At 46.6% G+C, this 288,358-nt stretch overlaps 3 protein-coding genes and 1 non-coding gene across 5 annotated transcripts; 2 read left to right on the top strand and 2 right to left on the bottom strand.

Annotated features, from left to right (window-relative positions):
- Positions 1-27,802: 27,802 nt before the first annotated feature.
- On the top strand, positions 27,803-27,921 carry LOC134407699 (5S ribosomal RNA). The gene has a single exon (XR_010026052.1). It is a non-coding gene; the product is annotated as a 5S ribosomal RNA (ribosomal RNA).
- Positions 27,922-105,257: 77,336 nt separating this feature from the next.
- Positions 105,258-174,491, top strand: GPAT2 (glycerol-3-phosphate acyltransferase 2, mitochondrial). Its single transcript, XM_063139457.1, has 22 exons — positions 105,258-105,360; positions 106,735-106,802; positions 107,806-107,919; positions 110,735-110,808; positions 115,352-115,462; positions 122,630-122,770; positions 130,382-130,481; positions 131,399-131,535; positions 134,113-134,212; positions 139,408-139,617; positions 143,850-143,960; positions 144,433-144,518; positions 146,387-146,505; positions 156,802-156,872; positions 158,337-158,598; positions 161,179-161,327; positions 164,340-164,417; positions 165,271-165,402; positions 169,544-169,664; positions 171,422-171,487; positions 172,903-172,958; positions 174,375-174,491. Exons 1-22 carry the CDS (start codon positions 105,258-105,260, stop codon positions 174,489-174,491), a joined length of 2,526 nt encoding a protein of 841 aa, XP_062995527.1.
- A 1,180-nt stretch (positions 174,492-175,671) lies between these two features.
- Positions 175,672-197,819, bottom strand: LOC134407527 (fumarylacetoacetate hydrolase domain-containing protein 2). Of its 2 annotated transcripts, none has more exons than XM_063139376.1 (8): positions 197,706-197,819; positions 189,293-189,588; positions 187,352-187,568; positions 185,766-185,825; positions 181,067-181,229; positions 180,019-180,127; positions 177,421-177,508; positions 175,672-176,095 (listed from the first exon to the last, which is right to left on the bottom strand). In XM_063139376.1, exons 2-8 carry the CDS (start codon positions 189,580-189,582, stop codon positions 176,033-176,035), a joined length of 990 nt encoding a protein of 329 aa, XP_062995446.1. In that variant the 5' UTR covers positions 189,583-189,588; positions 197,706-197,819; the 3' UTR covers positions 175,672-176,032. The 2 variants fall into 2 exon arrangements, with proteins under 2 accessions (XP_062995446.1, XP_062995447.1); XM_063139377.1 differs by lacking the exon at positions 197,706-197,819 and adding an exon at positions 194,095-194,171.
- Positions 197,820-208,221: 10,402 nt separating this feature from the next.
- KCNIP3 (potassium voltage-gated channel interacting protein 3) lies at positions 208,222-255,529 on the bottom strand. The gene is made up of 8 exons (XM_063139385.1): positions 255,246-255,529; positions 229,632-229,756; positions 221,068-221,137; positions 218,342-218,412; positions 215,594-215,701; positions 211,768-211,872; positions 210,181-210,243; positions 208,222-208,398 (listed from the first exon to the last, which is right to left on the bottom strand). The coding sequence occupies exons 1-8, from the start codon at positions 255,346-255,348 to the stop codon at positions 208,351-208,353; spliced, it is 693 nt and encodes a 230-aa protein (XP_062995455.1). The 5' UTR covers positions 255,349-255,529; the 3' UTR covers positions 208,222-208,350.
- Between the last annotated feature and the right edge of the window lie 32,829 nt (positions 255,530-288,358).

Here is a 288,358-nt window from a genome sequence, read left to right as displayed (position 1 = left end):
ATTGTGCAAATCTGCTAAAGGGCAAGGGAGAAGTTATGCCCGAAGCAACTAAATGCAAGTTTCAGTTGAATTTAGTTCTCAGGAAGTTGAATTTACTTCTGAAGGCAAGGCCACAGATTTCCAATATACACTTACACAAGGGCTACTGCCAAAAAGAAAGAAAAGAAGAAAAGGACACCCCACATCAAGTCTCTTCCCGGGCTTAAGGTGGGTATTTATATATTCCCATAAAAAGGCACATATTTACATAAAATTTGTACATGCTATTGAGAGATGCAAATTTAGAATTAGTTGCTAGAATTTATAGAAATGCAGTAATAGGGAGGACTGTGACCAGGGCTTGATCTACACCCAAGCAGGATCTAACACTTTGAAAATGGTTTGAAAATAGTATATAGAATGTGCCCTGGGCCCGAACAATTGTCAAAACTGTTATAAACTGTTATGAAGCAGCAGTAGTGTAGATCCTGATCAGATGCCCTGCGGGCCTTGGGCCACAGCTAGACCTAAGGTTTATCCTGGGGTCATCCAGGGTTCGCCCCTACCTGAGCACTGGATCCCCTGTGTGTCACCTAGAGGAACAGGTTTGACCCCTGGACGATCCAGGGATAAACCTTAGGTCTAGCTATGGCCTTGATCTGTCTGGGTGCTAAAAGTTGATTGACAAATTCAATTTTTTAAAATTGGGCTTGGAAATGGACGGCCCTTCAAATAGAGGGCTGTTCTCTGTAAAATATGACACACGGCCACTGTACCCTGTCAACATCCTGTCAATTGTTCCTCATCAAACTGGAGGGAGTTATTGAGTGGGGTGGCCCAGTTCTCTTCAACATTTTTATTAATGACTTGGGAGGAAGATGCTTCCCAAGTCATTAATAAAAATGTTGAAGAGTATTGGGCCACCCCAGTTTCCTCCCAAGGGGAAATGTTTATCAAATTTGCAGATGATAAAAATTGGGTGTGATAGAAGACAAAAACAAAATTCCAAATGACCTTGATGGGTTAAAAAAACTGGGCAGAAAACAACAGAATGACATTTAACAGAGGCAAGTGCAAAGTTCTTCATTTAGGAAACAGAAATCAAATGCACAGGTATAAGATGGGGGATACCTGGCTTGGCACTAGTCCATGTCCAAAGGACTATGGAGTTGTAGTTGATCCCAAACTGACTATGAGCCAGCAGAGTCATGTGGCTGCAAAAAAGGCAAATACGAGTTTAGGTTGCATCAATAGAAATATTATTTCTAAATCATGGGAAGTAATATTTCCACTCTACTCAAATATATAGCCTCGTGTGCTCTCAAATATATAGCCTCGTCTGGCACAGAGCGGTAAAGCAGCAGTTTCTGCAGCTGAAACGCTCCCCACGGCCTGAATTCGATCCCAGCAGAAGCTGGTTTCAGGCAGCCGGCTTGGGTCGACTCAGCCTTCCATCCTCCCGAGGTCGGTAAAATGAGTACCCAGTTAGCTGGGGGAAAGGTAATAACGGCCGGGGAAGGCAATGGCAAACCACCCCGCTATAAGGCCTGCCAAGAAAATGTCAGCGAAAGCTGGTGTCCCTCCAAGAGTCAGTAATGACTCAGTGCTTGCACAAGAGGTTCCTTTCCTTTTCCTTTCTGCGCTCAAATAGTTCTGGACACCACATTTTAAGAAGGATTTGGATAAACTGGAATGCCAGCAAAGATGACATGGTGATTAGAAACAAATTCCTATGAGGAAAGGTTGGAGGAACTGGGTATCTTTAGCCTTGAGAAGATGAGGAGAGTATGATAGCACTTTTCAAGTACCTAAAGGGTTGTCCCACAGAAAATGACCACTACCTGTTCTCTATCATTCAAAACTGTAGGACACAAAATAAGTTACAGGAGGGCAGATTTTGGTTGAACATCAGGGAAAACTTCCTAAGGGTCAGAGCAGTCAGACAATGGAACCAACTGCATGAGAAGTGGTGGGCTCTCTGTCTTTGGACAGCCATCTGTCGGGGATGCTTTAAACTGGATTCCTGTAGTGAGCAGGGGGTTGGACTTGATGGCCTCAATGGACCCATCCAGCTCTGGGATTCTATTATGAGATCTGCATGTTTTTTCGCTCCCATTGACTGCAGCTGGCCAAGGCTTGTTGTATACAGGTACAGTGACTTAGCTGTGCACTTGTCCTGTGAGAACTGCCCAGTCTCCTTGTTCCCCTATCCTTCTCTTCAATTGACCTAGATGGGGAACATGTGGCTCCCCAGATGTTGCTGGACTCCAACTTCCATCAGCACCAGTCAGCATGGCCAATCGCCAGGACTGGTGGGAGCTGTGTCCAACAACAGCTAGAGAGCTGTGCATCCCCTCACCCCACCCCACCCCCACACAAACACACCTTTATAAAGGACTATCCTCTGTAAAGTAAGGCATATGGTCACCTTATTCTTTATGATACAACTGCTCCCAATCCAGCAAGATTGGTCAACATGCATCAGCTGGATGCAGGCTGCATCAGGCATTCAGGCAATTTGGAGGCTGGCCAGCTAGAAACAGGACTGGTGAAGGCCTGTCTATGGCCAAGGATGAAAACTAGGGTGTCCCTTCCACAGAAACAAGCTGTCCAGGCTGAGGTACTCAGTAGTCAGCATTTAATATTTGCTGGTGGCACAAGTCTGGCTCTCCAGTGCCACTTCGCTTCCCAGGCCAGGAGGATTATGGGCCCTTGTGAGTCTCCTGGCTGGAATGGCCAGCAGCTCCTTTCTCTAGGGAGCGATACCAGAGCCACAGGGCTCTGTAGCCTCTTGGTTGTGCTGGCCTGGGATTCTCCTGGGATTGACCTCGCCATGCTCCATCCAAACTGGTAGGGATTGTAAAGAAACTGGAGGGGGTTCAGAGGAAGGGAACAAGGATGACCAGGAGTCTGGAAACAAAGCCCTATAAGGAAAGACTGCAAGAACTGGGTATGTTTATCCTTCAGAAGAGAAAATTGAAGGGAGACATGACAGCACTCTTCAAGGACTTGAAAAGTTGTCACACAGAGGAGGGCCAAGATCTCTTCTCGATCATCCCTGAGTGAAGGACACGGAATAATGGGCTCAAGTTACAGGGAGCCAGATTCCGGCTGGACATCAAGAAAACCTTCCTGTCTGTTAGAACAGCATGACAATGGAACCAATTCCCTAGGGAGGTTATGGACTCTCCTGCACTAGAGGCATTCAAAATGCAGCTGAACAGCCATCTGTCAGGTATGTGTTAAGGTGGATTCCTACATTGAACAGGGGGTTGGACTAGATGGCCTTATAGGCCCCTTCCAACTCCAAAATTCTATGATTCACACTGGTAGGGACTGTAAACATTTGGTGAGCCCCAAACATTGGTGCCTGAGATGGAAAATCCAAAATGGCACGTCTTCTTTCTGCTAATTATCAAGAGACATAGTATGACCATTGAAGGAGCATGGCAGTGATCATCATGTGCTACTCCTTTTCATGTCAGTGTGGAGTGTACAGGTGAAATTCTAATTTATTTTTATTTTTTTAAATTATAAGTTTATTATAAGTTTTAACAAAATAAAACAGTAGTGGCAGAGTGTACCATGAACTGGATCTGCCTTTCTGTCTCTCATTCTCCCCCCTCCTTTAATGGCACTCTAAATCCACTGCTATTTATTTGCATTCCTTCTGCTGCCCCTTGGATTCTTAAGCACTTGGCTCTCGTGACCATTTTCAACATAATACACAAATAAAAAACCAGAATAAACCCATTTAAAAATGTTCAAAAACAGGTAGAAAGAGCAAGTTAAATGGATAACAGACAATCCAGCAATCCAAATGATTTCCTAAAAAGGAAACTCTTGGGCACCTTATATCTTCGAAAATGTCATTAAAGGGTGACCAGCTGCCAGGATTTCCCTGGATTTGTCCAGGTTTTTGTTCTATCCTGGGTATCCGGGGGGGGGGGGGGGTGTCTGTAATTTTCTACAATGCCCAGAATGCACGCTTTCCCCTCCTCTGCTCCAATCGCCCCCCCACCCAAAAAATGGCTGTTGTCTTTTTTGGTTTCCCAAATATGGGTGCCTGCCAACCCTATGTGCAGCAAACAGAGAGGAACCTAGTACACAGAGCTTCTTGGCTGATCTTAAATAATTTAATTAATTCTATGTTTCTGCCTGAGAAGGCCTTTGCTGCAAAAGGAAATAGCCAAGAATCCGTCAGCTACGTCAGCTGAGATCACTGGGTTCCTATAAGTTCAAAGTTTGGCCTCAAAGCTATTTTTCTCTCTCTTCCAGGGTGGGGTTACATTTGCTTCAGATTCAGGGGTACACCCAGCCCTGTACAGACATAGAAGCCAAAGGCCACTGATCCCTATATCTGCGCTTTGTTTTATTTTATCTTGGCCTGGGAGAGCTATTTCGGGTCCTCACCAAGCCCTTTTCTTTTCTCAGAACTGTGATTAATCCTTGCAAAACTGCCTGTGCTAAGCAGCAGGCACTTATCTATCGTACAGTCTCATCAAATCGCTGGCCGCAGAAGTGTCTGTCTCAAGCAACTGCACTCATTAGCAAGAGACAAGCTGGGATTTTGTTTTCTTTCTAGACGTGATGAAAACAGCCTCCTCGCAAACAGGCCCTGAGTCTGGGTTCAGCTGACATCCAGTTTTATGGAGCTAATTTGTTTTTTGTTTTCTGACCGGGAGTCAGGAACCCTTTCTCTTTTGGTACATTATTTACTTCTTGACCTGCAAAAACATCATAACTGCAGCACTAACAAGAGGTTAATTAAGAGGAAATATTAATCACACTTTTGTTTTAAACTGCCAGTGCTGATGGCCTAACCTCCCTTTCCCCAGAAACCAAATGGAGACTTCTCCTTTCTTGTAGCATTTGTTACTTTTATACCTTCTCAGGGCAGCTGAGAAACCCACACTGAAAAATAACCAAGCCACATAACATAATAAGCCATAACAAACCAAAACCATCTATAAATCAGATACGAGCAGATAATTCAGATTAAAATGAAGAACAGTAGAGAAGGCACAATTAGGGTGGATTCCTGCACTGAGCAGGGGGTTGGACTCGATGGCCTTGTAGGCCCCTTCCAACGCTGCTATTCTGTGATTCTATGATTCTATGAGACATTTCTGAGGTGGGCAGGTTCAGCAACTGGAAACCCCTCTGTCAAATCCAGCTTGCTGAACCTGGAGGTGAAAGGAGTTTGGTGGCTTGGCATCTGTGGCAGCAAAACTGGCTCACAGGCTGCTAATGGAGTGTGGGATGACCGTCAAGCTGTGCAAAGTTTGAAGCAGAAGTCCTGTGGTCCAGGTATCAGTTCATCAATGCCAGCTGCATGTCTGGGACTGATAGCTGGAGGAGGGAACTGCAGATCCTTCCAGCAGGGATGCCACCACCATGGAGAAGAGTCCTCTTATCCTGGGTTCAGGTGAGCCAATTCCATGTTACAGTTACACCCTGCTATGAGATTATTTGGTATTGCTGCCTGACTCCCACTTATTTAATAGCAGCAAGTAAAACCAGAGTGGTGTGAGAGCCGGTGTGGTGTAGCGGCTAAAGTGATGGACTGGGAGCCAAGAGATCTGGGTTCTACTCCTTACTCAGCCATGGAACCCCACTGGGTGACTTTGGGCCAGTCACAGACTCTCAGCCCAGCCTACCTCACAGGGTTGTTGTTGTGAAGATAAAATGGAGAGGAGGAGGATTATGTACACCGCCTTGGGTTCCTTGGAGGAAAAAAAGGCAGGATATAAATGCAATAATAAATAAATAAAAGTGTAAAAGGTTGGTTTTTTTAAAAAAATGTCCCATGGCTGGCCTTGTGTGAATCACATATCTCTTCGCCTCAACGTTCCCTATCTCTAAAATGGGAATATTAAGCTCTACTGGCCAAGTTGAGAGTTTTATGTTAGTATCCCTGATCTATAATAGTTCAGAGGTAGATTAGAATTTGTATATGCATCCAGGTTACCTGCAGGATCGCCTTCTCCCATACAATCCGCCCCGCACACTCAGGTCCTCTGGGAAGAATTTACTTCAGTCAGTGAAAACTAGGCTGACAAGTATTACCCAAAGGATCTTCTCTGCTGCCGTTCCCAGACTCTGGAATGGCCTGCTGGAAGAGACCGTCAACTTAACAGTCTTTCTGAATTTAAAAACGCTATAAAGACTGATCTCTTCCGGCTGGCCTAGCCAGTTGAATTTTAAGATGTCTGGCTGTTATTTTAATAAGGTATTTAGTTTTATATGTTTTGAATCAGTTTTATGTATTTTATAGTATTTTTGTATTTGATGTTGTTCCCCGCCTAGATCCAGAGGGAGAGGGGAGTAAGAAATATTATTATTATTATTATTATTATTATTATTATTATTATTATTATTATTATTGAGTACTAAGTAATTACAACTCACCACCCCTAGCACACACACACACGAGTTGGGCCTGGGTGGCAGCTGCAGTGCAGCCTACTTAAATGGGTGGCCATGCAGTGCCAAAAAAGAGGACACCCATATGTACATATGCTAGTGTATATCTGTGGAGGCTGGTTGCTCCAATGTCTGTGGGACGGTGAATCCATTCCAGGTTTCACTCAGAACCAGTCAGAACTTGAAAGTTCTAAACTTCACCCCTTGGCTAGCTCCTTTTGGCCTCATCTACACCAAGCAGGATGTTGCACTATGAAAGCAGTATATAAAAGGCAGGAGCCACACCAAGCAGGGGATAGCACTATGAAAATGGTATATGGAATGTGTCAATGGGCCCCAACAGTTGTCAGTGCACTTCAATGATGCTATAAATCAGTAGTGTGGCTCCTGCCTTTTATATACCGCTTTCATAGTGGAATATCCTGCTTGGTGTAGATTAGGCCAGAGTTCTCACTGGTTCGGACTGAAACCCAGGGCCTTGCTAGACCTACCGGATAATCCGGCCGGGAGTCGGGGCGACAGCACGCTACAGCTAGCGCGCGCCGTCGCTAAGATGCGATGGGGCAAGGGAAAGCCCCGTCGCGTCCGCCATTTTTGTTTTGAATTAAAGGGCTATGTGCGCAGGAGCGCACCGCCGGAGAAGGTAGGTGTTTTTAAAAATAAATATTTTATTTATTTATTTATTTATTTATTTATTACATTTTTATACCGCCCAATAGCCGAAGCTCTCTGGGCGGTTCACAAAAATTAAAACCACAATAAAACAACCAACAGGTTAAAAGCACAATTACGAAATACAATATAAAAAGCACAACCAGGATAAAACCACGCAGCAAAGTTGATGTAAGATTAAAATACAGAGTTAAAACAGTAAAATTTAAATTTAAGTTAAAATTAAGTATTAAAATACTGAGTGAATAAAAAGGTCTTCAGCTGGCGACGAAAGGAGTACAGTGTAGGGTCCCCGCTCCCCCTGCCCCTGATTCCCCCCCAATGCCTGATGCCCCCGCGCCTGCTCGCTCGCCCGTCCTCCCGCCATCCGCCATGCCCTGTCCCCGTCCTTCTTTCCCCCCTCCCCGATGCCCATGCCCGTCCTTCTTTTCCCATCCCCCGTCCGCCATGCCTGTGCCCGTGCCCGTCCTTCTCCCCCCCCTCCTGCCGGGTCTGGCCTTTCCCCTGGCCCCTATACCCGCCCCATGATCCTCCCCGGCCCGATGGGCACAGCGCTCCTATGAGCTCTGTGCCCAGTCCGTGGCTTCTTTTGGCTACTCGCGTAAGCGAGCAGCCGGGAAAAGCCACGGAAGTCGCTAGACTTTCCACAGCCCCGGCCTCAGGCCGGGGCTGTGGAAAAGCCAGGCCATAAGTGAATCTGCTTATCCTGGCTTAAGGGAGGCGTTAGCCCGGCCTGACCCTGGAATCCCCTGTGCGTCATCTGGATGCACAGGAGGGAGACCGAGCCTCACACTGCGCTAACGCCTCGTCTAGCAACGGCCCCAGAGCGGAGTCATTGCCCCACTGACATTGGAACCACCAGCCTCCACTGCCTCGCTTTGAGTCTGGGTTCTAATAAAGAACAAAGTAGATCCCGCAAGCCTGAGGTATGCCCACCCCTGAGAGAGATGATACAGGAAAGGGTTCTCTTTTGCTCCAGTGGATTGGGCCCAAATCTACAGCTTCAAATTACAAGAAAGGAGATTTCAGCTAAATACCAGGGGGGTCTTGACGGTACCAGCTGTTTGACAGAGGAACTGATTTCCTTGCAAGTAGGAGTAGACGAAGTTGTTGATTTCGGTTTCTCTCAGTTTCGCATTTTTCTAGTATTAAATTCAGTTAATCCTGAACTCTGAGAACTATTTAAAACTTTGCATGAATTTTTTTATGGATTTCCTAATACATACATTTTAATGCAGTTTCACCTAATATACACATTTTCCAAGCAGTTTTCTTAAATAATACCTAATAGCACGGCTGTATTAGTGGGTTTCATTCCCAGGGAGTTGGATGAGATGACCTTTGAGGTCCTTGCAACTCTGTAATTCTCTGTATGCTTTGGCAAAGGGCACCACTTCCCTCTGACACCTGCCATTTTGAGGACAATTTTGAACAAACGGGGTGTGAAATATCCTGGTTGGGGCTTTTTTTGCAATGGCTCACAATATAAGGGCCAAGTCATTTTTTAAAAATCTGGTACATGGGACTCAATTGCACTTTTGAATCACTGGAATATGTGGTTCAGTACAAAGTTACATCAAAATCATGTGTATACAGCTTGTTCATCAGAAGATATCTGAAAGAAGAATATAATAATAGCTTTGCTGGATCAGACCAAGGATCCATCTTGTCCAGCATTCTGTTCACACAGGCAGGATCTGTGCTATTGCTTTAAAATGATTTATAACAGTAGTGACAACTCCATATACACACTCCATGACACACTCCATATACAGTTTCAAATCATTTTCAAAGTGTCATATTCTTCTTGGTGTAGATCTGGCCACAGTGGCCAACCAGCTGCTTACCTCTCTCTCTCTCTCTCTCTCTCTCTCTCTCTCTGTCTGTATATATATATATATATATATATATATATATATATATATATATATATAATCAGAAGACGTTTACTCCTTGGGAGGAGAGCAATGACAAATCTTGATAAAATAGTTAAGAGCAGAGACACCACACTGACAACAAAGGTCCGCATAGTTAAAGCAACGGTATTCCCCGTAGTAACCTATGGCTGTGAGAGCTGGACCATAAGGAAAGCGGAGTGAAGGAAGATAGATGCTTTTGAACTGTGGTGTTGGAGGAAAATTCTGAGAGTGCCTTGGACTGCAAGAAGATCAAATCAGTCCATACTCCAGGAAATCAAGCCAGACTGCTCACTTGAGGGAATGGTATTAAAGGCAAAGCTGAAGTACTTTGGCCACATAATGAGAAGACAGGACACCCTGGAGAAGAGGCGGATGCTAGGGAAAGTGGAAGGCAAAAGGAAGAGGGGCCGACCAAGGGCAAGATGGATGGAGGATATTCTGGAGGTGACAGACTTGACCTTGGGGGAGCTGGGGGTGGCGACAGCCGACAGAAAGCTCTGGCGTGGGCTGGTCCATGAAGTCACGAAGAGTTGGAAGCGACTGAACGAATAAACAACAACAACAACTATCTATCTATCTATCTATCTATCTATCTATCTATCTATCTATCTATCTATCTATATTATGGCAACCCTGAATGGGTTTTAGCCAGTTACAAGTCAAATATAAAATCAAATACAGCTAATACATCACTACATATATTACATATATTACATTGTGTTACATAGTATTATTCCACGTATGGCACCATTTGAATAACCATAGATCAGCTGCTTACAGAAAACCCACAAACACAACACGAGGGCAAGAGCACCCTCCCAGCCACGTTCCTCAGCAACTGGTGTACGCAGGCTTACTGCCTCTACTACTGGAGGTAGCACATAGCCATCAGGACTAGTAGTCATTGTTAGCATTGTTAGTCACTACATCTTGTGGTGGCAAATCCCATAGTTTAACTCTGAACTGTGTGAAGAAGTACTTTCTTTTATCTGTACTCAACCTCCCACCGATCAGCTTCACGGGATGACCTCCAGGTTCTTGTATCTGGAGAAGGAGAAAAAATGCCTGTTCATCTGAGAATATCTGAAATACTTGGTTTTAAGAAACAAAGGAAAGAGTGTAAGGAGAGTGGTAGAATTTATCAGAGAGTAAGTAAGTTTTTAGCTTTGCAATAGATGGACCAGTGTTAAGATTTCTTTTCAAGGGATAGAATGAATGATGTAGATGTCACCTTCAAGGTTTGTTCTCAGCAACAAACATTGCATTATTGCAATTAGAATTCATCCTGAGGTTCATGGAATTATAAAAACTTTGGCATGGGTGACATTGCAATCACAGTATTAAAAAGTAATTATATCTCTTGGAGTTTCTGCTATTCTTACTGAATACGGGTTGATTTTGGGTGATACGGTATAAATGTATCTAAGTCTGAACTTAAATATTTCTACTTTAGAAAAGTTAAAGATTACCTACCTTTTGCAAATTCCATGGAAATCCGCCTCCATTACATATCTAGGGATTAAATTCTTTTCTAAAATTAGATGTGTTTGCAGTTAATTATATATCATTTGTGGATAGCAAGAAAGAACTTTCAGGCTGAACTGTCTGAATTGCTGCAATCAAGATGAGCATTATCCCAAAGTTTTGCTCTTATTCTTGACTTTTCAAAGGAAGATTCCCAAAGCCATTTTGTATGTGGGTGGGTGGGTGTTTAAATTCTGACTGGCAAAAAAAGAATATCATGCCACATTTTGCAGAAACAAAAACTGAAGGGTGGAGTTTTCAATATAGGTATTGTTGGTTTGTGTGTTGCGTTTATAGCCCCAGGTAGAAAACAAAAGCTTTCCCTCGCCCGTTTATCCCCAGATAAACGGCCTTATTCTGAGGGCCCCTCAGAGTGAGGTATCAGGTTGGCCAGCTCTCTGAGGACCCTGCCTGCCACCAGCCTCTCCATTAGCTAGAGGCAGTACACAACCTTCTGTGAACTCTGATGACCAGTGGAGGCCCCACTGACATTCTGAACGGTCCACAACAGCCTTCTCCAACCTGCTGGCCTTCCAGATGTTTTGTGTGACAACTCCCAGCATTCCTGACCATTGTCCATGCTGGCTGGGGCCAATGCCGAAGTATTGGCAGGAATGTGGCCCAGATGATCGCTTGCGCTGCCATGCAGGCAATTTCCCCCTCAGAGCAAGGTTTGAGAGGAAGGCAGGTGGCAGAGGTTGGCAGGAGGGTGAGGGTGAGGGGGGCAGTGGCTCACATACACCCCGGCAGCCGCCATTCATGCGCCTCACCCTGCCCAGCAAAAGCAGAGGCTCTGGCGGAGTAAAGTCTTGTGCCATCCCTGCCTGTTTCCCAGCATCCTTCACTCAACCTTGCAGGTCACAGAATCATAGAATCGTAGAGTTGGAAAGGGCCTACAAGGCCATCGAGTCCAACCCCCTGCTCAGTGCAGGAATCCACCTTGAAGCATCCCTGACAGATGGCTGTCCAGCTGCATCTTGAAGGCCTCTAGTTGGGAGAGCTCACAACTTCCCTAGGGAACTGGTTCCATTGTTGTACTGCTCTAACAGTCAGGAAGTTTTTCCTGACATCCAGCCGGAATCTGGCTTCCTGTAACTTGAGCCCGTTATTCCGTGTCCTGCACTCTGGGAGGATCGAGAAGAGATCCTGGCCCTCCTCTGTGTGACAACGTTTCAAGTCTTTGAAGAGGGCTATCATGTCTCCCCTCAATCTTCTCTTCTCCAGGCTAAATATGCCCAGTTCTTTCAGTCTCTCCTCATAGGGCTTTGTTTCCAGACCCCTGATCATCCCTGTTGCCCTCCTCTGAACACACTCCAGCTTGTCTGCGTCCTTCTTGAAGTGTGGTGCCCAGAATTGGATGCAATACTCAAGATGAGGTCAATGCTCTTGTTTCAGACTGCTCTCTCCGGCTTCAAACTGCCTTTGATCTCATCTTCTCAAGCTGAGGTGTATGTGTGTGTGTGGAATTGAAATCGCAGGTCCGCCTGGGCTCTCCCTTCCATCTCCAGTTGCCTTCGGCTTGTCAGGGAGATGCCTGTGGAGGCTGACGGTAGACTTCGGCTGGATGCCAAAACCAATCTTTCAATTGTTAAATGGAGAGAGAAAGCCAGATAAAAGCACCCTTTGATCTTCTGACCCCACCCATGTTTCCTCTTTACATCTTTCCCTGCCCCCCATCCTGCCCCGGCTGTTTCCTCTGGGCTCATTCCTGTAAGGTGCTCAGTGCATCCAATTCCTACTGACACTTCAGTAAAGCCTGCAGGTACTCTTTCCAGACAGCCAGAAATCAATGGAGGCTTGCAGCTCCGATTTCAGTGGGATGGTGAACCTTTCAGTCAGAGCCACCTTGGACAGATGAAGCACCTTTAGAGCTCTGACTGGTTCTGACTGAAACCCGGAATTCATTCACCACCCCACTGACATTGGAGCCACCAACCTCCACTGCCTGAAATAACAGTGGTAGTGGGTCCACGGAATTCCCTGTGAAACCCTCATGTCAGGAGAAAATAGCCCAACCCTAAAGGCACGTGGTCGAGTAGTATGAACGTGGTTTCATGTATTAAATAACTTCAATGAGGCTAAATGTTAAAATTAACAAAGGTCTACCAAATACCCAGGTGCTTGTCGCTCACCGCTTTCTGCTCCTTGTATTCTTCAGCTTGACATTCTCCTATGCAATTGCACGTTCCATGTTTCTAAATTAGCCCAGAACCAGCATCAAAGGTAGCCATGGTCAAGAGTAGGGGTGTGCACTCTGCCCCGGAATTATCTGGTAACCGCAAACATCTGCAGAGTGTTCAATCTTCCAGAGCGGAGATTGGCTGCTTCCAAACCCATCGATTAATATCAGAGCAGAGACATGCTCAATCGGAGCTTCTGAAGTCTCCGAAATTATCCGACTGTTTTTCAGGCATCAGTGTGTTTGTGTCTCAACTGAATATCTCCATATTTGGAAGATGCTGAGTGGGGTGAGGGGTAGCTTTGATATTGACATCTGTGGCTAACCAATTGGGAGTTGCCACAGTGCTGTCCGTGACCGTGTTCTCCTCCAATCGTAGTGTTTGGGGGAGTGGGAAACACTAACTGGCTACTGATTCTGGCCAGGGTTGGAGGAGGAGAGGGAGCACGTTTCTCCTCCGACTCATAGAAGTCAATCATCCACATACCCACAGTGTGAAAGTGCTGCTGTGATCATGTGAAAGCTCCTACACCTGAGTCAGGCACAGGCAGGCTCTTTATTTCAGTTAAACTATTACTCCTGTGTGGCTGGGCTTCCAGTGCACAGGGGAGGTGTCCGTCCAATAGATCCAGAGGGCACCAGGTTGAAGAAGGCTGGAGTAGAAACTTCCAGCAGCAGCAGTGGAGTTCTGCATCAGCAAAGTAAAGGATAAAAGCTCCCTCCATAAATGTGCAAGAGTGGATTAACATGTATGTGTCTGTCTGTCTGTCTGTTTGTTTAAGGGGGGTATGGTTTATGGGGGGGATTTAAAAATCCTAAAATATCAAGGCATGGATAGATCTGATTCAATCTTGGCTTGCCTAAAGCCCTCCTTAGGAGCTATCACCATGCCAAGTCTCATGTCTTTATCTTTAAAAATGAGGGAGCTGTAAGAATTTGATTAATTTCCATTGACTAGAGTGGTTATCTGAAAAGGGGCGGTTCTCCAACAGGTAATCCGACAAGGCGGAGTAAGGGCAGCCACTCTGAAATCGGGGCAAAAAATGGCCTCAACGGAGCTCTGGCTCGAATTTCAAGGCGGAGAAGACCCACTCTGCACACCCCTAGTCAAGACCCAACTAGCAAGAGCCCCCTGGACTCCCCGCACCTCCTCTTCACCCTGGCAACCTGCTTGTTCACATGTTTCTCATTCAGACAACGGTGCCAGTGAGGAGGAGGAAGAGGAGGAAGAAAGGCCTCCTTGCTCCCTGCTCTCTGCTCTCTGCCTGTCAAGCAAGCAAGTGGGAGCAATGATGAGGCAGAGGATGAGGAGCAACAGGAGCAGGTGACGGTGGTGGTGAGACGGTAGGTAGGCTCACTGAGGGAAGAGTCTTGGCCAAGGGCTTCCCAAAACCAGGAGAGGGCACTGATTTTGCCTTTTATATTACCGTATTTCTTCGATTGTAAGACGCCATCGATTGTAAGACACACACTAATTTCAGTACCACCAACAGAGAAAAAAACCCTAAGACACACCCACGATTCTAAGATGCACCCCATTTTTAGAGATGGTTATATGGGGGGGAAAGTGCGCCTTAGAATTGAAGAAATACGGTATGTCATTCTGTTAACATTTTGTTTTCGTTTTTAATATAGTGGTCTCTTATTGTTTTTAATTGTTGTGCCTTGCCTTGATGGCTTTTTAGCAAACAAGGCAGTACATAAATCTTAATAACAAATAATTAAATAAAGTACCCACCATCGCCACCATAATATGTCCTCAGGTGTCGAGGACACACCTCTGCTCTTTTCTCCCCATCTGAGATCAAGGCAAAGAGTCCTTGAAGGCCCAGTGTGGGCAGGGAGCGGTCTCTGTGGGTGTCCCGCCTCATGCGCCTCAGTCGCTCGCCCCTGGGCTAGAACCACGACCTTGACAGGTTGGTGTGAGCGGCTGAGGAGGAGCCTTCGGAGAGCGCTGAGCCAAAGCCTCAGCTGTTGGGGCCCTGGGGAGGAGCCCTTTGCTTGTGGAAGTGAGTCAGGGGGTAGAGACAATATCGCCACCCCTTCGAGGTGGCACATTTGAAACTTGCCCTGTGTTAAAGGTTGGATGCCCACCAGGGGCTATAGCAGGGGTGCTGAACCTCTTTCTGTCAGCGGGCCAAATTCAATTTTGGAGGAGCCTCGGGGGGCCCAATCCTTGTGCCAAAGGCTAAGGGAGCAAGGCCAAAATATCAAAAGTGCTTGCGTATTTTAGCTTCAAACTCCTACTGCCAGCAAACGAGGAGAATCATTTCTGCCCTACAGAATGGGGTGGGGTAGGGGGAATGCAAAAGCCAGGAAACCCCCTTCTCAACCTTCCCCCCACCCTGCCATAGTTCTGGCCTTGGGCAGTTTGAGCTGGTGGGACTTGCAGCGATGCCCTTCGGAAGGCCTGGGCTTCCCTGCCTTGCTTTCATCTCTCTGCCGACAGGACAGAGCAGCTGCCCTAGTTTCCCAGCGCTCACGAAGGGTTCTGAGCACTTTGCACCTGCTACAGCATGTTGCATAAACATATGGGCAATTTGGGCTTCTGTGCAGGCGGCTTGGAATGTGTTTATCTGGTTCTGGAAGGAGCTGGTGTGCATCTCACATAGAATCATAGAACAGTAGAGTTGGAAGGGGCCTCTAAGGCCATCAAGTCCAACCCCCCTGCTCAGTGCCGGAATCCACCTCAAAGCTTGTCTGCATCCTTCTTGAAGTGTGGCGTCCAGAACTGGACGCAATTGGTGGTGGCGCTTAATTGCTCCTCTCCCTTGGACTTGGCAAACTCCCCTGTCCACTTTTGAGTTGAGGATGGGGGCCGTCTTGCGATCTGATCAGGCGAATGTTTTATCAGCTGCTGCCCCCAACCTCATCAGCCCTACAGAGTTTCAGTATCCAGGAGCGTGTTGCGCGTCAGGCTTCTGCGAGATTTCCATCTTGCCCGAGCCAACCTTCTGGATGGCGTGAGGGCAAGGGTCGGCAGCAAGGACCATCCAAGCGATGCCTCTAAGCGCAACACTAGAAGGGTTTTCCAAAGCGCCACATTTTAGTTGGGGCTGCAGCAGGGGAGGAAAGGGCTTTATGTTCCCACCCCTGCCTGCTGCAACCCTGATTGTTTTCAGTCCCTTTAGAAGCTGCAGTTTGCATTTTGTTTAAACATACAATGAAACGTTTGGGGTAAAATCCTATGCATGTTTAGAAAGAAAAAAAGGCCTACAGTTCCAAGGATGCGCCAGCCGGCATGTCGCGTTTGGCCCAGAAGAGGCCAGGGCAGGACCTGCACTACTGTCTTATAATTGTTTGTAACAATTGATGGCGCTATATAAAAATAAATAATAATAACGGTTCAGGCCCAGGACTCGTTCAAAGTGTTATATCCTGCTTAGTGTAGATCTGGCCCAGGATGCAAGAGAGCCAGTGTGGAGCCATGGTCCATGCATTGGACTGGGACCAGGCCATGAAGTTCACTGGGTGGTTTTGGGCCAGTCACCTGCTCTCAGCATAACCTACCACACAGGGCTGTTTAGAGGGGATTAAGTGGAGAGGAGGAGGGTCATACATGCCGCCTGGGCTCCTTGGAGGAAAGATGGATATACATTTTATTTATTTTATTTTATTTATTGCATTTATATACCACCCCATTGTCGAAGCTCTCTGGGCGGTTTACAAAGATTAAAACATGGAACATTAAAAACAAATATACAAAATTTAAAACCATAAAAAGCATAAGAACAGATTACATACAATATAAAAACAGATTACATTCAATATTACATACACAGCTTTCTCCGCTGTGGCACCCCAGTTGTGGAATGAGCTCCCCAGAGAGGTCCGCCTGGCGCCTACACTGTACTCCTTTCGTCGCCAGCTGAAAACCTTTTTATTCTCTCAGTATTTTAACACTTAATTTTAACTTAAATTTAAATTTTACTGTTTTAACTCTGTATTTTAATTTTATATCAATTTTGCTGCATGGTTTTTATCCTGGTTGTGCTTTTTATACTGTATTTTGTATTTGTGCTTTTAACCTGTTGGTTGTTTTATTATGGTTTTAATTTTTGTGAACCGCCCAGAGAGCTTCGGCTATTGGGCGGTATAAAAATGTAATAAATAAATAAATAAATAAATAAAAAATCAAATATCCATCTATTCTGGGTCAGTTAAAAACTCAACGTATGCTGTTAAATGCCTGGGAGAAGAGAAAAGTCTTGAACTGGCGCCGAAAAGATAACTCTGATAATAAACGTGACAAATAAATGACAATTAATAAATGTTATCTATAAATACTATTTTGCACAAGTGTGATCTGTGCAGGAGAACTTCCTGTTTGGTCATTGTCTGATCTGCCTTTCTCTACTCCAAATCCATCCCGAGGCAGCCTCTCCACCTGGCCTCAGGTCGGAGCTGGCTTTCTCAGCAACCTTGGTGACGTCGCAAGGGGTCTCAGACATCACTTTTCGGACTGCACCATGTGCCTTCCACTTTCTTCCACTCCACACACTGTTTCACTAGCGTCCCCCTACGAATATTGTTAAGGCTGCTGGCCAGCCATACCTTTTGCTCAGCAGGCTGCGTGTTAATGGCCCAGAATGATTGGTGATGTGTCTTCAACATGAGCAAATAGTTGTAGATCTCTCTGGATCGGCCGTCCCCAACTGGGGGCCCTCCAGATGTTTTGGGACGTCAACTCTCATTGGCCCCAGCCAGCATGGACAATGGCCAGGAATGCTGGGAGTTGTCACTCAAAACATCTGGAAGGCCAGCAGGTTGGAGAAGGCTGTTGTGGACCGTTCAGAATGTCAGTGGGGCCTCCACTGGTCATCAGAGTTCACAGAAGGTTGTGTACTGCCTCTAGCTAATGGAAAGGCTGGTGGAAGGTATGTGTGAAGAAGCAGCCATTTTGGGGGGAAGGGCAGAGAGTTAGCTGAAGGCTAAAAGGCCCTAGAGGTGCAGGGTCCCTCTCTCAGAAGGTCTAATGTGGGGTATCAGATCTGCCACAATAGGGGAAGAAAGAGGAAGCAAGCATCAACCATATGGCCCATTCAGCGGGTGTTTTTATTGCGCTGTTTCTCCTGCACACAGCAGGAAATGGCGTCAAGGTTCATCACAGCCAAAAGAACCAGATTTTCTGGGTCTTTTCTTGTGGCGGACAAATGAGCAGAAGGAACAGGAGGCAGACGGGAGGCGGACGGCGTCGTGAAAAGGACCCGCAAAAATCCGTGAGTGGCCAGTAACAAGCGTGCAATAATGCGCTCGTCTGATAATGCTTTATGCTGCTTGTCTCCCCTTATGCTCAGCTTGCACGTTTGTAAATAAACCTGTTACAGAAACTCTGTAAGTCTCCAGTACGCGCTCACTCTTTCTTCCCCCTCTCTCTCCTCCAAAAAATCCACTGGACTTGTTTTGGAATCATCGGTCTCCCCCTCCCCCCTCCAATTATATTAAAATGGAACTGGAGGGGTGTCATTTCTGCTCCAGCTCCTCCACAAGGAGCCTGGCGTTCTGTGACCCTTTTCCGTTGAGACAGGTGCTGTTCCTCGCTAAAAGCTTTCCATGTGCCATTGCAACACGCCCCATTATCCGGTATAGGCGAAGGGAGTTTTGCTGATTGCACCAGGCCTGTCCTGCTCGTCTTGTTTTCTGAAAGCTTTCAAATGGGCATCCTGTCAGTCAGGCTAGTAGGTAACTTCCACGCTGACAGCAATGATTACCTGGACGTACCTTTCCCCGGCTCAAATTACATGGAAGAGTTTCTCCTGCTGTGGCAAGCGTGAGACATTTCCGATGCAACAAGAAGAATAGAAAGCGTGCTGTTGGGGACACGCTCTAGGTCAGCCTTCCCCAACCTGGAGCCCTCCAGAGGTGTTGGACTGCAATTCCCATAATCCCCAGCCAGGCCCAGAGGTATCGGGGAATGTGGTCGTTTTGTGAGCCGCTACCCAGACAAGGACTGCTTTGATCATGTCCTGAAGCCAAGATTGTCTGCTTTGAAGGTCTCACAGCCCTTTAATCTGCTGGTCTTAAAATGTCAGGGCTGGCCCATGGAAGTGCAGAAAGTTGAAAGCTGGGAACTGGGAACCTGGAACAAAGAGCAATCAGGATCCTGGTTTTATCCTGGTTGTGCTTTTTATACTGTATTTTGTATTTGTGTTTTTAACCTGTTGGTTGTTTTATGATGGTTTTAATTTTTGTGAACCGCCCAGAGAGCTTCGGCTATTGGGCGGTATAAAAATGTAATAAATAAATTAATAAATAAATAAAGGATCGACTCTCTGCACATCCAGGAGGCAGGACTGGAGAGCAAGTCGGGACTCAGGATACAAGAGCAATCAAGATCATAGGATAGTTTTAAGACGTTAGTCTGTAGTTTTAAGAAGTTAGGCCGTAGCTAGACCTAAGGTTTATCTCAGGATCATCCCGGGTTCATCTCTGCCTGAGCGCTGAATGCCCTATGTAGCACTTAGATGAACAGGTTTGACCCCAGGACAATCTTGGGATAAACCTTAGGTCTAGCTACGGCCTTAGCGCAGGAACTAGCTTAGGAGTCGCAGGGCAGCCCACTTGATGCACACGTCTCAACCATCTGTCAGGGACAACCATCTGTCAGGGATGCTTTAGGGTGGATTCCTGCATTGAGCAGGGGGTTGGACTAGTTGGCCTTGTAGGCCCCTTCCAACTCTGCTATTCTATGATTCTATGAATCTACAACATCTTGCTGTCACTGCCCACTCCTCAGCATCTGCCACCTTAGCAGGGCCGGTGCCAGGCTATTTTGCGCCCTAGGCAAGGTGAGCTGCTTTCACACACACACCCAGCCCTCACCGTACCCCCACCCCCACCCCACCGTACCCACCCCCACCCCAGGTAGGCAGAGACAGGTGGGGATGGAGGCCGTGTTACCTTTCCCTCGCCCGAAGTCAGGATGCGGGGAGGGGGGCGCAAACGTGGAGCTGTCCATTCACACACACCCAGCGTCCCAGCTTGGCTTCCGCGTGCCGGAAGTCAGAATGTGGAGCCATCCGCCCCACCCCCACCCCAGCATCCCAGCTTGGCTTTGGCTGGGCAGGCACCCAGCTGAAGCCAAGCCAGGGACGCTAGGGTGGGGGGTGGAAGGGCGGCTTCAGAACGGCGCACCCGGAAGCTGCCCTCGCTCGGCCAGAGCGGCTCTGGGAGTGGGAGGGCGACTTCTGGGCACGGCGTTCAGCGTCCCTCTTACCTTGGCGCTCTAGGTGGCCGCCTGACTGGCCTCTATGGCAGCACCGGCCCTGCACTTTGGCGAATGGAGAACAAGCCCAGACTCAAGAGGAAGAGCAAGACCAGAAATGCAAGCCATCCCAGAGCTCAAGAAGGCCTTGCTACTCAAGCAAAGCTTAGTTGGAAAAGGAAGTCCTTTATACTCCTTCCTGCTCAGACGAAGCCAATGACCAGCCTGGATGAATGCAGCCAGGCCAGATCTGGAAGGTGCTTCTGCGGCAGGCTGCAGGGATGTGGCTCACCACATGGGGGCAGTGGTCAGAAGTTCCAGACAGAATGGTCTTACTGAGAGGCTGTAGTTTTGCAGCTCGCCACATGGAGCAGTAGTCAGCAGTTCATGACATAGAGCTGGCAGCTGATAGACGGGTGTGTAGCTAGTGCCACCATATAGGTAGGTTAGTCATCTGGGTGGAGTTTCTTGTTGCTATTCTGTTCTTGCTTAAGAGAGACAATAATGTTTTTGTCTGGCTTCCTGACTGATGTGTCCTCTAACCCTGACACCAGGAGAGCAATGGCCAACCCAGTTTAAACCCAGTTTAAACATTGCAGTTTGTTGTTTTAGTATCTAGAGAACATGTGTGTGTGTGTGTGTGTGTGTGTGTGTGTGTGTGTGTGTGTGTATGTGATTAAGCAGCCTGCTTGGTTCAGCTTTGCCAGGCAATTAAGCTTTTGTACCAAACAGCATCATGGAGATTCTAACAAGCCCTTTGCTTGGCTGTGCTCGCAAAGTTATTCTTTATCATTCCGTCTCCTTTTGTTTCCCTGGTTTGATAAGTTTTATTTCATAAGCAACAAATAGGACAATGCAGCAGAATAATGAAGCTGATTATGTTGCTGTGGACGCAGTGTGAATTTAATCAGCAGCAGCACAACAAAGTGTAACTAAGGAGGAGGGAACGAATATGTAAATCATATAATTATTTCACACCAGTGAGTTTGGAAAGAACACGGAGTCAATTTCCATCTGCCTTTGCCCAACATAAGCTGTGCCCTGCTCAATACACTAAATGTTCCTCTAGGCCAGCATCCTGCTTCCACAACGGCCAACCAGACATCTTAGAACCATAGAATCGTAGAATAGAAGAGTTGGAAGGGACCTACAAGGCCATCGAGTCCAATCCCCTGCTCAGTGCAGGAATCCACCCTAAAGCATCCCTGACAGATGGTTGTCCAGCTGCCTCTTGAAGGCCTCTAGTGTGGGAGAGCCCACAACCTCACTAGGTAACTGGTTCTATTGTCGTAATGCTCTAACAGTCAGGAAGTTTTTCCTGATGTCCAGCCAGAATCTGGCTTCCTGTCACTTGAGCCCTTTATTCCGTGTCCTGCACTCTGGGATGATCAGGAAGAGATCCTGGCCCTCCTCTGTGTGACAACCTTTTAAGTATTTGAGGAGTGCTATCATGTCTCCCCTCAATCTTCTCTTCTCCAGGCTAAACATGTCCAGTTCTTTCAGTCTCTCCTCCTACGGCTTTGTTTCCAGACCCCTGATCAACCTGGTTGCCCTCCTCTGAACACGCTCCAGCTTGTCTGCATCCTTCTTGAATTGTGGAGCCCAGAACTGGACGCAATACTCTAGATGAGGCCTAACCGGAATAGAGAGGAAGCAGTACCTCACACGATTTGGAAGCTACATATACTTCTATTAATGCAGCCCAAAATACCATTTGCCTTTCTTGCAGCCAAAGCACTGTTGGCTCATATTCAGCCTGTTACTTGGGGGATCCAGAGGCAAGACATGAAGGCAATCCCAGCATCTGGTATTCAGAGGTCACTGGAGGTCCCATCTAGCTATCTGGGCTAACAGGTGATGATAGGAAAATTTAATCATTTCAGATTTGGCTGGTTTTTCATTTTCCCAACCATAAGTTCATTAATTTGGAAGTTCATTTACATGTCGGTTTGCAAACTTAGCAAAAAAGACCTGCACAAAAAGTTGTATGCATTTTTGTGTGCATTTCTTCCACTATGCCCATTTTTGTGCACATGTTTCCTAGTCTGCACGCTTTTTGCAAGTGGTTTAACTCATACAGAATGCATTTGTGTGTGAATATATGCATTTTTTGTGCACATGTTTGAGTTGGAAATGGAATTCTAAAAAGTGTGGATTTCAGTGTGGAAGTGTGTTTTGGTTCACATATAGGTGCGAACTGGGTGAGTTCCCATATAAATTCAGACTGAACAAATTTCTCATCCATCCCTACTAGTGATTAAGCTAGTGGCCATCATCACAACCTGTGGCTATCATTTTACTGGACTTAACATAGCCATTATTGAACAAAGGCACTTCAATGAGAGACTCTAGTATGACAACCCTAAATTACAACGTATCAAGTTTAATTCTCTCACCTGTGGCCTAAATCAATATAACTGGTTTTTATCCCATTGTATTAAGTACAACGTCAGGATGTTTGTGTTATCATTAGGGCTATTTGGCAATGGCCCAGGTACTTGTTTTACATGCCTGTAATTGTAAATGCCATTGCCATGTGACCCTAATATTTGCATTTCCCCTCTTTACACTCATGTGTATTTATACCAGCCAACGTAGAATAACGCATCATGGATCTGATGAATTAGACTAAAGTCCACAGAAGGTCATAGTATAATACACTTGTTGGTTTTTAAGGTGAAACACAAAACTGCTGTTGTTTATTCCCTAGAAGTTAGTTAGTCAGTGTGCGTGCCAGTACATTCTTTTGTCTGTCTTGAACTTACCCATATGCTATGATCAATATATGAATCCTTCCTCTGAGGGAGGATCGGAGGAAGGCAACAAGGGAGAGAGCCTTCTTAGTGGCATCCTCCTTAATACGGAATGAATGCTCTCCCCGGTGAGGCCCACCTGGCACCAACATTCTCATCTTTTTTGGCACCAGGTTAAAACTTCCCTGTATTCCCAGCCATTTGAAGACATATGATGGACTCTTTAATACAGCCTTCCTCAACCTGGAGCGCTCCAGATGTGTTGGACTGCATCTCCCAGAATGCCCCAGCCAGCTGGCTGGGGCTTTCTGGGAGATGCAGTCCAACACATCTGGAGCGCCCCAGGTTGAGGAAGACTGCTTTAATACATCCATTGTATTGCTTACATTGTCACTGATGTTTTAGTTGTTTCATTTAATTTTGGTGTTTTAGTGGATAATTGGTTTTAGACGTTCTCAATTTTGTAAGCTTTAATTTTGTTGTAAGTCACCTTGAGTCTTTTAGGGAAAGGCATGTAAGAAATAATAACAATAGAAACAATAGTAGTAATCACTTTCACTCACTAACCCGAAGGTTATTATAAGAGAAAAGAAGAATTTCTCTCTGCTCACCTTTAGGTATTGGCCCTGTTCAGAAGACACCTTAACCACTGTGGTTTAAGGTGTCTTCTGAACAGGCCAGTAGTTTATACTATTAGAAACCTCCATCATACCTGCCCTTTGACTCAGCACCTTCCCTGTGTCTTTTGGCATGCACAGAGATCTTGGGAGAGGGACCGGGCCTTCCTGTTTGCATCTTCCTGGAGGGAATCTACACGTCGTACTGAAGGCGCACGCAAACTCCTTCAGTGCGTCCCGAAACCGCGTGTGTAGATCCTGCCCTGGAAGAGGCGCAGGAAGAGGCGGAGAAGGAGGCGGCTGGGGAATCCGGCCGCGTCCTTGCCGTCGCCCACCACCTCCCCGCCGACCTCCTGCTGCAAGCGAAAGAGCCTCTGCTGACCACAGCTACTCACGGTGAGGAGGGAAGAAGCCGGGATGGGTGCCGGCAGCAGGAGGCCAGCAGGGAGGTGGTGGGCGGTGGCAGTGGCAGCAAGGACGCGGCCGGATTCCCCAGCCGCCTCCTTCTCTGCGTCTTCCTGCGCCTCTTCCAGCAGGATCTACACATGCGCTTGCGTGCGCCTTCAGTACGACGTGTAGATTCCCTCCTGGTCAGAGATGAGTTAAGGGTAGAGATAATGACTGTATGAAGGAGGGGGCACTTGCCAGGCAATGGTTGAGAAGATGAAACCCATGAGGTTTGTGGGTGAATATGCTATTGTCTCATCCTGTGTTATTTATTTATTTATTTTTTGCTACCCTGCTACAGGTTCTGCAGGGTTTTTAATATCATTATTGTTTGACTAGATGCCACAGTGGGGCAGGAAAAAACACACACAGAGACGTGTGTCTTGGAGAAAATGATTGCTTTCAAAAAACAATATCAGTAACCTCTTGGCCTTCCTATTCCTTTGAGTGCTACCTTCTCAGCCTCTAAATCATTCTGTATGTAAGTGTAGAATTATCTTCCTTCTCCTCCTCCTCCTTCTTCATCATAATAATCAGCATCAGCAGCATCATTAATGTCAATCCGAGAGTGCCAGACTTCAAGACAATTCCATCTGAGAATTCTTAAAGAGTTGTTCAACAGAAACTCTGAAGGAGATGGCACCTTCTGTTTCTGGTGTGAGCATTAAATAAAACGCTTTTGATCGCTTTTGCTTTGGCTCTTTGTTCTTGACAAGTGAGCGTGTTTCTCCAAAAGTACAAAGTGTGTGTGTGTGTGTGTGTGGTGGGGAGGGAACCTAGTGAATTAAAAAAAAGTTTTTTTGGGAGGGAGCCTTTCAGGTTGCTTTTCATTGCACAGAATTGGGGTGGGGGGAATGAAAGCAAAATGGACACCAGTTTCATCTAGGCTCTCTTTCTTTTCCCTTAAGAGATCTTCTTTTTAAAAGATTCTTTAAAGAGCTGTACCCCCGTGGAGCAGAACAATGTTTAGGTAGCGGGCGACCTAAGAGAATATAAAGCGTTTTCCAATAAACTATGAATCCAAAGGCTCCAGCAAACATGGGAAACCATTGTTTGTTCTCTGAAGCTCTCTGACATTTCTAACAAATGCCTTTTGTGCGTTGGATTGAATTGCAGATTAAAGTGGTAGAACATTTGCAAAGAAAAAGAGTTTTTAAAGCACTTTGCTAGGCATATATTACCATTTTTCCTGCCGAACCCACATTTCCAACCAAAGATGCTGTTAATGGTGGATTCACTGACATAATAGCAGAGTGAGCCTTTTCACACACACCCAAGATGGATACCGATGTTCTTCCCAGTCTTGTAAACAGCTTGGCTCACATTGTAGGACTGACAAAGCCGTCTGATCGATGCAGGCCCATTTTGGGAGGCAGCCAGGATTGGGCTCAGCGAAAGCATAAAAATTCAGAGATGATCTGACAAAAGGTTCCACCTCGACCCCAAGAATTGCAGCACATGGCTAAGCTATGGACTTTGTTACCACAAGCTGGAGTTGTGGGCCACCAGAAGGGGTGACTTGAAAAGGAGTTATAAGGATTCGTGGAGGATAAGGCTATTAATGGCTTCTACTCGTAAGGGCTGTATAATGCCTCCAGTATCGGAGGTAGAGCACCTCTCTATACTAGGGCTGTGCACGGACCCCCCCCGAACCGCTTCGTGGCCTGATCTGGAACTTCCGGATCGGGCCCGAACCGCTTCGGGTCAATCCGCCCGTCCCCCTGCTCCGCTCTGCGGAGCGAGATCCGGCTCCGCCGCTGTCGCCAGGTAAACCACCACCCCCGCTCCCTCACCTGTGTCTGTTGCGGTCCATCGCGGGCTTCAATTGAGGCCCCGATTGAAGCCGGAAGAGAAGGCCGCGACCTCTTTCGACGTCAAGCCAGGGCCTCAATTGAAGCCCGCGATGGACCACGATGGAGGCAGGTAAGCCCCCCTCCCCCCTGCCCTCTTACCTGGCTCTGCCACCGCACGGACCGCGGCGGCGGAGCCAGGTAATCGAAACTCCCCCCCACCCCCTTACCTGCCTCCGTCACGGGCTTCAACTGAGGGCTAGGCCTCAAAGCGGAAGCAGGCTGCCTGCTTCTGCTTTAAGGCCTGGCCCTCAGTTGAAGCCCGTGACAGAGGCAGGTAAGCTTCCCTCCCCCCTGCCCCCTTACCTGGCTCTGCCACCATTGCTGCATGGACGGCAGCGGCAGAGCCAGGTAAGCCCAACTACCCCTCACCCCCTTACCTGTGTCTGTCGCAGGCTTCAATTGAGGCCCCGGCTTCAAGCCGGAGGAGCCTCTTCCAGCTTGAAGCCGGGACCTCAATTGAAGCCCATGATGGACACAGGTAAGCCCCCCTCCCCTTGCCCACTTACCTGGCTCCATCGCCGGTGCCGCATAGACTCCAGCGCCGGCGCCAACTGAGTCTCCCACCCCCAATTACCTGTGTCCGGAGTTCCGGATCGAGGCGAACCGCTTTGCCTCGATCCGTAGCCCCCCCGACCTGATTCATCTCTGCCTTTGTCAGAGGTGAATCAGGCCCCTCTGCTATCACTTCTCTTGAAGTAGATTGCCCATCTACTTCAAATCACCCAGAGCCCGTTCAGTAGTTCCCAACGCACCTTCTGTCGGCCCTACGATGAACACCCCTTTGGGTCTCTTTGAAATGCTTGCATCAAAGGGCAGAGTCCAATGAGGCACTTCGGCACACCCAATTCCTTCACGCCCCGTCAATTCCCTTCCGCAAGCGGGGCGTCCTGCCAATTCCATTGTGCGAGTGGGACCCGTTGCTAATGCAAGGAAGATTTAGCGCTTCCTAGGGGGAGCCCCACATGAGCACTCTCTTCCGGAAGGAGGCAGTTCAGTGTGGAGCTCCTGCCGACTTGCCTCCCTTCAGAAACGAGGGCTTCTGCCCATTTCAGGTTGCCCTGGAAATGCTAAATCGCCATTGCACAAGCTGTGGGGAAGGCTTGGAGAGTGGGTGCTAGGCAGGGAAGGGAATCGGCCGAAGTGTGGGCGCCCCATTGGATCCTGCCCCAACCCTACAAGGAGCTCTCAACCTACGCATCCCTGGGGCCTGCTGTATTAGTGAAAGTATACTGGTAATTTTTTTTCTTCAGTCCGCCTCGTTTATACCTGGTGAGGCATGAACATTTTTTGGACTCGGTTCAAGGGAGCCTTCTTTGGTGAAGAATTGGGAAGGACGTGCCCAGGAATGAAAGGGCCTCAAGAGATTCACCCCCTCACTCCCTCGCCAAGAATAAACCCCCTATTTAGACTCCTGAGATGCCTCCCCCCACCCCCCACCCAGCTTTCAGCTCTTTGAAGACTTAAAGAATAGTTAACTCATTAACACTAAGCAATCGGGGAGGAAGGCGCTGTTGTGGCGCACGCTGAGCGGGTCCCACTGTTTGCTTGTCTCACTTGTACAGGTGGAAGAGAATCACATTTGTTATTTAAGAAAAGGAATTGAAGTGTGCGTGTGTGTGGGGGGGGGTTTCCACCAAAGGGGAAAAAATTTTCCCCCTCCCACCCACTTTGTTATGATCCCAGATAATCAGTTAAATGCCAGCCCTTTCATGTGTTCCCGTAGGGGTGCGTAATAATAACTGACGCTGAAACGTTTTGTTAGCAAATTGTTTAAAAATCTTTGTTAAGTTAACAAGAGTTGTGGTGGGCCGTTTGTTCGGCTGAGCTGGCTTTGTGCATTCCTGGCAGATTTTTTCCTCGCTCCTGCTTCTGAGAATCCACGATTCTCGCTTTCTGCAGAACGCCGGAAAAGGTGTAAAGCTAGGGTGACCCTATGGAAAGGAGTACCAGGCTCCTGCATCTTTATCGGTTGCATAGAAAAGGGAACTTCATCAGGAGAGCCAGTGTGGTGTAGTGGCTGCAGTGTTGAACTGGGAGTCGGGAGACCTGGTTTCTAGTCCCCACTCAGCCATGGAAGCTCATTGGGTGACTTTGGGCCAGTCACAGACTCTCAGCTCAGCCTTCCTCACAGGGTTGTTGTTGTGAGGATAAAATGGACAGGACAAGGATTATGTACATCACCTTGGGTTCCTTGGAGGAAAACAAGGAGGGATATAAATGTAATAAATAGCCTACGGCCATACTACCTTGAACACACCTGATCTTGTCTGATCTCGGAAGCTAAGCAGGGTCAGGCCTGGTTAGGACCTGGATGGGAGACCGCCTGGGAATACCGGGTGCTGTAGGCTAAAAAAAAAAATGTAATAAATAAATAAATAAATAAATATGTGCCCTTTGTATGCATGTAGCACCGAGTGAAATTCCCTCTTCATCACAGCAGTTAAAGCTGCAGGAGCTGTACTAGAGTGACCAGATACAAAAAAGGGCAGGGCTCCTGCAGCTTTAACTGTTGGGATGAAGAGGGAATTTCACCCAGTGCTGCATACATACAAATGGCACCTGCTGAAATTCCCTTTCCTATGCAACTTTAAAGATACAGGAGCCCTGTCCTCCTTTCCGTAGGGTCACCCTAACTGTAAAGCAGCCTTCCTTATCCAGGTTGGGAAAGGATGGCATAGAGTCAGGAGGAGATCCTCCTTCCACCCGTCTCCCAGGGACATCAGAGAAGCACATCCCATCCCAGGGATTTGCATGGCTTTCCCATCTTCCTAGGCAGCAGATGAGAAGTGAGGGAAACTGACCCAGAGTCATGGATGGACCAGGCATTACGGAGGGAGGGAGGGAGGGAGCTGTGCAGCCGTGTCCCAGCCCCCTGCCTTGGATTTCCTGCTTTCATTTGGGGAGGGTGAGTGGGGAGCAAAGCTAATCTCTGATTCTTACATTTATGGAAATACAAGGGGAAATGTGATCACCAAATTCAATCCAGTTGCTTTGTAAGGATCATAGAATCATAGAATAGCAGAGTTGGAAGGGACCTACAAGGCCATCGAGTCCAACCCCCTGCTTAGTGCAGGAATCCGCCCTAAAGCATCCCTGACAGATGGTTGTCCAGCTGCCTCTTGAAGGCCTCTAGTGTGGGAGAGCCCACAACCTCCCTAGGTAACTGATTCCATTGTCGTACTGCTCTAACAGTCAGGAAGTTTTTCCTGATGTCCAGCCAGAATCTGGCTTCCTTTAACTTGAGCCCGTTATTCCGTGTCCTGCACTCTGGGAGGATCGAGAAGAGATCCTGGTCCTCCTCTGGGTGACAACCTTTTAAGTATTTGAAGAGTGCTATCATGTCTCCCCTCAATCTTCTCTTCTCCAGGCTAAACATGCCCAGTTCTTTCAGTCTCTCTTCATAGGGCTTTGTTTCTAGACCTCTGATCATCCTGGTTGCCCTCTTCTGAACACGCTCCAGCTTGTCTGCGTCCTTCTTGAATTGTGGAGCCCAGAACTGGACGCAATACTCTAGATGAGGCCTAACCAGGGCCAAATAGAGAGGAACCAGTACCTCACACAATTTGGAAGTTATACTTCTATTAATGCAGCCCAAATAGCATTTGCCTTTCTTGCAGCCATATTGCACTATTGGCTCATATTCAGCTTGCGATCTACAACAATTCCAAGATCTGCTCCTCCTGCAGCCTGGCCAACAACTCCAAAGATGGTGGAATGACTGACAAGCACCTTTTGCTGGTTTTTAATTTAATACATTTGTGTCCCTCTTTTCCTCCAAAGAGTTCAATGTGCAACATGTGGCTCTCTACCACTCCCTATTTTCTTCTCACACCAGCCCTGCGAGGTAAGTGAAGTGAAAGGGCAGGGCTACCCCAAGTTTTAGTTAGGCCACAGCTAGACCTAAGGTTCATCCTGGGATCATCCAGGGTTTGCCCCTGCCTGAGCACTGGATCCCCTGTGTGTCACCTAGATGAACAGGTTTGACCCCTGGACGATCCAGGGATAAACCTTAGGTCTAGCTATGGCCTTAGTGAGCTTCATGACTGAGTGGGGATAAGAAGCCAGGCCTAAGTCGAAAAAATATCAGGACAGAGAAGGGGGAAATGTGTGTTTGCCAAATAAAGGAGGGGAAGTTGGCACAATGAAAATGGCAGAGCAGGGGGCTGTTGGGGTGGGTGGGTTAGGGGCTAAAGAAGCACAAGTGTTGGTGGCCAAAGTGGACTGTGGAGGCAAAAGTGGGTAGATTTAATGGGAGGGGAAAGGAAATAACGCAGGAACAGCTATGATGACCTGACAGAGGAAAGAAAACTCAAAAGGATTTCGCTTCCTGACTGGTTGCCAAAATTTAAAGAGCAGCAATGGATCTGTGCCACAGAGGGGTGGGAGCACACCACTTGGGAGTCACCAGAAAAGAGACCCACGATTTACATAACATTTACATATGTTATTTCTATAGATGTAAATTTAGAAATGGCTGGAATTTAAATAGAAATGCCGCACAGCTCACAGCATAGTGTGGAAGCCTGTGACCAGGTGAGCCGTGTGTACCTCTCTCGGTCTGCTGTCCAGGTGCTGCGGTGGCCAAGTTCTACACCTAGGAAAAAGAAACCAAATGCACAGTTACAAGACGGGGGAAACTTGGCTCAGCAATACTACAAGCGAGAAGGATCCTGGAGTTGTTGTAGATCACTAACTGAATATGAGCCAACAAAATAGCAAATGCTCTTTTGGGATGCATTAATAGAAGTATCGCTTCCAAATCACGCAAGGTACTGGTTCCCCTCTATTCAGCACTGCTTAGGCCTCATCCTGAGTACAGCCTTCAGTTCTGGGCACCACACTTCAAGAAGGCTGCAGAAAAGCTGGAGGGCGTTCAGAGGAGGGCAACGAGGATGAGTAGGGGTCTAGAAACAAAGCCCTAGGAGGAGAGACTGAAAGAACTGGGCAATGTTGGCATGTTTAGCCTGGAGAAGAGAAGACTGAGGGGAGGCAGGATAGCACTCTTCAAGGACTTGAAAGGTTGTCACACAGAGGAGGGCCAGGATTTCTTCTTGATCCTCCCAGAGTGCAGGATACGGAATAATGGGCTCAAGTTAAAGGAAGCCAGATTCTGGCTGAACATCAGGAAAAACTTCCTGACTGTTAGAGCAGTACAACAGTGGAACCAATGACCTAGGGAGGTGGTGGGATCTTCCACACTAGTGGCATTCAATATGCAAGTGGACCGCCATCTGTCAGGGATGCTTTAAGGTGGATTCCTGCATTGAGCAGGGGGTTGGGCTCAATGGCTTTATAGGCCCCTTCCAACTCCACTAGTCTATGATTCTATCAACTTCAAGGCCCTTTTGTTCTTCCTTCTGATGGTACTTAATATTTAAACTGGACTTGGACTGGACACCTTCAATCCAGGTTCAATCACAGGACACCTTCCTGGGTTGGAATTATGGAAGTTGGAGTTCAACACATCTGGTGGCCACCAGGTTTGGGGGAGTCTGACCTAGGTAGGCCTGGTCTAAGGCTGCTTCTTACTAAAAAAAACCACACCCACTTAAGCACCTCTCTTTCCTCTCCTGCTTCTCTGTTCAGATGCCACTCCTCCAGAAGCTGCTTTTCATTTTAATAAAAGACCCAGCGGGGCTTTGCTACACACATTTGCATGTGATGCGTCCTTTCCTCTCCCAAGCAGTGGCCAGCTTTCATGCCTGTGCGCTGAGCCTGCTTCCTCTCATATATCCTGCCCTGTGACAAGCTTGGATCCAAGTCTGAGGACAGGGCAAAGCGCCTGCATGCTGCAAAATCGGAAGGTGCCTTTGCCCGCTCAGGCATGGAACCTGCCACTTATTAAGGAGCCTTAGAGAAGCTGCAATCGAATCTCGATTCCTGGGCCTGGCAGAAAACAACCCAGGGCCATGTTCCTCCAACATCTGAAAACAGATGATTCAATTACAGGCGTACCGCACTGCACTGTGGACCAGTACTTTATTTCATTTTTATTTTTTTGCTCAGTTTCCTTTGGAGAGCAAATGGACTGATCGCATGCCATACCGTTTGCTGTCCTTTGCAAGACCGTGCGTGGCTTTGCAAAAAAAGAGCAGTGCGACAATGGAATCAGTGACCTAGGGAGGTGGTGGGCTCTCCCACACTAGAGGCCTTCAAGAGGCAGCTGGACAACCATCTGTCATAGGGTGACCAACTGTCAGGATTTCCCCAGATTTCCCCTGGTTTTTGTTCTTTCCATGGTGTCAGGGGGGATTTTCTATAATTTTCAATAATGTCCTGGAATGACACACCTTCCCCTTTAAGGCTGCCATTAGCATGGCAGGAGGGAATGATATGCTTTCTTGAGGCACATCTTCCCCCACCCTGAGCTCCAATTGAGGTCTTAAAGGGGAAAGTGGGTCATTCCTGGACATTATAGAAAAGGCCCCAATTGGAGTGGATGGTGGTGGTGCAGAATGAAATCCTTTCCCCTCCTCCACTCCAATCGGGTTCTTTAAGGTGGCGGGGGAATAACGTACTTTCAGCAGGACTCAGAAAGCTGCTTCCACACACACACACACACACTAGGTGTCCTCTTTTTTGGTTTCCCAAATATGGTCACCCTAATCTGTCAGGGATGCTTTAGGGTGGATTCCTGCCTTGAGCAGGGGGTTGGACTCGATGGCCTTGTAGGCCCCTTCCAACTCTGCTATTCTATGATTCTATGATTCTATGACTCAAAAGGAGGCTGTGGGGAGACATGATAGAGGTGTACAAAATTATGCTTGGCTTGAAGAATGTGGAGAGGGAGACAATTTTCTCCCATCCTCAAAATACATTCCATCTCTCAAAATACTGGACTCCAAGGGGGTCCTCCCATGAAGCTGATTGGTGGGAGATTCAGGACAGATAGAAGGAAGGACTTCTTCACACAGCGCAGAGTTACACTATGGAGGCGGTGATGGTCACTAATTGGGATGGCTTTAAAAGGGGGTTGGATAAATTCCTAGAGGAAACGCCTATCAATGGCTACTAGTCCTGATCGACTATGTGCCACCTCCAGTATCAGAGGCTACGTACCACAGCTGTTGAGCTTGTGTCCTGCTTGTAGGTTTCTGGCCGAGAGCTGGTTGGGGTGGTGTGAATAGAGTGCTAGATTAGATGGGTCTTCCTGCATAGGTTCCATGAGAGCCACACAAGAGCGTGGCAGAAAAGGCAATCAAAATAAAATAAGAAATGAATATGCACCACTGGGCCTTCAGCCTTAGTCATTGTCATCTGTCTCTTGTCTACGTTCAAAAATGGGGCTGTCAAGCCATTGTGATGGCGGGCTCCCATTTGGGCTCCAGAAACCCCTAAGAGGAGGCCCCACTGCAAAGGTGTTCTCTTCCACTGCTCCTGACAAGGGTCATCCATCAAGGTCCTGATATTTGCTGATGAAGCTGTGGCTGCCTTTCATCCAAGTGCTGTTTGCAGCTGATTTTTCGGCTGTGTACACAGGCAATTTGCTCAGCAGACAACTCTGTTATTACAGCCAATTAGTGTTGGCCAACAGCTGTTCAGCTAGGCAAGAACTGTTACACACCACATCCTAGCGAGACGCATGACAGTTAATTACCACAAGCTGCTGTAAGTGGGAACGTGAGATACTACAGATGGCAGCTTCTGGTTTGGTCCATCGGACACAACACCTCATGCTCATAAAGTGCCTCAGACGAGGTGAGTTTCTGCCGCTGTTCTCAATGCTTTCTGTTGTGTGCAGGGGGGGATTCCCTTCATTGCATTCCTTTGTCGTTGCTCTGCTCTTCCCTGCATCTTCCTGAATTCCAGTATAATATAAATAGGAGAATTGCTCAAATTAATTCCGGAATTGGAGCGTGCATCAATTTCAGTTCCTTCATTTCATTTGCGTTCTTGCCTTCAAAGTGCTGGTATTAACATTCAAAGCCCTAAATGGCTTGGGGCCAGGTTATTTGAAGGAACGCTTCCTCCCATATGTGCCTGCCCAGACCTTAAGATCATCTACAAGGGCCCTTCTCCGTGAGCCCCTGCCAAAGGAAGTGAGGCAGGTGGCTACTAGGAGGAGGGCTTTCTCCGCTGTGGCACCCTGGCTGTGGAATGAGCTCCCTAAGGAGGTTCACTTGGCACCTACAGTGTACTCCTTCCATTGCCAGCTGAAGACCTTTTTATTTTCTCAGTATTTTAACACCTAATTTAACTTAAATTTAAACTCTGCTGTTTTAATTTCATATTTTAACCTATATCAATTTTTGCTGTGTGGTTTTATCCTGGTCGTGCTTTTTATATTGTATTTTGTATTTGTATTTTTAAATTGTTGGTTGTTTTATTATGCTCTTCATGGTTTTAATTTTTGTGAACTGCCCAGAGAGCTTCGCCTATTGGGCGGTACAGAAATGAAATGAAATGAAATGAATAAATAAATAAATAAATAAATTGCCTCATTTCCGAGCACAGAGACATTTCAGGGGCTCCACTGAGTGATAATGACCTTATTTTCCAGTGGCCATTCACAAAACAGTTGCTGGGTGGTAACACAGACATCATTGCAATAGTGATTAACACAGATGGTGCAATGATAAATCTTTGTCCATGTTCAAGCCACAGAAGATAGAGTTGAACGCCTCCACGGATTCACTTTGTGACCGACCTCTGAGGTTCCTTTGTTCCAAAATGATCACCCTCAGGTCAGTGACCGAGTGTCCTGGGAGGTTGAATTGATCTTCCACTGGTTCCTGAATATCGCTGTTGCTGATACCACATGTATCTCCACGTATTCTTTTGGCTAGGGTTTGGCCTGTTTGGCCGATGTGGGATGCAGGCAAATGATGGCAAAAACTGCATTGGGAGTTTATTGGGAGTTGCAAGTGCATGAACCTTTCATGATGGGGACGGCATTATTAGATCCTGCTATAGTGTTGTCAGAGTAGACTTGGGGGCAGATTTGGCACCGGAATCCGCCACACGTGGTCTGGTTTCTGTGTCTGTGAGCTTTATCACACCAGCGTTATACTGTGCAATCACTGCAAATTGCTTGCAAAGGACTCTGAAGTTTTCCAGTTTATAATCTGCTTTATAAAATATTGTATTTTATATTATGCTTTTCTATTGTTTGTTTTATATTTTGAATGGGTTCTATGGTTTTAATTTTTGTAAACTGCCCAGAGAGCTTTAGCTATTGGGCGGTATAAAAATGTAATAATAATAATAATAATAATAATAATAATAATAATAATAATAATATCTTAAAATAAATAGATCCAGGCCAAACCTTTACTTTTAGAAACCTCACACCTCAGTTTGTTTGTTTTTGTTTATTAGCAGATTTCTAAACCACCTTTTGGGACTTAGAGTTAGCGTACAAACAATAAATAGAACATAGCAATACAGTAACGCAAATATGAAACCACCATTCTTAAAATATATGCACCCCTAAAATAGGGGAAACACACCTATTTGCATAACATTTGCATATGCTAATTCACATGCATAGAGGCAAATGCATACATTATTGTAGTAATTTAAATAGAAATGCAATGTATTTCACCCTAGTGTGGAAGTCTGGGACTGTGTGAGATGTGTGCCCTGCTCCACCTGTTGTCCACGTGCTGTTGATGGACAACTTCCAGGCCCCTGGGCTCTTCTCTCAGATGCTTGTCTGTCTTTATACTGGACTTGGAGTGGACAGTCCTTCAAATAGAAGATGGCTTCGAAATGAAGGAGAGTATTTTGTAAAAGAGGACACATGGCCACCCCTGGGCCAAAATATCAGGCCTTTTGATGCCTGAGGCCTAGCTTGTACAGTCTGCTACAGCGACTGTGTCTGACACAGGTAAGGCAATGGACACAGGGGAGGGACAACAAGGTGGCCAGACTGACAGACCAGCCTACAAGCAAGGGTTCTATACGGCTTGGCACCTCTCTGTTGGGTTGGGAGATCGACTAACCATCTTCCGGCTGTGGGGTCAACTGGCAGGCCAGTACGGCAGCCTACAGGGCACCCTTGGCCTGGTCTAACTGGTAGTGGAGAAGACCGGCCACCTGGTTTGAGACAAACAGCCCTCAGCACAGTTAACTGACGTTTTCAGGGGGCACACAGAAAGATGGGGATTGCTAATTGTGCTCCCACTCCATGTATGGCACTGCCCAGGTTCACTAGACCTTGTGGTCCTCCGCTCCCAGTTTACATGGATGACATTTCAGTGGGTGTAATAATGTGAGTTTTCCAGACAGGACATTGTTACAGGCTGTAATGATGTCACCTGGGGAAGGAGAATCATGTAATTCTTGTGAAGTACTTGAAATATCAGGTGTTCGGTTCCCCTTTCTTAATCCTTTTAAGTCTCCATTTCCCATTAACCTCCAATGTAGGCGCACACATGCTTTAATAATCTTAACATCAATCGTGGCTGAGACTCCAGGATCTTATGTTCCTTCTCCAAAGAACCCAGCTGGGTAAAATGAGCTTTTATGACACATTAGTGAGGTGCAAGGCAATTTCTTCCTGTCCACAATTCACATATTGTGTCCCCATTGCCATTGTATAAGAAGCTAAGTGGGTGTGCAGAGCTTGCAGGCTGCTAAGACTCCTCCAGTGATGGCAATTTGGGCGTTTTGACTTGGATTTAGAAAGAGCTACAGATCAATGATTCACTGGCTTATGGGGCTGGGTGTGTGGGGAGGACGGGCATGCAGGCGGGGGAATGGTACCAATATTAAGACTGGAAAAATGGAAGGGCTATCAGTTCCTGATGGCAATAGCCCAAAGACGTGGCCACTCAGAGTCAGCTAATTTATACGTATAGAGTAGGGTGACCATATGAACCAATTTGCCCAGATTTGTCCAGTTTTTTTGATGACAAATCCGGGAGGGGGAGGGGAAATCCGGATTTTCCCGAAGAGCAGCTCTAATGGGAATTAACAAAAATGCTTATAACTCTGTCATTTTTTAAAGATAAAGACATGAAACTTGGCACGATGGTAGCTCTTAGGAAGGGCTTTAGTCATAACAAATTTGAAACATCCATTTATCCATTGATTTTTTAGGAATTTTTTAAAAATTAAGGTTTTAAAATTATTATTTTTAAAATCGTCATTTTTAAAGATAAAGAGATGAAAGTTGGCACCATGATAGCTTTTAGGTAGAGCTTTAGCCATACCAAATTTGAAACAGATCTGTTCATCTATTGATTTTTAGGATTTTTTTTTAAATTTGAGGATATAATTTTTTTTAAAAAAATGTTATTTTTAAAGATAAAGAGATGAAACTTGGCACTATGATTGCTCTTAACAAGGACTTTAGCTATGCCAAGTTTGAAACAGTTCTGTCCAACCATTGAGTTTTAGGATTATTTTTTTAAAGTTTGAGGTTTTAAAATAATTTTTAAAAAAATAATTTTAACATGGCGACCATGTTGTCCTCCTTTTTGGTTTCCAAAATATGGTCACCCTAGTATAGAGGCAAATTTGGAAATAATTACTGTAACTTTAATGGAAATAGAGTACATCTCACTACAGTGAAGAAGACTATGACCAGGGGAGCTGTGTCACAGTTAAAAAAAACACACACGCATTAAGGGAAATACCTGGAATAACTGTGTTTGAAGCTCTTTCACCTGATGGCCAAAATTCAGTCTTTGAGCTGAATTTGAGCTGTGTGGGGATTTAAACATGGCTCTTTCCAGTCACGGAGCATTATCACAACCAGTGTTATCCTGTGTAATCACTGTGAATTGCATGCAAAGGACTCAGAAGTTTTCCACCTTATAATCTGCTTTGATTGTGAAGTACTCCCATGCATCCTGCCTTAATTGTGCAATAAAGCCAAAAGATTTGTCCTATTTAGACCCCTACATTTTGAGCGTATCTTCCAAGCCGCCGCTGGGGCGCAGGAGCAGGATTTTAAAGAAATGCTTACATCTGCATAAGCTTTAAAGATAAAGACACCAAAATTGGCACAGTAATGGACATTAGGGAGAGATTTAAGCATACCAAATTTGAATTGAATTGGGTCATCTGTTGATTTTTTATGATTTTTTACATTTCCCCCCTTCCTGTTATGCAAAGGATAGCTGTCACCCGGTAGCAAAAACAACAACCGTGAAAGCTTAGTGCTGCGGGAATAATCCCGGGGAAGCAGGTACGAGGGATGAAGCCCAACATGTAGGGGCTAAATACGGCGAATCTTTTTGCTTTATTGCACAATTAAGGCAGGATGCATGGGAGTACTTCACAATAAAAGCAGATTATAAGGTGGAAAACGTCTGAGTCCTTTGCATGCAATTCGCAGTGATTGCACAGTATAACGCTGGTGTGATAAAGCTCTTAAACTTACTTCCTGGTATGCAAAGGATCACTGTTTCCAGGTAGCAAAAACAAAAACTGGGAAAGTTTAGCGCTAAGGGGATAATCCGAGGGAAGCAGGTACGAGGGATGAAGTTTATAGTCTGACACTCTAACCACTATGCCATGCTTGCATCACACAGTACAGCTTGCATTCCAGACTTTACTGATAGGACAGGAATATTTACCCTTGAGAAGAGAAGACTGAGGGGAGACATGACAGCACTCCTTAAATACTTGAAACGTTGCCCCACAGAGGAGGGCCAGTATCTCTTCTCGATCCTCCCAGAGTGCAGGACAAAGAATAATTGGCTCAAGTTTCAGGAAGCCAGATTCCAGCTGGACATCAGGAAAAACTTCCTGATTGTTAGAGCAGTACAACAATAGAACCAATGACTTAGGGAGGTTATGGGCTCTCCCATACTAGAGGCCTTCAAGAGGCAGCTGGACAACCATCTGTCAGGGATGCTTTAGGGTGGATTCCTGCATTGAGAAGGGGGTTGGACTCGATGGCCTTGTAGGCCCCTTCCAACTCTACTGTTCTATGATTCCATGATGTAGGATCCAACAAAATGCTAAAAATAAAAGCAGAATTTGGATAATGTTTTATTATTTTTGAAAGGAATTTCATCTTTCCTGGTAGGTGGTTATTAGAATTACTGGTGCACATTTTGGCTCAGGGTTTTGTTTTTTGTTTTCGTTTCCCTCCATTTTTTTATGGATTAGAAATCAGCCAGCTGTTATTATGCATCATTTTAGTTTATTTTTGTAATGATCCTATATTTTAATGGGTTTAAATAGGAGCATTTCCAAAATGATGGAAGGGGGGGGAGAGAAAAGCCCACTAATAATAATAATAATAATAATAATAATAATAATAATAATAATAATAATACATAGCTCCCTTTTGACCTCTGCAAATATGAAACAATGAAAACACACTCAGTCTAGCTATTGGAGAATAAAGGGCAAGGTGAAGAAGGAAGGGCTGCTGCCATCAGCAAAAGGATGCAATTTTGTTCCTGTTTTGTTTTTAATCTTTGAGAACGTGTGCAAGAATCTTCCAATAGTTTTTTTTTTTTTTTTTTTTACTGCCCAACATTAATGCAGATTAAATTCAGTGGAGATGTTTCTACTGCCCCCACCCTCAAATCACTTTATGACAAGAGCTGATTAATTCTCCAATCTCACCAATGTTACACATCTGGTTTTCATATATATAGGAAGCCGTGGTCCATCAGGCCTAGTACAGTTGACACTGGGGCCACAGCTAGACCTAAGGTTTATCCTGGGGGATCATCCAGGGTTCCTCCCTGCCTGAGCACTGGATCCCCTGTGTGTCACCTAGATGAACAGGTTTGACCCCTGGACGATCCAGGGATAAACCTTAGGTCTAGCTATGGCCTAAGCCTCATCTACACCAAGCAGGATATTGCGCCATGAAAGCGGTACATAAAAGGCAGGAGCCACACCAAGCAGGATATAGTGGTATGAAAGCGGTAGGGGTGTGCACGGACCCCCCGATCCTCTTCGCGGCCGATCCGCAAGTTGCGGATCAGGCCCGCTCCGCCCCGCCTCGATCCGCCTGGGGGCCACTACGCTCCTCTGCGGAGCTCCGACTCCGAATCGGAGCTCCGCAGTGGCGGGGAGTGGTGTCAGGTAAGGCCCCCCCTCCCTCCTCCCCCTTACCTGTGTCCGTTGCGGCCCATCCCAGCTTCACTAGAGCCTGCGGCTCAACCAGGAACTGTAGGCCCTGATTGCGGCCTACACTTCCTGGTTGAGCCGTGGGCTCTAGTGAAGCTGGGATGGGCTGCGACGGACTCAGGTAAGACCCCCCTCCCCCTTGGTCCCTTACCTGGCTCTGCCACCGTCACCGCACGAGGACTCGGGCTCAGTTGAAGCAGCCGCGGGACCACGGACGGACGCAGGTAAGGGAGAGGAGGGAGGGGGGGTTACCTGGCCCTGCCGCCGTCGCTGCATGGGTGGCAGCGGCAGCGGCAGGGCCAAGTAAACCCCACTTACCTTTTTGGCAGAGCTCCGGATCAAGGCAAAGGATCCGCCTTCACCTCGATCCGCTCCGCAACGCTCCGCGGGTCCCCAAATCTTCTTCGCCTCCGCCTTAAGGGTAGGCGAAGCCCCCCGCTCCGCTCCTGCTTCTCCGGTTCAAGGAGAAGTGGAGCACATCCCTAGAAAGCAGTATATGGTGTGTGTGTCAATGGGCCCCAACAGTTGTCAGTGCGCAGCCTAATCCACCATCTCTCCCCGCCTCTTTGTCTGCTAATAACTTTGCCTCTTTTTTCAATGCTAAAATCCAAACTATTCGCTCTGATCTGGCCAGCTCTGCTCCTCTTCCAGTTCCTGTTCCTCATCTGTCAGTCCCTCCTGCAAATTTCTCTGCGTTTCCTTCGGTCTCAGCTGATGAACTGTCTACAATACTGCGCTCCTCGAAGACTTCCACTTGTTCTCGTGATCCGATCCCTTCTCGTGTCTTTATAAATCTTGTTCCCGCTATCCTCCCTTCCTTGCTTCATATTATTAATTTTTCTCTGTCCTCTGGTTCATTTCCTTCTGCTTTTAAACATGCTACAGTCTCTCCCATTCTCAAGAAACCTACTCTTGATAGGCTATCTCTCTCTAACTACCGACCTGTCTCTTTGTTGCCGTTTGTTTCAAAGATCCTGGAGTGTGTGGTCTACTCTCGTTGTCTTGACTTTCTGTCTAGTAACTCTGCTCTGGATCCTTTTCAATCTGGATTCCGTCCTTTGCATTCCACTGAAACAGCCCTTACTAAGATCACCAATGATCTTCTTACTGCCAAGTCTAAAGGCCTTTATTCCGTTCTTATTCTCCTTGATCTAACTGCAGCCTTTGATACGGTTGATCATGATCTTCTCTTAGACTCCCTTCATGACCTTGGACTTTGTGGCTCTGTCTATAACTGGTTTGCCTCCTATCTAGCGGGTCGCTCTTTCAGCGTGTTGGCTAACGGCAGCTCGTCTTCCTCTTTTCCCCTTTCAGTAGGGGTCCCGCAAGGCTCAGTGCTTGGCCCGTTGTTGTTTTCCTTATACATGTTGCCCTTGGGTAAGCTTATTCAATCTCACGGCCTCCAATATCATCTGTATGCCGATGATACACAATTATATCTCTCATCTCCGGATCTTTCTCCTGATGTTCACGATCGTATCTCGGCATGTCTTTCAGATATCTCAGCTTGGTTGCTTCATCGTCGTTTGAAACTTAATATGGCAAAGACTGAATTGCTTGTTTTTCCTCCTAAACCTCACTCCGGTCAAGGAAGCTCGTAGTCTTGGCTTTACATTTGATTCCTCGCTCTCCTTTATTCCTCATATTGAGGCAGTAGCTAAATCCTGTCGTTTTTTCCTGTATAATATTGCCAGGATTCGATCATTTCTGTCTGTCTCTTCTGCCAAGACGCTTGTTCATGCACTGGTTATTTCTCGGTTGGACTACTGCAACCTTCTTCTCACTGGCTTTCCTTCTTCTCACATCAGTCCGTTGGTCTCGGTCCACCACTCTGCCGTTAAGATCATCTTCTTGGCTCGCCGCTCTGATCATGTTACTCCACTTCTGAAATCTCTTCATTGGCTTCCAATTCACTTCAGAATCCAATATAAACTTCTTCTGTTGACCTTCAAAGCTTTTCACGGTCTAGCTCCTTCCTATCTCTCCTCTCTCATCTCACACTATTGCCCCGCTCGTGCTCTTCGCTCCTCTGATGCCATGTTTCTCGCCTGCCCAAGGGTCTCTACTTCCCTTGCTCGGCTTCGTCCATTTTCTTCTGCTGCCCCTTACGCCTGGAACGCTCTTCCAGAACATCTGAGATCCACAAGTTCAATCGCGGCTTTTAAAGCTCAGCTAAAAACTTTTCTTTTTCCTAAAGCTTTTAAAACCTGATGTTGTTTGGACTCTATACTGTTAGTTTTACCCTACCCTGTGCCTGTTTACCCTACCCTGTGCCTGTTTGCATTCTCTTCCCCTCCTTATTGTTTTATTATGATTTTATTAGAATGTAAGCCTATGCGGCAGGGTCTTGCTATTTATTGTTTTACTCTGTACAGCACCATGTACATTGATGGTGCTATATAAATAAATAAATAATAATAATTAATAATAATAATAATAATAATAATAATAATAAAGCAGTGTGGCTCCTGACTATTATATACCGCTTTCATAGTGCCATATCCTGCTTGGTGGCAACAGTGGCTCTCCAGATATTCAGACGGGAGTTTTTCCAGCCCTGCCTAGAGATGCCGGGGATCGAACCTGGGAACTTCAAAGAAGGGACACTGCAATTGTGCTATAGCCCTTTCCAAACCACTAGAAACCATATCAGATCATCAGTCAGACTAGCCTAATTTTGGCCTGATTCCCATATAATGGGGCACTGAAGCAACAACAAACCATGGTCTCAGATTCTGGCTTGTTTGTCCCTTGACAACCCAGAGTTCTGGGTTCACTCGTCGCATCGACTAAAATGACCAAGGGGCTGGAGCATAGGCAGTAAGTCTATGTATACCAGTTGCTGGGGAACACGGACAGGAGGGCAATGCTGCGCTTGTGCGTGCCGTGCTTGTGGGTTTCCCATGGGTAGCCGATTGGCCACTGTGTGAACAGAATGCTGGACTAGATGGAGCCTTGGTCTGATCCAGCCTCGGGGCTCTTCTGTTGTTCTTATCAAACAACCCAGGAATGGGGCATTCCTGAGTTGTTGCTGAAAGCGGAAGTGATGAGCAGGCAGGAGGCAGCGCCCTCGCTCGCTCCCACATGGCCCCAGCAGCACATGTTTCAACCAACCCGTGGGTTGTTGTTATGTGTGAACTGGGCACTGTGTGCTCTGTCTGGCAGTGGCTCTCATGGGATTCAGACAGGGGTCTTCTTCAGCCGTACCTACAGATTCCAGGGATTGAGCCTATTCCTGCACAAATACACGCAGCAGAGTCTGTTTTAAATTGTTTTAAGATACATATTGTTGTGTGTGCCATCTGTTTTAATTCCTTACATGAGTGGTTTTTATACCTTACATAATGCATTTTGTTTTTAATTTTTGTGAGCGCTTTGGCTAGGGGGGCAGCATATTATTATTATTATTATTATTATTATTTTCTTTATTTATATAGCACCATCAGTGTACATAGAAATAGAATAAATGCAATGGATGGATGGATGAACCTGTTCCCTGTCTTGCCTGCTCATTTGTTGTCAACTTCCTGCTCAGGCCTTACCTGGGGGCAATTCAGTACCCTACGGCCTGGTGCTTGAGACAGGAGTTCGCTCCCCACTCTGGTCACCCACCTGCAGGGAGCGTGTTAATTTTCCCCAGGCAGAATAGAAGGCAGCAGTCGGTGATGGAGGGAGGGAGGGAGGGCTGAGGTGTGGATCCATGGGCTCCTCTGTCTAGTTGAGTTCTGCAGGTGTGTTCCCAGCATGGAGAGGTTCCTTTCTGTTATTTACTTCTGTCTTCTCTACTGTGTGAACAGAATACTGGGCTACATGGCCTCTTGGGCCATTGCTAGACCAGATGACGCACAGGGGATCCCGGGCTCAGGTAGGGGTCAACCCTCCCTTGGCCCGGGGTAACCGGCACCACTTGTGGCCCGGTATTTCCCACGGTCTCGGGCTGAGCCCGAGACCGCAGGCGTGTAGACCGGTCCGCCACTTTTCCCAGCTACCGCAATTACTCGCGAGTAGCCAGGAAAAGCAGTAGACGAGGCGCAGCACTCCACAGGAGCGCTGGGCCCATTGGGGCAGGGGAAGAGATCGGGGTGGGGAGTTCGCGGGGGGGAAGCGGAGATTGCAGGGGGAAGCGGAGATTGGGGGGGAAGCGGAGATCGGGGGAATCGCGGCTGGGGGGGGAATTGGGGGTGGGGCAGCAGGGAATCCTTTAAAAAACCCACTCACTTACCTTTGTCGCTGGTGCACTCCTGCGCACCTGGCCCTTTAAGACGAAAGAAATGGCGGACATGACGAGGCTTTCCTGTAGCCCATCATGTCTGACGTGTAGACTGGGGTGAAGACCTGCACTACTTGTAGCATGGGCTCGCCCCCCCTCCCACATGGATCACCTGGTAGGTCTACCAATGGCCTTGGTCTGATCCAACAGGGCTCTCCTTATCTAGAGGGAAATGGGTTTAAGGCACAATCCTCTGCAGTTTTGGACAGAAAAAAAACACTCCTACAACTTCCAGCATGCCCAGCCAATATAAGATTCACCTCCTTACAGCTACTTTTCCAAGAATAGAACTGAAACGTTTTGTACTTTAGAATTCTCTTCTGCAGATGTTGATGTCGAATGTTTGTGCTGAACATTTATATGATGGCTGGATTTGTCATCCTGCGATATTTGCTCTTTATGGTTGATATGTATTAGTATTTGAGAGATGGTGTGTGGTGATATCTGGTGGTATAAGCTATTGCTGAGATGCAATGGTATTTAATGTCTGACAGCATTTCACAGATGGCACGTAATGGTGCTTAGTATTTAACATTCGACATCTGACAGCATATGAGGTCTCAGATTTAATCCCTGCAAAAATAGCTGAGAGATGCCAACAAGTGTAATATGTTCTTGGATTTCAAATCTTCAAGTACAGTTTCATATTTAAAATGCTAATTTGATTTTGAATTCAGGATTTCACATTGAAAATTTGAGTGGGACTATCAGAAAAGTAGGAAAATTTTAAATATTTGCAAGTGACTATTTCAGCTTCACCAAAGGCATGTCCCTCCTCCTCCTCCTCCTCCTCCTCCTCCTCCTCCTCCTCCTCCTCCTTCTTCCCAACCTGCATGACAAATTACCATGACCAAAAGATGAAGACTTCATGCCCTTTAAAATGCCGTTTTCTCATGTAGAAATCAGAATAAAACCTGCCCTACGAGTACTACTGGAAAATCAATACGAGCTCTATGTCTTATTATTATGTTATTTATTGCATTTGTATACTGCCCCATAGCCAAGGCTCTCTGGGCGGTTTACATATGAGCTCCATCACACCAGTGTTTTATTGCACTGTTGTCCTGCCTTGTTTACCATTTTGCCCCGCGACCCTCACATGTCATCCCCCCTGTCCTGCAGTCATCTCGCCTCTTCCCTTCCATTTTCTAGGGGGGCGGGGAAGTGCGGTATTTTTTCTCCATGTGGGATAAAACCATCCTTCCATCCCATGTATTGCCATCCTCACACTATGTCGCAGAATGTCCCTTCTTGGGGGCATGTGCATTGAAGGGCGGTCTTGTTGATGAAAGAGGAGGGCGGGGGTGGATCGCCTCCAGTCCATAGAACCACTCAACTGCTCAGCCGGGAAGGGGTAGGAAGGGAGAGAGGGTGCGTGAAGACCCCACGCAGAAGGGAGCATCATCTCACCTCTAAAGGTAGAAACGGTGCCCAACCGATGAAACACTAAATCACTTGGTTTAGACAACAAAACCAAGGTGTGGGGGGAGGCACCCTTGCCCATCACAATGTCCATCAACTAGGGTGACCATATGAAAAGGAGGGCAGGGCTCCTGTATCTTTAACAGTTGCATTGAAAAGGGAATTTCAGCAGGTGTCATTTGTATATATGGAGAACCTGTTGAAATTCCCTCTTCATCACCACAGTTAAAGCTGCAGGAGCTATACCAGATTTAAAACCAGATTTAAAAGACCAGATTTAAAAGAGGGCAGGGCACCTGCAGCTTTAACTGTTGTGCTTTAACTGTTGTGATGAAGAGGAAATTTCACCAGGTTCCCCATATATACAAATAACACCTGCTGAAATTTCCCTTTCAATACAACTGTTAAGGATACAGGAGCCCGGTCCTCCTTTGCATATGGTCACCCTACATCAATTACAAGAACCAATGAACTGGAGGGGGAAGGAGTAGGTGACAGGCTGGGCAGGCCCAAAGCGGAAGAGCGAACAATGGCGATACCAGGAAGGCACATGAAAGGGACCGGCGCTTGACACGCTAATGAAATGGAGGTGGAAATCGTGGATCACACCTGGATCACACACTAAGTGTGATGGACCCCTAAGTCATTCAGGAATTAGATCAACTTTTCCATTGCTTTAAACGAGAACTTTTTAAATAGTAACTCTTGCATTTACAAGTATCCCTTTTTCCATCCCAGTTGGCACAAGAGTAAAGGCTGTGTAGAAACGTATCAGCTCTTTTTTCCTGCTCTTTAAGAGAACAGAAGGAGTCCTCCTCACATCTCCAAGACAGTTTATGCAAAGTGCGTAGTTAAAAATAAATGATGAGCCGGTTGTTGAAACACTCCCGATCCTCTCCATGTCAGTTACAAATACTGAATTGGATGACTAAAGCTGGGAAAGTATGAACTCTTCCCTGGAACTCTTCTAGCTTTGTTTTGGCATTTCTTTTTGCAGCAATAAAATATTGTCGATAGATGCATGCCTTATCCATTTCTGGACAGAGTTGCTTCAATAAACACCAGTTCAGAAGAAGAAAATCTTGAAAAGGCCCAAGGAAATAACAACTTTGCCTCATTTCCCACTTTCCCCAAAGCTAGCCAGGCCAGGGCCCAGGAGGGCCCCTCTTTAGGGGACTACTCTGAATTTCGGGTGCACCAGGTGAAAAGTTCCTCCCTCTAGTCCCACCAAACATCTGATGGGGGGAGGACTGGGAAAGGCCTCAGAAATTAACAAAAAAATGGGGCAGGTTCGTAGCAAGGAGGGCTTTCCAAAGGATGATGCTTGTGGATTATATCACATGAGGGGATCTACACGTCGTACTGAAGGCGCTTGTGTGCGCCTCCAGTGCGCCCCGGAAACGATCGTGTAGATCCTGGCTGGTAAGAGACGGAGGAAGAGGCAGAGGAGGAGGCAGCTGGAGAATCCGGCCGCGTCCTTGCCGCCGCCCACCTCCCGCCGGCCTCCTGCTGCCGGGGAAAGAGCCACCCTGGTCGGAGAGCTCAGCGGAAGAAGGCGGGGCGGCCGCCCCGCCTTCTTCCGCTGAGCTCTCCGACCAGGGTGGCTCTTTCCCCGGCAGCAGGAGGCCAGCGGGGAGGTCGGCGGTGGCAGCGGTGGCAAGGACGCGGCCGGATTCCCCAGCCTCCTCCTCCTCCCCCTCTTCCTCCGTCTCTTACCAGCCAGGATCTACACGATCCTGCTGGTCCTGCTTTTTTGTTTGTTTTGAACCTACTATCAATCTATATCATTGGGTGACCCTAAATTCTAGATTGAACCCAGCGCCTTCTGCATCCAAACAACGTCCTCCACGGCTGAGCTACAGCCCTTCCTGCTCATGGTGGATGGCAAGGGACAAACAAAACAGGCGCAGGTGCATCCCTCTGCAACCAGGTGAGCCCACTTTTCTTGATGACTTAGGAGAGGAGGAAGAGGAGGGAGGAGGCGGAAAACAAACCCTCTTGTCTGTTTGTATAAAGCCAAATAGAGCTCATAACTTCTCTTGCCTGCCAAAGAGAATTCTCTTTAAGAATTCCCCAAGATATGCTCTGGGTGGAATAAAGAAGAGAAAGGAAGAGCAGGATAGAGGAAGGAAAAAGAAGGAAAGAAGGATGACGACGATGATGACGATTAGTAATGGGTTCCCCCCCCCCCAAGTCAGGGAGGCAGCACTTCAGAGGTTTGCAAGCGTTGCACATACTTCGATTAACTCTGCGGCAGGTGCGGCAGCTGAGGCTTTTTCTTGTTTTATTTAAAAGTCCCAGCACTTCCTCGATCATGATGTCGCATAGACGCCCCTTCCTCCTTTTGGAAAAATCTGTGGCCTTCAGCTACTTAGGAGGAATTAAAGGAGGACGTTGGTGGAGGCTGTTTGAATCCTTTGCTGAACTGAAACTACTAAACCTCCGAAGAAGCTGAAGGTTCCAGTTCGGGGCGGTAAAATCAGATGCTGTGTGAAAGGCCAGGATTCCACATGGCGCCCTGCCCGCCCTGCCCTCTCCCTCTTCCGAATGTCATTGCAAGTAAGCTCCTGACAGTGGCCATGTAAAACCAGGAAACTTTGGGGTGGAGGGAGAAAAACCAAGGAGCAGTCTGGGGATGGAAAGGCCGGAGCCTCCCCTCTCGTTGAAAAGGCTGCCGCCTACACAATACACTCACTGCTGAGCTCAGAGAGAAGCAGCCGGTACAGGGCAAATCCAGTAGACTGGCAAGTCAATTAAGCAGGCAAGCAGGCAAGCACAGTACGGGATAAATATCCTATTAAATGCGAGGAGGTCATAGGTGTGCGTACAACATTTCATTAGGGTGTGCACCCAGGGATTTTAGTTTTTTTAAAGGCGAACATTTATTGAATAGTCAATCATAAAGGACAATATTTTTATTCATTTATTTATTAAACACTGTAGACACTGATGCCCTCCTCTGCATTTGGCTTGCTGGAGCATGGGAGGGCTGTTGCAGTTGAGGGGATGGAATGAGGAGACGCTCCTCAAGCACAAGCATGGATGGGGCACTGTGGTGACACTGGCCGGAGGAGGGGCTTGCAATGAGGTATTAGCCTTTGGGGGGCGGGGCTTCCTCCTGGCCTCTTTATTTGTTTATTTATTTAGAATATTTATATACCACTCCCCACTGAAAAATTTTGGAAAAGTGTACAAGGTAAAATGAAAATAAAAACAGACTAAAACAGTTAAAACAAAATTTAAAAAGAAGCAAAAATCAGAAATCCAAGGCTGCATGTTAAAGAAAGGCTTCTTGGAATAAAGATGTTTTCAGGAGGCGCCGAAAGGAGTACAAGGTTGGCGCCTGCCTGACCTCCAGAGGCAGGGAGTTCCACAGGAGGGGCGCCACCACGCTGAAGGCTCTTCCCCTGGTGGATTCCAATCGGAGGATGGATCTAGGTGGAACCACCAGGAGCAGGCCCTCGGATGACCTCAGTGACCGGGCAGGTTGGTAAGGGAGAAGGCAGAGCTCTCTCAGGTATCCTGGTCCCAAGTTGTTTAGGTTCTTGTACACAAGTACAAGAACCTTCAACCTGGCCTGGTAGCGAATAGGCAGCCAGTGCAGTTCCCTCAGCAGAGGAGTTCCATGCTGGAAAGGGGCAGCTCCAGACAACAGCCGAGCTGCAGTATTCTGCACTAGCTCCAGCTTCCGGAGCAGCTTCAAGGGCAGCCCCACATAGAGCGCATTGCAGTAATCCAATCTTGAGGTTACCAATGCCTGTACCACCGTGGCCAAGCTATCCCTGTGCAGGAGAGGCCATAGTTGGCGAACCAATCGAAGCTGGTAAAAGGCACTCCGAGCCGTGGCGGCACTGCTTCTAGCAGAAAGGCTCCCAACAGAGTGATTCCTTTTCGCTCCTGCTGCCGAGATCAACAGTGCTCCCTCAGAGGCAGCGATTCTTTAGCGTGGTGGAAGAGGGCAACCAGAGGACCATTTCCGCTGTGTCTGGATCTCCCTCTGGATCCCTACTCAAAGACCTCCTCAATTCAATGCTTATTGCTTGAGACATTAGGGTGTGCCTGGGCACACACGGCGGCACACCCCTCGTGCAAGCCTATGGAGGTGGTGGAATTAAATTTAAAGTAAAAAGGTTAAAGCCAGCACAGTGAATTAGGCCCAGAACTACACAGCTAGCCATTGGTATAATGTGGTTACTGTTATGCTGTGCTAAGGGGAAGAGTCCTCCTCCTCAGAGGAGGAGGACGACGACGACCAAGGAACTGAGGTGCAACCGGAATCAGGAAAGGAGTTGGAAGAGGCAGGGGCCGGTGTGTCAGAACGGCAGGCAGGGAAACCCGAAACCCCTGATAACATTCCAGACATACCTCAGTTGTTGGAGGACAAACTCGAAGTCATAAATCCTGTGCAGCGACGCAGAAGTAAAAGGCTCCAGCAGAAGCAGGAAAGAACCAGAGCATGTGGGCAGCGACAGTTATATAGTTATAACACCGGTGGCGTTAATGAGGCAGCTGAGGGTGATTAACAACTGGCTATATAAGAAACCTAGGAGCGCGCTCATGTTGCTTAGGGTGACCATATTTTGGAAACCAAAAAGGAGGACAACATGGTCGCCCCCAAGGGGGCGTGTCCAGTACCAAGGGTGCGTGCCCACCCGAACATAGTCTTGGTCACAGGTCTGATTTTACAGCACACATTTAAGACAAATCTGTTCTACATAACATCTTAATGTTAAAATCACTGAAATAAAGAACAAGTGAGAGATTCAATGTATCTGAAATTAACTTCACTCACTCCTACTTTTGTAGGTTTTGCTGTACTTCGAAGCTTTTGCTCTACTCTGTGTGTTACATTCTCCCCTTCCCTCAAACATCTTTTCTGACTGTATCTTCACTCATTGCAAGCTGCTGTTGTTGTTAACAGGGTTTGCTACTGGCTCCAGATCTGTTTCAAATTTGGTATGGCTAAAGCTCTACCTAAAAGCTATCATGGTGCCAACTTTCAGCTCTTTGTCTTTAAAAATGACAGCTTAAAAATAATAATTTTAAAACCTCATTTTAAAAAAAAATTCCTAAAAAATCAATGGATGAACAGATCTGTTTCAAATTTGGTGTGGCTAAAGCGCTACCTAAATCCTATCATGGTACAAAGTTTCACCTCTTTATCTTTAAAAATGACAATTTTAAAAATAATAATTTTAAAACTTCAATTTTTAAAAAATTCCTAAAAAATCAATGGATGAACGGATCTGTTTCAAATTTGGTGTGGCTAAAGCTCTACCTAAATCCTTTCATGGTGCAAAGTTTCATCTCTTTATCTTTAAAAATGACGATTTTAAAAATAATAATTTTAAAACCTCAATTTTAAAAAAAATTCCTAAAAAATCAATGGATCAACGGATCTGTTTCAAATTTGGTATGACTAAAGCCCTTTCTAAGAGCTACCATTATGCCAAGTTTCATGTTTTTATCTTAAAAAATGACAGAGTTATAAGCATTTTTGTTAATTCCCATTAGAGCTGCTCTTTGAAAAAAATCCGGATTTCCCCTCCCCCCCCCAACCCGGATTTGCCATCAAAAACCCAGACAAATCCGGGCAGGTGAGGAAAGTGTTGCATCGCTGGCATCTTGTGGACTTCTTGGCTTGGCTCATGACCTTGGAATCCCTGATATTCGTTTGGACTTCCCCCTCTGACTCCCCGGACCAGCTTGGCATTGTAGCTCCACAACTCCCTCTCTGGACTGGACATGACTACGGTATGTGCTTCACCTTTCCTGGCTACTGACTTGTGGACTGGTTGGACTTCGGCTTGGACTACCTGACCCTCTGGCTTTTGACCCTCGGACTGTGTTTGGACAACGTTTTGGTCTCCAGCAGAGCTCTGCTACCTTGGAAACAGGACAGTTACTACAATTCACACATGAGACCAGTCAAATGGAGGCCTTCTGTATGAGTATGTATGTCTGCATGGGCAGCACCACATAAACCTCGCAACAGTAGTCTAGTCACACAGAAACTAAGGCACCATGACTGGAGAAATATCTTCCAAGACCAGGACTATGAAATGCTTTCCCTGAGTCAAAGGTGAAGATGGATTAACTGGACTTATTTAAGTTACACTGCCATTGTACTACACCAACGTCTTAAAGCCACAAATGGAAGTAACAATTTAAGGGATTGTTAACATCACTATGTTAGCAGAACTTGGGCTACTGGTCACTGAACCTGAAGCCACGGGTTAATGTCCACCTGAACAAGGTGAGAGGGGATTACTGGGGTGTTTGCTTTACTCTTCCTTGTCTCCTCCCTCTACTTCCTGCTTCTTCCTGTTCCCTGCCTGCATGAATCGCTGACCTCACGGCTGATCTCAGCCATCTTACCCTAGGATGGAAAGTTACGTGTCCCTGAAGCAAAGCTTCTCTCAAACTACCACTGGAGTGTTTCTTTTGTTGACTCACGTGGCTACTCACAGGGAGCTGGCTCAGATGACAATACACTGGAGGTCAGCCAATCCCTGAGGTGCTATCTGGGTCTTTGTGACATTTGTCAGTCACGAGCAAAAAGACGGATGGCTCACTTGGGTAACTGCCACTTCAAAGCAGGAGCTGAGAGCGAGATCAGGGAGCAACTGGGACCGGAAACTTCACTAGCGAAAGCAGGTGGACTTGCTCAGTGGGAGGCGAGTTTGTGGCCCGAACCCAGCAGATAATCCCTGTGCGGAAGCAGGCTGATGACAGGCCAACAGACGTGGCAGAAGCCAGTTGATGAAAGCTCGGTGGATATTTGTGGATGGAAGCAGAGGCACGTCTTCGAATGGATGGAAGAGTGTCTGGTGGAGTGGTTGTTATCTGTCACGTGTCCCTTGGCGGATGCTGCCGGGGATGTGTTTGTGTGCGTGTCTAAGAGGTACAGAATGTGGTCATGGGGAGTGCTGGTGCATGGGTGTGTTCAGGGCTGGCAGAGGTCAGCCCCCAGACATGGTGTGGCTAAGGATTACATGTTCAGAGGCTGGCGGAGGTCGGCCTCCAGGTACAGGGTGTAAGGAAACTGGTGGAGATTCATGGATGGAAGCCAGTGGAAGTGGGTGGGTGGAAACTGTGGACGATGTCGCTGGGCAGAAACCGGTGGATGTGGCTGGGGTAATGCTGGCAGAAGGCAGCGGATAAGTTGGCCCACTGACTGTGTGTGTGTTTGCCTTCCAGGTATGAGAAGTCCGAAGTTGCCATCTTGCTGAAGCTACGCCGGTGTGGATCTGCTCAACACCTGGACAGGAGACCACCTGGGAAAGCCATGTACAGCATCTTGGGTTCCCTGATGGAAGCGTAGCAAATGAATTTACTAAATAAATGAATAAATCTTGAGAGCCATATTAAAATATCAATTCAATCATTTTCTCCTATAGACAGATTTAAGAACACTGGCCAATTTGGAAGGGAGTGGAGGAGCCGGCCCACTGATTTTGTAGTTTAATTATCTTCGGGAGGGGGGTGTCATTCCAGCAGAGCCCCTGGTTTACAGTGAATTGGTGAATTGGTTCAAGGAATGGGTACCAATGAAAAGAAACTGGCTACCCCCTTCCAGAAAGCAGTGGGAAGAGGAACGTGCGGAATATTTGCAGCAGGTTAGCAAGATGAAATTGTTCTGAGGACACGAAATAGCATGGCATGCTTGCATTGGGTGGCCCTATGGAAAGGAGGTCCTCTGGGTAACAGGTGTGCCAGTCTAGTTGTGGCTGACTGAAGATCACCTCCACTGTCCTCCCGCTCTGCATCAGATATCCGGCAGCCTCCAAGTTTGGAGGCTGTCAAACTATGCAGGTAGGATTGTGTCCTTGAATTATTATTGCTGCATTTTTCCTGCATTTGTGAGATTTTCTCCCTTCCGTGCCCAAAGAACGGAGATAGCAGAATATCCGGGGGCAGATTCCTCCTCTGTTTATGAACGTAAGAAGTGCCCTGCTGGATCAGACCAGTGGTCCATCTACTCCATCATTCTGTCCACCCAGTGGCTGCCCTGCTGCCCACAGGAAGCCCACAAGCAGGACATGAGTGCAACAGCAACCTCCCACCCTGTTCCCCCGAAACTGGTGTATACAGACTTACTGCCTCTGACACTGGAGGTAGCATAGAGCCATCAGGACTAGTAGCCATTGACAACCTTCTCAGGCAGGCTGCTAAGATTATTCAGAGAAGCATAGAAGCATAGAATAGCAGAGTTGGAAGGGGCCTACAAGGCCATCAAGTCCAACCCCCCTGCTCAATGCAGGAATCCACCCTAAAGCGTCCCTGAGAGATGGCTGTCCAGCTGCCTCTTGAAGGCCTCTAGGGTGGGAGAGCCCACAACCTCCCTAGGTAACTGATTCCATTGTCGTACTGCTCTAACAGTCAGGATGTTTTTCCTGATGTCCAGCTGGAATCTGGCTTCCTTTAACTTGAGCCCATTATTCCGTGTCCTGCACTCTGGGAGGATCGAGAAGAGATATACTATATACAGCCATCCTGTTGTTGTTATGTAGAAATACTTTAAAAACAAATTGGAAACTGCTCTGTGGATTGGACGTGGTGAGCTCATGAGATGGGGATGTGAAAATCTGTACAACTTGAACTCATCAAGGTTTTCCAGTTTCCACCTTGAAACTTGTCCTGACTCGTGTCCGTTTCAGATTATGAGCCCCCGACCCCACCCTGCACACACACACAATGTGTGCGTATTTCAGTGTGCATTTTCTCAACGGTACACACTTTTTTCATGTATACTTTTCAAATGTATGGATTTCCGAACGCACTTGGCTTTGGTCTGCAAATCGCGCTGCCACTCAGAAAAGTGCAGAAGACCTCGACCGCCGCTTGCATCCGCGTACGCGTTCAGGTTTGGGAGGCGTGAACTGGGTGAATTCTGGTCTAAGGTGAACTGAAACTTTCTCGTCTATCCCTATCGCAGATCCACCCCACCAATAAGCAGCCTTCCGCAGGCACATCCGCCTCTGTCGCACTGTGTTTTGTGTGTTTCATTCTGAAGAGTTCTTTCCTCTTGGAGCAGAAGTGGAGCTGTTTGCAGAGCATTGCGCGTGCGTCAGCCGTCCTGATGGCCTTTCGATGTGCCAAAGGGGCAGAGTCCGGGCCGCCTCAGCTCCCAAGTCCCCACCAACTCTCGGGGATCCAGAAGAACACGGCTCCATCTCACCCTGCAATAGCTGAAAGGTTGAGCTGTTTTGGGATACGTCTGCAAAAGCCGGGTCCGACCTGACCTGCTGATTGTGCTGAAGGCGATCAGTTCAGCGAAGTGTGTAGGAGTCCCAGTGCAGCTGCTTAAGAGTGAAACAACCTCCTTCGGAGCAGCGACTGCAGCCCTAAAAGGAAACGGCTGTCACTTCCCAGGCTGCATCATCGGTGATGTCGCTCCGACCAAAATAGAGGCCAAATTTCTGACAGCGTTCAGAATGCTGCCATCTCTGGGGCCAAGTCACAATTCCACGGCCTCCTGGTTCCCAGGCCTGAGCCATCTGTTGCTCCTTAAACCAGGAGTGGGGGCTCCTTCCCATGAAGGCAACTCTAGTCTGGCTGAAGCTGTGCATTGCCATCCTTTCACCCCAAAAGATGGACCAGCTTAATCGAAAGGGAGCTTCTTTCGGATTCATTGGAAACTGGTTTGAGGCCATGGCGCTTTGCAGAGTGCTAGAGGACAGGGCCTTGCCCCACCGAACTTGCAATCTGAAATTCAGCACAGGGGAAACCAGCGGAGGCTGGTGGCTCTGATGTCAGTGGGACAGTGAATCCACACCAGGTTTTAGTGAGGACTGTGAAAAAGCTCCATACCTTGGAGAGCTCCTTTGCGGTTCTGACTGGTTCTGATTGAAACCTGGAGCGGATTCACCGACCCACTGATGTCAGAGCCACCAGCCTTCCCTGCAGGAAACAGCAGAGGAAGGAGAGACAGGGTTTCAAGGCTAAATTCCAGTTACATGTGCTTAGATACAATCTCAGGTAAGAATATGTGCCTTCTACCATGCATCCATCAAACCCCGTAATGTCTACACTTCAGGCCAGATCTACACCAAGTAGGATATAACACTTTGAGCAGGGGGAAATCGTGCTTCCTTACCATCGCTTCTCCACCCCCGTTCTTGTTCCTCATTACTTCTTCTTCTGCCCGAGGGGAAAGAGGAAGTAAACAAAGACCCCATGTGGCCCACTCAGGGGCCGTTCGTATGGCGTGGCTTTTCATGCACAGAGCATATTCCGTGTTGTTGTTTTTAAAAAGTTGGATTGTGTGTGTGTGTGTGTGTCTATTTTGCGACAAAAATGAGCGGAAGGAGCGGGAGGCTCACAGGAGGCGGATGTCATCGTCTAAAGCAGCAGTTCTCAACCTGTGGGTCGCGACCCCTTTGGGGGTCAAACACAGGGGTCGCCTAAGACCATCGGAAAACACATATTTGTTATATTAAGAGTGTTACCCATGCTACACCATGCTTCAAGACAAAAATTCATTTATTTGTAATTAGAAATAAATATTTCACAATATATAATTACATATTGTTTTTGTGATTAATCACTATGCTTTAATTATGTTCAATTTGTAACAATGAAAATACATCCTGCATATCAGATATTTACATTACGATTCATAACAGTAGCAAAATTACAGTTATGGTTGGGGGTCACCACAACATGAGGAACTGTATTAAAGGGTCGCAGCATTAGGAAGGTTGAGAACCACTGGTCTAAAGGATGTGCGCACATCCATATGTGGGCAGTAGTGAGCGTGTGATAAAATGCTTCTCTGATGACGCGCTTTGAAAGCGGGTTGAAAACGGTACACAGCACGTGTCCTGGGCCCCAACGCTTGTCAGTGCACTTCAATACTGTTATAAAGCAGTAGTCTAGATCCTGCCTGACCAGCAGCGTCCCCTCTCCGAGGTTTCAGGCAGGCGTCTTTCCCGTCCCCACCAGCCTGAGACCTTCCGCATGCAAAGCAGCTCGCTCTACCCGAATGTCTCAGGTTTCTATAACTGCGGCAAATTGCAGTCATGCCAGAGGCATACAACCAAATATAGAGCAATGTTTACTGAACTTCAAGGTTTTCAGCGAATAAGATTAATGAAATAATTTATAGAACTATGTACACCAAATATGAACGCTCAACTTCAAATGGCATTTCACTGCACAGTACAGCACTGCTGTCGTTGGAGCGGTAACAGTTTCTCAGCCCCGTTCCTTCAGACTGTCGTTGCCGGCTTCCGTTGCGGAGGTTGCTCTTCCTCTCTCCGGCTAAGGGCTGCTCCGTCGTCGGCCTCCCCTCTGTCTTCTTCACCACACGGCTGCCTGGCCTGAACTTCCTTCTCGGCTGCCCTCCTTCACTCTGCTGCTCCTTCCCCTTCTTCTCCCAAAGTTTCTCCCCTATCTTTTCCTCCTTCCTCCCCCCAGCACAAACAAGACATTTTTTAAACTCACATCCCTCTCTCTTCCTCTTCGCCATGCCATGCAGCGGTGCACCAAGCGAATCTTAGACCCTGCACATAATGGTTCTAAGCGGGGGGGGGGGGGGCTTTAGATCTATTGCCATGTGTATTACTTCAGATGTGAAGCACACAACTCACATTTCTCTACACACACACACACACACACACACACACACACACACACACACATCATTCCATGCCTAAGAATGGCTTCTACATTCCTGCTCTGTTAAAATATTAACAACAAAACTGTTTGCCTGTGTTGAAGAAATACTGGGCAGTTTTGCATTTTGAACCCTCTGAAATCATGGCACCATCACCACCACAAGAATTAAATGGAGTTTGCTTCTGATGTCCTCAACACCCTCCGCTCTCTTGGTACTCATTCGGGGAGGGGAGGCGTGTTTTGGCACCACTGATTCCATCCCGTCCCCCACTTTACACATCCCACAAGAGGTGTGGGAGGTATTTATTTATTTATTTATTTATTACATTTTTATACCGCCCAATAGCCGAAGCTCTCTGGGCGGTTCACAAAAATTAAAACCACAGTAAAACACCCAACAGGTTAAAACACAATTACGAAATACAGTATAAAAAGCGCAACCAGGATAAAACCACACAGCAAAGTTGATATAAGATTAAAATACAGAGTTAAAACAGTAAAATTTAAATTTAAGTTAAAATTAAGTGTTAAAATACTGAGTGAATAAAAAGGTCTTCAGCTGGCGACGAAAGCAGTACAGTGTAGGCACCAGGCGGACCTCTCTGGGGAGCTCGTTCCATAACCGGGGTGCCACAGCGGAGAAAGCCCTCCTCCTAGTAGCCACCTGCCTCAATTCCTTTGGCAGGGGCTCACGGAGAAGGGCCCCTGTAGATGATCTTAAGGTCCGGGTAGGTACATATGGGAGGAGGCGTTCCTTCAGATAACCTGGCCCCAAACCGTTTAGGGCTTTAAATGTCAATACCAGCACTTTGAATTGGGCCCGGACCTGGACTGGCAGCCAATGAAGCTGGAAAAGGACTGGCGTGATGTGATCTCGCCAGCCAGTCCCTGTTAATAACCTTGCTGCCCTGTTTTGCACCAGCTGAAGCTTCCGGACCGTTTTCAAAGGCAGCCCCACGTATAACGCATTGCAGTAATCCAAGCGAGAGGTTATCAGAGCATGGATAACTGTAGCTAGGCTATGTCTGTCCAGATAAGGGCGTAGTTGGTATATCAACCTAAGCTGATAAAAGGTGCTCTTTGCCACTGAGTTCACCTGTGCCTCAAGTGACAGTTCTGGATCCAAGAGCACCCCCAAACTACGGACCCGATCCTTTAGGGAGAGTGCAACCCCGTCCAGGACAGGGCAAACATCACCTCGCCGGACAGATGAACCACCCGGTAACAGTACCTCCGTCTTGTCTGGATTGAGTCTCAGTTTGTTAGCCCTCATCCAGTCCATTACCGTGCCCAGGCACTGGTTCAGAACAGTCATTGCCTCACCTGGGTTTGATGAAAAGGAAAGGTAGAGCTGGGTATCATCCGCATATTGATGACACCTCAGACCACATCTCCAGATAACCTCCCCCAGCAGCTTCATGTATATGTTAAACAGCATATGGGATAAGATAGAGCCCTGTGGAACCCCATGGCTTAGGAGCCACGGCACAGAGCAATAATCCCCCAGCACCACCTTCTGGAATCGGCCATCCAAGTAGGAGCGGAACCACTGCAATGCAGTACCTCCAACTCCCAGCTCAGACAACCTATCCAGAAGGATACCATGGTCGATGGTATCGAAGGCCGCTGAGAGGTCCAGGAGAACCAACAGGGTTGCACTCCCCCTGTCTCTCTCCTGACAGAGGTCATCCCACAGGGCGACCAAGGCAGTTTCCGTTCCAAAACCAGGCCTGAAACCCGATTGAAATGGATCTAGATAATCCGTTTCATTCAAGAGTGCCTGGAGTTGTCCTGCAACCACCCGCTCAAGCACCTTGCCCAGGAAAGGGATATTAGCCACCGGCCTGTAGTTGTTAACATCTTCCGGGTCCAGATTAGGCTTCTTCAGGAGTGGTCTAATTGCCGCCTCTTTTAAAGAGGCTGGCACCACTCCCTCTCTCAAGGAGGCATTTACAACCTCCTGGACCCAGCCGGCGATCCCCTCCTTATTTGATGTAATGAGCCACGAGGGGCAAGGGTCAAGCACACAGGTGGTCGACCGGACTTGGCCAAGCACCTTGTCCACATCCTCGGGCCTCAATAACTGAAACTCATCCAATAAAACTGAGCTGGACGGCGCTCTGAACGCCTCTACTAGTGGAGCTGCATTAAGTGTGGTGTCCAATTCATGACGAATCTGAGCGACTTTATCTTCAAAGTGCCGTGCAAACTCGTCACAGCGTGCTACCGAGGGTTCCACCATCTCTTGCCCTGGCCCAGAGTGTAACAGGCCGCGAACCACCCGGAAAAGCTCCGTCGGACGACACTGAGAAGACGCAATGCTGGTGGAAAAGAACTGCCTCTTTGCCACCCTCACCGCCACAGAGTAGGCTCGATAGTGAGCTCTAACCCGTGTTCGATCAGACCCTGCACGAGTTTTCCTCCACCTGCGTTCTAGCCGTCTCCCCTCTTGCTTCATCGCCCTCAGCTCAGGTGTATACCAAGGAGCTGACCGGGCTCTGCTCAGAGGGAGAGGGCGCTTGGGCGCGATCGTGTCAACCGCCCGAGTCATCTCTGCATTCCACAGAGCGACCTGGGCTTCGACAGGAGCACCGGCCATATCAGCAGGAAAATCCCCCAGAGCCCTCTGGAATCCATCGGAGTCCATTAGCCTCTGGGGGCGGACCATTTTAATAGGCCCCCCACCCTTGCAGAGGGGAAAGGCCGCCGAGAGTCTAAACCTCAGTAGGAAGTGATCTGACCATGACAAGGGGGTAGATGTTAGTTCCCCCACTTCCAGATCGCCATCCTCCTGTCCAGTCGAGAAACCCAGATCAAGCGTGTGCCCCTTTGCATGTGTTGGGCCGATGACATGTTGAGACAGCCCCATGGTTGTCATGGCAGCCATGAAGTCCTGAGCTGCTCCAGATACAGCAGCCTCAGCATGGAAGTTGAGATCCCCCAGAACCACCATCCTGGGGGTTCTCAACACCAGGTCCGAGACAACCTCTGTCAGCTCAGGCAGGGAGACTGTGGGGCAGCGGGGTGGACGGTACACCAACAGAATCCCTAATCTGTCTCGAGTACCCAACACACAGTACAGACACTCAAGATCAGCACTCAACTGAACAGGAAGCCTAGAGAGGGAGATTGTATTCCTATAGACCACGGCAACCCCCCCTCCCCGGCCCTCGAGTCTGTGCTGGTGCTGCACCGAGTACCCAGGAGGGCAGAGCTGGGTGAGAGCAACCCCTCCCAGTTCCCCCACCCAGGTCTCAGTGATGCATACCAGGTCAGCCCCCTCATCCACAATCAGATCATGGATGAGAGAGATTTTGTTTTGGACTGACCTGGCATTCAGCAGCAGCACCACCAGACCCGAGAGCAAGCTGATAGGGCCGCCAGGAACCATCTGGTTGGGGGAAGGACTAGAAGAGGGGATAGCTGTAAGAAATCTGTCCCCTCTTCTCCTCATCTGGCTTGTTCCTCCCCCAGCACCATACCTCCCCCTACCCGTGACCACAGTTATGCAGGCACCCCCATATTCCCCAGAGCTCCCCAGGCACATATTAAAAATTATTTAAAAATTGATTAAAAGTTTTTTAAGAAATTGCTGTTGGTTGCTGGTCAGCTGGTGTTCTTCAAAACAGGGTGGCTGCGCGCGCCGAGGCGCTGCCTCTGGCCGGCTGGAGCTTTACCTGTAAGCAAGGCGGGGCACTAGTCAGCAGATGTTCAGCAGCTGGGGGAAAGAGACTGCAGAGCCCAGGCTCCTGCAGCCCCAAGGTCTTCTCTCCCCACTGCAAGCAGCAAGCACACCCCACCTTCCCCTGGCCGGCTGGAGCTTTACCTGTAAGCAAGGCGGGGCACTAGTCAGCAGATGTTCAGCAGCTGGGGGAAAGAGACTGCAGAGCCCAGGCTCCTGCAGCCCCAAGGTCTTCTCTCCCCACTGCAAGCAGCAAGGTGTTGCATTGCCCCTTGAGCCGTGGCCCTTACAGGAGGGTTTAAGTCTTTTAGCATTTATGAAAAATATAAAGACTTGTCTCTTCCGGCAGGCCTATCCAGTGTAATTTTAGGATGCTTTTAGGATGTTTTAACAATACATACTATGTTTTTATTCAGTATTTTATGTATTTTATACTTACTGTTGTTCCCTGCCTCGATCAAAAAGGAGAGGTGGGTAAGAAATAAATTGATGATGATGATCATAGAATCATAGAATAGCAGAGTTGGAAGGGGCCTACAAGGCCATCGAGTCCAACCCCCTGCTCAAGGCAGGAATCCACCCTAAAGCATCCCTGACAGATGGCTGCCCAGCTGCCTCTTGAATGCCTCTAGTGTGGGAGAGCTCACAACCTCCCTGTCGTACTGCTCTAACAGTCAGGAAGTTTTTCCTGATGTCCAGCTGGAATCTGGCTTCCTTTATTCCGTGTCCTGCACTCTGGGAGGATCGAGAAGAGATCCTGGCCCTCCTCTGTGTGACAACCTTTTAAGTATTTGAAGAGTGCTATCATGTTTCCCCTCAATCTTCTCTTCTCCAGGCTAAAGATGCCCAGTTCTCTCAGTCTCTCTTCATAGGGCTTTGTTTCCAGACCCCTGATCATCCTGGTTGCCCTCCTCTGAACACGCTCCAGCTTGTTTGCGTCCTTCTTGAATTGATGATGATGATGATGAACATGAACTATCCACATGCCTTCCAAACACAGGTTTAAAGTTATTGGTTTGAAAAACAGTTTATTGTGCCTGTGAAGCTTTCTCGTTTAGCATGGGTGGGTAACTTGTGGCCGTCCAGATGTTTTGGTCTACAACCAATGCTGGCTCCAGGATTTGGAGGGCCACTGGGGAAGACATGAGTGAGTCTACCATTGTTATCAGCTTGCTCCTCCTCTCTCATGCTTGCTGCCACTGGCTTCTTGTGTGACAGGCAGGGAGCCACTGAGCAAGTAGGCCGCGCCACCGTTGTCTGGGCCAGAGTGAGAGGCAGGTGAACAAGCACGTTGCAAAGGTGAATAGAAGAAGCAACGCCGGTGTGTGTGTGTCTTGCCAGTTGTTTCCTGCAGGGAGCGGACCCTCGGCAACCCCGCCTACCCTTGACGCTGGCCTTGCCTATGCCTTCTGCCAGCCCTATGATGAGGGGTGATGGGACTTATCGAGAGCTTCAGCTATTGGTTGGTAAGAAATGTAATAAATAAACATAATAGTCCAAAACATCTGGAGGACCACAAGCTGCCCTCCTCTAATGTACAAGCTTGTAAACAAATTGGTAGTTTATTCACTGGTTGACAACTTGCCCTGGTTCCCTATTCAGTGAGTGCCCATGTGCAGCATCCTCTCAGTGTGGCCTCTATGGCCTGTTGGCACAAACCAAGAGCCCTCATCCTTATAAGGGGAGAAGACTGGGAGCTGGGAAGGAGGACCTAACCGCAGGTGTGGTGGAGAGGTAGCCAGACGCTTCCGCAGCAATAGGGGAGAGATGGAGCACATCACCTGCCTTCTTCTCCTCCCTCTTCTACATCTCTCTGGCTAGATCTACACTCCTGCTTGAAGGGCACAGATAACTATTGGGGCACAATCCACATGCCACATTCCGTTTCCGTAGTGCTATAACCTGCTTTTTATTCCACATTCATAATGATTTGACACAAGGTGGAGGTCTGGCCTCTGACTCACTTCATTGAAGGTTTAGAATTGCCTCCTCTTAGTGGCTTGGAAGGATATTGGCTGGTTCGTATGCAGCAGCCTTCCCCAACCTGATGCCTTTCAGATGTTTGGGATTAAAACTCATCAGCCCCAATCAACATCTCCAATGGTAATGGATGATGGGAGTTCTAGTCCAAAGCATTTGGAAGGCCACAAGTTGGGGAAGGCTGGTCTACAGTCTCAGTCCAAGACGTAGATCAAATTGGAGACTGCAGCACAGTGGAGGCCGGTGGCTCGGATGTCAGTGGGGCGGTGAATCTGCTCCGGGTTTCAGTCAGGAACAGTCAGAACTCTAAAGGAGCTCTCCAAGGTCCTGATTCAGCAACAGAGCTACGATGAGGCATGCATTCATTTGCTGAGTGGCTACTTCTGGGTGCTGGAATAGAGGTGGCTCAAACTGGAGTTTTAGGGAAAGAAATTTGTTTGGTTCACCTTTTAATACAAACCGACCAAACTGCACTTCCCAAACTAATATGTGAACCAGAATGCAATTATCCTTCGGTTTTCACACTTCTCTGAAACTCACAATGCAGTTTTCTATAAAAAGATGCAGAATAAAATGCATACATTAGAGAAAATTGCATACAAAAGTGCACATGCTAGGGAAAACAGCATACACAAAGACATATATTAGAGGAAATTGCTTGCAAGAATTCATTTATCAGGGGAAAGGCATACAAAGGTGTTTACAAAAATGCCTATGAATATTTGGGCAGTTTTTTTTAAAAAAATAATCATCATGAACTGATGCATGAATGAACTTGTGTTTGGAAAATGGGGGACATTATGGGAAGAGAAACAGACAGGATTGTCCATATGCTTAGGAATATAGTCTGCTCCCAGCCTTGTGGCGTATGGGTGCAACTCACAGGTTTCCTCTGGCGCCCAGGCCTGGCTGTTTCTGTCCGAATGGGGGATCTGCCCATACTTCTGGGTACAGAGAGATGACGCCCCTCAGCAAGGTCTAGGAGGCACTGAGTCATCAGCAAAACACTTGGCGCTCAAAGCAGAGCGTGTTTTTATCAGCTATGAAAAATGGGCTAGTATTAGTATTATTATTACTCGGGCTGTGCATCTGTCACCATCTCCAGGCAGACGCTCTATCAGCTCCTTGCAGGCAGCTGGCTTGCTAGGGCTGCAGCACAGCAGCGACAGTGCGCTCACTGCCAGCATCAACGGTTAACTCTCGGGCTGCTGGGGAGAACTTGCAAAGAGCTTTGAATTCCTTCCGAGAGTGAGAGAGTGTTGCCAATCTGATTTCCAAGACCATTCGTATTTCTGGGACAGAGGGGCAAAATAAGGTGGGGGAGATTAATTTTCCCCTCTCCAAATGGCGTCATGGAAATATTATTGTGTCATCACGTCAAAGTGGAGAAATGACCGTGTCTCTAGGATTTTGTAGAGCTTGCTTCCTTAATGGATATGGATAGCTGTTCATTGCTCAAATATATACATCACACTTACCAGTCAGGGTGGGGGTCTGATGCCAGTGTTCTGCCTCTTTGTGTGTGTGTATGCATGCACGCACACACACCAAAACCGCTAGAAACTGTAGCCACCAAAACTGAACAAATCTGAGTTATAGGGTGGCCATGTGTCCTCTTTTGCAGTGAACAGTCCTCCATTTGAAGCACCACCAGAGGACCGTTCTTGATTTGGAAGTGTCCTCTGTTTGAAGATTCCGGTTCAGCATAAAGATGAAGAACCATCTGAAGGAAGAGCTAGAGGGCCTCAACAGCACCTGGACAGCAGACATAGGAAGGCACACAGCTCACCTGGTCACAGTCTTCTACACTAGGGTGAGATGCACTCTATTTCTATTTAAATTGGAATAATACCCTCCCTACTTCAGAACAGTGTGGGATGTGGGACACAGGGCAGCAGCAGATTTCATTTTAAAAACAAGTTACTACTGCTCAAGGTGGCATAGGCCTAGCCCAGAGTTTGCCCCTCAGTCTGAGCAACTCATGTCTAGTGGGAAGACTTTCTCTAGCTCCTATTATGTTTCCCTGGTTGCTGCCTTGAATCATGACCTCTGCCTGTTTTGGTCCACACACTGCTTCTAGGCCAGTTGAATGGAAGGGTGACCTTATGGAAAGGAGGACAGGTCTCCTGTATTTTTAACAATTGTATAGAAAAGGTGTCATTTTTATGCATGCAGCACCTTGTGAAACTCCTTCTTCATCACAACAGTTAAAGCTGCAGGAGCCCTGTCCTTTTTTGTGGAATGACCAGATACTGTTAAAGATACAGGAGCCGTGTTCTTCTTTCCATATGGTCACCCTAGTCAGTAGTTCCCCATCGGTGATGACCCAGAGCCTGACTCTGCAGAGGACCACACCAGTCCCAGTAGAAGAGCACGGTGCAATCCCGGAATCCTTTTCATCTCAGACATTTATTTGATGCATGGGATGCAATGTGCAAAGGGCTGTTTCATGGTTTATGCTGCCATTGTGTTTGCCATTGTACAGGTACACTAGCATTTCTTGCACAAAAGGGCAACTCAAATGATTCAGCGTCTGGAGCATCTCCCTTAAGAGGGAAGGTTACAACTGCTGGGATTGTTTAGCTTGGAAAAAAGGAGGCTAAGAGGAGACCTGATGGAGGTGTACAAAATCTAGCATGGTGTGGAGAATGTGGAGAGGGAGACATTTTCCTCCCTCTCTCATAATACTAGAACCCGGGGTCATCCCACGAAGCTGTTTGGAAGGAAGTTCAGGAAAGATAAAAGGAAGTTTTCTTCACACAGCGCAAAGTTAATCTATGGAATTCACTACCACAATATGTGTTGATGGCCATCAAGTTGGATGGCTTTAAAAGGGGGTTGGATGAAGTCCTGGAGAAGAAGGTTATCAATGGCTACTAGTCCTGAAGATTATGTGCTACTTCTAGTATTCAAGGCAGTAAACCTATATACACCAGTTATTATTATTATTATTTATTTATTTATATAGCGCCATCAATGTACATGGTGCTGTACAGAGTAAAACAATAAAATAGCAAGTCCCTGCCGCATAGGCTTTGATGAAGTAACATGACCAGTTCCTGCTTGTGGGTCCCTGGTCAACAGCTGGTTGGCCACTGTGTGAACGGAGTGGTGGACTAGATGGACCCTTGGTCTGATCCAGCAGGGCTCTTCTTATGTCCTTGGGTTCTTAAAACATGTTGTGCATCTGTCATTCACATAGCATGCACTTACTGCAAGGAACATGGTTCTAGTATCAGTTTACACGTGACAAACATAATTGCCATATAAAATCAGGTACTTGGCATGTATCAAACTAATTAGAATTGCCACCCCCTGTTAAGTATATGAAAGGTAAGATACTTGCTTAGTCATTAAAATTGTGTATGTATGGCTATCTCAGAGTTAAACAGAGAAAGACTATCTGTGTGCAATTACCTTGAGATACACTGAGAGCTGTACAGAGAACCTTGCCAGGATTCTCTTAAGACATTAAGGGGTTAAAGACGAGATTACACCAAAGATCCTTGAGGCCAGGTTAGCCTGACCACAGCTGTTTGTAATATAGAGAAAAACTGTGTAGATATGTATGTATATATAGTTTCTCACTTTTATAAAACAAAACTAGACTGCACAGTACTATAAAAGAAGCCTGAAGCGAATAAACTAACTCTGCTATATAAGACCTGCATGGTGTGTGTTTGTTTCTGAACACTAACAGAATCCCAGGAGAAAAGTTCTGACACCCAACACCCCCACCCCACCCCAAAAAACTTTGCTACTTCTGAGCCCATCCAGAGGGCCTTGCTTCACAGAGTGGAAAGTTTTGTTTCCAAAACAAATTCAAGAATAAAAGTACCTCTCATACACTTATCCTTAATTCTGTGACCAAACAAGAGGTGAGGAATTTACTGTATTCCCTCACACGCCACCTCTTAATCTCAAGTGTTCAATGCCTAAGATCAGGGGATAAAAAAATGGAACTGGATATTTCAACTGGGAAACCTGATTTATATATAAATATATATATTCTCTCTCTCTCACACACACACACACACATATATTCCAGATGAGGCAGGGGCACCAGCACAAGTTTCTCTTCAGGCTGTGTTTTTAGCCTCCTGGACCCTGAACTCCCTAGGAGAATAAAAATAAACAGCCTTGTTAAATATAACATATATCTTTTTCCTGTAAGGCAAATACAGTGCAAACAGAGCACCGCAAACTCCTTCCCAAGTTGGCGGCCCTCCAGTCATTGCCAACCAAGGTCTTCATTTCAGCCAGCAGTTCTTAGGAACTGGAAGGGGCGGGTGTTTCCTCTTTTTAATGACCTGGAGCAGGTAAGAAGAAGCAGGGAACTCTCTGAGCATTTCCTAGGAGTGAGGAAACCAGAGAGGTTCAAGCTTGCCGACATTCTCCAAATATCACTTCAAAGCTTGGTTAGGCACCTTCCTGTTTTCATTTGAGGTCTGTTTTTCAGCTCATTTCAATAGGAAAAGTACACATTTCTGGGCTCATTTTTCAAAGGTGAGCACTCCCCCTACCCCACTAACTAAAGTGTGAAAATGGGTATTGGGGGGGGGGAGTTTAAGTGTGCATTTTTTAAAAAATGCATATTTTTTAAAAAATAAATAAAATACAGTTGCCATTTTGGGAATGTGCAGACATTTTTCAAAAACTGGGGGAAGTTCAGATGATTTGAGTAATCACAGCCAATCCTGCTTCCTCCCAGATGTCCTCGATTCATCACCATGCCTTCATCTTGAACAATTTAAGAAAAATGCTGAAAAAAACCTGTATCAGAGCCCATTTCCAGAGATGTGTGAGGCCGCTGTGGTAAAGGCCTTTCATTATACTGCCCTATGCAAAGTGCACTGTGGAAAGAGGCAGTGATTCATCCAGTCCCAAACAGAGGAATCAAATATATTTTTTCAAGTATGTACACGTATGTAACTGAAATGCTGGGCCGGATCTACACTATTGCTTTAAAGCGCTTTATAACAGTTTTATAGCGCTTTAAAGCAGTTAAAGCGCTTTATAACTGTTATAAAGCACTTTAAAGCAGTAGTGTAGATCCGGCACTGGGGATGTGCTGTAATTTTTTTAAATGTCCAGGAATGAGACGCTTAAGGATTATTTATTTATTTATATAGCACCATCAGTGTACATGGTGCTGTACACAGTAAAACAATAAAATAGCAAAACCCTGCCGCAGAGGCTTACATTCTAATAGAATCATAATAAAACAATAAGAAGGGGAAGAGAATGCACCAAACAGGCACAGTGTAGAGTAAAACTAACAGTATAAAAGTAAGATTAAAATCAAGTTTTAAAAGCTTTAGAAAAAAGAAAAGTTTTTAGCTGAGCTTTAAAAACTGCGATTGAACTTGTAGTTTGCAAATGTTCTGGAAGAGCGTTCCAGGCGTAAGGAGCAGCGGAAGACAAATGGACGAAGCCCGAGCAAGTGAAGTAGAGATAGAGACCCTTGGGCAGGTGAGAAACATGGCATCAGAGGAGTGAAGAGCACGAACGGGGCAATAGCATGAGATGAGAGAGGAAAGGTAGGAAGGAGACTGTGAAAAGCTTCGTAGGTCAACAGGAGAAGTTTATATTGGACTCTGAGGTGAACTGGAAGCCAATGAAGAGAGACAGGCATTTTATTCTCTGGGCTTTCTCCACAATTGCCTTTTCATTATACCGAGTTTGTAAGGTCTTTTAAAAACAGCATGAAGACCACGTGCTAATGTCAGTCAAGAAAATGTGTTGAAACAGAGCAACACAATAATGAAGCCCTCTGAAAACTGGAATATGTATTCTGAAGGGCGGTATATAAACGTCCTCCCTAAATAAACCAATGAGTAAAATGTCTCTTGCGTGTCCATCTCGTACAGGTCTCACAAGAAAAATTGCGGGGGAATCGCAGCTGCAATCCTATGCATGTTTACTCACAAGTAAGCCCAGCTGAGCTGAATAGGGCTTACTCCGTGGCAAGTGTGTTTAGGGTTGCAGCCTTAGCACATTTCCCCCCATACTTTTTAACATTAAAAAATAAAAGATGAGAGGTAACGACGCTCAGGAACACGTGTGATTTTCACAAAGATGTGTGTGTAGTGGTGGTGGTGTGTATTTTTACCTAATGCATTGCAGACACAGCAAAAGGGAATGTGTGTGTGTTGGGGGGAGGATAAATTGAACAACCCTTCAGATGGGAGCCTGGGAAAAAGAAAGGGAGTTTTTACCTCTGACAGCGTATCATCCCCAGACTCTGCAAATTTATAAGGTTATAAAACATTAGTTATACAATAACACTCTCTTAATACTTATCATTGCTCACGCCAAGGAAAAGAGAGGCCCCTTTTGGGAAATACAACACGGGCCTTAACGTCAGGCCTCTGTGCTTTCTGTCACCAGAGAAAATGGCTTTAAAAAAAAAAAGAAAAAAAAAGTGAGCGTCCCAATTTCTTACATAACAATTTCATGAAGATAGAAGCCCTTTCTTCGCAAAGGAAACCCTTCTCTTGTCACCGAGGAGCATAACATCCACTGAAACTCCTAAACACATTCCCTAACTCTTTGGTGGGAGACCTGCTTTTTACCGAGTTAGACCCTTGGTGGTTGTATCCCAGCATTGTTGACACTGGCCGGCAGCAGCGGTTCTCCGGTGTTTCAGGTAGGATTTTTCCAATTCTACCTGAAGATTCTGGGAATGGAACCTGGGTCAAAGCAGGTGCTCTACCACTGAGTTATGGCTCTTCCCTAAAAGACATCTCTTGATGTTCACCTTGCCGTCAAGTGAAGCTTCGTCATTGCACCTTTAAAAAAAGCCACCAGAAGGCCTCCTTCTATTGCTTTCCACAAGGCTCCAAACTTACTGGTTAGCAGCAGGAGCTGAACCTCCAGCTATCATCATGAATTCTGGGTCCTTGTGCCCAGCAGCCTTGCCCAACAAGGGTACCCGTCAGATGTTCTGGATTACAACTCCTAGCATTCCTGACCATTGGCGAAACTGGCTAGATCCAAAACATCTGGAGAACCTCAAGGTGGGAAACGCTGGCATACAGCCTTAATGATGGGCCTTCAAAGCATTTTGGGGGGCAAAATGCCTGGAGGGATAAACATATTCCATTACATAGAATATAATGAACTATTTCAGAAATGTAATATACATTGAAGAATGCAAACACCCTGGATGCCACATGGGAGGGGGGAAATGCAAAACAGCAGTCACATGATCCGCATAAGCTTGAACAACCTGAGGACTGAGACAAACATTGCAATTGAGATGAGACAGCCCTTCAGGCTGGGAAATCTTTCCAATAGAAAACCCATCCTTTATTATTAAATTGTGACGGCCGTATAAATTTATTTATTGATGTTCATTTATAACATTTATAGGTGTGTGTATTTTACATATATGTGTGTGTGTATGTTAAAAAATCTTATTGCCTATCTACAATTCATTTCGTATTATGTATAGTATTAATTAGATGTATAATGTGTAACTTACATAAATAATCAAGCATTTTTTAAAAATTACAGATAAAGAAAGAACAATCGTTTAGTCTCGGGCACTACAAGAAAACTTTTGGATATTCAGGCCAAACACGTTCACAAACCTCCCCAACGACTTTAACTTGGGGGGATAATACAATTTTTACCTAGGCTTTTCGTTCTTTTTTAAAACCTCTCAGATACATATATATCTCTTATATTTATTTATTAAATTTATATACCGCCCCATAACCGAAGCCCTCTTATATGGCATCTTATATCCAGAAATCCACTGATGATGATGAAGGCAGAAGCTGAAATGTTTGATAAACATTCAGTTAATCACATTAGAGCTTTTAGTGGGTAACATTAGCAGTGGACAGGTCCTTCTCTGCAAGGACAATATACATTTCCATAGAAATGTATATTTCTATTTCCAAGGACAATATGACAATATACATTTCCATAGAACACAATGGGCTTGTTCATCATCTTATGTGACTTTTGTGTTAGTCAATTTCCGGGGGTGGGGATTGATGCTGTTTTCAACCTTCATGAAGGCAGCCCACCCAGTTGGGAGTGATTCAGCACTGTCAACACAGATGGGTCCAACTATTATGTTGCTCTCTTTCTCTGTCCCTGTTTCCTTTCATTCCTTACAGTCACAAAACCACCGAAAACTATTTACCATCATGTTGGAACAATTGCTCTTCACGAGAACAATGCAGAAAGCCAGGCAGGCATGGGCAGGAGTGAGGGAGAGAAAGGAAAATTAATCTGTCAGAGCCAGCATTCAGCTCCCAAACTTCATCAGCTGATGTTTCAATTAACGTCCTCGTGAGTGCTGTGATTCAGGAAAGTGTTTGTAAATGCCCACCTCTTGAGGAAGCAGCATGCCTGTAGCTAGGAACCTTCGAGTAGGACACCTTCCAACATTTACCTGTGCATTTGGAACTTAATTGGGGGCAAAAATCAGTTTGCAGCTCAATGTGAATTTACCTAATTCCACACTTTTGAAACACAATGAGAATCGAAACCTCAGTCATTCTTTGAAATTCACACTTCTCTGAATTTGGCAATGGAGTTCTGTAATAATTTAAAAATGCCAACAAAAATATACATATTAGGGGAAACAACATTAATAATATAATATATTAAGAAAATTGGTTGCCAACATGCGTATAGGCAAAAAAGCGTACAAAAATGGATGTATTGGGAGAAATGTACAGAAAGATGCTGAAGAATTTTCATGTAAAGTGTTGTTCTTTAAATCTCAAAGTTTGGGATCAACCAAAGTTCAGACTTGAGAAATTCTCAGTTTGAGGCAAACCTTCAAGTTTTGTGAACCGCAGAGAGAGCTTCAGCCAAATGAAATAAATAATAAACCAAACTTAAGACGGGCAAAAATTAGAAAAGCAGAGAAACTGACATTGAGTGATTTGGCCATCTGTATTTTTAATACTTCTTTGCACTTGAAAAATGACAAGCTGAACTGCTCGTTTCCTTCTTCTCTATCAGCTATAGCTCTCTTCAGATGAGTGAGTAGGCATTCATTGGAGGTGTGAGCAGGGTGGAGTGGGGCTGACTAGCCACACCCCTGAGGGAGGCATGCCCCTCCCCTCCCAACCCAAGACCCACATGGTTGATTCAATGTCTGAGAAGGACCCTTTCTGCTGTGGCACCCCAGCTGTGGAATGAGCTCCCTAGAGAGGTTCACCTGGCACCTATGTTGTACTCCTTCCGGTGACAGGTGAAGAATCATAGAATCATAAAATAGCAGAGTTGGAAGGGGCCTACAAGGCCATCGAGTCTAACCCCCTGCTCAATGCCTTTTTATTTCCCCAGTATTTTAGCATTTTACCATCCTAGGCTTTTTAGCTCTGCTGTTTTAAATGACACTTTAAGGTGAATTCCTGCAGTGAGCAGGGGGTTGGACTCGATGGCCTTATAGGCCCCTTCCAACTCTACTATTCTATGATTCTATGAAGTCTGCATTTTAAATCTGTATTTTAAATGTGCTGCTCGGTTTCTTTCTGGTTGCATTTTTATATTGTGGTCTTATACTGTGGTTTTAAGATTCCATATTTTATATTCTATGCTGTATAGTATGGTTTTAATTTTTGTGAACCACCCAGAGAGCTTCAGCTATTGGGCAGTATAGAAATGAAAAATAAATGAATAAAAGACCTCTGTGTGCATGCAGCAGTACATATGCGGGGGCCTCCACGTCACTGGGAACCTTGATCACAGAGCATCCCTGATTGCATGGAAGTTCTGCAAAATAGCCCTCTTGACATTTCCCTAAACTTGAGTAGGAAAAAAGTTTTCTAAGAATGTCCAGCTGAGTAGGTTTAGAAACCCTTTCCAGACCTTCATGCGGGATGTGTAAAAGTTTGAAGAGGACATTAAAATACCGAATGCTTAGAGAACATGAGGAAAACTTCCAAAAGTACATTTTCCCCCATTCTGTTTGCGACTGTACTTTGCAGCTACCTCGGTCCTCCTGGTGGTTTGAGGGGGTGGGGGGAAATGATTGCATTTCCTTTCTTGGCTTTACATCATGTTCAATAAAACAGGCGCACACAGCCATGGAAGATCTGTGTTATTCGATCCCCAGCACTAGAGCTACTGGGCAATACATTTGGTGTTTGTCTGTTTGAAAATGAGATAAAAGGCACCTCTCCCTCCTTCTCGTCAGCACCTGAAGTTACAGGCCAAGACCATGGCCGGGGGAAGGATTGCCCGTTTACAAGAAAAGCCTCCTCAGGATAAAAGCCTCCTCATGAGCAAAACCCTCCTCACAAGAAGGACATTTGCGAGAGGGCCTTGTTGAATTGCCCTGAGTGGGATCCTGGAAGTTCAGGGTACGTCCGCCTTCAGTTCTAGATTCCTCATTGACAGAGCAACGCCTTCCTATCAGCTCCAGTGCCTTGAACCCTGGCAGTGCCTTGAACCCCTGATCAGGGGTCTGGAAACAAAGCCCTATGAAGAGAGACTGAAAGAACTGGGCATGTTTAGCCTGGAGAAGAGAAGATTGAGGGGAGACTTGAGAGCACTCTTCAAATACTTAAAAGGTTGTCACACAGAGGAGGGCCAGGATCTGTTCTCGATCCTCCCAGAGTGCAGAACACGGAATAACGGGCTCAAGTTACAGGAAGTCAGATTCCAGCTGGACATCAGGAAAAACTTCCTGACTGTTAGAGCAGTACGACAATGGAACCAGTTGCCTAGGGAGCTTGTGGGCTCTCCCACACTAGAGGCATTCAAGAGGCAGCTGGACAACCATCTGTCAGGGATGCTTTAGGGTGGATTCCTGCATTGAGCAGGGAGGGGTTGGACTCGATGGCCTTGTAGGCCCCTTCCAACTCTGCTATTCTATGATTCTGTGATTCCCTGACTGACCCTCTGTGCTGCTGACCTTTGGAATTTGGCTACCTGGCTCTTTGGACTGTATTTGTGTTGAACTTCCCTATGCCTTCACCTTGGCACACCTCAGACTTCTCCTTTCTTAACTGGTAATGCTGCACTTTGCTTGCATACTGACGTCTCCTGCTTTGAACTGACCTCTTGCTGGACTGATGAAACTGAATTTGCCCTTTTTCCTGGCTGCTTTGCTATCAGATGTGCCCTACAGTTGGCTCCAGGGCTGAGCCTGACCCAGCCATCACTGGACACTTGTGCATGCACACAGGGCTGGTGCCAGACTATTTTGCACCCCAGGCAGGTGAGCTACTTTCACCCACCCACCCCCACCCACCCCCAGCATCCCCACCCCACCCCAGTGTCCCCCACCCCCGCGTACCTGGGCGCGGGGTGCCATCACACCCGCCCAGCCAAAGCAAAGCCAGGACGCTGGGGTAGGGGGGTAGCCGGCCAGCCGGCTTCAAAAAGGCGCGCCCGGGAACCGCTCTCCCATAGCGGCTTCCGGCCGGGTGCGCCGTTCCGAAGCCGCCCGCCCACTCTCCCACCCCAGTGTCCTGGCTTTGAAGTCAGCGGCCGGCCGGAAGCTGCTCCTGGCTTCGAAGCCAGGACGCTGTTGTGGTGGGGCGGGTGGGCAGCTTCGGAACGGCGCGCCTGGAAGTCACCCTCTCAGAGCCGCTGTGGGAGAGCGGCTTCCTGGAGCGCCATTCAGCGCCCCCCTTACCTTGGCGCTCTAGGCCGCCTCCTGAGCTGCCTCTATGGCAGCGCCAGCCCTGCATGCACACCACAGGTACACTCCACTGCACACGACACATGCACACATGGGTTGCTTGGGGGGGGGGGTCCTGAGGGAAGGAGAAGGCTTCAGGTAATAAATAAATAAATAAATTATTTTTATTATTATCTATGTAGGCTGCACGCTACCTGCCACCCAGTCACAGAGGACTTTACCATGCAGGCACCCGGACCCCCTCCCCTTTTCCAAAGCACCCCTTCCCCACTCCCTGCTGCAGCCCCCATTCTACCAAGTAAATAAGCTGACTTGATGTACTGTTTACGCTTCCCCCCCCCACAAGCTAACTATTAAGAAAGCTGCCTGCAGCACTTAAGCGAAGGCATTTCAATCCCATCCCACGAGATGGTTAAAACGCCTCTGTGAGTTGGGTGGTAAATTGCTGCCTTGTTTTGATGGCATTACATTCCAGAAGCTGAACCAGATGCGTTGCGTTTAAAGCGGGGGGAAGGGGGAATAAAACAAAAGCCCTCACCACAATTTGTATTGCTCCAATTATGTTTTGAAGACTCCCTCGATTTTTCCCCCCTTCAGAATTCCATTTCTCAACTTTATTTCGGTGACTTCCTCGGTCTTTAGGAAGGAGTGAGCTTCTCTTATATAATGTATTTTTTAAAAATAATCTTGTCGAAGCCCGCCCACCTACTTCAAATGCAATCGTTAAAAAAAAAATACAACAACAGCTTAAAACTTACAACTTAAATGCTGGAACAGAGTTCTACCTTTCCCTTCCTTGAACTAAGAAACACATCTACAGTAATGACCGGGTGTGTGTGTGTACAATGGTTGCTCTGCCTTCTTCCGTCAGCCCCAGTTCCCATTAATACGCTTTAAAGAACAGGTGGAATCGGGAACCTATTATACATACTAGGACCAAAGCAGGACACGGTGACAGTTGCTGCTTTTTAACCGTGATTGAAAACTCCCTTGAATTGCCCTCTCCCTTCTCAGGTTAGCTCGTTTTTCCGTTGCTGTGACTCTTAGGATCTTGACCGGTTCTAGGTTTCGCAGGGCCCTTGGGCCTGGCACCCGTCATGTGTCCCCCTCCAGGGGACTCCTGTCGTCACCTGCTGCTCATGCCCACCCTCCTCTGTCCCATCATCGCAACTGCTTGCTTGCTAGACAGGCAAGGAGACAAGGAGCCGGCGGCATCTGCTGCTGCCCCTCACCAGCATCACCATTGTGTGGGCCAGAGCAAGAGGTGGGTGAACATGGGGTGTGTGTGTGTGCACAATGAAGAGGATGAGCAGCTCCAGGGGGGCTCTTGTCAGCAAGGCTTTGCTTGGAGTGGGGAGGGGGGCAGTTTTGTGTTAGAATACCTGATCTGTAGTCATTCTGGTGAAGATTTTCAATGGGATATGTGAAGGGCATCCCAACGTAAATAAATAATAAATAAACGTATAGCTCCTGAGGGGTAATAAGTAATTGGCTCCTCCCTCTGTGCTTCCATTTTGTGTTTGTCTCCTCTCCACTGAGCCACTGTTTTACACCTGGCTCCATTTATTTATTTATTTATTTATTTATTGCATTGATATCCTGTCCTTTTCCCTCCGTGGAACCCAAGGTGGTAAACATAATCGTCCTTCCCTTTTATCCTCACAACAACAACCCTGTGAGGTAGGCTGGGCTGAGAGGTTGTTACTGGCCCAAAGTCACCCAATGGGTTCCCATGGCTGAGTGGGGACTAGAACCCCGATCACCTGACTCACAGTCCAGCACTCTAATCACTACACTGGTTCTCTGGCTCCATGATTCAAATGAAGAAGAAGAAGAAGAAGAAGAAGAAGAAGAAGAAGAAGAAGAAGAAGAAGAAGAAGAAGACGAAGAAGAAGAAGAAGAAGAGAGAAAAATATACACCACTGGCCATGGAAGTCAAAGAACTATGGTAACAGGAAAAGTCACAATTATTTCGTTAGTCACATCAGTCACCGACATTACATCAAAAAACTATACAGAACACCTTCAGAAACTGGGCCTACCAAAATAAATCCACACCAACATCGAGAAAGCAATCATACTTAAAAACATGCTCAATTGTCAGGAAATTCCTGAATCTGTAAAAGACAGCATGACCTGGCAAAGCCCATCATGTCCGTCTAGAAAAACCGCCATGAGCGAGAAAGAGATAATAATAATAATAATAATAATAATAATAATAATAATAATAATAATAATAATAATATACCATCAAAGCAAGTGTGAGGGAAGCTTCCTTTTTTGCAGCTGCCCTCTTAGAGATAAGTGGAGGACCTCATTAACCAGGCCTCTTCAGATTGGTCAGAGCATTCAGTAGCATTACATTCCCTATTGCTTCTTTAATTAAACAGGCGCCATTTGAGTTCCATGCAAATTCTTTTAAACCCTTTACATTGCCTGGATCGAGTCTACCACATCCACCACAGCTATTTGGCCTGGAGCCCAGGAAGGAGAGGTCAAATTAAACTCCCACTGTAAAACAACAGCATACGATTAAACCTGTTTTTATCTCACCACCTTCCTCCAAGGACCTCATAGAAACACACATTTTCCCCTCCCCATGCTTATCCTCACAGCAGCCCTGCGGGGTAGTTGATGCCAAGAGAATGACTGAGCAGGGGCTCCGATCCAAGTCTGGCTGGGATGTCAGAAGGATCTGGACTAGAAAGTGTCCTCCTAACCCACCCCTTCGTATGTGCCCCCCGCTTCCTCTAGGGCTGGGCTGGCCACTGACTATTTCCTTGGGCTCTCTATTTTCTGGACAGTAGTTTGGAGGGGGCAGAGTGGAAAGTGTTTTTGTCACCCAAATTCATCCCTTCATATGTGATCAAGCTTCATAAAAAGTTGACACCCATCTATCCAGTGCCACCTCCAGTTTTTATTTATTTAAAACATTTGTATCCTGCCCTATATCACTAGGATCTCAGGGTGGCATACAGGTTTTTGAGAGCCCTGGAGTGGTGAGGGAAGACTCAGAGTTTCTCTACACACAGGAAAAATCCCATGTCTTACTGTGGCTTTTTCCCTTCTCAGAAAGGCCCCATTGTGTTTTAATGAGACAGTGCCATCTAGTGGCAAAGCAACTTGGCTAATACTACAACATCTGTGGTTTTACAACTGCGTGATTTCCAGGGGATAGCACAGGTGTCCTAGCTGCTGCTGACATCATGTAATGCACCCACAAACTTCCATGAGTGGCCAATCAAGGGCGTGCTATAAATCGCTCATTTCGAGAAATCCTTGGCCAATGTTGGAATGAGTGGCTGTTCTTCCCAATGCCGGCAGAATCCTCCATCACCCATGTCCCTGCTGTTATCTCTGATCTAAGATCAGAGATAACAGTGGGGATTCCCATGTGCACCACTCCCCCTTCCAACAGCAGCGCACAGTGGGATTCATGCTGTTATCCCAACTTGGAGATAACAGTGGGGATTCCTTCAGAGGGGAATCTTTCAGGTGAGCCAAGCCCCACACCCAGAAAGAACTCCAGGAGGCTTCACAGGCTGGATTGGGGAGTCCAATGGGCTGAATTAAGTCCACCAGCAAGGCTGATGGGCTGATGGACCTGCTGCTCCTGGTGAAGAGAGCCGGAACAAGAGGCACAAAAGGAGGTATTCACCCAGCAACAGTCCAGAGGAAATGGAGGGCCTTCCAAACACACTGTCAGCCCCTGCTCTTCCTGATTCTTGGCTGGTTCATTGCCTACATCTGGGTCTTTCCTCTCTTCCCAAGGGGACTCTTTCTCCTGAGTAGTTCTCTCCTCTTGAGCAAGAGAGCCTTTTAGCAGCTAAATAGGTGCTCCTCTTGCGATTCTGAGCTTCTCACCAGGTTCCCTTTGGAGACCCAGGGGATGAGGGAAGAGAGCCGAGGCTGAGACAGGGCTCAGGGTTGGGTCAAAGAGATTCTGTCCTCAGGCTGCCTTTGGCTTGCTGTTCCTCCAAATCATCCACAGAAGTGGGTTTTCAGCAGCTGGCTTCCTCTGAAGAGTTCTCTCTGGGGGACTAGGTCAGGAGGGACCCCGGCTCATGAACACAAACCCTGTTTCAACTTTCCCCAATCCGTAGCCCTCTGGATTGGTTGAACTTCAACTCCCTTCATCCCCTAACACACAGCTTTCCAAACTTTTCATGTTGGTGACACACTTTTTAGACATGCATCATTTTGCGACACAGTAATTCAGTTTTACTAGCAAACCGGAGGTTAAACTACTAACCCCTTATAAGAGATATGGACACATACATAAATTGTAATAATGAAATGTATGGGGACACAACATATCTCATGAAAACCTTTCATTTATATTTTTAAAAATATATGATTTGCAAGATAATAGCATACATTTCCAAGACTTTTCACATTGAACCAATTTTGTCGAGCTGCAATCGAGCGGCGGTTGAGACGGTGTTCTGTCAAAAAACTGGACCCGTGGAATTTCTCGAATGCATTATTCCAGGTGCAGCCACGTCACTGGAAGTGACGTGGAATCAGCTGTTTCAACCCAATTATGCATACTGCGCATGCACAGTACCTGTATGATCCCTTGATCGTGGTGTGCGTACCCGGATACGACGGAAGGGGCATATACTAGTGCACCATACTAATCGGCACCTTTGCTGCGTAAAAATGCATGCAAGTTGGTCTTGCTTATTTCACATAGACTCGGGTTTCTCATTACGTTCACATGACACACCTACACACTGCAGCTGACACACTAACGTGTCACGACACACAGTTTGGAAAGCTCTGCCCTAACAGTTAGGGTGACCATATGAAAAGGAGGACAGGGCTCCTGGCTCTTTAACAGTTGAAAAGAAAAGGGAATTTCAGCAGGTGTCATTTGTATGCATGTAGCACCTGGTGAAATTCCTTCATCACAACAGTTAAACCTGCAGGAGCCCTGCCTTGCATGACCAGATACAAAAGAGGGAAGGGCTCCTGCAGCTTTAACTGTTGTGAAGAGGGAATTTCATCAGGTGCTACATGCATGTAAATGACACCTGCTTTTCAATGCATCTGCTCAAGATACAGGACCGCTGTCCTCCTTTTCATATGGTCACTTAACAGATCTGGAGGGCAGCAGATTGGGGAAGGAAGCTCTGCTTTCTCATGTACAGATGCTTCTCTTGTACTCAAATGAACCTGAATAGAACTTCCTGCTCAATGTGGCAGCATGGAGATGTTGATGGTGCAGCCTCTATGTACGCTCCATTCCCTCCTCTCTTTTAACCCCCATGTGAAAAGGCTGAATGCGTGCATAAGGCTGTTGAAACAATGCCATGGGTCAAGGAAGAACCTGCATTCAAGATGTCCTTGTATGTATTTGTCATACCCCTTCAAAAGCCTGAAAAGAGCTATAGCCTGTGCCATATTTTTTTTCTGAGGATGAAGTTATTTCCCTGTTCACGGATTCATCAAACACTGGTTGGCTCAAGGGGGAAGGATAGATTGAGTTAGAAGTAGGGATCAACGTAGAACAGTAGGTTGTGTCTAACTCTCATACTGATTCCTTGAATTAGAGCTTCTCCACACAAGCGATTATTTGCACGCTCGTGCTTGGTCACTCACGGAAGTTTGAGGGTCCTTTTCATGACGTTGTCAACCTCTCCTGCCATTTTCAAGGAGGAATCCATCATTTTTTAAAACCCTGAAAATGCTGTAAGCAACTGCAATCGTGTGATTAAACACTGCTTGTGGTATAACTGAAATGTATAGAAAGGAATGGTGGGGGGGAAACGGAGTGGGGGAACGCAGGCATTATCCCATTCGTTAAACCCGCAAAGACTCCAGAAGACAAAGCCCTAGTAAGGCTGTGGGATTGTTGCTTCAGCTGGAGAAGCCCTTGGTATTGGAATGAGCTTAGAATCAAGAATTTCTGTTGTACAATTCTTCTGTCTCGCGCTATATTGAGCGGGCGCTCAATTTCTGTCCGCTGATGTTCCTCCAGTCAAGGCACAGCTTGTGGTAGAAATCCAGGCCAAGCAGAGGTTTCTGCCCACAGATTCACTACCATGCAAGTGAGGAGACAGCCAAAAGGAAAGTTTGCTATGTGTTCACACAGTTATGGAAAGCCCAATGAGAGACTGAAGATAGGAAGGGATCCCCTTGCGGTCACTAGGGAATTTTAACTGAGCCTTTCATCAGTGATGGCTGGTGGCTCCGATGTCAGTGGGGTGGTGAATCCGCTCCGGGTTTCTGCTAGAACTCTAAAGTAGTGTTGCACCTTGGATGGCTCCTTCAGAGTTCTGACTGGCTCTGACTGAAACCCGGAGCGGATTCACCACTCCACTGACATCGGATCCACTGGCTTCCACTGCTTTTCATGTACTTTCCAGGATCCTGGGCCCAGTGCTCTTCTACATTTTTATTAATGATTTGGATGAGGAGGTGCAGGGAACGCTGATCAAATCTGCAGATGACACCAAATTGGGTGGGATAGCTAATACCCCGGAAGACAGACACAAACTTCAAAGTGATCTTAATAGGCTGGAGTGCTGTGCTGAAAACAACAGAATGAAATTTAATAGGGATAAACGCCAAGTTCTACATCTAGGAAATAGAAACCAAATGCACAGTTACAAGATGGGGGATACTTGGCTCAGCAATACTACAAACGAGAAGGATCTTGGAACTGTTGTAGATCACAAGCTGAATATGAGCCAACAGTGCGATATGGCTGCAAGAAAGGCAAATGCTATTTTGGGCTGCATTAATAGAAGTATAGCTTCCAAATTGCGTGAGGTACTGGTTCTCCTCTATTTGGCACTGGTTAGGCCTCGTCCAGTTCTGGGCACCACACTTCAAGAAGGATGCAGATAAGCTGGAGGGGGTTCAGAGGAGGGCAACCAGGAGGATCAGGGATCTGGAAAAAAAGCCCTATGAAGAGAGACTGAAAGAACTGGGCATGTTTAGCCTGCAGAAGAGAAGATTGAGGGGAGACATGATAGCACTCTTCAAATACTTAAAAGGTTGTCACACAGAGGAGGGCCAGGATCTCTTCTCGATCCTCCCAGAGTGCAGGACACGGAATAACGGGCTCAAGTTACAGGAAGCCCAATTCCGGCTGGACATCAGGAAAAACTTCCTGACTGTTAGAGCAGTACGACCATGGAACCAGTTACCTAGGGAGGTTGTGGGCTCTTCCACACTTGAGGCATTCAGGAGGCAGCTGGACAACCATCTGTCAGGGATGCTTTAGGGTGGATTCCTGCATTGAGCAGGGGGTTGGACTCGATGGCCTTGTAGGCCCCTTCCAACTCTGCTATTCTATGATCCTATGATCTACACTACTGCTTTATAATGGTTTTGACAACTGTTCGGGCCCGAGACACATTACATATACTGTTTTCAAACCGTTTCCAAATTGTTATATCCTGCTTTTTTATTTAAAATGTTTTAAGTTCCTATGATTGTAAACTGCCTTGAATACCATTTTCTTGGGAGAAGGGAGGGATGCAAGTCAACAAACTTTTTTTTTTAAGTGCTAGTATGGAAATTCCCAGTAGCGTCACTGCAATTTTTTTCCGGTGGAAGCAGCAGACGTAGGAGGACTGCAGTGCTGCCAGAAACAGCTTGGCAGGCCGCCCATTTTGCACCCCTGACCTAGGGATTTTCACCTCCTTGCTGTTGCCACGGCTTTCTTCCTCCTGCCACCTGGCCACCCAACTGTTGTAGCTCAGTCCCACCTGTACTGGATAAGAGCGAGAGAAGCCCACAGCCAGCACTCAACAACTGGCAGAACACTGCAGTTTCTGGCGAGCTTACAGTTTTGTTATCTGCAAAGCGCTAGTGCAACTTTTCCTCTGAGTCAGCAACATAGTATTATTTTATTTATTTATTTACAACAGCTATACTCTGCTTCACATCTAGACAGATTCTGGAATAGTGAACAATAAAAAAAAAGAAGAGGATGAAAGAATAAAACACCCTGTTAAAATTATTACTATTTTTAAACAGAAACAGAACTCTGATAAAATTCTGGCTGGTCAGTCAAGGGAGGCTTCCTGAAATAAAGATTTTTTCAGAATAGCACAATGTTGGCACCTGCTTGACTTCTAAAGGCAGGGAGTTCCATAGGAACGAAAGATCTTCTTCTGGTGGATTCCAGTCAGAGCATGCCGCCTGATGACCTCAGTGACCGGGCAGGTTGGTAGGGGAGAAGGCGCTCTCTTAGGTATCCTGGTTCCAAGTTGTTTAAGGCTTTGTACAGTAGTACCTAGACCTTAAACCTGGCCCGGTAGTGAATAGGCAGCCAGTGCAGTTTCCTCAACAAAGGAGTTGCATGCTGAAAAGGGACAGCTCTCAGCAACAGCCAATATTACAACATTATTGTTTAGGAAATAAAGGCTGTGGTCCTAGGCACACTTACTAGGAAGCAAGTCCCAGTGTGACTCACGTCTGAGTGGTAAATGGGGGAACTGGGGGGGGGGAGCAATTCACAATTTGGGGGGTGAATTCCCCCCCCACACAAAAAAAGAGAGAACATGCCTCACCGAAAAAGGGGACACCCATCTACATAAAATGTGCAAATGCTAATGTATATGTACAGATGCAAATTTAGAAATACTCAAATTTAAATACAAATGCAATACATTTCACAGTCTAGTGGGGAAGACTACGACCAGGGGAGGTGTGGGTCTGCCTACTCAGAGAGTCATCACACGGGGGGGAAAATCGCGTTTGCTTACTGACGCTTCTCCGCCCGCATGTTTGTCCCTCATTACTTCCTCTTTGGAAAGAGGAAGTAAGCAATGTGCATGTTGGCCATTTTGATCGCGCTGTTTCTCCTGCACACAGCAGGAGAGAGCGGCAACTTCCATATTTATTTTAAGTCGGACTTACTGGGGTGTTTTTTGTCGTGTGAAGAAGGATAGAAGAAGCGGGAGGTGGAAGGGAGGCAGACGACATTGTGAGAGGGACCCGCAGAAACCCGGGAGTGCCCAGCAACAAGAGTGCAATAAAACACATGTCTGACAGAGCTCTCCGTCTGCTTTCTAGGTGCTGTTGTTTGCTCTTCCTTTCTGATGCTTCTTTATCTTTATACCAGACTTAGACCGCACATCCCTTCAAATAGAGGACACTTTCAAAATAGAGGACAATCCTATGGCAGCCCTTCAAATAGAGGACTGTAAAGGGGGGAATACGACTATCGGACTTCGTAATGCAGACGTCCATGTGGATATCAAGGAAGGGCTGCAAGCCAAGAGTTGAGGAAACTAACAGCCCACATCAACCTCCCAGAGACAAACATTGTACTCAGGAAGTTATTGCACCCTTGAGAAACCACATCGGATGATCGGAATGCTTGAGAATAAGGACAAAGGGGAACCTCTCGGCCTAAATGCAAGGCAAGAGACCCAGGAGGCAACAGAATAGCAAAGCTCTCTGTGTCCATGGGAGCGCTCGGACTGAAGCAACTTTCCCCGCAGCGGACAGAGGAAAAAACGAATAAAGGAGCGAAGGAAGTCAAAACGAGCAGAGAAGGGGAGCAAGAAGGGGAAAAGAGAGCTGGGAGGCTCAGCTGTTTACACCATGAGCTCTGACTGCGGTTTTTGGTCCCCCTACTTTGCTGCAACTGGGCGGCAGGAGTGGATGAATCTGTACATGGAATCTGTACATGGAAAGTGTCACAACTCCATGTACAGATGCACTTAAAACACCCCACCCCCAACTCAGGTGGCTGATTGAAAGGAGGCAATCCCAGAGAAGGGAAGAGAGACGCTGCAGTGGGCATTCTTGGAGTGCTTTGGGTTCAGTCTAGGGTGGCCATATGGAAAGGAGGACAGGGCTCCTGTATCTCTAACAACTGAATAGAATAGAATAGAATAGAAAAAGAAAAGGGTATTTCAAGGATACCGCAGGGCTCAGTCCTGGGCCCAGTGCTCTTCAACATTTTTATTAATGACTTGGATGACGAGGCGCAGGGAACACTTATCAGATTTATTTATTTTATTTATTTATTTAATTACATTTATATACCGCCCCACAGCCGAAGCTCTCTGGGCGGTTTACAACATTTAAGATGATACAGAATTGGGTGGGATAGATAATACCCCGGAAGACAGAAACAAACTTCAAAGTGATCTTGATAGCGCTGGGATGAAAATATCAGAATGAAATTTAACAGGGATAAATGCCAAGTTCTAAAAAAGAAACCAAATGCACAGTTACAAGATGGGAGATACTTGACTCAGCAATACTACTACAAGCAAGAAGGATCCTGGAATTGTTGTAGATCACAAGTTGAATAGGAGCCAACAGTGTGATGTGGCTGCAAAAAAAGCAAATGCTATTTTGGGATGCATTAATAGAAGTATAGCTTCCAAATCTGGTCCCCCCCTCTTTTCAGCACTGGTTAGGCCTCAACTTGAGTATTGCTTCTAGTTCTGGGCACCACATTTCAAGAAGGATGCAGGCAAGCTGGAGGGGGTTCAGAGGCAGGCAGCAAGTCTGATCAGGAGTCTGGAAACAAAGCCCTGTGAGAAGAGACTGAAAGAACTGGGCATGTTTAGCCTGGAGAAGAGAAGGCTGAGGGGAGACATGAGAGCACTCTTCAAGGACTTAAAAGGTTGTCACACGGAGGAGGGCCAGGACCTCTCGATCCTCCCGGAGTGCAGGACATGGAATAATGGGCTCAAGTCACAGGAAGCCAGATTCCGGCTGGACATCAGGAAAAACTTCCTGACTGTTAGAGCAGTACGACAATGGAACCAATGGCCTAGGGAGGTCGTGGGCTCTCCAAAAGGCAGCTGGACAGCCATCGGTCAGGGATGCTTTGAGGTGGATTCCTGCATTGAGCAGGGGGTTGGACTCAATGGCCTTGTAGGCCCCTTCCAACTCTGCTATTCTATGATTCAGGTGTCATTTGTAAGCATGCAGCACCTGGTGAAATTCCCTCCATCACAACAGTTAAAGCTGCAGGAGGTATACTAGAGTGACCAAATACAAAGCGTGCAGGGCTTCACCAGGTGCTGCATGCGTACAAATGACACTTGCTGAAATAAATTCTTTTTTCTATGCAACTGTTGAAGATACAGGAGCCCTGTCTTCCTTTTCATATGGTCACCCTAGGTCAGTGGAGTTCTTAATCATTTAGTGTACACCTTGTGTCACAAAGTTTGGGAAGTTCCTGCTTCATAGATTTTGGCTGAGCCAAGGGCTGAAGGGCCTCAGACATTGACTCCACCCCTGATCTGCCTTTTACCCCCTCCTCCTCCTCAATTTGATCAACATGCACCTCCACTGCTCACTTCTATTAGCTAGTGCCTTGCCTTGCACATGAGAGTGAACAGCTTAGGAGTGTAAGAGGAGAAATCTGGCAGAGCTTCTATTGCTGATTACTTATTTATTTATTATTTATTTATTTAGAATATTTATATACCGCTCTCCATTGAAAAATTTCAGAGCGGTGTACAAGGTAAAATGAAAATAAAAACAGAATAAAACAGTTAAAACAAAATTTAAAAAGAAGCAAAAATCAGAAATCCAAGGCTTCATGTTAAAGAAAGGCTTCTTGGAATAAAGATGTTTTCAGGAGGCGCCGAAAGGAGGACAAGGTCGGCGCTTGGCTGACCTCCAGAGGCAGGGAATTCCATAGGAGGGGGGCTACCACGCTGAAGGCTCTTCCCCTAGTGGATTCCAATCGGAGGATGGATCTAGGTGGAACCACCAGGAGCAGGCCCTCGGATGACCTCAGTGACCGGGCAGGTTGGTAAGGGAGAAGGTGCTCTCTCAGGTATCCTGGTCCCAAGTTGTTTAGGGCTTTGTACACAAGTACAAGAACCTTCAACCTGGCCCGGTAGCGAATAGGCAGCCAGTTCAATTCCCTCAGCAGAGGAGTTACATGCTGGAAAGGGGCAGCTCCAGACAACAGCCGAGCTGCAGCAACTTGGAGGGGAGGGAGTTAAGGATCATTTTTGCTTACCGCTCAGGATTGGGGGAAGTGGCTCAGGTGATCAATAGGTATGAGCACACCTGTGTGTGTTCTTGTGGCTAGGAGCTATACTAAATTTGGCACAGGGCAAACAGTTGCCTATCTCTACCCCCCACACCGTTGCAGCGTGGCTTGCCCTTTTCTATATTTCAAACCTAACACACTCTCTATTTTCTTTTCCACACCATTTCACTGCATCTGATAATAAAGAAATCTTCCTTCCTTGTCATTTATTTGGGGGACTTTATGCCAGCACCAGTCCAGCAGTGCTCCTGCTTGCTGTGCATCAGCACTTTCCCAATATCCTGTTTTCAAGCATCCTTTCACATGGCTGTAATAGAATTGTTCCTTGGAACTTGGCATGGAAAATGCTGCCTATGCCTTTATGAAGTCGTGTTGCACAAAATGCAAGGGGAAAGGTTGGATCTTGCATTTCATGACACGTTTGTGGCAGTTTCAAAACTGGTGGCTCGGTCTGTAATTTCCAAGCACTGTACTTCTGTTTGCTGTTATTTTTAATTAAATAACTACACTCCCTTTTTAAGAACAGCAAACCACTGATATAAAGATTTTTAAAGGGGTCACTGAAGAAACCTGCTATTTATTCCAAAGGTTTTAACAAGGACTTTTATCCTTAAAATGTTTGCTTGTACTGCCAGTGAGTTGGTCTGGTACACAGCAGGAGTCAATTTGCTGAAGTCAATAACTTTTCTGTAGACTTCAAAAAGAAACAGGGCTGTGATGCTAACACCCTGATCCCAAACACCTTTGCTTGAAAGTAGGAGCTATTGATTACTGTGGAATTAGCTCCCGAGCAAACGTGCTTAGTATAGCAACCTCAAATTGCTTATAAATCCTATTGAACTGAATAACAACAAGATCCTATATTGCAATATGCTAAAGGATTTTGAGATGGTGACAATGATGCCTCTAGTGGTGATTGGCCGAGTTCCCCTTAACTCAGAGAAAGGCAAGGAAGGCAGAAGGGTCTGTGGCTCCCATTGGCTGAGCTGCTGTGTACTGTAGATCTATATGAATGCAGCTGGAAATCCCACAATGACCCCGTAGGTAGGTGCCTTGCTGAAGGGCCCACAGTGACCCTTGTTTACCTCGTCTGCCCCCTTGGGTGAGGCTGTGGACTGAATACCTAGGAATTCATCAAACGCAAACAAAGAATTACAAGTCAAATAGGTGGATGTTCTATATTATGCTTTTAATAAACAGTGGACTAAAATATATTAATTTTTCCATTCGTTTGCAGGTTTCACTATTGTAATACTAGAGTGCTGACAACCAGGCCTATGGAACATGTGACTTTAACTTTAAATATTTTCAGAGTGCTACCCGTGTTAGTCTGTTAGAGCAAACACAGCAGTCTTGAAGCACCATAAAGCCTAATACATGTACAGTGCAATCCTATGTATGTCTTCTCAGATGTAAGCCTCTGACTGAATTCAATGGACCTCTCTCAGGCAAGTGGGCCTAGGATTGCAGACTTACAACAGCACAGGCTTTTGTGAACACTGTCTACTTCATGCATCTGATAAAGTGGACAGTGTCTACAAAAACCTTAGGCCACCACAAATGTGTAAGTCTTTAAGGTGCCACAAGACTTTGTTTTAAGTTTTAAAAGAAACATTATTTTAAATCAATACATGAATGTGTTCTGCTGGTCTTCAGGTATCCAAGACTTTAAGATGGAAGTTGAATTTTCAGTACTACCCCCAAATTCTACCAGCTGAACTTTAAAAACGAAACGAACACTGAACCTCTCATTATTGCTGAATCATGATTTCAGAAACTCTTATTGAGAATGGGACTTATCAAAACCCTAGGAGAGCATGCGGTGCCTTCAGAAATATTATTAAACTGGCTTATTATACTTTCTTTGGGGCAGAGAATTAATTCATGCCTTAGGACAAAAGTGGCTGCGGATTTGAGTGGGTCCTCTAGAGGTGAAAGCAATGGAAATAATAATAATTACTAGCAGGCTTAATTAATATTTACAAGAGGCTTAGCAGATACCTGGAATGAAATTGATTGTGAATACTGTTGATAGAGAAAATGGAAACAAAATCAGATCCATAAATTAATTTGTGGGTTTATGGCCCTCTTAGCGCTCTGTTGTTCTCAGGCATTAAGCAAGGTTACCTGCTCTTCAGCGGAGGGGCAAGCAGCAATATCTAAAAAGGCAGGGAGGAAAGGCTGACATTGGAATAAAGTTTTTAAAGCACAGTACCCAATGCCATGATGTTTCTGTTGTCACTAGCGGTTTTGTGAAACGGTTGTTGTGAATAAGATGCTTGTGATAGCCTGTGCTTTTTGCATTGCATTTCCCTCTGCTGTCACTGTTTAAATTGTTTTAGATATATGTTGTTGAGATGTAAGGTTTTAGTTGTATGCGCATGTATGTTTTAACGTTTTATAACGTTTTATGTATTCTTTTGTATATAACACGCTTTTATACTCTGTGTATAACTTTTGTGTATGTAATTAGCTAAAACCTGTATTTGGTTGCCTTCAATAAATTGATTGATATATGTTGTTAAGGGTTCTATCTGTTTTATGTCCTTATGTGAATGGTTTTATACTTCATATAATGTATTTTAACTGTTTTTAATTTCTGTGAACCACCCAGAGAGCTTCAGCTATACTAGCAGCCTTCCTCAGCCTGGGGCGCTCCAGATGTGTTGGACTGCACCTCCCAGAATGCCCCAGCCAGCCGAGCTGGAACACAAAGCACCAAGTTGCCACCGCCACTGCCACCTCACTGAGCACTGGGGTGGAGGTGGGGAGATGGGGGAGGAACGAGGCAGCCAGAGAGGGACGAACAGAGGGATGTGTGGCACCCGAACCACCTCGCCTCCCTCTGACCTCCTCTGGCTGCCCATTCCTCCCCCCTCCCCATTTTTATTTACAGGATGCACAGGGCCCGTTCCCCTCCCCTCATTTTTTTATTTATTTATTTACCAGGACACTTGGGGCTCTCCTGAGCTCCAACTTCTTCCCTGTCCAGTCTTTGGCGACCAATCAGGGGGCATCATCAGCTGTGACACACATCCACAGCCAAAAAAGTCAGGGTAAGTGCCCGACTTTTTTTCAGCAGAGTTTTGGGGGTTGCCCCTGGACGGCTTTACAATGGCGGCTGCGTCATGTAGATGACCTGCTGCTACTGTGAATCCACATCAAGACAAGCCCCAGGACTCTGGGGGAGAATGGGCAAAGCGGCTCAAAAAGAGGGCTGGAGGGAGTAAGAGGAAAGGAAGAAACGAAATAACAGGCTCAAGTTAAAGGAAGCTAGATTCCAGCTGGACATCAGGAAAAACTTCCTGACTGTTAGAGCAGTACGACAATGGAACCAGTTACCTAGGGAGGTTGTGGGCTCTCCCACCCTAGAGGCCTTCAAGAGGCAGCTGGACAACCGTCTGTCAGGGATGCTTTAGGGTGGATTCCTGCATTGAGCAGGGGTTTGGACTTGATGGCCTTGTAGGCCCCTTCCAACTCTGCTATTCTATGAAAGGCTAGAAGGTACCAAAAGGAATAGTGGGAAAGGAAAGGTACCAGCTGGCTCCTTTGAATTGCTGAAAAGGTCAGCTTAAAAAGAAGCCACAAAGGCAATGCAAAGGAGGCTGAGGAAGTGAAGTAGATGACTGGATGCTAGAAATGGTGAGAGAGATCTTCCAGCACAGACTGTAAAAGTCAGGAAAACACAAGAGTGGATAAGAATGGACTTACCCACTTCTACAACAAGCCAAGTACCAGATCATCCTGATCCTGCAACAACTTACTGACAGCTTACATTAATCCATAGAAATTCTTCCTGATCCTGTAGATACTTACCAGTATTGCACCATTGTCAATCACCCTGACCCTGAAGCTCCTTACCTCTGTGGGGTGTTTATCTTGGTCCGGCAGCTATTTACTAACATTGCTCCATAGCTATTCCTCCTAGACCTGCCACTGCTTACCTTGCTCTCTAGGAATTGATCCTGATCCTGCAGTTTCTGACTTGAATTATCCTGTGCTGTAACAAAGATTAATACAACCTATAATAATAGCTGCATTTATGTTGCCCTGTCAATTCCTTTAGGATGAAAGTAGGAGGAAATGACAGCCCCCTCCCTCTCTGATGGAAGGGGCACATGTTATGACAACTACCTTGATGGCCTGTTAGCAAATAAGGCAGTATATATGTTGATAATAATAAAATAAATTAATCAAGCACTGCTTTCAACTGGTGGGTCATATCCTAACCTTCAGTGGTTTACCCCAGTGAAAAGAGGATGTTATTTTCTCCAGTTGTAAAGGAGGACAAGAGTTTGGCTGAGTTCAGATGACACAGTAATCAACTGGGTTGGGGGGATAGGAACAGAATGGGAAACAACCATTGATTAGCGTGTCATCCGAACTCAGCCTTTCTCTGCCTCTAATAGCTGTGTAGTGGAGGTGACCCAAGGAGGTTCTCTTGTCCTCCTTCCTACATGGTAAATGCACTTGCTAATCTTCCCCCCTCTGCTGTTAAAGCTGCAGAGATTCAGTAGTCCTTCCTTGCCTTTGATTTGATCATCCTCAAAAGAAAAGGAGGAAGGTGGTTATATGTAGAAATAAGTTCCAACTGGGGACAAATGTTGCAGTGATTAAAGGTAGGTCCTGAACTTGATAAGGTTGAAGACAGGAAAATGGTTAAATATCTTCAGCTAACAATGATAAACAAACATACAATATTGCACTTTACACATCTGTCTTTAAACCTTTACAGAAGGTGGGGGCAAAGCTACGGTGGCCCTATGAAAAGGTGGACAGGGCTCCTATATCTTTAACAGTTGCATAGAAAAGGGAATTTCAGCAGGTGTCATTTGTATGTATGCAGCACCCTGCAAAATTCCCTCTTCATCGCAACAGTTAAAGCTGAAGGAGCCCTGCCCTCTTTTGTATCTGGTCAAAAGGGGGTTGGATATATCCTGGATGCGAAGACTATCCATGGCTACTAGCCCTGATGGGTGTGTCCTATCTCCAGTATTTGAGGCAGTAAGCCTGTGTGCACCAGTTGCTGGGGAACATGGGTGGGAGGGTGCTGTTGCACCATGTCCTGCTTGTTCATCCCTGGCCGATGGCTGGCTGGCCACTGCGTGAACAGAGTGCTGGACTAGATGGACCCTTGGTCTGATCCAGCATGGCACATCTTATGTTCTTACGCAACTGTAAGACTTAACACTTAATTTTAACTTAACTTATGTTCTTACACAACTGTAAGACTTAACACTTAATTTTAACTTAACATATGTTCTTATGCAACTGTAAGACTTAACACTTAATTTTAACTTAACTTACGTTCTTACGCAACTGTAAGACTTAACACTTAATTTTAACTTAAATTTAATTATTATTATTTATTTATATAGCGCCATCAATGTACATGGTGCTGTACAGAGTAAAACAATAAAATAGCAAAACCCTGCCACATAGGCTTACATTCTAATAAAAATTTAAATTTTACTGTTCTAACCCTGCATTTTAATCTTATATCAATTTTTGCTGCGTGGTTTTATCCTGGTTGTGCTTTTTATACTGTATTTTGTATTTGTGTTTTTAACCTGTTGGTTGTTTTATTAGGGTTTTAATTTTTGTGAACCGCCCAGATAGCTTCAGCTATTGGGCGGTATAAAAATGTAATAAACAAATAAATAAGCTGTTAAAAGATACAGGAGCCCTGTCCTCCTTTTCATATGGTCACCCTAAAACAGGTGCTCTATCACTGAGCTAAGCCCCCACCCCAAATTCAGCAAGAGACCATACTTACTTGGAAGTAAGCCTCACTCGAAGGTTAACAACATGCAAGGATGTCACCCTCTTAGTGGAGAATTTCCCCTTCGGTGCTCTTTCCATGGGTCCGGTGGGGCTTACTCTTAAGTAAGTGCTACTCTGCATAGCAGCGCACCCATGCACCCTGACCCTATTCGTGCTGAATCAGAAGTAATGCCCACTGAGTTCAATTATCTTCATTCATTCATTGCATAGGTCTTCAGCCTGATCAACTTAGAAGTCTCACATGACCAGAATCCCAACCTACCCCAGGTGGCAAATCAGTCCCCTCCGACCCCACCGCTCCCCTCCCCTCCGATCTGGAAGTCCCCGCCCTCCAGGTTGGGCTGGGCGTGCTGAGCATCGTTGTATCCTCGAGGGAGCAGTTTTGCCCGAGCTGCTCTGGGTGAGTACGGCAAGAGAGGTGGGGGAAGTTTTCTTGACCCCATTCAGACGATCAAGTGAGCATGGGTGTCTGCAGGAAGGAGCAAAGGTCAGATTCCGCCCCGTCCCCAGCCATAAATCTCCAGATTCCCAGCTTTCACACACACAAAAAAGCAAGTCCCTAGCAAAATCTGCCCATTCGTTTTGTGAGAAACTCTCCTTTCAGTGTTTTAAACGAATGAGTGAATGAAGTCATAGCAATGGTTGTGTTAACTTCTGTTAGGGTGACCATATGAAAAGGAGGACAGGGCTCCTGTATCTTTAACAGTTGTATTGAAAAGGAAATTTCAGCAGATGTTATTTGTATATATGGGCAACCTGGGGAAATTTCCTCTTCATCACAACAGTTAAAGCTGCAGGTGCCCTGCCCTCTTTTAAATCTGGTCACTCTAGTATAGCTCCTGCAGCTTTAACTGTGGTGATGAAGAGAGAATTCCCCCAGGTTCTCCATATATACAAATGACACCTGCTGAAATTCCTTTTTCTATGCAAGTGTTAAAAATACAGGAGCCCTGTCCTCCTTTTCATAGGGTGAACCTAGTTAAACTCTTTTGGCTCTTCCCTGTTAGGAAATAATTGAAACTCCAATTGAGAAATCCAGGAATTTAGCGTAGCTGAGTTTGGGCAGTAGTGTGTCCACCCAAAGAGAAAAGGTAGCAGCAAAGTCAAGAGTTATTATTTTATTATTAGATTTATATCCTGCTTTTTCTTCCCTCTTGCAAGAAACTCAAGGCAACTTACATGGTCCTCCCCTTCTCTCCTCACAACAACCCTGTGAGGGTTGTTTCGGGTTGCTGTGAGAGTCAGCAACTGGCCCAAAGTCACCCAGCGAGCTTCATGGCCAAATGGAGACCAGAACCCAGATCTCCAGTGACCCAGTTTAGCCCTAACCACTACCCCACACTGCCTCTCGTGAGCTTTCTAACTCAGGTCTTGTTAACATATTTTTCCAGAGATTTAAAAAAATTCCCCTGATGTGTGCAGATATTCTGTGAATCAGAGTCTTTCTCCTCACCTTATCCCAGAGCCTGAGCCTGGGACTTACTTCATGCAAAGCACTTGGTTGAAGTCACTGCTTCAAAGCTACCATATACCGAATTGGACCATGGGTCCATCTACAGGAGGAGAGGGGAATGTATGGCCTTCCAGATGTTGGACTGCTATTTCCATCATCTTTCACTGTTGGCTATGTTGGTTAGGGCTGATGGGAGATGCAGTCCAGAAACTTCTTTTTTTTTTTTTGAAATTTTATAAATTTTATTTACCACAAATTAAAACATCTTACAAAAAAGCAACAACAACACAACATACTACATACATTTTGAATAAATGTTGAATACATATATATTGAGTAAATATTAACTATAACCTATCCTATCATACAATATAATCATTCTTAACATATAAGTGCACCCCCCACCTCGGGATCTATTCCTGCTTCCAAAATCTCATACTTTCTTCCGCTGGCGGTTTCCCACTTCCCTTAGAAAACACAAATATTAGGAACTGTTTCCAAATTCCTTCAAACTAATTTATTTTAGTTATACCTTTCCTCCACTTAATATTACAAGTCAATTTATCATTAATAGCTATATCCCAAACTTCTCTATACCATTCTTCAATAGAATATTCCCCCTGAATCTTCCAGTTCCTAGCTACCATCAATCGTGCTGCAGTCAGCAAACTCGATATCAACTCTTTAATTTCTTTTCCACATTTTAAGTCTTCAAATAGTGACAGTAATGCCATTTTTGGTGTTTGTTCTATTTTCATTCCCACTATTTCTTCAATTTCAAGAAACACCATCTTCCATAATCTTTGTACATATTTGCATTCCCATCACATATGTAAATACATTCCTTTTTCCCCACAACCTCTCCAACAATTTGCTGAGTGCTGATTATTTATCTTATTCAATCTAATCGGGGTTAGGTACCACCTCCACAAAATTTTAAAATAATTCTCTTTTATTCTCACTGACATACTTCTCAACACTCTTTGTTTCCACAGTCCCTCCCAGCTCTGTCGCCCTATTTGTACCTTCAAATCCGTCTCGCATACCATTTTTCCTGAATTATCCATTAGCCCTTTTTCTAGCAATATTTTATATATTTCGCTCATTAACCCTTTTAATACTAAACTTCCTCCTTTACATTTTTCCTTTTTAATTATTAACTCCTCAAACTTCGCCATTTCTCTACAAACTCTGTTTTCTTTAATCCACTTTTTATTCCACTGTTCTAATTGCCTATACTCTAACCAAGATAATTTTTTCTCCTTTAACAACTCTTCCATATCTTCTCTTGTATTTATATCTCTTAACCAATCCTTTAATTTCATTTTATTTTTCTCTTTTAATATTTTACTTAATCTACCCTTCAGTTCCTCTGGGAAATTCTTTAACATTATTACCGGTGACAAAGGAGAGTTGCTCGGAAGCAGCTCCCCTTTAAATTTGCTCCAAATTTCCCATTGAGACCTCAGGAGTGGATTATCTATACTTTCAACCCATTTTCTCCCTCCTTTCTTAAAAAAAACATTTTCCAAACTCATCTCTACATTACAAGTAATTTTATCCTCCATCCAATCTAAATCTCCTACTCCTATAATTGCTTCTACAATATGTCTTAACCTGTTTGCTACATAGTATAATTTTATATTTGGGAGACCCAATCCTCCCTTTTTTTGGCTTAAATACCATTTATTCTTATTTACCCTTGCTTTCTTATCTCCATTACAATATTTGTTAATAATATTTTGCCAACTTTTTATCTCAACTTCTGAAATTTTTATTGGTAACATCCTAAACACAAAATTAATCTTAGCTAAAATCTTCATTTTTATTAATGCTATTCTTCCAAACCAGGATAAATTTAGTCTTTTATATTTTTCCAATTTTTCTAATACCTCTTTTTTTAACTTCGTTAAGTTCTCCTTTTCTAAATTATCTAATTTTTTTGTAATTTTAATTCCCAAATATCTAATCTATTCCTTAACTCTCATTTCTATTCCCTTTCATTCCCATTCCTTTTCTTCCTTCTTAGTGTAATTAAACAAAATCATCTCTGATTTGGACCAATTTATTCTTAATCCTGTAGCTTCTTCAAATTCTCTCAATTGTTGTTTAATTCTATCTATTTTTCTTATTGGATTCTTAATAGTCAATAGGGTGTCATCCGCAATCATATTCAATTTTATTTTCCTTACATCTCCAATTCCTTCTATCTCTCCATCATCTCTTATTGCGTTCGCCAATACTTCCATAACCATTACAAACAGGACCGGCGAGAGCGGACATCCTTGTCTTGTACCTCTGGCTAGTCGTATCTTATCAGTGAGTCCATCGTTTACCACCACTCTGAATTTTTTCTACCACTATATTATATTTCAATATTTTTGTATTCATTTTCTACCTGTATGCTTCTTTATAATTCTTCTTAATTGCAAATTCTAAACTTAACAATGCATGGTCTGTTACCTTTATTACCCCCATTTCCATTTTACAAATCTTAGTTGCAAAATCTTTTGAGACAAATATGTGATCTATCCTGGAGTATGTATGATGAACTGGGGAGTAATATGAAAACCCAGGCTTGGCCCCATTAAGTAGACGCCAAGAATCCACATAATCATTGATGGTGCTATATATATATATAAATAAATAAATAAATAAATAATAATAATAATTCAATATAGTGATATCATTTCTCTTTTCAACGTTAGTGGGGTTTGACCTGTCCCATCTATTACCCATAACCATATTAAAATCCCCAGCTAAGATAACATACCCCTCCTTGAATTCTTCTATTTCTTTAAATAATTTTATAAAAAATTGTCTATGTCTTTCATTTGGGGAGTCCAGAAACTTCTGACAGACCAAACATTCCCTATTTATGATGCATAGCCAGTATTGTCCGCTCTAAATGGCAGCAGCTCTCTCAGGTGGAGAAGGGAATTTTCTAGCACTTGCAACCTGGTCTTTTTATCTACAGATGCCCAGGATGAGACCATGGACAACATGTTAGAGGGCTGCGTAATGGTGGAGTTAGAAATCCAGACATCCACAACTGTGAGCTGGCTGGGTGGCTTTGGGCAAGCTGCTCACTCTCTCATCCGTAGACTCCCGTTTGCAATATCGGATTAATAATTCTGGCCTACAATGCAGGGTTCTTAGAAGGATTACAATGATGATGTATATGAAAAGTGTTGGACCACTTAAAAAGTATATAAAATTGCTAACGACGGTGGTGGTGATCACTTTTAAGGGCTGCCTTATTCTTTGATGTGGAGTATACAAATGTGGGGAAAGTGCCCATATTTATGGGTATGATCCAGTCCAAGTGGACACTTTTAAGCTCCACTGATAGGTGATTAAATATCCTCCGTAGGGGTGTGCACGGACCCCCCGCTCTGCTTCACTTCCAGATTTTCCGATTTGCGGATCGGGCCGCTCCGCCCCGCCCCCGCTCCGCCTATGTCCACTCTGCTCGGAGCTCCGGATCCGGATCAGAGCTCCGTTCCCCGCCCCCATAGGCTTGCATTAAGCTTAAAAAGTATACAACTTTTTTTCTGTGAAAGTTAGAAACCTCAAGTTTGGCACCATGACACCTCATGGAGGTATACACGCACGCCAAGACTCAAGGCAATCCCATCATCCCCTGATTTTGGGGGAATTTATGAAAACCGGGCACCCCATTCACACCCCTTTCCATAGCTCCGTCAATTTGCACGTTAAAAATCTCAAACTCGCCACCATGAAAGCTTATCCAGGAGTGCACACGCACGCCAAGACTCAAGGCAGTCCCACCATCCCCTGATTTTTGGGGAATTTATGAAAACCGGGCACCCCTTTCACACCCCTTTCCATAGCTCCGTCAATTTCCACGTTAAAAATCTCAAACTCACCACCATGATAGCTTGTCCAGGGGTGCACACGCACACCAAGACTCAAGGCAGTCCCATCATCCCCTGATTTTGGGGGAATTTATGAAAACCGGGCACCCCATTCACACCCCTTTCCATAGCTCCGTCAATTTGCACTTTAGAAACCTCAAACTCGCCACCATGATAGCTTGTCCAGGGATACATACGCACGCCAAGACTCAAGGCAGTCCCAGCGGCAGAGCCCGGTAAAGGACCAAGGGAGAGGGGGGCCTTACCTGCCTCCGTCCGTGGTCCGTCGCCGTCTTCAATTGAGCCCGCGGTTTCACCAGGAAGTCTGGGCTGCAAGCGGCCCAGACTTCCTGGTGGAACTGCGGGCTCAATTGAAGACGCTGACGGACTGCGGACAGAGGCAGGTAAGGGAGAGGAGGGCGGGGAGGGGGTTACCGGGCCCTGCTGCCGTCACCGCATGGGCGACAGCGGCAGGGCCCGGTAAACCCCACTTACCTTTCCGGCGGAGCTCCGGATCGAGGCGAAGGATCCGCCTTCACCTCGATCCTCTTCGCCACGCTCCGCCGGCCCCCCAATCCTCTTCGCCTCTGCCTTAAGGGCAGGCGAAGCCCCCCACTCCGCTCCTGCTTCTCCGGTCCGATTAGAAGCGGACCACATCCCTAATCCTCCGTCATTAAAACGTGTTCAGTATTGGCTGGATCATGCTTTCTGATTTTATGTCTGGAAGATGCCACCCATGCTCCATATTGACATACAATCCTTATTGTAATTGGTTCCCTTTGGCATTGTTAATTTTAATGGGAAGGTAAGACTCTTTTGAACAGGGATGGCTCTCTGTTCAAAGAAAAAGGCCTCTGAAATGTTCTTAAAATGCATCAAATACGAAGTTTTAAAACCCCCGAGTCTTAAATATTCCAAACAATATAGATTTTTTAGAAGCAGCCACTGGAGTGGGAAAGGCATAGGACAAAGCTGGAATCCTTAACAAGCAAGATCAACAGGATGGTAATGAGAAGAATGTCTTGCATTCTGCACGGCATCCTCTCTGCTGTCCCTTCAGAGACGCTGGTTCGGTTCAGGAGGAGAATGATTGTGCTCCCCCCACTCCCTAAGAAGAGCGGAAGGAGACATTTGGATTTCAGCTCGATTGACTTTTAATCTTTCAAGGCTATGACAAACCAGAGCTAAATAAACAAAAATATAACAACAAAGAGTGTTTGAAGGGATAGAAAGTAGATGTGTGTTGGACTTCGACTCCTACAGTGGCCATGATGGCTGGGAATTGTTGGAGTAGCCCAACACATCTGGAGGGTGCAAGGTTAGGGAAGGCTGCTTTGGAGCATCTATATTAACCAGTCCCACCCACCCAGGTATACAACAAACATACATGTGTGTAGAAGAGTAGGGTTATATCCTCTGCCCCTAATGGGGCTGCAACTAAAAGGAGAGACCATACATGTAGGCTTTCCACAAAATTGTGTGTGAAGGCTTTCCACAAAATTGGGCACTTGATAGCACAGGATGTATGTGTGCAGGGTCCCCTTTTAGACCTTACACTGAATGCATGGATGTTGAGGGCAGAGGTAGTAAATGTGGTTCCCCTTCCAACTCCACATGTTGGCTGTATGCATACAACTGAACAGCTTATGAGTAGTAATGTTCACAGCTCAGAGAAATTTCAGTTCCACTTCTTAGGTAGAAAGAGGTGATAACATGGGACTAGTTAACCAAGATAGCAATTTTACATTGGAAAGCACCGGTGATCACAATTCATGTTGCTGGTTTTATTTATTACATTTTTATACTACCCAGAGGCTGTCTGGGCAGTGCACAATTAAAACCATAAAATATAACAAGTATTCGAATAAATTTAAACTTTAAAAGTTAAAAATGCTGTGTAAAATCAAATAAGTTACAGTAGGGTGACCATATGAAAAGGAGGACAGGGCTCCTGTATCTTTAACAGTTGCATAGAATTTATTTATTACATTTATATACCACCCCACAGCCGAAGCTCTCTGGGCGGTTTACAAAAATAAACCACCCAGAGGGAATTTCAGCAGGTGTCATTTGTATATATGGAGAACCTGGTGAAATTCCATCTTCATAACAGTTAAAGGTGCAGGAGCTATACTAGAGTGACCAGATTTAAAAGATGGCAGGGCACCTGCAGCTTTAACTGTTATGATGAAGAGGAAATTTTACCAGGTTCCCCATATATACAAATGACACCTGCTGAAATTTCCTTTTCAATACAACTGTTAAAGGTACAGGAGTTCTGTCCTCCTTTTCATATGGTCACCCTAAGTTACAGCCCAGGGAAAGGCTGTGTGAAAAGATATGTTTTCAGGAGGCATTTAAAGGATACTACATTTTCCATCTCCCAAACCGCATGCAGGAGGGTTTTCCAGACGGTAAGGTGCCCCTACAGAGAAGGCCCGCCATCAAGTTTCTTCATTGCGACATTCCATTCATTTATGGAATGGACAACTAGACCTTGTCTGGAGATTGTAAATGTCATCTGGGTGTCTGCTAGGCAAGCTGGTCCCATGGGTAGCCCCATATAAAGGGTGTTACAGTAGTCTAATCATCAGGCTACCAGTGCATGAATTACCATGGCTGGGCTATCCCTATCCAGGAACAGGCATAGTTGGCATACCAACCAAAATTGATAATGGGCAATCCGGGCTACTGAGGTCACCTGGGTCTCCAGTGACAAAGATGGATCCAGGAGCACCCCCAAACTATGAACCTGCTCCTTCAGAGGGAGTGCAACCCCATCCAGAACAGGAAAACACCCCCATTTCATAGAATCATAGAATAGTAGAGTTGGAAGGGGCCTATAAGGCCATCGAGTCCAACGCCCTGCTCATTGCAGGAATCTACCTTAAAGCATACCAGACCTGGGAACACAAACCCACAGGGTCCTTGTCTTATCAGGATTCAACTTCAGTTTATTGCCCTTCATCCAAGCCATAACTATATCCAGGCACTGGTTTAGAATGTGCACAGCCTCTCCTGATTCAAATGTTACAGAGAAATAGAGCAGGGTGTCATCAACATACTGGTGACACCTTGCCTCAAATCTGATGACCGCTCCCAATGACTTCATATAGAAATTAAATAACATTGGTGCAAAGATGGTACTCCACAGTTCAACTGCCATGAAGCTGAAGTGCAGTCTCATCCAATGTGCTGTTCTTTGGAACTGACTCCACAGTAGGAGTCAAACCACTGTAAAACAGTGCCTTTTCTTGCAGTGACAACCTTTGGAATGGGTTGTCGTCGAGGCTCCATCACGCCTCAACAATGCAGGCTTTTAGGAAGGTTCTGAAAACTTACTCTGGCTTTCCCCTGATTATGTGTATGTATTTTTATTGTTACTTTTATTAAATTGTGTTAGTTTTTGTTCTTCTTGTAAAGCCACTTTGGGAGGGCTCCTGCCCTGAAAGGCAGCCTAGAAATATTTTAAATAAATAAATTTTGACAGAAAAAAGTCTAAATATGTAATGCTCAAATGTTTTAGTATTATGTTTAAATCAATATGCAAATATGCTGCTAGTTCTTAATATTGTGACATTATGCTTCTCTTAAATTAATACTTGCTTGTTTACCTCAAAAATGTGCTTTTATTTTTTTCCTGCTTCTCAGTTGGCAAAACTAAAATACTTGTGCTTAGGCATAAGGTTTGCATCTTTTTGTTTCTCTTTCTCTCAAATATTGGGTATATTCACATTTTTTCTGGTACAAGGTGGTATTTATACTTTTGAATTTGCAATCCTATGTGCTCCTACATGGGAGTAAGCACTAAGCAGAGTGGGTTTTCTAAGTAGGCATGCTTTGCTCTGTAAATTTCACAAATATGCCAACGAATAATCTCTTATATGTTAAACTATAAATTATCTTTTTATTTGTAAAATCTATCCATCTATAAAATGCTTAGGTATGTTTCTGTAAAGGCTTCAGCTGATACAGGTTGCTAAGCAACAGTAACAACATGTAACGTCAGCTGATACAGGTTGCTAAGCCCCTCGCCCGACTCCTCCGTGCTTTCCAAGGTAATCCTACCCCCCTTTCTGCCTCTTCGCTCTCCCCACCCCCACGAAGGGGGTAGCGCCACGAACCGGAGCATGAGCAAGGCACAGCCGGGGCCCTTGGTGGCCGGGTGGGAGGCTGCTCGCCCTGCTGCGAGCCGAGGCCCCGGCCTAATCTCATGCGAGCTGGGCGGGCGGCCCAAGGCTGACAGGAACCCCGGGGAGAGGGGGACACCTGCTCCCCCTCCCCCTGACCTCCCTGCCCCCCAGGTCTGCCAGACGGTGCTGTATCGGCGGCCTCCAAGCAGCCCGTGCCCCTGTGATGATATTTAATTAATAAACTTTAAGATATGCTACAACGGCGTATGTTACGCCGGGTACAGCTAGTAACTTTAGATTTAATAAGAAAATAAATATTGCATATATTTCCACCCAAATTTCTTTTTTTTCCACAATAATGATTTCCCCCATTACTTCAAAATTTCCAGAAATTTTATATCTCTAAGCTTGTTTTCTCTTCCATTTCAGAAGTTTAATTTCTTGAAGCAGTAATCCAACGTTTCTCAAGTTTTATTACTTCGTTACAACCTTAAGCACAGGAGCACTTGCTGTAATGGGGATCTGCTGGGAATGTATTGTGACGGATGTATATGTAATCCCCCTTGGGTTATGAAAAGATCTTGGGGAGGGGGAGGCGCAGGGCTGCTGTGGTTGTTGTTTTTTAAACCCTGGTTTGTTGTAAATGAAGGGGGAGTGAGCGAAAATGCTGGTTCCCACTGCCTGATCACCCCTCCTGCAAGTGGGAGGAGCAAAACAACCCAAGTGTGCCAAATCCCTGGGTTGTTAAGTGTGATGTGTGAACTGGGATTTCTGGATTACAACCCCGAGTTGTAACCCATGAGAGTGTCCCTAGGTTATTTATCACCAGCGTATCCTCACTTTCTTTAAAATAAACTGGTTTAAAAATGCATTTAATTCATATGACTCCCCATCTCATGGAGAAACCGTATCCCCCCCACCCTTAACTACATAGACCCCTGCCCATGGAAAATTGTGGTCGCTTTGTTTTCAGGTAAAGGCTCTTGCTTAATATCTTTGCTTGTGTGCAGAAGGGAAGCCAAATGGAAATCTGTGTCTTGCCTATCAGTAGATATAAATGTGTATGTGGCCTGCATGACCAGAGGCTTTGGATTGTGCTCCTGGGTTATATAAAAAGGCTCCATTTTATTGCAAACCAATGTGTTTTGTTATAGCAACTGGCTTGCTCAGGAAATTCTTCCCCTTCAAAATGGCAAACTTGGTTTACATTGATCTTTTTTTTGTGGGTTATATGAAGAACAGAATTGTGTGTGTCTACTCAGACGCATGTCCCATTAAATTAGATGAAACTTACTTCCAGGGAAGTGCGTATAGGATTACACCCTGACATCATCTTCAGTTAAATCAAGCTTCTCTTCACCACAGCCACGCATGTAACTCTACCTTTGCATTTTCATGTTATATTTTCCCACAGTTGTCTAATCCCAGTGTACACTTATGTTGATAAAATTAGCGGTTTTTGTGAACTAGCCTGAAATTATGGGCAGAGGGATGGGAGGTCCTGAAAGTGCAGGGTAGAGGCCTCCATCTGAAAGGAACTAAGGCCTCAGAGGCCTGTGTAGGCCTTAAAGGGAGACGAGTGGCATCGCTATAGCAACAGCAGAGAAAGATTTTATTATTTAAACTACTTATAGACTGCTTAATATTATAACATATCTTATGTGGTTTACATGGCATATGTAAAATGCAATGTAAAAACCAATATAAATTAATTAAATAATTAAAAATTGCAGAAACAAGTAAGAGCGGTGCAATTACACTTTGGAGGAAAGCCTGAGTAAACAGGTGTGTCTTCAAGCATCTGAAGATGTGAGGCTGATAGTTGCCAGCTGCCAGAATCCTTGTATATTTGGGAGACTTTAGGAGGGCTCACTCGACCCTCTCACACATTGAAAGAACATGCGAAGGGATTGTGGGGGCCACGTTGGTCAGCCCTATTTCGCTGTCTTTGCGTACACTTCTGCTGCAGAGCAAAGGGACCCTATGCATATACACATACATGTTCATAGGGCTCCACCACATGAGCAGGATGGGGGCAGGGCTGTTGCACCTTCACAAGTAAATATATGAGAGTTCAGGCTTGCCTGAATTTTGCACTAATTTTAGTACTGAGTGTCCTTGGGAGAGCGGTGCAACAGCAGTGCCTAGTTTGGCCAGTGTGTCTCAGGCATAAGTGGAAGTATGTGCTGGATATCTGGAGACATAGTGGATTTTTTCCTTCTTTAGTGCACTTCGTGCCTAAGCTGGTGAGGGGTGTATGTGCTGCTGCTTGTCCATTCCCCTGCAGAAGCACCAGCTGAGTATGGTCCACGTAAATTGTGGACTGCTTCACTCTTATAGGACCACTGAGGAGGTGGAGTGGCAAAGGCCAAGGGGTTTTGCAAGAGCGTAGAGAAGAGGAGAGCCCCCCTGCTGCACCCCTTGAGGTTAGTTTAGGTGTGAGGTGCAGCAGATATGCCTGGTGAGAAGCTGCCTGTGGGAGACTGAAGAACCTGGCAGGCCTGCTCCTCCCAAGCACTTTCTGAGTAAAGGGACAACGCTGCAGGGTGAGGTTAGGGCTTTTCTTTTTTTCCTCGCCCATATAAAGGTTCCATTTTTTAAAAAAAACAGGGAACAGTTTCAGAATCTGGCAATGGTCTGAGATACTCTAGATCAACTAAGGATGAGAGAGATGATAATCTGTAAAGCATGCAAGGAGGGAAGTCAAAGTGGAGAGACGGGTGGTCTTAAACCTATGTCTTTTGTTCGTGTGGGAATGTTCATTTTTGGAGGGAGCCTCCATTATACAATCCCCTACCTGCATATCATAGAATCATAGAATCATAGAATAGCAGAGTTGGAAGGGGTCTATAAGGCATCAAGTCCAACCCCCTGCTCAATGCAGGAATCCACCTTAAAGCATCCCCGACAGATGGTTGTCCAGCTGCCTCTTGAAGGCCTCTAGTGTGGGAGAGCCCACAACCTCCCTAGATAAGTGATTCCATTGTCGTACTGCTCTAACAGTCAGGAAGTTTTTCCTGATGTCCAGCCGGAATCTGGCTTCCTGTAACTTGAGCCCGTTATTCCGTGTCCTGCACTCTGGGAGGATCGAGAAGAGATCCTGGCCCTCTTCTGTGTGGCAACCTTTTAAGTATTTGAAGAGTGCTATCATGTCTCCCCTCAATCTTCTCTTCTGCAGGCTAAACATGCCCAGTTCTTTCAGTCTCTCTTCATAGGGCTTTGTTTCCAGACCCCTGTATCTGAAGTGATACAGGCTGACCTAATTCTCAGTGGGAACTGGGCCTCAGTCCCAGCCAGTGACAGCTAGAGAGCTACAGCCTGGCATGCTGTTAATGCATGACAGATATTACAGAGGACTAGTATACATATGTGCACTCATCCCTTGAGGAGCACAGCATCCAGTGGTGACTTTCCTCTGAATTGATTGACCAATGAGAGCCAGTGTGGTGTAGTGGCTAAGGTGTTGGACTGGGAGTCGGGAGATCCGAGTTCTAGGCCCCACTCGGCCATGGAAACCCACTGGGTGACTTTGGGCCAGTCACAGATTCTCAGCCCAGCCTACCTCACAGGGTTGTTGTTGTGAGGATAACATGGAGAGGAGGAGGATTATGTACACTGCCTTGGGTTCCTTGGAGGAAAAAAGGCAGATTATAAATGTAATAAATAAATAAATGTAGGTAGAACTTCCATCAAACACCAGGCATTTCTGGAGCAATCTAATTATGCGCACGCAGGTGTGAATGAGCTTGCAGTACTTGGGTACGCAGCACATCCCGAGTTAAGGAGTGATTGTCTAAGGTAGCAGATGGAATGGATGTGCGAGTTCACCCTTGAGTATATTCTTGGGGTCCTCAGTTTGAGCTGCTATTTCCGGTTAACGGACTGGCTTGTCTCTGAGCTGGAGGAGGGTGTGGGAGGGAAAAGTCAATTGTAATGATATTGGAGCTGTATTACAAAGAGAATATATTTTTCTCCCCCTGAGGGCTTTGGCCGCATTGGCTGATGGGTTGTTTCTTTCACTTTCTTCTGCTCTTTTTCCTCTTCATGCTGGATACAGCCCCTGGAACAATTGATTTCTCTGGCAAGGAGTTAAGCCTTTCACTTTGAAATGCCTCAAGTTGTGAGAGGAGTTTTCCTCTTGCTGTGGTTGCCATATAAATGATCGGTGGGGTTGTGAAAGGCCTTGCCCGCTTCTTTTGACTAACTTGGTCTTCTCTTGCCTGTAGGGCTGAGGGTGTAGTAAATATAGGGGATTAAAACCAATATATTTCATTTCTTGCTTGCTTTGTGGGTGCGTATATGGGGAATACTAATGGCGTGTAGGCAGCACTGTACAAGGAGTTGCCCGCAGCTATTATGAATAAAAGGGCACCCCCATGTTTTCTAGTTCTATCATATGGTTACTTGGCCTCCTCAGTTCTCCTATAGATTTGCTCAGAAAATGTAAACCAGGGGTAGGCTGAAGGAAAGACGATAAAAAGATTTATGAGAGTGGTTGGGATGGTAACATTTTTCTTTCAATTTCCAAGACTAGGATAAAGTTGATTCATCAATGGACCACTGGTCAATTTCTGATGAACCTCTTATCGCCTTCTCCTTGCTGGGATTCTTGCAAAGAATGTTGGCATAGGTGGGCCTTGGCCAGAACCAGCAAAATACTTTTCTTATTCTGACGTAATAGTACATAATCAAGATCATTTAATGCAAATTGGATTCCTTAATTGCGTTGAGATCCTGAGTACATTCCTGCTGTCCAATTCTGAAACACAAGTTTTCCAGACAAGACTCAAGTCAGGCCATCCTTGGTGAATACATCTATTGCAAAACTAGCCTTGGAAATAAGTTCTACAGAATTGATAACAAAATTGTTAACACCTTTAAGCTAAATATAAATATGATCCCGGTGCGGCTATGATGCCCAGGGTTAAGAGCTCCCAATATGCGCAACTTGCTTTGAGACTCCTGCTTTGTGATTTCCCAGGTATGTCATAATCTTCCTCTAATTTTCTAGTCTGGTGAAGTGTGATCTGATTGGCTCTTCATATCTTGAATCAACTTCCTTTCACTGTTTCCTCCTTTCTTTATGGCTTTGTTGGGTGTTTTCTAGTCCTTTTCTTCTCCATAGGAATTCTAGGAGCTCTTGTCATTGTTAGTGTCTTTTATCTGCAAGTTCTTGGAGTTTTACTTGATTTAATCTCATGATTCTGTTTTCTGTCTTGTATAAACCCAGGAACCCAGAAGAGAACTTGCATCTGGCGACCAGCCCTCCACTTAAGCTGTAGCTCTGGTTTATGGAAACTTACCTGAATACACCATTCAGAGTGAGGGCATGTTTCAGCACCAGAGAAATGTACGTGGTTCTTTGGGCTGAACCAAAGATTTCTGGTCTCTTTCTGTGAGTTGTAGAGCTGGTTAACAGCCTTGCAGTTAACTGTCTGTCTAGGATGAGTTGTAATTTTTTTCTAGGCAAAGTGCTTGTGAGAGCCTGTCCTGCAAACCTTCATGTGATATGGATATTTGTGAGGATGGGTAGGGTGGCAACGTATTTCAGTTTACTTCTGTGGCGGGATAAAGAGCACATATAAAGGTTATTGCCTGAGCTGTATATACTTCTGTGCTTACACAAAAATAAAATCCAACATCAAGAGAATTCAAATCCTGCACCAAAAAGAATGGGAATTTCTAGCAAATACATTTTAGAAATTAAGCAAATATGTACAATTTTGTTTATTTTGAACAATGCTAGCTCTGCTAGCTTGGAGAAGGTCAAGAAATGAAACAGGCCAATGAAGTCCTGACAAATGTAAATTCCTGATGGTCTTAGGCTACAAAAGAACTCTTCTCCTCCACCGCCTCTCCCTAAGGGTTTGCTATGCGTATGGGCATAAAATGGATATGAAAACCTTGACTGCTGGGATTTTGTATGCCATCAGATGAGTGTTTTGTTGCATGCCGTTACTGCCGTTACAGATGTTCATGGGTCCTTTGGACAACAACGTCCACCTCCTTTGTATCTCCCGCTCCTTCTTGCCTTCTTTCCCTCACAAAATAGACCCCTGCTCTGTGCAGGAAAAGCGGCGCGATAACAATGGCCACTGAATGGGCCACATGCTCATTGTTGACTTCCTCTTTCTTCCCCTGTGTGAAGAAAGAGGAAGTATCATGGGACGGAAGCTGGGGGGGGGGGGAGAAGCGATGGTAAGGAAACATGATTCCCGCCCCCCCCCCAGTCTGATGATGCTCTTAAGAGTGTTTTTAAGGGAAATACACTCTGCCTAATATTTGAAAATCTAAGCACTATAAGCCTTATTTTTCCCCAGATGAGTAATTAAAGATATTTGTTTCTTCCTCAGATGAAAACCTGTCCCATGGACATGGGGTTGAAGCTGGAAATTGTGATGCCCTTTTTGGGCAAATACCGGCCATTTGTTGGACGCTGCTGCCAAAAGTGTACTCCAAAGAGCTGGGTAAGGAGTTGGTGGGAACATGCTGGGGAAAAAGAGGTTGATTGTGAGTCATAGAGAAGTCCAGGAATTTGGGGACTCTGAGCAAGAGGAACTGTAATAAGTCCCCTTAGTCACCAAGAGATGATGATGATGATGATGATTTATTTATTTATTTATTTATTTCTATAGCACCATCAATGTACATGGTGCTGTACAGAGTAAAACAGTAAATAGCAAGACCCTGCTGCATAGGCTTACATTCTAATAAAACCATAATAAAACAATAAGGAGGGGAAGAGAATGCAAACAGGCACAGGGTAGGGTAAACAGGCACTGGGTAGGGTAAAACTAACAGTATAAAGTCAGAACAAAATCAAGTTTTAAAAGCTTGATTTTAAAGCTTGATGGGTGGCATACACAAATGGGTAAACCCCAAGCGTGCGTTTATTTATTTATTTAATTAATTATGTATATGTATATATTCTGCCCTTATTTCAAGGTGTTAAAGTTGATTTACATGATATCCCCCCCATCCTGTCCCCTGCCCAAGAGTTGATGACTGCCCCAAACTTACACAGTGACCTTCATGCCAAGTGAGGATTTTAACTCAGACCTCTCCAGTCCTGCCCTGACATTCTACTGTTATACCATGCTGCCGTCCAAGCCAAAATCCTTGTTTTTAAAAAATCCTCTTTGGACTGTTGGTGGTGCCCTGCAGATACTTGGTTTTCAGCTCCCATCACCCTCAAGCAGCATGGCCAATGGTCAGGAATGCTGGGCACTGTAGTCCAAAACATCCAGAGGGTATCATGTTGGGGAGAGCTGCTTAGGAATATAAAGCTATTATATGTTTAACTTGGTATGCTCATAAAATTATAATTTTATTTTAAAAACTTTTAAAAGTAAACTCAGTAAATGTGTAATTTTTGTCTGAATAGTTTAGAACTACATTAAATGTCTGCTACAGCATCAGAAGCACAGGACTCTATAGAACAAAAGCCAAACTGTCAAGAATGCATATTTACTGTCAGAAATGCACAATGTTGGGAAACTGAGCATAAATGTCTATCAGTAAAATATACTTTAGATTGATAATTTTAATAAGGAATGAAAGAAATAACTATGCTGAGAATCTTACAGAGAAGATTAAAAATGCATTTCCCCCATGGCTTCATTATTTCCAGACATTTTACATCTCTAGTCTTTCCATAAAAGTGTTCTTATTACATAGTTTTTAGAAATCATTTTGGGGGAGTAAAGGCTGAGTAACAATATATAAATACTTTGTCTTGAACTCTAAAATAAAATGTTTTGTAGTCCAAAACTGTTCAATTTTTTTCAATTTTTCAGGAAAAAACTCAAAAATGTTCCATCGGAAAATAATAATAATGGGGGAAAAGTTTCTTTCCTGAAATTTTCCATTTTCTCCCTGGGCTTTCAGATCTCTATTCTTATTTGCCTTGCTTGAGGTTGAACAAGTGGTGGTGCAAGGAAGCTCAGAGTTAAACTGGAGCCCAGTAGAGGGGAGGCAGGTTTTCACGCTCTCGGTTACAATGATTCTGAGGCCTCAGTTTGCTTTTTTCCAATAATGTAACGAGCAGTTTGGGGGAAAGAATGACTTGAGGTCTCTCCAAATCATACACACAGATAAGCTGTAAACAAGGAATTGCAATAAAAAGTCCTTGAATTTGGCTCCTGCTGCTTCTGTCCAAATTCCAGCTTCTCTGTAGCTAAATAAAGGGCTCCAGTCTGTCCATCTGTTATGTTATCGCTTTGTAAATCTTCCATATTCACCCAAAGAAACAACTAACCTATGCTTTTAATTTCAGTCTGTAAGTGCTCACGCTGCCCAGCTGTGACCTAACATGTTGCTGAGTAAAAGAGACTGAAAATAAAACAGCAATAGGTGCAATGCCGTTCTATAAGATTATGGCATAGCCACATTAGAAAACGGTGTGTGATTCTGGTTTCCCCACTTTAGAAAGGTAGAGAAAAGTGCAGCTTAATCGATCAAGAGGTTGGAGCACTTCACTGTAAGGAAAATCTAAATTGGCTGGAACTTTTTGTTTAGGCAGGGCAGGGAGAGAGAGAGAGAACACTAAGGCAGCAGAGATGATTTATAAACATATGAGCAATGTGGAGGACAGTGAAGAAAGAGGTGCTTTTGCTCTCTCATGTAATACCAGAATTCAGGGTCATCTAATGAAGTTGGCAGGCAGTTTAGGGAAAATGAAAGGACATACTCCTTGACACAGTGCGTAATTAACACATAGAATTCATTATCACAAGATGCTGTGACAGATGCTAACTTAGAAGGCTTTTTAAAAGGATTAATCAAGGTCATGAAGAACGGCTGTTGGGCGCTATCAGTAAAGAGAACGTCCATATTCAGAGGCAGTGTAGATTGTAAACTTCCTAGAGTAATCTGGCTGTCCACTGTTGAAGACAGACCCTGGTGTAATCAGGCTAGATGGATCTTGTAATGAGAGAGACAAAGGGGCCAGTTCGTATGATCAATACAAGCCACCGTGGCTTATTTAAGCCACCATGGCTTATTTAAATTGTAGCGTGTGCCAGGCACAATTTGAGTAATCACTGCTCGGGCGTGTCATATCTTGTTGTCTGAATCCATGGCCTCTTGGAGGGGGAAATAATTCTTCTATAACTGCACCATATAATAACCCTGGCTTATTTTCATCATGCAAAACCGGTCCTTGAGTCTCTTTGAAGTTTTGTGCTGCTATCTGCTAGCTGGGAGAGAACGTTGATGAATCATTGTGAGAGAGTAAGATGGAAAAAATGCTGAATTTGAATCTTATACTCTTTCTACTTTCAGGAATCCTTCTTCCACAAGCACCTTACGTCACTAGGATTTTGCAATGTAATCAAGATAACAGAAGAAAATACAAGGTAAGCTGAGAGCTGTATGGAAATGTGACATGAGAAAGGGCGCTTAAGCACTACCCTTTCTTTTACACATATTTTTACAGCTTGCAAGGACACCTGGGCTCTGCTTCCACTGTCCTAAGTTCCTGATATGCTACTCTCCTGATATGGCTTTGAAAAGGCCATATTCTGCTGCTTCAGTCTCCATATGACTGTTGTGATGAGGCAATGCTGGTATATTGAACTGCATATCCGGAGTACCCAAGAATCCCTAAGAATACCTCAACTGTAGAAATTCCACGTAGCTAGGTGATTTTAAAGATCTTATGCCTCTTCCTGATTCAGTCAACCATATATATTACTTCAGATGTGAAGCATACAACAAACATATCTTAGAGCAACCTCCCACCCCACAAAACCCCATTTGTCAACCATCTAAAAATAGAGAGATACGCTCTTAGCATATGTAGTTTTTATTTATTTATTTAAAATATTCCTAGGCAGGAGCCCTCCCAGGGCAGCATACAACAATAAAACACATCATAAAAACCAATACGATATTACAAACGGCAAGAGCAATTCTAAAAACTGCAAACACCAGCATAAAAATTAGTTCCACATTTTAACAAGGAGTTTGCTTCTACTGTCCTGATGCTAAACACATTTAATTGGGAATAAGCACTATTTTGTTGTAGAAAAGGAGAATATATTTTATACACAGGAGACAGCCAGCTGCCCTTTACCTATAAAATGCTTTTAAAAATCAGAAAAAAATGATGCTGCAGCATCAGCCCAGGTGAGTCCCATCATGCCTATGCGCCAGCCCAGGTGATGCTGATCGCAGGCCAGTTTGCTGCTTCCCCATCACCTGCTGCTCTCTGGATGATCACTTGCCTCCAAGCTGTGGCCTCAAGTTCCAGCCCTGCTTGTACCACTGTCCACATTGTGTGATCTTAGCCTCCCTGCCTGGTGCTCCCAAGCTTAATGTCTCCCTCCTGACACATTTCATGTTGGGATGGCATTGTGCCTTCTGAGTGTTCAGGAACAAACAGAAAATCTACACTGTGGGTGCTAAAAACAGACATTTCAGTGGTTAAAATGCCAATTCACAGATCAATAGCTACACATTATTCGATCTATACAAAACAGGCGAACAAAGTGGAAAGGAAAGGAAAGGAAAGGAAAGGAACCTCTCGTGCAAGCACTTGAGTCATTACTGACTCCTAGAGAGATGCCTGCTTTCGCTGACGTTTTCTTGGCAGACTTTGTAGTGGGGTGGTTTGCCATTGCCTTCCCCAGTCGCAGTTCCCTTTCCCCCAGCTAGCTGGGGACTCATTTTACCCACCTCAGAAGGCTGGAAGGCTGAGTCGACCAGAGCCAGCTGCTGAGAACCAGCTTCCGCTGGGATCGAACTCAGGCCGTGGGGAGAGTTTCGGCTGCAGTAAATGCCGCTTTACCACTCTGCCCCACACAAGGCTCTAAACAAAGTGGAACAAACCTTTATTTGGTGCAACCATTTCTTCAGGGTTGTTGTGCAATGCAACTGCAGCAACTTGAGCAATATATCTTATCACACAAGTAGTGGGTATTAAGGAAGAATGAAAATTGTGGGGTGAACATCTTGGGCGCAGGGCTCTGTGCAATCAAGGAGGGCCCTACCACGGCACAGCACATGCTGGGTATTGCTAAGAGCACTGAATCAGGGTGATAGGTCTGTTGGGGAAGTTCTCCTGCACCTCGCCACTTAAATGAATTGTAGTGCTATTCAGCATTTTCTGCTTATTTCAATAGAGCCTGCACAGGAGAATTTCCTGGTAGATTGAGCCCCATGTTAATCAGGAGGGGGCTGCTAATTGATACCAAAATAGTTTGGGTCAGCCCTTTGAAGAATGCTGTGTTTGGGGGAGTCATGTACTATGTGAGTGTCTTGATTTCCCTTACCCTAACCTCCACACCCCCTTCCCGCCCTCGTCTCTTCCAAATTAAAATGTAGATAACAAAGCTTTCTACCTCATAGGAGTTGTGTGAGGATTAAAGACTTTATTCTCATTAGCCTGATTCCTAATTACTTTAATTGTAGTTCATGAAGTTCTTTGAAAACTGAAATCCCTGAAGTGCTAAGTGTTGTTATCAGCAGGGAGGAGAGAAAGTACTTGATTGATATCACAGCCAAAGCAAAGATTCATAGGTTTGGTTTGGTTTTAAAGAGAGGGAGCCAGCATAGGAATCAATTGCTCCACCATCTGGATCGGCCTTCCTCAACCTGGCGACCTCTAGATATGTTGGACTCCAACTCCCATAATCCCTAACTAACATGCCAGTTGGTCTTTTGGGTGGTCCAACACATCTGGAAGGCACTGGGTTAGGGAAGGGTGAGTGGGCAAGTTACTGTTCTATTGTATACGACTTTTTCACGGCCAGCAGAACTCTAAAGAAAGGAAACTTGAATTCTGTACTAAAGGAAAACATTGTTACTTAAACATATGCTTTTTAAAGCCAAATTATGCAGATGTGTTTACTTAATAATGGATATAATGTTTAGCTCTTGACAGTCAAAGTTTCAACAATTTGCAAAACATGTTTTATTGTTATTGAAGCAAAATGTGTTACTTGGATACCAAAGACCAAGAAAGTGGAGGTTATATAGGTATAGCTATGGTTACATTTATTTCTTTATAAAAACATTTCTATACTGCCTTTCAGTTCTAAAAAAAAATAAATGCCCCCAGTCAGTTTACAATAATGTCTCTATACAATTAAGAGAGTATTCAACAAGAGAAAAATAAATAAATTGAACCATAGCTACATGTTGGATCCAGAGTAGACCTGATGCTTAGAGTAGACCCATTAAAACCTATGGGGCAAATAAGTCATGACTGACTGAAGTCCCATTGATTTCAATGGTTCCACTGTACACATGACTAGATCCAGATCCATCCCATTGGTCTTGTTAGCAATATGCAATGTTAAACCATAATTTCATGTTATGAGGATGAGCTGCAGAAAGCCTTAGACTCATATGTGCCCCCTCCCCCCGCACTCCAGTGTGTTCATGAGCAAAAGAGGCAAGGAACAAAAGGAACATGGTATTCAGAGTCTACTACCGACCACCCAATCAAGGAGAAGACGAGGATGAAACTTTTGAAAAGCAAATTGCCGGTGTTTCAAGTAGATGCGATGTAGTAGTAATGGGGGACTTCAGTTACCCCAATATCTGTTGAGAGACAAATTCTGCCAAATGTAATCCTCCAAGAAATTCCTGGCATGTGTTGCTGATAACTTGCTCTTACCGAAAGTGGGGGAAGGAACTAGAGGATCGTCTATCCTTGACTTAATTCTGACCAGTAGAGAAGACTTAATGAATAAAGTGGCAGTTAAGGGAATTCTGGGGGAAAGTGACCATGTTATTATTATTATTATTTATTAAATTTATGTACCGCCCCATAGCCAAAGCTCTCTGGGTGGTTTACAAAAGTTAAAAACAGTGAACATTAAAAAGGTATACAGAATTTAAAACCATCAAAAATATAAAAACAGCAGTATAAAACAACAGTATCCAATATAAAACAACAAAACTTGAAATCTTGATTTTAAAGGAAGCAAAAGCTGAGTGTAGACACATACTCTGGATTTTGGGAAAGTAGATTTTGATAAACTTGGATCGAGAGAAGTTTTTCTCCCTCATTCCTCCTTGAACTCAGGACCATCCAACAAAGCTGAGTGGTGGGAGATTCAGGATGGACAAAAGGAAGCACTTCTTCACATAGTACATAGTTAGCCGATGGAATTTAATACCACAAGTGACAGACACTGAACAGTCTTGAGAAGAGAAGACTGAAAGGGACATGATAGCACTCTTCAAGGACTTGAAAGCCTGTTACACAGAGGAGGATCTCATCTCAATTATCTCAGAATGCAGGACACAGTGTAGTGGGCTCAAGTTACAGGAAGCCAGATTCCAACTGAACATCATGAAAAATGTCCTGCCTGTTAGAGTAGTACAACAATGGAACCAATGACCTAGGGAGGTTGTGCGCTCTCCCATACTAGAGGCAATCAGGAGGCAGCTGGACAACCATCTGTCGGGTATACTTTAATGTGGATTCCTACATTGAGCAGGGGGTTGGACTCGATGGCCTTATAGACCCCTTCCAGCTCAACTATCCTATGATTCTATGAGCAGGAGTTTAGATTAAGCACAGCTTGTTGTGCAATTGGAACCTTGACAAACTGATTAATCTGAATGATTGTTTGTTGACAAGCCAGGAATCGGGGAAAGTGGAATTAAATTTGGCAAGAGTCTTTCTGGCTGTGTGGGAGGAGCAGAGGTTAGCTCAAGGCTTTGCTTGGGTTTATTCAGGCTCATCCCTATAGTGATCAATCCTGGTTTAGCATGGTGTGGGTCTCACTGCTATATTCTGGGCAGCTGCTCCCGTCCCCTCCTTTTCAGCTTGTGCTAGAGATAAGTCTTCGGAATACCTTAAATGCAGAAGTTGCACTATTCAATAGCTTCAGCTATTGGGCGGTATGAAAATGTAATAAATATAAATAACTTTCTCTATCTCAGGTACAGAGGCTGGCTGGTAAGGAGACTCTGCCATTTCCTTACGGTGTGTGACTGGAAGCTTTGTGCTGAATCCACCAACGATCTTCAGCAAAGGATCTTTCACAACCAGAGGTATTGCTCTTAGCTGGATACCACACTACGGGGTTCTGGCTCCCCGGAAGGTGGCCAGCTTTCAGAGACTTTTTTTTGTGTGTGGTGGTTTTCAGAACAGTCCATTTGCTCAGGATCACTTGAGCTTTTGCCCTGGAAGGTTTGATTTGCTGGCAGTTTAGCAGACCCCACAGCGCTTGTCAGAGAGAACTAAACCCCGCTGTGCTTTGATTGACTGAGCCTTCACTGCATCTCATGATGGGCTTGACAGCAGGAGGTGTGTTGCACAGCAGGATTGCAGTAGATCACCTTCATTCATCCTTGGTGGGAAAGAAGCCCTGAGGTCTTGGCAGATCCCAGTTGTGAAGTCTGATTCCTTTGGAGGTGGCTGGGAGCGGGAGGGATGGCAGGCGTATTCTGGGAGCAATTTGAATGTCCTGTTGCTGCCCTGAAAATACATATACATTTTTCCATCTTTGGAGTAAGCTTGGGAGTTGGTGAAAGGCTCTGCAAATGTCCAGTATGTCATGGGTTGTTTTTTTTTGGGGGGGGGGGAAATCTGTGTGTGGTATGTGTCTATTGACTAGCTTCCGTGCTGTCACTGTCCTCCCTTCTCTGATAATACCCAGAGTCATCTGCACACACACACACACACACACACACTCCGCACACACCCCAGAGAGGAAGACAGTAGCTTTTTATTGGTTGTTGTGGGAGAATGCTGACATGGTTCATCAAACAAAATGTACCTCTCATGTCATTAAAGTAACAGCTGCTTTTTAAAGTATTCATGAGATTTTGCATGGTGAAAGGTGGGTTTATAAATGTATCTATGCAGCTTTAAGGGTGGAGGGGGGAAGCAGTTTACCTGTCTGACTTGGAAGTCATGTACATATAGAGGGCAAAACCAGGCTGAAACATGAATGAAGAACCCGCTGTGACCTCTGTTAAGAGCATCACGCCCATCTCTACCCTAATCTGGGCAACAGTGTGCCATCTTCTGTGTACGGGAGCTTTCAAAACATTTCTCACCTTCCCCCATCCCCAACAACGGCTCAGTCAAATCCACAATCGTCAAGTAAATTTATCTGGAATAGTGACCAGCTAATTCCATACATATAATCTTTAACATAGATTTTAAAACGCAAGGAACATAAGAGCCCTGCTAGATCAGATCAAAGGCTTTTCTAGTCCAGCATCTTGTTTCCACAGTGGCCAATCAACTGTGCTTTTAGAAGCTCAGAAGTAGGACAGGGACCTAATGGCAGCCTCCCACTCCTGTTCCCCAGCAACTGGCATTCAGAGGCACACTGCTTCTGATTCTGGAGGTGGCATGTAGCCATCACGATTAGTAGCTGTTGATAAGACTATTCCTCATGGATTCTTATCCTGTAATAAACCCTTTTAAAATTATCTAAACCAGTGTCCGTCACTTGTGGTATTAAATTCTGCAGGCTAACTATGTACTATGTGAAGAAGCGCTTCCTTTTGTCCATCCTGAACTCAGGACCATTCAGCTTTGTTGGATGGTCCTGAGTTCAAACAGGAATGAGGGAGAAAAACTTCTCTCGACCCACGTTCTCTGTGTCATGCGTAATCTATCATGTCCCCTTGTCTTTTTTTCTAAACCCAAAAGCTCCAGATGTTGTAACCATTTGGGCTGCCCTTTTCACTCATTGGCATTGCATTGAAAGGATGAGGAGAATTTACCCCTCTAACCATTCTTTAATCACCTTGCTTGTGAATACAAAAAACTGGTAAGGAGTAACTATCATCCATCATGTTATTCCAGGCAGCTGCTCTTGAGTTGGAAATCTCTTTTCTGTCTCTGGGTGTAGATGTCTCTTGCAGTTGCTTGATTTACATTAGGTACGTTTTAGCATACTTAAAGCCACTCAAGCAATGGCTTTTCCCCTACTTCTCCACACAGCATTGTTCCTCACTTCACACTTGCATGTAGTGCGCACACATACATGCACATATACCCTCTACTTGTGTGGAATCTATGGCGCTTAAGCAGAATAAAACGTGCAAAGGTATAGCTGAAGTAGCATGTCTTTATGCAACAGTTTTCCGATACAAATGAATGTACAGTTAGTCCCTCTGAGTCCAAACAAAAATATGGATTTGCAATCATAAAATCATAGACTAGCAGAGTTGGAAGGGACCTACAAGGCCATCGAGTCCAACCCCCTGCTCAATGCAGGAATCCATCTTAAAGCATCCCTGTCAGATGGTTGTCCAGCTGCCTCTTGAAGGCCTCTAGTGTGGGAGAGCCCACAACCTCCCTAGGTAACTGATTCCATTGTCGTACTGCTCTAACAGTCAGGAAGTTTTTCCTGATGTCCAGCTGGAATCTGGCTTCCTTTAACTTGAGCCCGTTATTCCGTGTCCTGCACTCTGGGAGGATCGAGAAGAGATCCTGGCCCTCCTCTGTGTGACAACCTTTTAAGTATCGGCCATGTCCCAAAGTGTCCTTGGTCTTCTCAAGATGCTGGAGGCTTCAGTAGTCACTCCTTTAGATTCCTTAGCTTTAGTCCACAGGACAATCCACAAGTAGTAATTCAAACATAGTAGTTCAAGGTATCAGCCCTGCAATAATAATAAAACAAATATCAAAGATACAAAAAAGGATTCCTCATCTCCTTGCAATTCTGCTGTACACAGATATTGGTTCGGTTTATCTTATACAAGGTGATAAGAGCCCATAAATCATGAATCAGTTCTCCATCACTCAGCTTCCTAACAGAACAAACTGACTCTTTTTGCTGTTTCTTCTCTTGGCCCTCCCTCTGATTGAGGACTCTGCCCAAGGGGACTAAACCATTTTGTCTATGGGGGTTACACCCGCATGCACACACGGACACACACTGGTGATCATCCTGCTCTTCAATTTGAAAAACCCTAGGAATCATAGAATAGTAGAGTTGGAAGGGGACTATAACGCCATTGAGTCCAACCCCCTGCTCAATGCAGGAATCCACCATAAAGCAACCCTGACAGAGACTGTCCAGATGCCTTTTAAAGGCCTCTAGTGTGGGAGAGCTCACAACCTCCCTAGGTCATTGGTTCCATTGTCATACTGCTCTAACTATCAGGAAGGTTTTCCTGATGTCCAGCTGGAATCTGACTTCCTGTACCTGCACTCTGGGAGGATCGAGAAGAGATCCTGATCCCTTCTCTGTGTGACAACCTTTCAAGTACTTGAAGAGTGCTATCCTGTCTCCCCTTGATCTTCACTTCTGCAGGCTAAACATGCCCAGTTCTTTCAGTCTCTCTTCATAGGGCTTTGTTTCCAGACTCCTGATCATCCTCGTTGCCTTCCTCTGCGTCCTTCTTGAATTGTGGAGCCCAGAACTGGATTCAATACTCAAGATGAGGCCTAACCAGTGCTGAATAGAGGGGAACCAATACCTTGTGTGATTTGAATCTATGCTTCTGTTAATGCTGCCCAAAATAGCATTCACTTTTTTTTGCAGCCACTTTACACTGCTATAATGATTCATGACTCTTGGGGTTAAAGACAGGGGAGGTGTGTTTAGAAACTGGGAGCAACTTATTTTGCCCTTTTGTCTGCTTTGTGATTTCAACGCACTTAAATAAACTCCACCGAGGAAACCCAGAACTCATGGGCTGCAGTAGGGCTCTGGGGTGTGTTGTTAACCACCCTGCGGTACCTGTTTGCTGCAGGTGAAATATTCACAATGGCGGCCAGTGTATGTCGCAACCCACCACTTAACTAAGTGATTGTGCGAACTGTGTCCCCCCTCACATCTGTTTCCCCCTCTGCTTTGTGAGGCTGGGTGGGCAGTGCTTCCCTCTGGCGTCTATGAGATAATAATGGATTACGCCAGGTGATCGTTCGTGTGGAGCAGTTATGAGTCGCTGTGGCACCGCTCAGGTCAAGTGCTGTAGAAAGGTTGTGCCTTTTAATAGGCAAGCACTGTGTGCTTCCATCTCTACCTACTTAACACTCCATTTGCTGTCCTCTTTACCCCTTCCCTTCATTCTTCTACTAGCAGGCCAGTGCTAGGCCTGTGAGTTGACCTTTAAACAAATGAAATTCATTTATTTTTTTCAACTCTGCAAGGTAGGCCGGTAGCCCTTAAAACAAATTAAATTAGTTTCTTTTCTCTCTCCAGGCACTCTCCCTTCAGGCCCAGGATGGCGAGCTGCTTCCAGATGATGGCTGCCAAAGCCTGATAAATCTTCCCTCCCACCCAAGGCATGCTGGGAGTTGTAGGCATAAGCCTAGGTCCTTGAGGAATGTGTTAATCTTTGAACACCGTCTGAGGTGTGGTGGAAGACAGCTGGAGACCAGGCCATCTTAGTTGTGGCACCCTGCTTATGGATTACTTCTTCCCAGGCAGGCTTGCCTAGTGACTGCATTAATGGATGCAGCCTATTTATGTGGGTTGAAACTCTCCCCACGGCCTGAGTTCGATCCCAGCGGAAGCTGGTTTCAGGCAGCCGGCTCGGGTCGACTCAGCCTTCCATCCTCCCGAGGTCGGTAAAACGAGTACCCAGTTAGCTGGGAGAAAGGTAATAACGGCTGGGGAAGGCAACAGCAAACCACCCCGCTATAAGGCCTGCCAAGAAAACATCAGTGAAAGCTGGCATCCCCCTAAGAGTCATTTATGACTCAGTGCTTGCACGAGAGGTTCCTTTTCTTCTTTTCCTTTCCTTTCATGTGGAATTGGGTCGACTGCTCGAGACTGACCTTAGGAATCGCAATGGCATGCTAGGATTTCTGCCCAAGGCATGCTGGGAGTTGTAGGCATAAACCTAGGTTTTTATTCTTTAAGAATACTTAAAACCCCAGAATTCATGTTTTTAGATTTTTTCTGATTCATATACACGAAGACTGTCTGAGTGAACAGTATTAAGGCAGTACCATATGTGGAAGTGGGTAAACATTTCAGGATATACGTGACACACACATACTTTCGCTTTATAGGTAGAGATAAACCAGTTGCACTCTCGCTTTGATGTTTGGTTGCTCCATGTAGATGACCAAAGCAAAGTAGTATTCGGTATCCAGCAGTGCTGGGTAGAGCACCAGGCTGCTAATGATATGGCACTTCAGCCCTGGAGTTTGCCTGTAAGAGAAAAAGGTCTCTAAAAATGTCTTGTTGCAAACAGAGTCTGTTCAGGCAAAGCCGCTGGGATCCCTTGGAGACTGAGGGCGTCTTTTGACAAGTGATGCAGAAAACGCTTTTAAATGTGGATTGTGTCCCTTGTGAATGGTTAATGCACCACAGAAAGTGGGAGAGCGCCATTTAAAAAGATCATTGTACGTTCTAACTCGTATAGGTTTTTCATGAACATTACGGGAGCAAAAAATGCTAAAAATGGTTTAATGATTCTTGATGGTGGAAATGACCTGTTGTTCAGTTCAGATGCATGGCAAGTCCTCACTGGGTCAAGGGGGGGGGAGGGGGCTGAAAGAAAAGGAAATAATGACAGTGAAAACACAATATGCCTTGGAGTAAAGGTGGATATGGTGACAAAGTAATGTGTGCCTTACTGAATATTATGGGTCTTCCTGTCTGCTCTGGGAAGCCATAGAATCTTATTTTGGACTTCTACCTCTTTTTTCTTATTGGGAGAAGAATCCTACTGTAAGTTACTGGTGTTTTTTGTTTTTTAAAAAATAGAGTTCATTGTGATTCCTCTGATAAATTAGGAAAGGCAGTAGCAAAATACTGAAGGACTTATAAAAGGGGGAAAGCACAAAAAACCCATAATGTGTGTCTGAACTCTTCTGATTTTTGATGCCACATATCAAGCTATTCTTTAAATTAATTTTTCATTGCTAATTTATAAATTAAAATACAGAGGATAAACATTCACAATAAAGTCTATATTGACAAAAAGCTGTTAAGAATTGCGCACTACAACATTCAATCTAAAGACCTTGCAACAAGTGCAACTCGGTATTGCTTAAATCAATGTTGTTTATTTCAGAAAGCCAAGGATACATATTAACATCTCTTCACAATGGATTCCATTGTGCATAACATTTATAAATTTTGCTAACTTGGCTATGTGCCTGGGTGTGTTTTTCCCAAAAAAACCACCCTCTAATTAAAGGAGCTTGTCTGATTCTCCCACTCTGCAGTACTTAACATCTTGTAGTTATTTTTTAAAAATTTTATTTTATGACATTTATACTCCACCTTTCTTCCATTGTGGAACCCAAGGTGGTCTCCACTCCAAGCACTGACCAGACCCAGACCTGCTTAGCTTCAGCAAAGTGTCTGCCCATGTGCCTTCAGACCATGGCCTGGGATTTTTTAGATCTTCAGGCAATGTCCACAACATTTTAATAATACCGATGATGATGATGATGCATCTGATGTCAGGCAAAGGCAGCATTCCAGTTGGCTTCTGGAAAAAGTACACCAAACGAGTACTTTCTCGTTTGGTGGCACCACTGCCTCACTTTCCTGGGGAAAGCCCTGAAGTGGCTCCACAGTGGCATTTGTTGTTTATATGACGCAGAAGCCATCCCAGGGCTTTCCTCCAAAGCTCCGAAATAAAAAAGTCGGGGACTTACCCCAACTTTTCTCTCTGGAGCAAGGTGACGACAGTGCATCTGCCATCTATTGCTGCTGTGGAGTTGTGGCGGAGGTGTGGCCAGGCAGATGGTGACCCCTGATTGGTTGCCGTCTGCCCAGATTGGGGTGGGGGCAGGGCAGTGAGCCGAATGGCCAGTGGAATGCCTTCGCACTTCCTCTGGTGTGAGGAGAGGAAACGCTTGCCAGGAAAAGCCAACGTGGGGAAAAAAAGCTAAAAAAACCCAGGGAGGGACACGCAGGCGCGCAGTGGTGTTCGTGCGGCAATGCACAGTGGTATGGCGGTGCACTGGGTGGCGGCGGCGGCTCCTCTTCCTCCGATGCAAACCCTGCACTCGCTCCTTGGTGTGGGGACAACCCCGCAAGAGTGCAAGCGCGGGCTTTGGGGGACTCACAGCGCCAATGCGTTGCCATCAAGACAGCCCCGTGGTTGCCAAAAGTCTGCTTTAAGGCAAATGAGAAGAGCAAAAATCCGACGTGCCCTGTGGTTTTATATACGGGAAGAGAAAGATTAATGCTTGTGGAAGTTATGTGTCTACAAGGCAATTCTGTGCTGTTTCATTGCTTGGATCTGTTGCTAAGATGTTTTAATCCCATTTTTTCTGACCAGAGTACAAGATGTTGTGTCTCAGAAGGTGCCCCAGGGCAAGGGGGATGCGCCGGTGGCCAGCATGTCTGTAGAACAGTGGATGAGAGAAGTCCACAGGATCCTCTGCCAGATACAAGCCTCTCTCTCTCCTTTCCTACTGAGGTATGAAGTCTCAAAGGAGGTGGTTCAAGGTGGTGTGTATATTTTTACAGTGATGGGATGTGACAAGCTTTGTGGGTAGAGGCTGGAATAGAAGGTTAGCCACCTTACCTGTTAGGTGGGAGCAGTTGCTTCCAAATTTTCTGCCTTTATGAGCTCCATCACACCAGCGATTTATCGTACTCTCGCCATGCCTGGCATGTGTTTTTGCAGTGTGGTACTCACATGACGTCGTCCCTGTCCTGCGCTTATCTCACCTCTTCCCCTCCCTTTTCTGTCTTATTTTGGAGTGGGGAAAGTCTGGTTTCCCCCCTCCTCCGTCCCATGTATTGCTGTCCTTGCGCATCATCAAACCATCCCGTTTTTTGTTGGGTGTGTGTGTGTTGAAAGGTGGTCTCGCTAACGAAAGAGGAGGTTCTCTGCTCAACTGTGAAGGGGGAGGGAGAGAGGGTGCCCGAACATCCCGCAGAGAAGGTGAGCGAGGCCGCCACTGCCCAGGCCCATTCAACTCTATGGTTCTTACTCCAGTAGGCATGTCTACGTTTCCTGACCAGAAAAATGTCAGCTTCTCATTGCCATGCCAACATTGCCCACAAACTTCTCCAAAAGCTAATTGTAACACTTTCTCCTCACTTGTATTTTTTAATATGATCTTAGGGAAAGCATAGTGTATTGTTTTACCATAATTACGTAGTTTTAGTAAATACTATTGTATTTACACAGAAATAAAAAATATATTTTTTAAAAATATTAAAAATTAACTGCAGGGGGAAGGAGACCGTAGGGGCAGGGTAGGAGATTTCGCCGGCACAGTAGCGATACAGGTGAAAATATACATGAGCTGAAATAGCGCAACACCGCACAGACGTGAAAGTGCCCAGCGCTAGACTCGCTAAGGAAATGGAGGGGAAAACCGCAGACTCAAAGCAAGAAAAAAATGTAGGTGTGATGTCGCTCTATGAATCCCTTTCCATATTGCAGATGATCCCAGAGGTTTTTTTGAGGGTAGATGGTCAGTTCCTGTGGAGCACTGGCCCAGTCCTATTATCTGCCCGCTGTGACTTATTTAGTAGTGTGTCATGGAACATACCCAGCAATCCCCTCTGGCTGCTGAGGAGTTTGAAAAGCCCTTGAAGGACATGTGGTTCCTAAAGGAGGATTCCATCCTTCTTTGGTAGGAATGACCAAGGGACCCTTCAGGGAAGCTTTCCTGCCATAAATGCTAGCCTCCTGGAGGATCCCCACTCTGTTAAACCTCTGAGGAATTCCGGCCTTCTCTGCAAAATACTTTGAGAACCACTTGAGTTTGCTGAATCTGGGGTTTCGATGAAAGATCGGCATTCCCCCCCACCCGCCAGTGATTCTGGACTCTCCTTCAGCTTATGACAGGAATCTAACATATTTAGTTTTCACCAACACACATTTTGTTGTTCCTTTTTTTGATTAAATGTCCTGCCCCTTAACTCCCCTGACCTTCTGCCATGGTGAAATAATAAATTTCAATAGTTCAAATGCATCTGCACTGTAGCATTAAGGCAGTGCTGAATTGGTGGATCTAAACAGCCTAACATCATTGCTGGTCCTGGTGTTTAAAAAGTAAATAAAAATGGATGGTGGCACTGTGATTATGTAAAAAGATTTTGGAATGATATCTAGGATATAATTTATCAGCTCATTGGTCAGCAATTACCGCTGCACCTCTTAGTGGTGCTGTGGAATGTCTTTGACGCTTCATTTCAAGGTGGAAAGAAATTGCTTAGCATGAATCTTTTGGCTGCAAAAACTGTTCTAGCAAGAGGGTGGAAACGATACAGGGGGCATGTTTGGGATGTAGCATGTTTGGAATGTAGCAAAAACTGAGATATTCACTAAGAATTTAGGAAGTTGAAAAGGACAATATATAGCTCAAGTCTTTATCGATAAAAGATTTCTATTTATTAGGGTTGGTTTATAAAGAAAACCCATTATAACAATGTATTTGTAATTTGATATAGTAGTCTTGGAAGTATTAAAAAAAAAAGGAAGGAAGGGGACCATTAGGGACAGAGCAGAGTGAAGGAAGAACCTTCCACCCACACCCCCTTTCTAGCGTTATGTGAATGACCTTTTGTATAGCCCTGGTTAAGTCCACGCTCCTTGTACCGCAGTTTTTAAGAAACAGGAGAGAGGCAAGGAGAGATAACGACAGCGAACTTCCTTCAGGAAGTGCTTTGAAACCTGCAGATGAAAACTGTAGAAGACAAGAGGCTGCTTATTAACCCAGCACCTTTCATCAGCTTTAAATTAACACACGTTAGAAACTAATAGGAAAAGCAAAGGCTGTGTGCCTGCAGTTAACTGGAAGGATGAGCTGATTAGCTCAACCGCTCTCTTTCCCTGGCAGTGTCTGAGAAAACAGGGCTGTGTGGGCTGGGGGTGATGATGGGGAACCAGACCCTTGCAAGTGTGTGCATGCATGAGAAATCTAACTGTTTTCTACAGTTTTCAGATCATTTCTCTCTCTTGTTGTAAGAAACTTTTGATGGAATGTGTCATCAGACGATCGTTTTATAGCACGCTCATTACTGGGCACTGACGGATTTTTGTGGGTCTCGCTCATGATGCCGTCTGCCTCCTGCACGCCTCCCGTGCCATCTGCCATTTTTTTGGTAGTAAAATAGTCCAAACAAAATGCGACTTTTCTGAGTTATAATGAAATTGGTTGCACAGAAGTTTTGCTATAAAATGCCCACTAGAGGGTGCTGTCCCACTACACGGAATGGGCCACGTGGTTGCGGCTCGTTTAACCTTTCTCTCCTGTGTGATTCTTCTTGTCGCTATAGCGGAAGAGCAGCAGGAAGCAATAGCAACGGTAAGGAAACGCCCCTGTCTGATGATGCCCAGAGTGAGAATATATAGTTTTTCCTCTGCCCTCCCAATCTCCTTTCCTTTTGTGTCTCTTATTTTAGATTGTAAACCTGCAGGCAGGGCCTGTCTTACTTTTGTAAGCTGCTCTAGGAGCCATTTTGGCTGGAGGGCAGGATAAAAATGCTGTAACTAAACAAATAACAAAATGAAATAAATAGAAGACTTGGGCTCTGATCAACCTAAAACTAGTCATGACTGAGTCCCACTGAAAAACCTATGGATCAAGTTAGTTGCAACTAGTTTAATCCTACTGTTTCCCTCTCTGCTAATGAGAGTTCAACCCTATGGTTGCCTACTCCCAGGTAAATGTGCATAGGGTTGCATTCTTAGGCCATGACAAAGTTTTGCTGGGTCGGAGCATTTCTGTAGAGGACAAGGAATAAGATGGCTAGGAATGTAGTCGTAGGTGGGCCCCTTGGATGTCCTTGGAACGCCTGGTGAGTCAGCATCGCAAAACTTAAATTGATGTGGACCTCATCAGTAATCTAGATTGGGGAGCACAGGGAGCTCCTTGTAAGAGGTATTTTTTTAAAAAAAATCTAATAGATGAACCCAACGAGTTTTCATGTGTTTTCCAATCTCTAGCATCTGGTTGGCCATTTTGATAACAGGCTGCTGGACTTTGGTCTGATCCCTTAGGGCACCTCTTACGTTCTCAACACCTGAAAAATGAAGGTGGCAGTTTGGCATGAGGTTTGTGCGCCATTCGCAGGTGTCGCCGGTGCCGTGTCGTACGACACTTTTTAGTCCCTTGCAATACGTGCAGATTACAGGTGCCTCCTGGCTTCCCACGATCTTGTTTACTGAAGCGACAAATCAAACCCCTGTGTGGATGGCTGAAAGGCAGAAGTTGAGAACACTGGGGCTGGAGGCAGTGCTTCATCTTCCAAAAGATGGTGGGGGAGGGATCAAAATCTACCTCGAAGTCTCGTCCTTTGACTAGAGACCTTGTTCCCTAATCCCAGATATGTGGTAGTGATTATTCTTGTGATGAGGTACACCCACTTGTTCAGAGGCGCTGTCATTGTTACTGTGACTTCAGGCATTCTGTCAGTCAAAATGGCTTCTGCAAGACGTTCCTTAAATTAAGCCCTTGTTAAAGAATTATAGATACAGATTGTGGAAGCACTTTCCTAGTATCTACATCTTAACCTCCTGTCCAGGCAGTCACTATTTTAAGAAGCGCTATTTTTTTTTTTTAAGAAAAGGCCACCATATGGTAATTAAAAGGTTCTGTTGTAACCTATTTGTATGCTTGTTTGAGCTGTACAGTAAAAAGCCTTGAAAGCTTGAAGATAAGAACATACGAAAAGCCCTGCTGGATCAGACCGAGGATCCATCTAGTCCAGCTGTCGACCAGGGACCCATAGCAGGACTTGGGTGCAGCAGCACCTTCCCACCCGTGTTCCCTAGCAACTGGTGTACATAGGCTTACTACCTATGATTTTGTTGTTGTTTATTCGTTCAGTTGCTTCCGACTCTTCGTGACTTCATGGACCAGCCCATGTCTGAGCTTTCTGTCGGCCGTCGCCACCCCCAGCTCCCCCAAGGTCAAGTCTCACCTCCAGAATATCCTCCATCCATCTTGCCCTTGGTCGGCCCCTCTTCCTTTTGCCTTCCACTTTCCCTAGCATCAGCCTCTTCTCCAGGGTATCCTGTCTTCTCATTATGTGGCCAAAGTACTTCAGTTTTGCCTTTAATACCATTCCCTCAAGTGAGCAGTCTGGCTTTATTTCCTGGAGTATGGACTGGTTTGATCTTCTACCTATGATACTGGATGGATAATGTTGCCTGAAAGGTGGTAGAAGCACTTGAAATGTCCCACTTTAAATGGTGAGTGGAGTTTGCAGGAGTTGCTTGTTGAGCCGTTGGGACCTTGATTGCACAAAGCAAGCCTTAATTTGGGACTTAGAGCCCTGGGAAGTTCCTTTGATGCGGAAGCTTTCAAAAGTTTGGTTTGAGAACACAAAAGAAAGCGCAAAAGAGCTGCCCCTTTCCAGCATGTAGCTCCTATGCTGAGGAAACTGCACTGGCTGCTTATTCGCTACCAGGCCAGGTTGAAGGTTCTTGTACTTGTGTACAAAGCCCTAAACAACTTGGGACCAGGATACCTGAGAGAGCGCCTTCTCCCTTACCAACCTGCCTGGTCACTGAGGTCATCCGAGGGCATGCTCCTGGTGGTTCTACATAGACCCATAGTCTGATTGGAGTCCACCAAGGGAAGAGCCTTCAGCATGGTGGCCCCCCTCCTATGGAACTCCCTGCCTCTGGAGGTCAGGCAGGCGCCAACTTTGTATTCCTTTCAGCGCCTCCTGAAAACACCATTGTTCCAGGAAGCCGTTCCTTAATGACCAGCCACGGTTCACAGTTCACCTTTCATTTTGCTTTTAAAAATTTATTTTCAGGTGTTTTATTCTGTTTTTATTGTATTTTATCTCGGACACCACTCTGAAATTTTCAATGGGGAGTGGTATATAAATATTGTAAATAAAATCAATAAATAAAAACTCATGTTTTGAGGTTTTAAATGTTATGGGGAGTCTGCGCTACTTTAAAAAAAATCCTAATGATGACCACAATATTGGGGGAGGACAGTGGCTCCCATCCTGTGTCTTTCACCAGATGTAATTTAATTTTTATTTATTTATTTATTTATTTATTTATTACATTTCTATGCCGCCCAATAGCTGGAGCTCTCTGGGCGGTTCACAAAAATTAAAAACATTTCAAGTATAAAACAACAGTATAAAACCATAATATAAAATACAATATAAAAGCTCAACCAGATAAAAATAGCAGCAATGCAAAATTACAAATTTAAAACACCAAGTTAAAATTTATTTATAGACTGTTAAAATGCTGGGAGAATAAAAAGGCCTTCACCTGGCATCTAAAAGCATATAATGTAGGTGCCAAGCGAACCTCCTTAGGGAGCTCATTACACAGCCGGGGGGCCACAGCAGAGAACGCCCTCCTCCTGGTAGCCACCTGCCTCACTTCCTTTGGCAGGGGCTCGCGGAGAAGGACCCCTGAGGATGACCTTAGGGTCCAGGCAGGTACATATGGGAGGAGGCGTTCCTATTGTGATGTTCCTCCAACGAATGATGGGTACTGACTGGGGTTTAGCCCATTTTAGTCTCGCAAACAATCCTGTATGGTAGGCTAGCTAAGAGAGAGTAGTTTACTCATGGTGTCCCACTGAGTTTAATGACAGAATAGATTTGAACCTGGATCTCCCTCTGGAGAGCTATATTCCTGTCTACCTTACTGGTTCTGCACACTGAGTGGCTAATGTTACAAATAATTAAATGAGTCTAGACTAGGTATGCATACCAAAGACAGAAATCCCTTTACTTGTTTTTTTTTAAAAAGTGCCCGTTTTTGTTGTGTTGATAATACGTCCATAAGGTGTACAAAATATAGACAATGAGAACATCAAATGCTCTTGTTGTATTCACAAGTTATCTATGAAGAGGGGCCCTTTGGGACCTTGTTAAATCTCTCCAAACTGAAATCTGATATGGTACCCCTGACCAAGAGGGAGAAATCCGTACATTGTGTGTGCATTGCTTTTTCCTTTTGTGTCGTATCTATTCAATTATGAACCCAGGCACAGGGATTGTCTTGTCTTTTAATCTCTGTAGAGCTCTTAGAAAAAATTAGGTGCTATAAAAGTGTTAAATCATTGTCGTCGTTGTCATCTGTGCTAATAAATAGAGATTTCAGTCTTCCGAATCTCTGTCTTTATGTAACTTTACACACCATCCACAGGCAAGGGGGATCTAGTGTCCCTGTGAGATGGGTAAAGTCGGCCACGTTCTGCTGTATTGTTCCTTTTACCAAGATTTGCGCCAAACATTTATAACCTCTATCTTGCAGCGAACTCCCGGTAGAAACATCTTCTATCGGATCGGAATCCTCAGGTTACTCTAAAAATGGCCGGGTTTTGTGCGGCTGCCATAATCGATGTTGAAGAATTTTATTGTACCTTAGGCTGAGACTGCGGTGTTTTTTGTATTTTATGTATGTATTTTATTGTATGTACCTTGTTGGGGTTTTCTAATATTATTGTTGATGATGTTTTCTGCTGTGCTGGTCTATGACCGAAATAAATGAACAGTGAACAGAGCAGGCTCAGATCAACCCCAAGGTTTCCAGAAGTAGAAAAAAGCCATAGGATTTTTTTTTAGTGAGGATAGAGTGTTTAGTTGAGGAAAGGGGAATTGAATGGAGTGGCTGGAATCCTGAACTGGGAGCATAGCACAGTGCAATGTTTTGCTGCAGGTCTCTGTTGCTGCTGTTGCTGCTGTTATCTCTTTTCTTGCTTGTGGCAGTTTTTCTAGATGGATATGACGGGCTTTGCCAAGTCATGCTGTCTTTTACTGATTCAGGAATTTCAAAACTATTGAGCATGTTTTAAGTGTGTCTGCTTTCTGGATGTTGTGGATGTATTTTGGTATTTTCTGAAAGTTGTTATTATTATTATTTCTGTCCTGGGAACAAATACCTTTGAATGCAACAGATCTGTGTTTTCCACCAGACGTGAAAACATGTGTCTGTCCTTACCCTTACAATCCAGGCATTCTGAGGGGTAATATGGTCCTTGGCCACACAGAACCTTCTTAGGTGTTGCTAGTGAAACTTGCACGCTATTGTTGCTCAAGGTTTTCTCACCCCACTTGCTTTTTTTGTCCTTTCTCCCTTCAGGCTCAGCCACTGGGCTCTGCTAAAACTCCTGAATTGGATGTTCCTCAATGTGATACTCCACAAAGGGCAGCTGGAGATGGTGCGCAAGGCTGCACAGGTGGTAAGGGATGCGGGCTTCCCGAGAGGAGCAGCTCTCCCTGCAAGAGGGTTTCATATGATGGCAGCATTTATGACTTTGCAGGGGGGAAAGTGGATCGTGTAAAACAGTCTTGTGGAAATGCAAAAAAGCTTGGCGGGATGCTGAAACATGAGAGTGCCTGGGTTTTATTCCCCTGTTGCCTTTGGCTCTGAAGATGCACTCTCGAGATCGTTGAGTACCTAACCTTGCCTTGCAGCTAAATTTGGGTTTTATTTGTTTTTGTTTTAATGTGGGGGCTTTATTACAAACATTTATGTGCTATCTCTAGTATTTGAGGCAGTAAGCTTATGTGCACCAGTTGCTGGAGAACATGGGTGGGAGGGTGCTGTTGCACTTGTTGATCCCTGGCCAATGGCTGGTTGGCCGCCGTGTGAACAGAGTGCTGGACTAGATGGACCCTTGGTCTGATCCAGCCTCAGGGCACTTCCTATGTTCTTAAGTTCTTAATGTCTACTTTTCCCTAAGGGTTTTGCTGATGTGTTATTTGAATGGGGAACTTGCCAGCTCACAGCCCGCCCCGCCCCGCCCCTTGCTGTTCCTACACAGGCCTCAGCTTCCATCTGCAATATGGGATCATGATACTGGCCTACACAGAGCTGTTAGAAGGTTTACTAAGAGCAAGTCTGTGATCAGTTTTAGACCCTTTGTAAATGTTCTTCTCTCACGACGGAGCAGGCACTGTTTGGAGCCAGAAGAAGAGAGAGACTTTCTTTTGCCAACCCCTCTTTTTTAAGATGTGTTAACAGAAGCTAGGATTTGGCCATCACTGGCCTTCAGAGCACCTAGATGGCTCTTCTCTTGCGTTAGATCTCCTTCGGTATATCATGTGTTTTGTCTTGCCAGGACTTATCTCTGTTGTGTTCTTTCCCTACATCCAGCCTGATGTTCCAATGGTTTTCCTGTCAACCCATAAATCTCAACTGGATGGGCTGTTGCTTCCATTTGTCCTAATCTCTCAGGGCCTAGCCATGCCCAGAGTGGCCTGGGGATACAAAGCTGTCACTCCAAAGTACAGGTAAAGTTGGATTTGCATCTTGAGGTGGGATGGGATTTCCATTCCCACCCACCCCTTTCAGTAACAATCTACATAAGGAAATTCTGAATCAGTTCCAGTGTGTCATTTGCAAAGTCTTTTTCTCTCACCCGGCCTTAGTATTCCCTCCTGACCTGCAATATAGGGATAATATAGGCTTTCTTCACAAGGTTGTCCATAAGGTTATTGAGCTATTGGCCATGTTGGGACTTATCCATTAGCCAGAATTGTAGAGAAATCTGGCTTGTCATTCACGAGCAGTGTGCTCATGCCTGTTGCCTGATTGACGCTACTTGGTTTCTCCCATCAGCAGGAGCGGCTAAGCTTCCTCTTACATCTGAACCTGGACTCCTGGTTTGTTGCTCTCCTAACAAGCCATAGTCTAAAGCCAGAGTTCAAAGTTGGTTTCCTATTCCTAGTTTGTAAGGGAAGAAACAACTGGGATCCAGGCTTGGGCATAGCAGGAAGCTTTTCTTTTCTCATCAGTTTTGGGCTAGTTTTAGCTGCTCCTGCAAGGGTGCTGAGAAGGATCCTGGTGCAAAACTGCCCTATGAACAATAAGTCAGAATTCTCCCTTCCTATGCCAATGCAGTCCTGATGAAAAATTCCCCTGGAAGATGCTATTTTTTGGTGCCTCTCTTGGTGCCAGAATGTTGGGGACACAGTTTGGGGGAAGGAAGGGTTGAACTGAAAGAACTGGCCATGTTTAGCCTGGAGAAGAGAAGATTGAGGGGAGACATGATAGCACTCTTCAAATACTTAAAAGGTTGTCACAGAGAGAAGGGCCAGGATCTCTTCTTGATCCTCCCAGAGTGCAGGACACGGAATAACGGGCTCAAGTTAAAGGAAGCCAGATTCCAGCTGGACATCAGGAAAACCTTCCTGACTGTTAGAGCAGTACGACAATGGAATCAGTTGCCTGGTGAGGTTGTGGGCTCTCCCACACTAGAGGCCTTCAAGAGGCAGCTGGACAACCATCTGTCAGGGATGCTTTAGGGTGGATTCCTGCATTGAGCAGGGGGTTGGACTCGATGGCCTTGTAGGCCCCTTCCAACTCTGCTATTCTATGATCCTATGATTCCCCTCCCAGTTCCCAACCATCCTTGTGTTGCTTCACAACATCCTCAGTATCACTGGCAGTTCTGATGAACTCCATGTTATTACCTCAGCTGGTTCCATCACTGTGTGATGCGCAGAGACCACGAGGAGAGCGGACAGGGAGCTGAGGGTGTGATCTGTGAGTCAGGGTGTCTGCAGTTGCAATACAATATAGCCACCGTCAACCTCAATCTTGTATCTGCAACCTGAGGATGATAATACCAGCCTGGGATTTTTGTAAGGATTGTTAAGATCATATATGCAGATGAGTGTTTGAATACTTGAAATGTGCTATGTATGTGCAAGTTAGGAGCTTAGCATTTGCCAGGATAAATAAGATGGTGCTGATTAAAAGTTATAACACTGGTAATGTTTGAGATTTTTCACTCTGCAGGTTTGCCGATAGTTTGATTCCTCATGGAAACTTCTCTTCCCTGGTTCTCTCTCTCTCTCTCTCTCTCTCTCTCTCTCTCTCTCTCTCTCTCTCTCTCTTTCTTGCAATTAGCGTGGGTGGCTCTGTCTTGAAAAAGCTTTTTACCGCTTCTACTGATGCTGAGTGTCATTTGTGTCTAATAAATCAAATTTTGTAAGACTTATTAAATTAAATAACAATATTGTAATAATTTGTGGAATTTGCATAATGTGTTCTGCCCACAACAAACTTGCAGAATTTCATTTTCCCGATGGACAAATTTTGGGACTTGACTCTCCCCGCCCCAGACTCTGCTTAAACTAAAAACCAATAAATCACTAACGTTAGAAAATAAAAAATCTTAAACAAAATATTTTTAATTCTGTGCCTTGTTTTTGTACAAGTCTTTGCAGTTTTGCTGTGCCACACAGAGCTTCCACTCTATGGTGGCCAGGAGACCTCTTTGCCTTCCTTTCAGCTTCTGATATTTCAGTGGCCTTTATGTTTTCAAGTTTAGCTCTGTAGCTAGAAAAAAAAAGTGCTGTCCTGGATTATTTTTTTTAACAAATCTGAGATTTGAAGGATATGGAATTCTGCCCGCCAGACCGAATCCCGTTCCTTCCTCCACACAGTGTTCAAGGATATTTATTTATTGAAACATTTGTATCCCACCCTATATCACTGGGCTCTCAGGGCAGCGTACAGATAAAAGCAGAACAGTGTAAAACAATAAATAATATACACTGCTAAAAACGTATTAAATTGTTAACAAATTAAAACCAGTAGATTTTTTTTTTTAAAAAAAAGAGCAATTGAAACAATAAAAAGTATTAGTATTTTGTGCAACCATGGAGAATTTAGCCCTCAGAGGCGTTGATAAAAAGCCATGTTTTAACATGGTGCTGAAATGAAGCCACCGTCAGCGCCAGTCGGGCCTCCAAGGGGAGGGCATTCCACAACCAGGCTGCCACAACAGATACGTGGTGTACGTGCAGCAACAGTTTTGGCTCACAGTGAACTAACTACCCTCCCTGTTTCCATTTGTTCAGGACCCTGCTGACTCGCTTAGGAGGGGTGTTTCTGCCGCCTGGAGTGGAGCAGGCATGGGACAGTGAACAAGGAGCGCTCTCCAGAGCTGTTCTAGCTTCAGTAAGCTGCATAGTTGTTCTTGGAGGGGAGGGAACCTCTGGTTGGTTTTGGCTGTGAGCATATGGGGGTTGCTGAAACTTTGTTCTGCTGCTGCTAATGATGGATAGTGGATGAGGAAGGAAGAGTATCTGGGAGGAAGAGAACAGACAGAGCATTTTGAAGTCACTTCTAAAAACATTTGGCAGAGGGCTAGTTAATGTCACAGTGTCTTTGTGGTCTTGGGTTGAATTTCCCATGTACGCTTTAAATGGTATTTGGCCTTGTGATTGTCTAGATCTGGAGTGTAGAGCTTGTAGTCCTTAAAATAATTTGGCCTACAAGTCCCATCAGCCCTAACTAACATAGCCAGTGGGATAATGGCAGTTGTAGGCCAAAACATCTGGAGGGCCACAGGTTGCCCACTCTTGGTCTAGATGATGATTCCTCAAATTATGGCTGTAGAGCCTGGCTATGTATTACATTCACCACATCGAAAGTAGGCATGTGTAAGCGCCAGACTAAACGTGACATGGGAGACCATGGATCTCTTGACATCGTTTTCTTTGCTGAAAAGCAGCTGGGGATGGGAGTGTTTACACTGGGGAAGGTGTGTGTGTGGGGGGGCTGGGGGTGGGTAGGCTGAAAGCCCTGCCCCAATGGCTACTTTTAAGTAAAGATGATGATCTTGGGAGGTGTGACATGCGGGTGCCATAATCAGATCTCATGTGGCCCTGAGGCAGACTCCGGCAGTGGCGACCACGGGCAGAGAGTGCTGGAAGTTTATCTCTGCTTATCTCTCTTTTAGCAGCCAATTATCCCTAGGGGTTGAGAGGGATTGGAGCTGGGACAGTTAGCTGCCAAAGCAGAGATAATAGCTTGGCAGAGAAAGAGGAGGGCCGGCCGTGCCGCTTCCCTCTTTGCCTAGCACCCCCTCCAGCCTTCTCTGCCTCTCTCTGGGGAAACTTCGGAGTACTCAGCAGTGAAGGCCAGAGCCATACAGGATGCAAGCCATGCAGAAAGCCCTTGCTGGCCCATGGAAGCTTCCCATTCATGTTGCACTTGTTCACCCTGGCATGTTAACACTTGCCGCATGGGCTACGTGTGCTGTTGGCATGCTAGCATTACACATGAGTGGGCCAGTGTGTGTGTGGAAAGTGTATGTTAATGTGGCCAGGCACTCCTAGAGATCTTTCCCATCGCGGGGGGCTCAAATGTGACTGCTGTTGCCATGATGGTGAATGTGAAGTGCAGCTAGGCTGTGTCACTAGGATCGAATTAAATGACTGCGTTGGCTTCGTGAGAATGTGGGTTGAATCAGATCCATCAAGAGCGTTATGTGTGCTGAATTTTGCATGTTAGGTCAAATGTTTAATGATTTGTAGAATTTGTATGATGAGGTTGACCCACAGTCGACCTGCAGAATTTAGCTTTCCCAGCGGCCATGTATCTTCATCAAGCAAATTTTAACAGTAATCTCTTAGAACTCTGTGTGTCTTAATTTTGTTGGCTTTTATAAGTGTTGTGGTTAAATAGTTTCTATTCAAAAGCAGGAAAGTCTCAAATCTTATTCATCTTACTTTTACTCCCCCCCCCCACACACAATGCCTGATAAAAACCTACTTTATATTCAAAAGACTGTGTTGTTGTTGTCGCATACACCCTAGACATACCAGCAAATGATATCTGTGTATTATGTGTCATTAAAGCTGAAATGAGACGATGAATCTGAATCTCTATAACTCCCCTGTGTGTGTGTGAGAGAGAGAGAGGGGTGGGGGGAGAAACGGGGGGTATGTAATCATGCAAGCTCATCTGGCCTGATTCACAGAATTCTATGGTGGGTCTAGATGCTGATTTTATGGGGGTGTTCAGAAATTATCATCTTTCACCTGTATCCCTTCTGTGTTTCCCCGCTGTTGCTTCTGTCTTTTTCCTTCCCACAACAAAATATGTTAAAGAGGAAAAGGCAGGATACCTGCACAATGCCTTCTCATTGGCAGTGGTAGAAGGTGTCCATCTAGAACCACCGAGAGAGAGAGAGAGAGAGAGAGAGAGAGAGAGAGAGATCAGTTGTTTTCCAGCCACGTTTTCTTAGTGACCAAGTGACTAGCAACATTTGTCATGCATGCTTTCTTCAGGGAAATGTAAAATGATGATTTGATCTTTTCTTCAACTGGGGAGCCGATTTGAAACCCTGCATGACTTGCTGCCTCAGCCAGAAAATGACAAGTGCGCTTGCAAATTGTGGTGATAATTTCCTTCTTCTCTGCCAAACACCTTGGGGAAGGCACAAACATAGCTACCCACTCACAGCCGCCGCCGCTTCTTTGCACAGCCAACCTCCTACCATGTTTGATCAGCCTGTGGGCCCTGCGAATATTGCCAATTCCATGCGGTGACAGGCTCATCAGTCTCTGCTGTGTATCAGCGGACACCCCTGGGTTGCGTATGTATGTCATAGGCTCTGAACTGCTTTGATTTTATGGATCAAGGGTTTTCCCCATTTGCTTGGGCGTTAAGTGTGAAGAATAGTTCCTAAGGTTGGTTGGAACGTAAGGCCAGATAAAAGGTCCATCTAATCCATCACTTGCATTCAAATAGACCCCCTAGGAAGCTCAGAAGCAGAGCAAGATTGAAATCTCCCTGCCCTGATGCTTGTGAAAGCAGCACTTATTGGGTCCGGTTGGCGAAGGGACGAGAACAAATTAGACATACGGGCATAATTGGGTAATAAATTGGACACAACTTTGTTGACTCACTTGAATAGGCTTGGCGGCAGCATAGGGCGTGGATCCTGTAATCGTCCAGCCCGCCTGCTGACCGATTCCCCTTCTTGGCCCGCATGCCAGGGGCACTGGTGTTGGGTGGTAGAGCCAGGGACACACCACGGCATGGACCGCTAGTGTGAACCCCTTTTTACCACCTCGGGGCACATCATGGCGTGAAGTGCTAATGTGAACCCCTTTCCGCCTCCTCGGACGTGGCCAGCTCACAGCCCCCATGCTGGTCTGGTCTTGGTGCCACGTCCCTGAGATCCCTTATGGGAATCCTCGCCATGGGGGAGCAGGGAGGCCAATCCCGCTCCCCCTCACCAATGGATCCAGCTCAGTGCCCATCACGGCTACATAAGTTGTGACAAATGTATAAAATGAAGCATCCACACAGAATGCACTGAGAGTCCAGATCAACTTATTTACACTGAAGTTAATCTTGCAATGGGGAGGGCAAAAACCTTGTACAGTCTTTGCCAATTGCTGTGCAGGTGAAATTCCTTCCCAGCCCCATTACCTGGCGACGACTTCTGCCACTGCAAGACATCTTACTACCAGGAGTGGGTGGGTGGGGAAGCCAGCAGCTGCAATCCTGGAACCGCATGGGAGGACTGCCTGAGATTGAACTGGAGGCAGCACGAAGGAGAGACCTAACTCTGCCTGGTCTGCCTCTTTGGCCACCCCCCCCCCCTGTCATTGCGCTGATTGGCTCAGCCGTCCCCTCCTGGGAAGGAACGGCTGCTGCTGCTGGGTCTGTGCTGCTGCGGTGGCTGGACCAACGCACCGCTCTCCACCAGCCTTTCTCCTTTCGTTGCCGGCCAGCGCGCCTCACAACTCACTGCTCCCCATTAAGCGGTGGACTAGGCTTGCCTTCAGCAGCTGATAATTGGAGGTATATTGCTTCTGAACATGGAGGCTCCATTTTGCTGTCATGGCTAATGGCCTCTAGCTAGGAGATAAAGAAATCGCGGGGCGCTGCTCGGCTGCCCCTGTTCTGCGAGCTGAGCGCTCGGCGAAGTGCACTTTCCAGGGCCTCCGGATAGTGTACAATTCCCCTGGCCTGCTATTAGCCTGTCTGGGGGAATTGTCTCCCACCCTGTGCCGATCGTGGCTGAGGGCCTTTAAGGCCATGATCGGCACAGGTTGGGGGGAATGCAATTTCCCCAAGGCTGGGGAAATTGCACATTCCCCCCCCCTCCACTTTAATGGTGGCTGCTGCCATTAGAGTAGAGGCGGAAATATGTGATCCCCCCCCCCGGCACAGCTGCCATTAATGCAGCGCGGAAAAGGACAAATTAATGCACGCAGGTCAGGGAAGAAGTGCATTCCGCCCAGAGCTGTGCCCCCTTTGTCCTTTGGCAGTGTTGTGGTGAAAATCCGTTTGCTGCCCTCATGGGCCCAGGCAGATTTTCGCCCCATCGCTACCTCTAGCTTAATATGTCCAGCAACGGCCATCTCTTCTTCTTGTGGCAATAAATTCTACACGTTCAGGAGAAGTCTTGCAAATAAGGGCTTTGCTGGTCAGTTTTATTGAGTGACCCCGACATTCTGGCAGTAGAGAGAGGGGAACATTTCTCTCTCTCACTCCTTGCCAGACTGTTTATTATTATTCTGACCTCTATGTTATCATTTTGTGTCTCCCCTCAACCCCCAAATGAAAAAGCCTTCTCTACTTCACCCTGTTCTCACAAAGGGCCTAGATGGGAAGAAGGCTGGTATACTTATTTCTGTGCAGGACAGATTAATAGCCAGTGTCTTGAACTTGGATTAGGGCAGACTTTAGACTCCAGGCCCTCCAAAATTAAAACCCTCTGTCTAGGCATTCCAAGTTGTGCAGCAAGAAAAGCTGGATTCTGCAACCTGTTTAAATTAGGTCAGTTGGTGGGGAAATCCTACAGGACTTCTTGTTTGACCTTGCACTTGCGGGTGGGGGGGTTACTAGTCTTGGGGGAGAGGAAGGAGCTATGGAGGCAGCTGATTTCCTGCCCACCTCCACTGGAAATCTTATTCAGCCATCTCCCTAGCTACTGAGATTTCAGCAGACATTGCCCACACATTTTCAATCAAATCTTCACAAGCATAAGGACATAAATTTAAAAAAGGGGAATCTAAGATTGTCAGGGAGCTGAATTCTGGGCGCAACAGCACATTCTTTGCATCTTCTGCATGCCCATGGAATAATTACACACACACACACACACACTCACTGTCCTTCATACACATAGACTGAAATTAGAATGTATTAACAAATATGATTCTATTAATTCAGGACTTAATCAGTACCAGGGATTTGTCTCCTCACTAAATGAGCATTGCAAAGCTAGGAAGGTTGTGTTATTGTCAGTTACAACGATTGCAAATGGTCGCTTGTGCGCATTTAAGTTTGCCTAAAAATGTGATGCTCTTGCCCTGTGTTGCCTTTGTCTGTGCTCTCTGCCCCCACAGTATGTCGAGGAGCTGCTTCACAGCAAGCAGCCGCTGTTGATCTTCTTGGAAGAGGCCTTCTCTGGTGCGCAGCAGCTCTCTGTCTCCAGCAGGGAGTGGCTGAGCCTGGTGGTCAGCGTTTTCCATGCAGGCACCTTCCCTGACGTTATGGTGGTGCCCCTAGGAATCTCCTATGATGCGGCCCCTGATTTGATTCACAGGGGACAAATGGTAAGAACTGCTTTGCGGAGGACAGAGGAGTCCGATAATCATTTTTATAGTTAACAATGTTGCACCGTGGAGTGCTCCTGTTGCAGGAGCCAGCCAGCCAGCCATGCTCTCTTTGGGATACTCCATTCCACCCCTAGTTTTCTGTCTACCCCTCCTCCCCATTTCAACAGTTAGTCAACTATCTGTAACCACTGAGCATCCCAATAACCATGAGGCTGTTTTTTGTGGGGTTCTCTCTTAAGTCCCCCCCCAAAAGCTGTTTTGTATTTCTGCAAACTTTGGGGCTCCCCACAGCCTGCTGATCCCCTCTTTTGCATGGCTGTGCTATTTTGGGTACATAAAGATCAGAACTCAGAGAATAAGTACTCTGTTAGTGTATATATAAGGAGAATGGAATTATAGGTTTAAAGATGAGGTTCTGGAAATTGAAATTAAGTTGATTCTATGCTCAGTGTTACTTGTATTATCCAAACGTCTGTCTGGTCTATGTAGGGTTGTGTGTGTTGGTTTGGGCATGTGTGGGAGGTGCTGAAATGTTGTTTCGGAACATCTGGTCCATGTCAGGCATCTGGCAGTTCTGTACAGCTGGAGCTGACCTTCAGCAGATCACCTAAGAGACAGATAGTCAATCCCATAACTTAGACTTCCACACTTTCCCCACCCCATACCCAGGAGATAACCAGCTCCTTCCATCCTATCATTCTGTATCTTCAATGATCTACAAGAGTGCCAGTGGCTGATAAGAAGCCCCCCACCCCACCCCGATCTCCTGCTTTCTATCAGTGTGGGCAGCCTGTTGCTGAGGGAGGCCATGACTCTAGTGGTCTTTGTCTTTCCTGCTGCCTGCCTTGCCTCTTCATGCTTTTGCGAAGTATTCCTATCTGCGCCTCGGGTTGTACAGCAACCACTTGCTAAAACGCCTTGACCAGAAAGGGAATATTAGGTAGTGGCTGATAGTTATTCCAGTCTAGTGGGTCCAGAGGGGACCTCAAAGAAGCAGATTCACAGTCACCTTCTTCAAGGCAGCTGGGATCATTACCCCTTGCCAAGCAGGCATCCGTTACCTCCAGGATCCAGCCGGTCAGTCCCTATTTTGAGCCAAAAGGGTAATAGGTCATCCTTCTCCAAGCACCTTGTCCATATAGCCAGGCCTCAGCAACTGAAATTCGTTTGACTCAAATGGACTCGATGGTACCCTGGATATATCCAGTGAATGAACTGTTATAACAGTGGCAACCAATCTGAAGTGATTATGAGTTATTTTTATTTCAAAGTGTTTGGCAAACATGTCCCGTTGGGTTTCTAAGGGTTCCATTGGATTTCTTGATGGGCCGTGTTGGAAGAGACCCTGAAGCACTTGAAAAATCTCCGCTGGGTGTCATTCTGAAGACACAATGGTAGTGAAGTAGAATTTCTTTGCTACCCTCCCTGGCACAGAGTAGGCTAGATAATGAGTGCTTCCTTGTGTTTGCTTAAACCATTGTTCCCTCTGGCTCATTCTCATCTACACTGAGAAGCAGGAGCTTTGCTTCTATTAGGGAGGTTGTGGGCTCTCCCACACTAGAGGCCTTCAAGAGGCAGCTGGACAGGGATGCTGTAGGGTGGATTCCTGCACTGAGCAGGGGGTTGGACTCGATGGCCTTGTAGGCCCCTTCCAACTCTGCTATTCGATGATTCTATGATTCAGACAGGAATATTTTACAGCCTTATCTGGAGATGCCAGACCCTGCTTCGTAGCCCCCTTCAAGTGGAAGAACCACCCTTTTGCAAGCTTTCACCCCTAAAGCAACAACAACAAAACTCCCTGCAAGTAGAAAAAACTACCGTATTTCTTCGATTGTAAGACACCATCGATTGTAAGACGCACACTAATTTCAGTACCACCAACAGAAAAAAAAGCCTAAGACACCCGTGATTCTAAGATGCACCGCATTTTTAGAGATGTTTATATGGGACAAAAAGTGTGTCTTATAATCGAAGAACCCTTCTCAAACTGGGGAGAGGCAACAAGTGGGGTACCGCAGGACTCAGTCCTGGGCCCAGTGCTCTTCAACATTTTTATTAAAGATTTGGACGAGGAGGTGCAGGGAACGCTGATCAAATTTGCAGATGACACCAAATTGGGTGGGATAGCTAATACCCTGGAAGACAGAAACAAACTTCAAAGTGATCTTGATAGGCTGGAGTGCTGGGCTGAAAACAACAGGATGAAATTTAATAGGGCTAAATGCCAAGTTCTACATTTAGGAAATAGAAACCAAATGCACAGTTACAAGATGGGGGATACTTGGCTCAGCAATACTACAAACGAGAAGGATCTTGGAATTGTTGTAGATCGCAAGCTGAATATGAGCCAACAGTGCGATATGGCTGCAAGAAAGGCCAATGCTATTTTGGGCTGCATTAATAGAAGTATAGCTTCCAAATCACATGAGGTACTGGTTCCTCTCTATTCGGCCCTGGTTAAGTCTCATCTAGAGTATTGCGTCCAGTTCTGGGCTCCACAATTCAAGAAAGACGCAGACAGGAGCGTGTTCAGAGGAGGGCAACCAGGGTGATCAGAGGTCTGGAAACAAAGCCCTATGAAGAGAGACTGAAAGAACTGGGCATGTTTAGCCTGGAGAAGAGAAGATTGAAGGGAGACATGATAGCACTCTTCAAAGTCTTAAAAGGTTGTCACACAGAGGAGGGCCAGGATCTCTTCTCGATCCTCCCAGAGTGCAGGACACGGAATAACGGGCTCAAGTTAAAGGAAGCCAGATTCCAGCTGGACATCAGGAAAAACTTCCTGACTGTTAGAGCAGTACGACAATGGAATCAGTTGCCTGGTGAGGATGTGGCCTCTCCCACACTAGAGGCCTTCAAGAGGCAGCTGGACAACCATCTGTCAGGGATGCTTTAGGGCGGATTCCTGCATTGAGCAGGGGGTTGGACTCGATGGCCTTGTAGGCCCCTTCCAACTCTGCTATTCTATGATTCTTTGATTCTATGAAATAGGGTAGTACCATAGGGAGTGGGCTGGTCTAGAACTGGATATTACTTCTATTGAGAATTATTTTATTTTGGTTAAATTGCAGCCTGTAGTGGCACAATCCACTCTACCAATTCAGGGTTCTATTGTCTCGTTCTGCTGCATGTATAGACAGGGAGCATCATCAGACCAGCATTTTATAGCACGCTTGTTACTGGCCAATCGTGGGTCCTTCTGACGCCGCTGTGTTCCTCCTGCGTGTCTCCCGCTGGTCTCCTTCTCCTGCCATTTTCTCATGCTAAAATAATCCACAAAAAATGAGACTCTTCCGATTTATTGTGAAATTGGTTGCCGTTTCCTGCCATGTGCAGAGAAGGTTTGCTATAAAATGACCGCTGGAGGGCACTGTCCCACTACATTGAATGGGCCGCGGGGTTGCTACTTTCTTCTCCTTTCTCCTCTGTGTGATTCTTCTTATCTATATGACGGAAGAGAAGCAGGAAGCAAGAGCAACAGTAAGGAAACGTGATCCCAGCCACCCCCACCCCCAGTCTGAAAGAGCTCAGAGTTGAAATCTTTTGTTGACCGGTCTTCCTTCTTCTCATTTGCCTCCACTGGTCTCCATTCATCATTCGGCGGCTAGGATTATTTTCTTGGCTCGTCGTTTTGATCATGTCACCCCACTACTGGCTCCCTATCTCTTATAGAATCCAATACAAGCTTCTTCTTCTTACTTTTAAAGCCTGTCATGATCTGGCTCCTCCCTACCTTTCGTCCCTTATTTCACTTCATCGCCCTGCTCGCGCCCTCCGCTCCAATAACACCGTGTCTCTTACCTGCCCAAGAGTTTCCACATCTCTCGCTCGTCTTCGCCCGTTCTCGCTCGCTGCCCCCTAGGCCTGGAATTCTCTTCCAGTGCATTTGCGGACCACGACGTCAATTTTTGTTTTTAAATCTCGCTTGAAAACATTTCTTTTCTCGAAAGCTTTTTAACCGTAGCGTGGTCATACTAGTCTATATTTCGTTTTAATATCCCCTACCCCTACTGGTTTTTCCCCTCCCTCCCCTGTCTGTTACGGTGATTTTAGATTGTAAGCCATATGGCAGATCATCTTGTTTTGTTTTATTCTGTACAGTGTCATGAAAATTGATGGCGCTTTATAAATTATTATTATTATTATTATTAATAATAATAATTCAAGGCAAAGCAAACCACTCCCAGTAGCAATCAACATCTCTAATGCTGGTCCTCTTTTGTTAGAGCCGAAGCCAGGCCACTGGTCCCTGGGCGTTCCTCTGGACCCTCTGCCGAGCTGCATGGCGAGGATCGAGCTGCGTCCGTGTTGATTTTGCTCAGCCCTTCTCTTTGCAGGTACTGTGGGCAGGCCTGAGGCTTTCAGTCCCAGAATTGTGGGGATAGAAAAGGGGTTAGTTGGATAAAGGCAAACCCTCCCTTCTCTCTAGAGCAGGAGTGGGCAACGTCATGAAGTCCAGGACCAATCCTTCCCTCTCACTGCTGGGCCTCTTGCTCCTGTTGCCACCCAGCTGAAGACAAAAAAGTTAGGGGGTTGGGTGGGGAGTCACAGATTGCCCCGGAAATTTGGCTGTTAATGAAGCTTAGAATGGACAAAGGTAGCTTGTTTTCTGGAATTCGTTCATTCTGCGCCTCTGTAGTGGTTTGCCATTGATTTTCAGCAGCAAACCATGATGTTTCCCACCTTTTTAACTTGATTTTAAAAATAAAAAGTGCCATGGACCCCACAAGGGGCAGTGGAGGTTGATTGTAGGGTGCATTCTAGAGGAATGGGAAACATTTCAACCAGTTTATGTTCTTTTCTTCCTAGGAGTACATAACAAACAACTTCTTCAGACAAAGCTGCTCCAAAAAGTGTCTGGAGGAACTCCTCTTGCCGGAAGTACTTGGCAAATGGTAAGTGTGCCCACGAAGACATTGTAATCAAGCTATGGCAAAATCCTGACCCACAGTGTCACTTGTAAGGAAACCGAAATTGTTTTCAGAAGGGAAGGTGGTGTCAGAGAGATCCAGCAATCTCTTTCCATGTATCTGAGCATGCATCTCCATTGAAGTTTAGTGTGTGACCTGCCAGCTGTATCTGCACATGTGCCCCACAATTGAGAGGCCCTTGCTGCTAGGTGAAGGTGACTTTAATATGTAAATGGATTACTTGAAAACATCTGGGATCATGTAGCAAAATACATGGGCAGGAGAATAAAATAGCCCCCTAGAGCAAAGATACTGGTCTTTCTTGTTTGGGGTAGAAAGAGGAACTGTATTACAAGGGAATGAGCTAGCAAGCAAGAGATGCGAAGAAAACCTCCCAAGAAGTTGCTTGAAGCTCCAACTTGAGAGACACTAAAAACTCATCAGACCCTTCCTCCCTTTGGGCCCATCGACATCTCGTCTGCTCCTCTATTGCAAAACGTCACTATCAAATGTTCCTACAGCTGTTCGAATAAATTCTCATTTGGGAGAATAAATTGTTCCAGATGTTTACATCTAATCTGTCCTGATAATCTGTTCCACAGTGATAATCATGTTTGTGTGTGGTGGTGGTGGCGGGGTGTGTGGAAAGAAAGTGGGGAACCTGTACTCATTTTGCAGTCATGGAGTTCCCTCCTTATGGAAGGGAGACACAGTGAGACGGTACAAATAAGTTTGTACTACAAGTACAAATCAGCTTCTAGGCCACATGTTGAAACTACATACATGAGCTTGCTGGAAACAAACAGTAAATTCAAAAGAGCGAAATTTGGAAATAATAAGCTTGTTTTTGAGCAAGAAGCCTTTCTGCTGACATGAGTCTTTACATATTATTGCAAGAATGTCATAAAAGTGTCCTGAACTCTTTAACTAAGAATAATTCTACAGGAATGGTATAGTTTCATATTGTCTCTTCACAAATATGCCTTTGATCACCGCATGACCTCAGGAAAGCTTTGGATTTCTTCATAACAACAGCTTCTGCAAGAGCAGCTATAATAGCATCTCTTTAGCATCAGTATCCCCAGCTGAAGTAAACTTTGATTACAGCCGACAACAGACCTTGTGTACTTGTCAGAAACTCCAGCTTCAGCATCCTGTAAAGCTTTTAGCAAGCAAGATTAAAAACTTCTGGCTTTATATCATCCTGTGGCCAGCCAAGGTCACGGGCCTTTAATCTCGATTATAATTAGGTTTGACATATCAGTTGGCCAGTCATGCGTTGCCATTTGTCCACATTATTTGACGGTGGTCTGATGTCAACTATTCCCTAAATGCTATTGTGTAGATCAGCCTTCCCCAACCTGGTGTCTTCCAGATGTGTTGGACTACGACTCCCAAAATCCCCCAGACAGGTTGGGGAAGGTTGGTGCAGATGGCAGACTTACTTCTTTAATGTCATTATGGCGTCATCTGATAGCAAGGATAGCTTTTCCCCTTAGCCCTGCAGCAGTTTGGGGCAAACCTCGGAACACAGGAAAGCTCCTCTACCTGCTGTAACTGCAGGCATCTCTAAACAGGACCACAAGCAGTGCTCCATGGCAAAAATGACAGCCTTGTAGGTAAAACCCATCTTGCAGGTTAACCCACCTCAAAAGGGTGTTGTGATGACAAAGTGTGCGCACCTCTCTGAGCTTTACATATGCCTCTCAGCTCCTTTGGAGGAAGGGTCGGATAAACATAACAAAATAAATAAAAGTCCAACAACACCAGTGGATTTTGGGGGTGGGTGGGTGGGGCTTGCAGTTCTGGTTTCAAAACTGTTTTCATGATCACCCCTCTGTCTTCTTCACTAGCCCCAGCATGCTGGATTGTGAGAAATTGGAATGCTGGTCGTCAGGCTCCCAAGGTATCGTAGCGCTGAGCATCGAACAACAAACCTTGGTGGACAGTTTGAGCCTGCATTCTCTGAGCGGTAGGGACCCCTTTCGTCTGGGCTGATTGCTTATCTGTTGGAGGGGTGGAAGTGGATGCTTTGCCTGTTTAATTCCTAGGAGAGAAGAGCATAGCTAGCGTGCCACTGAGAAATAAACCCATGAAAGAACGAAAGGATCTCGTGAGTCCGAGGCGACCATCCCAAGAGGAGATGGCTTGCTGTGCGACTATTGGTTCTGCTCCTTCCAGGGGCAGGATGTTGTATCAGATGTGATTGAATTGTGATTGATAACTCATGCTGAAAAGATGCAGCAGAACAACGCCCCCTCCCAAGAAGGGGCAGCCCTTTGAGCCATTGAGCTCGCCTCCTTTCCATTTGGAAGTTCAGTAACTCATCTTGAAACAGGTGGGCTGTGCTGTCCCCACAAGGATGCGAAATTTATTTTATTTTATTTTATTTTATTTATTACCTTTTTATACCGCCCAATAGCCGAAGCTCTCTGGGCGGTTCACAAAAATTAAAACCATAATAAAACAACCAATAGGTTAAAAGCACAAATACAAAATACAGTATCAAAATCACAACCAGGATAAAACCATGCAGCAAAATTGATATAAGATTAAAATACAGAGTTACAACAGTAAAATTTAAATTTAAGTTAAAATTAAGTGTTAAAATACTGAGAGAATAAAAAGGTCTTCAGCTGGCGACGAAAAGAGTACAGGGTAGGCGCCAGGCAGACCTCTCTGGGGAGCTCATTCCACAGCCGGGGTGCCACAGCGGAGAAAGTCCTCCTAGTAGCCACCTGCCTCACTTCCTTTGGCAGGGGCTCACGGAGAGATAATCTTAAGGTCCGGGCAGGTACATATGGGAGGAGGCGTTCGTTCAAATAACCTGGCCCCAAGCCGTTTAGGGCTTTGAATGCCAATACTAGCACTTTGAATCGGGCCCGGACCTGGACTGGCAGCCAATGGAGTTGTAAAAGGACTGGCGTAATGTGATCTCGCCGGCCAGTCCCTGTTAGTAAACGGGCTGCCCTGTTTTGTACCAGCTGAAGCTTCCGGACCGTTTTCAAAGGCAGCCCCATGTATAACGCATTGCAGTAATCCAAACGAGAGGTTATCAGAGCATGGATCGCTGTAGCTAGGCTATCTCCGTCCAGATTACTCTTACACATTGTAGAGCCAAGATGATGTAGTGCAGCCTTCACGCACCTGGTGAGGCCCTCAGCTGTGTCAAACTAAGCTCCCAGTATTGACAGACAGACAGCATTACCATTGGCCACATCTGGAGGGCACCAGGCTGGGGAAGGCTGATGTAATGGGTTAAACATTTGGACTAGGACTGGAGAGACCAAGGTCCAGCCATGAAGCTCACGTGAGGGACCTTTGGCCAGCCACTCTATCTCAGCCTCGTCTAATCTACCTCACAGGGTTGTTGTAAGGATAAAAGATTGATTTGATTTGATTTGATTTATTACATTTATATACCGCCCCATAGCCGAAGCTCTCTGGGCGGTTTACAAAAATTAAAAACAGTGAACATTAAAAAAAGTATACAAAATTTAAAACCATTAAAAACATAAGCAGTGTAAAAACAACAAAAGAGGGAAGACCAGGCATGAAGGTTACCTAGGGAGGTTGTGGCCTCTCCCACACTAGAGGCATTCAGGAGGCAGCTGGACAGCCATCTGTCAGGGATGCTTTAGGGTGGATTCCTGCATTGAGCAGGGGGTTGGACTCGATGGCCTTGTGGGCCCCTTCCAACTCTGCTATTCTATGATTCTATGAAGGCTGTCCTCAGCTCATTGGAAGAAGAATGGGACATGAATATAAGCTAATAAAATGCAAAAATAAAACCAGGGCGTAAGAGTGAAGTATGTCGTCAGTTTCAACTCAGAAAAAAAGTGCTTTGGCGGTCAGAAGTTTGGGAAGCAATGTCCAAGGCTTTGGTGAAGTTTCCAGGTCTGTTGCTGGAGACATTTGGTTAAATAAGTGCGTTTTCCAGGTGAGGACTGAGCTGACAGCTCTAAAACCTCAGGTCACTGCTTGTTTGGTTATTGCAATTCCCAGGGAACGAGGAGGAAGCGGAAGGCACTCTGTTTAACCCAGCCCTGGTGCACTATCGTCAGTGCCTTTATGCTGTGTTCCTGGCGCAGGTGGCTGCCTGTATGTGCTGCTTATTTGCCTGATTCGCCATCTGTGTCCCCGTCTGCATCGCAGAGGCGAGGAGAAGTATGCCGTTTCTTTGTCAGGGCCACAGACTTCCCTGCAGACAGACGCCCCCATGCAAGCCATTAGTTCCCACGTCAGGATAGTTGAGAATCAACAATAACTGCCAGCATGGCTTTGTTGCTGAGCATTAAGTGGCAGCAGTTGAGGGTCCCAGATTCAGAGCTACAGAGCAGGGTTTGGAAAGACATTTTAAGCAAAATAAAAGACATTGTTTTTAACGAAGTGACTCTTCCTGACTGCCAGCTGTCTACAGATTTAGGCTGGTCTTGGTAGACAGCTAAAATTTGGGTGGGTGCCACACCCCTGCTCCAGCCCTGAGTTGCTGGCCTTCTCTCTGATGCCACACTGAGTTTCAGAAATGTTTTGAGCGTGTCAAAAGCGCTGTGTAATGTCGGACAATCCCACTGCCCAGCTCTAACCTCAGGAGGAGGCTGAGGGTTCGCCTGTACTGTGTTGCGCTTTGGAGGCACTTAGAACTCCTCTGAAATGCAGCAGCATGGCCACAAAGGTGGTCCCCAGCTCGTGAGGAAGGGGCTTGCCATATATTCAACAGAATGAAGAGGTTTACTGGCTGCAGTGAGCATATTTATGCCCCTTCCTGCCCAGTGGGGAATGCCCTTCTGTCCGCAAGTTGAGTAGCTGAAATCTTTTGCCATGGAAAAAATCGCACCAGGTTGCTCAAAGCTGCAGTCACAACTCCCAGTTATATAAAAGATGCAGCTCACATGTCAAGGTGCGGGTTTTTTTAGTTTATTGCTGTTCTCCCCGAGTGTGGATGTAACTTTCCAATTATCAGTTATTTTAGTATAATACCTGAACTGCTCTGTCTACGATAATGCACAGGCTACGTGACTTTCTGCTAATGGCTCACAGGCGTGTTGTCTTTCTCTCTCTTTTTATGATCTGGAAAGAAGATAATTTTGCTTGGGAAAAGTCTGTCTTGCTGAGGCACTCTTTCCCCCACCCCTTTTTTTTCCTGAGGCAAATGTGGAAACTGGCCCATTGCAGTCCATTTCTTCATCAGCAAAGGCAGTCCTGGCCCTCAGTAATTGTCCTGTGTGTGTTCTGAGATTGTAGCATTCTGCCCTGCAATATTCATCCCCTTGTTTGCAATGTAGAATTTCCAGTGGAGAGAACACGTGTTTCTTTGTTGACTCTTGACTTTGATCAGTTGGTAGGATTTTCCCCTTGGATCCAAGCTTTGCATAGGAGCATAGTGGTCTTGCCTTTCAGTGGGATGAAGACATAGTTTTCCTACCTTCCTATTCATTTCAGGGACCATGTGATCCTATGGAGGCATAATGGAATACATGTGAAAATGGAAGTTTTTACCTGGTGAACTAATGTTGTTCTTCTGGACAGAAGGACAGGCTGAAAGACATTCAACCCTATAAGGTGGGAACTACTTGCTAGTCTCTTAGATAGCTAAACAACAATGCAAGAAGAAATAACTGCAAAAAGCCCCACAAGAACAAAGTGGTTAAATAGCTACTGCTTGAGCCAAACGCTCCATAACAGGGCAAGGAGAACAAGATCCAACCGCCAAACATGAAAGCATTGTGCACATGGGACCTAGTAACTGTGAAGCTACGAATTGAGCCAGGAAGGGTGGCATATTGTCCTAGCCACAAGAAGAACCAAAGTTCACCAGGTAAGAACTTTGGTTTCTCTTTGGTTTCATGCAAAACTCACAGGCATGCCCAAATCCCCCAGCAGTAATCCCAGCCGAGTGCTTGATCAGTGACCAAAGGCTGCCTCAGCCATGCCGTGGGGACTGATTTTGTAGCGCCACATGAAGATATGAAGATTACATGGCAGCTCTGCCAATTTCCTCAAGGGGGACTCTTTCCCAGAAAGCTGCGAAGGCTGCTGTCCCTTTAACTGTTGTGCCAGTATGCCATCTGGTACCTGTGAACTAAAGGAAGGGTAAGTGAGGATGATACACTGTCAGCCAGCAGGAAAGAGTTGCTACAGAAACCTTTTCCCCCAGGGAAGTGTGGTATTCAAGAGATAAACATGAAGACCATGGTTAAGTAACGCTTCCTGAAACCATCTTTAACTGACTTCCAGTGCAAGGCTTTGCATATCTACTTAGGGAGAGCCTACAACAGCCCATGGGTTATTTGAGTATTGTACACCCCTCAAACAACCCATGCTGCCTGGGTTCAGACAACCTGACAAGCTGTGGCCAGGGCATGAATAGGCAAAATGGCACCAGTGGGTGCCGGGGCCCACTGTGACTTATTTAAGCCATGGTGGGCTGCAATGATTGTGCAAACCAGGTCACTCAGTTGAATGAGACATACTCCCAGGTAAGTGCATATAGGATTGCAGGCTTATTAAGCACATCAGGAAATGAGGCCAATTCCATGTGCCGTATGAAAGAAGCTCTTGTAAACACTGAGGACTCGGAGCAGACCCTAATGCCAAAGGTTCAAATTCTCAGGGAAAGGCAATAATCTCTAGTTATTCTGACTGGTTGGCATTTCCTTCAAATCTATGAGCAGAATGGCCTTGGGTGTGCGGGTGGTGACCGTGGCATCTACTTCAGGAATCTTTTAAGTCAAATAACATATCTGCAGGCAAGGAACAGGATCTCTTGAAAGCGGAGGTTATGAACTTCTTCCATGAAAGCTCAGTCCATTCTTTTCTCTTGGCCGCGTTACTCTGGGGATGGGAAAAATGTTCCTTAGACTGGGCAAAGGAAATGCGATGTCTGTCCCACTGTTTTGGAGGATTTAGATGGCACCAAGGCAGTCTCTGGGTCCCAGCGGCAGAATACTTAAACCATATTTTAAAATACCTCTAATGGTTTAGAAGTTTGGGGGAAAAGGAGGCTAAAGGGAGACAAAGTTATGCATGGTATGGAAGATGTAGATAGGGAGACATTTGTCTCCCTCTCATAATACTAGAAGCCAATGGGGTCATCCCATGATTGGTGGTAGATTCAGGGCAGATTTTATTAGAATGTAAGCCTCTGCGGCAGGGTTTTGCTATTTTATTGTTTTACTCTGTACAGCACCATGTACACTGATGGTGCTATATAAATAAATAATAATGATAATGATAATAAAAGAAAGGACTTCTTCACACAGCGCATAGTTAAATTATGGAACTCACTACCACAAGATGTAGTGACGGCCACCAATCTGGATGGCTTTAAAAGGGGGTTGGATGAATTCCTGGAGGAGAAGGTTATCAATGGCTATTAGCCCTGATCATAGAATCATAGAATAGCAGAGTTGGAAGGGGCCTACAAGGCCATCGAGTCCAACCCCCTGCTCAATGCAGGAATCCATTCTAAAGCATCCCTGACAGATGGTTGTCCAGCTGCCACTTGAAGGCCTCTAGTGTGGGAGAGCCCACAACCTCCCTAGGTAACTGATGGGTATGCGCTATTTCTAGTATCCAAGGCCTGTGTGCACCAGTTGCTGGGGAGCATGGGTGGGAGGGTGCTGTTGCACCAAGTCCTGCTTTGTAGGTCCCTGGCTGACAGCTGGTTGGCCACTGTGAACAGAGTGCTGGACTAGGTGGACCCTTGCTCTGATGCAGCCTCAGGGCTCTTCTGATGTTCTTATGTTCTTGGTAATTCACAGGAAAAAAAGGGTTGTCTTGCAGTGGGCCTGCCCCCATCCCCTGACCCCTCAGACCCCACTGCTTGTCAGAAAAGCTGATGATTTGATGACTAACTCAGAGGAGAAGAGTGAGGATGGCAACCCCTTAGACTTTGTAGGGGTAGTCTAGCAAGGCTTTTATATGGGGTTGTGGGTTTTTTGGCATGATGAGTTCACTCCCTCTTAAGAGAAGTTGTTTTTAAATGGATACTGTTGTTTTTATGCTGCTGTTCTTTATGTTTTTGATGGTTTTAAATTTTGTATATTTTTAACGTTTACGGTCTTTAACTTACCACCCAGAGAGCTTCGGCTATGGGGCGGTATATAATTGTAACAGATAATGAAAGAATAAATAAATGCACTTTATGTGGCAAAGGAATGAGAATGAGGTCCCCAACGTTGCCTTTGGAGTGGAGCGTGTGTGGCAGAGGCAGTCTGGCCGGCTCCTTGCTCTTCCCCTAAAATGCGATCTGGTCCTGGAACAATGAGGAGAGTGAACCCTTGCTCTTGTGGAGGTGCTCCTTGGCATGGAAGAACCGCCCAGAGAGCTTTGGCTATAGAAATGCAATAAATCAATGTATAAATAAATAAGGAGGATGCCTGCATTTGTGGAGGCTGTTTGTGCTGCCGGAGGAGGAGTGAGAGGAGTGGAAAAGATGCTGTGCTTGCCTGAATGGGGGCGGAGCTGCGGGGAATGATTATGGGAGCTGGGGCAATCTTTGACTCCTTTGGTAATGGGATGATCCAAAGTAGGATTAAGCCACCTCACAATGTCTGGCTATCCATTTTCCCTGCCCGGGGCTGGAGCCTTGGAACCAGTGCAACTCCAAATGGATGAGAACGTCACCACGGGGTCAAGTTGTTTAGCACAGTGGCTCGGTCCCCAGAGAGGTCGACACAGCCGAGATGGACGCCTTGCTGCTCGCAAAGGAGTTCCTCTGCTGTTGCAAACAGAGTTCTTTGTCTATTCCAGCAGGGCTGCTTAGATGTTCATGCTTCCACTCCACGGCACGCCTGAAAAATAAATAAAAATAAGCGTGCTTAAAAAGCTGAATGTTGCTGCATGGTAGAAACAAGCAGTGGAAGAAAAACATGTGAAGATTCCCTTTTGGATCTGCTAGAAAGAACAACCAAAAAAGCCACATCTGGCTTTGTTTTCTCCCTTTGCAGATGACCTTTTAACAAAGGATAGTTGCGTAGTTCAGTGCTTTGCTATTTCCTAAATGTTAGGAGCAGCCTGGGGGCTCCATTACTGATCTCTCTTTGTCTTTCTCTCCGACCCTTTGAAGCCCCCAAGCGTCATGCCCTCTCTCTATGCTGCCCTCCCCTCTATGCGCCCCCCCACCGTAGTCCTGCCATTTGGACACAAGGTTGGAGGAAATCTAGGTGACAGAACCACATGGACAATTAGTGGGCAATGAAAGGCCTAGCTTCTGAGCTGTGAACTTTCCCGAGGAGGAAGGCGCCCTTTCAAGTCCTGTGCCAGCCAGAGCTCCTACAGTGCTTGGTTTTAATCTTTGTGTGGCTCACGGCTTCCATTTTATCTTTGCCTGCGTGACCCAGTCCGGTTCTCTCCCGCCTTTGCCCTCTTTCCACCAGCCAGACTTGGCTGCCTGGATCACTGTGTAAATTTACAGAAGGCAGCTTTGGCTGCAGCAGCTGTAGCTCTGTGCTCCACGGGCTTGAAAGCTTTGCTGGGCTGTTTGGGGTAGCTTCTTAGATACAGCATTGTTAGGACCCAGTTCATAGTTGATACATCAGCATCTTGGCCAAGTCACGTATGTGCTCAGCTGTGATGGCCTCAATCTAGAGAGAAGGAAAAAATCCATGAATCTGAGCCCCTGAGAGGTGTAAAGTAATGTGGCCACAGCAGGCTTTTCAGGGGCGCGGAGGCCAGGAGATGCAAATGTGCCAGGTGCACCCCGCTGGGAAGTTCTCCTGTGTTGGTTGGTCCTGTGCAAGAGCACAATGCTGTTTTGTGTGCCACGTTCCTCCATGTCATTGAGGCCTCTGCAGGAGAATTTCCCAGTGGATCGTGCCCCATGTGTATTACTAGGGACCCAAAACACTTTGATTGCCGCAGCAGGAAATCCAAATAGCACTCCTCCCCCAACCTATGAATTATATGATCCCATTTATGTCTGTCTCTTCTGCCAAGACTCTCGTTCACGCACTGGTTATCCCTCGGTTGGACTACTGCAACCTTCTTCTCTCTGGCCTTCCTTCGTCTCACATCAGTCCGCTGGTCTCTGTCCACCACTCTGCCGCTAAGATCATCTTCTTGGCCCACCGCTCTGACCATGTCACTCCACTTCTGAAATCTCTTCATTGGCTCCCAATTCACTCCAGAATCCAATATAAACTTCTCCTGTTGACCTTCAAAGCTTTTCACGGTCTAGCTCCTGCCTATCTCTCCTCTCTCATCTCACACTATTCCCCCGCTCGTGCTCTCCGCTCCTCTGATGCCATGCTTCTCGCCTGCCCAAGGACCTCCACTTCCCTTACTCGGCTTCGTCCTTTTTCTTCTGCTGCCCCTTACGCCTGGAACGCTCTTCCAGAACACCTGAGAACTACCAACTCAATCACAGCTTTTAAAACTCAGCTAAAAACTTTTCTTTTCCCTATAGCTTTTAAATACTGAGTTTGTTCTGACTCTATACTGTTAGCTTCACCCTACCCGGTGCCTGTTTACACTTCCCTGTGCCTGTTTGCATTCTCTTTCCCTCCTTATTGTTTACTACAACTTTATTAGATTGTAAGCCTATGCGGCAGGGTCTTGCTATTTACTGTGTATAATCTGTACAGCACCATGTACATTGATGGTGCTATATAAATAATAATAATAATAATAATAATAATAATAATAATAATAATAATAATAATAATAATAATAATTTTATGTCAACAGGCCTTGCACAGCTGACCCTTAGGGTAGATTGTGCCCCGTATTATCTGGGGTGGGTGGGATAGGCTGCTCTTTGGATTTTCCACTGCAGACACAACTTTCCTCCAGCCAATAAGGTCCTTGGCTATTCTGGATGGGGATTATGGGGCTTGCAATCCGACACGTGGAATTCTGTGGAATTTGCTGGCTTTAAAAGGTGGTTAGACAAATTCCTGGAGGAGAAGGCTATCACTGCCTACTAGTCCTGATAGCTGTGTGTTGCTTCCAGTAGTAGAGACACTAAACCTATGTATACCAGTTTGAGGGAAGGGGGACATGGGTGGGAGGTTACTGTTGCATTCACATCCTGCTCGTGGGTTCCTGGTCAACAGCTGGTGGGCCCCTTTGTAAACAGAGTGCTGGACTGGATGGACCCTTAGTCTGATCCATGGTTCTTCTTATGTTCTTATGTAATTTGAGAAAGGAGCAGGAGCCTTTTCTTTGTTCAGGAGCAAAACCACACACCAAAAAACCTATTAAGGAGGAAAAGATGGAATACCTGTGCAGGGTCTTTTGACTGTTAGCACTAGAAGCCATCCACCTGGTAGAACCTGAGGACAATTTCATGGTCACAGAGCAAAGGAATGTAAAATTGAGTCAACCCTGTTCTCATTGGCCAGCATTTTAGTCTTGAGTAACAGCACAATCCTGTACATATCTACACAGATGTATATCTCATTGAGTTCAGTGGGACTTACCACCACCACCCCGGTAAGTGGGTATACAATTGCAACCAAAACACTTTATTATAATAAGCTATAAAGGGAAGCCATGCTGAAGACTCACAAGTGATTAAAATTTTGGTGGGGAAAATGTATATTCTCCTGCCTCCCAGTTCTTGCCTGCAAAATATTAATTACTTAATTCAACTTAGAGCCAAGGAAGTCTCTTACCTGTTTTAGAGCTTTGTTTATATCCCGTGTTTCTGTGAGCATGTAGGAGACTCAGAATGTGGTCTTAGCTGCACATTTCAGTTTTCTAAGGATCTCTGCTATATAAAAATAATGGTGAAAAATAGTAGAAACGTGCAGATTATGTTTTGCAAAATAATTCATGCAAATGTGCTTAATTATAACTTATACCAGAGAAAGAATTTGAGTTACCTTTTTGATATTCACAGACAGTGTTAATCTATATGCACTCTCTCTCTCTCCCCGCGCGCGCACCCCCCTCACCCCCCACCGCTCCCAATTTCCATTACCATTATGTAATTGTAATTAGGCAGGTGCAGAAATCTTGACTCTTTCTGCTACTTCATATTGCAGGCCAGAATTAAGGCCACTTGCTGGCCACTGGACAAGAGTCCCCTGAGTGAGTTCCTTTGCTGTCCTTTTTGGTGCCCTGTTCCTAAGGGCTGACCCTCAACGCCCTAGTGAACAGATGTGACTTGATGCCAGTAAATGCCCAGAAGCCATCTGGGCCCATTTTATGGGTTTACCAGTCTACAGCATCTTTCCAAATGGGAGGTGTTTTATTTATCATGGAATCCTCAGCACCAGGATCTGCAGTTGTGTCCTCTCTCTCTTTCTCTCTTCCCTCCTAGCTAGTGTATCCTGCTCTGCCATCACAGCTGTGGAGATTATGTCTTCACTACTGCTGCACAAACACCAAGAGGTAAGAATGAGAAGAGTGGGGAGAGGCAGTTGTGTGTGAGCATCCATGCAGCAACTGGGGAGAGAGATAGATAGATAGATAGATAGATAGATAGATGATAGGCCCCTTTCAGACAACCCACTAAACCATGCTGCTTAACCACAAAATGCATTCCGTTAACCATTTTGTGGTTCAGCAGCGTGGTTTCGTGTGTTGTCTGAACCAGGCCAGTTTTACCTTTTTAGGGTGATTCTGGGAATGATAAGACCCTGGGAGGCTTCCAGACAAAACTTTCGTTGTGCAATTGCCGTGCCTCGTTCAGGGAACACAGGACTGGCAGCGGCTCTCCAGGGTTTCAGTCAGGATACTTTCCTCACCCTTTTCAGAGAAGCTGGGGATCAAACCTGGCATGTGCTCTGTCACGTTGAGCTGTGGCCCTGGGGTGTGTGTGTGTGTCCGGATAACGTTGTCTTCAGTTTGTTGGCCTCCCAGGTGTTCCTACTGCTTCTTTGCTTCTTTTTTTTCCTTGTTAGAAAAAAAATTGGCTAAGGAATAAAAGATAGAATTGCTACATCACCATTTTTGATTATTACCAACTGGATCCCTCTGTCTAAAAGCACCCCTGAGCCCGCTTCTGTAGAATCCCTAGTTCTGTCTGCCCCCAAGACTCCAAGGGAGCAGGTCTCTGTCTGAGGGGTGCTCATGCCCTTGTTTTCTGTAGCACTTTCCAGCTGCCTCATTCATTCTCCCAAAGATCCTTTGAGGAAGGCCACTATTAATGCTAATCTTATAGATGGGGTGACTGATGCTGGAGGAGAGTTGGGTGGAACCTTTGCCTATCTTGGTTTTGCGTGTACATGTAAAAATTTTAATGTTATGGGTGATCACACCCTTGCATTCATGGGGGAACTGGAATTATCTCAGTTTCTCAGTTAAATCACATAATAATCTGGTTCACATGACACACCAGGCTTACCATGGGTTGTTTAACACACACTGAGCCATGGTAGGTGTGAATATGCAACCCCCAATGGGCTACTGTGAGGTTTGGGTTTTTTTAGGGTTTGGAGCATGATTATTGCAAGGGTGAATTAAAAACCCCATGATAAGCCCAGCAAAGCAGCCCAATGAGTGAAAAGGCTCTTATTTGCACAGCCACAGGGACCATGGCTGAACTGTCCTTCTGTTATCTGGACAGTGTTGCCTTCTCTGGAGGTCACAGCCTCCTCACCCTACCAACAGGCATTGCTGCGGCCCTTTCTGATGGAGCTCTAAGTGCCCAGAATCTACTGTGAAGTAGAAGGGAGTGTAAATAACCGTATTGTTGCTTTTTCTTCTGCTTACATTTAGGACATAGAGAAGGATAACAACTGCCACTGAAATATGCATACATATCCTAAAGCAGTTGATTAAAAAGTGCCCTCAAGATGGTACCAACTGCCCCTTCACAGTGCACTTTTGTTTTCCTGACTTTCTCTCTGCCAGGGGGTCTTCCTTTCCCAGCTGATGCAGGACTTTGTCTGGCTCACTGAGGAGATCCTACTGCGCAACTATGACGTGGGGTTCTCCGGACGGGTGCGAGATGTGGTGCTTCATGCCCTTTCCCTGTTGCGTCGCTGCGTCTCCCTCCACCGCCTCTCCCTGGGGGATGTTCTGGTGTCTCCCAAGAGGACGGAGGCAGCCGTGTTGGAGTTGAGTCAGCACAGCGCTGCCCTCCTGCCTGTTTTCCTCCCGGAAGCCGTGGGGGGTGAGTTTAGAGGTTCTTGGACTTGCACAAACCGTGGTCAGAGGCTGAGTTCACTATTGGCAGAGGGCTGAAAGGAGGCGTTAAGGGGTCCCAGTATTGGCCAGTGGATGCCTGTCCCTCTCAATGTAGGTGAGAGGGACAGGTGGGGGGCAGGTGCTGCATATGGCCAGAGAACAGCCACACTTCAGCTGCACTGCCCCTAAGTTCCCGCATCCCATGACAGCCCTGTTCTTTGCCCATCAAACTTAACAAGCCGTAGCCTCCTCTCTGTTCATGGCCATACTTTTTGTAGCCTCCCTGCAGCAATAGATCCACCACCATTCGTTCTTTTCCAATCCCTTTGCCCCACTTTGCAGCCAGTGCCTGTCAGCAAAAAGGTGTCCCTCACAAGGAGGTGGCATTTGGTAATGGTAATTGAGGGAGTTAGGTGGTATATAGGACTGAGGGCGTCTTTTTTATGGGGATCTCCGGTCAGTAAACGCCAACTCCTTTGCATGGAATGATGGTTGGTCCAGTAATGCAATAGGCTCCAATTCTGATGTCAGTGGTCTAGCCAGCAAATCAGAAAATGACCTAGTAACTGGATCCACCTTAATGACTGTGACTTCTATCTCAAAAGCCCAAGGTGGTTGAAACCAGTCAGCCTTGCAAGAAAAGGTTAGTGATTTTTTTTTCATATTCTGGAAGTCAAAGAAGGGATATAAGGCTAGATAAAACTATTCAGGTGGCCCAGCATGGTGCCAACTGACCCAATGCTCTAGCAGGCACTGTGGATCCATGTCACAAGAAGGGGCTTGACCCAACCTCACAGTCAAACCAAGACTTCGGCCCTCTAGGCAGCAATCCTTTTGTTACCAGAAGGGCTGGCCCTAATTTTGCATGGTTGTTCTTCGGTGGGAAAGAAGGTGTTAGGATGGCGCTTGGGCTCTCTAGTTTGGTTTCAGATTCTGAGTTGGAATTGAAATCTGAATTGGAAGAAGCCAAGCTGAGACAGGAAGCAGGGGAGGAAATTCCCTAAGATGCTCCAGGAGTCAGGGAGGAATTTTCCCAAGACCTTATTGAATATGAGGCCCAGGTTTAGCGATTGCCTCTCCCCCTTCCCGGGAACTCAGTCTTTGTTGGAGGGGGAGGGAGCATCGGAATTGAGAGATCCCAGTTTCCACTGCAGGATCAAGTGAGTGGAGTTGAGAGGAGGTGGGAGGTGGTCTGCCAGACTGGCTGCACATCAGCAGTTGAGTCAAGAGGACGTTCCCTGAAGGAGGCGTCTGGTAAAAGCCCTTGAAGCACAGCAGGAAACCATCCATTTCAATGATAGGCAACTGCCTTGCTTTGTTTGGCTAATTAAGCTTAGAGGATAGCTCCTAGCCTTCACAGTCTCTTCAGGTGTGAAGCTATGTAGTGTTGTTGTTGTTGTTGTTGTTTTTACTGAATAAAGACTGTGTGGATTGCAGAGCGAATCTCTTTGTTGTCTCACATTTTGGTGGGAGGGCTTAGAGTCATGACAGCAGGTACAAATGGCCTGTGTCAGGGTTGATGGGCTCTCTCCCGGAACAAACCAGAGATTTGGAAGGAAAGTGGGTCTGTAGCTCATTCTTGCAACTATGTCTGTAGAAGTTACTCTCCTTCAGAAATGTTCAAAGCCTGCTGATGCATATCTATTCTAGTGATCATTATTTGTGTCCTTATTTGTGCAAATACCTTTTTTTTTAAAAAAAAAACCCACTGTTTTGTTGGGCTCACCTCATATGTGATCATCTAGACCAGCCTTCCTCAACTTGGGGCGCTCCAGATGTGTTGGACTGCACCTCCCAGAATGCCCCAGCCAGCCGAGCTGGCTGGGGCATTCTGGGAGTTGTAGTCCAACACATCTGGAGCGCCCCAGGTTGAGGAAGGCTGATCTAGACCAAGCAAGTGCCTGCTGTGCTTCATTATTTATAAAGCACGAATGACGTTCATGGCACTTTGTAGGGTAACATCAGCAACCAAATGCCGGCCCCTGCCTCAAGAAACTTACAAGCCAATACTTGACAAAGGGAAGGCAACAGAGAGAGGAGAGAGAGGATAAAACGTTTAATAATTAAATTCATCATTATTGTATAGCACAAATACTGCTTTATAATATCTCGTACATGACCAAACAGATCCATAAGGATATTCTGCAATGCATTAATATCATATATATAAAGCTATCATGTCAATTATACTTATCACCTCTACAGTCTATCAATTCACTGCTCATGATTTATGAAAGAATCTTGGCCATTTCCATTTCAGACAAGGCTACTATGAAAGCCACATCCTTCTCAGTATTTCTAAGCAAATACATAGGTTTCAAGTTTTAAATTAGGCCAATGGGCTATTTCGTCTGGATGTGTATTCAAAAGTGCATTTCTTGGAGACCTATACAAGGGACAATCAAGTACATGATAGATGAGGCCTTCCATTTACCCCAAGCCACAAGGCTCAACTGTTCCTCATATGGACAGTATTTCTGTGGTGCCCAAATGAAAGTCCTCTGGAATGACAAGGCTGGGGTAAGAGTAATAAGTACTAAAGGGTTTACCTGGTGCTTCTCTGCAGCCTGTGCTGTCAACGCCCTCCTGGTGGAACTGCTGCCTTACCTGGGAAGCCCTGAGCAGCTCAGGGATGTTGTCCTGGTCCAGGAAGAGCTGCATAACAAGACCCTCTTGCTGGTCCAGCTGCTGCCGAGAGCTTTCCTCCTGTGCAAGGTATGGAACCCAGTTTTCCTTGTCTTCCTTCTTCAGACCATGCTTTTGAAAGCGTAACATTCAAAGGCTAGAAAACCCAGGCCGTTCTGCCTGTCAGACCCCACCTTTACATACCCTGATCCCTACCTACACAGCTTGGGATCAGGATACGTACTGTGAAAGCCCTCTTTCTCCCATATGGACCTGCTTATCAATTAAGATCTTCCATGGAGATTCTTCTCCGTTTCCCGCCATGTGAGTTGAGTTGAGTTGGGATGCAGGAGAGGGCCTTTCCTGTAGGCTCTGGAACTCTGCCAAGAGATCCATGTTGCACCCTCACTGATGGCCTCCTGCTGTTGTGCAAAGTTCTTTCGTTTTTAGCAGGCATCTAACCTTTTGAGCTGCTGGTTTTCGCCTCCCAGGTGTGTGAGCTTACCTTTGAAGTGTCCTTCATCTGTTGTCTCTTTTATCCATTGCTAATCGTTGCTTTATTATATTTAATCATTTTAATTTTGTTAGACACTTTGAGTATTAGTATGGAAAGTTGGGATGAAAAATGCTTTAAAATATGGGCCAGCAGGGAGTGCTTGTTGGAGCAAATAGCTTCAAGTTGGCAACTGGGTCAGTTGAGCTAAACCACGCATTGAAGGGAAGCCAACGAAAAGCCAGTATTACTGGGGAACGTGGTCTTGGAAGTGAGGGGGATATTTCCCGCACACCTTACCTTGAGCAGGAGCACCCCCGTCCCCCTCCACGAAGCCATCTCAAGGAAATGTTTAGGATACAGAATTCTGCATCACCCAACAGCCTATTCCTGGAGACCCAAGTGGTGATCCGGGAGATAAAGAGACCTCATTCGCCCTGAGTTATGCCCTCCTTGGGGAGCTCTGCTCATCATTTCACGAAGAACTACGGCCCTATTCACACTTACCTCCAGCAGCATGGGAGCTGCTTCCTACATACGGACGCCCCACACGGGGCCTTCTCACCTAATTGTCATTGAGCCAATGTGAACGCCTGCATAATATTATGAAGCAGCCGCCAGGACTGGGCTGTCAGTAGCCGCTTGAAACAGCACAGAAAGTGTGGGAGGTTGTGGGGAAGGAGAGGATGAGAGAGACTGATTTGGCAGCCCGGGTTGGAGGTGCTGAGCAGGCCTGGCTTAGCTTGCAGGCTGCCTACGGAGGAACACGGGTGTACTTCAGCAGGGTTTCTACCTGCAACTGGATTAATAATACTCGTGTAGCACATTGGAGTGTTCAGAGTACATCATGAGTGTTGTCTAGCTGCAATTCACGCAACCACTGCCCTGTAAGGTAGTCAGGTTTATTCTCCCCCATTGAGCGGAGGGCTGTGATGGAATGGCTTCCCCTAAAATCACATCGTGAGTTAATGGCCAAGGCAAGCTTCTCACTGGGGACTTCTGATTTGTAGCTTAGTTTCTGACCCGTTGCACAACGCCCGCTTTCACGACATCAAGGATCACTTCTGAATATGCCGTTGTTGGTATAACACCACAGTGGCTCCAGTTTTCACATCACATCAGACACAATGCTTTTCCCCTGGAGCGGATGCAAGTGTGATCTCAGATATTGTATGAACCCAAATGCACAATCCAGGCAGGTGTGATGTTACGCAGCTGTCCGTACTGAGTTTATGTTTATAAGCTGTATTCTTGTTGTATCTCTGGTTTTATGGTATGTTTACTGTGTGTGTGTGTGAGAGAGAGAGAGAGAGATGAAGTGGCTGGTGAATTTGCATATGTGTGATGATTGGCTGAGTGTATGAAGAGGGGGTGAAGTGTGCGTGTGCTATACAACTCTGTGCTGTGTGGGACAGGGGTGAGATGAGACGGATTTGTCGCGAGAGGGTTTAGATCAGAGTTAGGATTTTAGGGTTGAGAAATAAGCGAAAGTCTGTGATGATTGGGTAGTGACTGAGAGCATGATTTTGAAGTATTGTGGATGAAAGAACACGTATTGATAGAGCCACTTAAGAGTTACTTGTTTATTATTCAACAACTTATTACTGCAATTAATAAAGCCTTCTTTGTGTATGAAATCCTGTGCCTCCTTCTCATGGCTACGTAAGGGGGAGGTAATAAGGGAACTGTATAAGATCAAAGCATAAAGAGAGGACTGAGTAAGGATTGGGTCTGAGCCTTAAATGTCCTGGTGGCAGTGAAACCATTTGTGTGTGTGTGTGTGAGAGTGAGTGAGTGAGTGAGAGAGAGAGAGAAGGTGATTCCTGTTGGGGTGAGAAAAGCCTTAGACTGCAGCCTTCCTCAACCTGGGGCGCTCCAGATGTGTTGGACTGCATCTCCCAGAATGCCCCAGTAGTCCAACACATCTGGAGCGCCCCAGGTTGAGGAAGGCTGCCTTAGAGGAAGGGAATTCTCGCTAGGATAGGGGCAGGAACGTCACAGCAGGGTGAAGTGTTTTCAGCCCCATTAATTTCAGTGGGTGATTTTAAGTGCTTGCTTTAATCTCTCTTCCCAAGACAAAAATGGGGGGAAACTGCATTTCCTTACCGTCGCTTCTCCACCCCCATTTTGTCCCTCATTACTTCCTCTTCCCAGAGGGGAAAGAGAAAATAAACAAAGACCTCGTGGTCCACTCAGATCGCACCACGTTGTTTTTCTTTTCTTTTTTTTTAAAAAAAAAGGATTAAAAGGGGGGCTATTTCGCTACGGAAAAACGAGTGGAAGGCGCAAGAGGCGTGCAGGAGGCGGACGTCGTAATCTAAAGCAGGCAGTAGTGAACGTGTGATAAAACGCTCGTCTGATGAACCTCAAATACACTTGAAGATATTTTACTGCAACTGGATGGTGACTCATCACTGCCCATTTGTGCAAAAGCGGGCAAAACATTGTCAGGGTTACAGAAACATTTCAGAAAGGCAATCTAGCACAGTTGAATATCTTAATGTGTGCCAGGACAGATGTGTGTGCTGCGTCCCAGCTCTGCATTGGTCTAGAATCTAGATGGTGAAACCCTTTCCTACTTCTGCTGATATGGTTTTGCTTCCTCCCAGCCTTGCCAGTCTATGGATTACTACTGCCAGGTTGTCATGGACAAGCTCATCCAGTGTGGGTTATTGGTAGCTGAGGAGGTAAGAGAAGCTCTTCTTCTAGAAGGGGGCTGAGGGAAGAGGATGGTAGGGAAGGAAATCAGAATTTGAACATTACATGAGCTCAGCCTCGCAGAATGAACATACTGTGCAGAGGCGTTCAGTGTTGCATCTGGCCCTGGATTTCCCAAACTTCTGAGAGTGGAAACACGTTCCCCACACACCGGAATTTAAATTGGAGGCACGTTTCACTCTTGTATCCAAAAATGATTATTTTTAGAACACGCGAGAACAAGATTTCCATGCCCTGCGTTTCTGTATGAGGTGCTGGTCTGAGCATGTCCCCTTTTTAATAGGAATGTCCAGAGCAGTAACTCATGAAGAGCTGCAGCAGGCAGTCTCTCTGGGAGGTTGGTAAATATGCATTGATATGGCTGAATGATCTGATTGCCCCGAGGCAGAGAGATGCAGCAGAACCGCCCCAAGTTCTCCCGTAGAGGCTGATTGGATGAAGTCAGGTCCGGAGCTGGAAATCGGGCAGAGAGAGAGAGACAGCAGACAGCCTTGTGGGTGGTTGCTTTGGGTTCACCGCAGTTCTCTACTAGTGCGTCCTTCCATAACCTGTTGTCCTCCATGTGTTTGGGGTTACAACTCCCAGGATTCCTGACCATTGGCCTTGCTGACTGCGGCTGATGGATGTAGAAGTCCAAAACGTCTAGAGGGCATCAGGTCGGGGGAGGCGGCTCTAGTATATCTTAGCTCAGCATTTGGGAATTACTGGCGAACTGGCCCACTACTTTCAGGACCAGCTCTGCAGCCTTGTAGTTGTGGCAGGGTCTGCCATCCCTTCCCAGAGCTGAAACAAATGGTGTCTCTTCTTTCCTCCCGCAAGCAGGTGCCCGGCGACCTCTTTGCCTGTGACACAGGCCAGAAGCGCTTCACCAAGAAACTGCTGTGGAAGGTGGCAGATGACTTTGGCGACAGCGACAGCGACTACGGCGAAGAGGCTGAGAAGCGCTGCTTCAAGGTACGAGAGGCCCTTCTGAACGTGCTCCCTTTGCTGAGCTCCCCTTCGCCCATGGGTGAGGCAATCTGCTCTTCCCCTCCCTGCTCCAAACGCCAGCCCCTCTCACTTGGAGGCATCTGTGGCTGGGCATACTGTGGTGTAGTGGCTAAAGTGTCAGACTGGGAGTCGGGAGATCTGGGTTCTAGTCTCCACTCGGCCATGGAAGCTCACTGGGTGACTTTGGGCCAGTCACGGACTCTCAGCCCAACCCACCTCACAGGGTGGTTGTTGTTGTGAGGATAACATGGAGAGGAGGAGGAGGAGGATTATGTCCGCCGCCTTGGGTTCCTTGAAGGAAAAAAGGCAGGATATAAATGCAATAAATAATAAATAATGAATACTTTGTGCTTTGGGGAAAAAAATCTGCAGTAAGCAAAGCATAATTCTGTAACCTATATAAATGCTACAAATGTTCATCAGGAAGCTTCAGTTATTGGGCGGTATAAAAATGCAATAAATATATATTAGTCTTGGTGAGAAGCGACATAGGATCCTAAATGGCTGATCCTGGAAGTCTTGGTGCATTTGCCCGTATACTTTCAGGGCCATCTTTGCAGTCATAAGAGCTAGAAATCTGTTTCGGGGGGGGGGGAGTGAAAATGAAAGCTGAGCTGATCAGGGTTCTGCCTTCTATAGCAAGTGTCAGATTTAACACCTCTTGTGTAATCACGGATGTAGGGAATTCATGCGAACCTGGAGCGTCATCAGACGAGCGTTTTGTAGCACCCCCGTTACTGGCCACTCACAGGTCCTTTGGACGATGACATCTTTCTCCTGCACGTCTCCTGCTGGCTTTCCTCTCCATCCGGAATTTGTTTCGTGGTAAAATAATCCACAAAAAACCGACTCTTCTGATTTATTGTGAAATTGGTTTCCGTTTCCTGCTGTGTGCAGGGAAGCAGGAACCAAGCGCAATGGTAAGGAAATGTGATTCCACCCCCCACCCCGCAATCTGAAAGCGCTCCTGGATATTGAGAAACACTTGGAGGAAGGCGGAGTCTTCTGTTGGGGACGCAGAGAGAAGTAAAAGCCACAGGAGGTGTAACTCAAAGCCAGCCGTGCAGGAAAGTCACCTGGTGTTACTAGGTCACAAAAATGTTTAGTAGCCTGCCAGTCCAATTTTATGTAGTTTAGTCACTTTGTGGCATGTTGCTGGATTGAAAGAAAGAGTCTGATCTTTCAATTTCCAGAAATTTATTTCTCTGGTAGCCTGGAGGTGGTTCTTCCTGGCTATAGTTGACTAATGAAGCTACTATTTTAAAGGCTGAGTTCAGACAAAATGTATCTCTACGCAGTGTGAAAACTCCACTCAAATGGTTGAGTTTTTAGAAGGTCTTCCCCACAGAACGTGTTCTAACTCCACCGTTGTGTGACTGTGGGCTACTGTGGAGTTGAGTAAAATCCATCACGACGTTTGATTAACAGTTCCTCCGCCCTCTCTCCTCCCCCAGTCCTCCCGATGGTATCCCATCAGCCATTGCTGCAAAAAACCCAAACATCCTAGCAGCTCTCCTAGAGCGGCACTCGCTCCTTTCACCACTCTTGCCAGAGAACTCTGTAGCCAGTGGGAAAAGTCAACTCAGAGCAACGGGAAACTCCACAGAGCCCGCCACACAACGGTTGTGCAGGAACTCTCCTCTGTACAGCGTGGATATTCTGCGTGGAGTATTTCCCAAAAAAAACCACTGTGGGGTGGAGTTTTGCCACCAGACCATACATTTCTCAACTGTGATGTATAAAAACTTCACCGTGGAGTTCTAAAATAATTGACAAACGTGTGGTCTGAACTGAGCCCACGTTTGCTTTTGGCCAAGTGACGATGTTGGTAGCCTTATGACTGCTCCCCTCCTCCTCTAACTTCCCCTAGGGTGGGGGATGCCTCTCTCTTCCTAGCTCAGAGAGCTTCGCTATTGCCATACTTTGCACCTGGGCCCCTGGGGGTGGGGAGGCGGAGCTCCTCGGCTGTCACGCTTTCCTGTGACTCCACGGATCATCGTATCCTCCTTCCAAGTCTGGCTTCACGTGGGAAGGAAGTTGCAGCACTGGAGGCCGCCTTCCTTCCTCATCTCCATTGTAAAAGGGAACATGAAATTACCATATAAATTTCCACTTCTTTTGTTTCTCAGCACTCACATGACACATCCCGAGTTCACAACCTGTCTCTTCAAATGCCAGCTGTGTGGGCTGCAGCTCTGAAACCTTCCTCTGTGTTCTTTCAAAAGGGGAGCAAAGTTCTATGTAATTAAGTGGCTGGGGGCTGAAGACGGGCCCCTTCCGCTCACTGTGCTCATCACGCTGCCTGAGAGTCTTTTGCCTCGTGGTGGGGGGGGGATGTGTGTCTTCACGGCACCGAGTTTGCGCCGTGTCCCTCGGAACCCCTGCGGCTTCCCTCCCGCAAGGTGGCGCCAGGTAATCCCACTCCAAGGAGGGAGCGCAGGGTTTCTGGGTGGCCATCCAGGGACCGGAGCCTCCCCCGCCCTCTTCCTGGTGGAAGGTGACTAGTCGCAGGCTGCCTTCCACCAGGCACCACCCGGCCACGCCTCCGCTGTCACTCCAGAGCGAGGCCAGGGGCTGTCTTGATGTCGCCTTGTGCAGCCTCGTCTTGCTCTGGAGAAAGAAGTTGGGGTACATCCCTGACTTCCCCCCCCCCTGCAGCTTTGGTGGAAAGCCCCGGGGTGGGGGCACAGTTGCAGCCGTGTCGTATAATTGACGCTGCTCCACTGCGCACCCACCCTGGGGCTTTCTGAGCGTTTAGGCAGCCCCTGGGTCTTCCCTGCACCTACCTAGCACCTCCCAACTTCTGGATGGACAGCGCCACCTCCTGGATGCATGGGGGCTGTCGTTCCTTGGAGAGATGTCCAAAATGTTCCCCGCCGCTGCTACAGATACGTCACCCTGCTGAAAAATGACACTGCATGTACAAGACATCTGTCCGGAAAAAACAGATACGTAATTTTTGCAAGGTTAGGATTTTCTGAATACTTTGTTTATTCAAAGTGCTGCCTGGTTTTCTGTTCCACGCGGTGCCAGCTGCTGCTCAGAAGACCGGAGTGCAGTAGTCGCCCTCCCTTCCCGCCTCCTTTATTTTCACAAATCTGCCACAGTAGTTTTGAAGGCTGTTGCTTCGTTTGGCATCACAGATGGGAAGTTCAGGTGAAGTGATGCCATTCGCCACTTCGCTTTGGGTCCCGGCCCTAATTTAACACATCCTTGCAGCTTCTGTGCTTGCTTGGTAACTGGGCTCGGGGTGGAATATTGCTTGTTATATCCTGCTTTTCCTCAAAAGAGCCCAAGGTGGCATACATGATCTTCCTCCTCCTCTCCCTTTTATCCTCAAAACAACCCTGTGAGGTAGGTTAGGCTGAGAGTCAGTGACTGGCCCAAAGGCACCCAGTGAACTTCCATGTCCAAGTTGGCCTGACTCTTCCCTGTCCCAGTCCAGCACTCTAACTATTATATTACACCAGCTTTCTATGTTGTTGTTGTTGTTGTTGTTGTTATTATTATATTTATTTATTTGTATCCCGCCTTTCGCCCAATGCTGGGCCTCAAGGTGGCCTTTAAAATACACAACAAAATTATAAGACATTAACATAGATGGAGGGCCGGATTATTCTCCAAAGGCCTGCTGGAACAAACAAGTTTTAGCCTGCTTCCGAAAGCCCATCAAGGAGGGAGCCAGCCTAGCTTCCCTGGGGAAGAGAGTTCCAGAGCACTGGAGCAGCCACCGAGAAGGCCCTCTTCTCCCATGTTCCCACCAAGCGTGCCTGTGAAGAAGGTGGGACTGAAAGAAGGGCTTCTCCAGAAGATCTCAAAGCACGGGCAGGCTCATAAGGGAGAATACGGTCTTTCAAATAACCTGGACCTGAGCCATATAGGCCGGTGCCTTTGCCCCCTCCGTTTTTCAGTGGCAACGGTCTCCACAAGCCCCCCACAAAATGACAGTGTGAATTGGCAGTTGGATTCCTACCATGAACGTAAACATTTGGTCTGGCAACGGTCTTACCTTTCTTTCCCATATTTTCCTTTCGAGTTGTCCTGGGACGGCCCGTTCACACTTCTCTTCTCACGACGCTTGACCTTTCCTCCTCCTCTCCCCTAGATAAGCCAGTTGGAAAGCGGCTGCAGCTTATTTGTGTTCCTCTGCTGTCTTCTGTCCCCTTTGCTGAAGACTTTGGATCGAGCTGCTGGCTTCCTCGGGGCTTTGGAGAGTCCTCAGCCAGGTAGGCCTCACGGCCGAGTCCCCTTGATTTGAAGGGCCTCCAACAACCGTTGGCATTTCGGGAAGGTGCTTCCAGCGTTTGGAGAAGGTTTGTTCTTAGTGCAGGGGTGGGCAACATGCGGCCCCCCAAGGGTGCTCAGACATCCCAGATCTGCCCCCCTGTGCACACTGCCGCCCCGCCATGCAGGGCGTGCGAGGAAGAGAAATTGGGCTCTTTGGGCAGGCAGGGGCTCAGCGCTGGGAAGCCAGCGGAATCACTCCAGCCCAGCCTGTCAGAACAACTATCTGGCAGGCTGGTGGGAGCAGATTCTGCTGGAAATGGGCGCACAAGAAGAGCTTGATGCGAGAGATTCCCAGCAGAATTTGCTCGTGATCCAGGTTGCTGGGCAGGAGTGGGAGGGGACGTGGTTAAAGCCTCCCACTCCCAGCAATTAGGATCATGATCACTGGGAGGAAGAGGAGGTGAAAGGCTCCGTGTATGTATGTGGGTGGCTGGCTGCAGGCATGGTGGCAAGGAGTGCAGCCACCAGGGGGTTCTGGGAGGGGGGAATTGCCCCCCTCCAGGGCCCATAGGTTGCCTGCCACTGTCAGTGTGGGTCTTGATCATCAGTGAAAATGTGTCTCCAGAAGCTCTGAGTAGCCTTCTGTTTCCACAAAAGCACCTGCGGCTACTGTGGGAGTCTACGAGTGTCCTTTGAACAGCTCACCAGTAAAAGTCTTTGAATTCATATTGGCGCACAGTAGGAGAACACAGTAGGGAACGCTTGATACTTGCTTTGCTTCAGGGTCTTGTGTGTTGATTATTTTCCACGAAAGCCTTTTGCGTGGTACCCAAATGGGTAGGAGACTTCGCAGCGCCCATCGAAACGCAGGAGCCTTTCAGACTTTCGGCCTTCAGGAGCCCCTTTCTTCATCAGCTGGAATCCCCTTGTTTGCCGAGGGGTCCAGGACATTCGCCCCACCCCGGGTGCTTTGTTGCCTTGTGTGAACTGGGAGCGCTCCTTGGCCTGGAACATAACACATGTCCATTTCTGAAGAAGATTGATAGCGGTGGGCGAATTGTTTGTCAAGGAAGCTTGTCCATCATGATTGATCTGCTCGTTGACCACCCCTGATAAGGTTCTGTGGGTTGCCAGAACAGTGTTTGAAAACTGCTGTCCTCAAGCATGCAAGTTACTCAGCAGCTTTCTGCATATTCATTTTTGATTCAGAATGTGACTGCAGCGTTTTGGTATCGGGCCTGTACAAGCACATCCGCCCACTTATTTTGTATATGGTTTTGTATATGGTTCTGGTGTCAAGTTTACATTGTTTTATCTTCTTATATGATGACACGTCTCAGCAAATCAATCTGTTAATAAAGCCCTGTGCTGTTTTCCCTTTTTTATTAGGAAAAGTTGCTGTTAAGCGTCACGTGACTCTCTCTTTTCCCCTTTTTTAATTATTTTTTTTAAAGAATGTTGCTTCTTTGTTGGTAAACTACACTGAAGCTCTGGGGATGGACATGATCTACTTTTAAAATATAACTGAAGATGTTATCGAATTCCCTCCTCCCTTTTGGCACAGCATCCCACCCTGCTGGCTCATGGTTAGACCATGACCTGCTGTGTGTGACCTGTAGGCATTTGTCAGTGGGGGCAGAGATCCCTCACATCCCCCACCCTGCTAGTGGCATAGCTGAAGCTGGTCTTCTGCTTGGAGGGTAATCGCCCCTCCTTCCTCTTCGCCCCCTTCTAACTGCTCCCCAACCTCCCACAGAGTCAGAGTTCCTGGAGAAGCTGCACCAGTTCCTGTTGAGGAAGGCAAAAGAGGACTATTCCTTTGGTGAGTCCACGGGCCTGGGGAGGGCCAGGCAGCAGCGGAGTTGTAGGTATAGAGCTGGTGGAAGTCTAGTGACAGAGACTGAGCTGCAAATCAGGAAGTCTTCAATTCAAATTTCACCTCTGCTCTAATTATTACTGTTGAAAGATGCCTCTGTTGCTCTGGGCCCGTGGGCCCAATTTAAAATGCATGAAACAGATTAAACGGCTGGTGCCGGGCCGGTGCTGCACTCTAGCAAAAGACATGCAAACGATAAAGTTAGTCAGCATTACAGCAAACTTGGACTGCTATAATGGCCAGGGCTTCACCTAGGGAACCCTGGGAATTGTAGTTCTGTGAGCCAAGACATGCACATTTTACAAAATGTGACTACCCACTGCAGGGAGGGGGAGTTGGACTGGGACCTCTGCATGCACGAAGGGGGAGAGTAACCCTCCCCTGCAGGGGGTTGTTGGGATTGTAGAATGGGGTGGGGGGTGGAGGACAGGTGGGTTACATCCTCTTTCACTGCCCACCATGTGATCCCAAGCGTGCCCGGAGGGTGGGCTTGAATAGTTTGACCCTAAAGTATCATCCTTAGCAGCCCCACGGAGCCACAGTTGCCAGGTTCCTTTGCAGAAGCCTCTGCAGTAAATCCCATTTTGTTGGGAGTAGCCTAAAATGCTTAGAGCAAAAGGTTAGCAACTACCCACCTCCATGCTCAAAGTCTTTGTGGCATGGGGAATTCTGTAAACAGAGTATCCTTTTTTTTAAGACAGCTTTTTATCTAAATAAAAGTGATCTGTATCAAGCTACCTCCTCTGTCCCCTTTAAACAGGCTTTCCCCCAGGTCTAAATACTCCCAGTTCCTTCAACTTTTCTTTCTCTCAGTATGGTTTTTCAACAATCCTCCTCCTCCTCCTCCTCCTCTTCGTCTTCTTCTTCGTGCTGAAATTTGTAATTTTGTTTTATATCCTCCTCAAAATACAGCAACTAAAACATAATAATACACAGCATGTTTTGAATGTTCTAAGGACTTTGCATATCATATATTGTAATCTCAAAAGGCTTGGATTATTATCCCAAAATTGCAGATGAGGGACTGAGGCAGAGAGGGGGAGCGTGTGGCTTGCCTAAGGCTACCTGGTGTGTTTCTGGCAGACGCAAGTTTTGGACTGCTTTGGGCTTCACAATTTGTCTAGCTCTGTCTCTTAGCCACTACAGTACAACAACTCTGATCTGGAATTGCCTTGGTGGTTTAAGCGGCGCCTTGTGGGTCGCAAGCACAGCCCCGGGTTTGCGTAAGAAGCTTCTTTTTTGTAAGCCAACTTTGCCCCCTAGTGCTGCGTATCATGACAGATTCATCTGGAAAGCCAGAACCAGGGAGGCTGTTTCCCAACACCGTCACCGTACTGAACCTTCTGTGGCTTATTTTTCAGAATGTGCTAACTGGACCCTGACTACCCTCTCTGTCCACATCTGTAAGGACCTGGGGGTGAGTAACCTGCCTTTCCTGCCCCCACCCTGTAATCTTCCTTTCATAGAATCATAGAATAGCAGAGTTGGAAAGGGCCTACAGGGCCATGGAGTCCAACCCCCTGCTCAATGCAGGAATCCACCCAAATGGTTGTCCAGCTGCCTCTTGAAGGCCTCTAGTGTGGGAGAGCCCACAACCTCCCTTGGTCACTGGTTCCATTGTCGTACTTCTCTAACAGTCAGGAAGTTTTTCCTGATGTCCAGCTGGAATCTGGCTTCGTGTCACTTGAGCCCATTATTTAACCATGCCCCTCCCTCTTGCCTTGACAATTTAGAGCAGGCTGCTGCCTTCCAGATGCCTCCTGCGCCTGTAGCTTCCCTCTGGCTGCTCCTCCTTGGCCCTGGCTTTCCTGGCCCCCTGGACCTGGCCCGGCCTTCCCAAGGAAAGGACCCTTTAAAGTCGCACATCTTAGCTGGAAATAGTTATGAACTTGTGACTGTCGGTCCCAACATCCTGTGAGGCACAGCCTTGTATCATGAGGTCCCCAGAGAAATGTGTGGTCCCAAACTGTACAACTCCGGTTTTCTTATCTCCCCACAATGAACAACACATATATTTGCCACTTTATCAGATGTCTAGGTCATTTTATACAACCACAAGGACACTTTTTCCCCATGGTTTCCCCATAGATCTGTCAGGCTTATTATATGGTGTGTTTTCGGGCCGTTTGTTTTTGAGAGTAGGAAGTGGGCAGTCTTGGGAAATACAGCGACTCCTAGGAGCTTCGGCCTCAGGCCTCCCGCCTCCTCATCCTTCTGCTGCAACGTATCACACCGCCCAGTGAGTGGGCCAAGGGGTTCCCTGTTGACTTCATTGCCTGCTACACATGCAGGGGGGCTATTGCTCACTCAGGAAGCCCCTCGGCCTGCCTGTACGAGAGGGGTGGGCGACCTGTGGCCCTCCCATGACCTTCACCATTGGTGATGCTAGCCAGGGCCGATGGGAGGTGTAGGCCAAAACATCTGGCAGGGCATAAGTTGCCCTCCCCCCCCCCCCCCCCGCTTTATGGCCTTTCTCAGAGGGCCTGCTCCAAGGAAAGTTTGGAAGGTGGCAACAACGAAGACTTGCAAGTGGTGGCTCCCCAACTGTGGAATGAGCCCGTTGAGCGTCAACACAGCCATCTTTTCGGAGCCAAGTTAAGACTGTAACAGCTATCGAAACGGTTTTTAAATTTTGTATGATCCACAATTTTTAGGCTATATTTTATTATAATGTAACGAGGTATAATGTTGTAATTTCGATATTTTTTCTATGTGTGAACTGCCCAGAGAGCTTCTGCTATTGGGCAATATAGAAAATAATAATAATCATCATAATCATCATCATAATAATAGATTGCTGAACTCCCCCCCCCCATCTAAATTTCTATTTCAGGTGCTGAGGCAGGTGGGAGGGCAAAGGGAGCCCATTCTCCACCTCTCCAAGATGTTCAGTAGCAAAGAGAACCAAGACAATCTGGTGAAATTTATACGTCAGTTTATCTACAACTAGACTCTCATGCGGACCCGGACTGGCGTTCTGAAGGCGTAGTCTCTGCGTGCGGGGTGGGCGGATGGTGGGAAGAACAGCCTGGCAAGGGGAGAGGTCAGTTATAGCCTGCCCCTGCCCCCCCTCCCCACTTCAGTATGATAGTTATTGTGTTATGATGTGACTCTCTCAAGTGGAGTCTTTAGAGCGCCTGTGTTGAGGTTGATTTAGTGAAGAAAAAAAAAAAAGCCAGAGTGTGGTCTGTTTGTTTTATAATTGTTTGTTTTATTTGATTGCTGTTTTATTGTATATCCCAGACTGGTAGTCCTTGTTGCTGGAAGCGTAGTTTATAAAACTAACAAATAATAAAAACCTTCTCCGGCTGGATTTTAACTGTCTGCTTAGAGAATTCTCCACAACGGGCTCTTTTATGGGGTTGTCAAATAGAAACACTTCTCTGTCTGTCTGCAAGTAGACAGTACAGAAATTCTCTGTACAAATAATGGTATTATTATTATTATTATTATTATTATTATTATTATTATTTATTTATATAGCACCATCAGTGTACATGGTGCTGTACAGAGTAAAACAGTAAATAGCGAGACCCTGCCGCATAGGCTTACATTCTAATAAGATCATAGTAAAACAAAAGGAGGGGAAGAGAATGCACCAAACAGGCACAGGGTAGGGTAAAACTAACAGTATAAAGTCTGCACAATGTGGTTCCAGGCAACCAGAATATGGATAAAAATGTTCTAATGTCTTGATGAAGAACATCTGGAAGTTCAGCATCTTTTAGCCCCTCCCCCTATTTGTATGCAGCAACTTGTTGAAAAGACCGCGAAGGCCAGTCTGAAGCACACCTCAAACAATCGACCAGTGTGTGTTGGCTGGAGCAATGAGACCCACCTGTGGTCACCGCCAAGAGCAGCTTGCAGTATCCGGCAGAGCTTCTACTCCGTTGTTGCTAGCCGTGGAGAGAGAATCATAGTACCTGCAGCTTCTTCCACTAGTGCCATCCTATGCTGACAGATGCTGCATCTGGGCAACTATTAAAGGGACTCTGACTTGTGTGGCAGATGCTAACCTTCGCTCAGCTCTTGGTCAAGAACCTCCATAGCCTTTCTGAGAAATCTCAGCCTGTGGCCCATGATTTAAATTCCGTGCCCGAAACAATGGTACAAAAAGCTAGGCTCCAATGTGAGTTTTAATAGGTGCTTTATTCTAGTTCAACAATCTGGAAAGCTTTGCAGCATTTAATGGGAACGTCACAGCCGCAGTCTATAGCGTGTGCTGTACCACAGATGATCTTCTTACATTCGCTTTTCTTCACTGAGGTGTTCAGGAACTGCCAGTGATTTCTGAAACACTATCTACCTCCCCAGTTTTATGGCACCTGGCAGGAGTAATCCCGGCAGGGGCAATCCCAATGACCTTAATCCCCAGAATTTCCTTAATCTGTGCTCATGATCAGAATCAGTGAAGGCACTCGAGCATTGTAGGTGCAGCTGTGCAGGGACAGGTGAGCCAGCCGCCAGCTCAAAGGATGCAGCCCAAAATCTTCAAGCTACCTTGTTCCGGATGATCCCCAGATCATCAATTTCACACTGCACTTCATCCCCTCTCTGTGGTACGAGAGAATCACAACAGCCCCCTTATTAAATTGCAATAACGTGCTTGTGCAATGCCCCCATCCCACGACAGATCTTGTGTTCCCGAAATATTGTAACCTTTACAAACGCAAACATTAAATAGTGTTCAGCATATCATAACCATGCAGTTTAAGGTGCAATGAAAAGTTTATATTGCAAAATAGCAGAGAATTTGTTGTGGGTATTTCTTTGTAAGAACCAGCAATATAGATGCTCATGACAGTTTCACTTTAATACTACCAATGGGGCATTAATACAGACTTCTGGGGTGGATGTGCATTACTTGTTCAGGGCACGTAAGAAAACCAAGGAAGACAGTACAGCTGCACTTCTCAGCACACTTTCTAGACAGCAAAGCCCCAGTGCTTACTCAGTGGGCCTTCCTTCCTTCAGAGGAAACATGCTTAGGATCGCTAGGCCCATATCTCCTCTGACAAGAGAGACAAGACATGTTCCCTCAAGAGGGCACCTGAGACCAAACGCTCCACTCCCTAGTCCAGGCAGTCTGCTCTGCCCCATGGCTGAAAGGAGGGCAGAAGCCTGCACGGCCACTGGAGCGTTCTCCTTGGGAGGGTCCCTAGCCCAAGCAGGCCCTGGCTCCCAGCTGCTTCCCACTTGAGCAGGCCGGGTTCTTCTCCCATGACTGCTTCTGTCCTCCACAAGTAGCGCAAAGAACAGCTGTGCTCCAGCACGGCTACCCAAAGGCTGGGAGGAACCTGGGGCCCAGCTGGTGTGTCTGCAGTCACCATTAGGAACCTGCTTTAGACCAAGTCTGACCATTGGTCCCTCCGGCCTGCTCCGGCTGGCAGCAGCTGGGAATTGAACCAGAGAACCTGGACCTAGGCTGCCCTGCCACTGATCTATGCTCACTTTAGCCTCTAAACCACTCAGTTCACTTACCTGCAGTCCTCCCAGTGATCCTGAGGAAGGAATTCCTACTTTCCCCTTTGCAGGTGGGGTGAGGTAGGTGACCAAATCCCTGAGGGTTGGCTTGGAAGAGGGGCTTTCGGGCTTCCATCGCTTAGCCTCTTCCTGCCTGCACCTTTTATTTCCTTTCTAAACACCACCGTGCATTCTTGCTGACGCCTTCTAATGTCTTAGGTCGGTCCCTTTCCGAGATGGATTTTGAGGACAGGAATGTGACACAAAGGTGGTCCCGATTACAGAAGAAAAGTGGGCTAGGTGTCAGGATGCTACAGAAGGGGAAACGTGGAACCCTGCAGTTGAGGCTATTCAAAGGGTCCTAATGCGAGCAGGTGCCGACGGAACTGGGAACATTAACTGGGAACAGCACTCACCTTGAGGAAGACGGGGGGCTTCCGGAAAACTCCAACGCCGGGCGGGGTCCCTGTGAGGAAGACATCTCCTGGGTACAGGGTGATGAACCTGTCAAGAGACGATTTAGAAAGGGTTCCCAGAGCACATGGCGGAGGAGCAATGTCAAACCAGTTGTGCTTGGCCAGCGGAAAGGCCTCGTGTGGGAGTCTCAAACATTATGTGCCCCTTTTCCAGCACGTAAGCCAGGGATGGGGACCACTGAATATGTGGCCCTCCAGACCGTGTGCATCTCCCATCGTCCTGCACTGTTGGCCCGGGCTGGCTAGGTCTGATGGGAGTTGCACTCCATCAACATTGGGAGGGCTTACTTGTGCCCCCAGCCCTGACACAGATGGGGGAGGGAGCAGCACCCCACACCGTATGCATGTGTGTTTGAATGAGGGCACTGCCCCGACTCTGGCCACCACACTTCAGCCTACGCACATAAGGAAAGGACTTACGTGGAAGCGGTTCTGTGCCTGCAAAAGGAGGGAAATCACGACGAAATGGAGGCAGCGGGGAACAGCAGCTCCAACAGATTAATGGCAGCAGCATTCCTCAAGATGCTTCAGACAGTCCAGTGGCTTGATTTAGCTAGCTAGCTGAGCTGCCAATCCTGCACTCAGGCTACTTAAATCCCACTCAAATCAAGAGACTGTAAAGCAGCCGCCGAGAGTCAGGACCCAGCCTAGATGTTACCCAAGAGCAGTAACATCCGAGAGGAGGACATTTTACCTCCTTCCCCACCGTGTGCTGTACTCATCAGTCACCAAACCCTTTTTTTTAAAAAAACACCTTATTGAGTCTTAATGTTCTGTTATCTTGGAGGCTTGTTTTCAGGCTGAAAAGTGGGTTGCAAATATTGCAAGTAAATGCATAACACAAGTATTCAGCACCCAACCAACCTAGGTTCTGCACCAAGAAATCCTGAATTCTGCAACCTGTATAAAAGTATTGAAACAGCAGATTTGCATGACTTCTTCCCTTCGCAGAGTTTATTTTGGTTTTGCTGCTCATCCAGACAGACAGTGGCCTCAGCAGGCACCCAGTCCTCGCCCCGCAGCCAATTGCAATCTTATTCGTCCCCCATTTTGGCTTCTGTGACTTCAGCTGCCATTGGCCACACACTGCCACCCATAAGAACTAGAAATTTACTTCTAACGTTTTTAACATGAAAGCGGAAATTCCCTGGAACTTGAATTCTTTGCCTGGTACCACATACTGTACTCCCATAGAATTCCTGCCCACACCAGTCTTGCCCTTGAGATGCCTGATCCCCTACTGGCCTACTTTATTTATTTATTACATTTTTATACCGCCCAATAGCCGAAGCTCTCTGGGCGGTTCACAAAAATTAAAACCATCATAAAACAACCTTGCTTGCTGTACTCATCAGGAGATATCCTCCTGGTGGTACCCATGTTTTTGGAGGACCAGTCCATCACAGGAGCTCTCTGGAACTCCCTGTCACCACAAGTACCAACACTCCCGGGGTTTTTGGCACCTACTGAAAACTAGGGCTGTGCACGGACCCCCCGATCCGCTTCAGATCCCGATCCACAACTTCCAGATCGGGTCCGCTGCGCGCCGATTCGCCAGTGGTCCACTTCGCTGCAGAGCTCCGTCTGGCGGCGGCTTCAACTGAGCCCGAGGACTCGAACAGGAAGACCAGGCCACGGCCTGGTCTTCCAGTTTGAGTCCTCGGGCTCAGTTGAAGCCACCGCCGGACTGAGGCCAGACACAGGTAAGACCCTTCCCCCCTGCCCCTTACCTGGCTCCGCTGCCATCGCCGCATGGGCGACGGCGGCAGGGCCAGGTAAACCCCCACTTGCACACACCACTTACCTCGTCCATCGCGGCCCGTTGCCGTCTTCACTAGAGCTCACAGCTCAACCTGGGACTGTAGGCTGGGTTGAGCTGCGGGCTCTAGTGAAGCTGGCGACGGGCCGCGACAGACCAGGTGAGACCCCCCCTTCCCTGGCTCTGCTGCCATCGCCGCATGGGCGACAGCAGTGCCCCCTTACCTTTTTTCCAAAGCTCCGGATCGAGGCGAAGGATCCACCTTCATCTCGATCCACTCTGCGACACTCCACTGCCCCCCCCCGATCCTCTTCACCTCCGCCTTAAGGGGAGGCAAAGCACCCCGATCCGCTTCTGCTTCTCCAACCTGAAGAGAAGCAGAGCGCAGCCCTACTGAAAACACACCTTTACAACAGGCAAGGAAATTTTGTCCTGTGTATGAAGACTTGTTTTCTGTACATCACTTGGAAATTTCTTTAATGTAAGGGATACATAAATACTGTGAAATAAATAAAAGCAGTCCTGCAACAGGCATCTTCTACTGTTCCCAATGGGAGGTGCACTGATCATTCTTGAGCCCTGGGGCAACCACCGTCAAAGCCCTGTTCTTTGCAAGGACTGAGCTCACTTTTCTAATTGCAAGGATCTAGAGTGAAGACCTTCTCCTTGGATCTGACCGGCTGGTGTGGGGGAGGGCATTCTCTATTGAAGGAAGGGCATTCCAAGGTCAAAACTGAATTGGGGCCTGGGCAGGATGGGGCGGAGGAGGAACGACTTACTGGGAGACCCACGCGACAAGCGCCTCCGTTTTGAAGATCATCTGATTGGTGCTGCTGTTCTGGACAAGCTCCCCATTCACTCGGCAACGGATCCCCAGATTGTGAGGGTCTAGAGTATAACGAGAGAGATGTAGAGCAAAGGGAAATCCCAAACGAGAGAGAGAATGCCGCTCCAAAGATACCTGGGTGGCCGCTTCCGCATGGCCAAAAGAGGACAAAGGGGGGCATCCATTTGCAAATTTTGGAATAACAACTATAATTTGAATAGAAATATAACATCTCACCACAGCAGGGAAGGTTATGACCTGAGCTCACTGGGTCTGCTGTCCAGATGCTAACTTGATGATGGGCAACATGGGGTCATATATAAGCTAGTGCTAGACAGCGCGCTCCTGCCCACACCAGGCACGTGCCTGGCTGCCTGCCAGTCGGGCAGTATGGCTGGGCCGCCTTCTCCCTCCTGGTTCAGGTGAGGCTGTGCTCCTGGCTTGCCCACAGTGGCGCAAGCGCTGGCCTAAGCACTCGGGTCTCCAACCTGGCACTATCACAGCCGGCCACACTTCCTGCAAGGGCAGCCAACTCTGATGTGGTGCAGAGGAGACGCTGCTGGGGCCCTCATGCCCTGCGAGTCAGGCCAGGGAGGAAGAGGAGGAGGAGGAGGAGCACAGCTTGACATGTGCCTGGGGAGGGGAGGGCTGCACGCACAGCCCTGCCCAGGCAGAAGAAGGGGGGAGGGAAATGGGGCGAGGGAAGACTGAGGCAAGGAGAAGGCCAAGTGGACAGGAAGAGCAGGTGGGGGGGGAGTCGTGGCCAGGAGGAGTCGAAGTTGGGGAGGGGGACGTTGGTACAGGAAGGAGGGAGGAAACTGCTTGGGGGTTCAGTCAGACAGCCTCAGTGGGCCTCAGGAGGCTCCGGACTGCCCAAGAGGGTGCAAGGGGCTCAGCCATTTTACGTGCAGCAGCTGGGAGCCTGGGCGAAGGCCGCCTCGTCCTTTCCTCAAGAGTGAAAAACAGGGAGAGAACAACAACCCAACTGCTAGCTTCCAAACCTGACACAGCGTCCTTGGTAACGAGAGCTGGCCCCAGCGGGCAAAAGGTGTCAAAGGTTTTCCCCAGAAGCCACTGCTTCCCGTTCCTCTTCATCTGCCAGTCTCTGGCGCTCACGTCATGGGCAACCGTGAACCCGGCAACGTGGCCCATGGCGTCCGACTCCTGGGGAGAGGAGAAGGGCAGAATTAGACCCAGCATCTTGAAAAGTTCAACCACTTGAAAGGTTGTCACACAGAGGAGGGCCAGGATCTCTTCTCGATCCTCCCAGAGTGCAGGACATGGAATCATGGGCTCAAGTAACAGGAAGCCAGATTCCAGCTGGATGTCAGGAAAAACTTCCTGACTGTTAGAGCAGTACGACAATGGAATCAGTTACCTAGGGAGGTTGTGGGCTCTCCCACACTAGAGGCCTTCCAGAGGCAGCTGGACAGCCATCTATCAGGGATGCTTTAAAGTGGATTCCTGCATTGAGCAGGGGGTTGGGCTTGATGGCCTCAGAGGCCCCTTCCAATTCTACTATTCTAGGATTCTTTCACTCACTTCCACCCCACTCTGTGTCTTCCGTTGTTTGAAAAATGCCTGTCCTGCTTTTATTCCACTGCGGAGAACTCAGCACAGACAATGACAAAAACACCATGCCATTGTAATCATAGAATCAGGAAACGATCAATGATGGGTTCAGCTTCCCTCAAAAGCCTCTTTAAATAACTAGAGGTTCATCGGATCCTGGAAGGCACACAGTGATGTGGCCACATAGGCCTTTCCAGGCAGGGAATGCCACAAATGAGGAGGGGGCGCACTGCAGAGGAGGCCCCCAGCTGCTGACCATGGTGTGTGGACAGATTAATTCTTTAGAGCAGGAGTCCCCAATGTGGTGTCCACAGGCACCCACCCACCCAAAAAACCTGCCCCTCTTGTTAATATGCGCACATGGATTTGTATGTACCCTTAGCAATGGATACACAGGAAATGCATACAATGTTCTAACAATAATACATGGCCTTCAACGAAAGCAAACCATACATCCAAATAACATTCCACTTAAAAGTGGCATATATAAAACGCAGCCGAAGGTTTATTGATTTATTTGTTATATTTTTATACCGCCCAGTAGCCGAAGCTCTCTGAGCGGTTTACAAAAATTAAAACCATGAAGAGCATAAAAACAACCAACAATTTAAAAACACGAATACAAAATACAATATAAAAAGCACAACCAGGATTAAAACCACACAGCAAAAATTGATATAGGTTAAAATATGGAATTAAAACAGCAAAGTTTAAGTTAAATTAAACTTTAAAAGAGGCAGTAATTAGACCACTCCTGAAGAAGCCTAGCCTGGACCCAGAGGATGTTAACAACTACAGGCCGGTGGCTAATATCCCCTTCCTGGGCAAGGTGCTTGAGCGGGTGGTTACAGGACAACTCCAGGCACTCTTGAATGAAACGGATTATCTAGATCCATTTCAATTGGGTTTCAGGCCTGGTTTTGGAACGGAAACTGCCTTGGTCGCCCTGTGGGATGACCTCTGTCGGGAGAGAGACAGGGGGAGTGCAACCCTGTTGGTTCTCCTGGACCTCTCAGCGGCCTTCGATACCATCGACCATGGTATCCTTCTGGATAGGTTGTCTGAGCTGGGAGTTGGAGGTACTGCGTTGCAGTGGTTCCGCTCCTACTTGGATGGCCGATTCCAGAAGGTGTTGCTGGGGGATTATTGCTCTGTGCCGTGGCTCCTAAGCCATGGGGTGCCGCAGGGCTCTATCTTATCCCCTATGCTGTTTAACATATACATGAAGCTGCTGGGGGAGGTTATCCGGAGATGTGGACTGAGGTGTCATCAATATGCAGATGATACCCAGCTCTACCTTTCCTTTTCATCAAACCCAGGTGAGGCAGTGACTGTTCTGAACCAGTGCCTGGGCACGGTAATGGACTGGATGAGGGCTAACAAACAGACTCAATCCAGACAAGACGGAGGTACTGTTAGCGGGTGGTTCATCTGTCCGGCGAGGTGATGTTTGCCCTGTCCTGGACGGGGTTGCACTACCCCTAAAGGATCGGGTCCGTAGTTTGGGGGTGCTCTGGGATCCAGAACTGTCACTTGAGGCACAGGTGAACTCAGTGGCAAAGAGCACCTTTTATCAGCTTAGGTTGATATACCAACTACGCCCTTATCTGGACAGAGATAGCCTAGCTACAGTTATCCATGCTCTGATAACCTCTCGCTTGGATTACTGCAATGCGTTATACGTGGGGCTGCCTTTGAAAACGGTCCGGAAGCTTCAGCTGGTACAAAACAGGGCAGCCCATTTACTAACAGGGACTGGCCAGCAAGATCATATTATGCCAGTCCTTTTCCAGCTTCATTGGCTGCCAGTCCAGGTCCGGGCCCAATTCAAAGTGCTGGTATTGACATTTAAAGCCCTAAACGGTTTGGGGCCAGGTTATCTGAAGGAACGCCTCCTCCCATATGTACCTGCCCGGACCTTAAGATCATCTACAGGGGCCCTTCTCCGTGAGCCCCTGCCAAAGGAAGTGAGGCAGGTGGCTACTAGGAGGAGGGCCTTCTCCGCTGTGGCACCCCGGTTGTGGAATGAGCTCCCCAGAGAGGTCCGCCTGGCGCCTACACTGTACTGCTTTCGTCGCCAGCTGAAGACCTTTTTATTCTCTCAGTATTTTAACACTTAATTTTAACTTAAATTTAAATCTTACTGTTTTAACTCTGTATTTTAATCTTATATCAACTTTGCTGCGTGGTTTTATCCTGGTTGTGCTTTTTATACTGTATTTTGTAATTGTGCTTTTAACCTGTTGGTTGTTTTATTGTGGTTTTAATTTTTGTGAACCGCCCAGAGAGCTTCGGCTATTGGGCGGTATAGAAATGTAATAAATAAATAAATAAATACTGAGAAAATAAAAAGGTCTTCAGCTGGCAACGAAAGGAGTACGCTGTAGGCACCAAGCGAACCATAAGATCCATCAGCGCGACGGGTTGAGGCCAAAGCAACGCTCCGTCGATGGGGCATTTTGTGGTGGTGCCCACAGCAGGGTCTCAAATTCCCAGATGTGCCCAGGGGCCCAAAAAGGCTGGGGACGCCTGCTTTACAGAGCCCAGTTTCTGAGCCCTTCCTTTTCCCGACTCAAGCACCCCAATTCCTGCCGACTCTAGGCTAGAGGCATGGAGGATACGTGCTCTTCGTGCACACTTCCTGAACATGACCGGCCCGGACGAGGGCACGTGGTAACACCGCCCTTTCCTCTGGGATGCTTCGGTCCTCGCCCCCCAACGGGAAGATGAACCTTGGGGTTCCCCCATCCCTTCCTGATCTCCTGCCTCCTCTTTGTGCTTTCATCCTGTCGCCTTGCCCTTCCCTCCCTCTCGCCGCCATTCAGACTGTAAACTCTTCCGGGGAACAGATGGGTCTGTTTTATTTACAAAAATCTGCAAAGCACCAAGGACCCCAGTGGTGGTAATGAGCAATAGATGCAATGCTGCACTTGGATTTTATCATTCATTAGGAGATTTGGGGATTTCTGTGGCATCTGAATCGGGAGAGGACATGTCTGGTGCCTGGATGCAGTGATGGACCGGATGGCTAACTAAATGAAGCTGAATCCTGACAAGATAGAAACACTACGGGTGGGTGGTCCCCGGAACTGGAATCTTTCAAGGAGAGCTTACTGGCCGTTCCGTGGCCAACAGAACATTGCCAGGTAGTGATATGTAAGTGGGCCTCTTCAGTGGTGGCACCCACCCTTTGGAACGCTCACCCACGTGTGGTTCAACAGTGGCAAGTTTGAAGCACCTCTTGAAAACACACCTGTTTACACAGGCTTTCCATGACCTATGAGGGGCTCTGTTAATACACTATTGTTATTTAGCACTGTAACATTTTTAATGTTTTATTTGGGCTATTACATTGTAATTAAATGTCAACAGCTTAAGGATGTTAATATAAGAAGCCAAATAGAAGTATCTTAACAAATAAAAGCAATTTTAAGCAGCAGTCCTATAGCCCCGTATTCAGTAGGGCTCTGCTCCACTTCGCTTCGGTTCTTAGAATCAATAGCGAAGCGGCGTGATCTGCCTCTGACAAAGGCGGAGATAGATCAGGTCGAGGGAGCTGCAGATCGAGACGAAGTGGATCCTTCGCCTCGATCCAGAGCTCCGAAAAAAAGGTAAGTGTGGCGGGAGGGGGGCTTACCTGGCGCCGCCGCAATCCGTGTGGTAACGGCGGCAGAGCCAGGTAAGGGGGCAGCGGGGAGGGGGGGCTTACCTGCCTCCGTCGCGTTCCAGCAGCGGCTTCAACTGAGGCCTCAAACAGCCTCAAACCGAGGCCTCAAACAGCCGGCGGCGGAACGCAACGGGGCCTTACCTGGCGCCGCCGTCTATGGTGGGGGGAAACACGGAGCCCCGATCCGGATCTGGAGCCCCACAGAGGATCAGAGCGGATCAACACGGGGCGGAGTGGACCCAATCCGGAAGTTGCAGATCGGGATCCAGAGAGGATCGGGGGGTCCGTGCACAGCTCTAGTATTCAAGAGTAGCAAGTTGCACTGCCTAGGGTAACACTATTCATCTCGGAGCTGCCTGCCCTGGTCACCTGGGAAAAAGTGACTTACAAGAACAAAACAAAGATGCAAAGGCACGTTTTTGAGTTCGTTCCCAGTTTCCCACCGCTGACTTTAGAGTTACCTGGATGTGTTTTCCTTTCTTCCCAATGACAAAGGCCAGCTCCACTTCCCAGTCGACTTCCTAGAAGAGGAAACAGGCAGTGTTGAGCTTCCGTCTTGGCACTGGAGAGACCAGTGACTGACTAAGGATGTCTCCATATTAAAGAAAAAAACCCACAGCCTTAGCAGGCTTTTTCTCTCTCTCAAGTTTTTCCATGTACGCTATGGGCTTCTTTAGATGGGTGACCAACCACGACCACGTGATTTGTAATTGAAAACTTCCCCTCTCCATCAAGCTCAATGAAACAGCATCATCTAGTGGCTGTATTATAGACCAATGCCAACTTTACACACGGGGGATATCCCGTGAGAATTTTTAGCGCAACAGAGAATTTTAAATAGTGGATTTTAAACAGATCTTTTCAAAAAGTTCTTTGATCTTTTTTAATGCGAGATTACTGGGGGAAGGCACGGGAAATACCATCACCCTCCAGGATGTGTCATGGAAAGGACCATAAACTTCTGTGGGTGGCCAATCATGAGCATGAAATAAATCGCTCATGTAGAGAAACTCTAAGAAGGCTCGCAGGGAAATGTTCCACCCTGTGTCAAGGAGACCAAAGAGACATGAAATACAGGCAGCCAAGGAAGATACATCTTCTTAGTTTAGCTTGCTGCAGTTTACCAAGGTGTTGGGCAGTGAGGCCCACCTCTTTTGCTCCACGACTGACCCTGGTAGGCTATGCCCTATCTACCAAGTGCCACCCTGACTTGCCAGGCTCCGCCCCCTGGCTCCTCCCCCTGCACTTCAGGCAGGGCTAGTCCAAGACACTTTGCTGCTGGAGGTAGAGCAGCAGCAGTTATTATCATCATCATCATTATTATTGCTTGCTTCCATAGATCCATGGTATTCAAAGAAAAGATGAAACCATAGCAGTGGAATATCAGCCACAGATCAGTTTTTTAAAAAATAATCTCTGAACCAGGAATGTCACATCCTTGTATACAACCAGTGCTATTGCTGGCCAAAACAATCTGCGCTTCTAGGCAACCACATAAATGGCAGAAATTGTATAAACCACTACAAAGGAGTTTCCACTTGTTTCTGTACAAACAGTGGAAACCATCCAAATTCTGCACCATGGAAAGACCTGGCACAGGCGTAAGCCAATGGCCATAGATGAGTTATTTTGCAGCGCTGGGTCCGTATTATCCGAAGAAATGTAAAAGGGGAGGGAATGAAGAGGAGGGAGTGTATGGGCAGAGGATCTGGGAGAAATTATTCCAGAGCACTGAAATTATGTGCGGTCATTTCTGGTGGCTGAGATTTCACTAAGTACCATGCATACTCTCCCAAGTATTTTTCTGCCATCATATGGACTAGGAACTTCATTTATTCCTTAGTGAAAATTAATGATCCATGGCTGTTTTGCGGGCACGTGGCTCTGTGTATCCAGGAGCTCTGTGTATCCAGGAGCCAGGTGGAGGATGCCTTCCCAGCTTCTGTCTGTCTATCTGCGGGGACCTGGCCCAGCCTGAACCTTTCGCAGGGAGGTCACTCCTGCATCCTTGAAAACTGACGCCCTACCAGAGGAGAACCCTTCTTACACTGCTTTCCGCTGGGTGGATGATGTCATCATAGGGCCCCACAATGGAGCTGGCGAATTTGCTGAATATGATCGGCTCTTTGGGGATCTTCACATTCTGCTCCAGGCAATGATCCACGTAGTTCATCCCAACGCAGATCACTTTATCGGGGTTTGTGACGGGAGCCAAAAGAGTGATCCGGGCACGGGGCAGGACGTGCTGGCCAGACACCTGTGCTCTGTGGATACAGCATGGAGGCGTGAACATCTTCAAAAGGGACCCAAGACAGTATCAGGCATAGCGTCAGAGGCTGGAGACAGACCAGCCTGGCGGGCAAGAGGAATTGCTGTTGATTGTGGGTGTTGGCTACTCATCTCCTTTTCACAGGTTTGGAAGGTTCTTGCATTGTTTCAAAAACCTGCCAAGCCTGTTTCGCCAAAAGTAACCATGTATTTATTAAGGGAAGAAAGAACTCTTTCAATGGTTTTGAATTGTTGACCGTCTCCAATCTGAGCTACAAAGTCCCAGTTCAGATTTTACCTCTGCTTTGCACTTGCTATATGTAGGCAAACTATTCACTCTCAGCCTCAGCTCCCTGTACCTGTAGTACAGGAATTAAAATGCCAACCTATCTTACAGGGTTGTTGTAAGGCTCACTGAGATAATCGACGTGAGATAATCTATGCTGAATATTATTACCGTCCCTGGGACAGGAGACGGGGGTGGATTAGGGTTAATGAATCAATTCGCTTTTTTCAAACCCTGCTCCTGTGCTGTTATCAGCCTAAAATGTACACATCTAGCAGGTGAAACTTTTCCTAATGCACGCACACAGCATAAAAACCACAAGCCCCTTAATATCTTCAGTTGGGGTACGATTAAATACACAGGGCTAGTAAAAGGAACTGAACAGGATCAATAAAAAGAAAAGAGAAGAAAAACAGGCAACTGTACAACCGGGTTTAGCACTGTACCCAATTTTGATGGCGAGACGGAACATCAAATGGCCCACCAAGTTATTTTGACACCTGGGGGGGGGGGGTTGGAATCCCACAAGCATCTCTGCCCCTCCCTGGAAACAAATGCAGTAATAATAAGACATTAACATTAAATTTGCTGCCCTTTCAGAACACTCTAAATCTGCGGCTGGATCTGCTGCTGTCCCCTCTACTCGACGGTAGGGTCGGCACTGAGAAAACGGCTTCTTATTTTACCTGTTTTCTCTCTCCATGTCAAAACAAGCTACAGGCCAGGGCTTTATATACAATGAGCATCTATAGGTTTGAAATATCTGGTACAGGATTGACGATGCGCATGGTTATTTAAAAGGAAGTCCTAGTGTGTTCAGTGGGGCTTGCTCCCGGGGGAGCACGCATGATTGCAAAGTTGGTATCTTAAGTACTTCAAGGGTCCCACCCCCCTTCCGGCCCTCTTTTTTTAACTGCAACCATTGACCATGGAGAAATGCTCCGTAATATACGAGTCTTGTCTGATGGAAGTCTCCAAAGCCTGAGAGCAGGCACGGTTCATGTGATTCCATCTATGGCGCCACTGACGTTCACGGGGCGTTGTAGGGTAGCATAAGGGAGAGACGTGTCCCAGCCCCAAGGAACCTACAGTTCCATTGTGACAGCTGGGAGGGTTGGGAGGAGAAGGAAGGCGCAAAGTGAACAAGGGCAGTTGGAGAGATGCTTAAGCTCAGTTTTAGCCGAGGGCTTAAGCCAAGTCCTGCCCAGAAGAGGAACGTTTTGAAGAACTGGGCAGGGCTATATGTTTACAGCTCCTTCACTATTCACTGGACCCACCCTAGATCCCACTTTTCCTGCATGCCCTCCAGCCCTCCCCATAACTCCTTGCCAAAGCATTCAAGAGACCCTGAAAGCCTTCCGCGTCGCCCCCTGCCAAACCCTCTGGGCCGGCCAGTAGCCCCCTTTTGTGGCTCTCCGCCAGACTCCCACCTACCTTTTGGCAACAGCTAGGGCGGCGTCTCCTCCCTCCAGGAAGGCCCGCATGGTCCTGGGCAGAGATGGGTCACAAGCGTTCAGATCAATCACGTCGCCTCCATCTTCCTCCTCCAGCCCGATCCGGGGCTCTGCTGGTGACCCCTTGACGCAGAACTGGACCAGCCTCATGGCCCCGCGCAGGTGGGAAAAACCCCTGGATCCTGACTGCCTCCAGCCGCGGCTCCTCCCCAGCCGTGCCCAGCTCAGCCCGAGACCCGCTAGAAGGGTTCTTTGCAGTGGGGCCGGCATCCAAACCTGCAGGGAAGCAGAGGACGCGGACTCTCAGAAAACGGCCAGGGGTGCAGGGGCGGGACCATTCGAGGAGGAACGGCACCCTACCCTCCAACCACTAGGGAATACTGCACTGTCCCAGCCTTTAGAACCCAGGGAGGGGAAGCTGCTTTCAAGACAGTTAAACATCTGCTGCATTCAGCCGAGAGCGAGCGAGGAGGAGAGGGAGCAAAGTCCCACTAGGGAGAGGAAGGTCGCGTGAGCAGAGGGAGCAAGGGCTACAGCAGGAACAGCAACAAGGGAACACGCGGACGGCCGCTGTTGTCTGTGTTTCACTGGTTTCTCATAATTTCTCCATTCAGGGCTATAGGAGGAGAACAACTGGTTTCCTAAGGGGAATTTGTGTTACAATATCCGGTAGGGTGACCGTATGAAAAGGAGGACAGGGCTCCTGCAGCTTTAACAGTTGTATAGAAAAGGGAATGTCAGCAGGTGTCATTTGCAGGCATGCAGCCCCTGGTGAAGTCCTCTCTTCATCACAATAGTTAAAGCTGCAGGAGCCCTGCCCTCTTGACCAGATACGAAAAAGGACAGGGCTGCTGCAGCTTTAACTTTTGTGATGAAGAGGGAATTTCACCAGGTGCTGCAGGCATACAAAGGACACCTGCTGACATTCCCTTTTCTATACAACTGTTAAAGCTGCAGGAGCCCTGTCCTCCTTTCCATAGGGTCACCCTAGATAATATCCCAGCCCCATGGGAAAGAGCACCCACATGTTGGCACCACCTGCACAAGGGATGAAGTTGGGGTAGGAGGCAAACATTTAAAATGCCCACAACCTTGTCCCCAAAATTGGCAATATCGCCCTCATTTATGCTTCCTGGCTCAAATTAACCGTAATGTTATGCCCTACAATTCTAGTCTAGGTTTGGACTGATAAGAACAGTTGTCAAGATGCTAAGTGCAAAAGATAGCGGGCGGAGGGAGTTGTCCTTATTTTTGCAGTGTTTCTTTTAAAAATAGCAGCCTGAAGCTGGCCTGAATCAAGATTTGGCTGTGCACCGATACCGCAGAGGATGCAACTAGCATCATTCGAGCCAGTGAAGAGCTTAATAAGAATTATGCAATTTGATTTATTTATCCAGTCAGTCCGCAATGCATATTTGAGAAATTACCACTCATAGGGTGACCATATGAAAAGGAGGACAGGGCTCCTGTATTTTTAAAGTTGTATAGAAAAGGGAATTTCTGCAGGTGTCATTTGAATGCATGTAGCACCTGGTGAAATTTTGTCTTCCTCATAACAGTTAAAGCTGCAGGAGTCCTGCCCTCTTGACCAGATACGAAAAAGGACAGGGCACCTGCAGCTTTAACTATTGCTATGAAGAGGGAATTTCACCAGGTGCTGCATGCATACAAATGACACCTGCTGAAAATCCTTTTTCTCTACAACTGTTAAAGCTACATTAGCCCTGTCCTCCTTTTCATATGGTCACCCCAACCACTCAACACATGCAGGTGTGAGCAAACATAAGTAAGCACTGACAGCACATGCGCGGATCCTGTACTGCGCAACTCAGACCAAGAAAGCACTGCATGCCAAAGGAAGCAACACCTGTCACACGTTGCCATTGGATTTCTCTGCATGGTCCGATTTTTGCACGTCCACGTATCATTCCCATTCACTAAAGTTATAGAGCATTAATGATTTGAGCCACGAGGGAGATACTGCCAATTTTCTGGACAGGGTGGGGGCCGTTTTGAACGTCTTATCTCCTGCCCAACACACCTGCGGACTCCAAACAATAGATCAGAACAGTGGAGGCTGGTGGGTCCAATGCCAGCGGGGCGGTGATTCTGTTCAGGTGCTGAACCCAATCCCGAAAATAGGCTCAGCGCCTTGAATAGCTCTAACTGCTTCTGACTGAAACCCAGAGTGGAGTCGCCGCCCCACTGACATCACTGCCACCAACCTCCACAAATTTCCCACGGACTAACATATCTTACCAAATATAGGGTGAACCTATGGAAAGGAGGACAGGGCTCCTGCATCTTTAACAGTTGCACAGAAAGGGGGATTTCAGCAGGTGTCCTTTGTATGCATGCAGCACCAGGTGAAATTCCCTCTTCATCACAACCATTAAAGCTGCAAGAGCCCTGCCTTCTTTTGTATCTGGTGAAGAGGGCAGGGGTCCTGCAGCTTTAACGGTTGTGATGACAAGGGAATTTCCCCAGGTGCTGCAGGTATATCAATGACACCTGCTGAAATTCCCTTTTCTGTGCAACTGTTAAAGATGCAGGAGCCCTGTCCTCCTTTCCGTAGGGTCACCCTAGTAAATGTCACCCTGTGGCAGGGTGTGGCAATACTACCCAATTTGGCTCCCAGCGGTTTTGCATCTCCCCAAACACAATCACTCCCTGCACGGCTATCAAGGAGGCCACATTTTGTCTTACTTGCCTTCCCCGCCTTAATGGGGAGATCCAGGAGTCCTGCTCAGGCAAACGCTGCTGCTGTGCACCTTCCCCTCCCGCACCGGGCTCTTTATAGCTCTAAGGTGAGGTGGCAATTGGCTGTGCCCCAGAGCCTGGCAGGGGGCTGCCTCTTCCCCCTGGCTCTGCTGCAGGTGTTCTCCATCAGGGGAGGCCAGCAAGGGTTACTGGGGGCGGGGAGGCTGTTATCAAGCCCTCTTCCATTCCACTGATTGCCTGAAAGGCAGCAATAGCCAGTGCACTTAAGAAGGATCACGTGCAGGCTGGTGGGACCCTGGACAGCTTTCAGGCTCAAGCGCATCGTCTGCTCCTATAGCCCAGAAGGGCACGAAGGTATTGCTAAGTTTGGCCGTGGCAAAACTCAACAAGTAACTCAGAACCCAGCTCTGGCATCTCTAGCAGATACAGCGCCATCATGCGTGTATAGCGGTGCTTATCACAAACACACAAGTAACAGCAACAACACCCAGGTTATCAAGGGAGGACAGGTAGAGATGCTGCTACAGGGTTATTTTTCTAGCCAGACTTTGACAGCTATGTATAAAGGAAGAGTGCAGAAATGTGGCCACATCACCAAGGTTCTGCATTTTCCTTTTCATTCCAAATCTAGACCAAATCCTTTCCTCAATCTGGTGCCTTCCAGGCATGCTGGACTACAACTCCCAGCATCCCCCAGTCAGCATGGCTGGTTGGGAAATGCTGGGTGTTGTAGTCCAGCACATATGGAGATCACCAGGTTGGAGATGTCTGTTATAAGTGCATAAAGTTACAGTTGATCTGAACCATTCATCATAAACGAGAGAAAGACTGTCAATTTTCGGGACAAAGTGGTGGCCATTTTGAATGTCCAACTCCTGCGCCCATTTCAGCACTTCTGGGCGTGGCAACATGTAGATTCTGTACCATCTTCCAGAAAAAACATACTCCAATATTCTTCCACAAATCTCCCACGGAACCCACAAATCTTACCAATTGGTACTCAATTAATATCAATTGCCTTGGCCTTTTCTGCCCATTTCTGGGGTAAAGCCAGTGTGGTGTAGTGGCTAGAGTGTTGGACTGGGAGTCGGGAGATCCGGGTTCTAGTTCCCACTCGGCCATGGAAGCTCACCGGGTGACTTTGGGCCAGTCAGATTCTCAGCCCAGCCTACCTCACAGGGGTGTTGTTGTGAGGATAAAGTGGAGAGGAGGAGGAGGAGGATTATGTACGTCGCCTTGGGTTCCTTGGAGGAAAAATGGCAGGACATAAATATAATAATAATAAAGGTAATAATAATAATTTTAAAAATTCTACTGCAATTTCTGCCTTTGCCAGGGGGTGGCAATACTGGCCCATTTGGCCACTTTCAATTCCGTCTCTTGTGCATCTACCAACATCATCCCTTCCTGTGCCGATGTCAAGGTGACCGCATGTCTCCTTTCTTGGGTCCTCTGCCTTACAAGGACCCAGGAGTTCTGATCAGACGGGGGGGGGGGGGCTCCAAGAAACTGTTGCAGTGGGTGCTTATCTCCAGCCATCCCCAACTTGGTACCACCTCGTTGTGTTGGACTGTAATCCCCATCATCCCCAGGCAGCATGATACTCGGGGTTCTCATTCAGCTCAAAAGGCAGAAGGCACCACGTGGCAGAAGGCTGACAGGTTCACATCACCTTGAACATAAAAGGCTGCTTTTTCATCCAATGGATCATTCGATTCGTACGCAAACTGCACAGCTACCAGAAGACTCACATTTGTACCATGCAACTCATCAGCTAAGGCAGCAACCACATTGCCTCTTACCAGGGAATAAGCCCTGTTGAACCCAGGGGCATTTCCAAATAAACATGCAGAGGGTTGTGCTCTAAGACGTCTTTAAGCTGGGCGACGGGCAGCTCTAACGGAGGGAGCGGGCCGTTGTGCAAGGGCACCGCCTCAGCTGCTGGGTGGGCAAACCGGGCCAAATGCTTATGGCTGCACGAACGAACGGGGAAGCAGCACATTGAAACAAACGCCCCGCGTGCTCATGAGAATAGCTTCCGGTCATTGTTTCTTTTTGTACCTCAAACACCGCACTCCCCAAGAGAGGCCGTTCGCACGTTCGGCTGAGAGGCCCTGAGGGACGCACCCGCAGAAGGGTGTGCAGGAGCCGGGCAAGAGAAGGGTTTCACCTGGAGGCCAAAGGTTGGAAATGCCGTGGGCGGGCCTGAGGAAGGACCCTGCAAGAAAGAGACTAAAGAAGGTGGGGACGCAAAGGATAGGAAGAGGCAGCAGGAGCTCCACAGAGGAACGTGCGCCGTTGAATAAGGACAGGCGAAGCAGCACAGAGAGCAGAGACACCCAGCCGCTTGCCAGGGATTCATAGAGGGGGCGAAGGGGGTGGGGAGAGCCCCGTGTGCCTCCCCCTCCCTCCCTCCCACCCAAAGAGGAGCTTTGATCTCAGCATAGAATCATAGAATAGCGGAAGGGGCCTACAAGGCCATCGAGTCCAACCCCCTGCTCAATGCAGGAATCCACCCTAAAGCATCCCCGAAAGATGGTTGCCCAGCTGCCTCTTGAAGGCTTCTAGTGTGGGAGAGCCCACAACCTCCCTAGGTCACTGGTTCCATTGTCGTACTGCTCTAACAGTCAGATCATCTGGGGGAAGAGAATCTCCTCTTTCCTGCTCCTGTGTCTTCAAGAGCTTTCCTGACATGCAAAAATGACTTCAGGGGTAAAGCTAGACAGACCTATGAGCAAAACTCTCTGCAGGCGCTCAGAAAAAAAGGGTCCCTATACGATAATGAAAAGGCACCAGGTCCCTGGAGGCTCAGATCATTAGATTAGGGCTGGCACAACCATGGCCGGCGCTACCATTAGGCCAACTAGGCAGCCATCCAGGGCGCAGACCTCAGAGGGGCGCAGTACTGGCCTTAAAGGGCCACAGTTTTATACAGATTAGCTGTTTTAAGAAAAAACATAATAAAACGAAAATATAATAGTTCAGAAACTCTTCTTGAACGGCTGAATCAAAGTTGGCAATTTTGGGGAGGGGATGCAAGTAACTCGCCTTGCCTAGGGTGCAAAATAGTCTGACACCGGCCCTGGGCAGCAAACGGCTTATTACGGCTACAATTCTACACGTTAGGCAGAAAAAGTCCCAGCATTCTCCAGGCCAGCATGCATAGGATCACTCCTTAAATCTGTTATTGTATTTTTACTGCCAGGGAGGGGCGAAGGCGCTTGTGAGATTCTCTGCCTCAGGTGCCAAAACAAATTTACCGACTTTGAGTACTATGGGCCCTTGACTTTAGTGGGGAGAGGAGATGTTTGTTTTATGATGTCAAAGTATTTTATCAATAATTGTTTTTAGCTATTTAAAATTTTTGTTTTTTTCAATTTTGTTGTAAGTCACCTTAAGTATTCGTCTTTTATTTTTTATAAGTGCCTAAGAAATTTAATTTTTCTCATCGTGATGATGCTGGTCTGCCTCAGGCAGCAAAGTATCTTGGACCAGTGATGCCTGAGGTGCAGTGGGGAGGCGCCAAGGGGTGGAGCCTGGCAAGTCAGGGGTGGGGCTTAACAGGTAGGGGAGAGCCTATTGGTTACCTAGCGGGGTCAGTCATGGGGCCAAAGTGGCAAGGCCCAACACCTTGGGAAACTGCAAGGGACTGAACTGAGAGAAGGGGCCCTCAGAACGTTTCGCCTTTTTGTACATTGCCTAGACGGCAGGAAACAAAATGTGTTGGAAATGTCTTTTTGACTGGCCATGGCAACCCCTGAGTCTTACTTGCCACGTTTTCCCTGGCTGGCGGAAGAGCAGTCACAGGGCTCAGGGGTTTGCAGAAAGGAACTCCAGGGGATTAGAAGCCCCTTTCGCAGGACCCGAGGCCCTAGGCAGAATAAGTGGGTGATAAAGGGCTACCGGGCCAATGGCCCTGCTCCCTCTGCCTGTCCTTGGTGGACGTGGCAATGCAGAGCGTACTACTTTAGAGAGGACAGTCCTCTATTTGAAAGGCTGTCCGGTACGAATCCAGTTTAAAGATAAAGCCAGTGTGGTGCAGTGGTTAGAGTGTCAGACTGGGAGTCAGGAGATCTGGGTTCTAGTCCCCACGCGGCCATGGGTGACTTTGGGCCAGTCACAGACTCTCAGCCCAACCCACCTCACAGGGTTATTGTTGTGAGGATAAAAATGGAGAAGAGGAGGGGGGATTATGTACGCCACCTTGAGTTCCTTAAGTAGGAAAACAGGCACAGTTGGCTACAGAATCGGACTCAAAGCGTACTTATCAATGGAACCTTCTCAAATTGGGGAGAGGCAACGAGTGGGGTGCCGCAGGGCTCAGTCCTGGGCCCAGTGCTCTTCAACATTTTTATTAATGATTTGGAGGAGTTGGTACAGGGAACGCTGATCAAATTTGCAGATGACACAAAATTGGGTGGAATAGCTAATACCCCAGAAGACAGAAAAAAACTTCAAAGCAATCTTGATAGGCTGGAGTGCTGGGCTGAAAACAACAGAACGAAATTTAATAGGGATAAAGGCCAAGTTCTACATCTAGGAAATAGAAACCAAATGCACAGTTACAAGATGGGGGATACTTGGCTCAGCAATACTACAAATGAGAAGGATCTTGGAATTGTTGTAGATCGCAAGCTGAATATGAGCCAACAGTGTGATATGGCTGCAAGAAAGGCAAATGCTATTTTGGGCTGCATTAATAGAAGTATAGCTTCCAAATCGCGTGAGGTACTGGTTCCTCTCTATTCGGCTCTGGTTAGGCCAAATCTAGAGTATTGTGTCCAGTTCTGGGCTCCACAATTCAAGAAGGAGGCAGACAAGCTGGAGCGTGTTCAGAGGAGGGCAAGCAGGATGATCAGGGGTCTGGAAACAAAGCCCTATGAAGAGAGACGGAAAGAACTGGGCATGTCTAGCCTGGAGAAGAGAAGATTGAGGGGTTATATGATAGCACTCTTCAAATACTTAAAAGGTTGTCACACAGAGGAGGGCCAGGATCTCTTCTCGATCCTCCCAGAGTGCAGGACACAGAATAACGGGCTCAAGTTACAGGAAGCCAGATTCCAGCTGGACATCAGGAAAAACGTCCTGACTGTTAGAGCAGTACGACAATGGAATCAGTTACCTAGGGAGGTTGTGGGCTCTCCACACTAGAGGCCTTCAAGAGGCAGCTGGACAACCATCTGTCGGGGATGCTTTAGGGTGGATTCCTGCACTGAGCAGGGGGTTGGACTCGATGGCCTTGTAGGCCCCTTCCAACTCTGCTATTCTATGATTCTATGTAATAAATAAATAAACAAAAAAAAGTGAGTGCAGCGGGTCGAGAGTTAGCAGCTGTTGGACGGCAAACTGATCAGACGCGCAGCTCCCCTGACTACAATTTGCCCCACTTCTCTGAGCCCTGCTTCTACTGTAAGTCATGACATATAAATCAGCCTGTGCAGGGCAGATGCCTGTCTTTTCTGGGGCTGTGTGCGTGCGGGAATCCTCCTCTCAAGCCCAGCAGGAAGGGGCTCTTCTCCTGCAGAAACCCCAGAAAGATTGGGGGGGGGGGCGCCCCCGAGCCTCCAAATCAAACCTGGCCGCCTTTGCACGGGTCCCAGCCCTGCAGACGGGATGGGGAGGAGGGGGGGGGGGTCCCACACATGCTGCAGCTGCTGCTGCTCCACAAATACCTCCAGACCGTTGGAGGAGGAGGAGGCGGCGGCAGCGAGAGGCTCCCCAGCCGGGCTGCCCAACAGCTGTCCGCGGCTCCAGCTGCGCGTCGCTCCCTGCAGCCTTAGCGATGCATCAGCGCTTGGCCAGGCAAGGCAGGCGCACTACAGCTCCCAGGAAGCCCCGCGGCAGACGATGATGATGGTGGTGGTGTCCAATCAGACGCCGGTATTTCTTTACTTTTTTTCACGCACGCACACCCATGACCGGACACAGAGATAAGAGTGTAGAAGGAACTTTCTCCCTGTCTGGATAGGGGATTTCGCGGTTGTCCCTGAGATCATAGAATCATAGAATAGCAGAGTTGGAAGGGGCCCACGAGGCCATCGAGTCCAACCCCCTGCTCAATGCAGGAATCCACCCTAAAGCATCCCTGACAGAGGGTTGTCCAGCTGCCTCTTGAAGGCCTCTAGTGTGGGAGAGCCCACAACCTCCCTAGGTAACTGATTCCATTGTCGTGCTGCTCTAACAGTCAGGAAGTTTTTCCTGCTGTCCAGCCGGAATCTGGCTTCCTTTAACTTGAGCCCATGATTCCGTGTCCTGCACTCTGGGAGGATCGAGAAGAGATCCTGGCCCTCCTCTGTGTGACAACCTTTTAAGTATTTGAAAAGCGCTATCCTGTCTCCCCTCAATCTTCTCTCCTCCGGGCTAAACATGCCCAGTTCTTTCAGTCTCTCTTCATAGGGCTTTGTTTCCAGACCTCTGATCATCCTGGTTGCCCTCTTCTGAACACGCCCCAGCTTGTCTGCGTCCTTCTTGAATTGCGGAGCGTGTCATTGTTCAGCGTGCCTTGGGAAGTGAGAGAGGTGCCCCCATAGAAATCAGTGGGGGGGATGCCCGTCAGTCAGTCAGCCCTCCACTGAGCCTGGGTACAACTCCCGCTGGGAGACACCCCTCCTTCCTTCTGCTACCCACTGGGACCTACAGAACTTTGCAACTAAGAACCTAGGACCTGGATTTGTATTTTTCCTCCTCCCGCCCACTCTCCTTTCCTTTTATAAGCAAACTTTTAGGGGAGCCTGTTTTGGCTGAAGGGCGGGATAAAAATGCTATAAATAAGTGAATGAATCCACGGCCTTTTTGTAGCTGTGCTGTATGTAGCACTTGAGTGTCGACCCTGAACAAAAATAGCAGCACTGCTCTTCTTTCACAGGTTTCATATCTTACTTAGGCACTGAGGCCTGCGGAACACCTTCGATACTCAGCAACGCCCATCATCCCCAGTCAGCATGGCCATTCTGCTGCCTGGGAATGATGGGAGTTGCAGGCCAATACGTCTGGGGGAGGTCAGAATGGGCCAAATGGGAATAAAGCACCCATTGGCTTCAGCAGGACTTATTTCGGGGTAGACATGCACAGGATTGTGCTGTAAATCTCTCTTATCCTACGCTGCACATTCAGCCTGTGACTGCGCTTCTATACTAAAAACTGTCTATATATATTTTGCAGTGGAAGTTAAGACTTCACGTTTGTTGCTACCATAGAGATACGTAAGAAGAGTAGCACGTGTCGCTGAACTTCCGCTTCCCGATTAAGTCAACCATAGAGTCTTACTATCTCTATGGCTACCTGCCTGAGCAGCAGTTCGCGCTTGGCGTCATTCCCTCTTTCCGCGCGTGCGCGATGCTTTCCATGGAGTCTGACCACAAGGACTGCATCCCCCAGCATGTCCCTCTTTCCCGTTCTCGCGAGATTTGTCGCATGCTGAGGAACGGAGCCCGCGCCATAGAAAGCAGAGACAGGAATGCCTGTCAGCCTCCAGATCAGCCTTCCTCAACCTGGGGCGCTCCAGATGTGTTGCACTACAACTCCCAGAATGCCCCAGCCAGCTGGCTGGGGCATTCTGGGAGATGCAGTCCAACACATCTGGAGTACCCCAGGTTGAGGAAGGCTGCTCCAGATGTTGTTGTTGTACTACAACTCCCAGCATCCCTGGCCATGGTGGCTGGGGCTCATGGGAGTTGAACTTGTTGGGAGTTCAACTCCCATCAGCACCAGGCAGCATAGCCAGTGGACAGGGATGCTGGGAGTTGTAGTCCAACAACTGGTGGCTCCCCCGACATAAGGTGGCTGTGCCTGACCGCAATTCCAATGTGCAATATGGCATGTTAACACTGGACTATTTTGCAGGGTGGCCATGTGCCCTCTTTCACAGAGGACTGCTCTATTTGAAGGCCTGCTCAGTCCGCGTCTGGTTTAAAGATGCCCAAGAAGGGAGAGTGGCAGGTGGGCCTTGGAGTTGCCTGTCAATGTTTTGCCCCTGGACAGCAGACAGAGCAGCAGGCACGACGCTCACCTGGTCAGCCGTCTTCCCACTCGGCTGCGAGATGTGTTGTATTTCTATTGAAATTCTAATAATTATTTTTTTAAAAATTTGTACCTCCCTAGGTAACACCTGCAAATGTGTGTCTGACTTTCCCCACTGCTTTGGCCACGTAAACCACTCTCACCAGGGCCGGCACAAGACATTTTGCTGCTGGAGGTGTAGGACAAGGCAGTGCCTCCTTCCTAACCACCACCCCCACTCAATTCCATGCATGGAAGGTGACGGGACTGGGAGGTGGAGCTTACCTCGGTACTGGAGATGGGAGAGCGTCCTCACTGGGCCCGAGGGCTCAGCCAGAGGCCTTTCTGACAGTGCTCTGACTCCCATCAGGAGAAGGACAGCCTGTCAGCCAGCCAACGCAAGCAACATGGAAGCATCCCCACTGCCACGGCTCCAGCTCGGAAGGAGGGGGTGGGAGTGGGAGGCCACTGGCATCTGCCGCCTGAGACAACTGCTTCTGCCTAACGATAGGGCTGGCCCTGAATCTGGAGCTCTCTTGCAGCCTTGGTGCTGCCCACCCCCAAAATACAGTGTGAATAACAATGGATTATGTCCAGCCCAGAGCATAGGCATGGTATCTGCCCACCCCACCTCACCTTCGTAGCAATTTATTTATTTATTTATTTTCATTTTATTTATTTATTACATTTTTATACCGCCCAATAGCCAAAGCTCTCTGGGCAGTTCACAAAAATTAAAACCATGAAAAGCATAAAAACAACCAACAGGGCAGTTTATTTCTCCTTTCCTAGTACAAAAAGTACTTGCAGTACAATATTTTTAGATCAGTTTTGCCTGCACACAACAATACTGGAATTTGAGAGAGCAGGAATTTTTATACTTGCTTCAGCTTTGGCAGTTGGAGCATTTTGCTGTCAAGTCTCAGCAACAATAGAGTCCTGGATGACAATGGAATCAGTTACCTAGGGAGGTTGTGGGCTCTCCACACTAGAGGCCTTCAAGAGGCAGCTGGACAACCATCTGTCGGGGATGCTTTAGGGTGGATTCCTGCATTGAGCAGGGGGTTGGACTCCATGGCCTTGTGGGCCCCTTCCAACTCTGCTATTCTATGATTCTACATCATTTGCCATGAGCAGCTATGACTGTTACCACTCTAATGAGAGGACGTCTGGATGTAAAAGAACAACAAGCAGGAAATCTGGTTTGCAGACAAGGGAATTGTCGATCAAAGGTGCACAAGCTTGCAGTTTTCACGGAACTTTACATTATGCATGTTTGTTTTATACAAATATTGCATGAAATTGGAGCTGCAGTACCATTTATACTTACCTGGGAGTAAGCCCCATTGAACGCAGTGAGGCCTACTTCTGAGTAAACATGCAGAGCCTTACACAATACACGGTTCTACAGGGTCATAAAAGTTAAACGTGCAACTTATGCAAAAGTGTGCTGAACGTCAAATGTCTTTTTCAAAAACCAAAAGGACTTGGAGAAAAAAATACAGTGGAAAAGAAAGAATTGAGAGGGTAGCTGTGTCAACTCTGTGACTGCAAATGCCAAAGAACTCTTTTAAAAGGTTTAATAAGTAGAGTAATGAAATATAGGTTTAGGTGCTCAATCGATGGGAGACCATTTTAATCAATGAGACGAAAGCTAACGGCATATTTTTATATTTCTGAGCTATTTTGGTTCTGGTGCATTAGAGCATGATAAAATATTAAAAGTGGCTTTCCTTTTAAATAATGCGTGATGGATTTTAAAGTAGGAGTTATCTGACACACTTCCTTCAATATCTCAAAAGGCCCATCTGTGGGCATTTTGGGAGTACACAGTGCTCAAAATACGAGGAAAAAGCCAGTGGGGTGGATACTCCACACTCAGTTATGTCTGTCTGAAAAGATGGGATGGCATCCCGCCACACCCCTTCTTCCTTAGAGCAGTGGTAGGTAGCACATTTGAATTTTCTGAAATAATTGGTTAAAAGGCAGAAGATTAAACAATACTCTGCCGCCTAGAGTATTTTGTATTTAGACGGGATATAAATTGAATAAATAAATATATAGATGGCTGACAGCCATAGTATAAACATATGTCTCAGAAGAGTAAATGAAATATACCCTTCAAATACTTGGAGGGCCAGGATCTCTTCTCGATCCTCCCAGAGTGCAGGACACGGAATAATGGGCTCAAGTTACAGGAAGCCAGATTCCGGCTGGACATCAGGAAAAACTTCCTGACTGTTAGAGCAGTACGACAATGGAACCAGTTGCCTAGGGAGCTTGTGGGCTCTCCACACTAGAGGCCTTCAAGAGGCAGCTGGACAACCATCTGTCAGGGATGCTTTAGGGTGGATTCCTGCACTGAGCAAGGGGGTTGGACTCAATGGCCTTGTAGGCCCCTTCCAACTCTGCTATGTTTCTATGCCTTTGAAATACTAAAATGTTCTGGTTAATGAGCCAACAGTGCGATATGGCTGCAAGAAAGGCAAATGCTATTTGGGCTGCATTAATAGAAGTATAGCTTCCAAATCACGTGAGGTACTGGTTCCTCTCTATTCGGCCCTGGTTAGGCCTCATCTAGAGTATCGCGTCCAGTTCTGGGCTCCACAATTCAAGAAGGACGCAGACAAGCTGGAACGTGTTCAGAAGAGGGCAACCAGGATGATCAGAGGTCTAGAAACAAAGCCCTATGAAGAGAGACTGAAAGAACTGGGCATGTTTAGCCTGGAGAAGAGAAGATTGAGGGGAGACAGGATAGCACTCTTCAAATACTTAAAAGATTGTCACACAGAGGAGGGCCAGGATCTCTTCTCAATCCTCCCAGAGTGCAGGACACGGAATAACGGGCTCCAGTTACAGGAAGCCAGATTCCGGCTGGACATCAGGAAAAACTTCCTGACTGTTAGAGCAGTGCAACGGTGGAATCAGCTACCTAGGGAGGTTGTGGGCTCTCCCACACTAGAGGCCTTCAAGAGGCAGCTGGACAGCTATCTGTCAGGGATGCTTTAGGGTGGATTCCTGCATTGAGCAGGGGGTTGGACTCGATGGCCTTGTAGGCCCCTTCCAACTCTGCTATTCTATGATTCTATGAATATTGGTTGTGCTGACGGATTTCAGTGTGGTATAGAACGAACAAAGTTGCAAGGAAATTGGGGGTTGGGGGACAGCCAATGGAGGACCTCAGGCAGTTCTGTGTAAAAAGCTCAGTGATGGTACTGGAAAATCAGAGAGAGCAACTTGAGAGTAGTCCCTAAGAATTCAGCCGCTTCATCAGTCCTGGGCAGCTGCAATGAACACCAATGGAAAATGGGCAATTGCTAGGATGTGCAATTTACTGCAGAGTTATGTGCACTTAAGGCTGCAATCTGATGCATGCTACATGTTTGGAATTAGCCTGGAGAAATTCTCTTCTGAGTAAACAGGATCAGGCTGTGTGCGTCACTGAAATAGAAGGTGCTTAATTCTGTGCTGGATTGCGGCTTGTCTGTATGGCCAGAACCAAATGGACAGAGAAGCGCAACGCTTGATGATCCAACCCGCAACGCCCCTCCTGTGTCTCCCTTGCCTAAAGGTCCCACCTACCAGTCCAACACACCTGGATCTATCATGCCCTCCCCCCTGCACACACTTTCCAAAACCTACTCAGTCCTCACCTTTTTGTATTTGATGGTTTACTGCGGGATTGTTGAATCTCTCAAAGGCTGAGGGGCAAATTCAGTTTTGGAAAAGCTCTCAGGGGCTGCATTCCAGTGATGGGCGTGGCCAAAGGCAAAAGGGGAGGGGCAAAAATACCAACATAATTTACTTTTAAGAGCGTCTTTAAATGAGTGTTTTATAGCACACTCATGACTGGCCACTCACGGATGTTCGCGGGTCATTTTGATGACGTTGTCAGCCTCCTGCACGTTTCCCACTCCATCTCCCGGTTTTAGCGATAAAAAAGAAACCTCAGAAAACCTGACTCTTCTGAGATATATTAGGATTTGTCAGGATTTCCTGCCATGTGCAGGCAAAGTTGCACTATAAAATGCCCACTAGAGAGCGCTGTCCCATTGAACTGTATGGGCCACGTCGTCGCTGTTCTCTCCCTCATGTAATTTCAGCATGTTGCAAATGCGGAAGAGAAGCAGGAAGGATCGCCATGGTAAGGAAATGTGATTTCCCCCTGTCTGAAGGAGCCCTAAATCTCTTCTTGCCAGTAACTGGGCCTTTGGAGAGGCATTTCGACCTTTTAGAATGTGGTGGTCGTGGTGAGGGAATATGCAAAAGCAAGGAAACTATCACAATTTGGTGGTCAGGAGAAGGTCATCTGGCAAATCCCGGAGGGCTGGATTTGGACCCCAGATAGTCTGGATATGCACCGCAGGCCTGAAGTTCAACACCCTTTGTTTTACTGGAACAAAAAGTAATGGTGGTCCTTCCTGATGGGTAGAGAAACAAGATGAGCAGAAGCTTCTTTGTCTTTTTGATGTTTATTTTATTAAAATATACAGTGACTGACTATCAAGTAGTTACAGAGAACAAGAACCAGCGACTGTCTCCCCAGGTTGTGCTGTGAACAGAGGTTAAGGAGATGCTGGAAAAAAGGCTAGTGAGACATGCGGCCAATTCTTTATACTGTACATAGGTCGACTCAAGACGCGTCGAGTGCAAACTGCAACGCCCTGAGAAGGATTTCGGAAGTGGATGAGAAAGGACAGTGGAACCACACTTCACGCCTGGTTGACAAGGGGAGACACTGTCTGTCCCAAGGCAACCGGAGTAGAAGGAGAAGATGGGGGGGGGGGCGCGCGTGATTGTCATCTGTTACATGGGTCTTGAGAGGACAAGAAGAGAAACGCAGAACCTGGGCTGCATGGGACGTGAACGAACAAGGGTCGAGGCATGTCCGCCTTCAAGTGCCACATGCAGTCACAGTTTGGGTACATGGCATAGGGCAAGTGGTCTTCATAAGGGTGCTAATGAAATTCTCCCCACCTGAACTTCCCCTGGGATTTCAGGACTTTGAATTACCTGATCTTGTTTCTGGAGCAGCATTAAAGCATTCGTGAGCTGTCATTCTACATTCTTAGTGCAACATCAGACGAGCGTTTTATCACATGCTCGTTACTGGGCACTCACGGTTTTTCGCGGGTCCTTTTGATGGCGACGTCTGCCTCCCGCGCCTTCTGCTCATTTTCCCGTCGTAAAATAAGACCTGGAAAATCTGACTTTTCCAGCCCCTGCTGTCTGTAGGAGAAGCAGCGGGATAAAACAGCCACTGAATGGGCCACGTGGTCATTGTTTACTTCTTCTTTTTTCCCCATCTGATGAAGGGGAAAGTGATGGTAATGAAACACAATTTTCCTCCCGTCTGATGGTGCCCACTTTTTTCAGTTTATTTCTTTTTCTTCCCTTCACAAGCTACTGATAGACATCAGTGTGCAATTAAATCACACCACAAAAAGGGATTTTAATAAGATCGCATCAAGATCTTTCTTTCCTTTTTTTTTTTGCACTGTGATTTAATCATTGTGGATAGGTGTTGGTGTGCATCAGTAACTTGTAAAAGAAAAAGGGGAAGAGAAAACAGAAAACTGCAGACACCTCCCTATGGCCCAATTTTGAAATTAATTGTAGAAATGCCCAACCAGAAGGCAAGCAGAGGCATGGAGCAGGAGCAGCATGGGATGGAACGCTCCTCCTGAGTTTTCAGTCTTCCTCCCTACGGTTCCATTAGGCGAACAAAAATATCAGTAAGGGCAGCTTGTTCCCCGTTTCTTTTTTTTGGGAGGGGGTGACCCCCCCCCATGGGAGGCCACAGAGAAGAGAGGGCTCGTACGCCCGCGCGCAGTGCCGGCTGCCCTCCCTCCTCTCCCTGGAGTTACCCACTCCGGGGCCAGGGTGCCAATCCCACCGCCACAAGGGCGGGTGTTTGCTCCTGACAAAGAGGACCATCCAGGGGTGCCAATCCCTGGAGAGGTTAGGCCACGAAGTTCTAACCGGGCCCGCCTTATCAAGTGCCTGCCACAAACGGAACGTGGCAGACCGAAGTCGGCCACCATTGTCCCGTTCGCGGAGCAGGGGGCCTTCTGAGGTAGCTCGATTCTCCGGCATCCGACCGCGGCAGTGGGAAGGATGTCGTAGGAACAGTTCCTCATGGGAACCCTTGTTCCCCATTTCTGATCTCCCCTTGCTTTGCTTGTGACAACACTTTCTTGGATAACTTCCAGGGTGCAGGTTCAGCTGATGCAGAACAAAGGCAAGGAGGCCAAGTGACTGCCAAGATTGGGGTGTGCGCCTTAGAAGGTCAACGTGGAAAAGGTCCCTAGAGGGCAGAAGCTTTGGAAAACCCTGGCATGGAGGGCTTCTAGGCCATATTGCGCCAAATATGTGGGTGGGCCTGTTCAGAAGACACCTTAAACCATGGCTTTAACCACGATGAATAAGGCTTTTTGCTTTATTCCCCATGGTTAAAGCCATGGTTGAAGGTGTCTTCTGAATGGAGCTGGTAAGTAATCTAAAGTGCCTTTTCGGTGGCTGCTCCCAGGTTTTATTTATTGTTTATTTAGGGTTGCAGAAGTCCCTGCCGAAGGAGTCTAGGTTGGCTCCTGCTCTGCATTCTGCTGGCAGGCAAAGACTTTTTTTTATTATTCAAGCAGGCCTTTGGCATGTAAGTGGGCTGGTCAGGTTGTGCCCTTTTTAAAAAATGCTTTCATTGTTGCATTTTTAGTACATTGATGGTGCTATATAAATAAATAAATAATAATAATAATAATAATATTGTTTTAACTAAGTTTTTATTTTAAATTTTGGTTCTTGTTCGCCACCCTGAGCACCATTCCCTTTATGCAAAGTCAAGGTATAAATCAAATAAGGAAGTAAAGGAGGGACGGTGACTTCCCATGAGCAGATATTCGCAGAGTACGGACGTTTTGCATCAGTAAAACATGAGCTCGATGACGTTCTCCGAATTCCACGTTGAAACTTAATCCATCTCAGTTCGTATCAGATTGCCAAATATATATATATATATAAAAAATCGTTTTGCACAAAAATTTGTGTGTATTTTTATGCGTAGCTTTGCAAATGTATGCATCAGTTGTATGCATCATTGAAATGTACGCATTCTGCTCCCATTAATTAAAGCATTTGTGCACGTTTTTCAAAAGTATGCATTTCCATATGCATATTTTTTTTAAAGTACGCCTACTGCCTAACACATTTTCCTTTTGATCCACGAATCACATTGCAGACTTGGAAATTTATGGACTTTGACCACAGAATGCATCCAAGTCTGGGTTCAGCGCGGAAAGGGCGAACTGGTCAAAAATGAACTAAAATTAATTTTTCAAACATCCTTATTTCAGAATGCCTGCTAATGTAAACAGCCAAAATGGAGCTACATCAAGAACTATTGAAACTTTGCCTGCACTTGTGCGGCCTTGCAAATCTAGGTACTGCATCACCTCTCAGCAGCCAATGTTGCTGCAGAAAGAATCCATGCCTGCATGGGCTGAGGCCGTCAGGAGTGGTGCCCGCAAGTGGTGGCCTTGCGCTGCACAAAAGGAGTGTTTAATCACCCTCCCATTCTTCTCATTGTGCAACGCACACCTTGTCTGAAGTTTACGGGTTAATCCTGGTGTAGAACCTGGAGCACAAACACCCAACAAGAAGGGGGCAGAGATAACTCTACCCTGAGGGACGTAGGCACCACATCAAGGGTGGCAAAATAGGAGAAGATCCGAGCCACATGGCACAACCTACTCCAAAGTTCTCCTGGGCAAGATCTACTGAAATGAACAGGAACTGGGCAAGGGCATCAGGCGTGTTCTGTAGGGAAATGTGTTGATTTTCCTCTACAGTTGAAGAAATATTGGATGTTTGAGGACTAGAGTTTAATAAAGAGACCGGGATGGTTGTGGGGAGGGGTGTCATTCATTCATTCTCAAAAAGGAGGTCCCTTCCTCACCAGGCTGCTGGACAGCTCTCTCCCTGGACACCACTTCTCTTTTGGATATTCTCTGCCACGCCAGAAGCTCCCGTCTCCCCACTTGAGGTTTCTCCCATCACCACCACCACCACCACCACCACCTTCTCCCTCCTGCTCCTAGATGTTTCGTCGTGAGAATCCAGCAAGTCTTGCAAGAAAATGGCATCACTTCCCTGTTTGCATGACCCCCACCCCCTTTAAATATAAAAAGAGTTTGTTTGTTGTTTTTCTCTGAAAGACGTGTGTGTGTGTGTGTGTGTGCTTCACAAGAAAGATGGACGGTTCCGTCCGAGTGCAGGCCAAGGAGGCAGGTGGGTCAGGAGAGACAAGGCGAGGTCCTCCGCATCCTAAATGACGTTCTCAAACAGCTGCATGGAGGTCATGATGTTCTCATCCTGAAGCAGAGAGAGAGAGAGAGAGAGCAGGTCCAGTGACCAAAGGCTGAGGCTCAAACGAAAAACGAGAACGAGATCCACCATCTCGAGGCCTGTCGTTTTAACAGAGCAATTCCCAAACTGTTGGCATTGAGAAATACATGAGACCAGTAAGGGCTCAAAAGCGCTCATTCGCACTGAGGGTGCCCCCTGCCACTGTGCGATTCATTGCTGTGGCCATGGTTCCTTCTAATCAGCATCCATTTGGGGGAGGCTATATGCCATGGATAACACTAGATCAGTGGTTCCCAAAGTGGGCGGTACTTCCCCTTGGGGGCGGTGGGATTGCACAGGGGGGCGTTAAGAGGCAAGGGGGCGGCAGGGGGGCGCTCGAGGTGGTCTTTTCCCGAGAAGCGCCTCTCCAGAAGGTCTTAAAACCCAGGGACATTTTTATGGGAGAAGGTAGTTTGGTCCCAAGCCATATAGGGGAAGAATCCACACATGTATTAATACCGTTTAAGAAAAGTCCTTTTAACAGTGAATTGAAAAGTTTCAAAAGCATCAAAATGCTAATGAAGAGACATACCCTGCTTGGTGTACCCTGCTATCCTGCACTATGGAGAATGGTTCAGAAGCTCCTGGTTGCATTTCCAACATCATATTTGGTGGAATGTGGTTTTAGTGTGGTCTGCCTACTTCTCTCCAAGCAAAGAAATCGACTCCAGATTACTAAACGTGGTGATTTAAGACTCATGTTAAGTGACTTTAAACCAGACATTGGGAAACTGGTATCATTTCATCAAGCCCATCCATCACATTAAGAATTTACAGAATAGTGAGGTACTCTACCCTAGTTACTAAATGAGATGTCTGATATTCTTGTTAAATGACTATCAAACTTTGAAAAGATGATATCACTGGATCAAGTTCATCAATTATGTTTAATTGAATAAACTAAAAAATGTAATTGGATTTTGAATAAATATTCAATTAATTGTTACAGTTTTGAATTGTATTGTTATTATCTTCCTTAGTGGGTCGTTGAAAACCGCTATTCTGAATAATGATTTTTATAGTGTAGGGCAGGGGGCGCTGGGCATGAATTTGTGGAACCAAGGGGGCGGCGACCTGAAAAAGTTTGGGAACCACTGCAGATGGTTCAACCACTTTCAGTGCAGGCACACCGGAATCAGTTGCTTAGAGGAGGCTGCCCGTTGCATCTCTGTATGTGTTACTGCTCCATTTGCCTTCTAATCAGAAGTCAAACCCAGATCAGAAACTCATGCACACTTACACATTCTCAGAGTAAACCTTCTCAAGTGTAAGAGCGAAATGGTGGGCCTCCCATTTTAATTCAGAAAGTGATGGTGCCAGCAATCAGGTATTTTGAAAACGTTGTGATAAAGGAGGGCCGCCGAGCTATAGCGGAAGCAGACAAGTCACATCACCCCAGCAAGGAAGCACCATTACTGTGGGGGAGCAGAAGAGAGCACCCAGCCAGGTTTCTGGGAACCAGAAATCCTTCCTTTCCACAGCAAGCAGCATGGCTGCACTTCCGTTGGCGGACGGGCTTGTGATATGGACAGGCCCTAATGGAGGGCACCTGAGATCTCCACACAGAGCAGCAGAGCCTTGAGAGCCATTCTTAAAAAAGAAAAAGAAAAACTGTATCCACCAACTTCACCCTCTTGCTCCGGAGGCCTTGCATGAACAAAAAAGCTTAAAAAAACCCCAAAGAATTAATAGTAGATCAGCCTGGACTCTCTTGCTGCAGGAATTCCGCAGCATCCAACTTGAGCTCACCTTTTGACAAGTCTCTAGGAATTCTTCGATTGTGACCACGCCGTCCTGATTTTTGTCCATTTTCTGAAATGCAAAATGCACTTTTGTGAGTGGCGGATGCCCGGTCTGGCCCCTGTCACGATACCCCTCCACCCCACTCACAGTTTGCAAGCCTACCCTCGATGGAATGGAGGCTGGTGGCTCCGATGCCAGTGGGGCGGTGAATCCGCTCCCCGGAGCGGATTCACCGCCCCACTGGCAATGGAGCCACCAGCCTGCATTGCCCAGCTGCATGCTAGACAGCCCATCCAGAGATTCCTTCTTCTGCGACCCCTGGTTAATCTTTGACCTACAGTTTGCTCCCGTCTTTGCTGCACTCTAGGGTAGGGTGACCCTATGAAAAGGAGGACAGGGCTCCTGTATCTTTAACAGTTGTATTGAAAAGGAAATTTCAGCAGGGGTCGTTTGTATATATGGGGAACCTGGTGAAATTCCCTCTTCATCACACCAGTTAAAGCTGCAGGTGCCCTGCCCTCTGTTAAATCTGGTCACTCTAGTATAGCTCCTGCAGCTTTAACTGTTGTGAAGAAGAGGGAATTTCACCAGGTTTTCCATATATACAAATGACACCTGCTGAAATTCCCTTCTCTATGCAACTGGTAAAGATACAGGAGCCCTGTCCTCCTTTCCATATGGTCACCCTACTCTAAGGACATTTTTCCAGTGCTCATAAAGCCCAGCCGCCAAACCGCCCCCATCGCCCAGCTAAACAGGGAGAAGCTGTGGGCTAAGTATCATCCGAAAGCTTCCTATTTTATGAGCGTGAAATGGAGCCTCACGCGACCCTTTGGGGAGCCACTCTTTGGAAAACGCAGACCCCAAGGCCAAAGGGAATTGGGTCATCCTTCTCGGGCAGGGGTCCCCAGGAGGCCACCCACCCCTCCTAGCAGCCCATTGTTTGGTGGTCCCTGGGTTTCGCACAGATTCCCCCCCCCCCCTCTCTAAGAGCTTGAAACGCCTCTCCTTTAGGGTGACCAGGTGTCAGGATTTCCCCGGATTTCCCCTGGTTTTTGTTCTACCCTTTCCCACCACTCCCGCATTGCTCCGATCGGAGCCTTAAAGGCCCTAATTGGAGCAGTGGGGTGGGGAATGACGCGCTTTCTGGAGGCCCCGGGAAACCCCTTCGCCCCCCCCCACACACACACTGGGTGTGCTCTTTTTTGGTTTCCCAAATATGTCCTTACAGCTTTGTTTCTGGCGCTAAGAGCTATAAGCTAAAATCTGTGGGTACTATTTTCTGTCATCTTGTCCCTGGCCCTCTGGCCCCACTCTCCGCTGGAATGTGGTTCCTAAGAGTTTCTCCGACACTGACTAGTCCTTGGGCTGAAACGTTTCTGCACCCCTGTTCTACAGGCATGTCCAAACAGCAGCTTTTGGCGGGCGCTGCTGATGCCAGCGGATGTCCCCTTGCCTACTTCTGCTCAGTTCCTGCACATTGCTTCCTTTTCCCTGCCTGTGTGCCCGTTGGGTAAGGCCGGCCAGCCACCCCTACCCCAACACCATCCTCGGCCGGGTTGCTGACTTGCTAGCAACCCTCACTCCTCCTACCTGGAAGAATTTCTCTACGTGCTCAATAGGTTCATCCTCTCGCAGAGTTGGGTAGGTGTACCGGCCCATCATGTCATAGATGGACTTCATGATTGCCAACATCTCCTGGCGGAGGAGAGCAGAAACGTTTTCAGAACAAGCGAGAACTGGGCCGGCTTCCTCCCACCCTCTACAGCCCTCCCCAGCAACCTTCCATCCTCACTGGATGGAGGCAGGCCCAAGAGACAACTCTCTGCCAAGGGACAGACATTTCTGGGTCTGGATGGTGATGGACAGGATCTGCTCACAGGCAAGGGACTAAAGGGATGCCTTTGTATTTCTGAGCTCTGTGTGGTACCTTCACTCTTCCAACTTGACCACCTGCTGCCTTAAACGCACTTGGCTTTTACTGTCTGCTGTTCCTCCCCAAGACCACCTACACCGGCCGTTCTCAATTTGGTGCCCTCTAGATGAGTTAGACAACAACCCCCAGGACCTGTGACCATTGGCTGTACTGGGTGGGGCTGATGGGAGTTGTAGTACAAAACATCTGGAGGGTACCACATAAGAGAAGGTTGATCTAATGGGAGCAATATCTGAGCCACCATCAGATAATGTGACAGTGCCTTGGTGGGGTGGGGTGGGAGGCATGGTTCAATGAAATCCCCCGATTTCAGAGAGAGAGCCCCTGTATTCCAAGCAAGGTCCCATATTCAATCTGTGGCCCATCTGGAGCTGGTAACCAGAAAGCCACTTGCCTAACCATGTTGGGCTACAACAGAAAGTAGAACTTCAGATGTTTCTTAGAGTTGGGGTGGCCTATGGTGTGGAACGCTGGGAGCTGAAGGCCAAAACATCCGGAGATCAATCTTCTGCCGACTCCTGGACTAAATGGCGGGTCCTGATATGCTGCTGCATCCTCCTATGTTCCTATAACCTCTGCAGAATCATGGCCATCACTTTAGTTGCCTTGCAGGTAAATTCATGGGCATTCAGCCCCAAAGGCAGCTTCATCTTGGGACATTCAGTCCCCATCTTTACTCATATCTGAATCAGAGGATTCCCCCCTTGTCCTATGACCAGTGATACTTCCAGACAAAGCGTTTATGGCGCCATATAGCCCTCACACAATTTTATGGATGGAACTGATATCATCTTCAACTCCTAATCTCGCTTCTTTCATCTTTTCTCTTACTGCAGATGATCAATTAAGAAAGAAAAAATGGGAAAGCTGCACGATGCGTTCACGTTGGTATAGCACTGAGACTGCGGCTGCCCTGTAACTCTGAAAGGCATCATTGTCTAAAGAATTCCGCCTGTCAGCAAACTTCTAGTCTTCATAGTTCGGACAATACTATCGAAAGCAGGCAGGCCTTGGTGGCCGAATGGGATTCCAAGACGTCCGTGTCCCAGAGAGGCCCTCCCCCACTCCCCATGCCTACCGGAAGCAGGATAAGCCGCTCAAAGATCAAAATTCTGCAAAATCGCACAATATGTACAATAAATCATGCTAGGTGTACATATTGTGCTAGGTGTACAAATTTGTGCTAGGTGTACAAATCCTGTCCTTCCTTTGGACAGGATTTGGACTGTTTTTTAAAAAAAATCTATCTCTACATTTCAGAAAACACACAGCTCTACCTATGACCCTAAACCAGCCAGCCAAATCCGTTTTTTGTGTCTTTGGAGGGGACCCTTCTATTGGGTCTGTGACCGCATAATAAAATGTATGTATGGAGGGGACCCAATCCGTTTATTCAATAGTGCTGTTACATTTATTTAATGATGTGTTTGGCACCTAGCAAACTCGAAGTTTGGTAAGGGGGTTAATTGTTTAAATTGTAGGTGCTTTAATATATTTGAAGCAATTAATTATTTATTTTTAAATGTAAGCCCCCTTGCAGTTTGGGAAACAAATGACCTTGTCGCCCACTTTGCACAATGAGCAAAGCCAACTCATACACTTCCAACATTTCATGGATTAAAAAATGAAGACATTTCCCATACCACCGATAATTCTCCTGCCAAAGACAACTGCACGAGACCCTACCCTCTGCCCAATTCTACAGTTGCTATTGTTGATGGCTGCGCTCTGTTCATTGTACGTATGGGCATGTTTAGCCTGGAGAAGAGAAGATTGAGGGGAGACTTGAGAGCACTCTTCAAATACTTGAAAGGTTCACACACAGAGGAGGACCAGAATCTCTTCTCGATCCTCCCAGAGTGCAGGACACGGAATAACGGGCTCAAGCTACAGGAAGTCAGATTCTGTCTGGACATCAGGAAAAACTTCCTGACTGTTAGAGCAGTACGACAATGGAACCAGTTACCTAGGGAGGTTGTGGGCTCTCCCACACTAGAGGCCTTCAAGAGGCAGCTGGACAGCCATCTGTCAGGGATGCTTTAGGGTGGATTCCTGCATTGAGCAGGGGGTTGGGCTCGATGGCCTTGTAGGCCCCTTTCAACCCTACTATTCTGTGATTCTATGATCCTATGTCCTGTTTATTTACTCTACAATACCTTGTCCTCCATTGATTTAAGAAGTCAAGATGGTGTTTGTTCTTTTATTTAAAGATATGTTAAAATCCCATAATTGTCTTACTGTACGTTGCCAACACTTTAAAGTGCACTTTAGCCTCTTGCGCTGTGTGCTAGAGCAGGCTGTACACTGCATGGCGCCTTAAGTATTCATTAAATGCAAGTGTGCTAGAGATAAGGTGCACCCACCCACCCTCAAAGGTAACGTCTAGACACACTGTATTTCCAGTTGGAGGTATCCTAGCACTCCGCATCAAATGACATCATGCAGCAATTCCATCTTTTCCTCCTTAATGTGTTTTCCGTGGAAAGAAAAAAGGTGGAAGAAGTGGTTGTAAAACACGGGCAGGTTACAAGGGGAAGATGCCACAAAATTCCGCAAACAAGGCCGGGCAATTGCACAATGAAAGCTTCTTCTGGAAGAGGCTACACTCTAGAGAGGGAACAGAATAAACCCTGAAGAACTCACAATTCACACTAACATTTTAACAAGACGACCTCCCCCTCCGCCCCAACGCCTGCCCAAAGGAATATTGCATCCAGTTCTGGGCACCACACTTCAAGAAGGATGCAGACAAGCTGGAGGGGGTTCAGAGGAGGGCAACCAGGATGATCAGGGGTCTGGAAACAAAGCCCTATGAAGAGAGACTGAAAGAACTGGGCATGTTTAGCCTGGAGAAGATTGAGGGGAGACATGAGAGCACTCTTCAAAGACTTAAAAGGTTGTCAGAGGAGGGCCAGGATCTCTTCTCGATCCTCCCAGAGTGCAGGACACGGAATAACGGGCTCAAGTTAAAGGAAGCCAGATTCCAGCTGGACATCAGGAAAAACTTCCTGACTGTTAGAGCAGTACGACTGTTGTTTTATACTTTGAATGGTTTTAATTTTTGTGAACCTCCCAGAGAGCTCCGGCTATTGGGCGGTATAGAAATGTAATAAATAAATAAATAAATCAGTTGCCTGGTGAGGTTGTGGGCTCTCCCACACTAGAGGCATTCAAGAGGCAGCTGGACAAGCATCTGTCAGGGATGCTTTAGGGCGGATTCCTGCATTGAGCAGGGGGTTGGACTCGATGGCCTTGTAGGCCCCTTCCAACTCTGCTATTCTATGATTCTATGAAAAGAAAGGGTTGAAATAGGGCAATGATCTAGCGAAAGGTAACAAAACAAACAGGGGCTGCCGTGTGGGAAATAAAAGCAGTTGGAATGTATGACAAGGTCTCCCCTTGCAGCTGCCACAGCTTCGTCTGCATTTCGTGGACGCCGGCACCCACAGAAACATGGACACAGCCAGGACTCTTGGTAGGTACCTCCTTGGTGATATATCCATCCTTGTTGATGTCATAGAGGTTGAATGCCCAGCTGAGCTTCTCATGCACGGTCCCACGTAGCAGGATAGAGAGGCCAGAGACGAAATCCTGCAGAAGAGGACAGTGCAGAGAGACTGAGTGTGCCCCGCCAGGGATTCCACACAAAGACGTTGTGGAACATGCAAGCCCACAGCCAAGCAACCACTTTATTATTATTATTTATTGCATTTATATCCCGCCATTTTTCCTCCAAGGAACCCAAGGCGGCCTACATAATCCTCCTCCTCCGCTCCATGTTATCCCCACAACAACAACCCTGTGAGGTGGGTTGGGCTGAGAGTCTGTGACTGGCCCAAAGTCACCCAGTGGGTTTCCATGGCCGAGTGGGGACTAGAACCCAGATCTCCCGACTCCCAGTCCAACACTTTAGCCACTACGCCACACTGGCTCTCTTTAACATGATGTTAATAGCACAATGGCAATGGATGGGTTGAGCCAGATTAAGCTAGTCTCACTTAGCTCCCATTGCAATCAATGATACTTAAGCCATGACTAACTTACCCATTGATTTCAATGATATTTAAAGTCAAATAATTAGTCTGGATTCAACCCAATGTCTCTAGCTTTTAAATGTTTGAAAGAAGGACGTCCTGCTCAGGATTGGAACCACAGTGCTGCACTATCGTCTCAATGAAAAAACCCTCCCCCCTCCCTAACCAATCCTATTCTCCCCAGGACAGAAGCTTCCACTGGGTCAACCTGTCTTTGAAAACAATATTTTTTAAAAATATCCTTGACCCTCTGAAGGGCAAAGTGGAAGGTTATCCACAGTGATGCTCCCTGGGTCATTTCCTCTTATTGATGTGGCATCGCTGCTTCTAATTTTAGAAATAGAATCTACCGTTCTGTTGTCTCAATCTACTTTATTTCTGCTGCTGCCCAGCCTCAGTTCAAATGGCTGTAATGAAACCGTACACAGTGTTATATGTGACATGTTCACTTTATTTATTCGCTTAACTCATAGACTCTGGGTGACTCTGAAGATTTAAAAGGGTAAAAAACATGAAAAATATGCTGCAAGAACTTTGCCTCTTGTTCATCATCCATTACCAAGCAAAAATATGTTATTTCTAGGAAGGTTCAGGCTTTGCCTAAATGCACTTAAAGGCTCAGTTATTTAATTATGGCCCTACTGACCCTCCTCCACCTCAGTTTCATTAATCTAAAATCCAGGCAGTCCACAAACCCTAAGAATGCCCTGCAGCTAAAACCACAATACACACTGAAACATTAACGTGGCAGCCCTATACTTACTTGCCCAACCACCAGTCCCACTGAACTCAATGGGGCTTACTTCTAAGCAGACACGTCAGATGCTCCCCTTCATGTATGTGGGTGGGGAAGGGCACAGCTTATGGGGACTCAGAGATCCAGTGGGGTCTGCAGCCCCATTACCATAAGGGAAATAAAAAAAGATTATGCTTGAGGTTATTTATGGACACTGATGATCTATCTATCAATCTGTCTATCTCTTCATTCATTTTTATAGCATTTCTAAACCGCCCAACAGCTGAAGCACTGTGGACGGTTCACAGAACAAAGCTTAAGACCAAACATTCTTTTTAAACTTGAGATTATCCAGATCTTATGAGATTTCCTGGTGCCAGTCTGGTCTAAAGCAGATTTAGGCCAGAACAAGCCACATTGTGAACACTGAATGGCCTGGGCTCAGCCACTCCCTGTTCTAGGGTGACCATATGGAAAGGAGGACAGGGCTCTTCTCGCCTGGAATAACGGGCTCAAGTTAAAGGAAGCCAGATTCCAGCTGGACATCAGGAAAAACTTCCTGACTGTTAGAGCAGTACGACAATGGAATCAGTTACCTAGGGAGGTTGTGGGCTCTCCCCCACTACAGGCCTTCAAGAGGCAGCTGGACAAGCATCTGTCAGGGATGCTTTAGGGTGGATTCCTGCATCGAGCAGGGGGTTGGACTCGATGGCCTTGTAGGGCCCTTCCAACTCTGCTATTCTATGATTCTATGATCTTTAACAGTTGTCTAGAAAAAGGAATTTCAGCATGTGTCCTTTGTACGCTTGCAGCACTTGGTGAAATTCCCTCTTCATCACAACAGTGAAAGCTGCAGGAGCCCTGCCCTCTTTCGTATCTGGTCACTCTAGCTATACTCCACCATAGTAATCAGGTTCCAAAAGAGTAGCAAAAATTAGTATCATGATACTTAAAGGCTAATAAATATATTATGGCACAAACTTTTGTGGTCCACAGTCCACTTCATAAGAACAGAAGAGCTGTGTTGGATCAGACCAGAAGCCCTCATGACTGGGAGCCATGGACAGCCTTCTTCTCCATGAAGTGTCCTAGTCACCTTTTAAAGCTGTCCAAGTTGGGGGACACCACCTACATCTTGTAGGAGGGTCCTTTCCTGCCCTGCCTCAGGCCCCTCCTACCATCTAATCTCCATTGATACAATGCGTTTGCTCAAGGCAAGGAATTGCATCCCAGACCAAATAGGGTTCCCCCGCTCCAAAAAGTGTGGAAAGCTGTTTAAAGAAGGACACTGTTCACACTCATCCCACTTCTTCCTCTGGCAAACAGGTTCAGCAGGTTTTTGTATCGTATCTGAAAACTCTTCGACCCTTAAAAACTATTGCCGGCTCCTCACTTTGCCCTCCAGATGGTTAACGCCTACTGTCCAGAACCATAATCCAAGGAACGGAAAGGGCAGTTTACCTCAAAGTGGATGGCTCCGTTCCGGTCCACATCAAAGGCATTGAACAGGAAGTGGGCGTACATGGTGGCATCTGCAAAGGTAATGGCAGAAGCAGATGGGCTACCAACGCTTGCAGGGTCTTGCTTACTCACTGTAGAGAGGCCCTTCCCAGCAATGTCTTCCTCCCCTCCGGCTCCATGAGAGGTGTCCCGTTTTTAGCGTCACAGCAGTGAGGATGAAAGGAAGTAGGTTAGGCTGAGCAAGGTTTTGGACCCAGAACTCCCCAGTCCTAGTCCAACATACCAAGTTCCATTTTCACTACATCTCCCCCCCCCCCAAAAAAAAAATTCAACCAGGTAATAATAGGTATTTCCTTGCCCCAGGGGTCCCTGGGAAAGGGGCTGGAGAAATTGAGAATTTCTACATGAGCCTTTTATTGTGCACGTCTGACTGCTCAGTCATGGTAGTTTGCAGGTCCTTTACACGGTGGCGTCATCCTCCAGAACCTCTCCCGTGCTTTGTAACCATGTCATGGGTTTTTTTCTTAACAGAGAAAGTGTGGTATTTTTTTTTTTACCAAGTGGCCTCTATATTGCCATAGAAATCTCATGCAATCGTGCAATTCTCCTAAACCACCATGCCACCTAGGGGTTATATAATGGAACGTATCGAAAGGCAGAGACAGACACACACATTCCGGGGGGGAGGGGGGAGCCCCAAAGCAGAAACTTCAGCAAAAGTGTGGGTTAAAAGCTTCATGTAGAAAAGCCCATTGTGCAAAGAATTCTCTGTACCTTCACCAAATTACAATTCCCAAGATTTTTAATAAAATGAGAGTAAAACCAAAACAAAACACGCCTTTGTAATTTACATATGCTTAACATGTGCAACTGAACAACAGTATAGTCATTTCATCTTAACCCCAAATATTTTCCTTTATTTCTTTAGACTGACAGATGTAATATGCTACTTTTAAAAAGGGAATACCCTCCCACAAACCAACAGCCTGTTTAAATGACATACTGATAAATGCACCTCTGCTGTTAACATGCAAGATTATTATTATTATTTAAAAAATGTAGATAATGTCAGTGGTGGAGGAGGAAGAGATAATCATCAGGCCCACACCAGGCCTGGAGTGGGAATTCATGTGTTTCTTTCCCTGCTGCAGCCCTAAGGAAAACCCCTTCTCTATGCTGGTATTTCTGGGAGGGGCAATGCCCCTCTTGCTGCTGCTGGGGGGATTTTCCCCAATGCAGGAAGCAGCTTTAGAGGAGCAATTTATATCACACCTTTGCTTGGGATGAAAAGGGTTAATTCCTGATAATTATTGGCCTCCTCAGTGGACTGCAAAAATTTAGATGGGTTTGTTTGCGGAGTTGGCAGCAGTAGGGTGGCCGGGTGTCCAACTTTGCAAAGGGCAGTCCTCTATTTAGAAGGCCAGTGGCTTTGATTTTAGTGGGGCTGTGGATCCATTTTTGGTTTCAGTAGAACCATCAAGAACCCTCAAAATAGGTTCAGTTCCTTTAGAGTTCTGGCTGAAACTCAGAATGGATTCACCGCCCCACCGAAATCGGAGCCACCAGCCTCCACTGGTCTGAGAACAGTTCTCTGTTAAAGAATCCCAAGAAGGGGGAGCAGCAGATGGGCCTTGAAGTTGTCCATGGCACCTGTACTGCAGATGGAGCAGGCCTACAGCTCCCCTGGTCACCATCTTCCTCACTCTGCTGAGAGATGTATTGTATTTCTACTTAAACTCCAATCATTATTTCTACATTTGCAGCTCTCTCTCTCTCTCTCTCTCTCTGAATCAGCATGTGCACATTTTGTGCAAGCTGGTGTCTTTTTGTCCGCTTTTTGGGCAATGCATGTGGCCACCCCACAAAGAACGTTCCATGCCGCCTCACCAGCTCCACCAATCAGAAGTCCAGGCTTTCCTGCTACAGGAAGACTATAATGGAAATATTAGTTTTATGCCTGATTAACTATCATGGCTTCTTCCTGTCAAAGAATGGTGTTTTGCTAAAGTTGCTGAAATCTCTCCCCGCCGCAGAACTACACTTTCCAGAATTCCCTGGGGAGACAGACTAGTTTGCTAGCCATCCTAAATATGCAATGGCACCCCCTCTTCTTGTGGTGGGAAGCCAACCAAATCTTTGCCATGGTATGGGGTGACAGTATGGAAAGGAGGGCAGGGCTCCTGTATCTTTAACAATTGCATAGAAAAGGGAATTTCAGCAGGGGTCATTTGTATGCACGCAGCACCTGGTGAAATTCCCTCTTCATCACAGCAGTTAAAGCTGCAGGAGCCCTGCCCTCTTGACCAGATACAAAAAGGGCAGGGCTCCTGCAGCTTTAACTGCTGTGATGAAGAGGGAATTTCACCAGCCGACCCCTGCTGAAATTCCCTTTTCTAGACAACTTTTGTGAACCGCCCAGAGAGCTTCGGCTATTGGGCAGTATAAAAATGTAATAAATAAATAAACAAACTGTTAAAGATACAAGAGCCCTGTCCTCCTTCCCATACAGTCACCCAGCATGGTACAGTGTTCAGGGAGGAGGCTTGAGCCGATGTGGGGAGCTGCGTGAATGGGGACCGTTGTGGGGTGCAAAACATTGGTCGGCAGGACTGCTTCTGCAGGGAAAAGCTTTGCAGCAGGCCTCCCGTGGGCAGGTGCGAACGGGGCGCTTCTCAGCATCTGGTCCAGCTGCAGAGCTGCAGCAAAGACATCAACCCAAGACTCACCTCCTTGGGGGAAGAACTGAGCATAGATCAGCTTGAAGGTCTCTTCGTCCACCAGGCCACTGGGGCATTCCTATCAAGGCAAGTCACAAGGAGGTTATAGCCTGGGGCTCCTTTAGAGATCTGTCTGGTCCTGACTGAAAACCGCCCCACTGGCCTCGGAGTCACCAGCTTCCACTGTTTGACAAGGACTGCTCAGAGCGCAGAGCAGAACAGCCCAGCGTGGTCTTAGGTTCACTTCCCAGCCACCCACCCCCAGTCTTGCCTTCCACTTTCTGTTTTGGACCAGTCATTTGAGCCAAAACAGCCCCACGCCCATCCGAAAACTGACACTGCTTGTTCCACTGACGTGACTGACTGCAGCCACCCTCCTTCTTTGCACCCCATCCCGCCTCCAAATCATTGACTCTACCCAGCTGAATTGCTACCAGATTTAAAAAGCTGCAGTTTCACCTTTCAACAAGGCGCATAGGGAACAGCTGCCTTGTTTTAATGCAAATTGGGCTACCCCAAGGATTCCAGGAATGTGGTTTGACCTTAAAACAAGGTGCAGGCGCCCAAAAATTGTGGTTTATTGTATTGCTGCTGCATTGCTGCCAAAATTCATTTTTTGGCAATTGTGGCTGGGGGGTGGGGGACACCCACAGTGGCCCACCCGTCTTGTGAACCGCCCAGAGAGCTTCAGCTATTGAGCGGTATAAAAATGCAATAAATAAATAAATAAATAAAATAAATTAGGGCCACACATAAACTTTGCACTGATATGAGCCAGCAGTGTGATGCAGCTGCTAAAAAAGCAAATGTAATCTTCGGCTGTATTAACAGAAGCAGGGTGCCAGGTCATGGGACGTAATAGTTCCACTCTGTTCAAATAGGCCACATTTGGGGTCGTGTCCAGTTCTGGGCACCCTGTTGTGAGGAGGACATTGTCAAGTTGGATGGAGCATGCGCAGAGAATGACAACCGGAACAGTGAGGGATCTGGATTTGGTCTCTGTTGCTCCCAAAGGAAGGATTAGAACCAACGGTTGGAAATGGCAGGGGAGCAGATTCTGGCTAAACGTTAGGAGAAATTTCCTTAACAGCGAGAACTGTTTGGCAATGGAACAGACTGCCTTGGGAAGCGGTGGGTTCTCCGCTGGAGGTATTGAAGCAGAGGCTGAATGGTCATCTGTCAGGGATGCTGCAGCTTCATCCTGCATGGCAGAGCTTGGATTGAGCAGGGGGGTGGACTGGATGATCTCCAAGGTCCCTTCGAGCTCTATAACATGCCCCAGTGGAGGCGGCTGGCTCCGAAGTCAGTGGGGCGGTAAATCTACTCCAGGTTTCAAAGTTCTGACTACTTCTGACGGAAACCTGGAGTGGATTCACTGCCCCACTGATGTTGGAACCACCAGCTTCCACTGCCTCGAACTCAGTAACGCCTGATTTATACATGACGATTTAAAGACACGCCCTGCGACTCTCTCCAGCTTCTGCAAAGAGCTGAATGTCCATTGCCTCCATGCGACAATCAGCTGAGAGACCAGAGCGGCCGGCTGCGTCCCGTGAGAAGCTCCAGCCTGTCTCTTGACTTCCACTCGAGGGAGGGCTGCCCCTTTCGTTTTCTCCTGCCCTGGCCCCTGTGCCCCGAACAACAGCCTCATGATGCACGGAGGAATAAAACTGGTGGAACTTTTCCTGGCAAGCAGACGTATTTATTTATTTATCGAGTGATGGGAAAAGCATCCCATCTGCTCAATTTCTGCCTGCCAGACTGCTGTTAAAGGCCCTGTAAACCCACGTCTGGTCGCTGGTTTTGTCCTTGGAGTAAGGACTGCCGAGTCCTGGGGGCTGGCAAGAGGTGGCGGGGCTTTAGCCTCCACTTTGGGGATTCATGCAGAAAGGGCTGAAATCTCTGGGTGAAGGGCCAGAATTTAAGGATGGACAGTTATTATTTATTTATTTATTTATTTATTTATTTATTTATTTATATAGCACCATCAGTGTACATGGTGCTGTACAGAGTAAAACAGTAAATAGCAAGACCCTGCCGCATAGGCTTACATTCTAATAAAATCATAATAAAACAATAAGGAGGGGAAGAGAATGCACCAAACAGGCACTGGGTAAGGTAAAACTAGCAGTATAAAGTCAGAACAAAATCAAGTTTTAAAAGCTTTAGGAAAAAGAAAAGGTTTTAGCTGAGCTTTAAAAACTGCGATTGAACTTGTAGTTCTCAAATGTTCTGGAAGAGCGTTCCAGGCGTTAGGGGCAGCCGAAGAAAATGGACGGAGCCGAGCAAGGGAAGGAGAGACCCTTGGGCAGGTGAGAAACATGGCATCAGAGGAGCGAAGAGCACGAGCGGGGCAATAGTGTGAGATGAGAGAGGAAAGATAGGAAGGAGCTAGACAGTGAAAAGCTTTGTAGGTCAACAGGAGAAGTTTATATTGGATTCTGAAGTGAATTGGAAGCCAATGAAGAGATTTCAGAAGTGGAGTTACATGGTCAGAGCGGAGAGCCAAGAAGATGATCTTAGCAGCAGAGTATTTCCTCTGTCAGTTTTGCACGTTCCGTACCATTTCTGTAATAATCTGCAAATCGTTTCTTTTAAAGTACACGGGCGGAAAACTGTATTCAAATATGTACTTTTGAACATATTTTCTCACAAAACACAAATTTCTAAGGGCATCTGCCCTCGAAATACACATTTATCCTAAAATGCATGTTTTGCTGGTGTGGGGGATTGCTGGTGCGGGATGGGAGACGGGGAGACTCAGATCCCACAGGGCATGGCTCGGTGGGCCCGTCAAGGAATACAGGGTCATTGTCAAAAATGGCGCGCCTGTGTTGAGTGCTTCCCCTTCCCGACAAAGGGCCAGCCCTACCATTTGGCAGAGGGAAGCAGTTGCCTCAGGCGGCAGATGCTGAGAGGCGGCAGCAAGGTATTAGAGGAGAGACCCGTGTGCTGTGGGCTCCCTAAGCTAGACTGCTCTATTCAGATGCAATGGAGCCTGCTGTCCAGTCACCAGCATTGAAAGAAAATTCATCTGACGGTCCAGCTGGCTTTTGTACATGGAATAGGAGGGGCACGCCATCATGTCCTTTGCTTCAGGCAACAACATGTCTTGGGCCACCCCTCTCCTATAACATGGAGTTATGGAAATGTGTGACATCACATCCTGAAGTCCCTCATCGACATGACAGCTAATCATGTGAAAAGGGCAGGGTGACCATATGAAAAGGAGGACAGGGCTCCTGTCTCTGCCCTGCCCTCTGTTAAACCTGGTCACTCTAGTATAGCTCCTGCAGCTTTAACTGGTGCGATGAAGAGGGAATTTCACCAGGTTCCCCATATATACAAATGACACCTGCTGAAATTCCCTTTTCTATGCAACTGTTAAAGATGCAGGAGCCCTGTCTTCCTTTTCATAGGGTCACCCTAGGAAAGGGTGCAGGGTGAAGGACCACATGTTGATGTCACCATGCTGGGAAAAGAAAGGGAGTAACATGAGTTCGCTGCACCTGCTTGTCATCTTGTTTATCATCACATCTGGGTCTCCCTAAATCAGAGGCACTGGACCTCTTTCAGAACAAGGAGCAAAGGATGTTTCAGAACAGCTTTCAGGGGCCACATTCCAGGGGTGGGCAGGGCCAAGGGGGCTGGGATGGCTGCTCCCAGGCTGGAGCAGGTCAAAGGTCTGCAGTGCAGGTAGCTGTGAGTTTAGAGTGCATAACCTGAGAGCGGTAGCTGTAGGATCTGCTTACATAACTATGCTAGAGGTTGGTGAGTAGTTGCGGAGTCAGGGTGCTGTGTTCCTGAGCTTTCTGGGGAGGTAAGCAAATATTTTCTCATCCACCTGTTCCTGTGGGCTTCTGGCTGCTGCCTCCAGAGGTAGATCTCCCCTGCCTTTGTCAGCAGCCCCTCCTCTGCCACAAGTCCCTGGCTCTCAAGGAAACCCAGCTACTCCTCTCCCCTTCTTTTGCCTTCCAGCTGCTCCTTTCAGCCATTTCTCCTGAGGCTCTTTACTACCATCCTTCTCCCTCCCCTAAGCTTCTAGCCTTCAGGCTTTTATGGTGCGCCTCTGCCCCACCTCTTCCTCTTCTCACAGAGTCCAGAATCTATTTAAAGAGCCCCTGCCCTGATTCCCTTTTCTTTTGTTCAACCTAACTGTGACTGGCTACTGCTGCCTTAGGAGACGAATTCAACCTTAATTGAAGTGTGTGTGTGTGAGAACCAGATTAGGGGGGCAGATGAGGGCCCCAGGCCTGAGGATTGCCACCACCACCACCACCACCTTAAAAGGTCTTGGGCAAACCACTCCCTCATGCCGGATAGGGTCGGGGTTGCAGAACCTGGTTTTCCAGGTTCTGGAAGGCTGATTGTGGACTTGGAATCTAGTCAGGGCTCTACTCATAAAAGAGCCTCTTCCCCGCTGGGGTCATTGCCGTCAAATTCATACTTAATGCAGTCAGAGGTGGTGGAGTGCCAAACCTTCTTCATTCAGCAACACTGAAGGAGTTGGAACATGAAAGAGTTGGTCTAAAAGCAAAGAGGGTTGATTCATCAATCAATTCTGGGATGGTCCCCAAACAGGAGCAGAGCTGCAGTTGTACCAAGAAATGGAATAAAATGAGCTGGGGAAACGATGGACTTAGTAGCATTTAGTTCAGTGGTAATAAAGAGCCAAGTATTACAGGAAATAACAATTAAAGGTACGCGGAACTGAATGCAAGAGCGTCTCCTTGGAAGGCAATTCATGCTAAAGCTAAACCGCCTGACTTCTTGGGCAAATCGACACAACAACCCAGCTCTGTTTCAGAGATCCCTCACTAGCCTCATGGAATGACACTTCCCCGGGGAGACTGTTAAGGCAGTTTCGGCCTATCGTGTAGATATGCCCTTTGTGTCTGGATAAGGCAAATGCAGTTGGACTTTTTGGCGAAGCATTTCATACGACAATGGATTGTTTCCAAGGGTAGTCCCATTGAAATGAATGGGAAAAGTTAGTCCTGACTAACTTTAATCTCATTCATTAGGGTGACCACATGAAAAGGAGGACCGGGCTCCTGTATCTTTAACAGTTGCATAGAAAAGGGAATTTCAGCGGGTGTCATTTGTCTATATGGGGAACCTGGTGAAATTTTCTCTTCATCACCACAGTTAAAGCTGCAGGTGCCCTGCCCTCTTTTAAGTCTGGTCACAGTATAGCTCCTGCACCTTTAACTGTGGTGATGAAGAGGGAATTTCAGCAGGTTCTCCATATATACAAATGACACCTGCTGAAATTCCCTTTTCTATGCAACTGTTAAAGATACAGGAGCCCGGTCCTCCTTTTCATAGGGTCATCCTACATTCCTTTCAATTGAAACAACCCATCAAGTTGGAAACGTGTATTTAAATTGAAAGAGGACACTTCAGACAGACAGGAAATTGTTGGAAGAAGACAGACGGTTGTGTAAAATGACAAGACAGGGAGAATCAATCCATGGCAGGCCTCAGATTAGACGCTGTTTACTGCGACTTCCAAAAGGCTCTTGATAAAGTCCCTCACCAAAGACTCCTGAGCAAAGTTAGCAATCATGGAATAAGGGGAGAGGTCCTCTTATGGATCAGTAACTGGTTAAAGAACAGGAAGCAGAGAGCAGGAATAAATTCTTGGGACTCAAGAGATCTGGGTTCTAATCCCCACTCGGCCATGAAGCTCACCGGATAACTTTGGCCCGTCACTGACTCTCAACTTAACCTACCTCACAGGGTCATTGTAAGGATGAAATGGAGAGGAGGCGGATCATGTAAGCTGCCTTGGGTTCTTTGCAAGAGGGGAAAAGGTGGGATAAAAATGTAATAAATAAATAAATAAATAGATGGATTTGTGTGCCTCTTCTTACGTTCTTATGGATCGAAATAACGGGCTCAAGTTAAAGGAAGCCAGATTCCAGCTGGACATCAGGAAAAACTTCCTGACTGTTAGAGCAGTACGACAATGGAACCAGTTACCTAGGGAGGTTGTGGGCTCTCCCACACTTGAGGCATTCAGGAGGCAGCTGGACAACCATCTGTTAGGGATGCTTTAAGGTGGATTCCTGCACTGAGCAGCGGGTTAGACTTGATGGCCTTATTACACACCTTCCAACTCTACTATTCTATGATTCTATGAATACAATATTTCAGTTACCATCCAGGGCAATGAGAATGAGGGCAGACCTGAAGGAGAGCTGATGACAACCCAAAGTCGGGAAGCTTCACTGATACAAATGAAGATGAGCAGAGGACAGCAGAGATGGGAAGGACTATGGAGACAGAGAGTGTTGAGAAATATGTCAGTAAGAATAAAGGAGAATTACTATAAACTTGTATGGAGGTGGTACTTAACTCCGGTCAGATTAAATAAGATTAATAAGCAGCTTTCAGCAGATTGTTGGAGGGGTTGTGGTGAAAAAGGAACTTATTTACATATGTGGTGGGATTGTAAACATGTGCAAAAGTTGTGGAAGATGGTGTTCTTTGAGATTGAGCAGATTGTGGGATTTAAAGTAGAGGTTACACCAAGGATTGCATTACTCTCACTGCAAGAAGAACTTAAATGTAATAAAGAAGCGAAAGAACTGATAACTAACCTGCTGACGGCTGCGAGGTTGATTGTAGCTAGGAACTGGAAGATTCAAGGAGACTGTTGTATTGAAGAATGGTATAAAGAAGTGTGGGACATTGCTATAAATGATAAATTGACATGTAATATTAAAATGAAAAGAGTCATAGTAAAAACGAACGATTTTGAGGGTATATGGAAAAAGTTCCTAGAGTTTGTGTTCTTTAAAGGAAGTGGGAAACCACCAACAGATGAAACTATGAGTTTTTGGAAACAGGAATGAGATCCCGTGGTGGGGGAGCACTGTTATGTTTAGTACAAATATGTTTAATAGGTTAAATTTGAATATAAGATATTAAGGCAATTTTATGTTTATGTATTAAGTGATTTTATTTGTTGTTTTTGTGTTTGTTGTATATTGTTTAATAAAAAAGAAAAAAAGAAAAAAAAGGAAAAAAAAGTGAGTGAGTGAGTGTGAGTGGCAGCAGGTGAGTGGCTCTTGTATCCAAGAACTAGATCAGCCATCTGCTCTGGATGGGGTTACGCTTCCCCTGGAGGAGCAGGTGCAGGATCCGGGGTCGTCATTTATCCAGCAATGTCACTGCTCGATGGCTAGGAACACCTTCTATCGGCTTCAGCAGGTAAAACAGTTGCAGTCATTCAAGACAGGGATAGCTTGACCACTGTGGTCCATGCACTGGTAACCTCAAAACTGAATGGCTGCAATGTGCTTTATGTGGGGCTGCCCTTAAGGCAGATCCGGAAGCTGCAGTTGGTGCAGAACTTGAAAATGGGAGCACCTTATGGTTAAAGCTACAGCATATGACACATTCCAGCGAGGAGACTCCACAGGCTGCTTCCAATAGTTAAGAGCAGAGACACCACACTGACAACAAAGGTCCGCATAGTTAAAGCAACGGTATTCCCCGTAGTAACCTATGGCTGTGAGAGCTGGACCATAAGGAAGGCTGAGCGAAGGAAGATAGATGCTTTTGAACTGTGGTGTTGGAGGAAAATTCTGAGAGTGCCTTGGACTGCAAGAAGATCAAACCAGTCCATACTCCAGGAAATAAAGCCAGACTGCTCACTTGAGGGAATGATATTAAAGGCAAAACTGAAGTACTTTGGCCACATAATGAGAAGACAGGATACCCTGGAGAAGAGGCTGATGCTAGGGAAAGTGGAAGGCAAAAGGAAGAGGGGCCGACCAAGGGCAAGATGGATGGATGATATTCTGGAGGTGACAGACTTGACCTTGGGGGAGCTGGGGGTGGCGACAGCCGACAGAAAGCTCTGGCGTGGGCTGGTCCATGAAGTCACGAAGAGTCGGAAGCGACTGAACGAATAAACAACAACAAACATAAGCCCTAAACAATTCAGGCCGCCCAGCATAATTAAGAGATCTGTTGGTCCCCTACTGACCTGCTCAGTTGCTGCGATCATCAGGAGATGATCCTGATGGTACCACTCCTGGTGGTACCCAAGATTTAAGAGGTCCAGTTCATCACAGCTCAGAAGAGGGCCTTTAGTATCATGATGTCCACTCTCCGGAACTCCCCACCACTACTAATTAAGCAACCTACCGAAAACACACCTTTTCCAACAGGCACTCCCAGGACAGTAATCTTGTCCTCTGTATGAAGACTTGTGTATCTTTAATGTAAGGAAAGGAAAGGAACCTCTTGTGCAAGCACTGAGTCATTACTGACTCTTGGAGGGACGCCAGCTTTCGCTGACGTTTTCTTGGCAGGCCTTATAGCGGGGTGGTTTGCCGTTGCCTTCCCTGGCCGTTATTCCCTTTCTCCCTGCTAACTGGGTACTCATTTTACCGACCTCAGGAAGATGGAAGACTGAGTCGACCTGAGCCGGCTGCCTGAAACCAGCTTCCGCTGGGATCGAACTCAGGCCGTGGGGAGAGTTTCAGCTGCAGAAACTGCTGTAAGCAATTCATAAATGTCGTCAATAAATCAATAGGAGGCCAAAGTGTTCCACTCACGTTCTTGAAGCCTCTGTAGAGGGACTGCAGCTCCTTCTTGGTGAATTTGGTCAGACGCTGGAGCTGGTCCAATCCTTCTGGTTGATGCCGGATGGTCGAAAGCTCCAACTCGCTGTCACTGCTGTCTGCAAAAAGAAGAGGGAGAGGTTTTGCAATTGCTTGTCAGGGCTGCTCCCAGAGGTCTCAGTAAGGATGCTCGCTTGTAGGGTCAGGGGCCTGGGCAACTGACCATCAATCAAATATTGTCACTTGTCCACTTATTATTTGACTACAGTTTAGTAGCCATGTTTAGATTATTCAGTGTGGTCTATGTGGGGCTGGCCTTGAAGACTGTTTGGGAACTGCAGCTGGGGCAAAATGCTGCAACCGGATTGCTTTCTTGTGCACACCATAAGCCTTACATCAGTTGCATGGGCCTTACATCAGTTGCATGGGCCTTACATCAGTTGCATGGGCTTTGGCTTTGTTTCTAAGCACAATTCAAGATAATGGTTCCTACCTATAAAGCCCCAAGTAACTTGGGGCAAAGACATCTGAAAGGCTGCCTTCCCTATCTGTACTGGCCCATAGAGTACCATCCACAGCCCTCTTGTATATTCCACTGCCGAAGGAGGTTAGATTGGAAGGAACTTGAGACAGGGCCTTTTCTGGGGCAGCCCCTTAATTGTGGAACTCCTGCCCTAGGAAGGTTAGCTGGGCATTTGGAAGGCAGGAAATACATGTTTGCTCTGCTCAGCATTTGATGGCTTTAATAGGGGGTTGATTCCTGGGTTTACTCTTCTGGAGGTTGTATGGTTCTGTTTTATTTATTTGTAAGATTTTTAACCTACCTTTCAGGGTGCCTTCCCAAGGCAGCCTGACAAAGTATTGCAAAACCATGAACAAACAAATGAAAATTACACACACACACACACTATCCTTCTTATTGTTTAACTTGTTTAAATATTTGCTTTGTACATTGCCTTGGCAGCCTTACAGCTGAAAATTGGTCTGTAAATATATATTGTTTGTTTAACAACATTTATATACAGCTCCACATCTAAACAGATCCTGGAGCAGTGAATAAATAAATAAATAAAACAGTAAAATAGGCAATAACGGTCATCAACACTGCATCAGGGGCAGGTCATCTAAGGGCAGACCACATGAAATGGAGGACAGGGCTCCTGTATCTTTATCAATTGTATAGAAAAAGGAATTTCAGCAGGTGTCATTTGTATGCATGCAGCACCTGGTGAAATTCCCTCTTCATCACAACAGTTAAAGCTGCAGGAGCTATGCTAGAGTGCCAAAAGAGGGCAGGGCTCCTGCAGCTTTAATTGCACCTTTCACATGTGCAGCAGTTATGCAAATGACACCTGCTAAAATTCCCTTTTCATAGAATCATAGAATAGCAGAGCTGGAAGGGGCCTACAAGGCCATCGAGTCCAACCCCCTGCTCAATGCAGGAATCCACCCTAAAGCATCCCTGACAGATGGTTGTCTAGCTGCCTCTTGAAGGCCTCTAGAGTGGGAGAGCCCACAACCTCCCTAGGTCACTGGTTCCATTGTCGTACTGCTTTAACAGTCAGGAAGTTATTCCTGATGTCCAGCTGGAATCTGGCTTCCTTTAACTTGAGCCCGTTATTCCATGTCCTGCACTCTGGGAGGATCGAGAAGAGATCCTGGCCCTCTTCTCTGTGACAACCTTTTAAGTATTTGAAGAGTGCTATCCTGTCTCCCCTCAATCTTCTCTTCTCCAGGCTAAACATGCCCAGTTCTTTCAGTCTCTCTTCATAGGGCTTTGTTTCCAGACCCCTGATCATCCTGGTTGCCCTCCTCTGAACACGCTCCAGCTTGTCTGCGTCCTTCTTGAATTGTGGAGCCCAGAACTTTCTACACAACTGTTAAAGATGCAGGAGCCCTATCCTCTTTTTCATATGGTCACCCTAGCTGAACAAGCCACAGTATCTTCCCCCATTGGGTTCCAGGCAAACATCTACACTTCTCTGTTCCAACCCCTTAAGCAGAGTTCATTTCCAGGTGTCTGTGAGCTTCTCTACACGAGTGATTTTTTGCATGCTCATGACTGTCCACTCACGGAAGTTTGTGGGTCCTTTACACGATGCCAATAACCTCAAGGACGTCTCCCTCACTTTCCCTCAGTAATCTCGCTTTAAAAAAAATCGGAGATAATACTGTACTTAAATCACCATGGTATGTCCCCCGTGTGTAAAGCTTGTATATTGCTATAATTCTGCCACTAGATGGTGTGATTTCATTGAACAGAATAGCATTGCCAAGAGGGGGTGTTTTCAATTCACAATTATGTGGTCGCCCTCTAAAGACGCCTGTAGTAAAAAAACTCCGGAAGAAGAAACCCCAGTAGGATGGGGAGTTTTTTCCTTAATATAGAGACACTCTGGGTATAACATGTAGTTTGGTCCCAACACCCTGACTGATACAAGCTGAGCAATATCTCCTCCGTCTCATTTAGAAGGAGCCCCACACAATCACATTTAAAAATGGACTTTTGTCTTTGATGGTAACCATTAACACCATGACAGTGTAAACAAAACATGCAATTTTGGGGATCATCTCTTCAATATTATTGTTGTTGTTATTATTTATTTATTTATTTATATAGCACCAACAATGTACTTGTTGGTGCTATATGTGTACTATTGTTAACATATATTTATGACCTGCCTAACAGTTTTAGCTACAGATCATAATTTATTCCAATAGTTTAAAACTTCTGTGTTTCTTAGACGTTAACTATGATGCTCTTGCCCTCTCCCTGTTCATTTCAAGGGGGCATGTGCAGAAAACCTTTCAGGAGGATTCTGTGCCCCCTGGGGCACTGCCTGTCTCCCACTTTTGCCATTCTTAATGACATCCCAAACCTGCCACTTCATATTGAGAAAACAAGGCCAGAAACCTTGAAATACCTGCCCTGTGTATAGGCCTCTGTATTTAGATTGGTTCTTGAGAGTGAAATTGGTACTTGGGATTGGAATAATGTATGTGTCTGAATTAGGGTGACCCTATGAAAAGGAGGACAGGGCTCCTGTATCTTTAACAGTTGTATTGAAAAGGGAATTTCAGCAGGTGTCCTTTGTATATATGGGGAACCTGGTGAAATTTCCTCTTCATCACCACAGTTCAAGCTGCAGGTGCCCTGCCCTCTTTTAAATCTGGTCACTCTAGTACAGCGCCTGCACCTTTAACTGTTGTGATGAAGAGGGAATTTCACCAGGTTCTCCTTATGTACAAATGAAATCTGCTGAAATTTCCTTTTCTGTGCAACTGTTAAAGATATAGGAGCCCTGTCCTCCTTTTCATAGGGTCACCCTAGTCTGAATGTGCTATAACGCTAAAACTGTTATATCAGCAAGGAAATGCTTAGCTGGAATTTATGTCAAGACCTCTTGATATAATGTAGTAGAAGACAAATAAAATAGCTTGATAAGGAGGATTGACCTTCCAGAAGAGTTATCTGTTGATAAGGTATAATAAAGTTTTCTTTGATCTGTCTTTGTTTTGCTTTAGAACTTTGCTAACTGCTAATTGGTTAAGATAGGGTGACCCTATGAAAAGGAGGACAGGGCTCCTGTATCTTTAACAGTTGTATTGAAAAGGGAATTTCAGCAGGAGTCATTTGTATATATGGAGAACCTGGTGAAATTTCCTCTTCATTACAAAAAGCTGCAGGTGCCCTGCCCTCTGTTAAATCTGGTCACTCTAGTATAGCTCCTGCAGCTTTAACTGTTGTGATGAAGAGGGAATTTCACCAGCTTCTCCATATATACAAATGACACCTGCTGGAATCCCCCTTTTCTATGCAACTGTTAAAGATACAGGAGCCCTGCCCTCCTTTTCATAGGGTCACCCTAGTTAAGATGCTACTATGTATAAATAGACCTGCTTTTCACACTGCTAGTTGAGAAGTTCTTTGTCTATAGGTCTCTCTCCATACAGCTGTATTACGCTCAATAAACAGAGTTGCCTTACAACCAAAGTGCATTTTTACCTTTGACAATATTATTACTATATTTTTATTCCACCTTTCCTCAAGAAGCTCACAGTGGTACATGCATGGCCAACTCCTCCCTCTTTCATCTCAACAACCCTGTGAGGTAGGTTAGGCTAAGCCATATTATTGACTGGTCCAAGGTCACCCAGTGAGCTTCATGGGAATTTGAACCTGGGTTTCCTTGGTCCTAGGCTTGCACTCTAACCACTGCATCACACTGCCTCTTGCCTCCTAGAGTAGGGCTCTGTCTGGCCACCCCCCTTTGTTCCCTCCTTTTTTCTTTGATATTTTGTTGTGTGCCCCCAAACTATGACTGTACCAGGGCTTAGCCCCGGCATCTGTTTTCATTGCTGGGGTTCAACTTTAGAACATCCGAAGTACGAAGATATGGAAGGTCCTTGAGTATGTGCAGAGTGCATTTGTCTCACTACTGAGAACCTCCATGCACCAGAGATTTATTCTTTAGGATAAAGAATTCCCGCATCAGTGGGGTTGCGTTTCCTGTCTTACTCAAACTATGGCATCTTTTTTCTAGAAATCAAGTCCCTGCCCACCCCATTTCCCCCTATTGATCTGCCATAAGAGAGGAAGAATCTCCAGGTAAAATTGTTTTTGTTTCCCATTCCTTCAAAAAAACACTGCTTTAACCTTGATTCAGCGGAGACTCGCTGTGACTCTACTGGAGAATTCACCCTTGTAAAAAACCAAAAACCTCACAGCTTTAGCAGGCTAACACCTCCAACTCACATTCTCCAGTTCCCTAGTCCCTAATAAGATAAGGGTGGTTAAGCATGTTGTCCTGGCTAAAATTAAGTACCGGAGCTGCATAATTTCCACATCTCTTTTCATTATTATTTTTTCAATGCTTGATGAACTTCTTAAAGTCATTTGTACCTTCGTGTGAAATGTTTAAAACAGCTTTTGCCAGAAAGGACATCTGGAGGGATGTATTGCGAAGATCAGAGCAGTAATACGAAAGTGACCGCAGGATTAGCATCACGGGTAGTGAGGCCCCTTAGTCGGATAAACGAGGCGGAACCATTTGATGTGAGCATGAACTGTGCAGCAGCAGCAGCTGCTGGGACACAGGCCCCGGAGCAGGGCGCTCACATCAATACATGTTGTGGGTCGATGCAGGCTCTTGTGCAAAGGCCCTCGTGCGCAGCTGTGGTCTCTGCATGAGCTTGTGCAGTCAGTCAGTCTACAGATACCCCTGGCATAGAGGGTTGGAGGATCATTAGTGATAACAGAGATAGAGTTAAGGCAGAGGGCATGTCTACACCTAAGGGTGTAGCAGGAGGGAGGGGGCAGGATTGCAGACTTACCTGCTCTGTGATCCTCCCCCAGCGTCTAGACGGTCCCAGAAGGGAAGAGGGGTGTCGCAGACACCATTTTTTAAAAGAGGAGCCGGTCGCACGGCGAAAAAGGTAAATAAATAAATAAATTTGCACCTACCCACCCACACCCCGCCATCCCAGGGATGGCAAAATTGCTGTTTCCCTGTGAGCACGGAGCCCTCCCCCCATGCAGCTCTGCTACTCATGGAGAAGAAGGGGTGTCCCAGGAGTGGCAGCCACACTGCCCATGCTCCTCAGGATGGTCCCAGGACCGCAGAAATAGCAGGAAATCCACAGTCCCAGATATCCTGGGGAAAGTCCCTGGTTGTTCCGGCTTGCCCCTGGGATCCCCTGTGTGTCATATGGATGCTCAGGGATGACCTCGGGACAACCCTGGGGGGGGGGAATGGTGTAGAGATGCCCTAAGACAGGTTCAGCTCACGTTGACACTTTTAACCTGGGCACTCATGAGTGGGAGAAAAAGAGCAGAACAGAAGGCTATCAATGGCTAGTGATGTTGTGGGTGCCCGACTGGGTCTGGGGGTCCAGTGGACGCCCCAGTGCCCCCCAGACCGAGCAGCTCACTGAGCCACAACATGTTCATTGGGCTGCTCTTTGAGTGCCCCACAATCAGTGACCGTCCGGCAGCTGCCCGCCCTCATCCAAAGCTGCCATTCTGAATGCTCCATTCACGCCTTTAATATTGCATAAATGGGGCCTTTATGGCCACCATTTCCACAACTTTTGAAATTCGCAATTTCTGGAGCTGCCATTGTTGGCCGGCCGGCCGGCCCCTGTGGCTTCACTGGATGCTGGGCTGCAAAGAAACTCATGTGCAGCATCGCAAACAGGGGGAGGGAACGGCTTGGCAGGTGCCCGATAGGGCCTGACACGGGTTAGTCCATCGCTCACTATCAATGGCTGCTAGTCCTGATGGCTCTGCGCTGCCTCCAGTAAGAGGCAGGATACCTATATTCACCAGTTGCTGGGGAACTTGGGTGGGAGGTGCTATGGCATTCATGTCCAGCTTGTGGGTCCCTGTGGGCAGCTAGTTTATTTATTTATATCCCACCTTTTTTCCACCAAGGAACCCAAGGCGGCGTACATAATCCTCCTCTCCATTTTTATCCTCACAACAACCCTGTGAGGTGGGTTGGGCTGAGAGTCTGTGACTGGCCCAAAGTCACCCATGAATTTGAACTGGAAGTGGTGAAAAATGAACTAACCTCCAAACCATAGGTGAAATTACAGAGTCCTAGAGTGGAAGGCACCATTAACCCATTGAGTCCAACCCACAGCACAGTGCAGGAATCCAGTTTAAAGCATCCCGGAATGATGGATGTCCAGGGTCTGCCTGAATTCCTCCAGGGATGGAGAGGCCACTATTTCCCCAGGCATTTGGATCCATTGTCTGACTGCTATGACTGTTAGGAAGTTCTTCCTGATGTTTTTCCTGCCATCCTATAACTGAAGTGCATTAATTTGTGCCCCATACTCTTGGATAGAGAACAAGTTTCATTGCTGTTCTGTGGGGCAAACCTTTAAGTACTTGAAAAGTACTAACATACACCCCCCCCCCCTTTCAGCCTTCTCTTCTTTAGACTAAACATACCCAGTTCCTTCCATCTTTCCTTGTAGGACTTAGAGTGTCATCACATGGGGGGAAATCGTGTTTGCTTACCGTCACTTCTCTGCCCGCACGTTTGTACCTCATTACTTCCTCTTTCAAAGAGGAAGTAAACAGCATGCACATGGCCCATTCAGGGGGCCGTTTTGATCCCGCTGCTTCTCCTGCACACAGCAGGAGAGAGCGAAAACTTCTGTCTTAAAAAATAAGTTGGACTTACCAAGGTCTTTTTTTGTCACGTGAAGAAGGCTAGAAGGGGTGGAAGGCACGCGGGATGCAGATGCCGTCATGAATAGGACCCACAAAAATCTGTGAGTGCCCAGTAACGAGTGTGCAATAAAACGCTCATCTGATGACGTCGTTAGCATCTACTGTAGTCCCCTGATAATCTTTGTTGCCCTTCTCTGAACTTGTTGCCATTTATATGAAATCCTTTTAAAGTGAGCGTTCCAGGACTGGACAAGGTATTTGAGGTGAAGTTTGACCAGCTCAGAATAGACTGGAACTATTACTTCCCATGATTTAGAAACAATACCTTTGTTGTTACTTTATTGTTTATGTCTTACCTGCCTCGATCTAGAGGGAGAGGTGGGTAAGAAATTATTATTATTATTATTATTATTATTATTAATAATAATAATAAATAATCCTAAAGTTACGTTTGCCTTTTTTTTGCAGCCACGTCACTCTGTTGACTCATATTCAGCTTGTGATCAACTCCAATTCTGATCCTTTTCACACCAACATCAAGTGCGAAAGCAAGGAAAACCCTGTAGGGGAGTAAAAAATAAGCCAAAGGCAAGGGTGGAACCAAGTAATCTTCAACAATAATATTATTAGTAAAAGTTTTATTAAAGTGCCAGGTGCGTATGCGTTTCAAACGCGGTTGCGTTCTTCCTCAGAGCTTTATAACATTAGTGCAGTTGTCTGCAGCCCTGAGGAACAACACAACTGCGTTCGAAACACATACGCACCTGGCACTTTAATAAAACTTTTACTAATAATATTACTGTAGAAGATTACTTGGTTCCACCCTTGCCTTTGGCTAATTTTTTACTCCTTTTCACACCAAGCCAGGTATTCCCCCACAATCTTATTTATTTATTTATTTATTTGTAGGATTTATATACTGCTGAATATAACATAATTTCTCAGCGGTTCACAACATTATACCTGTGCGTTTGATTTCTCTTTCCTAAAAGAAGAACTTTGCACTTCTCTCTGTTAAATGACATTCTGATACTTTCTGCCCAGTTTTATAACCTATCAAGATCATTTTGAATTTTGTTTCCATCTTCCAAAAAAAAAGGCTTTCCCACCCAAATTTGTGTCATGTGCACATTTGATAAGCAGACCCCCCCCCATTTGAACTCATCTACATGACAGAGCTGTAGTGACAAGCTTTCAAGTGATAAAACACAAAGCCAGTTGTTGTGAAAAAGTTCTTTTGACAAAGAACACATCTGAAAAAAATCTAATCTGAAGGTAGAGGTGAAAGCCATTCATCAGTGCTCTAGCCTCGTAAAATAGCTCCAGATGATATGTCTTTCTTTTTTTGTCAAAAAGCTCCGTTGTCAAGGGCTTCCTTCTGGGGTGACAACCAGCCAAGATGTTCATATCCCCTTCCTAAAAATAGAGGGATCCCACCCACGGACGTGGTGAACTAGAACATCCTCCAGCAAAGCAGGGACATTGGATCGCTGAAAGGAAATCGCTGCTGGATCTAAAGTCGTTTCGCTCCCACATTCTGGCGTTCTTCCAGCCCCTTGTAAACGTATTATTGTGAGCAGTGGGCTGTCTGCAGCAAGTACATAACCCATTAACTTGCAAACTTCTCATCCAAGGTAAAGGATGCTCTTCTCTAGAGTGGGTTGTTCTCTGAAAATGCAGGGACAGGTCATCCACTGAAATGGCTGGAAGGTGACAAGCAAAAGAACTACCTTTTCAAATGGCCCACAATTAACTTTTGGAACTCCTTGCTGCAGGACTGTCACCACAGCATGCAGGAAAAAAGGCTTTAAAATCAAATGAATACATGTGGGGTAGAGCTATCAGCAAATGTTATGGGATGAGAAGGGCTGAGACAGTGGAGTTCTGTGTCTTCTCCCCTCAATTTCAGCTGCTGGGATTACCTGTTTACCTACGCAGGCTAGGAATAAGGGAAACTGTCTCAGACAGTCCAGAAACCTCACTGCCATGAACCTCCGAGCCCTGACCCTCCACCCTTCTAGCTTAATTTCCCAGACCATAGCCAAAACCTGGAGTTACATCAAGGAAATTATGAAGAGAAATACATTGTGACCTCAGCCAGTAGTGAGGAGAGGAAAGGAAGGAAGGAAGGAAGGAAGGAAGGAAGGAAGGAAGGAAGGAAGGAAGGAAGGAAGGTCAGTTGGTCGGTCGGTCGGTCGGAATGGTAGTTTTGATCTGGTGTTTGAAGGGTGTGGTAGAAGGGACAAATTCCAATGCTAGGAAGCAGTAAGGAAGAATGGTTGTAAGTGAGATGTGGCAGATGTGATTCTGGAGGTAATGAAGGGAACACTGTCAGAGCAGTGAAGAAAGCAAGGCAGGAGACGAGAGGTGAAACAGAGAGAGAGAGAGAGAGAGAGAGAGAGAGAGAGAGAGAGAACGAACAGTTCTGGAAAACATTTTGACCTCACTTAAAACATTACGCCTGTCTTCATAGAATCATAGAATAGCAGAGTTGGAAGGGGCCTACAAGGCCATCGAGTCCAACCCCCTGCTCAATGCAGGAATCCACCCTAAAGCATCCCTGACAGATGGTTGTCCAGCTGCCTCTTGAAGGCCTCTAGTGTGGGAGAGCCCACAACCTCCCTAGGTAACTGATTCCATTGTCGTACTGCTCTAACAGTCAGGAAGTTTTTCCTGATGTCCAGCCGGAATCTGGCTTCCTTTAACTTGATCCCGTTATTCCGTGTCCTGCACTCTGGGAGGATTGAGAAGAGATCCTGGCCCTCCTCTGTGTGACCTTTTAAGTATTGGAAGAGTGCTATCATGTCTCCCCTCAATCTTCTCTTCTCCAGGCTCAACATGGCCAGTTCTTTCCGTCTCTCTTCATAGGGCTTTGTTTCTAGACCCCTGATCACCCTGGTTGCCCTCCTCTGAACATGCTCCAGCTTGTCTGCGTCCTTCTTGAATTGTGGAGCCCAGAACTGGACGCAATACTCCAGATGAGGCCTAACCAGGGCTGAATAGAGAGGAACCAGTACCTCACGTGATTTGGAAGCTATACTTCTATTAATGCAGCCCAAAATAGCATTTGCCTTTCTTGCAGCCATATCACACTGTTGGCTCATATTCAGCTTGCAATCTACAACAATTCCAAGATTCTTCTCATTTGTAGTATTGCTTCACTTAAAGCTGCTAGCCTACACCAGCTCACAGCCAGAATTTCAGCAACAATCGTGGCCTCAAATGTAACCTCCTTCTATACTGCTATAACCCATCTGGTGACTACTTGGTGGTGCCAGCACTTTCCAGAGGGGTAGCTGCATGAGTCTGTTGCAGCAAAAGCAACAAAGAGACTTGTGTCACCTTAAAGTCTGACACACTCATTATGGCAGGAGTTTCCATGGACTAGAACCCACTCCATCAGATGAACTCTGGTCCACAAAACCCTATGACATAATGAATGTGTTTGCCTTTACAGTGCCACAATTTACTTTGCCTCTCAGGAAGGTACCTATGACCTAAGGACTATAGTAGCTATGAACTAGAGTTAAGAGTGACACTGGCACTAAGATAAAGACCCAACGTTTAAGTAGGGTGACCATATGGAAAGGAGGACAGGGCTCCTGAATCTTTGACAGTTGTATAGAAAAGGGAATTTCAGCAGGTATCATTTGTATGCATGTAGCACCTGGTGACATTCCCTCTTCATCACAACAGTTAAAGCTGCAGGAGCCCTGCCCTCTTTTGTATACTATACTAGAGCTGTACAACTCTAGTATAGCTCCTGCAGCTTTAACTGCTATGATGAAGAGGGAATTTCACCAGTTGCTGCATGCATACAAATGACACCTGCTGAAATTCCTTTTTCTATGCAACTGTTAAAGATACAGGAGCCCTTTCCTCATTTTCAGATGGGCACCCTAGTTTAAGACAAGAGCACAGTCAAGAGAAGGCAGCTCTACCACATACACAGCATTTTATTTATTTATTTTTATGTTTATAACCCATCTTTTTTCCTCTTACAAGGAACCCATGGCCCTCCTCTCCATTTTTATCCTCACAATGACCCTGTGAGGTAGATTAGCCTAAGCGTCAGTAACTGGCCCAAAGTCACCCAATGAGCTTCCATGGCTGAGTGAGGACTAGAGCTCGGATCTCCTGAGTCCCAGGCCCACATTCTAACCACTACCCCACACTGGGTCACATGAGCAAATGTGAGATCCACTCCACTGAGGTCCATGCCCCCCCAGGTGAAAGCATCCACAGCCCATGCCTCTGGCAAAAGCCATCACCCTGCTGCAGACTTTCCCAACTCGCTGCTTTCCAGATGTTTGGGACTTCAACTCCCATCAGCCCCAGCCAGCACAGCCAATGGTCAGGAATCCTGGGAGTTGTCACCCAAAACATCTGGAAGGCATCAGGTTGGGGGAAGCAATCCCATCATGTGTCCAGCATTGGGTTGGAAAAGACAAGTATGTCTTCTGTACCGCAAAGGAACTAGAAACAGGTCTGAATCTACACCAAAGGGTTCTCGCAGGAGCCTTTTCAAGGTCTGCCCAGCCTAAAGCCTTTCCCTGCTTCCTTTCATAGCTGCAGCTGGAGGAAGAGAAATCAAGAAGTCTTAAGTCAACTCAGTTTTAAATTGAGACGCATGAACCTGTCAATTCCAGTTCTTCCGAGGATCTCATTTTTTTCTTCCTGATACACACATTTTTTTGCAAGCAATTTTCCTAATATAATGCATTTTGAATTGTTAAGTTCAGTAGTATATATGTTGTGTACTTTCCCCTAATATGTGGATTTTTTGCACTCATTTTTTTAAATGAGTGAGAACTCCCTTTCAAAATTTGGAGACGTCTGAATTTCAAAGGATGATTGAGTTTCAGTTCATGCATTCATTTGAAAGTGCGAAATGGGATATGTTTTCACTCAAATGCGAAACAAGCAGATTTCTCCCCATCCCTAGTTCTAAATCTAGGAAAGGCAGAGAACCATTGATTCCTGATAAGAGCCATAAATGGTGACGACAGCCATCATTTAAATTAGGAAGAGAGGGGAGAGGTTCAGAGACGAGAGATCTAGCAAAGGCTATGGGCCAGGAGAGCTAAACAGAGCATCCATGTACAGAAGCAGTTTACCTTTGAATCCCAGGGGGTTGGTGACAAACTACAGGGGATGGCCATTCATTTCATTTCATTGATTATTATTTCTATAGTGCTCCATAGCCAAAGCTCTCTGGACAGTTCATAAAAATTAAAAACCATTAAAATGCACTATATAAGGTATAAAATCATTCATGTAAGGACTTAAAACAGATGGCATTCACAACAATATGTATCTTAAAACAATTTAAAACCACCAGCCAGAGACAATCCAGGACTTGATCCAAAAGACTCGTAATATGCTGCCAAATGCCTGAGAGAAGAGGGAAGATTAAACTGGTGCAAAAAAGATGACAATGTTGGCACCGGGCGGGCCTCATCAGGGAGATCATTCCACATATGGGGGGCTACTACTGAGCAGGCCCTTTCTCTTGTTGCTGCCCTCCAAGCCTCCCACGGAGGAGGCTGCCGGAGGAGGGCGTTGGATGCAGGGTGTTGCCAGAAAGAGGCTCAGAAACATACAGGCAGCCAATGCGAATTTAGCCTGGAGGAGCTTTGTGCTGGAACCTGCTCATGATATGTGAAGGGTTCATTCATGATGCAGTGTTTGCAAAAAGTCACTGGCTGGCCGTGGGACCTGCCACCCTGCTACCTCTACACATCTGTTCACTCCCTGCCACTGTGGCCTTCCCCAAACCGGAGCCCTCCAGATGTTTTGGATCACAGCTCCCATCATTCCCAGCCAGCATCAACAAAGTTGTGATCCAACGTATCTGGAGGTTGGGAAAGCCTCTGGTAGCTCCCACCTGTCATGGGAGCCAGATCTGGAAGCCAGATTCCGGCTGGACATCAGGAAAAACTTCCTGACTGTTAGAGCAGTGCGACAATGGAATCAGCTACCTAGGGAGGTTGTGGGCTCTCCCACATTAGAGGCCTTCAAGAGGCAGCTGCACAAGCATCTGTCAGGGATGCTTTAGGGTGGATTCCTGCATTGAGCAGGGGGTTGGACTCGATGGCCTTGTAGGCCCCTTCCAACTCTGCTATTCTATGATTCTATGATCTCTCTGTGAACCTTCAGACACTCAGTGAACCTTCAGACCTGTGAACCTTCAGACACTCAGCAGGTTGTACTTGAGCCAGAATGCCATGGGAAGGTCCAGGATCCGCACGTAGCTGCAGGAGGGCCCCAAACTGGCCGGGATCCCTAAGCAACGTGTCATGCTAATTAAGGATCCAAGAGGCAGGGGGATCCTGGCTTCTCAGGAGAAGCAGTATCCGAATTTCCCCCTTGAGATGTGGAGCTGAAGCTGAGCTATTGCATAGTTCAAGGGAACGCAGGTTGCTTGGGCCAACTGCCAGATGGAGTGGCCGCCTGAGGAAGAAGACTCCCTGTGGGAAATGAGTTACTCATGAGTAACACTCTCCTCGCAAGCAGACCTCCCTCTGGACCGTGGCTTTGGGATGTCTAGGAACACAGACTTCTACGGAGTCAGACCCTTGATCCATCTGGCCCAGTATTGTTGACACTGGCTGGCAGCAGCGGCTCTCCAGGGTTTCAGGCAATAACTTTTCCTGTCCTTGAGATGGCGGTGGGAATCGAACCTGGGACCTTCTGCATACAAAGCAGGGGCTCCACCTCTGAGCTACGGCCCCTCCCCCAACTGTCTTTGGCTCTTGCTCTGGCTACTGACCCGTGATGGGTTCTAGCCTCCTTGTCTTGACACTCCCAGAAGCAGGACATCTCCTGAGATTGGGAAACAAGCTGGTTCCAAACACCGTCGCACCCGAGGGGAACAGCCAGGTTAGCCCTGTTGTGCGGAAGGAAGGCTCTCCCATCCCCGCCGTTCAGTCAGGCCAGCCTGGACCAATGGAAAGCTTGCCCTGGAGAACCACTGGATCATCATCCCAAGGGGGAGCTCAGGGAGCCGTCTGTCTCTCTGCACACTTCTGGGAGAAGAGGGTTATGGAGGGCAAAGAGAGGCAATGACCACAACAGACGGAGATCTCTGTTTTTCTACAGATCCCTAGGAGTCACGAAGGATGCCGTCTGCTTCGGAGCAGGTCTCCTGCAGTAATTATTTGTATCAGAGGAGACTCGAGTCAGACTCACGGTCCGAGAAACGACTTTTGTGGGTGATTGAGTCTTTCTTACCCGTTCCGTCTGCTGCCGCAGTATCAAGCCAGCTGTGAGAGAAGGAGCAGGACCCTAATGTGTCTCACGCGCTGTCAACAGAACGGCTCGCTCAGTTCTAATTGCAGGATCTTTATCACCAGAGTCAGCCGTGGCAACCTTGATGAGCCTGGCCATGAGCCTGGTGGGGGTGGACACCCACGGACGGACTGGATTGTGAACGGGGATCACGCGCCCAAAGACCAGTGAGAACCGTCTGTGTGGAGTCCGTTAGAGCGCCCCTCCCCTAGAACCTCTGGAGATGGATTCCTGCCTTGAGTGGGGGTTGGACTCAATGGCCTTGTGGGCCCCTTCCAACTCTGCTATTCTATGATTCTATGTTAAACTCTTAATTGTGTTAAACTCTTCTTGGGGAAAGGTATCTTTATGTATTCATTCATTCTAAAATTCTTATTCTGCCTCATAGTGCAAGAAAGGGTCTCAACGTAGCTTATGGATAATATACAGTTATACCATACAGTAAAAGACCAGTAAGCACAATGGGAAAAAACAAATCAGCCGTCTAAAGCACAACTAAGTCAAACCAAGCCAGGAGAGAAAGATTGATGCTCCCTTTTTAACCCCCATGATGATTTCTCCAGCTTGCCTTCGTGCATGAGCCATGAACTTGGAGTAGCCTTACACGGCTTGGGACCACAATACCTGACGGAACGCCTCTCCCGACATGAACCTACCTGCTCACTGCACTCTACATCTAAGGTCCTCCTCCGAGTGCCTACTCCGAGGGAGGCTTTCTCCGCTGTGGCACCCCGGTTGTGGAACGAGCTCCCCAGATAGGTCCGCCTGGCGCCTACACTGTACTCCTTTTGTCGCCAGCTGAAGACCTTTTTAGTCTATCAGTATTTTAACACTTAATTTTAACTTAAATTTAAATTTTACTGTTTTAACTTTGTATTTTAATTTTATATCAATTTTGCTGTGTGATTTTTATCCTGGTTGTGCTTTTAATACTGTATTTTGTATTTGTGCTTTTAACCTGTGGGTTGTTTTATTATGGTTTTAATTTTTGTGAACCGCCCAGAGAGCTTCGGCTATTGGGCGGTATAAAAATGAAATAAATAAATAAATAAATAAATGAGCTCGGAGGGTGGCAACAAGGGACAGGGCCTTTTCAGTGGTGGTCCCCCAATTATGGAATGATCTCCCCGAGGCTCTCTTGGCACCAACATTGTTATCTTTTCGGCGCCAGGTTAAAACCTTTTTCTTCTCCCAGGCATTTAACCGCATTTAACATGAGCTGAGTTTGTTTGTTTTTAACGGACCCCAGAATAGCTGTTTTTATAAGGACACTGTTGATTTTATGCTTTTTATGTTTTTAAGCTTGGTATATTTGTTTTTAATGTTTACTGTTTTTAACTTTTGTAAACCGCCCAGAGAGCTTGGGCTATGGGGCGGTATATAAATGCAATAAAATAAACAAACAAATAAATATATAAATAGATCTGTGCTTCCAGCTTTGGAAATTGGGCAGGGGGCTATAAGAAAGAAGGCCTTGTGCTTCCCTGTAGAATGCTGACTCCTTGTGGAACTGGCTCTCTAAGGTGGCCCATTAAGAAAGAGGGTGGCTGGCTGGCCTCCTTAGAGAGCCAGTTCCACAAGGAAGCAGAATGCCCTGGTGGGGGTGGGACATGGAAGGAGGCCATCCTTAAAGAACCTGAGTGCCCATTCCAAGCAGAATCACTGAGACCTGAACCTTTATTATTCCTTTCATTATCATTATTTATACTGCTCCATCAGTGTACACATGGCCTTACTGAGTTGCACAGGAAACATAAGACAGGTCTCTGCCCTCAAGGAGCTTACAGTCTAAAACAGAAAAGGGTGTGCACCAGTACACATAGCTGAAACTTGGTTGTATGAGAAGATAAACCAAAGGCCATGTGGAAAAGGGGGTGTCTTGAGGGGTATTTTGAATGAATGGAGAGAAGTGGCACCAGTGGAGCCTGGTGGCTCTGATGTCAGTGGGGCTGTGAATCCGCTCCGGGTTCCAGTCAGAAACAGTTGGAATTCTAAGAGTCAGAACTCTGAAGGAGCTACCCAAGGTGTGGAAGCCAAACACATGGCCCTGGGAAGGGCAGAAGCAGGACGAGAGACTTTTCCTGCTGTTCTTCCCCAGCAACTGATATGCAGAGCCATCCTACCTCTGAATAGCCACTGGCCCTGTTCAGAAGACATCTTGAACCACAGCGAATAAGGCTTTTATGGTCACTACATTCAACATCTAAGGTCCTCCTCTGGTTGCCTACTCCGAGAGAGGCTCGGAGTGTGGCAACGAGGGACAGGGCCTTTTCAGTGGTGGCCCCCAGACTGTGGAACAATCTCCCTGACAAGGCTCGCCTGGCGCCAACGCTGCTATCTTTCCGGCGCAAGGTTAAGACTTTCCTCTTTGCCCAGGCATATGGCAGCACATCTTAATCACCCACATGTTTATTTTAACGGTTTTTAATGCTTCGTGTATGTATGGTCTGTGTTTTAAAATTTTAAATTTTGTATACTTGTTTTTATCTCATTTTAGAATTTCTGTAAACCGCCCAGAGAGCTCTAGCTATGGGGGCGGTATATAAATGTAATAAATAAATAAATAATTTTTTGCCGTATTCACCGTGGTTTAAGTCGTCTTCTGAACAGGGCCACTGATAGGGTTCTCCTCCAAGGATTTGTCCAACTCCCTTTTAAAGCTGTCTAAGTAGGTGGCCAGCACGACATCTTGTAGCAGTGAATATGTGCCATGTGCAGTGAAACAGGGTTGATAGTAAGAATAACAGCCTTTTGCTACATGACCGCTATATATGTACGTATAAGTGTATAAACTCCATGTACCTTCACAGTCCTACACTGCATAATTTTATACACCTCTGTCACGTCCTCACTTACTCATCTTTTTCTTAAACATCCCACATGGCACAATCTTTCATCACAGGGAAGTTGCTCCTTCCCCATGATAATTTTGGTTGCCTTTTTCTGCATATTTAAGGAGGGTCAGTGGAGGTTGGTGCCTCCAGTTTCAATGGGGTGGTGAGTCCATTCTGGGTTTTAGTTAGAACCAGCCAGTACTCAAAGGTGCTATCCAAGGTGCTGCACCCTATCCCCAATATAGGTCCATCAACTTGGCTGGTTCTATCTAAAATCCAGAATGGAATCTCCACCCCTCTGAAACTGGAGCCACCAAACACCACTGGGGAGGGTGTTCCATTCTTAGCGGGCGGCAAGGGAGCCACTGACATGAGCCGGACAGCATCTTTGGTTCAGCAAAGTCAATCTCTTTAGTTTCCTTCTCTTCCCCTCCCTTGCCCTCAATTCTGTTTCAAAATGTCTACATTCCGTACCGAGAAATGCCCCAATACATTATGCACATTACGGACATTATAAACACATTTGGTTCCATAGAAGAGTTGAGGAGGGTGAGTATTAGGGACTAGTATTAGGTGGTTGGTGAGGCAAGTTTTGTAAGGTATGGGGGTGTTTCAAAGTGCTACATTTCTCAGCTGCTAACTCCAAACTCAACGGGTACGATTACAAGACACATCTGTACTATCCAAGGCAGTGGCCTAATCTACACCAAGCAGGATATTGCACCATGAAAGAGGTACGAAAGCAGTATATAAAAGGCAGGAGCCACACCAAGCAGGATATAGCGGTATGAAAGCGGTATATGGTATGTACCAATGGGCCCCAATAGTGGTCAGTGCACTTCAGTACCGCTATAAAGCAGTATTGTGGCTCCTGCCTTTTATATACCACTTTCATACCCCTTTCATAGTGCAATATCCTGCTTGGTGTAGATTAGGACAGTGTATAACATGTGTTATTGAAGTGATGCAGGGAGTCACTAGGGACAGATGCATCTCTCAGCTTTGCTTTGCTTTCTCCCTGCGTTGAGTTCTGGTTCTGTCAGGTCCAAGTCAGCGATCAGGTTCTTGTTTCATCTTGATTACCAAAGAACCTGATCAATGATTTGGACCTGGCAGAATCAGAACCCAAACTCAACACACTCCCACATTCAGTTTTATTACACCTCAAGTTCTTTCTGTCCTGTTTATGCAGAAATCTGTGGATTTGGGTAAGTTCTGATCAAACAATGAAGGAAAGGAACTCTCGCCCATCTGCACCAGCCCAGTTTAAAAGGCACAGCTATTCCCAGCAGGGAGAGGAACATGTTGTACCTGCCTGCCATGGAGCGGTTAAAGATAAGGAGCCCATCAGACAAAGGAAAAAAAGACACCTTAATTCCGCCCCACCGACATATTTGAAGACACCGGGATTCAAAGCCAAGGCTTTTAAGAGCTAAGACCTCAAAGATTGGATGGACCTATCAGTTCCACTTTTATTTTTTAAATAAATCTCAAGACGTTTCCATCCTGTTGATGGAGAAATGTGTGGATTTTGGCAAGTTATTATAAAACCCCCAAATCCGAAATGAAACCCTCACAGGGCCCCAGGGCTGACGAATACGGCCTCTTTCCCAACTTTGTGCACACACCTCCCCACTCACAGCCTACCTTTCTGGGCACTTTACTCTCAGCTAGGCTTCCAATGATTGCTTAGAGCAGCTCTCCCCAACCTGGTAACCTCCAGATGTGCTGGACTACAACTCCCACCATCCCCAGCCAGGCTGGCTGAGACTAATGGGAGTTTTAAGTCTAACACTTCTGGAGGAATTCAGGTTACCAGGAATTACCACCACCTTGCCTTCTTTGTAAGCGTCCCGGAGGCATTTGGCTGCCTTCTGTCAGAAACAGGATACTGGGCTTGATGGACCAGCAACCCAGTTCTTATGCCATCATCCCTACTGTTCTCCCAACCTACCGTCTTAATTGTATTCAAACGCCGCACCTTGCCTCACCGTAGGGCCATCTCTGTCTGGCAGATTTATTATGATTATGATTCCACCCACCCACCCACCCACCCGCTTTAACAAGAAGCTGAGATGCAGCGTGAGATTGTCCCCTTCAGCAAGGTCAGAGCAAGGCTGGGACATGATGCAGCAACTGTGAGCTTATTTTAAAAATAGGATTAGCAGCAGCAGGAGCAGCGCTAAACCCACCCGGAGCCATTGCCGAAAGTGCTGACTCAGCAATGGAGATGCGCCATCCGGGGGCAACTGTTTGCACACAGGTCTGCCTCCCTGCTGCCACCCAGAGAGGTCTGGGGGCTCAGAAGCATTGGGGGTTTCTCTGCTTGCTTCCTTCCATCCTTCCTTCGCTCCTCCTCCTCCTCCTCCTGGGCCTAGCTGGGCTTTTGCCATGGTGCAGAGGAAGAGAGACATTGCAACACCCAGGGGAGATACTGCTGTCCTTGAGGGGTCCTGGGAAGAGATTCGGTTTCTTGATTTAAGACTCTGGCAAGCCGGTTTTCCTCCTTGGTTAATATTTTATTATTGGCTGCAAAGATGACTTTGTGGTTACTGATATCTCTGCCGCTGCATTTTACTGGGTACGTGGGGGGCAGAACGGACAAAAATATCCACGGAGATTCCCAAGGAGGCGCGATTGGCACATGGGGAGGGGGGAACTCATGCCAAGGAGCAAGAGAACCCAAGGGGCCCCTCCTTCGTGCCAATGAGACGCTCGTAGCGTGATGGCTGAGCGGGAGGGGGGCAGAGGCCTCGCGCGTCAGGACTTAGCGCTGCCACGAACTCACTAAATGGCCCTAGGCATGAGCTCATCATAGCTGTAATACGGATGTAATAATAATGACAGCACACCTGACAAGGCTGTGTTAAATAGCCTTGTGGAGTGGTGTGGTAGTAATTTCTGGCGGGCAGAAGCTCATCATGACTACGACCACAACCATGCCCTTCAAGGAGAATCCATAATCACACCTCCAAGCATATAAGTATTTTTTTATGACTTATAAAAGAACAAACACTCTGGTTAGAAGCTCCGACATAAACACAGGCCGTCAAAGCAAAGAGACCAGTAATCACATCTCACAATTCCTATTTCAGGCCACGGGAGACAGGCCGTGATGTCATTCGTGCTAATTGTGTCGCGCTGCCATAAGGGATCTATAGCACAAGACCTGTAGCTTTAGTTTGTGCGACGGGTCTCCTGGGGTATTCCCGTCTCACAAGCTAATGCTATTGGCATTGCGCTAGAGATCTCCTACGCTAGCACGACGTAATTCTTGTTAGCAGAGTGATGTCGTTGGATCCTGCCCAATGACCGCAATCCTATGGAGAGTTACTTGAAGGGCTGGTCCAAGATATCTGCTGCCTGAGACGAAAACAAGATGGCGTCCCTTCCCATTCCATGTACAGAAGACTGAACATTTGAATGGGTCAGGATCCTCCACCACACCTGAAGGCAACAGGCTAGCTTGGGGTGCAGAGGGAAGGCTACGTGGCACACAATTCTCTCTTCCATCACCTTGATGCCACCTCCCTGCATTTGCCGCCTGAAGCCCACCTCACTTTGTCTCATGGTAGGGCCGGCTCTGGTTACATGGGAGTAAGTTCCACTGAACTCAGCAGCGCTTACTTCTAACATCATGGGTTCCACTTGTAAAACACACTGAGCTGAAATGTTTAGCTTTAAATTAGAAATGCAAGCAACATTGAAAGAAGTGCTAGCATCTAAACTGCTAGAGTGAAGTAGGGACTTCATTAAAGGAAAGGAAAGAAGTCTATAGCTGCTGCTTGCTTATTTTCCTCATCTTCTGAACTTCCTGTATGCTTGTCTGTGAAAAACAGTAGTAAAACCTGAAAGCCTCATTGTGACCTCCTTCACTTGCCAGAGCAAGGAGGCCTTGTCCATTACCCTAATAATAATAATAATAATAATAATAATAATAATAATAATAATAATAATATATTTATTTATTTCTTACCCGCCTCTCCCTTTGGATCGAGGTGGGGAACAACAGTAGAACAGGAATCAATACATCTTAAAAATGCTGCTGCAGCAGAAGCTACACTCTCACGCATTCCCACTCCACTACACCACTAGTCTTGCAATAATGCCTGGGCAGCACTCTAAACACTCCAAAAGCTCTATGCAAATTATGCTCTCCAAAGGCTCTACAGTCACAAGGCACTGACAATGTGAATCAGACTTGGAGGCACAGGCTCGGCCCTCACACTCACAGTCTAACAAACTCAAGCACAAGCAAAAGGGATGTAGGGAAAGGGCAAAGGACGGTAAATTTATTTCAAAACATACAAATCCATAAGTTTTTAGGAACCATTGATGTTTTTGCTAAGACGAAGGGGGCTTCCTTGGTCCTCTAGCTAGATTGTCCTGCCCACCCAACCCTCACACACACTTCTCAGAAAGGCTGTAATTATTCTCTACAGGGATAGCAAAAACAATTCCTTAAATCACAAATTAGTGCGCAAGCTTCTGAGTCCACTAGAAAACGTCAGGCTGAAAGCTAAGCAAAATATATCCTCATCATTAGGGGATGGGGAGAAATGCTCTTTCTGGACATGATGGAAGCCCACGTCTGCATCATACCAGAAGAATCAATCTTTCTTTCTTTCTTTCTTTCTTTCTTTCTTTCTTTCTTTCTTTCACATCCATCCTGAAGAAGATTTCTATGGACACAGAAGTTGGCATACTACTTTGCAAGATTTGGCTGATCCTAATAGTGCTGCTTTACTATCCCTGCTTAGGAATTTTAGAGCTTGCTGAATTGACCATGATGGTGATATACTTCTTCATGAATTCTCCTTATAGATGTAACATAGGCCACAGCTAGACCTAAGGTTTATCCCTGGATCATCCAGGGGTCAAACCTGTTCATCTAGGTGACACACAGGGGATCCAGTGCTCAGGCAGGGGCGAACCCTGGATGATCCCAGGATAAACTTTAGGTCTAGCTGTGGTCATAGATTACCTGTATTTACAGAGCTACCTCTCATACTGAGGGATGATTCACCTGTATGGAAGCAGGGAATGAAGAGCCCAGGCGACCTCTCTCTCTCTCTCTCTCTCTCTCTCTCTCTCATTCTCTCTCTGTCCCCCCCCCCCCCCAATGCTTCTATTAACCTTTTGGGTCACACCCAAGGCACGGTCCCTGAACTGGTTCACTACAAAGCCTGACTTTCTACATTAGAAACAGAAATGAGGAAAAAAGAATGGCATTTTTTCACATGTGCTTTTTCTTTCCCTGCTTGCATGAAATCTACATACCAGCCCCAAAGCATAATTCCTAAAATGCATTTTGCACAAACTCAGAGGCACCCTCTTTACTATTATTTCGTATCAAAATAGATTCCAGTGTTGAACCATGGCTCATGCTGCGTCCACCTGGCCAACGGTCCACCTAGCTGAGGATTGTCAACAACTCTCCAAACTTTCAGGAGGAGTTTTCCCTCCAACCTCTGACCCCTTAATGAGGGGAATCTGAAATTGAACCTGCGTACCCCACTTTTTCTTGAGCTGCAGCTCCTTGCTAGGAAAATTCAGTGTTCCACTTGAATCTCTCCTTGCAATGCATGGTACGTATCCTCATCTTTATGTGATCCAAAATACCTGTGTGATCCTGCAGAATTCACATGAAGCTAGATTCTGGAGCCAGAATATTTTTTTTACAGAATTCCAGCAAGGATATGAACCTGCCACTTTCAGCCCCAAAATTCCCCAGGACAAAAATTCTTTACTTATAATGGCAAAACCTGAAATCAGTAAAATCACCCTAAGTTAAACAACAGGGCTCATTCACACACAGCGATGTTTAAGTGGAAAGAAGCAGGTGGAGTGGATGCAATCGGATTTTTTTTCCACCTCAGGATCATATAAAGGCTGAAAAAGGCAATTGTTTTTTGGAAAGTTTAAGAAGCTTGAAAGAGGGTTTGATGTCCATAATGTGTACATTATGGGTCGATTTCCGCATTGAGCAGGGGGTTGCTCGATGGCCTTTTAGGCCCCTTCCAACTCTACGATTCTATGATTCTACTTTTGTCTTTGCTAAGCCAGATCGGAAGACGTTTAAATAATAACACAACAATAACCTGCCAGACATGTTTGACCAGTGGTAGCAGTGGGTGAAAAGACAACCATCTGTCAGGGATGCTTTAGGGTGGATTCCTGCATTGAGCAGGGGGTTGGACTAGATGGCCTTGTAGGCCCCTTCCAACTCTGCTATTCTATGATTCTATGAAACACGGGTGCACATCCCAGGTAATGAAACCACCACTAAATCCTGCTCTCTTAAAACCATGATCTGTCTCCAGTCAAAGTGTCACATGATTGCTTTGGAGAGTTATGTTATAACTTTAAACCATAGTGGCACACCTGAACCACATGGCAAAACTTTGCAGAGAAATTGGTAAATCTGGATCTAGTGAAGCCATCAGACACCCTTCTTCACGCAGGCAGAGGAGCAGGCAAAAACATATATTCATTCAGTCCACATTTCATCATTTTGTTCCTACGAATCCGGGCTGAGATGCCAAACTGTGCAAAGCTGGTATAAGCAGGGAAAGAGGCCCAGATCTCTCCCCTCTTTATATACAATTTTGGGCCTTTTATACACTTGGATACACTTCAAGAACTATTAGCAGAACATCCATCCGGGGGAGACAGGAGAGAAGGGACACAAGAAGCTGCCTCATATCGCATCAAGCCATTGAGCTCAGCACTGTCTACCGAACCCTCCCCCAACCTGGTGCCCTCCACATGGTTTGGACTACAACTCCAGCATTCCTGGCCACTTAGCCATGCTATCTGGGACTGATGGGAGTTGGAGTCCCAAACATCTGGAGGGCGCCATGTTAGGGAAGAGCGGTCTACATCACTGCCAGCAGCGGCTCTGAGATCTTCCCCAGAGGTCTCTGCTGGGAAATGCTGGGGATCAGACCCGGGTCCTTCTGCATGCAAAGCACTGAGCTACAACCCTGTGTCCCTTCCCCAGGATGGAAATGCACCCTGCATTTGCAAAGTGGGGGCGACGGCCATCCAAGGTGGATTTCCACAGGAGGGTGTACGTGCATTGATTGTGAGTTGTCTTCCTGACATCCTGCCTCTCTCCCACACAAACCTCTAAGAAGCACACACTGGGACTTCAGGATGGGGGTGGGTGGGTCTCCCCTCCAGACACAGGCTGGAGCTGGACCTGTGTAACTTCACCAAGGCTGCTGCAGCTGCCCGTGCCTCCCTTCAGGCCGGCCGACCATCACTTCTCGTTCCCAGCAGTCTCCTTTCTTCCTGCCCCGAGGCCCAGGCCTGAATCTCGTTCCCTGCCTCTGGAGGTCAGGCAGGCGCCAACTTTGTATTCCTTTCGGCGCCTCCTGAAAACGTCGTTGCTCCAGGAAGCCTTCCCTTCATGACCAGCCACGGTTCACTTTGCTTCTTTTAAAATCTATTTTAAAGTGTTTTATTCTGCTTTTATTTTATCTTGTACACTGCTCCGAAATTTTGAATGGGGAGTGGCCTATAAATATTGTAAATAAATAAATAAATAAATAAATAATAAAATAATCCACCTGCAGGGCTTTCCTCCTCCTCCACCAGTCCCACGGCCTTGACCGGAGGCAGGGCTAAGCCCCCAAGTCCTTTCAACATCTTTTTCCCCTCATAGAAGTTCTCTTTATTTTGCTTTCTCTAACATTGCTCCTGAGGGAGAGGCTTGTGATACTGGAAAGATTCACAACACTGTGGTTGGTTCGTTGAAGAGGCATCCATCGTGGTTCCTCTTTGGATACCCCGGGAGGAAAACTTGGCCTGCAGCCACTGTGGACTCTGAGGGAAGGAAAGGGAAGCCGAAAGGTTTTGCTAGTAGGCTTGACCTCCTCTTCCCCACTGCAGCTCACAGGCTTTCCACGAGGGAAACATTTCCCCCCCCACTCAGGACGTTCTTTAGAAACCCCCAAAGGAAGAGCAATTAGTTAAGACAACGAGGCAATGCATTAATCACGAAGATTCGCCAGAAAATGCAAGCCGAAGCGGGCCCAATGATTGTGCTCAATCCTGTCAGACTCGGAGCCAGAAGCGAAGCGAAGCGAAGCCATGGAGAGCGCTGAGGCTAATGGTCACACAGAACCCCTCCCTTAAGAGAGCTGAGGGGTTACACTCTCCCGTGGGGCCTTTGGTCTGGAATCAAGGAAGTTGGTGGGGTGGGAAAGGCAGGCAGGCAGGCAGGCAGATGGGCAAGAGAGGGACGGAGCCGGGTGGCCGTGAAAGAGCCGGAGCAAGGGAGCGTTCTCTAGTTACCTTCCATCGACATGGGCTCCAGGATCCCGAACTGCTTGAGGACTGCGATGAAAAGGATAATGACCACGGCCACGGCGCAGAGCTCCATCCCCTGGATCGCCATTGCCAGCCAGCGTCCCGCGACAGGCAGCGCAGCTCTGGGGGCATGCGTCTGGCACCCCCCAGGGCCAGCTCAGCCCCCCCCCGGGGACCAGAGTGAGGAAGCGCCCGGGAGCGATCCGTCGGTGGCGGAAAAGAGCCAGTCCTGCCGCCCCCTTGCAGGCTCACATCTTCGAGTCCTCACATTGGAAGGGGCTGACGGGCCAGTGCCTCCTTCAGGTCTGCCCCATAGGGTTGGCGTAGGGCAGAGGGGACGACCGAGAGTGGGGGGGAGGAGGGGGCAGAGGGGAGGCGGCGGCAGCACGGGCAGCACCCGAATCGCTGCTTTGGATCATGAAGGAAAAAAACAAACCTCAAACTTTGAAAACTTGGAGGGCAAAACTTCCCCGGCGGCTGCAGCCGGCAGCTGGAGTAAGTTCCTGGTGCAGCTCTAGCTTCTTCCCAGAGGCAGAGAATGTCATTGCTAAAAACCTTCCCGGATCCAGCTAGGCAAGGGAGTCGGAGCCCACCTCGTCCCGTGCGGGAGGCAGGGGTCAGCCGGAGTTTCTGAGGGGCATCCCCCACGCCCTGCAATGCACCGCTGTTGGAGAGGAGAGCATCCCCCGGGCACGGGCATCTCAGCCGTCTGCAACGCCATTGGCTACAGGAGCAGCTATAAAATATCGGCCCCCACCCTGAGAAGGGGAGGGAGGAGAGCAGCTGGGACTCTCTCCTTTGCACTCCTGGCAGTGCAATCCGGGATGCAGGAGATGAGGATCACCATGGCGACGCCGTGGTCCAGCCTCATCCCCGAGGAGCAAGCCGGAAAGTGCTCTCTCGATGAGCAGCCTGGGTGTGTTTCACACAAACTTGTGGTTTGTTCTGGCCCGTTTGCTTCTTTTTTCCCAAGCTCCTATAATGTGTGGAAGAGCAGAGCGGCAGGACGCTCCACTGGTAAGCTTAACAGCTGAACCTCTGAGAGGAGGCTGGGCATCATTCTATGATTTTTATGCTACATTATGTTATGCCTTTTTTGCTGATTTGGGGGGAGGAGGAAAAGTTAAAATATAAAATACAACAAATACCCACTACAAAGAAAATGCCACCTTTTCTTTCCAAAAGTTCTCTGAGCATGTGCAGAGTGCCTTTCCCGGAATGGCACAACATTTTAGTTTCAGTGTTAAGACAAAAGAAGGGGGGACCCAAAAGGAAATGTTTCTGAGCATTGCAATGCACCCTTTCCTTCTGCAGTTTTTTTTAAAAAAAATATGATCCCTGTATAAAATAATTCCCTGCAAGAAGAAAATTCATACAGCAGGAAACAGGTTGATCTTAGAACTTTTCTCCCAGTTCTGTTAGGGTTTTTTTTTTTTTACTCGTAGTGAGTTTTTGCTGTATGTAAAATATGGGGATCATTAGGGGTGGGGAAGCACCTCCTGCAAGCACTCTGAAGTGGTAGAGTCCACTCACCACCCCAGGATTCTACCACCTCATTGTGCTACATGTATAAAGCAGGTTATTATCTCATCAGAATGAGGTGATAGAATGAATTGTATCACATCACACTACAGGTGAGGGATATTGATTTTGAATGCTTCCCCCTGCAATGCAGGCACAAAATCCCTGCAGATAGAAAATAAGCACATAAGCGATAAAGGTTTTAGCACAGACCTTTGCCTCCTGTGCTGGCTTTCTACTTGCAGGGAGTTCTTTCCCATTTTCAGGGATTCTACCACCTCAGCATACTACACTCTGCTGCGTGTGTACATCATACATCAATTGCCCCTGAAGTCATCTTTAATTTGACATGGGTGTTTAAATAAACTTTTTGTGCATCTTTCTTTATTCTCTTCTTTCGTTATCCCTTTACCCTACTTCTAAGTTTAGTGACAAATAATACAGTGCCTCTTGCTTTTCCTCCTCCTCCTCCTCCTCCTCTTTAAATGAATTGAATGAATGAATGAATCATTTAGTTTCTCAAACATCCATATGTTTGACTTTGTTTTTAACTGTGCCCACTTTTTAAAGTTTTACACTTTTAGAATGTGGGCTGCACACATATTCATATATTTTCCCCTTTCTTTTTTTTAAAAAAGAAACAAGTGGCTAACACATTTCACACAACCGCACACAACCCATTTGTTTGGAAGCAAAGAAGACAGATTTGGACTCAACAGATGGACACCCACCACCCACCCCTTAATTTAAGAATCTTGCCATCGACAGGGAAGGTGTGAAAATGTGCATAACTCATCCCAGGGAGAGAAATGGGACTTTGGTTTATGACCTGTAGCTCAGGAGGTTTATGCCCCCTTATCTATTTCTATTATGCAGTGGTTTTTTAATTATTCATTTTAAGTGCCGAACGGCTGAGTGAGAGACAAGGCTGTTCCCAACCTCAGCAAACGTGATGGAACAAATCCCATGTTAAGAGCAATTTACTGAATAGCCACCATAAATCCAATTCATTTAAAGAAAGCTGGGGGGGGGGGGAGGATCCTTTCCTCCCAGGAAAGAAGGTCCCCTTTCCTACAGTGAAATCATGGGGCAGGGAGTTCCACAGGAACATCACCCACCACAACATAAAGCGTATAAGTTCTTTACATGTCATGCTGGAAAGGCGAGAGAGGGACCAAAGTTCACTCAGCATGGCTGCTTTGCAGGGCAAGGTCTCGGGTTCAATCCTAAAGGATCAGGTAGCAGGCGAAAGGCCCTGAGGAGCTGGGGCCAGACAAATCTGAGCGCCATAGACAAGTAGTTCAACCTCGTATGAGGCAGCTTGAGGGTGGCCACTTGTGAATTTTATAAAAGAGGATTTTATACCAGGCTGGGTGCATCATCAGATGAGTGTTTTATAGCACACTCGTTACTGGCTACTCGTGGATATTACTGGCCACTCCTCCTGTCTGCCTCCCGCTCCTTCTGCTCATTTTTCTGTCACAAAAAAAGACCCGGAAAATCCTTTTTGAGCTGCAACAAAACTTGCCGCCACTTCCTGCTGTGTGCAGGAGAAGCATCGTGATAAAAAACACCCACTGAATGGGCCACGTGGTCGTTGCTTGCTACCTCTTTCTTCCCCGTGTGAAGAAAGAGGAAGCTTTTCATCCCTACTATGGGACAGAAGCAGGAGGCAAAGTGACAGGAGGGAAACATGATTCCCCCCCCCGCGCACACACACGCACACACACACCTGATGATTCTCTTGGACTCGGCACTTCAAAATAGAGGCTGTCCTCTGTAAAAAGGGAGACATGGCCACCCTAGCTACATTTTTATGAACCCTCAAACCCAGTTCCTTTCCTTTTTAGACAAATGCTCTGTCACTTATTCATCTCCTCTCTAGGCTTAGAAGGGGAGGCCAAGGATGCTTTGCCATCCAATCGTTTGCAGTGGGCAGTTGGTGAGACGGATCCCAGAATCCTTTGCAACATCAGCAGAACTCCCACATCAAATCACACACTGCTTTGTTGGTACTGCTAAAAATCTCATTTTACCAGATGTCTGCACCAAAGAGTTTGGCACCACGAAGACAATGATCGTAGGTTGGTGCCGAAAGCAATTTTACAAATCCCAACCATGGTCCAAATGCATTTGGGGTGTTTAGTTCTTTGTCAGGGTCTTAGAGCCAAGATATCTGAAGGACATAGAATCATAGGCCATAGCTAGACCTAAGGTTTATCCCAGGATTGTCCTGGGGTCAAACCTGTTCATCTAAGTGCCACACAGGGCATCTAGCACTCAGGCAGGGATGAACCTGGGATGATCCTGGGATAAACCTTAGGTCTAGCTATGGCCATAGAATCATAGAATAGCAGAGCTGGAAGGGGCCTACAAGACCATCGAGTCCAACCCCCTGCTCAATGCAGGAATCCACCCTAAAGCATCCCTGACAGATGCTTGTCCAGCTGCCTCTTGAATGCCTCTAGTGTGGGAGAGCCCACAACCTCCCTAGATAACTGATTCCATTGTCGTACTGCTCTAACAGTCAGGAAGTTTTTCCTGATGTCCAGCTGGAATCTGGCTTCCTTTAACTTGAGCCCGTTATTCCGTGTCCTGCACTCTGGGATGATCGAGAAGAGATCCTGGCCCTCCTCTGTGACAACCTTTCAAGTATTGGAAGAGTGCTATCATGTCTCCCCTCAATCTTCTCTTCTCCAGGCTAAACATGCCCAGTTCTTTCAGTCTCTCTTCATAGGGCTTCATAGGGCTCTCCTCAATTAACCTGCCATCTTACCTCTCCTCTATTAACCTGCCATCTTACTAAGATCATTGCTGGAGGCCCTTTTATATGCCTGAGCTATGCCTGAGGTCCATCAAGTTGGGATGAAGTTGGGAGAAGGCCTGTTCTGAAGTTGCATTCTTACCAGCAGAGGCTGCAGGCCCCAACACCAGTGGGGTGGTGCATCTGCTCCGGGTTCCAGTCAGAACTCTAATTCAAGCGCCTTAGGTAACTCCTTTGGAGTTCTGACAGGTTCTGACTGAAACTCGGAGCGGATTCACTGCCCCACTGACATCGGAGCCACCAACCTCTGCTGATTCTTACTAGGTTTCATTTGAAATTGATACTGTTGGTTTTTGTGCTATTTTTATAGATTGTTTTATCTTTCATTGTTTTATTATTGATTTCAGCCACCTTGGACTATTTTTAGTAAAGGCAGGATAGGAATTTTTAAAACAAACACATATTTTAGAATTGTTTGTTTGTTTACTTATTTTTGTTAGTAGCTTCTGCTGGAGGAAGTAAAAATGGAAAGACTTCTCAAAATATGACACACACGTTCAACTAACAAAGACCCAACAGGGTTTAATGCATTGGGAATATTGTTGTACTTTATAAAAGCTGCTTTTGGAATCCATGTGGAAACCTAACCAGGTTATGCGTTCTCTGGATTAGGCATAGTTTGGTTATTGGAGCCAAGAAATCCCCCAAAGTATTGCTTGTTTTATTTCATAGAATCATAGAATAGCAGAGTTGGGGCCTACAAGGCCATTGAGTCCAACCCCCCGCTCAGTGCAGGAATCCACCCTAAAGCATCCCTGACAGATGGTTGTCCAGCTGCCTCTTGAAGGCCTCTAGTGTGGGAGAGCCCACAACCTCCCTAGGTCACTGGTTCCATTGTCGTACTGCTCAAACAGTCAGGACGTTTTTTCTGATGTCCAGCTGGAATCTGGCTTCCTGTAAATTGAGCCCATTATTTAGTGTCCTGCACTCTGGGAGGATCGAGAAGAGATCTTGGCCCTCCTGTGTGTGACGACCTTTTAAGTATTTGAAGAGTGCTCTCATGTCTCCCCTCAATCTTCCCTTTTCCAGGCTAAACATGCCCAGTTCTTTCAGTCTCTCTTCATAGGGCTTTGTTTCCAGACCCCTGATCATCCTGGTTGCCCTCCTCTGAACACGCTCAATTGTTCAATTCATATTCCACCTTTTCGTGTGTCATGCCCGATGGGCAGTTAACGTAAAATACACCGTAAATCATTAAAACCAGCACTATTACGATCAAAGAAGAGCAGATAAAACCAATAGCAGCAGCCAGTTAAAATCATTTTAAAACTGTAGTTTCAAATGCAGAGTGGTGGGAAGAGGCAATAAATCAACGCAACAGGCCAAACGCATGTTTAAAATGTGGAAGGATGTCTACAAGGAAGTTGCTAAATTTGCCCTCCCTTGGAAGAGAGTTCCAGGAGGGCCTTTTACAGAGGACTGTCCTCTGTTTTGGTGGTGTCTTCTGTTTTAAGGGCTATCCATCCTGTCCACGTTCGGGTTAAAGGCAAAGAACCTTCAGAAGAAAGAGCCAACAGTGTGATGTGGCTGCAAAAAAGAAGAAGAAGCAAAAAAAAAAAAAAAAAAAAGCAAATGCTATTTTGGGCTGCATTAATCGAAGTATAGCTTCCAAATCGCACGAGGTACTGGTTCCCCTATATTCAGCACTGGTTAGGCCTCATCTTGAGTATTGCATCCAGTTCTGGGCACCACACTTCAGGAAGGATGCAGACAAGCTGGAGGGGGTTCAGAGGGAGGCAACGAGGATGATCAGGGGTCTGGAAACAAAGCCCTATGAAGAGAGACTGAAAGAACTGGACATGGCTAGCCTGGAGAAGAGAAGACAGAGGGGAGACATGATAGCACTCCTCAAAAATTTGAAAGTTTGTCACACAGAGGAGGGCCAGGATCTCTTCTTGATCTTCCCAGAGTACAGGACAAGGAATAATGGGCTCAGTTTACAGGAAGCCAGATTCCGGCTGGACATCAGGAAAAACTTCCTGACTGTTAGAGCAGTACGACAGTGGAACCAGTTACCTAGGGAGGTGGTGGGCTCTCCCACCCTAGCGGCCTTCAAGAGGCAGCTGGACAGCCACCTGTCAGGTATGCTTTAAGGTGGATTCCTGCATTGAGCGGGGGGTTGGACTCGATGGCCTTAAAGGCTCCTTCGAGCTCAACTGTTTTATGATTCTATGAAGGGCCTTAAAGCTGCCCACAGCACCTGAACAGCTGACAGAGTAAGGCACACTATCATGAGAAGTCCTATTTCAATAAAAATAATAATAATCGGCATGTTTCACACAAATTAGTATCCTCTTTGGTTGTCTTTTTTGTGATGCATTTCCTCTTGTTGGGTGATTGATAAATAGCCAACCTAGCCTGGATGCAGCCATGGAAAAGTCCCACTCTGACGTTCCTCCTAAGTGCACATTGGATGTGGGTGGACAGAGAGCCTGCCTGAAAGATCTCTGAACCTGGGCAGGTTCATATAAGAGAAGGTGGTTGTTACGTATGAAAAATATTTGGTTGATGCAGAAATGGATGCCTGTGATCTTGCTACCTGGAAGAGAGACTCAAGATCTCTTTCTCAACCTTCAGAGTGAATAACCGCTTTGTTGTTTATTCGTTCAGTCGCTTCCGACTCTTCGTGACTTCATGGACCAGCCCACGCCAGAGCTTTCTGTCGGCTGTCGCCACCCCTAGCTCCCCCAAGGTCAGGTCTGTCCCCTCCAGAATATTATCCATCCATCTTGCCCTTGGTCGGCCCCTCTTCCTTTTGCCTTCCACTTTCCCTAGCATCAGCCTCTTCTCCAGGGTATCCTGTCTTCTCATTATGTGGCCGAAGTACTTCAGTTTTGCCTTATGCCCAATTGAATGCAAAATTCCAGAGGTTAGCCAGAAGAGATAAGGAATTATTTTTAAACAAGCAATGCGCGGAAGTGGAAGAAGACAATAGAATAGGAAGGACAAGAGACCTCTTCCAGAAAATTAGAAACATCGGAGGTAAATTCCAGGCAAAAATGGGTATGATCAAAAACAAAGATGGCAAGGACCTAACAGAAACAGAAGAATAACCGCTACCCAAACCATAATGTATTATTATTTTCCCCTTCAAACACTGAGATAATTTCAGAGTGCTCACATCTTTTTTTCTTTTTCTCTTACACCTGCTCAAGCATCATTGTTATTTATTTTATGGGGAGGGAGATGTATTCCTTTTACCTCTCTCAATCGTTCCCCTCCTCCTGGGAATTCTACTTCGGTTGGGAAACGAGCTGCAGAAAAAAAGGCTTGACCAGTTTCTCCGTAAATGCTGCTCCATAAACAAGGCATTGATCCCTATTTCTCTCAATGTAAAATATTAAAGATGTTTAAATGGATAAAAGCTTTAGAATGGCATTCTTTGCAATCCATGGTACATTAGCAGCAACTGGCCAATCAGTTTAATGGACGGCATCCGACAGCCTGCTGGGTGGCTGGCCGGTGGCCGGCCTGCCTGCCGGCCTGCTACAACCCCTCCCCTAAACAGTTTTACTTGGGACCAAGCCAAACGCCAGCCCACCAGTATGCAATGACTTTGGCTAATGATAGGTGACAGAAATGTCTCCCAATGAAATGTAACGAAAGGAACAAGAAATGCCCAGCTTGGTGATGCAAGTGGCACCGTGTGTGTGTGCTTAAACTGATATTATCGAACTAATGTGTGCAAAGGGTTAGGGTTCTTATATACCACCCACCCAAACGCACACACACACCTTGAGCTAGGATTGTGAGACAGCCAGTATTTTACCAGACCAGCTGGTAAAACTGTGTTGTCAGGTAACTAATACCGGCGTCTGAAAATCCATGGGTCTCTGCCAAGCTCCACCCACCATCCACCCCACTCTGCCTTCACTTCACCCCAATCCATCATGTTCTTCCCGGGCTCTGCCCCCCGGCCCACAAATTTTTCCAAGGCTCCTTCCTGACCAGTCTGGATCTTCTAGGCTCTGCCCTCCCTGCCCCCCACATCACATTGCTTCCTTCAGGCACCGTGAAAAGCCTGGGGGGAAAAGTTCTAAACCAGCCTCACCCAACCTGGTTCCCTCAAGATGTGTCGCACTACAACTCCCAACATCCTCCAGAAGTTCCTGGGAGTTGTAGTCCAAAAAATGTGGTGAGCACCAGGTTGAGGAAGGCCTAATTTAACAAGCAGGATATTGCACTATGAAAGCGGTATATAAAAGGCAGGAGCCACACCAAGCAGGATATAACACTATGAAAGTGGTATGAAAGTATGCGTCAATGGGCCCCCAACAGTTGTCAGTGCACTTCAGTACCGCTATAAAGCAGTCGTGTGGCTCCTTCCTTTTATATACCGCTTTCATAGTGCAATATCCTGCTTGGTGTAGAATAGGTCGAAGACTGGTCTAAATAACCAATCATTCCACATCACACACTTTGGACAGTCTGAGATCCAGTGACCACTGGATAATCTTTTTACGAGTTCCAAAAGTGGTTTTGGGAGAATTCCCACTGCTCTTGGTAAATGCACTAATTTCTCCTTCTTCCCATCCCTTCCCAGGAACGAACTTTTTTCTTTCTTTTTTTTAAAAAAAACAAATCTCTGGTCAATTTGCAACACCCCCATGAGCAATCTGTGAACAGAGGCCACCAGAGCTATGGGAGTGCACAATACAAGCGGCGATGCCTCTGTCCGTGTGGAGAAGAAACCCTGCTCTCTGTCTCCAACGCCTGCTGGTGTTAAGACATGCCCCCCCCCAATAAACTAACTGTTCATGCACAACAACCAGATTCTGCAGCAAGGGAAGCATGAGGCAGTGACGGAGACTGTAGACTGTGACCCTGGCACAAGATTAGTGGTCGGCTATATGAGGCAGGCGGCTGGTTTTGCTGAGCTACAGTCTCTGTTACATGAGAAAGTAAGTGGAGGGAGGAAGAAAGCCATTGAGGAGAAATGGACTTGATGGCGTTCATTTCTCCTCCGCCGCTCCGGAACGCTGCTTTCCTTCACCACAATTTGCTGGCCAAAGCACAAGGCTGCGGCCACAGGTCAGGTTGGCACGTGGCTCAAGCCGCCCACAGGGCAAGCAGGCAGCCAGCAACAACCCACCAGGAATTTCCTTTGGCTCTCGGCTCGATTCACTCCTGCCGAGTTCCTCATCTGGTCCTTTCAAATCAGGGCAGGACATAGCGAGAAGGAGGGGGTACAAGGAACCCTAAAAATTATCTGCATTCAATTTGTCGCCCACCACCACGCACACACACACACCCATAGGAAGCGGTCCGAGTCAGGCGCTTGGTCCATCCGGCCCAGAATCCCCAACCCAGAGTGACAGGGGCTCAGGCAGGAGTTTTTCCAGCCCTACCTGAAGATGCCCGGGATGGAACCTGGGACTTTTACATGCAAAGCGGGAGCTCTTCTGCCACTGAGCTACGGGCCTTTACCCAAATCCTCCCTGGCAGGTTTCAGTGACGAATATTCTCTTGGTGTGCAAATACTTGCAACTTTGCATCAGAGTCTGCTGTGTGATGATTTTCTAACACCATCAACATCCAGCAGTATGTGACTGTCAACATGCAGCAGCTGTCAGTATTTGACAGGAAAAACCAAAACAGCAAAGTTTGAGAAGTCATTGTCAAATTTTGATTTCGAAACGCAAATGCTGAATTTTGGAGCCAAATCTTGACATTAAAATCCAAACTGCAAAATTTGAAGCTTTTGCAAAAGGGCGTTTCAGTGGTGCTTTGTTGCTGATTTTCAACTCAGGGTCGTTGTATGCCCAAAGTATTGAGGGATGTCTTTGTTTCATTGGTGAAATGTTGGACTTTGACTAGAGAGACTTGGGTTCAAAAATAAATCCACTCCCAAGTGTGGTGCCCACTGAGTAGCCTTCCTCTTAGGTTAATTTCCATCAGGGAGGTGGTGGACATAGCCATGTATACAACCCTGAAGGAAAGACAGAATAAAAGCACAGCTATTGACACCATGATGTGAGTTTCTGTACTCATTTAATAGCCAGGCACAACCCAATCTTGTAAATTACCTGGGCTTGTCACATTGCCCTTTGGAAAAGAACTGATCAAACAAGCAGGTAGGAGAGGAATATCTTGCACCAGTGGGTGCTTCCCTTTACAAGAGACGCTGACCAACGGTTATGACACAACAGCACATGGGCTGCAATCCAATACACCAGGGGTAGAGCATGGGGGCCCCTCCAGATGTTGCTAGACTACAACTCCCATCATCCCTGACAGACTGATAGGAACTGGCTTTAGAGCGTTCCTGGGGTTCTTTGTTGAAACATGAATGCAGCAGAAGTCCTCATCCAATATGTGGAGGGCTGTGGGGGCAGGCCGTCAGGAACACCAGGGAGGGCTAACAAGTCCCCCACCCCCTCTCTCCCTCCTTCCCACAATGAGGACGTGTGAGGAGGAATGCCCCAACAGACCTGGCATATGAGAAGGGACAACTGTTCATCCTCAAGGTAACAAAGTCTGGGGGGTGGCGGCATTATGTTCCTCCCCCCCCTTACATCCGCCCTCCAGCTCCCTTTCTTTGCTCCATTGAAATGAATGGATACTTTCACTACATCCACTTATATGAAGCGAGGGACCAGGGGCTGCCCCAAGGAAAAACCTGGGAGGCATATAAAATTGCCCCAACTCAGTTGTTGTCCCACGTGTCTGAGGTGGAAGGGGTGAAATTACAGGATTTCCCAAGCAGCCTAGAGCCCCTGGGGTTCTGCTCTCCCTCCGCCTGCATAAACCACAGCATAAACCACACTCCCTTCTCGACCGGGGGGGGGGGGTCTGAGTCCTGCCCCCTGCCCAGATCCCAGGCAAATGACAGAGGAGCTCCATCTGACATACCCCAACCTATCCCAAGAGGTTCTCGGTGTCTCTGCCATTAGAACTGGGAAGCCCAGGAAAGCTTTGAGCCAAGCTGCTATCTGCCCTTCACTGCCTTCAAAGAGGAGCCGCAGAGGGTGATTTACAGGGTGATTTACAGGGTGATGCATGGATCATTAAAAAGAAGTGATGGCTGAGCCCAGGATGAGCTGTGTACAGCTCTGATAATTAGCTGAACCTGCTCCAAAACCGTCTCTCTCTGTTCACCATGGCCCGTCCTTCTCCAGTTCACCTTCGCAGCCTGAAATGCGAAGGAGATGTCCAGTACGTGCACCTTTTCAAATCCTACCTCCTCGCCCCAAGTTGGATAAATTAAAACAACGTCATCCCAGAGAGATAGCTCCAATAGACTGGATCCTACAACATCTTACAGACCACCTTGCTGTTATGGTGACCATTAATATCATCCAAAAGGGCTCCTATGATTCCCCATTTTCCCAAGCATCGCGAGTTCCAGAGATCTTTTGCCTTGTGAGGCGAGAGGCCAGTGAAGATGTAATGGGGTTTGCAAATGAGGTGTGCTATACTTGAAATTAAATAAAAGTACAATCCCTTTATTTACAAGGATTAGACCTTTGGGGGCTGGGTGGTAGACAAACAGTTCTGGTTTGCAAAGCAACATCTCTTTTCCCAAAAGCAAACAGCACGCATTAGCGCCTCTCCCCTCCCTAAAAAAGCTGCAAAAAAGGCTGCAAAACTCAGAGGCCTGGTTCACTCATAAGAACAACCCAATATGGGTTGAGTATGGGTTTTCATTGAGTCGTGGATCCATACGACTCAATTGTGGATTGAATCGTAGATTGTTGTTACCTATGTTTGATCTATGGATTATTAACAACAAACAACCCAGAAAGAGAACCCACGGTTTGTTGTTGGATTGTGAACTCTGGGTTTTTCGTGATTAACAACACATAGTTAAACCATAGTGCAGGGTTTGCACATAAGAACAACTTACAATTCAGTGAGAACCCACAGTTCAACAACAATCCATGATTCAATGACAACCTACAATTCAACAAGCCACAATTCAACAAGCCATGATTCAATGACAACCCATAGACCTGACTCATATGACATGACAGTCCACTGTGGTTATTTTACTTGCAAGGCTGTTCTGTTGTGCCAGACACCTGCGGGCACCATTTTTATATTTTGCCCGCAGGTGCCTGGCTTGCTGTGTCATGCGAACCCAGGCAGCAGGGGTTGTTTGAGGGTTAGACAATCTTCAAATAAGCCCTAGCTTCAAATAAGCCCTAGCTTCAAAAAAACACTTCAAATTAGCCAAGTTTTTTTTAGGGTTCTCTAACCCTCCAACAACCCAATACTGGGTTCACACGACACAACAAACCATGGCATTCTTTGCCCATGGGAGCTCAGCACCATCATTTTATTATGCAGTCACAGACCCAATAAGAAACAATAGCAGTCATCATTAAAACCATAAAAACACAATAATTAATTCATTATTCAACAGGCTAAAAAGTTATTAAAACGTACACATTTTAAATATATAAACATAGTTAAAACTCCTGATACAAAAGATTAAAAACAACAACATAGAATAGAAGTTGCGATTAGGATGAGAAAACCATCTTACAAGACCTTTGTACGGAGAAGAGGAATTGAGCCACTGACTCTGTTGTTGATTTGTTTGCACTTGCCAAGAAATATTCCAAATACGGTTCGGTTGTCCTTCCAAGGCATTTTCTCATAAAAGGGCCAAGTAGTCTGTTTCGCTCCTCCCTGTGGAGGCTGGATTCGGGGGGGGGGGGACATGTCCTAACAAACCAACTGCTTCGTCACCACAGGCACACAAGCGATCCCCGATAGCGCCCTTCCAATATTGCAGAAGGGAGGCAGTTAAATCTAGCCCTAAGGGGAAAAAAACATGACGGTACTTGGGGATGGCCAAATACTCCAAACATCTGGCGTATCTGGGAAATTCAGAAGTTAGACTGATGTGTTTCGGAGAGCAGGATCTACGTGCATTTGACATGGCATATTGAAAATCAATGTCCTTAATCCGTTGTTCTACAATAGAGTTTGTCCACTGATGGACCTAATAAATGCAGTTTGACAATAAAATCTTTGGACCATGAACTGGTAAAAACATCCCTTTGCAAAAGATAGAGATAGCTTTGGGATGGATCAGCGTATACAACCTTTAGCCAATATCGAAAGGCTGGGGACCAATCCCTGCCTTCTATAGATGCAAGGCCAGCCTCCAGGTGCAGTCCAGCGGATGGCACACACCTTGGCACCCCCCAAAGTGAGTTCAAGACATTTGAAAGAACACTCTCAACAGTTGGGTTAAATCCCTGAATCCATATTGGAACAGCTGGGCCAGAATTTTAGCCTTAAATACTTGTAAGGCAGCAGGAATAAATTGTGCTCCCTTAGTATAAAACCCCCCAAAGTACTGCCTTACTAATATTCTGGGCAGCCTGGACTGCAGATTGCCTGTGGGAAGCCCAGGAGAGTGTAGGAAAAACCCCATAATTCCCAGATATCTATCTGGACGCACAGCAGGGAAACCGGGTCTCAAAGCGCGCTAAGGCCTCGTCTAGCAACGCCCTAAGTCATAAAGACTCCAAGTTAAGTGTTTAAGGCCTATTCTGGACAGTGACATTAGAACAGCATTATCTGTATACAATAATAATGGGACTTTGGTTCCTGCCAGTTTGGGTGTACGAAAGTCAGATGCTAAACCGTTCCCTACCAAATCATTTAAATAAAGGTTGAACAATGTAGGGGCTAAAATACCAGCCTGGCAAACCCCCTTGTTGGCTAAAATAGATTTGGTCAGATTGCCCTCCAAACCACACCTTACTCGGAGCACAGTGTGTTGCTATAAGCATTTAATAAGAGATACAACAGTCTTTTATCTATGGTAGAGTGCTGTAACTTAGCCCACAGTCTTTCTCTGGATATTGTATCAAAGGCAGATTTAAGATCTATAAAAGCAACAAACAAACCATTTCCATGAGAGTTCATATATTTCTCTGCCAGATGGTTTAGGGCTAGACAATGGCCGAGAGTGGATCTGCTCTACCTGAAACCTGCGTGTTCGTTCCCCAGGATATTTTCCTCCTCTATCCAAGCGGTGAGCCTCGAATTTAAGTGACTAGCATACAGCTTCCCCACAACAGACAGTAAACTTTATTTTATTTATTACATTTTTATACCGCCCAACAGCAGAAGCTCTCTGGACGGTTCACAAAATGGGCTTATAGTTTGATGGATACTCTCTGTCCCCTTTTTTAAATATTGGGATCACAATAGCTTCCAACCATGCTGAGACGAGCTGGCCGGAGTTGTTAATATGTGTAAAAAGATTAGCTAGAAGGCAAGTCCACCAGTCTATATCGGCCTTCAGGACTTCAGAGGTTATTGAGTCTAATCCTGTTTCCTGGTTGGAGACATTTGATTAAAGGCCTCCCCAGTTGAATTTTAAGATGCCTTTTTTAATGGTGTGCTGCTTTTAATGATGCACTGGTTTTAAACATTTGAATTAGTTGTATTTTATGGTGTTTTTATTTGTGTTGTACCCCGCCTCAATCCAGAGGGAGAGGTGGGTAACAAATAAATTATTATTATCATTATTATCATTATTATCATTATTATTATTATTATTATTATTATTATTATTATTATTATTTCAAGCAGAGAAACCGGGTCCCATTCTGGTAGGTAGTTTAATTCCAGAGAAGCTACATTTTCCCAAGATTCCATAAAAATTTGGGATAAATAACTATCCCAAATATCAGCTGGAATATTACAGCTAATTGAGCCTGAAGCATCATCAAGGCACCAGTGACCAAAATAGTTTGGGTTTATTATTTAATGAGGAATCCATCAGAGCCTCCCACCCATGTTGCACTGATTGCGTCTTCTTTTGAACTAGCATTGTCTTATAGCGGTGTTTTGTCAAGTAGTATCCGTGGGGTAAAACAGCTTGGTTTTCCTTTCTGTTCTGGCGGTATACAACTCTCAGACGTTTCTTCGCTGCATGACGTTCCTTGTCAACCCACTTGGGAGGGCTCTTCTGCAGGGTATTTCTTGGGGCAGGTTGTTTCCGACTTAGGGCAGATTTCAGGACAGATATCAGTGTGGAATAGTTGTTTAAGACAGATGTAATTTCAGAGGCTCCTAAGATTAAAGTTTTCAATTCTTCACCCACCGGAGAATTTAAAAGGTCAGTGATCTTGATATTTACTGCTTCTGACCAGCACGACGCAACAGCCCCCGCAGGTAAATTAAGCCATGATAGGCTGTCGTGTCATAGGAACCAGGTCAGAGATGTCTGTCTCCTGCAACAGTTAAATCCCAACAGCCAGACTGTTTCTCTTCGCCCCCTAACTAAGTGGGGCAGGGGGGTGTCCAGTCCACCCAACAGCTAATAGCATGGAAGAGGAGGTGTGTGCCCACGCCAAGAGGTTGCTGGGATCAGCTCCTGAGAAGATCCATCAACAGCCTTACAGGAACTAGATATTTGCAACTTCTGTATTTTTACTTTTTTTAGCATTTCAGAATCGTAAACTGGTGCCTTGGTAGAAAGGCAGTACATAAACGCAATGAGAAAACTATCTGTAATGCGATGGGGAGGTTGGTTGCATGGTTGGTTGCTCAAGATGACCTTTTTAGGGACCCATTACCCCAGGGATGGAAATGCATGGCCCTTCAAGGTCTGGAGGACCAATCAACCCTGATGGAAGTTGCAGTCCAGCAACCTCGGCTTTTCTCTCCCAATATCTTTTCCTTTTGTGTCATGCCACTTAGATTGTAAGGCTGAGGGCAGGGACTGTAAGCTGCTCTGGGAATCTTTTTGGCTGAAGCGCACGGAAAATGCTGAGAGTGCCGTGGACTGCAAGAAGATCAAACCAGTCCATACTCCGGGAAATAAAGCCAGACTGCTCACTTGAGGGAATGGTATTAAAGGCAAAACTGAAGTACTTTGGCCACATAATGAGAAGACAGGATACCCTGGAGAAGAGGCTGATGGAGAAGAGGGGAAAGTGGAAGGCAAAAGGAAGAGGGGCCGACCAAAGGCAAGATGGATGAAGGATATTCTGGGGGCGACAGACTTGACCTTGGGGGAGCTGGGGGTGGCGACGGCAGACAAAAAGCTCTGGCGTGGGCTGGTCCATGAAGTCACGAAGAGTCGGAAACGACTGAACGAATAAACAACAAAAACAACAAGTAACTAAATATATTTCAACCACCCTTGAGTCTCTAGAAGTCAAATCTCCAGGTGCATCTTGCTTCTCCTGCAATTGCGTTAAGGGCCAACCTAGGCATGACCTTAATTGCTTTAGTTTGGCCCTAAGGCATCATGTAGCACAGAGCCTGTTAGTTCTCAGCCAGAAGTGATGACATTCATTTTGAACTATTAAGTACGATCGCTTAACTCTAGGGCAATTGTGCTTTTCTGGTATACTTTTAATCAAAAGAATAAGAACTTTTAGGCTAAATCCTGCTGGAGGTTTCTGAGTTGCAGAAGCATCACCAGTTCTATCTTATTTTCAATCCAAAATTGGCCCTTTACGGCTACTGTAATTTGAACATTAGATCTCGAAAATGACAGAGCTGTCATCTTCCTTCAAAATGGCGGCTGTCATTGATGGGCTGCTGCTGGATGAGTCACGTAAATCCTGCGGGCGGCTGGAGGCAGCGGTCCATTGGGTTTGCAGGGGACAAACAAGGAGTCCAATGGACTCTCAGTCAGCCTCGTGCCTGGAAACCTGCAACATCTGATATGTCCAGATCTCGCTTCGGATCCAGATCCGAAGGGGCTCGGTCTGTGCTTGAAGCAGCCCGAGGTGGATCCAAATCGACCTACGAAGCTCTAAATCTGCCCCCGAAGCAGATCAGGAATCCTTGCACAGCCCTAATGAATACGTACATTTGTGCATACACAGCGGGCAGAAAAGAGCCTTTAATAGTGCAAGATGGGGGAGGGGAGAGAGAGAGAGACAAGGGGGAGAAAGGAAAAATGTACCTAATTGTCAACTGTGAAATCTTTGAGGGTATGCAGTAGTCACCAGCCATCAAGAACCAGCAGTGTTCATTTAAGCACCCATGTACTAGCTATCAGTAGCGTCCCTTTAAGAAACATCTTCAGCTGTTCAATATACAAAAACTGTCCGAAGTTGGCAGGCATAATGATACCACCCCCTGCTCGCTCTCCTAATGGAAGGCAGGCAGACAGGAATTCTCAGAAATTGCTCCCCACCTCTGGAACTCCATTGCAGTGGCCGGCATCATGGCCATTGAAAAACACATCCCTATGCTTTGGGAGCAATTTGGGAGCACCCACCGGCTCTGTCCCACTCCGCACAAAACGGCCCGTGCCTTTCCTTAGAAACACCGGAAGCTGCCACATTTGGTCCATCTGGCTCAGTATTGTCATAGATTCATAGAATCATAGAATAGCAGAGTTGGAAGGGGCCTACAAGGCCATCGAGTCCAACCCCCTGCTCAATGCAGGAATCCACCCTAAAGCATCCCCAACAGATGCTTGTCCAGCTGCCTCTTGAAGGCCTCTAGTGTGGGAGAGCCCACAACCTCCCTAGGTAACTGGTTCCATTGTCGCACTGCTCTAACAGTCAGGAAGTTTTTCCTGATGTCCAGCTGGAATCTGGCTTCCTGTAACTGGAGCCCGTTATTCCGTGTCCTGCACTCTGGGAGGATTGAGAAGAGATCCTGGCCCTCCTCTGTGTGACAACCTTTTAAGTATTTGAAGAGTGCTATCATGTCTCTCCTCAATCTTCTCTTCTCCAGGCTAAACATGCCCAGTTCTTTCAGTCTCTCGTCATAGGGCTTTGTCGACACTGACTGGCAGCCACTCTCCAGGGATTTAGCAGGAATCTTTCATCCTCACCCTGGAGATGTCAGGAATCGAACCTGGGACTTTCTGCATGCAAAGCAAGGCTCTACGACTGAGTCGGACCGTACTAAAAGAATTGCTGATACATTTCTGCTTTGATCTTCACAAGCCATTTACAGTGCCCCTAGGGTGACCATATGAAAAGGAGGACAGGGCTCCTGTATCATGGTTATATTAAAAAAGGAATTTCAGCAGGTGTCATTTGTATGCATGCAGCACCTGGTGAAATTCCCTCTTCACCACAACAGTTAAAGCTACAGGAGCTAGACTAGAGTGACCAGTTACAAAAGAGGGCAGGGCTATGTTTTAATCATGTATGTTTTTAATCAGCTTTTAATGTGTATTTTATATCATGTTTTTATACCGTTTGCTTTATATTTTGAATGGTTTTAGTTTTTTGTGAACCGCCCAGGGAGCTTCGGCTATTGGGCGGTAGAAAAATGCAATAAATAAATAAATAAATAAATATTGTAGCTGCATTTGAGGCCCATGGGAACAAATCTATGTTGGTATTCTTCTGGTCCAGCCCCAAGGAAGAGCAGTCGGACCGGATCCTGTGGAGAGCCCCACCAGCTGCCAGGAGCAGTAAGGGCGAGGCTTTCTTTTAAAAGTAGATGGTGGCCTTAGCTAGACCTAAGGTTTATCCCGAGGGTCATCCCTATTCACGTAAATGACACACAGGGGATCCTGGGAGCAGGCAGGGACGACCCCGGGACGACCCTGGGATAAACCTTAGGTCTAGCTAAGGCAGGTGTGGGAAGAAAGAACTCCTTGGCCACACTAAGGGCTCATCTAGACCAAGCAGGATATTCCACTATGAAAGCGATATATAAAAGGCAGGAGCCACACGACTGTTTTATGGCAGTATTGAAGTGCACTGCAGGATCTACATGACTGCTTTATAGTGGTACTGAAGTGCACTGACAACTGTTGGGGCCCACTGACACATCTTCACCAAGCAGGACATAACACTATGAAAGTGGTATGAAAGCAGTATATGGGATGAGTCAATGGGCCCCAACAGTTGTCCGTGCACTTCAATACTGCTATAAAGCAGCAGTGTGGCTCCTGCCTTTCACATGCCGCTTTCATAGTGGAATATCCTGCTTGGTGTAGATGAGTCCTAAGGACAACCCAAGCCATGAGCCTCGAGCCGAATTTCTTAGAATTTTGCTGCCCCTGAACATCTTCACCCACCCACTTGCAGGGCCTGGAGATTTCTGCAAAATAGGGGAGAGGGGGATCTCAAGAGCCACTCTAACCTTGCTCAGGCTGCATTTTTATGGGACAGACGCTGACTATGGCACACGCTTTGTACACAGATAGTCCAGGTGAAGGTTGGAGATATGATGGAGAAGGTCTCTTCCTGCCCAAGGACCACTGCTAGACAGACGCTGACTATGGCAGGGCACACGCTTTGTACACAGATAGTCCAGGTGAAGGTTGGAGATATGATGGAGAAGGTCTCTTCCTGCCCAAGGACCACTGCTAGTCATAGAATCATAGAATAGCAGAGTTGGAAGGGGCCTACAAGGCCATCAAGTCCAACCCCCTGCTCAATGCAGGAATCCACCCTAAAGCATCCCGGACAGATGGTTGTCCAGCTGCCTCTTGAAGACCTCTAGTGTGGGAGAGCCCACAACCTCCCTAGGTAACTGATTCCATTGTCAGTTACTGCTCTAACAGTCAGAAAGTTTTTCCTGATGTCCATCTGGAATCTGGCTTCCTGTCACTTGAGCCTGTTATTCCGTGTCCTGCACTCTGGGAGGATCGAGAAGAGATCCTGGCCCTCCTCTGTGTGACAACCTTTTAAGTATTTGAAGAGTGCTCTCATGTCTCCCCTCAGCCTTCTCTTCTCCAGGCTAAACATGCCCAGTTCTTTCAGTCTCTCTTCATAGGGCTTTGTTTCCAGACCCCTGATCATCCTCGGAAGAGACCATACTGGGCTTGACAGGGCAATGGTCTCACCTGGGCCAGATCCACACCTCGTGTCATAGCAATACGATCCCAACATGGTGACGTTATAGCCCTCTTGTGCATTTATAGCTCGTGGTGCACACACAGTGACGTCTGCTGTGGCATTTTGGATCATGCGGAATAAAAAGTAGGAAATAACACTAGGAAGACAGTGTACAGAACAGGCCCCAACAGTTATCAGTGCACTTCAACAATGACAACGACCACCACTGCAGCTCCAGCCCCCTGTACATGGCGGCTTCCTACGTCCTACCTGCCTTACTAACTTTTCCCGCAAGAGTGGCTCTGAGCCCAGGTCACGGGAAGATCACCAGGACACGTTATGAGCTGTTCCGTTAAGTTCCAGCAGGGAAAATGCAGTTCCAAAAGAACATTTGTGCCATTCAAAAATTCAAATCATGCAAACGCTGTATTAGTTTAGCGTATGTAAAAAGTGACTGATAAGGATGTGAAAAGTGAAGTGAAACAAAGCCCTATGAGGAGACTGAAAGAACTGGGCATGTCCAGCCGGAATCTGGCTTCCTGTAACTTGAGCCCGTTATTCCGTGTCCTGCACTCTGGGAGGATCGAGAAGAGATCCTGGCCCTCCTCTGTGTGGCAACCTTTCAAGTATTTGAAGAGTGCTATCATGTCTCCCCTCAATCTTCTCTTCTCCAGGCTAGACATGCCCAGTTTAGTCAACCAGGTTTTGTTTTGGAAGATGGTGTGCTCTGTTCAGTTGTGGTACTCAAAACAAATTCCCGGGCTCAGAATTCTTTAATTCTAACATATGTTTTGCACCAGGCTCCCGTTGGTGAGTCTTGGAGATTCTAGGGGGGGAAACAACATAGATGCCGCAAGCCTGAAGTTGGCCCACCCTGTTTGTCCTGTCTCCCCACAAAGCACTGATTCCCAATGGTGCTCAGGGGGAAAGCACTGGAGCTCCATGAAAGGAAGTCTGGCATGCTGAAACAAATGAATCAATGAAATAATTAAAGGCTGCTTGCTATCTGTGAGTCCAGAGTCCACACCTACAGAGGAGGGTGCCTGCTACATCTCTGCATGATACTCTCCCAGGCCTTGCCTCCTTCCTATCGGATGTTGCCAAGCATAGCTAATTCTGCTCTATCTCTGCTTCAGTCGTTTGGGCTTTATCTCTGGAAGGAGCAACCCTTAAGGGAGGTTGGCTATTGTGCCTCTTATGAATCACTGTAATGATTTTGCCTTCTTCCAGTTAGGAGATATGTCTTCATCAGTGACATGGGCAGAGATCACTGCATCTGGGATCCTCCAAGGGCAGGTCACTCTTACATACTCAAAAACCAAACTTTTGAAATTTAACCTATGGCAGAAGTGTCCCCAAAGATGGCATGACCTACATAACAGAGAGCCAGTTGGTGTAGTGGCTAAAGTCTTGGACTGGAAGTCGGGAGATCTGGGTTCTAGTCCCCACTCAGCCATGGAAACCTACTGGGTGACTTTGGGCCAGGCACAGACCCTCACAGGGTTGTTGTTGTGAGGATAACATGGAGAGGAGGAGGATTATGTACGCCGCCTTCAGTTCCTTGGAAGAAAAAAGGCGGGATATAAATGTAATAATAAATAATATTAGAGGTCTGGCAGTATTTTATCCCAAACTTCCTTTCAGTGGCACATTGACCCTAAATCAGCAGGAGTTGCTGACGAGCAGACAAGTTGCTCCCAGCAGCCGAAGGCTTTGCGGCTTCAAGAAAGCCCATTCCACCGCCGACTCCTCCTATAAACCGTCTTCTTATGGCACGGCCTGGATTCATTGGTCACCGATCCTTGCAAAAGCCTCTTAACTCAATTTGTTAGCAAGTTGCATGTTTAAGCGAAATTGGAGAGAGATTTATTTCAGCCTCGCAGGGCTAGATGTGCAGAGTCAGGGTCCGGGCAGGATCCAGCGGCATTGCAGGCAGGGTGGCTAATGCAGCCAGAGGGATTTGGGGGCGGGGCGGGGGGGGGTGAGCAAGAGTTGACAGCAGGAGGTGAGTGGAAAGAGCGATGGGTAAGGGATCCAGGCAGGAGTGGGCAGGCTGCGGGCCACGGACAGTGAACTCGCTCAGTTGGCATTTTCAAGTTTGCGTTTCTACACAATTAGAGACATGAATTATTAAGGGCCGAGAAAGGAAAGAGGCTGTTTTTAATAAAGCATGAGTAAGCAGGTATTATTCCAGTGTGGTATGAGCAATCGAAGGCAATCAATCAGCCCCTCATCTCTGTGCCATTTTAATGGCTCTGGATATTTATTTGAGTTTACGGTTGTGTGTTTAGCTGTGTCCCTGGGACTGGGCCAAGCATGTACTTAACACGGACGTTCAATAAACAGCATGGGCCAAGTCGGGCTTTCAGAATGGGGTGGCAGAGGCGGGGAGCAGCTAGAAACCTTCTCCCGTCCACCCTCAGGCAAACGTAACATGATTATGAATGTAAGAGTGTACCACTCCCTTTCCCCCCACCCCGTAAAAATCCCACCCACTCACCCAATTTACATATTCCTTCTCTTGAAATTGCTCAGATACTTTAACAGGAGAGGAACTTTTCGGTTCTCTTTCTTAATTCAGGAGCTCGTCAAATTATCAGCCATGGTCTGGCTTAGAGACTTCAGTGTCTGAGGCTGAAAATCTAGCCATCAGACCCTTTTCCCATGAGTTAACATGGCACAAAATCCACAGGGAAGTTCTCCTGCACACACCTCCCTGGGATGAAGGAACAGCAGTGGCACAAGAGCACCACCTAAATGTCAGTCAGGAAGAGTGCCCGGTCCTAAGCCACCAAGTGTGGAATTGAACTGGTCCTAGGGTGACCATATAAAAAGGAGGACAAGGCTCCTGTGTCTTTAACACATAGAAAAGGGAATTTCAGCAGTTGTCATTCGTATTTATGGAGAACCTGGTGAAATTCCCTCTTCATCACCACAGTTAAAGTGCAGGAGCTATACTAGAGTGACCAGATTTAAAAGAGGGCAGGGCACCTGCAACTTTTAACTGTTGTGATGAAGAGGAAATTTCACCAGGTTCTTCATATATACAAATGACACCTGCTGAAATTCCCTTTTCAATACAACTGTTAAAGATACAGGAGCCCTGTCCTCCTTTTCATAGGGTCACCCTAACAGGTCCAACTCTGATTTGTTGTGTTCCACAAGAAAAACACAACAGGAGCCCCGGATGGATCAAACCAAAAGCCCAGTTCCCAATGTAGATTATATTTGGAAAACATGGAGCCGACAGCCTTTATAAAGTTTTGACATTAGTGCCTGTTAGCAATAGAGGTGCATGCTCATTGTAATGGAGCGCCACTATTTGGACAATCAAGCAAAATTGCCTTTGTGTTGACATGATAAAGGCAGTGAAAAATAACTTCAACATGTCCTGCGCTGACTTCTAGACTAGATAAGCAAGGTGACGGGTGAAAATTTCATTTGGTTCATTTTTTGGTAAGAAAATTTGCAAACAGGATGGAAGGACTTGAGATTTTAAAGAATTCATATGAGAAACTAAAACTGACAAGATTCATTCATCCAGGCCCAGGGAATTTTAGTGCTCAAGTCTGTGTCTGACTCCCTCTGCATTTAATCCTGTTTGAGGCGCTGAATTTGGGTTGCCACCTCTTTTCCCCCGACAAGGTCCTCGTCTTTAACAGTGACATGGTGGGCAAGCACCACACGCAACTCCCCAGGCTGGGAATAGCTGGAGCAATTGAATCTGACCGGTGCAGATAGGTGCAAATTTAGTTTTAGTTCATTTTTTATAAGAGCGGGCCAAAATTTGCAGATTTCTTCATAAATGGGACGGAAAGAATTTGAGCTTTTAAACATTTCAAGATGGGAGAAAGCGAAACTGACTTGTTTATCCATCCCTACTTAGGGCAACTTCATGAAGCAAACAAAACACTCACATCCAAATCTTTCTGCGACATTGTGTGTCATGAGCAGAGATTAAAAATGGGAGGCATCATCCTGGTCTCTCTTCTCCATCTGTCAAATCCATTTTTCTGCGGACTTCCTCTTTTCCTACCTCCAAATCTATTCTGTGTTGTTTCCGTGTAGATTTTTTTTTTTAATGGAAAAACATCTGTACATATTCTTGTGTCCAAATGGACGCATGAATAGATGCATGCCCCCATTGACTAAAGCATGTTTGGGCACATTTTAGAAATGTCCACAGGGGTGGGGAGTTTTGCACATTTTTGAAATGTGTGTGTGCATGTTGTCAGACACTTTTTCTTTCTTTTGCAGTGCACACCGCAAGCCTGGAAACTTATGGATTTCTTAACACAAATTGCATCTGTTTCTGCATTCAGTTCTGGGATGTGCGGATCAGGGAAATCCATTTGGTGGAGGGGGGAAACTTTGACAGAGTGAGTTTCTCACCCATGCCTGGTGCAAAATGTTCTCCTGCAGAAATGTCACTGAAATGATCAGGATCTCTGCATTACTATGGCAAGGCTCCTTCTGTTCTTAATGCTGAAAGGCCTGGTGATCGATACAAGCAAGGAGGTTTGATTCACAGCCTGCTTAACTGCAGCAAGGAGTCTTTGTCATATTTTTTTACCCTTCAACTTTAAGACATTGTTATGAGACTTTTCTGGAATGTTGCAGTGGACGCTGGTGGCTCTGGTATCAGTGGGGTGGCCATCCCACTGACATCAGAGCCATCAGCCTCCACTAGAATGTAGGCATTATGACAAGGTGAATTTGGTTCTGGGTTTTTTAGAATCCTTGGAAGAAAGGCCTGGGCTGGGGGCGGGGGGGGGGGGGAGACTGCCTCATGGGCTCTGCGCTTGTGGGGTTCTGCAACTATACTGATTTTACTTCAGAAGTAGTCAGGCCTGTGCTGGCTGCTGCCTCCAATCTGGCTGAAGGGAAAGGCTGTCCTGGGCCCCGTGCGGGAGGCTGGCTCGCTCCCACGCCTCAATTGACTAAGCCGCATAAGTTTTCTCTAGCTCTACGTGGGGCTGCCCTTGAAGACGGTGCGGAAGTTGCAGCTAGTGCAAAATGCAGCAGCTAGACTGCTGGTGGGTACATCTTACAGAGACCACATAACACCGGTCTTAAAGGAATTGCACCGGCTGCCTTTATGCTTCCGGTTGGAATTCAAAGTGTTGGTAATGACATTTAAAGCCCTAAACGGCTTGGTACCTCGATACTTGAGGGAGCGCCTCTCCTTATATATGCCTGCCTGAGGCTTGAGATATGTTGGAGGAGCCCTTCTCCACATCCCATCAGCACAACACATTCACTATGGTGGGACAAGGGAGAGGGCTTTCTCTGTGGTGGTACCCCAACTGTGGAATGCCCTCCCCTTGGAGGCCCGACTGGCGCCAACGCTGATTTTATTCCAGCGCCAAGTGAAAACATGGCTTTTTAACAAAGCTTTTAATGGCTGAATTCACGAAGTTGGCACATTGTTTTAACTGTTTTTAATAGTTTTACTGCTTTTAAATTATATATTGTTTTAACTTGGTTTATGGTTTAATTTGTTTTTAGCTGTGTATATTTACTGTTTTATACTGTATGCTTTTATCTGTACGCCGCCCTGAGATCTTAGTGATATAGGGCAGGATAAATGTTTTAAATAAATAAATAAATAAATAAACAAATCCAGCACCCTTCCCCAACTTGATGCCCTCCAGATGTGCTGGACTACAGCTCCCATAATCCCCCAGTCAGTATTGCCCTTGAGCCGCAGCACCCATGTGGCAGTTCCCACCATCCAACTGGGACAGTGTCAGCGTGTGAAAGATGTGAACGACAAGCAGGAACATTGAGGCGCATCAGGCCCAGCAACAAAGCACGTGGCCGGACGGATGCACGAAAGATAGAGGGCCCTTATTTTTGTCTGATTGCTAAACACCTCTGCACGGAAGGTGAGACGCTCAGCCCCATTCCACAGGCCTGCTGCCAATTGGGTTTGGCTGAAGCGTTTGGAAGGAGGCGAGGCTGGGTACGACAAAGATGCACACAACCAGGGCCTTGGATCAATAGTTCAGTGGCTTCTCATGTTCACTTTCAACCTGAATCCTTTCCTCATCACAATCTATCTATAGCTACTTGTCAGCAGGGGCCAGTGGTGCATCACCAACAAAGAGGACGAAAGAGGGCGCTGATTTGCCTAAATCTGCATGTGTTGATTTATGTACATAGATAGAAATTTAGAAATAATTACCATCTCATTGTAGTGGCGAGGACAGTGACCACACAACTTAATGTTGTGCGGACTTTATACTGTTAGTTTTACCCTACCCTGTGCCTGTTGGCATTCTCTTCCCCTCCTTATTGTTTTACTATGATTTTATTAGATTGTAAGCCTATGCGGCAGGGCCTTGCTATTTACTGTTTTACTCTGTACAGCACCATGTACATTGATGGTGCTATATAAAATAATAATAATAATAATAATAATAATAATAATAATAAGTGCACTCTGCGTCTCCTTAGGCTCCTATCAAAGTGTGAACTGTTGATCAGCCACTTCACAGCCCTGATCTCCTGTCTTAGGTAGGGTGACCATATGGAAAGGAGGACAGGGCCCCTGTATCTTTAACATCTAGAAAAGGGAATTTCAGCAGGTGTCATTCGGATGCAGGCAGCACCTGGTGAAATTCCCTCTTCATCACAGCAGTTAAAGCTGTAGGAATGACCACATACAAAAGAGGGCAGGGCTCCTTCACCTTTAACTGCTGTGATGAAGATGGAATTTCACCAGGTGCTGCCTGCATACAAATGACCCCTGCTGAAACTCCCTTTTGTACACAACTGTTAAAGATACAGGAGCCCTGCCCTCCTTTTCATATGGTCGCCCTAGGTAACAGCCAATGTTAGCCCTACTTCAAGTAGACCCATTAAGATGAACGGGACTTAAGTTAGTCATGACAAACGTAAATCCCATTCATTTCAATGGGCCAACTCGAAGTAAGGTTAACATTGGACACTACCCTTGGCTACTTGTAATTTTCCAAAATCCTAATAGATTAGGCCTCTCTTGTGTAAATGCTGCAGGCCGGGGTTCATGAATTGAGGCCGCTAGCAACCAGTCTCTGGCTGTCTGGCTCCTGCACTTTGAAGGACAGCCAGACTAGGCCTTAAAGATCAGGGGCTGCCGTTTCAGACTGAAAGGAATCCGCTTGTATAAAAATGACAAGTTTGTACGGGAGGTATACAGAAAGAAACTGAGGAATTTCTCATTAAATCGGCAACAGTACTCTGCAACTGCATTTTAATGCTTGCATGACAGCCCCACTGGTCTCTTCGCCCTTAACACAATTCCTACATAATTAATAAAGTGGGAGGCATCACCTTGCTGCACGTGGGAAATGAATTACTGTAGGAGATGGCTTTACATATATGAGTTTTGTTTCTTTTTTTAAAACCCTCCAAAAAAGCCACTGAAATTAACTGGTCCTCTTCCAGCTATAACACATCACCCTGCAGTGAAATTGACTACTCCAAATGACCCAAAATACTTGTTGTTGCACAATTGTGACTCAAACACAACAGTCAAAGAAATGGTAAGGCAGACTTCTCCCACTTGGTGCTGTTCATCTATTGGGCGGTATAGGAATAAATAAACATAAATTAATAACGGGCTCAAGTTAAAGGAAGCCAGATTCCAGCTGGACATCAGGAAAAACTTCCTGACTGTTAGAGCAGCACGACAGTGGAATCAGTTACCTAAGGAGGTGGTGGGCTCTCCCACACTAGAGGCCTTCAAGAGGCAGCTGGACAACCATCTGTCAGGGATGCTTTAGGGTGGATTCCTGCATTGAGCAGGGGGTTGGACTCAATGGCCTTGGAGGACCCTTCCAACTCTGCTATTCTATGATTCTATGATTCTATGAAATAAACATGCCATACAACCTGGACTATTTTTTTAATTGCATCATCTTGCCGTATTGCAGGAGGTATGGGGAACCAAGGAAGATTAATATATCCTATCTCCTCTTCCACAGAGGGCCGCTCACTCAGAGTGATGGATTAGCCTCAAGGCAACCCCACGAGGTGAGTGGGGCTGAGAGAGACTGGCTTGAGGGTCACGGCTGGATTGAAATTTGAACCCAAGACTCCCGCATCTGAGTCAGAAACTCTTTCCACGACACCACACTGGATTGCACAACATGTGGATGGTACTATGTGGGCTCAGAAGAGAGAGGCTTTGAAGATCATATTAACATTGCAGATTGCCACAATTATTTTAAAAGCTTCTTTATGAAGTGACCAGTTATTCATTTTACATGGGTGCATGGAGCACTGGCAGCATATCATAGAATCATAGAATAGTAGAGTTGTAAGGGGTCTATAAGGCCATCAAGTCCAACCCCCTGCTCAGGAATCCACCTCAAAGCGTACCTGACAGACGGCTGTCCAGCTGCCTCTTGAAGGCCTCTAGTGTGGGACAGCTCACGACCTCCCTAGGCAATTGGTTTCATTGTTGTACTGCTCTAACAGTCAGGAAGTTTTTCCTGATGTCCAGCCGGAATCTGGCTTCCTGTACCTTGAGCCCATATCTAGCATATAAAATATCAGTTTAGCCATCATGGCTCTCTGCTGCTCCGCCTCCTGTCAAGAACTCTGGGATCTGTTTGATGAAATTGCTGAGAATTCTGTCCGAGATCCACAGCCCCTCACTAAACTATAAGGAAAGATGAAAGATCAAAACCCGTGGAGGCCTGTGATGGAGCTTTGCAATACTCTTGATGGTGCTATATAAATAAATAAATAAATAAATAAATAATAATAATAATAATAGTGCTGACAGGAGTTAACGGAACAGTCAGCCTTTTGCACACCTTTTTACATCGGTGGGCAAGAACGTTGCTCCCTGGTGTGCCACGGCGCACGTACACGCTGGCTGTAGCCCTCACACCTATGGAAACGTTGCCCAAGAGCAGAGCTGAGACACTTTGAAGTCAGACCGCGGATCTTGGGGAAACGCTTCACTGTCTGAGACTCTGATGGCATGCAGCGAAGGTGGCTCTTATGAATCACCCAAAGAGAGAAAAAGCATTATTATTATTATTATTATTATTATTATTTATTATTTATTTATATAGCACCATCAATGTACATGGTGCTGTACAGAGTAAAACAGTAAAGAGCAAGGCCCTGCCGCATAGGCTTACAATCTAATAAAGTTGTAGTAAACAATAAGGAGGGAAAGAGAATGCAAACAGGCACCGGGTAGGGTGAAGCTAACAGTATAGAGTCAGAACAAACTCAATATTTAAAAGCTATAGGGAAAAGAAAAGTTTTTAGCTGAGTTTTAAAAGCTGTGATTGAGTTTGTAGTTCTCAAGTGTTCTGGAAGAGCGTTCCAGGCGTAAGGGGCAGCAGAAGAAAAAGGACGAAGCCGAGTAAGGGAAGTGGAGGTCCTTGGGCAGGCGAGAATCATGGCATCAGAGGAGCGGAGAGCACGAGCGGGGCAATAGTGTGAGATGAGAGAGGAGAGATAGGCAGGAGCTAAATAGTGAAAAGCTTTGAAGGCCAACAGGAGAAGTTTATATTGGATTCTGGAGTGAATTGGAAGCCAATGAAGAGATTTCAGAAGTGGAGTGACATGGTCAGAGCGGCGGGCCAAGAAGATGATCTTAGCAGCAGAGTGGTGGACAGAGACCAGCGGTGGTGGACAGAGACCAGCATCTGCATATGTCAACTTCTACGTCTAGATGCAAATTTAGAAATAATTATTATAAGTTAAGCAGAAACGCAGAGCATCTCGCCGTAGTATAGAAGACTATGACTAGTGAAGTCCCTGCCTCCTATCCGGGTGCTAATGGTGGTTACGAAACAGTTCTGATGGTCCTTTATCTTTAAGTCCATATCATCGCTTGCATCAGATAAGTCTAGTCCACAAAAGCTTATGCCATAATAATAAACTAATAATAAACTTGTTTGTCTTTAAGAAGCTTCAAAATTCTTTTTCGTTGTTATTTTAGGACATCTTAGGACACTGTGGTGGTGGATTCCACAATGCGGGAAGGGGAGATTTGTCTCTGCTACGTCAGTGGGCCATAGGCCTGGGCACCACAGCCAATCACCGCCTCTCAGAGCAAGTACGCGGAGTGGCCCCGTCTGCAGAAGACATCCGCCTCCCTTGCAATCCATCTGATGCTGCCAACCGCATGACACACAGGACAGGAATGTGAAGGAGGCATCACGGTCTCAACGAGGAGGACCTTCATGCAGCTCTCCGAAGCCAGACTTCAGCCTAATACTCCTCTCAACTCACGCTTCCCCAAACTGTTGCACTCCAGATGGGTGGAGCTGCAGCTCCCACCTATTTCAGGCATTGGAAACAAGCTCAGTTTGGAAACTGTAGCGTCCCGTCGTGTTTGAGCACCGGGTTTTGGCGGCAAATTTCGTATATTTTTGCTGCCGTGGTGAATTTTGGCAGCGCAGCAGAGGGCTACAAGGGGCACACCGGGCAACAGCCAGGACCACATGCAGTCCATGTGCTGCCCCCCAGTGTGTAATGCGTTGTATGTGGGATTAAGAACATAAGAACACTGGAAGTGCCAGGCTGGATCAGACCAAGGGTCCATCTAGTCCAGCACTCTGTTCACGCAGTGGCCAGCCAGCCATCAGCCAACAAGGCAGGACATGGTGCAACAGCACCCTCCTGCCCATGTTCCCCAGCAACTGGTGCACACAGGCTTACTGCCTCGAATACTGGAGATAGCACACAACCATCAGGGCTAATAGCCATTGATAGCCTTCGCCTCCAGGAATTACCTTTGAAGACGGGTAAGAAGTGTCAGTCAGTCCCAAATATAGTGGCTGGCTACAGACTGAGACTTGGGACCTCGCTAGACCTGTGTGATAATCCGGAGAAGAGGAGGGGAGATCTCGCGTTAGGAATAATGCGAGATCTCACCCTTATTCAGACGGGAGCCACGACGAGCTCTGGAGGAGAGATGTCGCGGCCGCCATTTAAAAAAAAAAAAAAGCGGCAGGAGCCACAAAAGGTAAGTAGGTTTTTTTTGTTTATTTAATTCTCCATCCCCCCCACCCGCAAGGTCCGATCCCTCGCCCCCCCCAGGCCCCATTCTCCGTCCCCGTCCGCACTCTACCCGCAAAGTCCGATCCCCCCGATGTCCCCACTGTAGCCCTGATGGCCGCGCTGCGGCCCGTCCGCCGCTTTTCATGGCTACTCGGGAGTAAATGCGGTAGCCAGGAAAAGCGGCGGACCTGGCTACACGCCCGCGGTCTCGGCCTCAGCCCGACCTGAGGCCAGGACCACGGGAAGAACCGTGCTACCAGCGGTTCCTGTTAGCTCGGAGCCGGGGCAGCGTGACCCCTGCCTGAGGCCGGGAACCCCTGTGCGTCATTTGGACGCACAGGGACGGGCACGGTCCTCGCACTGGGCTAACGCCTGGTCTAGCAAGGCCCTTGGTGTTATGATCATACTATACCAATACTGTATCATCTCCACAGGTTTCCGGTTTGTTCTCAGGCCCAATTCGAAGTACTGGAGCTAACCTATAAAGTAGGGTGACCATATGAAAAGGAGGACAGGGCTCCTGTATTTTTAACAGTAATGTAGAAAAGGGAATTTCAGCAGGTGTCAATTGAAGAGGGTGAAATTCCCTCTTCATCAACACAGTTAAAGCTGCAGAAGCCCTGCCCTCTTTTGTATCTGGTCACTCTACTATAACGAGTGTAGCTTTAACTGTTGTGATGAAGAGGGAATTTCACCCTCTTCAATTGACACCTGCTGAAATTCCCTTTTCTACATTACTGTTAAAGTTATAGGAGCCCTGTCCTCCTTTTCATATGGTCACCATAAAGCCCTTTGCAGCTTAAGGCCACAGTATGTGAAGAAACGCCTCTTCCTGGGTCTCCCTACCTGAGCCTTGAGGTTGCCGCCAGTTGGCCCTGCTCCTGCTGGTCTTGCATGCTGAGACACAGTGAGGAGCTGGACGACTGGTGTCAAAGGTAGACGTGGCTGGGCACCCCAACGCAAGCCCCCCCCCCCCCGGAGATGCTCTGCCGTTTCACCATGGCAACGTGCTTGTTCACCCGCCTCTCACTCTGGCTCAGACAACGGTGGTGGCGAGGAGCAGGTGAGGCCACGGCCTGCTTGCTCCCGGTCGCTCTCAGCCTGTCGAGCCAGCAAGTGGCAGCCATGATGAGGAAGAGGAGGAGGAGCCAGAGCAGCAGGTGACAATGGCGGTGAGCAGGTAGACTCACTGAGGGGGGAGGGGGGCTATTGAAGGTGTCTTGCCCAATAACCCTCCACCCTACTTAAGGAATACTCTCCCCAGAGAGGCCCTTCTGACACCTACTTTGTCATCTTTCTCGTGCCAAGCAAAACCCTTTTTATTCTCTTCGGCCTTTTAATCCCCTGCTGCGATGCTGCATTTGTAAGTAGTTTTATCTTTGTGATATTCTTAGATCTTCTTGTTGTGCTGCCGGCTCTTTCAGCCTCTGCTGCTTTTAATTGATTGCTGCCTTTAATTGATTGTTTTTATTTACTGCTTTAAATCCAATATATATGGATTGCATTCGTGTCTTACTCGTACATTGCCCCGAGAGCTGTTTGCTATAGGACCACTAATACATCATAAAAATAAGTAAACAGATTTCAAAAAGTAAATTGAGGACAGAATACGACAAGATGCAGCACAATTTGCCATGGCGCACACCCAGTGCGTTCCGCCACTCTTCTGAATATGCAACCTCCAACCAGCCTGATTGGAAGTTGCTCCATGATGTTTGAACACAGACCCTACAGGTTAATCATGGGTTATAACAACCCATAATTAACCTAATGACTAAATGTACGTAGGTTAACTTTGTGTGGTTCAACTCATGATTAATCCATAGCGTTCAGGTTTAGATGTTACAGAGCAACCTCCAATCAGGCCAATTAGAAGCTGCGTATTCAGAATGGCAACAGCACCCAAACCCTGGCAAATAGTTTCTTAATTAATCCAATATTTGCCAGCATTATGTGCGAACCAGGTCAGAAACTCTACCCCTTTTCCTTTCCAAGCCGTG

This window comes from Elgaria multicarinata, chromosome 12 (genome assembly GCF_023053635.1).
Source record: "Elgaria multicarinata webbii isolate HBS135686 ecotype San Diego chromosome 12, rElgMul1.1.pri, whole genome shotgun sequence".
NCBI classification, from domain to species: domain Eukaryota; kingdom Metazoa; phylum Chordata; class Lepidosauria; order Squamata; family Anguidae; genus Elgaria; species Elgaria multicarinata.
The sequence above is the reverse complement of the archived record's forward strand: the minus strand, read 5'-3'. Positions and strand labels throughout refer to the sequence as shown.

Coding starts and splice junctions, on each gene's coding strand:
- KCNIP3 (XM_063139385.1), bottom strand. CDS start 255,348: ATGGCGATCCAGGGGATGGAGCTCTGCGCCGTGGCCGTGGTCATTATC. Junction 211,873..215,593: donor ATGGATATATCACCAAGGAG/GTACCTACCAAG, acceptor CTCCTCCGCCAG/GAGATGTTGGCAATCATGAA. Junction 210,244..211,767: donor ACGTAGAGAAATTCTTCCAG/GTAGGAGGAGTG, acceptor TTTGCATTTCAG/AAAATGGACAAAAATCAGGA.
- LOC134407527 (XM_063139376.1), bottom strand. CDS start 189,582: ATGCCGGCCCCACTGCAAAGAACCCTTCTAGCGGGTCTCGGGCTGAGC. Junction 181,230..185,765: donor AGAAAGGAAAACACATCCAG/GTAACTCTAAAG, acceptor TCCTCTCCCCAG/GAGTCGGACGCCATGGGCCA. Junction 180,128..181,066: donor TACCAAGGACGCTGTGTCAG/GTTTGGAAGCTA, acceptor GTTATACTCTAG/ACCCTCACAATCTGGGGATC.
- GPAT2 (XM_063139457.1), top strand. CDS start 105,258: ATGGAATGGATGTGCGAGTTCACCCTTGAGTATATTCTTGGGGTCCTC. Junction 105,361..106,734: donor TGTCTCTGAGCTGGAGGAGG/GTGTGGGAGGGA, acceptor CTTAAGCTGTAG/CTCTGGTTTATGGAAACTTA. Junction 161,328..164,339: donor GAGCTTTCCTCCTGTGCAAG/GTATGGAACCCA, acceptor GCTTCCTCCCAG/CCTTGCCAGTCTATGGATTA.